Consider the following 271489-nt stretch of genomic DNA (forward strand, 5'->3'; position numbering starts at 1 on the left):
ACCTTTCTGTCTCTCTCTCTCACTGTCCACTCTGCCTGTTAAAGAAGAAAAAGAGTAACTGTCTCCACGTTTGGCAGCTTTTGGGTCTTGTCAGCATCTGACAAGGGTTCATACCTGGAACCCTGTCACCCCCCACACACCCATACACACACAAACACACCCCTAGCTCTCAGGAACAAGTAACCTCCTCCCTTTGGCCACTCACAGCTACAAGGACATCTGTGAAACAGTTTATTATACAAAACAAGGTGCATCAAAAATTCCGTGTCCAAAGAGCTCTGGATTTTGAGGGCTAAGGACAGAACCGTCTCTCTTAGGACCCCTGCTAAGCGTTCAGAGCAGGCACGCAGGCCCTCTGGCTCCAGAGGTCCCCAGCGCTGGCCAGCAGAGTGAGAACCAGATACAGAATCCCTAAGGGGGGGGGGGCTAGGGCAGTGGAACAGGTACCGCCGGGTCCGTGTGTAGCCACAGGTCACCTACAGTTGGGGGAGTGGGGGTGGGCTTGAACCTCCAAAACTAGGGAGGCTGGATCTACCCACCTGGGATAGAAACACCCAAGTCCCTCCACAGCCAGCAAAGCCCAGAGTATGGAACCCACCGAAATCCGGGGGTTGGGGGAGAAGCTTCCCCTTAAACGGCCAACTTACAACGCATACAAAGCGGGGGCTCTCTGCTTTCAGGGGCGACTGCGTGAGCGTGTGACCTGCCGACTGCCACATCCTGCAGAGGAGCAAGGGGCACAGTGTCAGCACCAAGGGTCCCGCTAGGTCCCCCTGCCTGGGCCCGCCCACTTCCTCCCTTGGGACAGACGTGACAGGGGCCATCCTTGGGAATGTCGGGGGAGTCTGGTCTCTACCTGAGAGTGGCCACAGGGGCAGGGAGTGAGGTCTGGAGCCCTGGGCGGGGGGTGGGGGGTGGGGGGTGAGCCCTCTCTGGCAGATCCCTGAGGGAGGCAGTGTTTGCAGTAGCGCTGAACGCCGGCTTCACACAGCCTGCAGCTCCCCCTGCAGGCGGCTCAGCTCCTCCAACTCCTGCTTGTGGCGGTCCGTCTTGTGAGCCACCAAGGAGCGGTAGAAATGCAGGGCAAAGGCCACGAACACCAGCCCCACCGGTACCATGATGGCTGTGGAGGCCATGGCTGCTTGCCAGCCTGGCCCGTGGCTCCCACCACCATCAGCGCACGCTTGCCGGGGCGGGGCTGCGGACGCAGAGGATGCGGGGAGGTTGGAAGGTGGACTCGGAGAGGTGGCCGCTGGCGGCAGATTCCCAGGCACCTGGGTCGCGGGTACCACAGGGGCGGGTGTGTTCAAGGGGGCCCCGATGGGCACAAACTTGACCCAGCCCACCAGGACCACTTCGGCGAGGAAGAGAAAAGTACCCAAGGCCGTGGAGAAGCCCCAGGCCAGCTCCACATAGCGGTGGAGTCGCTGGTGTGGCGACTGGTGCACGGAGTTGAGGTTGTGGATGTTGCTCACAGCTTCGATGTGCGGCAGCAAACACGTGGAGACCATGAGTGCGAACAGGTGCACGGCCACTAGTACGGTGGTGCAGGCACTGAAGGCCACCAGCAGGCCTGGCGGGTATTCATGGTTGCTCTCCAACTGTACTTCTACCATGGCCACCTGTGGGCGTAAGAGCGGATAAGTGCCTGCACCCTCCTGGACAGAGGCAGCATTGGGGGGGGTGGGGGGGTGGAGAGGACATCACTGCTAAATCCCTAGAACAAATCCTGGCAGGAAAAAGGCAATCGGGTCTTTTGTCATTGTTGTGGCGTGAATAGATCTGGAAGACATAGTGAGGCTCATTCTCCCCTGTCCTGGGCCCTTGGTGTTCCCTACGCTGCGCTCACAAGAGCTGGATGGCTGGTCTACCTGGTTATAGCACAGAGGTGAAAGGACACGGTGTCTGGCCTCCCTGGGAGGTTCATTTTCAGCTCCATAAGCTGCATAAGCTGAAGCCGAGTTCTGTCTGCGCTTTCGCCTCCTCTCTGGTAACAGCACCTGCCTGCCTGTATCAGCGTTGTGATGAGAATTAAAGAACATACAAGTGTTAAGGAAAGCGCCAGGCCCCCGAGTGAACGCTCACTGGGTGTCGGCTGTTAACTGTTAACAGTTCATGGTCAAATCTGAGGCCTGGTATGCAAACTGGCGCGCGGGGACCCAGAGCCAGCTCTCGAGACGTGTTTTGCTTGGCCCACACAGTGTGTGTTTTTCCAAAAAATGAATAAATTCCAACTTTGAAAACTCTAAGAGATTTCATCTAAATATCCCTATTTTCAGATCTTCCTGAAAACTGGGCAGATCGGGTCACACGAGGCGCACATTCCTGCCCGGCAGCTGTCAGAGCTGAATCATAGCTGCTCCCTCTGCAGGGGTCACAGGGTCTCTCCATGTTTCCAGTCCCCACCCGGCCAACTTGGCGTCCATAGGAGCCGGCTGGCTTTTGCACACATTTCAGTTGATAGGGCAAGTATAAATCTGCCATTTCACTTTCTGAGGGACCTCAGGCAGGTGTTGTAACATCTTCCATCTCAGTTTTCTCATCTGTAAAATGGCCATAGTACTGGCACCTGCTTCATAAGAGAGGCAAGGATGATGCATGTAAAAATCCCTGAGCACAGAGCCTGGTACTTAGCGCCAGACGCCCTGATGTGTTATTCTAAAAGTTATTTCATTCCCGGGCCACCTGGGCTCAGAACCTGGGTCTTCCCCCATCGCAGATTCTCACGCGATCTTTTAGATTGCTCTGGGGCTCGGCGGGAACAAGGAAGGTGCAGAGCTAGATGGATGGCGGGAGGAAGACAAGGATGAGTATTTTGGGAAACTGGGCCACGGCAGGTGTTTTCCACCGGCAGCAATCTGGGCCAGGCTTAGTCCTGGTTTCTCCCTGAGCCAGGCCCAGCCTTGCTCTCCCCCTGCCAGGATTGGGGCCAGTCCTGTCCCCAGAACCTACACACTGCCTCTGGATCCTGCAGGGAAGGCCTGGGCCCTTAAGCTGTCACCCTGGCAACCGCAAGACCCACAGCAGGCTGGATTGTCCCCCTGGGAACGGCTAGACCACAGCGCCGAGCCGCCCCTGCAAGTCCCATGGGTGGCTATTGCCTTCCCTCTTCAGTCCATGCCAAAGAAGGGCCGCCAACTCCCTGCCCCCAGATGACATCCCCACCCCCTGAACGGTGGGCTGCTCTCTGGCATTTAGAACCCCACAGGGAGAATCATTGGCCGGGGCAGGCCCCTAGGGTTGGAGCCTTTCCCTGTCTTCAAACAGAGGCCGTAGGTAACGCAGAGAGGCAGAGGCTAGCCATCACGTGGTGCTGTGACCCCACTCCCTCCCAGGCGCCCACTGCCAAAGAAAACCCTGCTCCTCCTCCTAGTGATGATGGCCACGGGGAGACCCCAGATTAAAGAGTGACCCTGGGTTCCAGCTCCTCCTGTGTGGGTGTCCTTGGCAGGGCCACGGCCCCACGCTGGGTCCGTTTCCACACCTGTCCAATCAGCCAGTGAGGCTGAGCCACCTCTGGTGCGTGTCTTGTTCTGACACGCCCGCTGGGCAGGCTCCAGCGGGCGCACCCTTCCTAAATCTCACAACTCCCCGTGGTCAGGGGAGGGGGTGGGGACAGCCCTGGGTCGCACAGCTGGCCAGCCACATGCACGGAGCCCTAGTGTGTGCGCCCAGCGCTTCACCCCGGGGCCTCCCTCACTCCCACTTCCTGTTCGCCACTCCCAGGACCGTTAGCCGCTCTCGTCCCACACCTGCAGTTTATCAGCTCGAGAATCACGTATCCTCTTCCAGATCGGCTTCCTCTCCTCTCCTGGGCGCCACCAGCACCCTTGCCGCCTAGCGGGCAACAGCCACCTCGCACGGCATGGGGATGGCGATGGGCCCAGCCAGCCCATCGGCTTTTGGACGCCACTTTGCTCCATCACCATCTGCTACCTTTCCCGTTTCCGTTCCTGGCTTACCACACACAGGGTCTCCCCTCGGTCCCTTGGGTCCCCTTAAAAGCCCATCTCTCCCTGTCGCTCACGCTCGAGCCCCCTCCCTGGTCGCCCTCGTGCCGCCCCTCACCATGGCGAAGCCGGACAGCAGGGCAGACGTGCGGCTGGAGGCTTTGAGCTTGGCCCGGCTGAGGTAGAGGCGGCGCCAGCTGAGCGCCCGCAGCGAGTGCTGACTGGCCCCCATGAGGTCCAGGTAGCCGCGGTGCACGAACTCTCGGTACGTGGCGGTGCCCGCGGGGCTCTCGACCTGCGGGTTCAGCGGGGCCTGTTCGCCCGCGTCCCCCTCGCCGCCCTTCATCCTGGGGGCGGCACCAGGCAGGCGGCGGTCACGGCGGGGCCGGGGTGCCTTCGGGGCCCCAGAGGGAGCGGCCGAAGCCGGCGGGACGCCCCATCCCCCGGCCCGGCGAGAGTGGGAACGCGGGCAGCCGGCGCCCAGGAACTGCAGGCGTCTCCGGGTAGCCCCAGGGGCCGAAGCGGGACAGCCGAGGCCGAAACAGGAACTGGGGCGGAGGCGGAGCCGGCGCGGCCACATGATGGGGTGGAGCCGGGGTACCGAGCCCCCGAAGTCGACTCGCAGGAAGCGCCCGAGGGACCCCGCGACCCCTGTCCACTAAGAACGTTATCCAGACGCTCAGATCCCAGACCACTCAAGGCACAGCCGGAAGCCCCGAGGGTCCACATCCCCAAACCGCCCCTCAGGGAACCCTGGAGAGGTGAGCCCCCGCCTCCTCCCAGAGCCCCGACGGCTGGGACCCCCCACCCCACACCCCTGGCCCGGTCTCCACGCCCACGACGCCACAGACACACACACACACGAACTCCCCGGCCCCGGCTGGAAGATTTCGAGTTTTATAGCAAACCGTATTGTACAGACCTGGGGCCCAGGGGCCCAGCCCGGCTGGGTCCCCCACTTACCCCTCGCCGGGCTGCCTCCTCCCCCTCCCCCAAGCGGCCCCATCCTCAAGCCTCTCGCGATCCCCAGGACCCCCTCCCCTCCGGCCTTCGGTCCGCCCACTCCCTCCCCCCACCCGCGCACCTCCCTGTTACCTGAGGTATGTGGATAGATCCCCCCTCCCCTACATGGTACGACCCGGCTCCCCCGGAGGCCCGGGTTGAGGGGCGGGACCAGACCCCGACTCCTCCCTCTGGCCCCGAAGCCCCACCCCCGTGCTGGAGGAAGGGCGGGGGAGGAGGGCCAAGAGTCTGTGACTAAGTTCCCATGGCAACTAAGAGGGGCCATTTCCAGCCTTAGCAATGGCATCGGGAGGTGTCCATTGGCTGCTATTTCCATGGCAACCAGGAGTGGCAGTTCCCTGGGCAAATGGGATACAAGTTTCCATGACGATGAAAGAGTGGGAGAGCCAAGCTGGAGGAGTCCCATCTTCCCCATCATTGGGCGGGCACCCCCACTACCCCAACTCACTCGGGTCAGGAGAGGTGGAGCTGCCCAACACAGTAAAGGGAGAGCTGGGTGCTGCAGTCCGAACTGGGTGCCCACCAGTCCAGTCTCAGTCCAAGCTGGTCCCGTCCCATCACACTCCGGCTCCCCCAGTTCAAGTAACACTTCAGTACAGATGAATGTTCAAGTATTGTGCGGAGAGGCAGGCAGGGGGCTGGGGCACCCCCACCACTCCCCTGGGCCACGGGCTGCACAGCGGGGTGGGCCCGCGGCCCCCACTCCTCGCACTAGCTGCCGTTTTCAGTGACGTTCAAGGAGTCAGGGCGGGGGGGGGGGTTAGGAACTGAAATCTGGGCGGGGGGAAGGAGAGGGCGACCCCCCGATACACACACACACACAAACGCAGGGGTTCTGCGGCCCCCACTCCTGCTCTGCGCCTCACCTCCCACTCAGCCCTGGCTCTCCCTGGCTCCCGAGCCCCCCACCTCTGACGCCGGGATTACCAATTGCTCCTCTGCTTCCCTCTTTGGAACCCCCCCACCCCGCCCCCCACTCCAAGTACCGGGTCTCTGTTCCCTGAACCCTTGGTGGCCTGCTTGCTGCCCCTCCCCCCGCCCCTCCGCCACCTCCCCCAGCCCCCTGGCTCCCAGTATCTGGTGTGTGATGCCCGTTCCCCCTTCTCCCCCCCTCAGACTTGCACCTTCACCCCCCTCCCACCATCCCTTTGGCTCAGCACCCCCCAGTACCTCTGACCCACTCCCCCCAGGGGATGGACAATGAAGCAGGTGGAAGGGGAGGAGATGGGGAGGAGCGACCCCCAGAGAGATCAGTGCAGGGGGAGGGGGGGCTGGCTCGAGTCCCTGGGCAGGAATCCCACCGTGAGGTGGGAGACCTGGCCTCCGGCAGGGGTGAAATGAAGGCCGACGGCAGGCTCCTGATGAGTCCTGGGGGAGGGTGGGGGGCGCCCCACTAGCTGTCCTTGAGAAGCAGCTTCTCCTCTGGGCAGCGGAAGGGGCCGGGGGGCCCGGCAGCTGCCAGCCGGGCACAAGCTTCAGGCGAGAGCTGGCGGCAGGAGCGCAGGTCCAGGCGGCGGAGGCGCGGGCAGCGGCGGAACAGCGGGAGGCAGTGGTCCGTGAGGCGGTGGCAGCCTGGGGTAGGGGCAGTGGTGGCCGAAACCCGGTAGGTGAGAGAGGGGTGGCAACCGGCCGCAGGGACCAACAGGCCAGCAGGAGGGAAGGGACCCCAGGCTTACCAGCAAGATTGAGGTGCACCAGGGTCTCGCGGAGTGGGGAGGTGGGGGCCGTGAGGAGGTGGACACTGGGGTCCCCGACGTGGGCGCAGTGGCTCAGGTCCAGGGCGCTCAGCTGGGGTGCGTGGCGCAGCAGGAGCCGCAGCGAGGCATCCGTCAGCTCCAGGCCCGCCAGCCGCAGTTCTGCCACCCCCTGCAGCCGCCCACGGCTCTCTGTTTGCCCTGGGTGGGCAGAGGGGCGGTCAGCACTCTTGGTCACCCTGCACCTGCACCTGGACCCTCCTGGTCTCCCCCTACACTCCTCACCCTCCCCTGCTGCCCCCGGAAGGGAGCCTTGACTGGCTTGTTCTCCCCACACCCAGTGTGAGCTGACTTCAGTCGTCCACTGCTCACATCACCTCCTCAGGTCGGCCTTCCATGATTACTCTTCCAAGCTGTGACATTCAACACCTGCCCATGGAAACTTTGCATGATTTTGCTCTTCTCACCATCAGACACACTACGGGGAACGCCAATTCCACAGGGGCAGGAGCTGCCGCCTGCGTTGTGCACTGCTCTATCCCCAGCAACGGAGGCACGGAGGGTGCTCGATGTACACCCGTCCACTCGCCCACCACGCGACAGCCCGACGGCTACGCAGGCGCCTCTGCCCCTGCCCTCTCCTCTGAGGCTGGTGAAGCCCCTGCTGGAGCCCCCTTTTCCTCCGGTCTCCACACTGGGCCGACACCACTCCTCCCAAGTCCTGCTCCAGCCCTGAATTCACCCAGAATCCTCCTCTTCCTGGCAGCCAGGACGCGGGGCACTCACTCTCTCCTCTGGCGCACAGCCTAGCTCCTCTCCCTTTCTCCCAAACAGGAGCCATACTCCCCAGATAGCCCTGCCTGCCTGCCTGCCTGCCTGGGAGACTGCCCGCATCCCACACCAGGGTGCTGGTTTGTGTTGGTGGCTGCTCAGTTTCCGATCCAGCTCCTTGCTGATGCGCCTGGGGAAGCAGCTGATGATGGCCCAGGCACTTGGGCCCCTGCCACCCGCACGGGAGACCCCCTGATGGAGTTCCTGGCTCCTGGCTTTGGCCTGGCCCAGCCCTAGCTGTTGTAGCCATTTGGAGAGTGAACCAGTGGATGGAAGGTCTCTCCGTCTGTCACAGGGGTGGGGGTGGGGCTGCTGTGATCTCCCAGCCCTACAGTGCCTGGCCAAGGTCCCTGAGCTGAGCCCCCACCCATCCATCTCCAGCGTTGAAGAGCTCAGGCCCCTCCTCTCTGCACACCAAGCACACACATGCTCGCGCTACTGGCCCTCAAACTAGCGCAGCTCAGAGGCCTCTGGAAGGCTGGTCGCAATGCATTGTGGGGGGTGAGCACGTGACCTAACGGGTAAGCTGCCTGTTAGACTTCTGCTTGTTGGGGCCGGCTTTGATGCAGCAGTGTCACTGCTTAGGATTGCATTCCATACCACAGGGCATGGGCTTTGAGTCCCGATTCCAGCCTCCTGCTAACGCATACTCTGTGAGGTAGCAGGCGATGGCTCAAGTAGCTGGGTCCCCTGCCACGCACATGCGAGACCCATATGGAGTTCCAGGCTGCTGGCTTCAGCCTAGCCCTGCCCTGGCTATTGTAGACATTTGGGTTAAAAAAATCCGTCTCTCTCCTTTCAAATAAAGAGAAAAACGTAAAAAAGACACCCACATCCTGTATCCGAGTGCCTGCCCATTCCAGCTCCTGACTCTGGCCTCCTGCTAGTATCGTAGGAGGCAGCAGAGACTCAGTCACTGGGTCCTTGCCACCCACGGAGGAGGCCTTGTTGAGTTCCCAGTGCCTGGCTCCAGGCTCGGCCTAGCCCAGCCACTGCAGGCATCTGGAGAGTGAACCAGTAGCTGGGAGAGTGCGTGCTCTATGCCTCGGAAATGCAGGCCCCCTGCACATGCAGGCCCCACCTCTGGAGTTTCAGCAGGTGGAGGCTGGGGCCCCGGGGTTTACTCTGCTTGGAGACCACGCTGTCAGAACCACCTTGGGGAGCTGTCACAGCTGGCATCCCTGTGCTGCCTGGGTGCCACTCCCTTGTGTCCCCTGTCCCCTGCCAGGCCACCTGGTGGGCACTGGTCTTTGCAAGACCTCCTGAGGGGGAGGCGCCCCCAACCTTGGGCCACAGTAGAAGCCAGAATGGGAGAGAGAAGTCACCTGTGGCTTGGGCAGGAGAGGCGCCAGCAGGCATGTCACGGAGGTGGTGGCACTTAGGCTGGGCCTCCAGGGCTTCTGATGTGTAGTAAAGGCAGGCGAACACACCAGGCAGAGAGCAAAAGCAGGGAGGGAGAAGAACCCTAAGTTTTGCTCCAGGGATGCTGCACGAAGCCAGGACGCCCAGAGAGGAAGGGGGCTGTGGAATGCTGACAGGCGGGCAGGGGCACAAGGGCCTGCGATGCTGGTCCGCGCAAGCTGCGATCCAGATGAGGAAGATGGGGCCGGCACTGTGGCGCAGCAGGTTAAAGCCCGGGCCTGCAGCACCGGCATCCCATTTGGGTGCAGGTTCTGGTCCCAGCTGCTCCACTTCTGATCCAGCTCCCTGCTAGCACTCCTGGGAAAGCAGCGGAGGATGGCCCAAGTGCTTGGGCCCCTGCCATCCAAGCAGGAGACCTGGAGGAAGCTCCTGGTTTCAGATTGGCTCAGCTCCAGCCACTGCGGCCATTTGGGGAGTGAACCAGTGGATGGAAGACCTCTCTCTGCCTCTACCTCTGCGCGGAGCAGACTTAACGAGCTGGTGCGGGCACATGCAGGTGGCCCAGTGAGGGACGTCCCTGTCCCGTTAGCCAGCCTGGGTTCAGTGCCCAGCTCTAGTGCCTGACTCCAGCTTCCTGCTAATGTACTCAATGCGGGGCAGCAGTGGTGGCTCCAGTGCTTGGCTCCCTGTGGCCCCTAAAGGAGACCTCGACTGAGTTCCTGGCTCTTGGCTTTGGCCCTCAGATCTTAAATCACTTCTCACTGTCCAGTGACACACAGACTGAGGGACTCCTCCCTCCATGGAGGATGGGGGAGGGGCTTCTAGGAGGAACTGGTGTTTATGCTGAGGCCACAAAGACGATTAGGTGTGAATGAGATGAACAGGGCACAAAAGGTGGAGAGGAGTGGGCAAAGCCCTGGGGCTGGAGACAGAAGTAGCTGAAACACAGAGGCGGCCGGGCTATGCAGGCAGCACTGACTGTGGCAAAATAATGGTGTTTACCCGAGCCACACAGGGAGCTGGGAGCGTTTAGGACCCCAGGGTGGCAGGGACAGGTAAACCTTTAAGGATGGTTCCTCTGGCTCCAGTGTGAGAGGCTGGTGGGGGCCAGAACGAGGGGCCTCCCGGCCTCAGTATCCCCGCCTCCATACGACCCCCGAGTGACCAGGGCTCTGCTCCCAGCATCCCCCTCTCCAGCCACGCCTAACTCTCCCCATCCCGCTCAAGACGCTGCCCAGGGTGCACGCAGGTGAGCACGTGAGCGAGCAGCAGCCATCAAGGGCCTTCCCGTTCAGATCTGGATGCTGTGCCTTTCTTCAAATATTTTAACATTCAATAGGAGCTATCCAAGGGACCTCAGAGGCCTCCCACCGCCCCCGCCTCCCAGCAGGCACACCTGCCTGACCCATTTTCCAGATGAGCACACAGAGGCCGCACCTGGTTTGGTGTCTGGAGGAGGCAGCAGCAGCTCGCGGAGCTGGGAGTCTTTAACATCCTCGATCCAGCGGAGGTCCAGGAGCCGCAGGGCCGGCAGTGGGGCTGAGCCCAGGGCGGAGACGGAGAGCCAGGAGCAGCCGGAGAGCACCAGCTCCTGCAGGCCTGGGGGAGCGGTGAGGGGCGTGTCAGGAAGCTGGGGCTGGGATCCCACCACGCCTGGCCCTTTCCCCACCCTGCCAGCCCACCCGTCCTACCTTGCAGTCGGTTCAGAAGCCACATGAGCTGCTTCTTGGAGACACCTGTCCAGCTGAGGTCCAGGGCACGGGGCTGGCGGCGAACCACCCCACTGAGCATGGGCGGGGTCAGCGACTTCCGCCGGCTCAGGTCCATTCGAGGCCACAGACGCTTGTCGTAGCACCTGACAGCCACAAGGGGGAGACAGAGACCTCGGTCCGCAGCTCTCAAGGGAGCCCTGGAGCCCCACAATTCCCAGGCTCCAACGGTTCACCCCAGCTCTCTCCTGGCCCACAAGGAAGACAGTAGGGCTGCAAGAAGCTCCTGGCCTGAGGCAAACAGCAGGGGGTCTGGGCCTTAACTCCACTAACTGGATGTGAGACCCTGGGCAAGTCCATTCCTCTCCCCCAGCCTCGGAAGCCTCCTTTATAAAATGAAGATAATGACTGCAGACTCTGCTTGCCCCACAGGGCTGCTGGAAGATCAAATGAGGTAATTACAGATTGCGAGCCCTGCAGCTTATAAAGCAGTTGCCAAACACACACACACAGCGCATGCACACACACACAGTGTACACACACACACAGCCACATTATTTGTGGCAGCAGCCCCCACCCCCACCTCTGGGTTCCCACATCCCTCTGGCTGCCGTGGTGGCTCCTGCGCACCCATCCATCCTGCTCTCAGCGCGGAGCCACACGTGCTGCGTCCGCCCCTCAGTGGCCCCCGGCTGGACTGGGAGTCCTGTTTTCTCCCTTCGTTCCACAAAGCTGTGCTCCTGATTCAAATCTAAGTGCCAGGAGGGCAGCGGCTGGCACCTCTGCCTCCCCAGGGTGGCTGCCGCAGCGGCCAAGGTGAACTCCTCAAAGTCCGCACTGAGCGCTGCCCAGCACGCCTCAGCCACGGTTTCTCATCCGGTCCACGAGGCCCCCGGTCTTGAAGCCACTAAGACAAAAAACGAGGCTTCTGGGCCCCTGCCGGGAACAACCCAGCCTGGCCCAGAGGCGCCTCGCAAGCTTACTTCCCCAGGGAAACAGCCTTCCCCACCTCCCCCTACCCAAGGGAATCTACTCGTGTGTGGCCGGGAAGCCGAAGTTCCTCTGAGCTCAGTGGAGAACTGTCTTCTAGCTCAGGAGTTCTGGAAGGCAAATCAGGAAATCCCCAACCGGACTGGACTGGCTGGGCCTGAAGCAACAGAGGTGGGCGGGGCCTCCACCACCCCTCAACCATGCCCAGGGGCTCCTTCCAGCAGCCCTGGCTGGGCCGGCTTCTCCAACACCAGTTATCTGCGACCCACTGCCCTGCAGAACGTGAATTTCCCGTAAATCACCACCCCCTTTCTGCACTTAAAATCAGTTTTCTGTCGCTTTCAGTATGTTAGCCTTCAAAATAAATGTAACAGGCAGAGAACAGGGGTATTAGCTTCAAACCAGGTGCTGCTGCGGCTGTCGGCCATCTCCCGAGCCCGCCCAGGGAGATGAGCAGCGCGGGAGAAGCTACTACAGGCACAACAGCCCCGCGAGCCGGTCCCTCTCCACACAGAAGGGTGAAGCGGGGGACGTAGAGGCAGGCGGAGGCGCTAACCTGCAGACCGGCCTCCTAATGATCGGCTCTTGTCCCTCTCCTATCACTGTCCCCACCCTGTGCTTTTTTGGCATTCTAGTCTCTCTCTCTGTCCTGATTTCTTCCATTCTACGGGTTGATACTAGCAAATCTTTCCAACTCTGAAGAGTGAAAAGGAAAACAAAACCCAACACACGCTCAATGCAGCTTCTGCCCTTCTCTTTGTACCCCGTCCGAAGCCTGGTCTGACACGACCCTCAGTCCCAGCTCAACTGCCACCAATTCCCTGAAGCCCCCCTCCCCAACCCCGCCACTGCCACGCCAAACTGTCCACAGCTGGGAGGGAAGCCCCTTCCTTGGGAGCCCCCACAGGCACCAGATACCTCAGGAGCGGGCCAAGCCAGCTGCCCACCGGCACCCAGCCACACTCCCTGGTGCCAACACATTTCAGCACACGGGTGCCTCTGCCAGAAACGCCAACAGACCCGACATCCTTCAAGGCTTGGCTGTGGCGCCTCCTCTTCCAGGAAGTCTCCCCAGACCCTTTCTGGGCTGGAGCTCATCGGTCCTGTTGCCTTTTGCAAAACCAGGATGGAGAGGTTTAGCCTCAGAGCGGCGGCCAGTAGTCAGGGAGGGCCCCACTGCAATCAGGGGTCCGGCTTCCACCGGACGCACAGCAGGTGGGGACAACAGGGCTGCAGCAACACAACGGGGAGGCTGAGGCCTCAGGGACTTGAGAGTCAACTCCAGGAAGGACCAAGGAGCCTCCTGGGAAGACAATGCCCCGACTGAATCTTTGAGGAAAGCAGAAGTGATTCTAGAAGGGAGATGGGACAGGAGGGGCGTGTCAAGACAGGAAGAACCTGTGCTGGGCCCAGGGCAGCCAGCCAGGCAGCCAGAGGAAGGGGCGTGGCGGGGGCGAGAACAGAGAACTCTGGGAAAATCAAGCAGTTGGGGCGAAGGGCGACCCATTGTTGCATCGCCATGATGCTGTGAGGCTTACAGCAATGGCTGCTGCCATTCCAGGGCTTCCTATGTGCAGGCACTGCTCTATGTGCTAAGCACTCGACCTCACAATGGCTCTAAGAGGCAAATACTATCTTGTCACCTTTTGATGGTTTAGGAAAACAAGGCCCAGAGAGGTTAGGAAACTCGTTTAAGGACCCCCTCCAGCTACCGAACAGGGGCTTCCGCCACACTGGTCTGGATGGAAGTGTGAATTCTACGAGTGCAGGAGGCGGAGGTGAGGCTAGAGGCAGCCGGGGTACACGAGCCAGGCCAAGAAGGGCTGCAAGGCCAGGCCCCCAGCCACTGTGGCCATGGAGTCCAGAGGTGAGGAGCATGAACTGAGTGTGACCTGAATCTCAGCTCTGCCACCTCCATGCTTTGGGGGACTTTAGGCAAGTCATCTACCCTCTCTGGGCCTCCAACTCCCAAACCATAAAACGGGGAGAAGGCTGGCATTTACGTCAAAGGTTTGCAGTGGCGATGAAAGGACACATGCTGAGTGCAGGTGCCAAGGGCCTGGCTTGTGTCCGAATGTCCACTAGGACTGTGGGAGTTCACAGTGAGGGGGACGGGGCACCAGGGACACAGGTTCTTTCTCAACTGTGGCATGCTGCTGAGACAAGAGCCAGGCCTGACCCCGTCACCTTCTCCTGACCTCGAGGCACCCCTGCCCAACGCGCCACCCTTCTACGTCCACTTACAAGACCCAAATCCCAGCCCTCAGCCGGGACTGGGAACTGGGCTAGCCTTCACTGCTCCCTGCAAATTGTGACTGCTAAGAGCTCCAAGCTGTCTCCAGGCCTTGACCCTGTCCCCTTGTCCCCTCCCGGGCTCCTCGCTGCCCTAACCCTGTTCTTGCAACTCAGCACCCCCTAAGCAGCCCTGCCCCTTGCTCCTGGTGGATCACTACACCTCCGAAAGCTGCCAGACACAAAAGCCTGCCTTCTCTCTTACACACCTTGCCCCAGCCCCAACCCCTACCACCTCTCTCCATACTCCATCCCGGTGTCCTTTCACTCACTTGTCACCAGTGACACAGCAGTGACAAGCGGGTCATCTCCCTGGCCTTGGAGTCATCACCTCCATGTAGCCCGGCTTTGGTTCCTCCACCGGTACAGAGCACAGCCGTGGATACCAAGGCCTCCTGGGAGCAAACGCCAACTGCCACCTCTGGGTCCTTGACCTCGGGTGACCTCCTGTCATCACCCACCACTGCCCATCAGTCATTCCCTCCTCCATCTGTCTTTCCTCTTCAGAAGGATTTTGTTTTGTTCTTTAAGATGAATCTCTTTATTTGAAAAGCAGAAAGAGACAGGAACAGAGAGAGAGAGAGAGAGATCTTCTATCCGCTGATTCACTCCCCTGAAGTCCACAGTAGCTCGGGCCATGTGGAAGCCAGGGGCCACGACGGTGGCAGAGACCCAAGTACTTGGGCCAGCATCAGCTGGCTCCCTGCATGAGCAGGGAGCTGGAACCAGAAGCAGAAGTGAGAGTTGGTCCCAGGCACTCTTATATCCCAAGCGGCATCTTAACCTGCTGCGGCAAACCCCCTGCCATGGCTGCTCCTTCTCTAACTCGTGAATGCTGCCACTCTGTCTTCTGCCCTCTTTCCCTAAGCTGCTGCCCTCCCAAACTCCTAGCTTCCTATTGGCCCCGAGACGGCAGATGCGGTGCCAGCCTGCTAGCTCCACCCAACTGGCCCACAGGCCGTTCACATCATGCGTGTCCAGTAGAGGGGCGCTTCTCTTTCCCCGGGAACCCGCTCCTCCTCTGATGCCCAAACTTGGGGAATGGAGCTGTTGCCCATCCACGCTGGTGGGTCAGAAACTCGGGGGAGAGCTCCCCTGCTGACCCAAGGCCACTCAGTCACAAGTCCAAGCCCCTCTTGCCTGTTAAACAAGTCCTCAGGCACCGGGGTGCAGCAGGTGGATGCCCACACCCCACATCAGAGTGATGGTTGAGTCTCAGCTGCCGCACTTCCTGTCCAGCTTTCTGTTAACGGGAGGCAGCAGGTGATAGGCCAGTAATTGGGTTCCTGCCATCTATATGGGTGACCTGGATGGAGTTCTGGGCTCCTGGCTTGGGCTTGGCCCAGCCCTAGCTGTTGCAGGCATTTGGGGAATAAACCAATGGACAGAAGACTGTGTGTGTGTGACTCTGCTTTTTGAGCAGATGAAAAGAACCTTTGTTTCTGACTCTCAGCGCCCACACCAAGTGAAGCTGCTGCATGTGATGCTGAGACCCATCTTGAGCGCCAGGTTGAGTGCTAGGAACTCTGCTTCTGCTCCAGCTTCCTAACGGGCCTGCGAAGGCAGCAGAGGATGGAGGGCTTGGGTCCCTGCCACCCACATGGGAGACAGAGATAGAGTTCCAGGCTTTGGCCTGGCCCAGCCCTGGCTCTTTTAAGATTTATTTTTTCAGATGAAAGGCAGAGTTACAGAAAGAGGGAGAGGGAGAGGAAGAGGGAAAAAGAGAGAGAGAGAGAGAGAGAGAGAACGAGAGCTTTTCCATCGACTGATTCACTCCCCAAATGGCTGCAACGGCCAGGGCTGTGTTGGGCCAAAGTGAGGACCCAGCACCTTCTTCTAGGTCTCCCATGTGGCTGCAGGGGCCCTAAAGCCATTCTCTGCTGCTTTCCTGGGCCCATTAGCAGGGAGCTAGATGGGAAGTGGAGCAGCTGGAACTGGGACTGGTGCCCATATGGGATGCCAGTGCCACAGGTGGCAGCTTTACCCACTATGCCACAGAGCTGGCCCCAGTAAATAAATCTTAAAAAAAAAAATAAATAAATAAAAACTTATTCTCTAAACAATACAGTATAACAACTATTTACAGAACATTCACACCGCGTTAAATACAGTGAGTGCTATGTAGAGGATTTAAGAAGCTACGCAGGGGCCGGCGCTGTGGTGTAGCGGTTAAAGCCACCGCCTGCAGTGCCAGCATCCCATATAGGCACCAGTTCGAGTCCCAGCTGCTCCACTTCCGATCCAGCTCTCTGCTGTGGCCTGGGAAAGCAGTAGAAGATGGCCCAAGTCCTTGGGCTCCTGCACCCGCGTGGGAGACCCAGAAGAAGCTCCTGGCTCCTGGCTTTGGATCGGCACAGCTCAGGCCACTGCAGCCAATCGGGGAGTGAAGCAGCAGATAGAAGACCTCTTTCTCTCTCTCTGCCTCTCCTTCTCTCTCTGTATAACTCTGACTTTCAAACAAATAAATAAATCTTTAAAAAAAAGAGAGAGAAGATATGCAGAAGTGGCATCAATCACTACGTTGTTTTGCCTTAGAGAGCTGGGACAACACATTCTGCTATCTGCAGAGTGACCTGGAACCAATCCCGAGATCCTCACGGTGTGACTGTGGTTAACAGGGACCCCAGACTACAGGTGAGAAGACCACAGCCCTGAGATTCCTGGTCCACACATGGCCACACAGCCGGGCGCTGCCCACTGCACAGCCCAGCCACTCTCTGCTTCATCCTCTTCCCGCCCCAAGCCTCGCAACAACAGAAATCACGTCTTTCTCAGTTCTGGATCTCAGGGGCCAAGCACAGGACTGGCCTTGAAGGGGGCCACAGCAAACATTCCCCAGCTAATCCCACTTTGTAACCATCTGCATCTATGTTGCGAGTTCAGGCCTCAAGGGCACAGACCTGCGTTCTCAGGACTGGCCCGCCCGCAGCCCCAGCTCCCAGAATCTGGATCACAATTACAGCATTGAGCAGCTTCTGCTTCCCAGGCTCTGGGCCAGCCCTTTGTGCGCATTAGCTGACTGGGAAGTCACAGCTCCGAGCACCCTGGCTTCCCGGCTGAAGAAGCTGAGACGAGGAGGAAGTCCCTGGCCCTGTGCTAGAACCGCTCATCACAGGAAGAAGACTGGTGCCAGGTAGCTTGCCCTCACAGCCTACGGTCTGGTCTGGCCTTTGCAGACCCCAGCAGGCATGGGCTAGCACCCTAGGAAGAGCACTGGAGTTTTCAGCCATGCTCTTGGACTGTGGCTACAGGCGTCCCTCACGTCCCCAACTGGGGTGCTATTACGAGGAACAAATCAGCTAACGCTCCTGAGTGTGGTCCACAGGACGCCCGTGGGAAAGGCCCTGAATTCTATCGCTGCATGTAACATTTCTCCAGCTCCTCCACGGCCCTTTGTCTTCTGCTGGGGACACACAGATAAAACAGACACACAAGCTGCCCCCACCCCAGCAACCGACCGGAACGTGAAAACGGACCAACCGACAGCTGGTGCAGGGGTCTGATGGGAGGGAGGGGGAGGAATTTTGCTGGGGGGTGGGGTCAGAAAGGAAGACAAGAGGGCAGAGGGTGTGAGCGGTGGATCTGGAGAGGAAAGCAGCACTGGGTGTAGGGGCAGGATGGCGAGCATGGTGGCCTCTGGGTGGGCATGAGCTGTATGAGCAGAGAGCTTTTTCATATGGAAATGGGACCAAGAGTCAGACTGCCCTTAGAAAAGGGAGGGGCTGGGGCTGGTGCTGTGGCACAGTGGGTTAAATCCTGGCCTGCAGCGCAGCATCCCATATGGACGCCAGTTCAAGACCCGGCTGCTCCTCTTCCAATCCAGCTCCCTGCTAATGCGCCTGGGAAGGCAATGGAGGATGGCCCAAGTCCTTGGGCCCCTGCACCCACTTGGGAGACCCAGAGGAGGCTCCTGGCTCTTGGCTTTGGATCAGCTCAGTTCTGTTCTGGCTGTTGTGGCCATCTGGGGAGTGGACCAGCAGATGGAGGACCTCTCTCTCTCTGCCTCTATCTCTGTAACTCTCTTTCAAATAAATAGGGACTGGCACTGTGCCGTGGTGGGTTAAGCCGCCACCTGCAGCACGGGCATCCCATCTGAGCACTGGCTTGAGTCCTGCCGCTCCACTTGTAATTCAGCATCCCTGCTAGATGGCAGGAGAAAAAAGCAGAAGCTGGCCCAAACGGTTGGGACCCTGCCACCCACGTGCGAGACCCAGACAGAGTTCCAGGCTCCTGGCATGGGCCAGGCCCAGCCCCAGCCCCAGAGGTTTGAGGAGGGAACCAGCGGATGGAAGATCTCTCTTTCTGTGTCTCTCCCTCTCTCTCTACAACTCTGCCTTTCAAATAAAGAAAATCAAATCTTTAAATTAAAAAAAGGAGAGATCAGGCAGGCGAGATAATAGACTCCAGCAGTTGGCACACTAGCTGGCACATGTGAGCACGCCATGTAAACACCAGCTGTAATTGAGGGAAGGTTCTGGAGCCAGAAGGGTGTGGGTTCAAATTCCTGGTTCTCCTGCTTCCTCTCCCCGTGACCTTGCGCTTCAGCTTCAAATGCAAAAGGGGCTAATAACGATCACACAAGGTTGCTGTGAGGGTTCACGGAGCTCATCGTGGGGCCGGCGCTGTGGTGCAGTGGGTTAAAGCCCTGGCCTGCAGCACTGGCATCCTATATGGGCGCCAGTTCAAGTCCCGGCTGCTCCTCTTCCAAGCCAGCTCCCTGCTAATGCGCCTGGGAAAGCAGTAGAAGATGGCCCAAGTCCTTGGGCCCCTGCACCTGCGTGGGAGACCCCGAAGAATCTCCTGGCTCCTGGTTTCAGCCTGACCTAGCCCAGGTCGTTGCAGCCACTTGGGGAGTGAACCAGCAGATGGAAGACCGTTCTCTGTCTCTACCTCACTCTGTAACTCTTTCAAAAAATAAAATAAATCTTAAAATAAAAAAAGCTCATAGTAAACACAGAAGTATCTCACTGTCATGTCTGCATGCTATGGAGATATCCTAAATCCCAAACCAGCAGGGCCCAGTGATGCCCAGAGACCTGCCGCGAGGCACACAGCAAGTGAGAAGCAGGCTGGCCAGGAGCCACGGCCTGTCGGGCACTCACCAGCGGCTCCAAGTCCGGCAGACTCGCATGCAGATGCACAGCTCTCGGGGCCCGAGGTGCTGGAAGACGCGCAGCCAGGCGGCCCGGGGCAGGGGATGGTCGGATCCAGCAGCCAAAGGCAGTGTGTCGGGCTCGGGGCTTCGAGGTGGGGGCCGTACCACATGTCGCTCCAGCTGTGGGGGCCGGGGTGGTGGGGCGGGGCCCAGGGGCCAGCTGAGCAGGGGCCCCCCAGTGCCGGGGCGCACAGCCCGCCGCCCCCCGCGGTTCTCCTTCTCGCCGGAGCTGCCCCGGGCAGGCCGGCGCCCATTCCGAGCCTCGCCGGGGGCCTCCTCCTCACTCAGCGACGTGCCCGAGGAGTCGGAGTCCGAGTCGGAGTCCGAGGAGGAAGAGGAGGTGTCGGGCACGCGCTCCAGCAGCTGACACATCCGCTTGAAGCGCTCCAGCTTCTCCCTCTGGGGCGACGGGGACGGCACCGCCGGGCCCTCCGCAGAGGCCAGGGCCGGCTTTGGTTTCTGCAGAGACAGGGTGAGGCTGTTCCAGGGCCCGGGACATGCTGTCCCACCCACTACCCCCCGAGGGGACTCCCAGCCCAAGGGACAGTGCTGAGTTCCAGCCCTAGCTCTGTTCCTGAACACCGCAAGACCCCAGCCAAACCGCTGCCCGTCTCAGGGTTTGTTCGAAGGTGCTACCAGGTCAATCAGAAGCCCTGTGGGTTTCCACGGCTTCGGGATTTCAAACAGCAGGAGGGTACGGAGAGCAGTTAGAGAGGCCTGGTTTGCCTGTCAGCTCCCTGTCTGACCGTGGGGAGTCCCAATGTCGCCACAGTGGCTGGACACACAGCTGTGAGTGGCCATCAGGACCGGCGTGGGGCGCCCTGTGCCTGCCGACTTGCCCTGTCTCCTCACTGTGCTCTGTAGCGCCCCTCTTTCTGGCTAGGAATTGAAGCTCACAAGAGACCACGCGGCACGCCCACGCAGAAGCAGCACTGGAACAGGAGCAGGCGGGTTTAGTGCCCGTGCAAAGCACTCACACTCGGTTCTGACTGTGCTGCGCGCCCTGGGGCAACTCTCCCCTCCCTAGAATCGAGGCACATTTCATTGCCTACAAATCTCACTGACTCTTGCGGCCTCATTAGGTTCATACAGTTCCCCAGGGAGAGAGTGGGGGCGGGATGGGGGCAGAACGCAAGGTGCGTCCATTTTACAGATGAGAAAACTGAGGTTCAGAACAGCTGCCAAGCTGCCAAGCCCATACAAAGAATCTGCAGTTGGCAGGCAGGCATTCAAACTCAAGGTGTTTTTTTTTTTTTTTCTCCCCTTCTTAAAGGCCTGGAAAGAGGAGGCAAATGGGCCAGGTGATGCCCTAAGGGCTCTTGGGAAGCCAGGGCCTCCTGTGGCCTGGGCCCGACCCACTCTCCCACCCAACTCTTCCAAACACCCATCTCTTGGCCAAGTGGGGCTAGGGCAGGACAGGGTGAGCAGGAAAAGACAGATCTGTCTCCAAGGTGGAGGGTGGAGCAAGGCAGGTGGGAGGGGGAGGGAGGAGGTCCCCGGCACACCTCCCAGTTCTCGGGAGGGAGCCCAGGGTGGCAGGACGAGAAAGCCTGGCTCGGATTCAGAACCCTGGGGGGCAGAAGGCCAGGGCCGCCTGGGTCCGATCCTCGGAGGAGGCAGGCGTCTCCACCCACCTTCTTCAGGTGCCTCTCTCGGCCTCCTTTCACCTACCGGGGGAGGGGGAGAAACGGGGGAAGGGAGAGACCCCATTAGGTCCTCAGGGCCCACAAAGCTGAAGTCCACGCCTTCCTCTTCAGACTACAAGTCCCAGAAGCCCCCATCCCAGGGAGAACTCTGAGCATGCTCACCTTCCGCCCAGGGCCTGGGCGCACTGAGCATGCTCTCATCTCCTTTCTTCCCCCTCAGGCCTTTTCCAGTCCCTCCTTCCTCCTCCTGGGTAGCAGTCGGTGTGAGCATGCTCGCTGCTGCCTCTCCAAACCACCCTGGGCTCCCGCCGCCTCCAGGCCAGCGCCAGCTTCCCCTCACCTGGACCTCTCCTCCCCGCCGTCCAACAACTGAACTACATCTCCCAAGAACCCCCTGGGAGGATCCCACTACCTCCCAGGCCCACCCTGCCTCAAAACGGCCAGGACTACAATACCCAGAACCCCCGCTGCACCTAGCGAGCGTGCTCCGTGGCTCACCTTTTTCCTTGGGGTGGGGGGCTCATTCCCTGCCTCCCTCTCCTTCCGTTTGGGGGGCCCAGGCACATCCTCAGGTGGGGGCCCAGCAGGCAGAGGGCCCTTGCGCCTGGGCGGTGGCGGTGGAAGCGGTGGCTCCTCTGTCAGCTTCCAGCCACTGCCCAGGCTGGCGCCCTCCTCGCCGTTGTCAGCCCTGCGGCGGCCCGGCCCCTCACCTGAATCCTGGGGGCAGATGGAAGCAGGGGATGAGGCCCCGCCCGGCTCAGCTTGCTGACCCAGTGCCGGCCCAGCCCCCAGCCCCCAGCCCCCGCCCTACCTTGCTGGTGCGGCCTTCCTGGGTGCAGCGAGGGCACTCCCAGCAGTTGGGGATCTCCGCATTGATGACCCCCTCAGCCTTCCCCATCTGCAGGTGAGAGGCAGGCGGCACGTGGAGGGCGCCCCCCCCAGCAGCGGCCCCACCCCGGGCCCCAGGGTCCCCAGGGCCATCACCTTCAGGCAGCCAGGGTGGACGATCTCATTGCAGATTGTACACTCCATGAGGCTCCAGCCAAATTTCTCTTCCTCTCCCTCCACTGTGTCCTCCTTCCCAGCCTCCCCACACAAGAGGCACACAGCTGTGTGTGGGAGCACGGGCTGTCGGGGGAGAGGGGGCGTCAGGGGCCCTGAAAGCAGGGGGGGTGGGCGGGCAAGTCCCTTCTCTCTGGGGGCCCTGGCCAGCGGCTGGATGACCCTCAAAATAACCCCTGGGCCAAGCTGGGTCAGATCCTGAATTGGCTCCATCCCAAACAGCTGATTTAACCTCCCGAAGTCTGTTTCCACATCTGTGAAATGGGGTGAAGAATCCCTTTCCAGGACCGGGGTTAAGAATGAGAGCAGAGAGCCTGGGGGCACTAGCTGTATAGTTGCTATCGGTGTTGTGCTTGCAACAGCGGGTGCAAATAGAGAAGTTACACGCAGGGCTGCCGTCACAGCCGAGGGTGCATGGCAGCTGAAGGGGCCCCCAAGGTCGCTCAGTGGGCTGCCCGGGCTTCCGGTGGACCCTACAGTGTGCAAGGTTTTCGGCAGGCGCCCTGGGGATACTTGGGAGAATGGCTCGTCCTGGGAGCCCTCAGACGGTGTTACTCTGGGAAGCACAGGGTGGAAATCCCGACTCCTACCAGCGACGCTGAAGGCTGCGGGCCAGCATAGAGAGATCCAAGAAAAGAGCAGGCAGAGGAGGAAGGGACGGGCAAGTGAGACAGGAGTTAGGGGAGAAAGGAAGAGAGGCCGCGGGATGAAGAGACCAGCCAGGAAGGAGTAGCTGGAGGCAGAGAGGGAGGCGGCCGTGTGCAGAGGGGGTTGCAGGAAGCAGCTGGCCGCTCTCTGGCGTCCAGGGAGGCTCAAAGGAGGAGGAAGACCGGGAGGAAGCCCCTGTTTCCCTGGTACCTACTGTGTGGTGGGCCTCGCGCTAAGCAGGTCCACGTCCATGCTATTGTTTGATCTTTACAACTCAGCAAGGAAAATATTTTACAGAAAAGGTACCTATAGTTCAAAGGGATTGACTCAAGGTCACGCAAAGGGTGAGCCTGACCTCAAATCTGAGACCGCCCTGATGGACAGGGAAGAGGCAGATCTGTCCCCAGGGGCCAGCGGGGGCGCGGGCTGGGTTTTCTATGGGCCCTGTGCCTCTCTGACAGCTACAGAAGCATGAAGGCAGAGACTGGATGGGACTGCTGTGTGCACACTCCTAGCATTGCCCCCAGCTCGGAGCTGAGGACCAAGAAAAAAAAAAGGCCATTCAAACATTCAAACCAACCAGTGAACGAAGGAAGGAAATGAATGAGTCGGGAAGCAGCCACCAGCCACCCCCAGAAAGGTGTCTTGGCCAGCGGGGGACCAGGCTGGGAGGCTGGGAGCTGCACAGGGACCCAGAGCGGAGGGGCAGGACTCACGGCAGTGCACTGCCGGAGCAGGCACGACTGCTTCATGCGCCCGGGCCCCCCGAACTTCTTCATGTCTCGGCAGAAGTGGCAGTCCCCGCACTCGGTTCGCACACAGGCCCGGCAGCGGCGGCAGCGGGTTCGGCGTCGGCGCGCTCCGGCCCCCGGCCCCCGGCTGCTCGACGACATTGGGGGCGTCAGCAACGCCGAGGGCTGTGGGGAGATGGCAGCAAGGTCACGTAGGGCCACCGGGGGCTCTGGCCTGGCAGCTGACCCCGCCCCGGGCGGGCAGCCACAGCTTGCCCTCCTGCACGAGTCTGGGAGGGGGCTGCTCCCTGCAACTCGGGGCGCGGCAGCTCTTCTGGCTGCCTGACCTCAGGCCTCCCCTAAGGCTCCCTCAGGGCCCCTGCCCCAGCCACGGAGCCCTCTCCTCCTGCTATCTCCATGCCAAAGCTCCTGGGAGAGGCCGCGGGCTCCTTGTCTGCAAGGGTCCCCCAGGGAGGACCCAACCTTCTCCTGTCACCAGAGGCTTGCTCCCTCAGGTTCTCCCCAACCCCAAATGCCCCAGATTTACCTCCGAGACACCCACAGATTTCCTCTGCACTTTGCTCGCTCCCTCTCTCATAGGCAAAGGCCATCGGATCCCTGTTCCCTCTAAACCTAGCCGTGGGATTCTCAGCCCTAACGGGCCACGCTGCTCCCCAGGCTCTGACACCCCCTTGGCCCTGGAATCTGTCCCCCGCCCAGCTCCCCCTGGGCAATCCCCCAGATTCCCTGGGAGTCTAGAATCCAGCCTGACATCTCCACGGAACTCGGGGCGGGGGGGGGGGGGGGGGGGTTCAGCCCTCTATTCCCAAGCTGCTTTCCCACCCTAATTGTCTGGACCCTCTTGGGCTCCCCTGCCCATGGAAAGCAGATCCTCCAAGACCCCATCCCGACTCAACAGGCCTGGAGGCGCCCTTCCCAGAGTCTTACCCCGGCTTCCCCCTTTCCAGGGAATTCCAGCCCCATCCACGGGGTGGGGGGAAGGGGCCTAGAGGGCGGCGATTGCAGGCGGGGGTGGGGGCGGGGGTCTGCAAGGGGAAGCAGGCCAGTTCCCCAGGGTTGAGAGGGAATAGGAAGAAAGGCTGGAGATGAGGAGTTTGGAGCAGAGAGAGGGGGAGGCTGGGGGCGGGGAAGGTGGAGAGAGGCCGGGCTGAGGATGAATGGGAGTGGGAGCTGCCCAGGTCTGGGGGCGAGCAGGAGCCGCGTGAACCCACCTCACACGTGTCCCGGGAGCCATCTCTCCCTTCTTGGCAGCTCCCGGCGGGTCGGCGGCCATCGGCGGCGGGGGGGCCGGGCGGCGCGGGGCGTGGAACGCTCAGAACGCCGGGGTCCACGGCCCCCCGAGGGCGCTCGGCCCCTCCCTCCGGCGGAGGCCGGGACGGCGGCGAATGGAGCTGGGGGGCGCCGGGGGCGAGGCCCTCCCACGGGCTGCGGCGCGGCCCTTCCAGGGGGAGGTCCTGCTCTGGGGGGCTCAGTCCCTCAGCCCCCCCAGGCCAACGGGGGCTCCTCGGGCGCAGGGTGCTCAGCTTCTGGCCCGGGCCCCACTCAGTCCCGGGTCCGAGTCCCAGCTCCCCTCCCCCCACCCCGCCCCGCCTCTCCTCAGCGCCCCCGGCCCTTTAACTGGCCCCTTCCCGGCCCCCACTGCCCAGGGGTCCAGGGCCAGGCCTGGGCCCCCCCACCGTTTCCGGGGTTCAAGCCCCGCCCACCGCCGGTTCCCGGGGAGGGGGGGGTCGCTGTAACCTGCCCCCCTCCCCTGGGCCCGCCCCTGGACTGCGGCCCCCTGTCCTACGCCTACGGAGCGAGCGGAGGGGGGCAAAGGAAGCTGCTCCGGCCCCGCCCCCCCAGCCCGCGCGCGCCCCCGCCCTCTCCCCCTCCCCCCCCAGCGCGCGACCCTCGGGAGATAGGGATTTAAATAAAATTTGAATAAATCCCCCTCCTCAAGCGAGAGGGTGGAAGGAAAGGATGGAGGGGGGGGCAGGGAAGGGGGAAGGGGGCAGTTGGGGTGTCTCAGCCCCCTTGGTCCCCCAGCCCCGCGCTGCTTCGGCCCGGGGCCCTGGCCGCTTCTCTCATCCCTCCTCAGCTCCTTCCTCCTTCCTCCTCTCTTCCCCCTCCCCTCCCTCCTCCTTCCCTCCTCCTCCTCCTCTTACTCCCTCCTTCTCACAGAGGAACCCCGCCCCCTGCCCCCTCCTTCCTCCCCCACCTCCACTTTCGAGGACGAGCGCGTGCAGGGCACGACGGGAGTTGTAGTCCCGCGGACGTTGGTGCTACCGCAGAGACAACGAGACGCTGGGGCCAGCAGGGACTACAAGCAAAATGGCGGAGGACGTGCCAAGCCGGGAGCCGAGGATGCCGGGAGTTATAGTCCGGTTGGCCTGAGGCTCCCCGTTGCAGAACATAGAGAAGGAGCGGGAACGATGACTACAAACAAGATGGCCTTCTCCCCCGACCCGACCTCCTTCCCAGGCACTCACACGCCCTCCTGTCCACAACCCTCCGCGTGTGTGGTACCTGACGGGAGTCGCAGTCCATCTGCTGCCTTCCCGCTGCCATTTCTATTCGTCAGGAACAATGGAAAGGTGAAAAGGAATGAGGACTACAAGCAAGATGGCGGAAGAGGGGCGTACACCTGACTAGCACTCGATTTCATGAGGTGCGATGGGAATAGTAGTTTCCTAGTCTTCTGGTGTTCTTTAAGAATGGCGGAGCCAGGAGAAGAAGGAGACTACCATAAAGATGGCAGGCTACCTAGCCTCTCCGTCGCCTCATTCCACCACCTTGGGCACCTCGCCCGCCTGCAATAGCGAAATCCCCCACCCGGTGGCGCAAAGCCTGGCGGGAGTTGCAGTCTTCCCAGCTCCTCTCTATTATCTTCAGTCCAGACAATGGAACGGGACGGGGCGGGGACTGCCGGCAGAGATGGCGGCCAGAGTAAGTGAGGGTGGGGAGATGGCGCATGGGAGTTGTAGTCCAGGCGCTAGGGCTAGTCCCTGCAGAAGTGGAGGGCGGGACTACAGCAAAGATGGCGTCCCGGACACTCGACCTCTGCGCCAGTGCCTGCTGGGGGACGTAGTCCTTTCCTGAGCTCTACGGAGAAAGGACGTTGGCTGTGGGAATGTGCAGGCCGACGGAACCGGAAGGGCCCCTTCCCCGGCACTCCGGCCACCCCGCTCAGCAGAGCCTGCCGGGAAAAGTAGTCCTGGGCTTTCACTCGCTGGGGGAAGGGGGGAGAGTTTATGTCACCAGTGGGGAATCACTGCGAATGAGAGAGAAAGACGCCCGGGCGATCCAGGAATCTAGAATGTCCGCCTCCTCGGGTGGCAAGGACTTCATATGTCAAGAGAAGGCTCTTAAAGGAAAGCATCGGTAGTCAGCATTGCCGCGACAAAGGAGGCGTGGTTCTCGCCGAAAGTCACGCCGCTGTCCCTTCGAAAGCGTAGGCGCCTCACGCCCGAGGCCGCTCACCCCCAAGCCTCCAGAACTCGGTCGCTATCTTACAAGTCGTGAGGGCTCCAGGCTGAGGTCGTACAAAAATCCCAGCCCCGCTCCGCTGCCACCACCACCACCCCGGAAGTCACCAAACCTCGGTTTTCTCATCTGAGAAATGGGATAGTGATACCCACCTGGAAGCAGAGTTAGAGGAGTGTTAAACAAGACAGTGTTCACGAAAGTGCCCAGCTCTGGCCCCGGGCCCGTGACGACAGTGCCTTTATGGAGGTCCCGTCCAGTACCGCCTTCCTGGGAATCCAGGAGTCCACCACGCCGGACGGAATTCGCTTCAGTGACCAGAACACCGGGCTGGGCGGGCCACCCCATCCTGAGCCGCCCACCCCTCCGCCCTTCCACAGCTGGGCCCTCCGGCATGCACTACCGAGCACTGCTCCCAGGGGGCGCCCTTTCTCCATTCGGCCGAGGGTCTACAAACCCACCAAATGCCTGCACCTGAAGTTGTAGGCGCTTCCCGGGCACCCTGGGAGGCCTTCACCTGCGCACCTCAGCAGCCCACTTCCGGGCCTCTCACTCGCCGCCGCCTCCTCCTCCACCTGCCACACTGCTCCGGACCCCAAGCCGAGTCCCTCTGCCTTAGGGGCCCGGCGGGAGACTTGGTGGGTGTGGTTTTTCTGTTGGGGGTGGGGGAATGTGGTGTCACTCCCGACATTGCAGGCCCTGGCCTCAGGCTGAACCCTTATGCCGGCACTTTTATCAATCAGGAAAACCTCGGGCTCCCAAGACCAGTGCCTCTGCCTCTCGGCCCTCGAGGCTTTCATTTTGGCGCCGAGGAGGATGACTTCAGAGCATTGCACCTCCCCTCCTCCCATCCCTGGGTGGTTCCGCCCAGTTAGCTGCTCACCTTTCGGGTCTGAATTTAAACGCCACTGTCCACCATCCACTGAAGCTTCTCTGTGGTTCCCGGATGAGATTCGTGGCCTCTTCCACTAGCTGCTAAGCTTCATGAGGCGTGCATCGCCCTTGAAGCTAAGATGCTGGCGGAACAGGCTCCCATTTTATGGATGGGAAAATTGCGGTCCTGGGCGTAGGCACTGAACGTGGCCGTCAGGACGCCCTCATCGAACACTGAGAGCCTGGGTTCAAAACCCCGGGCTCCAACTCCTGACTCCAGCTTCCTGCAAATGCAGACCCTGGGGCCAGCGGTGATGACCCAGGTGATTGGGTTGAGTTCCTGGCTCCTGGCTTGGGGAAATGCCAGCTGTCTGTCTCTCTGCTCTCAAATAAATAAGGGAAAAAAAAAAAAAATATATATATATATATAGAAAAACTCTTCATTTTATAAGTGAAATTCTCATCATGAGCAGATACTATTTGTAGAAGCATACTTCAACAGGTTCATGGAAAATGAAATTAAAAGTTTTGGGCTGGCGCCGCGGCTCACTAGGCTAATCCTCCGCCTGTGGCGCCGGCACCCCAGGTTCTAGTCCCGGTCGGGGCGCGGGATTCTGTCCCGGTTGCTCCTCTTCCAGTCCAGCTCTCTGCTGTGCCCCGGGGAATGCAGTGGAGGATGACCCAAGTCCTTGGGCCCTGCACCCGCACGGGAGACCAGGAGAAGCACCTGGCTCCTGGCTTCGGATTGGCGCAGCGCGCTGGCCATAGCGGCCACTTGGGAGGTGAACCAATGGAAGGAAGACCTTTCTCTCTGTCTCTCTCTCTCACTGTCTAACTCTGCCTGTCGAAAAAAAAAAAAGAAAAGAAAAGAAAAGAAAAGGTTTGGGGGCTGGTGCTGTGGCATAGTGGGTAAAGTCGCTGCCTGCAGCACCGGCATCCCATAGGAGCACTAGTTCGAATCCTGACAGCTCCACTTCTCATGCAGCTCCCTGGGAGCTGTACCTGGGAAAGCAGTGGAGGATGGCCCGAGTCCTTGGGCCCCTGCACCCACATAAGAGACCCAGATGAGACTCCTGGCTCATGGTTTCAGCCTGGCCCAGCCCAGGCTGTTGCAGCCATTTGGGGGGGTGAACAAGTGGCTAGAACATCTCTCCTCTCTCTGTCTATCCCTTTCTCTCTGTAATCCTTTTTCAAGTAATAAGTCCTAGAAAGTTTATTTTTTGGGCTGGTGCTGTGGCATAGTGAGTAAAGCCACTGCCTGCAGTGCTGGTATCCTATATGGGTGCTGGTTTGAGTCCTGGCTGCTCCACTTCCAGTCCAGCTCTCTGCTATGGCCTGGGAAAGCAGTAGAAGATGGCCCAAGTCCTTGGGTCCCTGCACCCACATGGGAGACCTAGAAGAAGTCCTAGTTCCTGGCTTTGGCCTGGCACAGCCAAGGAATGAGCCAGCAGATGGAAGATCTCTCTCTCTCTCTCTCTCTCTCTCTCTCTCTCTGTAACTTTCAAATAAATAAATCATTTTTAAATCCATACATCGTGTTTTCATAATTCACTTTTTCCATGAACTTTGTGAAATGCCCTCGTACGCATGGTTTTTCAAATTTTGTTTGTACCCAGAGAAACCTTTGTTTTCATTCCAACCTGCACAAACTATGCAAAGTATCCTCTTAGGCCAGAAGCTAGGCCTCTCCCACTGAACAGTCAAGCTGCAAATGGCAAAGGCGAAGTTCTTGAAGGAAACAAGACCTGCCCCACCCGAGAATGCTGAATGATAAGAAGGCAAAACAACTCTCTGCTGATAAGGAGAGAATCACACCAGTCACAACTTTCCCCTCCGCTAAACCCTAATCCAGGGCAAGACCCCGGAAGAAGTCTCTGGTTCTACAAAGGCTGAGAGAGGCCAGGAAGCCACAGAAGAAAGCTTTGAAGCCAGCGGAAGTTGCTGGTTTGTGAGGTTAAGGAAAGAAGCCGTGCTATAACCTGAAGCCACAAGTGCTCGATGCAGCGGCTCCAGTAAGTTCTCCAGGAGACCAGGCTGAGAGCATCCACAAACGGGGCTGCTTCCCCAAAACAGGTTTTCTTTTTTTTTTTTTTTTTTTCTATTCGACAGGTAGAGCTACAGACAGTGAGAGAGAGAGACAGAGAGAGAAGGGTCTTCCATCCGCTTGTTCACTCCCCAAATGGCCGCTCCAGCTGGTGCTGTGCCAATCCGAAGTCAGGAGCCAGGTGCTTCCTCCTGGTTTCCCATGCGGGTGCAGGGCCCAAGCACTGGGCCATCCTCCACTGCACTCTCAGGCCACAGCAGAGAGCTGGCCTGGAAGAGGAGCAGCTGGGACTAGAACCCGGCGCCCATATGGGATGCCGGCGCTGCAGGCAGAGGATTAAGCAAGTGAGCCACGGCAGCAGCCCCAAAACAGGTTTTCAATGGAAACACAGCCACCTTCTATTGTTAGGGGCCGGCGCTGTGGCATCACGGGTAAAGCCGCCACCCGCAGTGCTGGCATCCCACGTGGGCGCCAGTCCGTGTCCCGGCTGCTCCACTTCCGATCCAGCTCCCTGCTAATGCATGCTGGAAAGCAGCAGAGGATAGTCGAAGTGCTTGGATGCCTGCACCCAGGTGGGAGACCTGGAAGAAGCTCCTGGCTCCTGGCTTTGGATCAGCGCAGCTCCGGCTGTTGTGGTCAATTGGGGGACAGTGTGAACCAGGGGATGGAAGATTCTCTCTCTTTCTCTCTGCCCCTCCTCCTCTCTCTGTGTAACTCTGACTTTCAAATTAAAAAAAAAAAAAAATGATCACACCTCATCACACACCAAAAATCTTTCATGAAAAGGAGACTCAACTGATGTGGCAAACAGCAGGTTTTCTTTTTATCTTTTAATATTTATCTACTTATTTGAAAGGCAGAGTGACAGAGAGCGAGAGAGACAGAGAGGTCTTCCATCCACTGGTTCACTCCCCAAATGGCTGAAACAGCCGGAATTGAGCTGATCCGAAGCCAGAAACCAGGAGCTCCTTCTGGGTCTCCCATGGGGTGCAGGGGCCCAAGCACTTGGGCCATCTTCTACTGCCTTCCTATGTGCCTTAGCAGGGAGCTGGATCAGAAGTGGAGCAGCCGGGACTCAAACTGGCGCCCCTGTAGGACTCAGGCACCGCAGGCAGCAGCTTAACCTGCTATACCACAGCACTGGTCCCAATATTTATTTATTTTTGTTTTATTTGAAAGGCAATGAGACAGATAGAGACCTTTCATTAGCTAGTTCATTCCCCAAATGCCCACAACAGCTAGGACTAGGCCAGACCAAAGTCAGGAACCCAGAACTTTCTGGGTTTCCCACATGGGTAGCCAGAGCTCAGGTTATCTGAGTCATCATACGCTGGCCACAGGGTGCGCACCAGCCAAATGCTGGATGGGAAGTAGAGAGGCTGGGACCTGAACCAGGCATTCTGGTGTGGGATGTTTCCCAAGTGGCAACCTAACTACTGCACCTGCACCCCCAAGAACTACTTTTAAGTGAAGGTAAACACTTTGGGAGTTTTCTAGACCGGGTGCTGTTGCATAGTTACTAGTGGACGGTATAGTGCAAACACAACTTTACTCGCACTGTGAACCCAAAAATTCTGGTGACTTGCTTTACTGTCATATTTGCTTCATTGCAGTGGTCTGGAGCGAAACCCACAAAACTTGCAAGGAATGCCTGCTGGGGTTTTTTCTGGGTAGTGAAAAAGCGTGGTTTGATGTGTTCTTTGTTCCTTTATTAGTTGCTTGAATTTTCATAATTAACCAGTACTTTAAAGAAAATGATAAAGTTATCCATCTTTAAAGTGTATATATTGGGGCCGGCACCGTGGCTCACTAGGTTAATCCTCTGCCGCGGCACCGGCATCCCATATGGGTGCTGGGTTCTAGTCCCGGCTGCCCCTCTTCCAGTCCAGCTCTCTGCTGTGGCCCCGGGAGGGCAGTGGAGGATGGCCCAAGTGCTTGGGCCCCTGCACTCACACGGGAGACCAGGAAGAAGCACCTGGCTCCTGGCTTCAGATCGGCACAGCGCCAGCCGTAGCGGCCATTTGTGGGTGAACAAATGGAAGGAAGACCTCTCTCTCTCTCTCTCTCTCTCTCTCTCTCTCATTGTCTATAACTCTGTCAAATAAATAAATAGAAAAAAATTTTAAATAAAGTGTATATATATTTTTAAAGATTTATTTATTTATCTGAAAGGGTTACACAGAGAGAGGAGAGGCAGCGAGAGAGAGAGAGAGAGAGAGAGAGGTCTTCCATCTGCTGGTTCACTCCCTAATTGGCCACAATGGTTGGATCTGGGCCTAGCCGAAGCTAAGAGCCAGTAGCTTCTTCAGGGTCTCCCACATGGGTACAGGGGCCCAAAAAATTGGGCCATCTTTTATTACTTTCTCAGGCCATAGCAGAGAGCTGGATTGGAAGTGGAGTAGCTGGGACTCGAACTGGCACTTATATGGGATGCCAGTGCCGCAGGCGGCGGCTTTACCGGCTATGCCACAGTGTCGGCCCCTAAAGTGTATATTTTTTAAGAATGCAGTTGTAGGGGCCAGCATGGTGGCACAGCAGTTAACTGCCAAACTGCCATTCCCATATGAGAGCCAGTTCAAGTCCTGGCTGCTCCACTTCAAATCCTGCTCCTTGCCAATGAACCCAGGAAAGCAATGGAAGATGGCCCAAGTGCCTGGGCCCCTGCCACCCGTGTCGGAGACCAGAATGGAGTTATTGGCTCCTGGCTTCAACCTGGCTCATTCCACAGCTGTTGCAGCCATTCGAAGAGTGAACAAGCAGGTAGAAAATCTCTGTGTCTGTCCCTCTCTGGTAACCCTGGCTTCTAAGTAAATACAAATATGATCTTTTTTTTTTTTTTTAAGAAAATAAACAATGCAGTTGTAGACTTGAACAGACTTGTCTTCAAAGAAGATATGCAAACAGTCATTAAGCAATATGAAAAGAGATTCAACATCATTAATCATTAGGGAAGCACAAATCAAAACCACTTAATACCCCTTAGCATAACTATTTGAAAAACAAAAAGAACAGAATAAGAAGTGTTGGTGAGGAGATGGAGAAATTGGGACCCTTGTGCACTGCTGATGGGAACGTGAAATAGGGCAGCCATGGTGGGAGACAGGATGGCAGGCACTCAAAACACCAAGCAGAGGGGCAGATGTGGTGCAGTGGGTTAAGCCACCACCACTTGGGATGCCCACACGCCACACTGTGGTGCCAGTTTGAGTCCCTGCTGCTCTGCTTCCAATCCAGCTCCCTGCTAACGCACCTGAGAAACCAGCGGAAGACCGCCCAAGAACTTGGGCTCCTACCATCCACAAGGGAGATCCAGATGAAGTCCCAGGCTCTTGGCTTTAGCCTGGTCCAGCCCTGGACTGTTGTGGCCATTTGTGGAGAGAATCAGCAGATAGAAATCTCTGTTTTTCTCCTTCTCCCACCCCCACCCCCCTTTTAAAGGTTTATTTACTTATTTAAAAGTCAGAGTTACATAGGGAGAGAAGGAGAGAGAGAGAGAGAGAGAGAGAGAGAGAGAGAGAGAGGTCTTCCATCTGCTGGTTCACTCTCCAATTGGCTGCAACAGCCGGAACTGCACCAATCCAAAGCAGGGAGCTGGATCTGAAGTGGAGCAGCCAGGACTCAAACCAGTGCCTATATGGGATGCCGGCACTGCAGGCTGAGGCTTTACCTGCTATGCCACAGCGCCGGCCTCCCTCCCCCTCCCCCTCCCCCTCCCCCTCCCCCTCTTGGCCTTTCAGTTAAGTAAATAAATCAAACAGAGAATATCACATGATCCAGGCGGGGACTTAAACAGATAATGGTCCATCCATGTTTACAGCAGTATCCACACTAGACAAAAGGCAGAAGCAACCCAAGTGTCCATTGGTCAATGCATTGATATGCAAAATGTGGTATATGCATACGATGGAATATTATTTGAGTTTAAAAAGGAAAATTCTGATAAATGATATAATTTTATAAAAATATACATTTTTGTAAAGATTTATTTATTTATTAAAAGGCAGAGTTAGAGAGAGAGGTCTTCCATCTGTTCGGTCAATCCCCCAAATGGCTACAATGGCCGGGGGCTGGGCCAGACCGAAGCCAGGAGCCAGGAGCTTCTTCTGGGTCTCCCACACAGGTGCAGGGGCCCAAGCTCTTTTGGCCCATCTCCCACTGCTTTCCCAGGTGCATTAACAGGGAGCTGGATCGGAAGTGGAGCAGCGGTGGGGGGACTTGAACTGGTGCACCACAGCGCGCCAGCCCCAAGGAGAAATCTACTACGTGATGAAACAAGTCAGGCCCCAACGGACAAACTCTGTTTACATGGGGTCACTTCGTGGACAACTGGAGTAGTGGAAGCCAGGGGCTGGGGGAAGGGAGGATGCGGAGGGAGGGAGTTATCGTTTATCGGGTGTAGTTTCAGTTTGGGAAGATGAGGAAGAGCTGGAGACCTCAAGTTCCTCATCTTCTGCGTGACGCTGCTGTGTCTGCGTCCGCGTGCCTTCCACAGGGTGATCCGCCCCCTAGAGGCCGGCAGCTTTCACTGCACCGATCTGGTGGGACACCAGCTACCTTCAGCAGAGGATGGATGCCATATAATCTTCCAGCTCTCTCAATTCCTTCTAAAAAAAAAAAAAAAAAAAAAAAAAAGAGGGCGGGAGGGGTTGGGCAGGCACTTTGCACAGTGGCTGAAGTCATTGCTCGGGACAGCTGCATCCCATGTCCCATGTCAGAGTGCCCGGTTCAGGCGCCAGCTACTCCGTTCTTTTTTTTTTTTTTTTTTTTTTTTTTTTTTGACAGGCAGAGAGAGAGACAGAGAAAGGTCTTCCTTTGCCATTGGTTCACCCTCCAATGGCCGCCGCGGCCGGCACACCGCGCTGATCCGAAGGCAGCAGCCAGGTACTTCCTCCTGGTCTCCCATGGGGTGCAGGGCCCAAGAACTTGGGCCATCCTCCACTGCACTCCCGGGCCACAGCAGAGAGCTGGCCTGGAAGAGGGGCAACCGGGAAAGAATCCGGTGACCCGACCGGGACTAGAACCTGGTGTGCCGGCGCCGCAAGGTGGAGGATTAGCCTAGTGAGCCGCGGCACCGGCACCAGCTACTCCATTCTGACTTAGCTTGCTGCTAGTGCTCATCTTGGGAGGTAGCAGAAAGATGGTCCAAGTGCTTGGGTCCCTGCCACCCATGTGGGAGATCCGGATGGAGTTCCTGGCTCCTGGCTCCTGCCTGGCCCAGCCTGTCTGTTGTGCTCATTTGGGGGGAGTGAACCAGTGGATAGAAGATCTCTTCTTCTTTCAAATAAATATTTTAAAACATTAACAACACTTTAGGGGTAGATGTCTGGCCTAGCAGTTAAGATGTACACATCCCGTATCAGAGTGCCTGGGTCTCAGTCCCAGCTCCCTGCACGCTAGGAGGCAGCAGTGATGCTTCACGGACTTGGGTCCCTGCCACCCACATGGGAGATCTGGATCGAGTTCCCACCTCCTGGGCTGTGAACCAATGGATGAGAGCCCTCTTGCGCTCCCTCTCTCTCTCTCTCTCTCTCTCTCTTCCTCAAATACTAATAAAAGGAGGAGGAGAGATGAAGAGGAGGAGGATTAGGGGCAGAAGGAAGAATACAATGTATTTTTTTAGATTTATTTACTTGAAAGGCAGAGTTACAGAGAGGCAGAAGGAGAGAGAGAGATCTTCCATCTGCTGGTTCACTCCCCAAATGGCCACAATGGCTGGAGCTGGGCTGATCTGAAGCCAGGAGCCAGGAGCTTCTTCCGGGTCTCCCATGTGGGTGCAGAGGCCCAAGCACTTGGTCCATCTTCGACTGCTTTCCCAGGTGCATTAGCAGGGAGCGGGATTGGAAGTGGAGCAGCCGGGACTCGAACCAGTGCCCATATAGGATGCTGGTGCTGTAGGAGTTGGCTTTACCTGCTACGCCACAGCACTGGCCCAAAACCAATATATTCTTATCCTCCCTCTCTTGCTTCCTAAATTTCTATAGATCTATGAGTCTGTTGGTCATTCAGTCCTGCCGCAGTGACCCGCTGGTCCTGTCCTGTCTTCCTCACAGCCTCATGTTTGGTGTAGTTGGAGAGGGAGTTTTTGTACTTCGCTGAGTCTGCTCAGTCCGTTGGCCTCTGTTCAGATGTCAGTTCTTTGGGAAGTTCAGGTCCCACAGTGGCCGTGCAGGATGTCACTGCTGTGAGGAGACACAGTGCAGACCTAATCGCACTGTCTCCCAGTTTCCAAACCAGCACCCAATCTCCTGGCACAGGGCTTGTTCCTCTGGACCTCATCACCAGGTCGAGGGTAGCCCAGAAAACAGAGGCAAAGCTGGCTACATCCTCACATTGACCAAGGGTCGGGTTGGGGCTGGACTGGGCCGTGTACCTAACCTCTCAGTTGTCATGGTGTCTGACCACGTGTGCCTAGCGTGGGCACAGACTGTGATGCGGGTGTTGGGCCAGCAAAGGAGCTTCAGCTGAAGTGGCAGGGCACAGCTCAGCTCCAGGAGCCGGTCCTGAGTTCAAGTTCTCCATCGCCAATTCTCTGTGTGACCTTGGCAATCATCAGACTTCTCGGAAGGTCATCTGTAAAAGTGGGCATAACAACCATCAGAGAGAGAGAGAGAGAGAGAGAGAGAGAGATCTTCCATCTGCTGGTTCACTCCCCAAATGGCCGCACCAGCCAGGGCTGGGCCAGGCTGAACCAGGAGCCTGGAACTCCGTCTGGGTCTCCCACATGGGTTGTAGGGGCCCAAGCACTTGGGCCATCTTCCACTGCCTTCCCAGACCATAGCAGGGAGCTGGATTGGAAGTGAAACAGCCGGGATTCGAACCGGTGCCCATATAGGATGCCAGCACTGCAGGTGGTGGGTTGACCCACTGCGCCATGGTGCCTTCCGATACTGACTTCCGATAGGACCAAAACAGCAAGGGTGGGGCAGGTAGAACAGGGTGGCAGAGCTGATGACCCCTGCCAAGGGCACCTTAGAAAAACGGGTTTGGGTCTACTGTCTCCAGCTGGGAGGGTTCCTGGGGGTCTCCACTGAGAGAAAAAGCAAAGCCCCCCCCCCCCCGCAGGAAAAGCAGGTGGTTGGTGGGGTCGGGCTGGGGTTAGCCTGTGCTCCGGGTGAGGCCCAGCCCACGTACACTTCCACCTGTGAATAGCACCAGATCGAGTGTCTGCCTCTCTCTTTCCCCTCCCTCCCTGCCCTGCCCCCCTCACCTGGCCCACGCCTCAGCGCACCCACTAAATGGGCTTCCTCTAATCCCCTGACATCCCTGCCTGTTCTGCCCAGGCCCAGCATGTCCACCAAGGCAGCCCCCCTACTCTAGGAAATCCTGCTTAGGACCCCGCTACTTCTGAACCCCCTTTCCCTCCTCCACCTCCGCCCTCCTTCAGCTCACAATCTAAGTCTGGGACACCCCCCAATCCAGCCCCAAGCTGACAGAGGGGGAAGAAGTTTAGTCTCTGGCCTGGCTTTGCTGTGTGACTCTGGGTAAGTGGCTGCCTCTTTCTGGGCCTCAGGCTCCCGATCCGGTCCCTCTAATCACATCGGTCTGCCTCCTTCTCAGCACCCTGTCACTTTTGGGGATCTTGGTGCTCGTGGGGTCACACACGTGCTTAATGACAGGACCCAGCCGGCCTTGTGAGTCACCCAGGTGCCACACACAGCAGGTGTTGCATTGTATCATGGGGTGAATGTGCGGTTCCTCTCTCTCCCCCTCAGCTGCCCACCAGGCACAGGAGCGTGGAGCAGATCCAGCCTTGGATGGGGTAGCCTAAGGGCCGTACTCCGTGCCTTTGCCGCAAGGCTCCTGTGCAGGGGCGTGTGAACCCCGTGTGTCCCCACACTGTCTGGACAGAGGAATGCAATCTCGAAGTACATCAGAAGCCCCTGCACCCTGATCCCAGTGATTCATGTCTGCAGGCCCGTGTGTACCCTCTGTGTCTACAGCACTCAGGGCCTGGGACCCCGGCGGTGTGACATGTCCAGGCCGCTAGAGTGTGGGCTCCCTAGGGCAGAGAGAACTGTGTCTGTCCTGTTCCATGCCCTGTCCCCAGGACAGGGCCAGGTGCCCAGAAGGGTCCCTGCACATCCGGGTGCACGGCCGTGCAAAAGTGCATGCCCAGGCCTGGCGGGTGCCCACGTGCCCACATGCGTGTGGACATGTGCGTACTCTGTGTCCGAGGGTGCCCCTGGCTGTGGGTGCTGTTGCTCATGCACCACTCCTGTCAGGTTCCCACCTCCTCGGGAGCCAGGGCCCAATGCCCGGGTCCCCGTGGGCGGAGCAGGGGACCGCCTCCTCAGGGGAAACTGGATCCCAGGACGTGCAGAGCTGCAGGGAGCCGGCAGCCCCTTTGTCCCCCATAATCCCCTCCCTGCCTTAGCCCTTCCCTCCCAGCCCCCCAAGGTTTAAGGTCCAGCTTGGGGGTTATGGGGGGGTCTCAGATGACCCCTCAGTGTCCCCTTCCCTGCCTAGTCTCTGCCTCTGGGACATGTGTGCCCAAAGTCCCAGGCCCCGCAATCTAGAATCAGTGCAGCCTTCTGGGCCACTCCCAAACCTCCTCCCCTGCTGGGTGCCTGCTGCCAGGTCTGCCTCTCTGTCTTTGCAGTGACCATGTCCCCTGCCCCCCTTCCCCAGCGTGGGACTCCCCCCCTTCCTGGGCGGCCCCAGGGCTCAGCCCCAGGTATAAAGCTAACAGAGGGATAGGAGGACAGGTGCCCTCGAAACATACAGAGACGGCAGGAGAAGGCACCGAGGAGAGAGCATGAGCGGGCGGCTGGGTGAGTGAGAGGGTTGGGGTGCCGGGGCCTGGAGGCCAGGAGGGGAGGGGGCTATGCCAGGCCGCTCTGGCTCCTCTAACTCACCTGCCTGGGGCCTTTGCGTCTGCTGGGAACCTCCAAGTCCTTCCCGCAGAAGACTGCGTCCATCCCAAATTCAACAAGAATTTATTGAGCACTTACTTCATGTGAGTATCCCTGGGGATTGGTTCCAGGCTCCCCCGTGGAGACCAAAGTCTCCGTTCCAGTGCCCCAGTGGTGTGGTGTTTGTTTATGACCTACCCTGTCCTCTCACAGACTTTATTGGTCTTTGTTTAATTTTTATTTATTTATTGCCATTTGTATTTGAAAGAGAGATACCGAGAGATCTTCCATCTGCTGGCTCACCCTCCCAAATGCCCACAGTAACCGAGCTTGGGACAGGCCAAAGCCAGGAAGCAGGAAATCCATCCGGGATCTCCCGCATGGATGGCAGGGACCCAGGTGCACCTCGGCTGCCTCCCAGGGTACGCACCAGCAGGAAGCTGGACTCAGCGGCAGGGCCAGGACTTGGTCCCGGGCTACACCCTGACTCGGGTGTAGGCATCCCAAGCGGCATCTTAACTGCTGTGCCAACCACCGCCTCCTGCAGAACACTTCAAATCATCTCTAGAGGACCTGCGATATCTGATACAAGGCGAGGGCTGTGGCAGCAGTTGCTACACTGTATCACTTATAGTTGCACTGTGTTGTATAAGGACAAGGAAAAATCTGCGCCCATGTGGCATTTCTGAAAGCTGCGCATCCCCCATTAGTCATTTGATTCTTCAGATGTAAAACACACGGGGGTATAGAAGGCCAAGCAGCACTGTGCTAGACATCTGGGGATGCAACAGGGGACAAACTGACGCGAATGCACCGCCTCAGGGAAGTTTCGCCCTGCAGACGCACCGGATAGGTGATCAATAAGTAAACTGGCGAGCCAGTATGATGGAGGCTGAGGACACCGATCCGCATTGAATGAATCAAATGGCCTTCTTGTCCTTGCCTCTGGAACCTCTGGGAACTCAGGGATGTAGAAAGGGGGAGGTAGGAGACCATCCTGGGTTTGCGTCTCCCTGCCATGGCGTCCTAGTTGGTGTGGCCTCAGGTAATTCCTCCTCTCTGTTCATGGCAGCATAAAATCAGGATAGATTAGTTTAAATTTAAAAACATCTTAAGAGTTTTAAATGTATTTGAAAAAGCAAAGTGAGGGGCCGGCGCTGTGGCGTAGCAGGTAAAGCTGCCGCCTGCAGCGCTGGCATCCCATATGGGCACCAGTTCGAGTCCCGGCTGCTCCACTTCTGATACAGCTCTCTGCTATGGCCTGGGAAAGCAGTAGTAGAAGATGGCCCACGTGCTTGGGCCCCTGCACCCACATGGAAGACTGGGAAGAAGCTCCTGGCTCCTGGGTTTGGATCAGCACAGCTCTGGCTGTTGTGGCCAACTGGGGAGTGAACCAGTAGATGGAAGACCTCTCTCTCTCTCTCTGCCTCTCCTCTCTCTGTGTAACTCTGACTTTCAAATAAATAAATCTTAAAAAAAAAAAAAAATCAAAGTGAGAGAGAGAAAAAAAAAGAGAGAGACAGAGAAAGAGAGAGATCTTCTGTCTGCTGGTTCACTCCCCCAAGTGGCCACAATGGCCAAGTGCACCAGCTCAAACCAGGAGCCTGGAACTCTATTCAGACCTTGCTCACTGGGTGGCAGGGACCCACGCCTTCAGGGCACCCTCTGCTGCTTTCCTGCGTGCAGCCAAGACAGAAACCTGTGCATGTGTGAGATGCCAGCATTGCAGGCAGCAGCTTAACCCGCTGTGCTACCACTCTGCCCCCCCCTTTTTTTTTTATTGGAGATACAGAGAAGTAGATAGAGACAGAGGGACATCTTCCATCACCTGGCTCACTTCCCAAATGCCTGCAATGACTAGGGCTGGGCCAGACCAAAGTCAAGAACCCAGGAACTCCAAGCAAGTCTCTCATGTAGGTGGTAGGGGCCCAAGCACTTGAGCCACCCATCACCTGCTACCTTCCAATTGTGCATTAGTGGGGAGCTGGAGGTGGGTATCACACCCAGGTACCCTGATGTGGGATGTGGATGTCTTAAATGCTAGGCTAAACTCGCCCCCAAACCAGACCTTTGAAGGGACAGTTTGGTAGCATGTGCTGAAATGTATAATGAGCGTGGGCCAGCGTTGTGGTGCAGCAGGTTAAACGGCTGCTGGGGACCCTCGCACCTGGTGTCAGACTGCCGCTGGGAGTCCTTGGCTGTTCTGCTTCCAATCTGGGCAGGGAACCCGTGGTTGGAAGATCTCTCTGCGTCTGTCTCTGTCTCTGTGCCTTTCCCATGAAATGAAACAAAATGAAGTTCCCTGGGGAGGGGGAAGCGAGGGTGGAAGCAGACAGACGTGGGGGGTGAGCGGTGATGGGGGCTCAGGCTGAGGTGGCAGCTGTGGAAGGCGGGGGACGGGTGGCTCCACGCTGGATACACCCTTTTCAACCTTTTATCGAAAGTAAGGACTTTACAGAAAAGCACACAAGCCCTAGGTCTACAGAGCTCAGGGAACCTTCACAAAATGAACACATCCTTGTGCTGGGCACTCATGGGCCTTCAAGAAACACTTGGTGGGGGGAAAAAAAAAACCAGCTTGCACTGGGCTCACTTCAGCAGCTCATATCGTAAACATGGGGCAGTGCAGAGATGAGCAGGGTCCCAGCAGAAGGATGATATCAATTCGTGAAGTTTCTTTATTTTAAAGAATAAAAGGGAGGTGCCGGGGTGGTGTGGCAGAGTGGGTAAAGCTGCCACCTGCGACACTGGCCATCCCATATCAATGCTGGTTCGAGTCCCCGCTGCTCCACTTCTGGCCCAGCTCCCTGCTTGTGTATCTGGGAAAGCAGAGGAAGATGGCCCAAGTGTTTAGGGCCCCTGTACTCATGTGATAGAATTGGATGAAGCCCCTGGCTTTGGCTTCGCTCAGTCATCTGGGGAGTGAACAAGCAGATGGAAGATCTTTCTCTCACTCTGCCTGTGGCTCTGGTTTTCAAATAAAAATCTTTCTTTTAAAAAAGAGATTTATTTATTTATTTATTTATTTGAGAGGCAGAGTTACAGACAGAGAGAGGGAGACACAGAGAGAGAGGTCTTCCATCTGCTGGTTCACTCCCCAAATGGCCACAATGGCTGCAGCTGTGCCTATGCGAAGCCAGGAGCCAGGAGCTTCTTCCATGTCTCCCACGTGGGTGCAGGGGCCCAAGTACTTGGGCCATCTTCTACTGCTTTCCCAGGCCATAGGGGAGAGCTATATTGGAAGTGGAACAGCTAGGACTCGAACCAGTGCCCATATGGGATGCCAGCACCACAGGCAGAGGCTTAACCTATGCCACAACACTGGCCCTATAAATACATCTTTCTAAAAAATATAAATACATAGGGGCTGATGCTGTGGTGCAGCAGATTAAGCCACCATCAGTAGCGCTGGCACCTCATATGGGCACTGGTTTGAGTCATGGCTGCTCCACTTCCAATCCAGCTCTCTGCTCATGCCCAAATGTGTGGGCCCCTGCCAATCATGTGGGAGACCTGGATGGAATTCAAGGCTCCTGGGTTCAGCCTGGCCCAGCCCCAATCATTGCAGCCATTTGGGGGAGTGAACGAGCAGATGGAAGATTCTCTCTCTCTCTCTCTCTCTCTCTCTCTCTCTCTTTCTCCCCCCCAACTCTGCATTTCAAATAAACAAATCTTTAAAAAAAACACAAGCAAAAAGAATAGAGGCACCAGGATTTTCTGTGGAAGGGATGTGTAAGGCAAGAAAAAGGAGGCTTCCCAGGGCACACCATGGTTTTGCAACCTCAACATGGATGTGCTATTTTTTTTTTTAAATATTTATTTTATTTATTTAAAAGGTAGAGTTAGTTACAGAGGGAGAGAGAGCTTCCATCCACTGGTTCACTGCCCAGATCCGGCCACAGGGAGCTGGATCAGAAGTGGAGCAGCTGGGACTGGAACCAGCCCACATATGGATGCCGAGTCTGCAGGGGACAGCTTAACCCGCTACGCCACAGCGTCGACCCCTGGGCGTTTCTCTTATCTGGGATGGGGAAGATGGGGAGAGACGTGGGCTGGGGAGGGGGGAGCAACACCCTGAGCTGAGTGCTGGAAATTTTGCCTTTGAGATGTTCACTAACCTCCACATGAAAATGTCAAGGAGGAAGTTGGACAAGTTCAAGGGAAGTTCAAGAGGAGCTGTGAGCAGAAGTAATCCACCAGCGGGTGATTCTGCCCTGCCTTGGACACCTAAGATGGCTGCAGGCCACTGGGGCTTGTGGTTGAATGAATGAATGAAGGAAGGAAGGAATGATGGGGGACTGGGGACTGATGTTGCATTTCCCCACCAGCCCCGCTGTGCCTGCTGGCCCTGCTGCTGCCCCCGCTCCGGCCCGCGGCCCCCCTGTCCCCAGCTGAGCCCATCAGCCAAGCCTACAGCCTGGCGCTGTACATGCAGAAGAATACATCGACGCTACTCCAGACCTACGTGAGTGACGCTGGGCGTGAGGAGGGGACGAGGTAGGGCAGAGCCAGCCCAGAAGGCCCCACACACGGGCTTGGGAGGCTCAAGTGCTGTCCCCGAGGGCCAGGTGACCTTGGGCAAGGCATTCCTCTCTCAGCATTGAGCTCTCTCATCTGCTAAATGGGCCGGTGCTGCTGCACTCTCAGGGCTGTGACTTCTCAGGCTGGGCCCTTAGGAAGCTTTTCCCACCCTCCTCCCACCCGCCGTGCGCTGAACCCTGGACATCACGACATGGAGTCCTCAAACCATTGGAAGGAGTAGAATTAATTACAACCCAAGCTACACAATCTGTGTTCTGGTTCCTCGGATAACCTAGGGCACCTGTACCTCAATTTATCCTCCTATAAAATGGGCATGTGAGACCACATGACCTACCAATTAGGAGATCTGTCCGTGTGCATTGAGATTCTGGTGGATCGTGGTTTGCGGAGGTTAGAACTTTGATGGTGAAGGCTCTCCACTAAATTTCATAATTAATAATTACTTTTTATTTTATTTTATTTTATTGACAGGCAGAGTGGACAGTGAGAGAGAGAGACAGAGAGAAAGGTCTTCCTTTTGCCGTTGGTTCACCCTCCAATGGCCGCCGCGGCCGGCACGCATCGCGCTGATCCGAAGTCAGGAGCCAGGTGCTTTTCCTGGTCTCCCATGGGGTGCAGGGCCCAAGGACTTGGGCCATCCTCCACTGCACTCCCTGGCCACAGCAGAGAGCTGGCCTGGAAGAGGGGCAACCGGGACAGAATCCGGCGCCCCAACCGGGACTAGAACCCAGTGTGCCAGCGCTGCTAGGCGGAGGATTAGCCTATTGAGCCACGGCGCCGGCCAATAATTACTTATTTATGATGAGAACAAAATTAATAAACGTGACAACTAAATTATATAAATAAAAAAGAAAGCTATTGGGTCATAGCTATGTTGTCAATAACACAGCTTGAATGAACATGTTATAGTGAACAATATAATCCCAGAGTTCACTGATATTAATAGGTTATTAGTTAACAGTGGCTTTTCACATGCTTATTGTATGTCAAGGTGCCATGTTCAATGCTTTGTAGATGTTATTTGGTATGGTTTTTTTTTTAATTTTGTATATTTATTTGAGAGGTAGAGTTATAGACAGTGAGAGGGAAAGAGAGAAAGGTCTTCCTTCCACTGCTTCACTCCCCTAATGGCCACAACAGCTGAAGCTGTGCCGATCCAAAGCCAGGAGCCAGGTGCTTCTTCCAGGTCTCCCACATAGGTGCAGGGGCCCAAGGACCTGGGCCATCTTCCACTGCTTTCCCAGGCCCTAACAGAGAGCTGGATTGGAAGAGGAGCAGCCAGGACTAGAACTGGGGCCCGTATGGCACTGTAGGCAGGGGATTAACCTACTGCACCACGGCACTGGCCCTATTTTGTATCTTTTTCACAGGAGTACGATGACAAGGGGATTATTAACATTCGTGGTTCAATGTCACAGAGCAAGTGCACAGGAAAACAGTAAATCAGGCCCTCCCTGGGCCCTTGCCCTGTGAGCTTCTCCTGGGAAGAGGGCAGTCCCAGACGTGGAGTGGGAGCCCCAGGCACCCCAGCCGTGCCCTGACCCCCGTCTGTCTCTGCTCCTCACGCAGCTCCAGCACCAGGGCAGCCCCTTCAGCGATCCCGGCTTCTCAGCCCCGGAGCTCCAGCTCAGCAGCCTGCCCCCTGCTGCGGTCTCCTTCAAGGTCTGGCACGCCCTGGATGACGGGGAGCGGCTGAGCCGGGCCCAGGAGGCCTTCCTGGCCCTGACCCAACACCTGCAGCTCGTGGGCGACGACCAGAGCGACCTGAATCCTGACAGTCCCATCCTGCTGGCCCAGCTCAGCGCTGCAAGACTCAGGGCCCAAGGCCTTCTGGGCAACATGGCTGCCATCATGGCCGCCCTGGGGCTGCCTATACCCAAGGAAGAGGACACTCTTGGACTTGTCCCCTTTGGGGCCTCCGCCTTCGAGAGGAAATGTCGAGGCTACGTGGTAACCCGGGAATATGGTCACTGGACAGACCGGGTTGTGAGGGACTTGGCTCTGCTCAAGGCCAAATACCCAGCCTAGAGGGGTAGGACTTCCGGTCGGAGGTTTCAGCACTTCCGCTTTCCCTCCCGGCCTTGCCGCAGGGCTAGAGGAGATGCGCCCGGTGTGGCACGCAGGGCTGTGCACCATGTCTTTGGGAGTATCTTCCGGAAGCCGGGCCTGGATGCCTTGTGCCCCGTGTCCTGCTCCTCCACCTCTCCCAGATCTGAGTGTCTCCAAGGAGGCCATTTTGCGGCTCACCAGTCACTGGCTATCCTGGTGGTGAGGACCTGCCCCTGGCAAGAGGTCTGCTTTCTGCTCTGGGGTGAGGGTGGGGGATGGCCAGCCTGCTTCCTGGGCTCCCTTCCCCCCTCCCCAGAGTTCCCTTCCTTTAATTTGGGGGCTGTGCGGGGCTGACTTCCGGTCTCCATCTACCTCACTCCTGGGTGCAGCGAGGGCTTCTCCCAACCCATCTGCCTTCTTCGTGCTACCTCACTGCGGCCACCTTTCCACTTCTGTCCGAAGGGGCTTCACTTCCTGATCCATAACTACGTCACACCTGTTTTCTGCTCGGGCCACACGCACTTCCTGTCTGTCCAGGACAGACAGATGGCATTCCCACCTTGGGACTCCCGAATCTGAATCTGCTTCTTCAGTGCCTTGTGGCTTTGTCTGGGGTCCCAGGCTGCACCCTGGGGATCCTCCACGCGGTCTCCCCATTTTTTTGTCTCCCCATTTTTAACAGCTGCATGTACAGGTCATGTTCCTTTTCTTTTCTCTTTTTAAACATTTTATTTACAAAAAAAACACATTAATTTATTCTCAGAAATAAAACTCTTTTTAAGTTGTCAATTTTTTGTGGTTTAGAGGTGGGGGCGTATAGGGAAGGGCGGGGAGCAGGGAAGGACCTCCGCGGGCAGGGGGCGGGGCCCACGGGGGCGCAGCAGGTGGACCGGCCTTGGGGGGCGGTGGCTCAAAAGGGCCCAAAGGGCCCGCAGCCGCCTTCCCCGCCCCCCGCGGGCCCAGCAGGCGGTCTCTGGCCGGGAGCGGGCCGAGCGAGGGCGAGAGGGAGGCCGAGGGCTCCCAGGGGCCAGAGGAGAGGAGAGAAGCGGAAAGCGAGAGCCGGGGACCCCCGGGATCGGATAAAGGGGGCGGTGTGAAGAGGCGGAGGCAGCCCCAAGGGTGGGGGCAAAGAGAGGCAAAGCCAGCATGTGACAGATGCGGGGGGCGCCCCGCGGGAGAGAAGGGTCTGCAGAGATAGAGAGCGGAGATAGAGATAGAGACAGAGAGCGAGCGAGAGCGAGAGCGCCGGGCGTACAGAGTCGGCGGGGACAGGGCTGCGGCTCGGGACAGGCAGAGCAGAGGCAGCCAGCGAGCGCGCAGGTGCAGGCTCAGGCCGGGCCGCCGGGCAGCAGCGGGCCCAGGTCGCCCTCGGTGCGGCTCACCCACTCGCGGCAGAGGCCGCACACGCGGAGCCCCAGCACCTTGGCCTGGAAGGTGCCCGCGGCGGCGGCGGCGGCGGCGGTGGCGGGCGGCTCCGGCCGGGGCCCCGGGTCGGCGGCACCCAGCGCCGCCAGCACGGTCTCCACGGCGGCGCCCAGGGCCCGGACCTGGCGCGCCGCGTCCTCCAGGCGCCGCAGCAGGCGCGGCGCGCGCGGGTTCAGCTCGGCCTGGCGGCGGCGCACGGCGTCCAGCAGCGGGGGCAGCGCCGCGAGCGCCGCCGCGTCCAGCTGCAGCCGCTCGGCCACCGGCAGCGCCTCGTGGCTCGGGGCCGGGGCGCTCAGGCCGGCCACGGGCAGCCGCGGTGGCGAGAAGCCCGGCAGCCCGAAGGGGTCGCCCTGATGCTGCACCTGCGGAGACAGGGCCGCGGGTCAGAGGGGGCCTCGCCGAGGGGGTTCCGAGGCCCCAGTTCCACCCCAGTCCTGCGGCCTCAGTTTCCCCATTTCACAAACAAAGCCCTAGCAACAGAGCTGCTGTGTTTGAGATAAAACGAAACAAAACCAGCAGGGCCTTGGGCGCCGCATCTTTGAAATGGAGCTAATAACAGAATCCATACAGTACCCTCAGCAAGTAAAGTGCTGAAGACAGGGCCTGGCCCCCGCGGGGAAGGCTCAACAAATGTTAGCCTTTTTTTTTTTTTTTTTTAAATTAATGTAACCTTACTGGCCTGGGTTCAAGTCCTGCTTGCATCACTTACCACCTGTGTAGTTTCAAGTGAAACCATTGAGCCTCAGTCTTCCCATCTGTAAAACGGGGTGGGGGTGGGGGACGAGCCCTCTCCTGTCCTCCTCCTAGGGGTTTCTTGGGAATCATATAATATAATGCAGGGACCCCAGTCAATGTCACTCCTCCAACTTCTGTGCCTGCACTGAGCAGGACCCCAATGAACAGCTGTCAGATGAACAACCAAGTGCAAGGTATAGGTCACGGGTACCTGGCAAAATCCTACAAAGGCCTTGCTTCTCCTTGGCAAACATCCTGCCTGTGCTTCAGCTACTGTGTTTGCTCCCTTGAACACGCTATCTGGAATGCTCCCCATCAGGGGGGTGACTTTATGTTTAGGAGACCCGAGATGGGAGAGCTGCAGTCACCTGTCTTTGGCATGGCAGAGCTAGAACCGGAGCCCTAACTGGTAGGACTGCAGGGCTAGCTCCAGGACCCCACTCTGCTCTCCGAGTTGTCACATTCTTACCCTTAAAGTTCTCATTACCTCCGGGGGTCAGGGGCAGCAGGTTGTGAGGCCTACACCTTGTCTGACTGCAACCTACACTCTCCCTGCGGGACCCCAGTGGTTTGGAGAATCACCCTCCATCCTCTGGCAAAGTCTCCTCCCGTGGGGACCAGCGCTGTGGTGCAGCAGGTCCAGCGGCCACCTGCAGTGTCAGCATCCCCAGTGACCACCGGGTCAAGTCCTGACCGCTCCACTTTTTCTTTAAGATTATTTCTTTATTTGAAAGTCAGAGTCACAGAGAAAGAAGGAGAGAGAGAGAGAGCGAGAACGAGCGAGCGAGATCTAGTGCTCCACTTTTTAAGATGTATTTATTTATTCAAAAGAGTAATGGAGAGGCAGAGAAACGGGGAGGGGGGGGGTCTGGTTCACTCTCCAGATGGCTACAACGGCTGGAGCTGCACCAATCAGAAACCAGGAGCCAAGGGCTTCTTCCGAGTCTCCCACATGGGTGCAGGGGCCCAAGGACTTGGGCCATCTTCTACTGCTTTCCCAGGCCACAGCAGAGAGCTGGACAGAAGTGGAACAGCTGGGATTTGAACCGTCGCCCATATGGGATGCCGGCACTGCAGGCGGGGGCTTTACCTGCTCTGCCACAGCTCTGGCCCCCTGAGTGCTCCACTTCTGATCCAGCTCCCTGCTAATGCGCTTGGGAAAGCAGCAGAAGATGGACTGAGTGCTCGGGCCCCTGCACCCATGTAGGAGACCAAGATGGAGTTCTAAGCTCCTGGCTTTGTCCTGGTCCAGCCCCGGTGGTCTGCAGCTATTTGGGGAATGAAGCAAGAGATCTCCCTCGCTGTCTGTTACTATGCCTTTAAAATAAATAAACAGCTCTTAAAAAAAAAAGTCTGCTCTTGGGATAGAATTTTACCCCAGGCTGCAGCCTTTTCCGGGCCTCCCTAGTATCCCAGGCGGAGAAATTCCTCATTCGTCCTTTTTTTTTTTTTGACAGGCAGAGTGGACAGTGAGAGAGAGAGACAGAGAGAAAGGTCTTCCTTTGCCGTTGGTTCACCCTCCCAAAGGCGAGAGCCAGGTGCTTCTCCTGGTCTCCCATGGGGTGCAGGGCCCAAGCACTTGGGCCATCCTCCACTGCACTCCCTGGCCACAGCAGAGAGCTGGCCTGGAAGAGGGGCAACCGGGACAGAATCCGGTGCTCGGACCGGGACTAGAACCCGGAGTGCCGGCGCCGCTAGGCGGAGGATTAGCCTAGGGAGCCGCGACATCGACCCCTCATTCGTCTTATTCCGCCGAGGAGATGGAGACCCACGGGGGCGAGGCGACCGGATCACACAGACCCTGGCTCTAGCATTGCCGCACCCCCAAGTCCACGGTTCTCGGCACCATCTCGGGCTACCCTTGACTTCCAGGCTGAGGAAGTGGCCTCTGGGGCCCAGACAGGGTGCTCCTCCAATTCCCGGTGCAGCCAGGGGCCAAGTGACTGCCCGCCTTTGAAGCCCGGATTTCCTCCGCCGGGGAATGAGGCGGAGGGGGAGAGGCCGGCGGGCGGAGGGACCCCCTGTGGGCGGCGCTGCCCCCTCCCCAGGCGGCCCACCCCCCTTTCCCACTCACATATTCCTGGAGCAGCTGCTCCGCGTATTTGGTGAGGAGGCGGGCTAGGCTGTGTGTCTGCCGGATCTTGGCCTCCAAGTGGGGAAGACCCGGGACTGAGGAGGCAGCCTGGGGATCTTCTGGTGGGAAAGGGCGAGGCATGAGGGCAGCCCGACCCTCCCTGCTCCGTGACCGCCGCGCCCAGGCTGCCTCTTCCTTCCCGAAACCCAGAGTCGCTGCTCTGGATTCTGCAGGGTCCGTCCCATTCCAGCTGAGCGGAAAGGAGGCACCCGACCTTTGTCAAGCGGCTGTTCTGTGTCCTCTGTCCCCAGATCCCTGCTGAAACCTCATTAAAGCCTTCCTTCCACTTAAGGCCATGTGTTCATGCTTCTAAGGTAGCTGGCTCTTTTAATGGCTTTTTTTTTTTTTTTTTTTTAATCTGTGTGTATCTACCTTAGTCTGGGAACCCTTTGAGGATGGAGTGGACATAGCTCTGTAACTCGCTTAGTGGAACTCAGATCGAAATTGCCTTTAAGGCCCACTTGCGGGGAGACTTTAGTCCCGTTTCTTCCCTGATGCCCCTTCTTATGCAAGGCACTGGGGCTGGATATTTTCAATGAATCAGAATCTGGCCTGTCCTAGCGTAAGCTTGCGGGCGAGTGGCGCCCCAGGAGGACTACATTTCCCGATATGCACAGCGCGCGCCCGGTGCATGCTGGGGAGCGTAGTCCCTGAGCGGCCGCCCTCGCCCCGCCCCCGCCCCCGCCCGCCCCCGCCTGAGTTTCCCACCGCCGCTCCGGATCCTCGGGAGCTTCAACTTTTGGGTCCCGCTGTCGCTCACCAGTTCCCGTGGCTCAGAGGCTTTCTTCCCTACCTCTGCCTCTTCTTGCAGCTGCCGCCCCCCGCCCCAACTTTGATTTTTCTCCTGACACTCGGGGAGGACTCAGGTGTTCTGCCCCAGCCCCGCCTCCAGTCCTCCCTCAGGATGTACCTGAACTGGTGATCTAACTCCCGGTGCCCAAGTCCCTAAATCCTCCGCCCCAGGCCTCCTCTAAACTCCTGCGCCTGCCCTTTCTCAAAACTCACCCGCTTGTTACCTGACACCGGAGCCCTGCTCTCCCCCGCCCCAGCCGCCTCCCTCCGGACCCGGATCCTGCGGTGGTGGAGCCCCAGACCCCAACTTCCAACCCTGCTGGCTCCTGCGCCCTTCAGGGACCCAGCGTCAGGTCCCTCACAGCCCCTTACCCAGACTTCCCTCCCTCCGGCTCATGCTGGCCCCTGGTTGATCCCGGTTCCCTCCACGCCCCCCTTCCGAGGGGGGGGGGAAGTGGGGAAAGGGGTAGGGGCGTGGCCCGGGCGCAGCCAATCAGCGCCCAGACCCCAAACATGACCCCCCTCCACTTCCAAGCAAGATTCTTCGGCCCTGAGCTCAGATCCCCCGCCTGCGCAGCCTGGTCGGGTGGAAGGGGCAGGCAGGCGGTCTTCAGGATGGGCTCCGGAGCTCGGGACTGGGGGTTTCGGGGCCTGGGAGGCCACCCTGTGTCCTGCTGCGGGGGGAGGCGGGGAGAGGCGGGGGGAGGCAGGGGGAGGCAGGGCTTGGCGCCCGGGCTGCTTTGGGGCTGGCAGGACAAGAATGCACAGGCCCTCCCTCTGGGCTGGGGGCTGGGTGCCGTGGGGGCCTCTGGCTTGGGGCGCACTTGTCCAGACAGACACCTTTCTGCTCCGCTAAAGATGCCTTCCTGGCTGCCCGGCACACCTCCCAGGAGGGAGGCAGACGTTCCACCTCGCCTTAACCTTGGGGACCCAGGACAGACCCCGCCCCCTCCTACATCTCCTCTCCCTGGAAATCTGGACACACCCGAAAGTCAACCCCATTAACCTGAACCAGGTGCTGCCTCTGTCCGGGTGTGGGACAGACAGGCGCCACACTCACTTTTGGATTCTAGCCTCCTGCGGGGCTCACAGTCTGACTACAGTTGGGAGCAGCCGGACTGAGAAGGAGGTGCGTGTGTCACTGAGGATATTGGCTTGAGCAGAGCTCTCCGGCAGAAAGGAGGAAGAGAAGTAACCAGCAGAGGGCCCAGCAGGTGCAACTGAAACCGGACTGTGACCCGTGTCACAATGACACCCTTAGTAACAGCGATTTTTTTTAAGAGTTATTTATTTATTTGAAAGTCAGAGTTACACACAGAGAGAAGGAGAGGCAGAGACAGAGAGACAGAGACAGAGAGACAGAGAGAGAGGTCTTCTATCCGTTGGTTCACTCCCCAGTTGGCCTCAACAGCCAGAGTTGAAGAAGCCAGGAGCTTCTTCCAGATCTCCCATGTGGGCGCAGGGGCCCAAGCATGTGGGCCATCTTCTACTGCTTTCCCAGGCCACAGCAGAGAGCTGGATCGGAAGTGGAGCAGCCGGGTCTCGAACTGGTGCCCATATGGAATGCTGGCACTGCAGGCAGTGGCTTTACCCACTACACCACAGTGCCAGCTCCAATAACAGCAATTTTTTTAAAAAAATTATTTATTTGAAAGGCAGAGTTACAGAGAGGGAGAGGGAGAAGGAGAGGGAGAGGGAGAGAGAGAGAGAGAGAGAGAGATCTTCCATCTGCTGGTTCACTCCCCGAATGGCTGCAATGGCCAGGGCTGGGACAGGCCAAAGCCAGGAGCTTGGAGCTTCTTCCAGGTCTTCCACATGGATGCAGGGGCCCAAGGACTTGCACCGCCTTCTGTTGCTTCCCCACGTATATCAGCAGGGAGCTGGATCGGGAAGTGGAGGAGCTGGGACTCTGCACAGGCACCCATATGTGATGCCGGCACTGCAGGCGGAGGCTTAACCCCGCTGCACCACAGTGCCGACCCCAACAGTAAATTTTTATTGAGGTCTTTTACTACGTGCTGACCACTGTTCTAAGTGCATATTAAGTTACTGCCAAGTTTTAGTTGAGGAAGTAGATATAAGTGGCTTGTCCGAGTTCACGTAACGGGGTGTGGCTGACCCGGGATGTTTACCATGGCGGGCCAGCTCCTGAAATGCTGTCAAGGCTGTCTTCCCAATCCTGTAACCCCTCTGGACAGGGTCAGAGACAGGACAGCCACACACAGCTGCACCGATTTAGACACGATCAGATCTGCTGATAAAGGAGCCTTCGAATCAACCAATCATTTTCTGCAAGGAAACTTCTGAGTCAACTGCAAAACACAGATGGAGAAACGCACACATCCCCAGCGCCCAGCTTGATGAATTTTCAGAGGAACTTTGCCCAGGGAGCCCGGGCCACATTAGGAAACAGACATGATGGGTTCCCAGAAGCCCCTCTGGGACCCCTCCCAGTCCCGAAAGAGACACCCTCCCGGCTTCCTAATCCTGACATTTTCCTATCTGCTTTCGAACTTCATAGAAATAGAACCAGGTGGTGTATCTGGCTTAAACTCAAGATCTGCTGAGGGAGACTTGTCCCGTCGCTGGGTGTAGTGGGACAGCGGGCATTCTTGCCCGCTGGGTCTCTGTCTTGGGTATCAATAGCTGCAACCCACTTCCCAGTCTCCTCTTGGTAAGCCGTTTACGGTTCGGGGCTGTTAAGAACGCGGCTGTGAACATCCCAGCTCACGGCTCTTGGTGCTCCTGTCTAAGCATTTCTGCTGGGTGCTGACGTGCTGGATTCCTGGGCTGGTCTTTGTTCAGCTTCATGGGAAAGTCTCTACCAATTCCCACTCCCCCAGAAACAGAAGGGAGGCCGCGCGGCTCCGCTGGCCCGCCCACACTCGGTATGGCCTGTCGTTCTCGCTATAGCCATCCTGGGGGGTGGAGACTCACTCATGTGTGCAGCTGTGGCGCGTAATTGGCACTGGGCTGCTAGATCGTTGAATGAATGAATGGGTGAACGAATTAAGTTGGGCAGCGTAGAATCAGCCAGCCCGGCGAGGGAGGAGGGGGTGTCCGGGGACACACACACGGTGTCTCAGGTTCGCACACCTGCACCCAGACCCTCTCGTGCACCCGAGCGCCCACGTGGTCTGGACGCGCCGCCTCGGCGGAGCCGCGCGCGTCCAAGTCGCCGAGCCAGCGGGCCCCCAACTCTCGCTCGCTCTCGGCGGCGGACAGGGGGCGCTGCGCGTCCGGGCGCCCCCGAAGGGGCGGGCCCGGGGCGGGGCGGGGCTGGCCCGGCTTCCAGGCCTGGGCTCCGGCACCCGCGCCGCCCGGCCGCTCCGGGGACGGGCCGGGGCGGGGCGCGGCGGCAGGAAGCGGGGCGGGGACTCGCGGAGGCGTTGGGGAGCGAGGGAGGGCGCGGCCAACTCCCGGAGGGGACGGCGGGCGGCGAGAGCGGCGCCCCGGCCTGGCGCCGAGCCTGAGCCCGCCGGACGGGAGGCAGCCCCGCCGCGGGCTCGGCCCCGGCCCCAGCGCCGCCAGCATGGCCGGCCGGACCGTACGGGCTGAGACCCGGAGCCGGGCCAAGGATGACATCAAGAAGGTGATGGCGACCATCGAGAAAGTCCGGCGATGGTGAGCGCTGCCCCGCGGCCGGGGCCGGGACCCTGGCGGGGACCACCGCCCCCTCGCGCGCCTCCCCTCCCCTCGCCAGCTGCGCCCCCCAGGTGTTAGGTGCGCCCCCGGCCACCAGCTGTGCGCGGGATCCCCAGGGCTCCGTCTCCCTTCCCCGGGCTACCCCCGGAGGTCTACAAAGCGTGGTCCCCAGCCGTGCCTTCGCCGGGCGGGAGCCCTCGTCCGTGCCCCGCCCCCTGAAGCTCTGACACTCCTGCAAGTATGGCCCGGGCTCCGAGCTGCGTCCCCAGGGATGGCCCCCTCCCTCCGGAGGGGTTCTGCCCTAGCCATGGCCCCGAGGCGTGCCCGGGGCGCCCCCTCCCCATCTTTGCCCTGGGCTCGCTCTCTCCAACAGTGCCTCATTCGCAAAACCGCCCCAACCCTCGTGCACCTCCCCCACCTTGCAGATGTGGTACCTGGGGCAGAGGCGGAGGCGGCGGGTCAGGCGGGTGCGCGCGGGGGGGGGGGGCGCCTCTCCCCTCAGGCCTCTCTGACCCAGCACCCCACCCTCCCACAGGGAGAAGCGTTGGGTGACTGTGGGCGACACTTCCCTTCGCATCTTCAAGTGGGTGCCGGTGGTGGACCCCCAGGAGGAGGTGAGCAAGCCCACCCCCCACCCCCCAAGACCCTGCATCTGTGCAGTCTCAGCCCAGCTCCTCCCCACCCTGGCCTCCACCTCCAGTGCCTACCGCAGCCCAGATGTTCAGGATTACTCGGCTGCCCCTCCCCCTCCCCCTTTCCTGCTCCAGACCCCCCCCCTGCAAGGCTAACCCAGCACGCACAGCCTCTGTCACCTCTGGCTGGGCCTTGGGTTTCTCTGTGCCTCAGTTTCCCCGTTTGTCCCCGTGGGGCTCTGCCAGGGCTGCCGGGAAACGCTGGCTCTGATCCTCATCCCTGTCACCCCCAGGAGCGGCGGCGGGCAGGTGGCGGGGCAGAGCGATCCCGTGGCCGAGAGCGGCGAGGCAGGGGTGCCAGTCCCCGAGGGGGCGGCCCGCTCATCCTGCTAGATCTCAATGGTATGTGTGGGGGCCCAGGCATTGCCGGGGGCGGGGAGGGGTGGCTGTGGGACCTGGAGGAGGGGCCTGGGGGCCTCAGGCCGACCCTCTGGGCTCTTGTTTCTGCAGATGAGAACAGCAACCAGAGCTTCCACTCGGAAGGCTCCCTGCACAAGGGTACCGAGCCCAGCCCCGGGGGCACCCCACAGCCCAGCCGCCCTGTGTCACCCGCCGGAGCCCCGGAAGGGGTCCCTGAGGAGGCTCAGCCCCCACGGCTGGGCCAAGAGAGAGGTAGGATCAGGTGCCACCCAGAGCCCCCTTCTCTGCGCCCAGCAGCTCACCCCGCTACCTGCCCCTCTCCCATGAGCCCCGTGGAAACAGTGCCCGCCCCTGCCGTCTCCTCTGGCATTTCCCTATCAATTTCAGTTGCTGCTCACATACTGTCTTCCTGCCCCGTCTCGTGTCGGCTTCCTGGAGGTCGGGCCCTCCCCGATCTTGTTCACGGCATCCTCCAAGTCTAGTGGGACGCATAATAGGTGCTCAATCAATGTTTGTCGAGTGACTAAAAGACGAAGCTACTCACGGGCGCTATTGATTGAGCTCTTACTGCGTGCCAGGTGCCTTCCAAACACTCTGTTCTGTTTTATCTCATTGACTCGCCGCCTCGGAGGGGTTAGCCTGCCCTGCTTCCTGTTTGTAGCTGAGGAGGCAGATCAGCAAGGTTAAGTCGGTCGCCCGAGCTCACACAGCGTCTTCAGGTTGAGGCTCCTCAGCTCCTCTTTCTTCCAGTTCACCCCCGCCCAGCGTGGCCTCCCCAGGCCACAGCCTGGCTCCAGCCGCCCCGCAGCTGTAGCACAGCTCTGCCTGAAGCGGGGGGCCGGGTGGGGCTCATTTTCCTGCTGTGGCTCCTTCTGCCCCCTGAGCTGGACGCTGAGGGCCCCCTGTGCGCCGTGCCCTGCCCGCCACCAAAGCCACGGCTTGGGCCTAGGGGCTGAGCCTGGACACCTGTGCTAATAGAGAAGCAGTAACTGGCATTTCTGGCGCACGTGCTGGGTGCCAAACACTTTGAGCTGTACTACCTCGCCTCCTCCTCCCGAGAGTCATGCACCAACTGCGACCCCTGGCCCCATGTTATGGATGGCTAAGGAGAGGCCCCAAGAGACGGAAGGAGCCGGCCCAAGGCCAGGATCTGAAGGCGGCCGCTGAACTCCAGGACCTGTGCTCACTACCCTGCGTTCCCTTTGTCTGAAGTGTGTTTTTCTTGGTAAAGCTACACCGCTTTGCAGATCCTGCATAAGTGTTCCTGCTTCAGTCTGGGGCTGGGACTTCAGCCAGGTCCTGGGCCCCTTTCTCTCTGTCCAGCTGCCTGTGTGTGTGTGTGCGCGCGCGCACGTGCGTGCATTTCTCCCAGTCTGACCTCTGGGCACAGAGTGGCTGCTCAGGGAATGACTGTTCACTTGACATTCCAGATCCCGGGGGCATAACTGCAGGCAGCACGGACGAACCCCCCATGCTGACCAAGGAGGAGCCGGTTCCAGAGCTGCTGGAGGCTGAGGTGAGAGAGGCCGCAAGGCTGCACTCCCGGGTCTCGAGGGAACGTGGCACCGGCGCGGGTGCGGTCCGGGCGGGAGGTGTGGACCCAGCACCCAGCCAGGGCCTTAGCGGCCGGGTTCTTGGGGACAGAAAAGAAAAGGGTGTTTCAGAGACAGCTTCCTGAGGGCTGGATCAGGGCCGACCTCAGACCATGAAAAGCCTGAACCAAACAAACGAACAAACCAATAAGCAAACCGCGGTGACCCCCAGGCATTAAGGACAGCAAACCCTGACCGGTCGAGTTAGCCTCACATAGTCCCCGGTTCAGTCTTGAGAGCGCAAGAGCCCGATCCTGGCGCAGTCGGTCGCTGCCCTGAGCAGACTTCTAGGTCTGGGGAGGGGCGTGGTGTGGCGTGGTGTGGCGTGGCGAGAGGTGGTTGCAGAGACAGCCCAGGCTCAGAGGCTGGACGCCTGGGTCCGGGTGGGGCTCATGCCTGTCCACCCTTCCTCTCCAGGCCCCCGAAGCTTACCCCGTCTTTGAGCCAGTGCCACCTGTCCCTGAGGCAGCCCAGGGGGACACAGAGGACTCGGAGGGCGCCCCCCCACTCAAGCGCATCTGCCCAAATGCCCCCGACCCCTGAGAAGCCACAGCCAGCCAGCCTGCTTGTCCTGCCTGCCTGCCGCCCCAGGGGCCCCTTCGGCAATTTTTTTTTTTTTTTTTTTTTTTTTTTTTTTTTTACAAATAAAGACCCTTTTGTAATTTTGTGTCCTGTCATTTCCCGCCAGGGCTGGGGAGGGGCTCCGCAGGCACTTTTGTCTCTCGCTCCATTTCTCAGATGGGGTCATCGAGGCTCGAGGCTCCAGAGGGCCTTGCTGTAGTCACACCGGGAGCCAGGCCCCTGCCTCCGCACCACGCCCCCCATCGGCCCCATCCCCCAACTCTGACCTCCCCTCCCCTGGCCTCCCTCTCCGGGGAATCCCAGAACCTCTCTGCTTCCTGCTCAGAGCCCCAGGGCCCAGTAGTTCTCAAAGCTCTGGGCAGCGAGGCCCATGGTTCCATTTCCCATGCAGGAACATAGAGGCCCCAACGTGGTCCAAGGACCCGGCCCATTCCTGCCCCCCCCCCCCGCCCCGGAAGTGGAGCGCAGCGCTCCCTGCCTTGGCGTAGCCTTTTGCCCTGGCCCACATTTCCCGCTGAGTCCTCCTGGTCCCCAGCTCAGTCACCACCTCCTCCAAGAAGCCTTCCTTGAGTCAGTCCAGTCATTTCCCCCTTTTCCGAGTTTTCGCCCAGGGCTGGACTTCCTTCCCTGGGCTTTAGCATGGCTCAGGCGGTCTGGGATCCCAGGTGTGCGTGTCTGTCTGTCTATAAGCCCGTGGGCTCCTGAGGACAGAATGAGCTCCCCAGCCTTGCCTGGCACAACACTGGGAACAGAGCAGTCCCTGCACTGCTTTGTGAATGAATGAATGAACAAATGGGCTGGGCTTATCCCAGAAGGCTTCTCTGAGGAGGTGGCATGTGAGCTGGGCTCTCAGACAGCCCCTCAATGTGGCAGATCTCCAGTGAGACCCTGGTTCAGGTCCTGGCTCTGTTCCTCATGACCTGTGTGGCTCTAGACAGGCTCTTTACTCCTTAAGCCTCAGTTTATTCATCTGAGCAATGGGACAATAATTTGGCTCCAGCTTCTCCAGTGGTTTGTGGAAAACTTCCAGTAACATGAAGTCCCCTCACTCTGTGCCTACATTGGCCCCATTTTTTTAAAAAAATTACATTTAACAAAGGGAACAAACAAGTTGAGAGAGGACCAAAGTGGAACCTGAAGGAGCCCTTTAAGAAGGACTTGTGGCGGAGCCCAGGCTGGCCAGGGCAGGCAGGTGGGCAGTGACTTCCTGTTGGCACTGTGGCAAAGCAGCCCACATTCAGTGGCTTAAAGCCACCTGCGTGTCTCCTCCGACAGTTCTGGACGTCCGAGGTCCATGGCTGGTCTCCCTGGGCTGGGTTTGAGGTGGCAGTGGGGCGGGTGGCTGGAGGGGAGGCCCGGCTGGGGCGGCCGCCTGCATCCGTTGGCTCGTGGCACCTCCCATCTTCAAAGCTGGCAGCACAGCGCCTTCCGGTGTCTCTCTCTGCTTCCCACTCCCTCTGAAGGCTCTGTTGATTCAATCAGGCCTGGTTAGGCTAATCCAGGATGCTCTTAGATCCTTCCCTTAGGCACATCTGCAAAGTCCCAGTAACACCGTCCCAGCTTCGGGCGAGGAGGATGTGGGGCAGAAAAACTACCGTCTTTCTGGGCCTGTCAGCAGCCGTCTTGTTCCCCCCCAACCCCCCACGAGCACGGTGTGGTTGCCTCGGGTGGGTGGTGCTCCTGGGTTTGCATCTCAGCGTCTGCTGGGTGACCTTGAGGAGGTGACTTCGCATCTCTGTGCCTCAGCTTCCTCATCTGTGAACATGGAGAGGCTGTGCCGCATTGGTGGGAGCTGTGTCCCGTGACCCCATTTCACAGATGAGGCTGCCGGAGTCGTGGCAGTGGGGCTGGGGAGGAGACCCCTGGCACTGGTGCGGTGTCCACGCCCACTTCTGTCCTCCTCCTGGCCCCATCTCTGACCTGGTTCAAAGACACGCCCCCTGACTCACACCCCACCCACCCTGGCCTCTCTGCTCAGTGCCTCTTGCCCCTACCCAGGTCCACCTCCCCTTTCAGGGAACAGTTCCCACACTTCTGCCCGCAGGTCCTGGGTCCCCTGCAGGCTCAAAGACCCCAATGGCCGCACCATGTCTCCACCAGGGTGCCTCAGCCTAATCCACTCCCCCTCCCTATTCCCCCTGCACACACAGTCCCAGGAGCCAGCGTCCACCTCCAGGAGGCCTGCACTGCTTCCCCTGGGCACCAGCAAAACTCTTCCCGGCTTCCTGCAGGTCTCCCTGCTTTCGCTCGCCCCACTTCGCCCCACGCCCCACCCGGCAGCAGGGCCCCAAGTGCACGCTGCTGCCCCTGGCCACAGCTCCCCACACCTGCATGGTGCAGCCTGGTCCTGCTGCGCGCCACCCTCCCACCTGCTTCCAGGGCACCCACCCTGCCTCGGCTAGACCCCACTGCCCCGGTAGATGCCTTGTTTCCACCCACAGCCCTCCGGCACCGGCCTCTGTCTGCTTGCTCCGCCCTAGCACTTTCCCAAGCGCCTGCTGTTGCCTCGTCGTGTTGGCGTGTGTTTCCGTCTTAGCGCGGGATTCAGCTTTCCTTTACTCCTAGTGACGTGCATTGATTGTGTGTTTACTGTTTGCTGGGGGACTGTTTGAGGACCCAGGCCTACAGCATGAACGATCTATATATAAATCCCTGCCCTTGTGTCCCCTTCAGTAAATCAGGTCACAGGTAGGAGGTTATCAATCCTTTGGACAAATGGGCTGGGTGCCGTGGTACCGCAGGTTAAACCCCTGCTCGCGATGCTGGCATCCCATACCTGAGTGCCTGGTTCGAGTCCCGGCTGCTCCGTTTCCCATCTGGCTCCCTGCGAATGCTCCTGAGGAGGCGGGAGATGACAATGGCCTCCCACCACTCATGTGGGAGACTCGGATGGAGTTCCTGGCTATGGGCTTCAGCGTGGCCCTGCCCTGGCTATTGTGGGCATTTGGGCAGTGAACCAGGGGATAGAAAATTTCTCTCTTTCTGTCCCTTTGTCTTTAAATATATCTTTTTTTTTTTTTTTTAAAGAACTACAGCTCAGTAATTGAGATGGGGAAAGAGTGGTTTGCCATTTTAACGAGGGAGACACTGGAGGAGAAGCTTGATGGAGGCAAGAGAAAGAGTTCCAGGGACATCAGAGGACCCCTGGCAGAGGGAGCAGCCAGAGGGAAGGCCCTGGGATGCAGGGAGCCCGGCAAAGGGGCCAGCCTGGCCGGGACGGTCCTGGGAGGGAGGCGGCGGCTCAGGTCAGCAGGGGCCTCCTCGGGCAGGGCAAACACGTGACCTGTCATTCAAACTGGGGGACTTTTGGGAACCAAGGAGGGGGAAGCCAGGATAACAGGTGAGAGCTGGGGACCAGAGGGCATCGTGGTCGCACTTCGGCTTTGCCCCTGCGTTTCAGCGAGAGCTCCCGCAGGGGTCTGCGCCAAGGTGGAACGCGGTCCCACATCGGCACGTTGTCCCTCAACATCTTATTATAAACTTACAGAAACAGTGTTCAAATGACTTGAAAGAATGTAGCAGTTGAAAGCATGGTATAGCTGGGGCCTGGTGGTTGGGCAGCCTCCTGGGACACTCACGTCCCAAATCTGAATGCTACTTTGAGCCCCGGCTACTCAGCTCCCTGCTGATGTACCTGGGAGGCAGCAGATGAAGGCTCAAGTCCTTGGGCTCCTGCCACCCATGTGGGAGACCCGGATGGAGGCCTGGCTCCTGGCCCAGCCTCAGCTGGTGGGGGGGCATTTGGGGAGTGAACAAAGGGCAGGCAGATTTTTCTCTTGCTTTGTCACTCTGCCTTTCCAACAAACCAATCCATCCATCCTGAAACACCACGTTGTGTGGGTCACACACAGGTACCCAGTGCCTAGCTCTATACCACTTTGCTGTATTGCCTTGTCACGTGTCCATGTCTACCCTATGTCCTTGGTCTCCTTCCAAACCAACTGTAGACAGTGGTGCACGTCCCTCTCAACACTAAGCACGTGTGTCATTAAGTCCCGTGCAGTTTTTGTGGGTGACGTTGTTTTTCCCGCTGGATGTGAAATATCCGAGGACGAAAGGCCCCGTGCCCAGTGCCTCACTCAGTGAGTTTAACCAATGCAGACGACGGCAAAGGCGGACTTGTCAAACACACAACGTCGCAGTCGCTCCAGAAAGCTCCTGATAGCTCCTTGTCACTTCTCCAGTGGCCTGGTCTGTTCAGTTTTTTATTTGAAAGGTGGAGAGGGATCATCTGTCTGCTGTTTCACTCCCCAAATGCCTGCAGCGACTGGGGCTGAGCCAGGTCGAAGCCAGGAGCCAGGAACTGAATCCTGGTCTCCCACCTGGGTTGGGGGGCCCCATGTGCTTGAGTTCCTGCTGCCTCCCCCGGAGCGCATTAGCAGGGAGCCGGAAGCAGAAGTGGACCCAGGACTGCAACCCAGGCACTGTGATTCCAGTGTGGGATACGGACATCCCTAGTGGAGTCATCGCCTCTGCAGCAGATACCTACCTGACTTTTTTTTTCCTTTTAACCACAGAGCAGGTTTAACCCGTTCTAGAAACGGAATCAGACGTACACTATGTACCCCTTTGCATCTGCTTTCTTTTACTCAGTGTAATGTACATCTTTTAAGAAGATTTATTTATTTGAAAGATAGAGTCACAGAGAGGCAGCAGTAGGAGAAAGAGGGAGAGAGAAAGAGGGTCTTCCATCCTCTGGGTTCACTCCCCAGATGGCTGCAAGGACCAGAGCTGCGCTGATCTGAAGCCAGGAGTCAGGAGCTTCTTCCAGGTCTCCTGTGCGGGTGCAGGGGCCCAAGCACTTGGGCCATCTTCCATTGCTTTCCCAAGCGCATTTGCAAGGAGCTGGACCAGAAGTGGAGCAGCCGGGACTCTAATTGGTGCCCGTGTGGGATGCCGGCACTGCAGGCGGCGGCTTCACCTGCCACAGCACCAGCTGCTGTGACATACATTTTTAAAGGCAGAGTGAGAGAGGGCAAGCTTCCACTTGCTGGTTCACTCCCTAAATGTCTGCAACAGCCAGGGCTGCGCCAGGCTGAAGCTAGGAGCTTGTAACTCCTTCTGGGTCTCCCCTGTGGTTGGCAGGAGCCCAAGTACTTGGGCCATTATCTGCGGATTTTGCAGGTGCAGTTAACAAGGAGCTGAATCAGAAGTGGAGCAGCTGGGACTCCAGCCGGCACTCTGATATGGAATGCTGGCATCACAAGCCGTGGCTTAACCCGCTGCATGCTGTGGAATATTCTTGAGAGTGGCCCATGTTTTTCCATGGATCAGAGGCATGGGCCTTTTTATTGCTAAGTTGTATTCCATAGACTTCATTTTGAGCAAGATCACTCTGCTAAGTGGAGAACAAAGGAAAATGGAGCAGCCAAGACCCAAACCGTCACTCCTATGGGCGGTGGCTTTTTTTTTTTTTTTTAAGATTTATTTATTTATTTGAAAGTCAGAGTTACAGAAAGGCAGACACAGAGAGAGAGAGAGAGAGAGAGAGAGAGAGAGAGAGAAAGAGAGAGGTCTTCCATCTACCGTTTTACTCCCCAGGTGGCCACAATGGCCGGAGCTGCATGGATCTGAAGCCAGGAGCCTCTTCCAGGTCTCCCACATGGGTATAGGGGCCCAAAGACTTGGCCATCTTCTACTGCTTTCCCAGACCACAGCAGAGAGCTGGATCGGAAGTGAAGCAGCCGGGACTCAAACCCGTGCCCCTGTGGGATGCTGGCACTGCAGGCGGCGGCTTTCCCCGCTACACCACAGCGCTGGGGGCCCCCAGGCACTCTTGAAAGCAGAAGTTCTGAGACATGGAGTTCGCTTCCCAGGGTGGTCATCACGAGGGAGGGCAGCTCCCTGGCTGCCCTGGTCACCCCATCCCTACCACTCCCTAGTGTCTTCCTCATCTCGTTGAGGCCTTGCAGAGCCTTAAGACTGAGGGCGGAGCTCCAGCAGGCCTGGCCTGTTGCTCATCTTCTTGCCTCTGCTTCCTGTTCTCATGCCTCACTTCCTGCCCGCTGGGTGTCCGCCCGCCCGCCGGTTCTTACCTGCCTTTGCCCATGAGGCCCTGCTCAGTGTGGCCCCTGGGCCCCTCCCCCATGCTCCTAATTTCTAACACACCGCAGCTGGCCAGGCTCCCTCCCCGCTCACACTTGCTGCTCCCTCTGCCTGGGGGAACTCTTCCCTTCCTCGTGGCCAAGGCCATGGCTGACTGATCTTTCAGTCTCGGGCTCATCTCACCTCCTGCAGGAAGGCTCCCTGACCTCCGAACCCGGTCAGCTCCTTGCTTAGTCTCTGGGCTTCCTCTTTATCGGATCTTCCACTTCCCCGTCTCTGGCTCTCCTTTGTCTTCCTCCGGGCAGGCAGGGAAACAGCAGGTGCTTACTACTTAGTGATCAATGGAAGAACTAAAGCAAGCCCGGCTTCCTTTCTCCTGTATAAAGTGCAATGCTCTGTTTTCCCAGCCACTGGAAAGGCGCCGGGGTTTCCGCTTGGTTCCACCTCCCGGCGGGCCCGGGGAGGCCCAAAGTCACCGGGACTCATTTGGGACAGGCGCCGCGAGCGCCTGGCAGAACCCCCAGCTGTGTGTCTGCAGGCCTGGGAAGGCGGGGATGTTTCTGGTTGGTGACGCCGGGCAGGCAGGAGGGCTGCGCACCATCACTTGCTCTCCCACTGTCACATTTGTCTGGGGCTTTTCTTGCCTGTCCTCTCCTTTGTTCCAAGTCAGGGGGCTCGTGGTGTCCCGGCGGGTTGGGACTCAGGGTAAGAATGCACCCTTCTAGGTTCAGACTGATTTGTTCTCCCCGTGACCCGGGCAAAAGCCCTTGCCCTGTCAGGACCTTGGTTGCCTCATCTGAAAAATGGAGCCAATACTCTGTTCCTCGTCTTTGTACCAGGTCCGCAACCGCATGATGTAAACCAAGGTTTGCCAGGTGAACGTTCCCCGCGTGTGCTTTGTCGCACCCCCGGGCAGTTTCGTGCACTCTAGATAATTTCAGAAATGCAGTGCCAAAGAAAAGTCATCGTAACGACCCTGCGTGAGGTCTCGATGTCTTCGGACAAGATCTTGGGAGGCAGCCAGCGAGGGGGCGGTGGCACTGAGAGAACCCAGCCACGAGCGGGGCGCCAGGTTCCGGGACAGCGCCGGTAATGCCTTCGGTCGCCATCTGTGCAACGCGAGCCTGCGGCCCTACCTCCGCCTCGGCCTTTTGTGAAGCTCGGAGGAAACAAAGGAGGGCAGCGTGCCTCGGCACGGCCGGCCCGCGGGGAGCAGGCGCGGCCCGGGGAAGGGTTAAGGCCACCGACGCGGCGCGCGCGTGCTAGAGGGGCCGACGGCGGACTTCCGGCGGGGCGGGGCGGGGCGGGGCCTGTGCTCCCGCCGCCGGCGGGGGTCGGAGCGGGCGCCCTGCGCTCGGCCTGCGCCTCCTGGGCTCCCTGCCTCGAGGTCCGGTCGTGGGCAGCGTCGTAACCCCGAGTGGGCCTTGGGTTCCCCGGCCGTGCTTTAGGGCCGGGAGGACTCGCTTGCACCTCGGACCACACCGTATCCCCCTGCTGTCCAGTGGAGGAATCTGCGACTCAGGAGGAGGAATTTAAGTCCAGGGTAGCGGGGCGGCCGTGGCGGGCTTGCTGTGCAGGCTCATTCCTCTCATTTCTCACAGGGTGTTTGTGGCTTCAACCCGTTTTACAGATCAGAGAACTGAGGCTCGGGTGCAGGTCAGCGGCCCAGGGGGCTTGTGTGGCCACTCAGTCCTGCCTGGTAGCGAGTGCTTGCTGCTGACCGCTCCCCGCCGGCTCACGCACCTGGTACGGAACCGCACCTGGTACGGAACCGACAGCGGTCCTGGCGCAGGTGAACCGCCACCTCCTACCTCAGGGGAAGTAATCACTGAACCCCTGTGCATTTCACTGGAGACGTATGTTTAAAAACAGCAGCTTTATTGAGCTTAATCCACACACCCTCCCACTCACCGGTTTGACGTGTACAATTGAGCAATTAGCGCAGTGTTAGAACATTTTAATCAGCCCTGAAAGAAACCGCAGTGGTGAGCAGTGGTTCCCAGGCCTTCCTCCAGCGCGCTCCGTCCCCCAGACTAGCACCAGCGGGCTTCCTGTCTCTCTATTTGTTTATTTGGGCATTTAAAAAAAATACACTGATTTTAAAAAGGTTAATTTATTTGAAAGGCAGCGTTACAGAGGAGGTGGAGAGAGACAGAGCGATCTTCTATGCAGGGCTGGGCCAGGTGTTTGCTTTTCTTATTTTTTTTTTTAAGATTTATTTATTTGTAAGAGAAATTTTCCATCTGCCAGTTCACTCCCCAAATGGTGGCAATGGCCAGAAGTGGGCCGATCTGAAGCCAGGAGCTCCTTCCTGTTCTCTCATGTGAGTGCAGGGGCCCAAGCACTTGAGCCATCTTCCACTACTTTCTCAGGCCATAGCAGAGAGCTGGATTGGAAATGGAGAAGCCAGGATTTGAACTGGTGCCCATGTGGAATGTTGGCACCATAGGTGGGGGCCCTACTATACCATAGCACTGACCCCAACAGTAAATTTTTTTAAAAGATTTATTTATTTGAAAGGCAGAGTTACAGAGAGGCAGAGGCAGAGAGGCGGGGGAGAGGTCTTCCATCTGCTGGTTCATTCCCCAGATGGCTACAATGACAGGAGCTGCCCTGATCCCAAGCCAGGAGCCAGGAGCTTCGTCCAGTCTCCCACACAGATGCAGCGGCCCAAGGACTTGGGCCATCTTCCACTGCTTTCCTAGGCCATAGCAGAGAGCTGGATCGGAAGTAGAGCAGCCAGGTCTCGAACCAGGGCCCATATGGGATGCAGGTGCTTCAGGCCAGGCCTCTAACCTGCTGCACACAGTGCTGGCCCCTGAAGATCAGTTTCTACTGAATGTGTATTGTTTTCTTCCATTGTGAAGCTGGTAAATCATGTCGAACCATTGTAAGTTGCAGGACCATTTGTAATTATAAAACTGTTTATGTACTTTAATATGTGAAGAAGCAAATTGTATGTCAAAGGAGGAGCAGGGGAAAGAGAAGGATAGAAGCAAAGGTTTTGTATATTATTGCTGTTAACATGAAGGCATCTTGGCCTTTAGGCCAACACCCACTCCTGTGTTGTTCTGAGATGTTGATTGTAATCCCCAGGAGAATCATTCATAGTTGAGAGAGAGGTGGGCAGTGGCTTACACCGCTGCTGTAATCCCAGCATCCCACACTGGAGCGCCATTTTGAGTCCAGGCTGTTCTACTTCCAGTCCAGCTCCCTGCCGAGCAGCTGGAAAAGCAGTAGAAGATGGCTCAAGTATTTGCCACCTGCCACCCACAAGGGATACCCTGGCTCCTGCTTCCTATCCAGCTTCCTCGTAATGCACTTGGGAGGCAGGAGAGAATGGCCCAAGTACTTGGGTTCCTGCCACCCACAAAGGAGAGCCAGATGGAGTTCCTGACTCCCAGCTTGACCTGGCCCAACCCTAACTGTTGCAAGCATTTGAGGAGGGAATCAGTGGTTAAAAGATCCTCACTCTATCTCTGTCATACTGCCTTTCAAATAAATAAAAATAAAACAAAATAATTCAAAAGAATAGACTAAAAGAAGGAAGGGGCTGGTGCTGTGGTGTAGCGGGTAAAGCTGCTGCCTGCAGCGCCAGCATTCCATATGGGCACCAGTTCGAGTCCCGGCTGCTCCACTTCTGATCCAGCTCTCTGCTATGGCCTGAGAAAGCAGTAGAAGATGGCCCAGGTCCTTGGGTCACATAGGAGACCTGGATGAAGCTCCAGGCTCCTGGCTTCAAATCAGCTCAGCTCTGGCCATGTGGTCTTTGGGGAGCGAACCAGCAGTTGGAAACGTCTCTCTCTTTCTCTGCTCTGCCTCTCTGTAACATTGCCTTTCAAATAAATAAATAAATAAATCTTTAAAAGAAAATAAAACAGAAGAAAGAGAATTAAAATGGAATACTAGGGAGCTGGCGCTGTGGTGTAGTAGGCTAAGCCTCGCCTGTGGCACCAGCATTCCATTTGGGCGCTGGTTTGTGTCCCTCTGCTCCTCTTCTGATCCAGCTCTCTGCTATGGCCTGGGAGAGCAGTAGAAGATGACCCAAGTGCATGGGCCCCTGCACCCGCGTGGGAGACCTGGAGGAAGCTCCTGGCTTCAGATCAGCCCAGCTCTGGCCATTGCAGCCATTTGGGGAGTGAACCAGGGGGTAGAAGACCTTTCTCTGTCTCTCCCTCTCTCTATGTAAATTTACCTTTCAAATAAATAAAATCTTTTTAAAAAATAGAATACTAGAAAAATTTTTAACATGAAGGCAGCAATAGAGGAATAGAAGAACAAAAGGACATATAAATAACAAATAGCAAAATGACATGTAAATCTATTGTTAGTAATTAGATTACATGTAAATGAACTAAATATTCCAGTCAAAGGCAAAAATTGGATTGGCATAATAAATTTTTAATAATTTATTATTTTTATTTGAAAAGCAAAGAGAGACTGAGAAAGATCTTCCATCCATTGGTTCATTCCCCAAGTGCCTCTAACAGCTGAAGTCAGGAGCCCAGAACACAATTCAGGTCTCCTACATGGGTGGTAGAGACCCAAGTACTTGAGCCATCATTTGCTGCTCCCAAGGCGCGCTTTAGGAAGAAGTAGAATTGGAAGGCACTTCAATAGGCTATGCAGGCATCTCAAGTCGTGTCCTAACCACTGGGCCAAACACCTGCCCCAGAATGGATTTTTTTCCCTGATGATCTAAATATATGTTATCTTTATATTCAAATTCACAAATAAGTCTTAAGTAAAAGGATGGAACAAGATATGCCATATAAAAGTAACCATAAGAGATATGGAAAGGCAATATTAATATCAGACAATGTAAGAAAAAAATTGTCACTACAGAGAAGGGAAATTTTATAATGATAAAATGATAATTATTTTACAAATTTATTTATCAGAGAGAGATCCCCCATCTTCTGGATCTGTTCCCAAATGCCCTCAATAGTCAGGGCTGACCCAAGCTGAAGGCAGGAGCCCAGAACTCAATCTGGGTCTCCCACATGGGTGGCAGCGACTCAAGTACCTGCTGCCTCCCAAGGGGCACATTAGCTGGAATCAGGAGCAGAGCTGGGATTTGATCCCAGTCAGTTGGTCATGAGATGCAGGCATCCCAAGTGAAGTTTTAACTGCTATGCCAAGTGCCAGGCCCAGACATACTAATTAAATATACACACACACACACCTACCAACAGCATCCAAAACACGTGAAGCAGAAACGGAAAGAATTGACTAGCAGAGGCTGGTGCTGCGGCTCAATAGGCTAATCCTCCGCCTAGCAGCGCCGGCACACCGGGTTCTAGTCCCGGTCGGGGCGCCGGATTCTGTCCCGGTTGCCCCTCTTCCAGGCCAGCTCTCTGCTGTGGCCCGGGAAGGCAGTGGAGGATGGCTCAAGTGCTTGGGCCCTGCACCCCATGGGAGACCAGGAGAAGCACCTGGCTCCTGCCATTGGATCAGTGCGGTGCACCGGCCGCAGCATGCCGGCCGTGGCGGCCATTGGAGGGTGAACCAACGGCAAATGGAAGACCTTTCTCTCTGTCTCTCTCTCTCACTGTCCACTCTGCCTGTCAAAAAAAAAAAAAAAAAAAATTGACTAGCAGATAGGTGATTCAGAAGTAACAGCTGGAGGCTTCATCATTCCACTTTCAGCAGTGGACAGAACAGTTAAATCAACAAGGGCCAGCGCCGCGGGTTCTAGTCCTGTCAGGGTGCCGGATTCTGTCCCGGTTGCTCCCCTTCCAGTCCAGCTCTCTGTTGTGGCCAGCGAGTGCAGTGGAGGATGACCCAAGTCCTTGGGCCCTGCACACCATGGGAGACCAGGAGAAGCACCTGGCTCCTGGCTTCGGATTGGCACAGCACCAGCCGTTGTGGCCATTTGGGGAGTGAATCAACGGAAGGAGGACCTTTCTCTCTGTCTCTCTCACTGTCTGTAACTCTACCTATCAAATAAATAAATAAATATGTTAAAAAACAAAAACAAACAAAAAAGAACAAGTTACTTAACATTAAAAAAAAAGACTCTGACTTTAATTGAGAGTGCATAGATGTAAATTTGTCATTTTCCCTCAGTAATCACTCAGGTGTACTGAAAAGAATCCACTCTGCACCTTAGTCTTCACTCCTTGGTCATTACTGTTCGCGCCACAGTCAAGGTTAGCATCCTCTGGGCTCCCAAAGTGTGAGCCTCATCTGGCACTGCATCACAGTTAACCACAGGTAATACCTGGATGAACTATGATGCGACTCCACATTATGGATTTCTAGCACCCCATTTCCTATTGGCAAGGGTATCAACATTGTGCTCAAGCACAAAAGTGGGACTAATCGATCCCCAAATCCCCCCTTTGCAGGTCTAGTTCCTGGGACCCCTCTACTACTGATTATTCTACCAGTTATGGCCCAGTCAGAAAATAGGAGCCATAATGGGAACACTTTAATAAAGAATTATCAATAGAGGATTGGAATAATAGGGAACTGGTGAACGAGAGCTAAAACAAAACAAAACAAAACAAAAAAACAAACCATTCTGAAGAACATAGAAGTAGTCTCTGATCTTAAGATAGAACAGCCAAGGAAGAGTTATCTCCCACCAAGGCTGAGATCCAGGCTTCATTTAAAAGGGCACGGCAGAGAAGTCACAGATGGATCCCACCAGTGGGAACTCCTAGAAATCTTTCCTCTGGGTGTCAGGGAAGCTGCTGATCCCGGAGCACTGCTGGAACCAAGGACTGTAGGAACTGGACTCTGCGGGAGTGTTTCAGATGCAGACAGCTTTGCCAGTCCTCCAGGAAATCAAACACTGCCATCCCCCCTGCCCCCTGCCTGGAGAATGCCCACCTATCTTTGAGTGAGATGGACCATGCATGGGAGAAAGTCACATCATTACTGGAGTCAATGCAAGAGCCCAGAGCTGGAAAAAGCTAGAGCAGTATACGAGTCAAGTGCTGTGGAAAACCATGCTTTCTATGTACTGGAGAAGGCCAGACTGCTACAGAAATCAAGTCTAAGAGCAGGCCTCCTGTGCTGGAATTCAGTGCTGGGAAAGCCACATGAATGTCAAGACCAGTGGTGGGTGTGGGAAGAGTGTCAGAAGTCCACTCATTAAAAAGGCATTATATGGTCTGGGGTTTGTGGTGTCCCCTCTGGGAGACGGGGAATGGCAAGGTTCCCAGGGACTCTTCATTCTGGACATGCTTCTAGGGCACAGAATTACTGGGATGTTCCCACACACACGCCCCTGCGAAACTACTGCAACAAGAGCAAGAAAAATGAAATCTCTGGACCAGAATGAAGAGTATCACTTTGCTCTTGCAACGGCCCACTAGCGCCCTCTACTGACAAAGCCTTATTATCATGCTCTGTGCTTGGAGAAATGGGTAAAATAGCCCAGCCCACTGTGTCAGAGCAGGTACTGGAGGGTGAATTCGGGAGTGACAGGCAGAAACTTGAATACTGACACGGTGGCGGAATCTCCTCACAGGATCTCCACCCATAGGCTGAGGGACAATATGATAGTGAAGGAATTTCCCCTCCCTACAAAGACGTAAATCACCAGAAATACCTCATCCCTCCGAGAAGCTCAGTGGTTAATGCCACTATCAAAGAACTGAAAGAACCAGGGGTAGTGGCACCTATCACACACCCATTTAACCCATCAGTCTAGCCTGTGCTGAGTCAGTTGGACTTTGGAGAATGACTGTGAACTCTCAGGTGGCGCCTCCAATTGCAGCTGTTGTCCCAGATACAGTATCTTTCTTGCAGCAGATCAATGTGGTCCTGGTATGTGGTATGCAGCTACCAAGATGGCTTTTCCTCCAGACCAAATGCAACGTCCAAAAGCAGTTGTTTGCTTTTAGCTGGGAAAGGCATCCTACTCATACACTGTATCTGCAGGTTGCCTGAAGGCCATGTCAGTTCTGCTCCGTCATAACGTGGTTCACAAAGATCTTGAGCATCTTGACATTCCTCAAAACGCCACACTGCTCTGCTGTAATGACAGTACTGGATCTGGTGAACAGGAAGTAATAAGTACTTCAGTTTCCTGGTAAGACAGATGCAAACCAGAAAAAATTGGTAGATAAACCCCACAAAAGAGAACCGGGCCCATCATCAGTGTGATCCCCGAGGACTCAGTGACTCCTGGGGTATGTGAAGCTTTCTCTTCCAAGGTGAAAGACAAGCTGAACCTTACATAACCTACTTTCTCTGAGGGAGGCATAATGCTTGCTGGCTGATTTGGATTTAGAGTCACCTGTAGGCTGCCAGTTTTGAGTAAGGACCAGAACAAGAGATGGCTCTGTAGCAAGCTCAGGCTGCAGTCCATGCTGCTCTTCCCATTGGCACTTAGGACGTGGCAATCCAGCGATACCCAAAGTGTCCATGGCAAACAGGATGCTATCTGGAGCCTTTGGTAAGCACCAACAGGACAAAGTACAGAGTCACAGAGTTTTGTTTTTAAAAATATCCTAGGCCCTTGTTTCAGACAGTGATTCTGTTTTTGGGAGAACAGCTGTGGTTTGCTATAGGACCTTGCTAGGGACTGAACACCTAACCAGAAGACATCAAGGAAACCATGCAACCTGAGCTTCTCCTTATGAATGAAGTATTGTCTGACCAACCCAACCATGCGGTTGAATGTGCACAGCAGCAGTCTATTATCAAATGGAAATAGTATACAGAGCAGGAGCCCAGGCTTGGAAACGTCGAGAAGGTGTGACTCATTCACAGAGCGGGTGGCTCAGTCTCCTGTGACATCACTCCTATTGCACTCTCTCTCTGGCTCATTAGTGCCTGTGACCTCCTGGGGTGTCATTTTTGTCTAGCTGATTGTGGTAGAAAGCACTCAAGCCTGCTTGGAGATGAGCCTTTGTGATTGGCTGCTATGACCCAACAGTGGATGGCTGCAGCACCACAACCCACTTGGGTGAACCGGAAGGACAGTGGGAGAAAAAATCCTCACAGTAGACAATTTTGGGCAGTACATTTGGTTATTCACTGTATACTGTATTTGGCCTGAGATATGGCCAGAGGTACAGATCTACACTAATTCACCGGCAGTTGCTAATGGTTCAGCTAGCTTGTTAGGGAACTGGAAAGAAAAGGATTGGAAGATTGATGACAAGAAGTTTGAGCTCTTAGACCTTAATAAAAACAGCCCTCCTCAATGGCTTCAGTTGCAGCCATGTCATGCAGAAACCATCTTGGTCGTCTTTTTTTCTTTTCACATAATGGCAATTTATTAACAGAAAACATAATCCGAGGAGTCCCGTTCACAGGCAGCGACCACGGTGAGCCCCCTTCCTGCGGGTGCTCTCAGAGGGGATGGGGTGACATCCTCAATTTGCCTGATTTTCATACCCAAGCGAACAAGGTCTCTGAGAGCTGACTTGGGCCCCAGGCCTAGGGGTCCTGGTCCGATTTCCTCCTGTGGCCCAGAGTTGGACATGTAGGGCAGTGACGCCCAGCTCCTTGCACCTCTGGGCCACATCCTGGGCGGCCAACATGGCAGCATCTGAGAGGATTTCTCTCAGTCAGCCTTCACTTCGTCCCACCAGTCACTCAGCAGATGGTTTCCTCGCCAGAAGGATCAGCGACGTGGACAAAGGTGTCACTGAAGGGTGCAAAGATGTGGCAGTCACCAAAGACATTCTCACCTTCAGCCACCCGAGGTCCAACGCTGATGACCTGTTCTTTCTTTTCCTTCCCCTTGCGAGGTGCCATTTCTGCACATCTTGGTTCGACTTCACCACTGGAAAGACAGGAAGAGGGCGGGGCCTGTCTTGAGTCTTCTCTGATTTCTGAGTTTCTCACATGGGCTATTGACTTTATTTACCCTTAGCAGTCAGAACGGGATATTAGGTTTTCTCAGAGGCAAGAGGTAAAACGACTTCCTCTTGGGTGGGCTGGCATATTGGTTTTCTGGGAGATGCTACAATGAAGTACTACAGTGTGGGTGGCTTGGACAGAAATTTATTTTGTCACAGTTCTAGAGGCCAGCATTCCAGATCTAAGGATGGCAGGGTTGCTTTCTTCTGTGGCCTCGCTCCATGTCTTTCCTTGTGTCTTGACAGGGTCTTCCACTTAGCTGTGTCCAAATTTCTTCTTCTTATAAGGACATCCATCAAATTGGACTAGGGCCCACCCTGGTGACCTCATTTAATTCTCTCTTGAAAGACCTATATCCAAATAAAGGCACATCCTGAGGTGCTGGGAGTTAGGACCTCAACACTGAATCTGAAGGTGGAGGTGTACAGTTCAGTCCACACCACCCAATACTGAGCAGATTTGAAGAACATCATCCTTCTCCTAGGGCACCTTAGATGAAGCCTTACCTACAGGACTTTTCAAATGTAAGCAGCAGTCTCAAGTCGGTTGCCTCTGCAGCTCCCTTTCAGGTCCTCAAAGATGAGCGGATGAGGGAGACCTCTCTAGGGCTGCGTGTGAGACAGGATTTTTAGGAGGGCAGGTGGGGAAGCCATCAATTACATCCCTCTTCTCCCTGAGTTCTGGACCATGTTACTGAATCCAGAGATAGAGATCTACCCCTGAAGCCTGTTGGCAGATCTTTGCTTAAAGACTTGGAATCAAGGGCCGGCGCTGTGGCGCAGCAGGTTAAAGCCCCAGCCTGCAGCCCCTGCATCCCTTATGGGCATCAGTTTGAGTCCTGGCTGCTCCTCTTCTGGTCTAGCTCCTTGCTATGGCCTGGGAAAGCAGTAGAAGATGACCTAACTCCTTGGGCCCCTGCACCTGCATGGGAGACTTGGAAGAAGCTCCTGGCTCCTGGCTCCTGGCTTTGGATGAGCGCGGCTCTGGCTGTTGTGGCCATTTGGAGAGTGAATCAGTGGAATGGAAGACCTCTCTCTCTCTCTCTCTCTCTCTCTCTCTGGTTCTACCTTTCTCTGTAACTCTTTCATAAAAAATAATTGTTTTTTAAAAAAAGACTTGGAACTGGAAGGAGTAAAGCAGAATCTAAGTTTTTAGTCAATGTATGGGAGTTGCAGAATGGAGTTACTTAGGAAAGAGAAAAAGTGGATGTGCCTTCCTCTATTTTTCCCTTTGAGAGCTGTTGACCAAGAACTTAGATTCTGCTTTACTCCTTCCAGTTCCATGTGCTGCTTTCTTGCTGGCCGCTCCCTGCAGGCCACCCACATTCCTCGTCACATGGCTCAGTCCACCTTCACACTGTAAAGGCTTGAAGGCGCCTGCTTTGATTTCCTGACTTCCTTCTTCTGCTACCAGCTGAGAAAGCTCTGCTTTTAAATGGCTATTTGGTGATAAGCTCTGTATTTTCATACCAACTGACTTGGAACTTTAATTCCATCTGCAATATCCGTTCACAGCAGTTCCTGCGTTACTGTTTGATTGAATGACCAGGACTCTTCGGGGAATCAGAATTGTCCACCACACCAAAGAATCCGTATCTTTGCTCCAGATCTCAAGAGAAGGCAGTCCCTGTGCACCACAGGTTTCTTAGATCCTAGCTTAGCACACACAGAATAAAGTATGGGGGCTGGTGCTGTGGCGCAGCGGGTTGGGGCCTGGCCCATGGTGTTGGCATCCCATGTGGGCATCGGTTTGGGTCCAGGCTGCTCCGCTTCCAATCCAGTTCTCTGTATGGCCTGGGAGGGCGGTGGAGGATGGCCCAGGTCCTTGGGTCCCTGCACTCATGTGGGGGCCCAGAAGAGGCTCTTGGCTCCTGGCTTTGGATCGGCTCAGCTCTTGCCATTGTGGTTGTCTGGGGGTGAACTAGCAGATGGAGGACCTCTCTCTCTCTCTCTTTGAAATAAATAAAATAAATCTTAAAAAAAATAAAGTATGGCGCCAATCTTGTAGTGTACCAGGTTAAGCAGCCATATGGGCACCGATTCAAGTCCTGGCTGCTCCATTTCCGATCTAGTATCCTGCTAATGCATCTGGGAAAGCAGCAGAGATGGGCCTTGGGCCCCTGCACCCTCTTGGGAGACTTGAATGAAGCTTCTGGCTCCTGGTTTCAGCCTGGTCTAGTCCCGGCCATTGTAACCATTTGGAGAGTGAACCAGCAGTTGGAAGATCTCTGTCTCTATCTCTTCTCTCCCTCTTTAACTGCCTTTCAAATATATAAAATAAATATTAAAAAAATTAAGTATGGCACACACACTCTCCTCTGTAGAAAGCAGTTAGTTCTTCTGGTTCAAAAATTCTTGGCAATTTTGTGTAAATTGTACAAAAGGTGCTCTTTCCCTGCATTTACTGTTATCTTTTGGGAATGTGCTGGAATAACTATGCGAATGCATGTTTACTCAGAAGCTAACAGCACCTTTAGCTGTCCAGTGCACAATTTGCCCAACTCTGACCAGTGGCCCTGACCCCAGCGGACCCTGGGCTCTCAGATATACCCTCTGCATTCCAGCCACTTGACCATGCTGGCTATTGTCTATGGAGACATTTTTTCCCAAGAAATCTTTCCTTCTGACTTCTTCGCTGATTTATTTTTATCTGTTGATATTTGGGGGAAATGTGTACTGAAATGGCCAATTGGCCTGAATAAAATGATAAATTTATACCCAGAAAAAAACCATCCCCCCCCCACTGGTTGGACCCACTCTATGTGGGTGTGTGTGTGTGTGTGTGCACGTATGTATACACACACAAATACCCAAGACCCTCCAAGGATCAAACCATGAGTAGCAGCAATATTAAGGTAATAACAGTAGCTACTAATGTTACTCATTGCCTCAATCTATGTACATGTATAGATATAAATCAGATATATCTATATCTGTATCCTATATACACACTCTCATATACACATAATCTCAACTTAATCTTCACTGGAACTCTTTTTGGGTAGGGATTCTCTCTCCTCTATGATAAGAAAACCGAGATCCAGGCTATATTACTTGCCTAAGCCCATGGATAGGTAATAAGCTGAGTTAGAATTCGAACTTCTGCCACCTAACCCAGAAGCCACACACCTAATCCCTTTTTGGAAATTCATTGAGTGCCTGTGCCCTGAATGGGGGAGACCTTTGCTCTATGCCTCTCAAGTAGAAACCAGGACTGTTTTTGGTGGAGCCAGTGGCTCAACCTGGTACAGGAAAGGGGCAAGCCTAGAACATCCCAGTTCTAGTCATGGGCATGGCTTGAAGGGAAGTGTGGTAGGGAGCTGTCTGTGGCTAAAAATAGACAGCCAGTGGGACAGCAGGGGAAAAAAAATGGAAGGAAGAAAAATGTAGAGCCCTGTCTTGTCCACCATTCTGTCTCTAAAGACTGGCACCTTTTTGGTGTTCAGTTGTGTGCTGAAGGGCTGGGTGCTACCTGGTCAGCCAGGCAGACAACAAGCCCGTGAGTGCTCTTCTCTCCCCTCTGCCTCTCTGATATCCTGCTAACAAGCCCTGCTCTACTAAATGAACTCGAGTAAACTGGATATGTTGCTGGCCCTGTGCCAAATGCTTTATTCCCTTCTTCTTCTTCTTCTTTTTAAGATCTTTATTTATTTGACAGAGAGAGTTACAGAGAGAGGCAGAGATAGAAAAAGGTCTTCCTTCCTCTGGTTCACTCCCCAAATAGCCACAACAGCTGGAGCTGTGCCAATCCCAAGCCAGAACCAGGAGCTTCTTCCAGGTCTCCCATGTGGGTGCAGGGGCCCAAGGACTTGGGCCATCTTCTACTGCTTTCCCAGGCCATAGCAGAGAGCTGGATCAGAAGAGTAGCAGCTGGGACTTGAACCGGCACCCATATGGAATGCCAGCGCTGCAGGTGGAGGCTTAACACACTATGCCACAGCACTGGCCCCATCCATCTTCTTACTTAAACTATGAATAAGGGGAGGGTGTTTGGCACAGCAGTTAAGTTACTGCTTGAGGTACCTGCACCTGCACCCCATATTGTAGTGCCTGGTTTGAGTCCTGGTTCTGCTTCCTATCCAGCTTCCTACTAATGTGCACCTGGGAGGCAGCAGACAGGCTAAGCACTTAGGCCCCGCCACCCACATGGGAGATCCAGATCATGTTCCATCCCACTCGCTTCACCCTAGCCCAGCCCTGGTTGTTGCAGCACCCGGGGAATGATCTGGCAGATGGAAGATCTCTCTCTGCCTCTCAAATAAAATGAAAACACATTTAAAAATTTATAAAGTCTGTACAAGAACCCACATATAGATTATTTCATAAATAAGAGGCTCCTGGACTGGAAATTAATATCCACTGTCATATGTACTGTTTAATTGCTCAATTTGTTAAACTATTTTAGAAATAAAAAGTTAAAAGTGATTTTTATTAGAGGAATTAAGCTTTAATTAAAATTGGACCAATTAAAGTATATTAAATAATTTAAACTGCAAATACAAATCCCTTATGGTTGTTTTTTAACTACTTCATTTGTTTTAAACACACAAAGATTTAGAATTTATTAAAACTTTGCCATCCAAACTGGCTATGAAAGTTCTAAAAACTATGAATTTTAATTTTTTATTACTCTTTTACCAACACCTTCTTGCAGCTGCAATTTTTCACCTTTCTAGGGTTTCAGTAACTCCAATGACTGTTTTTATATCTTCCTAGAGTTTCTGTAATTAAAAAAAAATCATTTGAAAGGCAAAGTTGGGGGGGGGGGACAGACAGATCTTCCATCTGGTGGTTCACACCCCAAAGGGCCAAAGGCTTCTTCTGGGTCTCCCGTATAGGTGGTAGAAGCCCAAGCACTTGGGCCATCTTTTACTGCTTCCCAGGTGCATTAGCAGGGAGCTGGATCAGAAGTTGAGCAGCTGGGACACGAACCCGTGGCTTTACTCATTACACAACACCAGCCCTGAGTTTCTGTAATCTTACTAGACCCAAAAGAAAAAAAGAATCATCTCAGAAATAGCTGAGGTTGAGGGTTCTAGGCAGAGAATTGGCATCAGGGAGTGCAGTTCTAAGGATTCCAACCTGAGCACCAATCAGTAACACTAGCACTTTTTTTTTTTTAAGATTTATTTATTTATTTGAAAGTCAGAGTTATATATAGAGAGAAGGAGAGGCGGGGGGGGGGGGGTCTTCCATCTGCTGGTTCACTCCCCAGATGGCCACAACGGCTGGAGCTGGGCTAATCTGAAGCCAGGATCCAGGAGCTTCTTCCAGGGCTCCCACTACGGTGCAAGGGCCCAAGGACTAGGGCCATCTTCCACTGCTTTCCCAGGCCATAGCAGGGAGCTAGATTGGAAGTGGAGCACCCAGAACTCGAACTGGTGCCCATATGGGATGCCAGTGGCAGCTTTATCCACTATGCCTCAGCACCAGCCCCCCTAGCATCTCTTTGTGATAAAGTTTATCTTGTTACCATGTGGTGCTTTTTTTTTTTTTTTTTTGACAGGTAGAGTGGACAGTGAGAGAGAGAGACAGAGAGAGAAAGGTCTTCCTTTGCTGTTGGTTCACCCTCCAATGGCTGCCGCTGCAGCCGGCACACCGCGCTGATCCGATGGCAGGAGCCAGGAGCCAGGTGCTTTTCCTGGTCTCCCATGGGGTGCAGGGCCCAAGCACCTGGGCCATCCTCCACTGCACTCCCTGGCCATAGCAGAGAGCTGGCCTGGAAGAGGGGCAACCGGGACAGAATCCGGCGCCCCGACCGGGACTAGAACCCGGTGTGCCGGCGCCGCAAGGTGGAGGATTAGCCTATTGAGCCACGGCGCCGGCCTTTTTTTTTTTTTTTTTTTTTTTAAGATTTATTTATTTACTTGAAAGGCAGAGTTACAGAGAGGTAGAGATAGAGATAGAGAAAGGTCTTCCATCCACTGGTTCACTCCCCAAATGTTGCCAAATGGTTGCAATGGCTGGAGTTGAGTGGATCTGAAGCCAGGAGTCAGGAGCTTCTTCCAGGTCGCCCACATGGGTGCAGGGCCCACAGATCTGGCCCATCTTCCGCCGCTTTCCCAGGCACATTAGCAGGGTGCTGGATCAGAAGTAGAGCAGCCAGGACTCAAACTGGCACCCATATGGGATGCAGGCAGTGCCACAGCACTGGCCAAGGTGCTTTTAACTTTGTTTTTCTCTTGTATGCTTAAAAAAAAAAACTCACCTTTTTATTATGAAGAATTCTAGACACATACATAAGTAAAATCATGGTATCTGGAATTCTCATTAACCTATCATTCAGCTTCCTCAATGATCAACTCATGGCCTCTGATTCTCCACGTATTATTTTTAAAGCAAATCCCAGACACCACAGATGAAATGTTATGACTCCACAAAAGACAAAGACTTTTGGGCAGGCCCTTGGCCTAATGGTTCAGCTGCTGGTTAGCATGCCCATGTCCCACATCAGAGCATCTGGCTCAGGCTCTGGATTCCAGTTTCCTGCTAATGCTGGAGGCAGCAGTTGTAAGTTAATAATGGAACAGCTTTTATTCATGCCAACAAACCAAGTCAGTGTAACATATATGAATGGACAATGGCTCAGGTATTGACAGAACTTGAAGGTATTATCTCTGGGAAAGGTACCAGGGCTCAAAAATTAACATCCATATAAAAATCAGTTAAGGAGGCTGGCACTGTGGTGTAGCAGGTTAAGCTGCAGCTTTTTTTTTTTTTTTAAAGGTTTATTTATTTGAAAGAGAGAGACAGGGAGAGAGACAGCCAGAGAGAGAGAGAGAGAGAGAAATTGATCTTCCATCTGTTGGTTCACTCCCAGATGGCCAACACCCAGGGCTAGGCCAGGCCAAAGCTAGGAGCCAAGAGCTTCTTCCAGGTTTCCCCTGAGTGGCAGGGATCCAAGTATCTGAGCCATCTTTCACTGTTTTCCCAGGCACATTAGCAGGAATCTCGATTGGAAGTGGAGCAGGCTGGACACAAACCAGCACCCATATGAGATGCTGGTGTTGTATGCGACAGCTTAGCCCTCTGTGCCACAACACCACCCCCAAGCTGTAGCTTCTAATACTGTTAGTGCCTGTTCCGAGTCCTGACTACTCCAATTCCGATCAAGCTTCTTACTAATGTGCGTGGGGAGGCAGCAGAAGATGGCCCAAGTATCCAGACCCCTGACACCCATGTGGGAGATCAGGATGGAGTTCCTGGCTCCTGGCTTCAGCTTAGCCCATACCTAGCTGTTGTGGACATCTGGGAAGTTAAACCAATGGATGGAAGATTTTTTTTATCTCTCCCTCTCTGTAACTCTGCCTTTCAAATAAATAAATCTTTTTTTTTTTTTTTTTTTTTTTTTTTTTTTTTTTTTGACAGGCAGAGTGGACAGTGAGAGAGAGAGACAGAGAGAGAAAGGTCTTCCTTTGCCGTTGGTTCACCCTCCAATGGCCGCCGCTGCAGCCGGCGCACCGCGCTGATCCTGGCAGGAGCCAGGAGCCAGGTGCTTTTTCCTGGTCTCCCATGGGGTGCAGGGCCCAAGCACCTGGGCCATCCTCCACTGCACTCCCTGGCCATAGCAGAGAGCTGGCCTGGAAGAGGGGCAACCGGGACAGAATCCGGCGCCCCAACCGGGACTAGAACCCGGTGTGCCGGCGCCGCAAGGTGGAGGATTAGCCTATTGAGCCACGGCGCCGGCTTCAAATAAATAAATCTTTTAAGAAAAATCAAACAAATGGATCTTACTGAATTCTGATTCAAGTAAACAAATTTATGACATTTATGTGACAACTCAAAATCTGAATACACTAGATATTCATTACTAAGGAATATCCAGTGTATATTGTATTATCTTATTTTCATTTAAGAGCCAGACAGATAAAGCTCACATGCACTGGTTCATTCCCCAAATGCTGGCTACACCCAGGTGAAGGCAGAATAGGTGTCTGAATGTGACTGGCAGGCACCCAAGTACTTGAGCCGTCACTTGCTGTCACAAGGGTAAACATTAGCAGGGTGCTAGAATCTAGACTGGAGCTGGGACTCCAACTCACATACTCAAATATAGAATGTGGTTGTCTTAACTGCTACACCAGACACCAGTTTTGCCTTTTTTTTGTATTTGTGGAAAAATACACATAAAATTTACCATTTTAACTATTTTAATTGTACAGTTCAGCAGCATTATGTACTTCCATGCACCATCTATCTCCAGAATTTTCACTCATCTTGTGAAACTTAAACTATACACATTCAACAAAAACTCTTCATATTCCCCTCCCCGGCCAGTCTTGGCAACCTCTGGCCACCATTCCAATTTCTGTCTCCATGAATCAAAGTGCTCTATGTACCTCACATAAGCGGAATAATATAGTATTTGTTCTTTTGTGATGGGCTTATTTCACATAACAGATCCCCGAGGTTGATCCATGTTGAAGCATGGGTCAGAATTTCCTTCCGTTTCACAGCTGAATGTTGCCTTCAATGTAAATACTACACTCATCTGCCAATGGATGCTTGGGTTTCTTCCATTCCTGGACAACTGTGAATAATGCTATTATGAAGATGGGTGTTGGGCCAGCGCCGCGGCTCCTTAGGCTAATCCTCCGCCTTGCGGCGCCAGCACACCGGGTTCTAGTCCCAGTCAGGGTGCCGGATTCTGTCCCGGTTGCCCCTCTTCCAGGCCAGCTCTCTGCTGTGGCCCGGGAGTGCAGTGGAGGATGGCCCAAGTACTTGAGCCCTGCACCCCATGGGAGACCAGGAGAAGCACCTGGCTCCTGGCTTCAGATCGGCGCGGTGCGCCGGCCGGCTGTGGCGGCCATTGGAGGGTGAACCAACGGCAAAAGGAAGACCTTTCTCTCTGTCTCTCTCTCTCTCTCTCACTGTCCACTCTGCCTGTCAAAACAAAACAAAAAAAAACAAAACAAAACAAAAAAAAGAAGATGGGTGTTTAAATAAACCTTTAAAATCTTACTTTCCATTCTTTTGTGTATATACATAGCAGGTGGAATTGCTACATCTTTTTGATGAACCTGCCATACTGTTTTCCACTGCAGTTACACCACTTTACATTGCCACCAATAAAGGGCTTAAGTTTCTTCACATCTTCACCAACACTCATTATTTTCTGGTTTCTTGGTAGTAGCCATCCAGCTTGGCATGAGGCGGTATCATCATGCTCTTGATTTGAATTTTCCTAATAACTGGTGATTTTGAGCATCTTCTTATGTATCTTCTTTGGTTAAATGTCTATTCAACTGCTTTGCCATTTTTAAAAATGGGGTCGTTGTTGTTGAGTTGTAGTTTTAAATATATATTCTGAAAATTAACCTCTTATAGAAATCTGGGGAGCCCTTGTGATGGGACCTGAAAATTAGTATGTTTTTTAAACTTCCCAAGTTTCGAGTACTGTTTTCTTAGGAGACAAAGTAGTAAGTATGTTTAAGTTAATTATCATTAGGATCCATGGGTAATTCATCATCTCAGAACAAAGTACAGAGTCTCCTTCTACCTGATTATGTATTCATCCAGTCCGGTAGAGTCCTTTTTTGTCGCAGGGTACCAGACTCGATTTTCTGACTCTATTCTTTCCTCCTTGCACAGACAGAAATGAAGAAAAAAATATCAACACATCAATACTCTATTTTTAACAATTATTAAAATTATATATGCCTTATTGTCATCCCTTTTCTTTCTGCCTTTCTGTAGAAAGTAACTTTCGACTTCTTAGTGGCTTATGGACTCACAGCATTCTCATTGCCTGAGCATGACTGTTATATATGGTAAGGGGCTCAGCCTGTGCCCGCTCAGACAGTGGTAGTCCATTTTTCATCTTTGTAGCACTACCCCTGAAAATATCCTTCCTTTCTGGTATCAAGAGGATGAGGCAGACCCATCTCTGAATCTTCTTGTCTCAAGAAATTAAATCAGTAGTAGGCGTGTAGCCTAACAGTTAAGATGCTGGTTAACATGTGCACATCACAGGGGCCTGTGTCACAGCAGGTTAAGCTGCTGTCTACAGTGCTGGCATCCCATATGAGTGCATTTATTTGAGTCCCAGATGCTCCGCTTCCAATCCAGCTCCCTACTAATGCACCTGGGAAGACAGTGGAAGATGGCCCAAGTCCTTGGGCCCCTGCCACCGGCATGGGAGACTCAGATGGAGTTCCTGGCTTCAGCCTGGCCCAGCCCCAGCCGCTGCAGCCATCTGGGGAGTGAACCAGCAGATGGAAGATTTGTTTCTCCCTGTCTCTCAGTAATGTTGTATTTCAAATAAATAAATCTTTAAAAGAAAAGAAAAAGATGCTCATGTCCTCTATCAGGGTGCCTGGGTTCCACTCCTGGCTCCTAGTTCAGCTTCCTGCTAATTCAGACCCTGGAAGGAAGTGGTGATGGCTCAAGGAATTGGTTTCCTACCACCCATGTGGGAGATCTGGATTGTATCTTGGCTCCAGGCCAGGGTCATTGCAGGCATTTGGGGGAGTGAACCAGCAATTCTGAAATGTCTGCCCCTCTCAGCCTCTCAAATAAATAAAAAAAAAAAAAAAAAAAAAAAAAAAAAAAAGAAATCAGCTACCCTCCAAGGACTCCTAACTTTTTTAATGGTAAGTATATTTAGGTACCAATATCTGGGTACTGGGGATATGCATGAGTGCTAGTAGAGGAGTGAAAGTACTGGACCTCACTTGGTGAGAGCTGGAAACTTTTTAAAGATAAAAGTTGACACTGATCTTTCCAATGGAACATACTACTGCTGCACCCTGCTGGTCTGCAGACTCAGCGACCACGCTGACGATCCTTCCCAGTATCTTCCTTTTATAAACGAATAAACAGATTACAAGAGAATTATGTAGATTACCCAAAAATTACACTGCAATGAAATGTGGTGGGAACTGGGATTGAAGACTAGCTCTGTTATCATTCACGGAGCCCCTACAGGTAACCCCACGCGGTGCTGTCTCAGCCTTGTCAGAAATACAAAAACTCAGTCACTTGCCAAAGCCCTGCCACCGCGCTGCCCCACTGAGGACTCCCAAGGCAAGGTCTTCCAAGCCTTGGGCGGCATGAGGAGAGGAAACACTACCCCGGTTTTCTTTCTCCCTGCAGGATTCGGGAGTGAGAATGACAAGGAGAGCCCTCCATGAGAAGGGCCTGAAGCCTGAGCCCCTCAGGAGGCTCCTGCCCCGGCGGGGCCTGCGGACAAACGCTCGGCCCACTTCGGTGCCCGATACCCGAGCTCCCGGGGGAGGAAGCAAGGCCCCCAGGGCGCCAAGGACGATCCCCCAGGGGAAAGGGAGGTGAGCGGGCTCCCCAGGCAAGCAGAGGCCCCAAGATCCGGCCACCTGCCATGCCCCAGGGCGGAACGGGCCTTCGGCTCCACACCCACCGCGGGAACGCCCCGGGCGAGCGGCTCTGCGGCTGCCTAGAACCCACTACGGTCACAGCACCCACCCCGCTCGCCACTGGCTCTCGCAGACAGCAGGCCCGCCGGCGCCCGCAAAGTGTGGGAAGGCCTCGGAGACGAACTCGGACCACACCCTGACTGCCTCGCTGCGAGGTTTCCCGCGCCTCCAGCGCAGGGGAGCAGGGACACCAGGCTGCCTTGCCCACCGCAAGCGCTGAGGATGCGCGCCGTGCCGCAGCGTCCTCCACCCGCGCGAGAGGGCCGAGTCCTGTCAGCGCAACACCACAGGGTCCGCACTGGCGGAAGGTTTCCACAGCGCAAGGGTGCAGAAAATGCTGACCTCGAGCTGCCTGCATCACCTCACGACACCGACAAGGCCTTTGCGGACGCCCAGGCATGCGTCGAGGCCTGCGCATGCGTCGAGGTCCGCGCGTGCGTCTAGGCCCGCGCATGCGCGAGGCCCCGTGCGGCGTGTCTCCGTAGCCCCTTCGCAGGTGGGCCTCGCTAATAGGCGTGTGGACCGGGTGACCTCCAGGGCCAGAGCGCGTGCATCAGGAACTTAACACCAGGTGCCAACCTCACCAGGCAACCTGACAACCCCCGCAGGCAAGAGGCCTTTGAGCCCAGATCCCCATTTCGCACCCGGGACCCATGTGGAGGGGAGAGACTTGTGGCGCAGCCCTGAGCCAGCCCAGCCTACCTGGAAATCTCCACCGGGGCGAATGAGCCATTCGGTGGTTCCAAAGGGCTTTCACCCACCTCCCGCTTCCCGACTTCACTAGTGGGCGAGTCATGCTCAGAGATAGAAACGTGTCCTGTTTGTTGAGGGCTTACTGTGTGTCAGGCGTTGTGATTTACGGGAATTACTTAACCCTCACCGTATCTCTGTGACATAGATAGTCTGGTTATCAGCATTTTACAGATGGAGAAACTTAAGTTCCGGAGAGATTAAGGGACCTGCCCCAAATCGCACAGCGGGTATGTTGCAGAACCAGCATTAAGACCCAGGTCAGCTTTTTGCCCTACTGTGCCACTTCTCGTGGGACACCGTGAGGTTCAGGCTGTGGGTTTGACAGGACATCCATTTTTCGCCATTATATGCACCACTTTTTGGATTAAAGTGAGTAGATACTCCCTGGGATGAGAGTTAGCATGTGCACCAATGATTGAGATGAACTCTCATAATTACAGCCAGTGCTTTAGGCTCTGCCTGTGGGTCCCTGGGATAATCTCCAGGCTGATGATGGTTAAGGAAGTTTTGCTCCAGGACCGGTTCCTGTGTGGAACCTTCCTTGAGGCCAAGGAAGATGGTCTCTGGCCATTTGTCATCCCGCTGGGTTGCTTGGGAAGTTCATCCAGTTCCTCCGGACTAAGGTTTCCAAATTCCCAGTGGATAGTAATCTTCAGGATTTGGGAATGAAAAATTGGGATTCTTGAAATCATCTTTTTCTGTATTTTTCATAACTTTCTGAATGTTTTTTGAAACGAGAAATACACATATCACTTGTCAGCCTTTTGGCTAAAGACCAAATGGCAGAAATACAGTTACAAAGATCTGTAGGCCACAGCAGATTTTAAAAGCTGAGACATTCCAGCAAACATTATTAGTTAATTTTTTTTTAAGTTTAAATCTTCAGTCAGAGTAGTAGCACTACACCAAGTTGAGTTGAAATTGCCAACTTGAGGACTTGTTTCCAAAACATGTTCTTTCTTGGGACATCATTCAGAGAATTTATATAAAATACACCATGACTGTAAACACATTAATACTTACTTTCTGTTAACAGGCATCCATGGCCATGAATTCACTTTAATCTATTCAACAACTACTAAAAAGCCTAACCAGATTGGGACATCTCTCCCACACCTGTACCAAGGTCCGGGAATGCCTGTCTTAACTGTAGCCTCTGGGTTAGCATTTCCTTCTGCTTTTCACTTGACATCAGTGGATTCCTTCAAACCAGGAATGCTTCTGTGTTGAGTATGAAGCATTAGTTCTCGCAGGAGAAGGATGCTTTCTCTCATTTTGTGTTTCTGGACTCATTGGAATTCAGCAACACATACATTTCCCACTAAACGCCGAGAGTATTTCCTGCATAGAAGCAGTACCATGGATTGAGCAAGACTGACAAAGCAGCTCGACTGCAGGTGTATTACCCAGAGCATGGTCATGGTCAAGGGGAGACATGGCCGCTTCCCAGTTTCAGGGGCCTCAGAGCCAGAGGATCCAAGGATCTACCAGAGCCTGGTTGTGAGACCTTGGGCAAGTCCCTTTCCCTCTCTCAGCGTCAGTGTAGTGGGTGGAAGAATGTGTGTAAATGCTCACTCTGGGAGGCAAAGGGTGAAGGGAGAATGTGGCTTTGGCGTCAGTCGAAGGTCTGATTCCTGGCTGCGTGACTTACTACCTCTTTGATTTGGGGCAAGTTCTCACCACTCCATTTTTTCTCTCTGTAAAATGAGGTCACTGATTCAACCTATTTCACAGGGTTTTAGTGAGTTGAAATGAGAACACCCAGGAAACATTCCCAGCATAGAGCAGGGTGCATTGTAAATGTTTGATCAGTGTGAACCTGTAGAGTTAGGAACCGCGGTGTCTACCTCCCCAGGGCACTTGGAGAAGGAAAGGGAGGTGGGGGGAAGTACTTTCTAAGCTGTGAATTGGTGTACACACTCTTCTCTTTCCTTTACAGCAGTTAGGTGCATAACTTCATGGTATCTCCAAGGAAGGGGCCCGAGAATAACTTACCTGTATCCATAGAAGGTAGTCATGTGGAGGAAGCAGGGTTACCATAGTTAGCTGGAAAATAGGTGTAGCATGCACTTAGGTGAGAGTCAGTGGCAGGCAAGTGAACAAACTCTAGTGTGAGATGATTTGGGGCCCGCCCAGGGGCGGGGAGACAGCTCATTGTCATATGGAGGCTTTGGAGGAAGGGTGGTGTTACATGGAACCTGCCCACTGTTGCAGGTGTCAGATCTGAACTTGGGAAACCTCCCCACTAGGGGGAGCCAGCGCGCATCTGCCCCTGCTGGGCATGCACCTGTGATGTCGTCGCTCATCCCGTGGAGTGTAGGCCAAACCTGGCTCAGAGGTCTTTCCAGAGGCATTCTCCTGTGATCCTGACGGCAGCCCCATAAACACTAGCACTACCCTAGTTTTGCAGGTAAGGGCTGGGAGTCTGGGAGGAAAGATAAGTCCATTGCCGAGGTCACACAGTTGACCTGTCATGGCATTGGGATTCAGACAAGCTTCCAAGCCCTTAACCCACACCAAGCTGCCTCAGCCCACCAGGTGCCCGATTGCTGGTCTTAAACCAGGAAGAAGAAAACCCCAACAGGTGAGGTTTTAGCACCTAAGTGTCCTCCTCTCTTGCCTTCGGGAACAATCCTCGCTCTCCCAAGACCACTCCTGCTGCTCTGCACACTGCTTCCAGGGCTGTTTTCTCTGCTTAGCCCTTAAGTCAGGGCCCCGTGGGTCCCATCCGGGACTCTGTTTTCTTTCTTTTGCACAAGTGAGAGATCTGTCTTTAGCCAGCAGCCTCAGCAACTGCTCATCTCTCCTTCAAACCCAAGCTGCCCCTCTCAGCACCAGCCTGGTCAACCAGTTGCCTACAGACCTGGCCTCTGAGGTTTCAGGTTCCTCAACTGATCATGCACTCCCTTAACGCACCTAACCTCCTGGGTCCCCCCTTCCTGTGTCCCATGGCCTCTTGAGTTTTGGATGCTGGCGTCGTGGTGGGGAGTCCAGGAAACCTTGAAAGACAAAGTCTCATGAGTCAAAAGTTTTTGGGGCTACAGATGGGCTTCAGGGAATCTTCTCTGAGGTGCCAGCAGTTTGGGAGTGACCCTGGAGAATGGACTGTTTTCATCATTTAATCATTCAGCTATCTACCGAGTGCCCGGCCTAAGAGTATGGTCACGGGTAGAGCAGTCCCCCAGTCAAACAGGATCCCTGGCTTCAAGGGAACCTTCTAGACCCCCAGGTAAGAGTGACATTAAGCCAACTTCCCAAAAGGCAAACTCTTTTTAAACTGTGATAACTGGCATGAAGGAAAAGTTCCAAAAGGAATATAATAGCTCTAAATTAGACCTGGGGAGATTGGGGGCGGGGGAGACAAAGACAACCATTTTGAGAAAGTGAGAATTACTGTATCCTTGAGACCTTAGATGGGAGAAGAGCTTGGGATGTTGGGAAACTTCAGGTGAACCCATGGGGCTGGAACCAAGTGTGTCGGGAGATGGGACTGGAAGGGCTGGACAGGGATGGTGGCAGGGACCTTGTGGGCCATGGTCAGAGACCATTTCAAAGTGACCAGAAAGTCACAGGTAGTACAAAGGACATCCTTTCCCCCGGGCTCACCTGTTGTTAACCTTGTAACCCCATTTGCTTTTCAACCTGCTCTCTGTATTTAACACGTATACATGTGATTTTTATTCAGAACTTGAGGATACATTGCGTACGTCATATTCCCGTACCCCTAGATACAGTGTGTTATCTCCCACCGTAGTGCGGTTATCCACTCCACTGAATTTGACATTGATGCAATATGGTAGCTAGTGCACCACTTAACCTTGTCAATTGTCTCAATAATGTGCTTTCTATAACATTTTCTTTGGTACAAGATCTGGTCTTGGGATTCCATGTTGGATTACATTGTCATTTCTTCTGCATATCCTTTGACCTGGAGTAGTTTGCCTTTCTTTCTGCTTTATGCCACGGGCATTATTGAAGAGTGTGGTCTTGCCACTTATTTTAATAGACTGGTCTCATTGTGGAGGTTTCCACAGTTTGTTCACTGTTGTGTGTGAGCTGTGCATTCCTGACTGGAAGATGGCATACGTGATGGTGTGTTCTCGGTGTACAAACTAGAGGCCCAGCAGTGTCTTACCTGTCCCTCTGTGGTGGTTTTAATTCTGATCACTGTGGTCTGATGCCTCCTTCAGAGTTACGATTTCCTCTGTGTCTAATAAACAATCTTTAAGGAGAGACTTTGAGACTCTGAAGACGACCCTGCTCCAATCAGCAGTTGAATAGATGGCGTTTCACATCTACTGATGACCCCTGCCTCAATAAACCTTTATCTGTGATGGTTACAAAGTGATAAGTGTTCAATTCCAGCACTCCCTCCATGTGTATTATTAACACTTGACATTCTTCACACCATTTATTTATAATTTACTGTTAAGAGGAACTCTTGAATTTCTATTATTTTCTACAATTTTATAATTAGTTATTAACATACATTATTTTGGGGGCCCAAATTGCCCCAGATCTGGCTAGTGGGAGCCCCTTGAAACTAGAAGCCTTGTCATCTCCAGTGGAGTGAGTGGCAGGATTCAACTTGCATATAGGACCAGTCTGACTGCCATGCCTTGTGGACATGCAAACAGGGAGGCGGGAAGCCCCCTCAGGAGGCTCTTGTGTAACCAGATGGGTGATGTGGCTTAGACACATGTATGCCCAGATAACATACAGGACAGAGGGGACGGAGAGATGTAAGAAACACTGGAGCGAGACTCAGCAGGACTTAGTGCATTGAATAGGTGAGTGGTTGGGAGAGAAGAACCAGGGATGGCAGGGTGGCTGGGTGAAGCTGTATGACACACACACACACACTTACATATATAAAATCCTGCAGCTGGTGAGAGAAGTCCAGGCTAGAAGTAAATTTAGGCGCTTCCACATGGAGATGATTTTGGACCCATGGTCTTGATCTAAGACACTACTGGGGTACATGACTCCTGAAGGTGCTTACTCTGGGCACAGGTAGAGGCGTGTGGCAGGGGAAGGCAATGCAGCCCGGGTGTCAGGCCAAATCCTGAGCGCTGCGGGGGAGCCTTGTGGAGTTCTGAGTGGGGCAGTGAGTCTTCAGCAGTTGTGTTTTATAAAGGTGGTTCTGACAGCCAAGGAGACTGACCTGGAGGGCCACAGGCAGCTTTGGAGGGAACGGCTAATGCTGTTTCTTTCTAAAGTGAATCTGCCTGTCTTTGCCCCTGGGAATTGCTCAGCTGGGTTCCCATGCCTGGAATGCCTTCTCCTTGTTCATCTGGGTGCACAAAAGCTGATCAGAACACCTGTCTCCAGTGCACTTACCAGCCCCAATTAATGTGATCGCAAACCCTCATCTCCCTGCCTCATTTTGGCTAGGGCCACACGCCTTGGTTCTGGGCCCTTTCCCCAGCCCAGGGCAGTGTAGCTGCAAGCATGGGCCGGTCCCTGAGGTTGGCCGGAGTGGCTGGGGACCATGAGCCTCTGCTCCTGTGCTTCAGGTTCAATGTGGTCTCTGTCACCCAGACAACCACCCATTCAAACCTGTATCTTATCCCCTCCGCAGATGGGTTCAAGTGTGGATGAACAGCCTAGTGTATCTTCTCAGTGGTGGCGTTGTGAAAGAAACCCACCTACGAGGCGCCGACAGCCTGCTGGCAGACACAACCAAAGGCAGAAATTTTAAGAGAGCAGGAGGGACAGAACCTGTAGGAGAAAGGAATTGCAAGACTGTTCCTAGTTGGAGCAATCAGGGTAGGTCCCTGGAGAAGGTGGCACTTGAGCTAGGCTTGAGGACAGAGAAAACTGTTTTCCATTTCATAAAAAAAAAAAAAAAAAATTGATTAGTCACCGAAAAATAAGAAAAAAATCAAAGCCTTACGTCCTCATGTTTTATTGACACCACCAGCACAGCCGTTATTGGTTGCATAATATTTCACCAGGCAGATACTCTATAGTTAGTCCTCCTGTTGTTGAAGTCTTTCATTCCAAGCCTCACGACATCAGCTTGGGGCCTGTGGCTGGGCAGTGGGGACAGAAGCAACACTGGGGACCGGATGCTACTCAGGAATCAGTGCTTGAGCCCATCCATTCTTCCATTCAGCAAATGTTTATTTCTTTTAAGCATTTATTTGTTTATTTGAAAGGCAGATTGAAGAGGGAGAGGGAGAGGGAGAGAGATGGAGGGAGAGGCAGAGAGAATCTTCCATCAGCTGGCTCACTTCCCAAATGATCACAACAGCTGGGCCTGGGCCAGGCCTAAGCGTGAGTCTCCTACGCAGATGCAGGGCCCAAGCACTTGGGCTGTCCTCTGTTGCTTTCCCAGGTGCATTAGCAGGGAGCTGGATCAGATGTGGAGCAGCTGGGACTCAAACCGGCGCCCATATGGGATGCAGGGCACCGCAGTCAGCTACTTTACCCCTTACATCACAGCGCTGGCCCCCTCAGCAAATGTTTATTAAGGACCCAACGCCTGTCACTCCCTGAGGATACCGTGAGTATTGACACATGGTCTCTGTCCTGTCAAGCAAGGGAAGTATGACTGGAAAGAATTAGTCGTGGAGGGGCAGGCACTGTGGCACAGCAGGTTAAGCTCCCTCTTGGGATGCCTGCATCCCGAGGGCCTTGTTCGAGTCCCAACTACTCCACTTCTGATCGAGCTTCCTATTAAGGAATCCTGGGAGGCAGTAGATGATGGCTCAAGTACTTAGGTTCCCACCATCCATCTGGGAGACCCGGCTGGAGTTCCTGGCTCTTGGCTTCTGGCTGTAGCCTGGCCCAGCCTTGGCTCTTGCAGTTGTTTAGGGAGTGAGCCAATGGATCTTTCTATCTCTCTCTCTTCCTCTCTCTCTGTGTGTGCACGTGTGTGTGTGAGTGTATCTTTCTCTCTTTCTCTGCCTTTCAAATAAATACTTTTTTTTTTTATTTACAAAAAGAATTAACATGTAGTGGGCCACAGTGGGAGCACAGTTTGTACAGAAGGAAGTGGTGGTATCTGGAGAATAAAGCTGAAGGAAGCTGAAGCCCTGGGAGTCAAGGAGAAAACCAGGCGGAGCAGGAGCACTGAGAGCGAGCGAGGACGGAGCACCCGGGCGGGGACCATGTTCCTGAGGGCACGGCTGCCTGCACAGGCAGAAGCACATCCTACCTACTCTCAGGCTTTGGGGAGCTTGTTTTCCTGTTCCCGTCCTCCCTGTCTCCCATTTTCAGGGGACTGCTGTTACAATATTTCCCAAAACCCCAACTTGCGTGCTTCATTCATTCATTTATTTTTCTCTCTTTTTGACACTAGAAGTATTTTGTGCTATTAATTTACCTCTTCATATAGCTTTGGCTGTACCCTACTTTTAAAAATTCTTTCCTAGTCTGGTTTTTATTCTTGACTTCTTGTCCTAAGGGTAATATGAGATGGTAATATGATATGTTTTTAAATTTCTAAGCGGTGTGTTTTATGTTATTGTTAGTTGCATTTTGATCAGAGTGGCTTCTAGAATTTCTACTTTTCAAAATTTACCAAAATTTTCTCCATAGCTTAATATTTATTGAATTTTGTCACTGTTCATGAAACTTGAAAAATAGGCATACCATTTGTTTTCAGGGTAAAAAAATTTATATGTTCATATTCATATCCTCTATGTCTTTATTTATTTTTTGATTACTTGTTCAGAAAATGTGTTAGAATATTTACAATAAAACTGTTTCTCATGTTTTCCTTTGTATTCCTAAGCATTTAATTTCACAGATCTCTGTTGCTTATTTAACACACAGAAAATTAAAGCCTTTCATTGTTAATTATACCTTTTAAAGAGTAAGATCTCAGGGTCTGGAGTCACATAGCCTGGATTTAAATCCCAGTTCCACTATTTGTCAGATTAGATTCCTTATCTATCAAATGGAAATAGGGGGCCATAGTGGGTAAAGCCACCATCTTCAAAGCCAGGATCACATATGGGTGCTGGTTCAAGTACTGGCTGCTCCACTTCTGATCCAGCTCTATGCTGTGGCCTGGGAAAGCAGTGGAAGATGGCCCAAGTGCTCGGGCCCTGCACCCGCATGGGAGACCAGGAGAAGCACCTGGCTCCTGGTTTCGGATCAGTGCAGTGCGCTGGCCGCAGCGGCCATTGGAGGGTGAACCAACGGCAAAGGAAGCCCTTTCTCTCTGTCTCTCTCTCTCACTGTCCACTCTGCCTGTCCAAAAAATAAATAAATAAATAAATGGATAAATCTTTACAAAAATCAAAATAGACAAACTCAAAAAGAAAAACAACAAGGAAAAGAAGTTGATGGCTTTCCAGCCTGCAGAATCCTGGTGATATTCTTAATTTTGGACGGTAGGATCAGGTGGTTCAACTCAACACAGACACTGGCACCGTGGTCCACTCTGACTCTGCTAGGCGGGCAGGGTGGAAGAAGCGGGGATGGCCTAGGCTTCCCCAGAAGTTCCCTTCGGCTCTGTGCCCTGCCCAGGCGCTCGGATCCCTTGCCCTAGCTCTGTGAGCCCAGACTCTGGGTCTTGCCGCCAGCGGCTCACTCCCATCCCCTTCCAAGGCTCACTGCTGCACCCATCACCCAGGGGAACTTTGATGCTCTGCCACACCTTTCCCAAGCAGGCTCCTACCCAGCAATTGCTGTGTAAGCACAAAAGTCCAGCTACTTTGTTCTGAGGTGAGATGAACGCCAAGGTGGTGTTTACACGAACGCCAGAGCTCCGCCCAGGACCAGGCTGGGGCTCACGGCCTCATCCGAAGACTTCTTTAAGAAAGCACCTGCCCTGGCTGGCGCCGCGGCTCACTAGGCTAATCCTCCGCCTTGCGGCACCGGCACACCGGGTTCTAGTCCCGGTCGGGGTGCCGGATTCTGTCCCGGTGCCCCTCTTCCAGGCCAGCTCTCTGCTGTGGCCCGGGAGTGCAGTGGAGGATGGCCCAGGTGCTTGGGCCCTGCACCCCATGGGAGACCAGGAAAAGCACCTGGCTCCTGCCATCAGATCAGCGCGGTGCGCCGGCCACAGCGCACTGGCTGCGGCGGCCATTGGAGGGTGAACCAACGGCAAAGGAAGACCTTTCTCTCTGTCTCTCTCTCTCACTGTCCACTCCTGCCTGTCAAAAAAAAAAAAAAAAAAAAAAAACACACACACACACAAACACCACACCTGCCCTTTCATCTGCAGCCCAGGGTCAGCCTCCGGAGCAGCAGCAGCAGCAGCTGGGGAGAGGGGGAATCCAAGCTGAGACAGCCTGCTTCTCGCTCCCCGACACGGGACAAGTTCTGATGTGAGAAGGGTACGGTAGTCGGTCTGTTTTGGTTGCAAGGGACATGAACCCCAAAAGTCCAGATTTAGATAAGAAAAGCAGGGCTGAGGAGAAGGATCCTGGAGACTGGAAGTGAAGAGGTGCTGGACAGGAAGGAACGAGGCGCTACCATAGGGTTCCTTAAAAAGATGGGGCTGGGGCCAGCATTGTGGCTTAACAGGCAAAACTGTCGCCTACAGAGCTGACATCCCACTGGGTGCCAGTTCAAGTCCTGGCTGCTCCACTTCCAATCCAGATCTCTGCTGTGGCCTGAGAAAGCAGTAGAAGATGGCCCAAGACCTTGGGCCCCTGCACCTGCATGGGAGACCAAGAAGAGGACCTGGCTCCTGGCTTCAGATCAGTGCAGCTCTGGCCATTGCAGCCATTTGGGGAGTGAACCCGTGGACGGGAGATCTCTCTGTATTTGCCTCTCTGTAACTCTACCTTTCAAATAAATAAATACATCTTTAAAAAATAATAATTAATGGGGCTGGCACTGTGGTGCAGTAGGTTGATCCTCTGCCTGTGGCACCGGTTCTGGTCCCAGCTGCTCTCCTTCCAATCCAGCTCTTTGCTACGGCCTGGGAAAGCAATAGAAGATGGCCCAAGTCCTTGGGCCCCTGCACCTGCATGGGAGACCTAGAAAAAGCTCCAGGCTCCTGGCTTCAGACTGGCCCAGCTCTAGCCATTGCGGCCATTTGGAGAGTGAACCAGTGGATGAAAGATTCTTTTTGTCTTTCTCTTTCTTTGTAACTCTGCCTTTCAAATAAATAAATAAAATCTTTTTTAAAAAATGGGAAAGGCATTTAACATAGTGATTTGGCCATTGTGGGCACTTGGGGAGAGAATCAGCAGATGGAAAATCTCTCTGTGTGCCTTTCAAATAAATACATTCTAAAATTTAATTTAAAACAAAAACAAAGAATCTCAGTGGGCTATAGGAGAACTTCAAGTGGCTTTATATGTGTGTGGGTAAAGTCCCCGACAGAAGTTGAGGACAGAAAAATATTTAATTAATTTATTTGAAAGTCAGAGTTACAGTGAGAGGAAGAGAGAGAGAGAGAGAGAGAGAGAGAGAGAATCTTCCAGCTGTTGTTTCACTCCCCAAATGGTTGCAATGGCCAGGGCTGGGCCAGGCTGAAGCCAGGAGTCAGGAGCTTCTACCGGGTCTCCCACGTGGGTGCAGGGGCCCAAGGACTTGGGCCATCTTCTACTGCTTTCCCAGGCCACAGCAGAGAGCTGGATCAGAAGTGGAGCAGCCGGGACTTGAACTGGCGCCCATATGGGATGCTGATGCTATAGGTGGAGGGTTTACCTGCTATGCCACAATGCCGGCCCCAGAAAAATGTTTTGAAAATGTAATGGTCAAGGAGGAAGCACCTGGCTCCTGGCTTTGGATCAGCGCAGCGCATTGGCCATAGCAGCCATTTAGGGGGTGAACCAACAGAAGGAAGACCTCTCTCTCTGTCTTCTCTCTCACTGTCTAACTCTGCCTGTCAAAAAAAAAAAAAAAAAAAAAAAAAAAAAAAAAAAAAAAAAGAAAAGAAAAGAAAAAAGAAAGAAAGAAAGAAAAGAAAATGTAATGAAATGTAATGGTAAAACATTTTCCAAACTTAACAAATCTATAATCTCTTTGATTCAAGAAACTCCAGAACCACAAGTACAGAGACTATGAATAAAACTAAAACAACATATCATAATTAAATTGTTCAAGATAAATTAGAGATTTATTTATTTATTTGAAAGTCAGAATTACATTAAGGAGAGGGAGAGAGGGAGAGGGAGAGGGGGAGAGGGGGAGAGGGAGAGAGAGAGGGAGAGAGGGGGAGGGAGAGAAGGAGAGAGGGGGAGGGGGGAGGGAGAGAGGGAGAGAGGGGGAGAAAGTCTTCCATCCACTGGTTCACTCCCCAAATGGCTGCAATGGCTGGAGCTGGGCCAGTCCAAAGCCAGGAGCTTCTTCCGGGTTTCCCACACTGGTGCAGGGGCCCAAGGACTTGGATCATCTTCCACCGCTTTCCCAGGCCAGAGCAGAGAGCTGGATCAGAAATGGAGCAGCCAGGACTTGAATCGGTGCCCATATGGGATTCTGACACCGCAGGCGGCAGCTTTACTCCCTGTGCCACAGCCTTGGCCCCCAGTGATAGAATCTTAAAATAGCTGGGGAGATGGTACTTATGTTACATACCAAAAATACAGATAAGGATGATGTCAGATTTTTCAGCCAGAATAATTCAAGTGAGAAGACAGTCAAAAGGTATTCCTAAAATAATGAAAGGACAGGGCCAGCGCTGTGGTGTAATGGGTAAAGCCGCTACCTGCAGTGCCAGCATCCCATATGGGTGCCGGTTCAAGTACCGGCTGCTCCACTTCCCATCCAGCTCTCTGCTATGGCCTGGGAAAGCAGTAGAAGATGGCCCAAGTCCTGGCTTTGGATTGGCGCAATTCCACCCATTGTGGCCAACTGGGGAGTAAACCAATGGATGGAAGACCTCTCTCTCTCTCTCCTCTCGTTCTCTCTGTGTAACTCTTTCAAATAAATTAATTTTTATTTTAAAAAAGTAATGAAAGGGGCCAGCACTGTGGCGTAGTAGGCTAATATCTGCCTGTGGCGCCACATGAGTGCCGGTTCAAATCTCAGCTGCTCCTCTTCCGATCTGGTTCTCTGCTATGGCCTGGGAAAGCAGTGGAAGATGGCCCACGTCCTTGGGCCCCTGCACCCACATGGGAGAACTGGAAGATGCTCCTGGCTCCTGGCTTTGGATTGGCTCATCTCTGGCCATCGCGGCCGTTTGGGGAATGAACCATGGATGGAAGACCTCTCTATTTTTCCCTCTCTCTGTCTGTAACTCTACATCTCAAATAAGTAAGTCTTTAAAAAAATTAATGAAAGAAAGGGTCAGCATCCCACCTGGGTACAAGTTCAACTCCTGGCTGCTCCACTTCTGATCCAGCTCCTGGCTAATGGCCTGGGAAAGCAGCAGAAGATGGCCCAAGTGGCTGGGTACCTGCCACCCACAACGAAGCTCCTGGCTCCTGGCTTCAGCCTGGCCCAGCTCCAGCTGTTGCAGCCATCGATGGAAGATCTGTCACTCTGCCTTTCAAATAAATAATCTTTTTTAAAAAATGAAGGTGTTAGGACAGTAGTCATAGCAACCATATCTGTGAGTCCTTGCCATCCACTTAAGAGACCCCTACGGAGTTCCAGGTTCCTTGGCCAGGCCCAGCCCCAGCTGTTGGAGGGATTTGGGAAGAAAGCCAGCAAATGGATAATCTCTCTCATCGTTCTTTGTTGCTCTGCTTTTCAAATAAATAAATTTTAAAAACTTAAAAATAGGGGCTGTGACACAGGTTAAGCCTCTACCTGTGGTGCTGGCATCCCATGGGCACCGGTTCGAGTCCCGGCTGCTCCACTTCTGATCCAGCTCTCTGCTTATGGCTTGGGAAAGCAGTGGAGGATGGCCCAAGTGGTTGGGCCCCTGCACCCATATGGGAGACTAGGAGGAAACTCCTGGCTGCTGGCTTCGGATTGCCCCAGCTCCAGCCATTGCAGCCATTTGGGGAGTGACCCAGTAGATGGAAGACCTCTTTCTCTGTCTGTCTGTCTGTCTCTAACTCTGCCTTTCAAATAAATAAAATAAATCTTTAAATATATATATGCTGTTTGGGATGCTCAAATCCAAAGTCAGAGTGTCTGGACTTGAGTCCTGGCTCTTCTCTCAATTCCAGCTTCTGCTCTTGCGCACTCTGGGGGGCAGCAGGTGGCGGCTCAAGTCCTTTTGTCCCTGCCACCCACAGAGGAGCCCTGGATGGAGTTCTGAGCTCCTGGCTTTACCCTGGCCCTTCTCTGACTGTTGTGAGCATTTAGGGAGTAAAACCATAGATGTAAGGTCCCTCTCTTGCGCACTCTTGCCCTATCTGGCTCTCTGCCTTTCAAGTAAAATGAAAAAAAAGAAAAAAACTTCTTTTAAAAGATTTTATATTTATTTCAAAGACAGAGTTACAGAGAGAGGTAGAGACAGAGAGAGTGGTTCTTCCATCTACTGGTTCATTTCCCAGATGGCCACAACGGCCGGAGCTGCGCCAATCAGAAGCCAGGAGCCAGGAGCTTCTTCTGGGTCTCCCACGTGGGTACAGGGGCCCAAGGACTTGGGCCATCTCCCACTGCTTCCCCAGGCCACAGCAGAGACCTGGATTGGAAGAGAGCAGTGGGACTAGTACTGGCAACCATATGGGATGCCGGCGCTTCAGGCCAGGGCTTTAACCCGCTGTGCCACAGCACTGGCCCCAAAAAAACTTTTTTTTTTTTAGGACACTAAAGGATTCTTTTTTTAAAAAATTGGAAGAATAGATAAAAAAATGTGATCCAACTATATTCTGTATACAAGAAACTAATTTTAGAGTCACATATGCAAATAGGTTGAAAGTGGAAGAATGTAAAAAGATTTTCTGAAGATGGCCCAAATGCTTGGGCCCCTGCACCCACATAGGAGCTCCTGGCTTCTGGCTTTGGCCTGGCCCGGCCCTGGCCATTGCAGCCATTTGAGGAGTGAACCAGCGGATCAAAGACTCTCTCTCTCTCTCTCTCTATGACTTTCAAGTAAAGAAATAAAAATCTTTAATAAAAAAAGATTTTCTAGGAAAAGTAACCAAAAGAGAATTCAGGTGGCTATACTAATAAAAATAGACCTTAAAATGGAAATTGTTACAGGAGACAAAGAAGGACTTTACAGATTGATAAATGGAATTATTCAAAAAGATAGGGCAATTGTAAACAATTTTCACCAAATGGCAGAGCCCCAAAATATATGAGAAACTTGGGCAGAACTGAAGGGAGAAATACACTGTTCTACACTCATAGTTGGAGTCTTCAACACTTCCACTTTCTGTAAGAGAAAACATCTAAAGAGTAGATAATTGAGGGGGCCAGCGCTGTGACGTAGTGGGTAAAATGGCCGCCTGCAGTGGAGGCATCCCATACAGGTGCTGGTTCGAGTCCCAGCTGCTCCTCCTCCAATCCAGCTCTCTGCTGTGGCCTGGGAAAGCAGTAGAAAATGGCCCAAGTACTTGGGCCCCTGCACCCACAGGGGAGACCTGGCTTCGGCTCAGCCCAGCTTTGGCTGTTGTGGCCATCTGGGGAGTGAACCAGCAGACAGACAATCTCTTTCTTTCTTCCTCTGTCTCTTTGTAACTGTGTCTTTCAAATAAATAAATCTTTAAAAAAAAGATAAATAAGGACTTGAGTAGCACCATAAACAACTGAACCTAATAGACATACGCAACACACTCCACATAGCAGCAGAATACACGTTTTTCTCAAATGTGTATGAACAGTCTCTAAGACACAGCATATGGTAGGCCACAAAAAAAGCCTCAGTAAATAGAAAAGTATTGGAATCACACGGAGTGTCTTCTCTGACAGCAACAGAATGAGCCAGAAATCAGTAGGAAAAAGACAACTGGAAAATTCACAAATATGTGGAAATTAAACAACCTATTCCTAAAATTCCCCCGACTTAGGGGACAAAACAAGAATGCCCACTATTCAATATTGTATGACAAGTCCTAGATAAAGCAGAAAAAAAAAAAAAAGTAAATCTCTCTCTATTCACAGATGACCCAATTAGAGAAGACTTAAATACCAGGATGAATTTGTCAAAGTCTCAGGATACAAGATCAACGCTAAAAGCAGCTGTGCTTCTGTATGTCAACAACTTTTCTTGACCATCTGTAAAGAAAATTGACAGAACATCTCCATTTATGATAGCAACAAAAATAATACTCAGGGCGGGGCAGCCCTGTGGCACAGTGCCAGCATCCCATATCGGGGCTCTGGTTCGAGTCCTGGCTGCTCTGTTTCACATCCAGCTTCCTGTTGACGCACCTAGGAAGGCAGTGCATGATGGCCCAGGTGCTTATGGCCAGTACCTGTGTGGGAGACTGGGATGAAGTTCCTGCTTCCTCTGGCTTCAACCTGGCCCACTGCAGGAGTACACCAGAAGACGGAAGATCTCTGTGTGTGTGTCTCTCTCCCTAGCTATCACTCTGCCTTTCAAATGAATAAACAAATCTTTAAAGAAAGCAATACCTACGAATAAGTCTAACTAGTAGTTAAGACTTGTACACTAAAATATGGCAAAATGTTGCTGAAAGCAAATGAAGACCTAAATAAACAAAACAACATCACATGTTCAGGGACTGTAACACTTCTCATCATTAGGATGGCAATTCTACCCAAAGCAATTTCTAAATTCACTGTAACCCCTATCAAATTCCAATGACTTTTACCACAGAAGTGGAAAGGTTAATCTTCAACTTCATTTGGAATTGCAAGTACTCCAAATAGTCACAATTTTGAAATGGAGAAAAAGAAAGTTCAATTTTCCAACTTTAACTTTCAACTTGGAAATTTCAAAATTTTTTAGAGCTACAGTGATCAGAACAGTATGGTACTGGCAATGGAATACACATATAGGCCAATGAGATAGGGCTGAGAGTCCAGAAATGAAATCGTAGATCTATGGTGAATCAATTTGTGGCCATTCAATGTAGGAAGAAATGGTGTTAGGGCAACTTGCTAATTCTGTGCAAAAATGAAGCTGGATCCCAACCCATGCCCTACACCATATACAAAAATTAACTCAAAATGGATCAGCAACCCAAATAAAATAACTACAATATAAAATCCTTGGAATAAAACAGAGGGGTGGGGCCAGCATTCTGACACAGAGGGTTAAACCCCACCTGCAATGCTGCCATCCCAAATCGTATGGCTGCTCTGCTTCTGATCCAGTTCCCTGCTATCATACCTGGGAAAGTAGCAGAAACTGACCTAAGAAGTACTGGGCCCCTGTCACTCAAGTAGGAGACCCGGATGGAGTTCTTGGCTCCTGGCTTCAGCTTGGCCCAGCCCCTGATGTTGCAGCCATGTGGGGAGTGACCTGGCAAATGGAAGATCTCTTTGTCTCTTCTCTCTCTGTGTAACTCTGCCTTTCAAATAAATAAATCTTTTTTTTTTTTTTTTTTGACAGGCAGAGTGGACAGTGAGAGAGAGAGACAGAGAGAAAGGTCTTCCTTTGCCGTTGGTTCACCCTCCAATGGCCGCCGCGGAGGCGCGCTGCGGCCGGCGCACCGCGCTGATCCGGTAGCAGGAGCCAGGAGCCAGGTACTTCTCCTGGTCTCCCATGGGGTGCAGGGCCCAAGCACCTGGGCCATCCTCCACTGCACTCCCTGGCCACAGCAGAGGGCTGGCCTGGAAGAGGGGCAACTGGGACAGAATCCGGCGCCCTGACCGGGACTAGAACCCGGTGTGCCGGTGCCGCTAGGCGGAGGATTAGCCTAGTGAGCCGCGGCGCTGGCCTCAAATAAATAAATCTTTTTTTAATATGCAGACTTCTTTTAAAGATTTATTTTATTTATTTGAAAGGCAGAGTTACACAGAAAGAGGAGAAGCAGAGCGAGTGAGTGAGCCAGAGAGAGAGAGAGGTCTTCCATCCGTTGGTTCACTCCCCAGATGACCACAATGGCCGGAGCTGTGCTGAACTGAAGCCAAGAGCCAGGAGCCTCTTCTGGGACTCCCACGTGGGTGCAGGGGCCCAAGGACTTGGGCCATCCTCTACTGCTATCGCAGGCCATAGCAGAGAGCTGGATCGGAAGAGGAGCAGCTGAGACTAGAACCGGCACCCATATGGGATGCTGGCACTTCAGGTCAGGGCTTTAACCCACTGTACCACAGTGCCAGCCCCCAAATAAATAAATCTTTAAAAAGTTGTATTGTGATTACTGTGAGCAGACTTTAGAACTGGTAGGAGCAATAAAACAATAGCAACAGGGGCCGGTGCCGTGGCTCACTTGGTTAATCCTCCGCCTGCAGTGCCGGCATCCCATATGGGCACATGGTTCTAGTCCTGGTTGCTCCTCTTCCAGTCCAGCTCTCTGCTGTGGCCCGAGGGCAGTGGAGGATGGCCCAAGTGCTTGGACCCCTGCACCCGCGTTGGAGACCAGGAGGAAGCACCTGTCTCCTGGCTTCGGATCGGCGCAGCGCACCAGCCGTAGCGGCCATTTGGGGGGTGAATCATTGGAAGGAAGTCCTTTCTCTCTGTCTTTTTCTCTCTCATTGTCTAACTCTGCCTGTCAAAAAAAAGAAGAAGAAAAGAAACGTAATAAAGCGTACATATTAAAAAGGGCCGGGCACTGTAGCTAGTGGATAAAGCTGCTGCCTGCAGTGCCAGCATCCCATATGGGTGCAAGTTCAAGTTTCAGCTGCTCTACTTCTGACCCAGCTCCCTACTAATGTGCCTGGGAAAGCAGTAGAAGATGGTGCAAGTCCTTGGGCCCCTGCACCCATGTAGGATCAGCCTACGTGACTTCGAATCAGCCCAGCTCCAGCCGTTGTGGCCATTTGGGGAGTGAACCAGCAGATGGAAGATCTCTCTCCCTCTCTCTCTGCCTCTGCATCTCTGTAACTCTGTCTTTCAAGTAAATAAATAAATCTTAAAAAAAAAAAAAAAAAGTAGGCCGGCGCCGTGGCTCAATAGGCTAATCCTCCACCTTGCGGCGCCGGCACACCGGGTTCTAGTCCCGGTCGGGGCGCCGGATTCTGTCCCGGTTGCCCCTCTTCCAGGCCAGCTCTCTGCTATGGCCAGGGAGTGCAGTGGAGGATGGCCCAGGTGCTTGGGCCCTGCACCCCATGGGAGACCAGGAAAAAGCACCTGGATCCTGGCTCCTGCCATCGGATCAGCGCGGTGCGCCGGCTGCAGCGGCGGCCATTGGAGAGTGAACCAACGGCAAAAGGAAGACCTTTCTCTCTGTCTCTCTCTCACTGTCCACTCTGTCTGTCAAAAAAAAAAAAAAGAAAAAAAAAGAAAAAAAAAAGCAAACAGTGGTAAATCTTCATGACTTTGGAACTGGCAATTGAGCTCTAGATACAACAAAGCATGAAAAAAATGGATAAACTGAACTCAGTGTAGGTGTTTCCTTTCTAAACTCTGCTGTAGTTGATTTTTATTTTGCTTTGAAATGTATTCATTCCAAAATATTTTCTAGTTTTTGTTGAAATTTCTGCTTTGACCCACTGGTTGTATAAGAGTATGTTGCTTAGGGGCTGGCATTGTGGCATCCCATATGGGTGATGGTTTGTGTCCCGGCTGATCCAGCTCCCTCCTAGCGCACCTGGGAAAGCAGCTGAGAATGGCCCAAGTGTGTAGGCCCCTCCACCCAACTGGGAGACCTGGAAGAAACTTCTGGTTCTGGCCTGGCCCAACTCCAGCTGTTGCAGCCATCTGTGGAGTAAGCCAGTGGATGGATGAACTCTCTTTTCCTCTCTCTAACTCCGCCTTTCAAATAAATAAATTTTTTTAAAGAATGTATTGCTGGCCGGTGCCGTGGCTCAATAGCTAATCCTCCGCCTACGGCGCCAGCACACTGGGTTCTAGTCCTGGTTGGAGCGCCAGATTCTGTCCCAGTTGCCCCTCTTCCAGGCCAGCTCTCTGCTGTGGCCCAGGAGTGCAGTGGAGGATGGCCCAGGTCCTTGGGCCCTGCACCCTCATGGGAGACCAGGAAGAAGCACCTGGCTCCTGGCTTCGGATCAGCACGGTGTGCCGGCTGCAGCGGCCATTGGAGTGTGAACAAAGGAAAAGGAAGACCTCTCTCTCTGTCTCTCTCTCTCTCACTGTCCACTCTGCCTGTGTTAAAAAAAAAAAAAATGTGTTGCTGCTTAAGTACCAAATGTTTGAATATTCAATTTTCTAAAAATTCCTTGATTTTATTTTGCAGTCAAAACAAAAGTTTCACATATTTATTACAGAACTAACATTCTTCTACAGACTCTAGAAACAAAAGGGAAAACCTTTTTCCCAGTAAAACGTGTCCAGCTGTCCAGAAAGTGGTGGTACTTTCTTCAGCTTGATGTGGTAAGATGACAGTGACCTTGGTGCCGTCACAGGTGCAGTTCCTCAGAGACCCAGCTTGGTTCTCCGCCAATGTCTTCTCTTGGAGTTGTACCGGATTTTGTTGCCCGTCTTCATCCAAATCCACTGGGGAATGGGCCGGTTCTGCTTTTGTTTCTTGGCCAGGAATCGCTTGATCCGGAAAGTCTTGTGAGAAGACATGGCGAGCGCTGGAGTCCACTCCGCACACCACGACAGCGGGGAGGAAAGACTGTTAATGAGAAGAGACTGTCAACGCTTGTAAATCCCATTCCAGAACCGAGTTACATGGATTTAGTCTTCTTGAGTTTTTGAGTCTCACAAATGGTCTCTCTTGGAGAATATTCCATAAGCACTTGATAAAAATGTGCATTGTACTGTTTTGCAGAGTGCTCCATGGACTGTTGTTAGGTCTGGAGTTCTAGCGTTAAGTTTTCTACTTCCTTGTTACTCTTTCTGGTGCTATTACTGACATTGGGGATTTGAAGTCTCCAGCTGCAATTGCCTATTTGTCCCTTGAGTTCTGTCAGAAAAACTGCCTACCAAAAAATTCTGTATCTGAAAATATCCTTCAAGATCAAAGAAATTAACAGTTACCCAGCGGGCCAGCCTTGTGGCCCAGAGGGTTAAGCCACAGCCTGGGACTCCAGCATCCCCTACCAGAGCGCCGGTTCACTGCTGCTCCACTTCTGATCCAGCTCTCTGCTGTGGCCTGGGAAAGCAGCAGAAGATGGCCCAGGTGCATGGGCCCCTGCCAGCCATGGGGTGGTTGGACCTGGTTGAAGCTCCTGGCTCTGACCTGGCTCAGCCCTGGCTGTTGTGGCCATTGTGAGTGAACCACAGATGGAAGATCTCTGTCTCTCCTTCTTTCTCTACCTTTACCTCTATTTCCAAATGAATACATTTTTTAAACAAATTAATGCCAATAATGTAAATTTTATAGATGAATTTAAAAGCCAGTAATATTGTGCTTTTGGTATACAACTTCTGATTTTCCTATATGATTTAAAAGTCAAATGCATTAAAAATGGCAAATCTCTATTAATGGGAATATGATATGAAGTTCTATTCTGTTGACAATAACAATACGAAGGTGCTAGGGGCCTGGCGCCGTGGCTCACTTGGTTAATCCTCCGCCTGCAGCGCCGGCATCCCATATGGGCGCCGGGTTTTAGTCCCGGTTGCTCCTCTTCCAGTCCAGCTCTCTGCTGTGGCCCAGGAGGGCAGTGGAGGATGGCCGGGGTGCTTGGGCTCCTGCACCCACATAGGAGACCAGGGAGAAGCACCTGGCTCCTGGCTTCGGATCAGTGCAGCGCCGGCCGTGGCGGCCATTTGGGGAGTGAACCAATGGAAGGAAGACCTTTCTCTCTGTCTCTAACTCTACCTGTCAAATAAAAAATAAATAAATAAAAAAAAATACGAAGGTGCTGGAAAGAGTGGTAAGAGAGTAGTATTTGTATAGTAGTGAAACTAAGATGGCATTTTAAAATAAATTCTTTCTAAAATTTTTATATATTTATTTGTATTTATTTGAAAGGCAGAGTGACAGAGAAAGGGGGAGAGAGAGAGAGAGAGAGAGGGAGGGAGGGAGAGTTAGTTCTTCCATTCACTGTTTCACTCTCCAAATGGCCACAATGGTGGGGCTGGGCCAGGCTGCAGCCAGGAGCCAGAAACTTCTTTGGGGTCTCCCATGTGGGTGACGGGGGCCCAAGCACTTGGGCCATCTTCAGCTGCTTTCATAGGCTGTTAGCAGGGAGCTGGATCAGAAGTGGAGCAGCCGGGACTTGAACTGGGGCCCATACGGGATGCCGGTGCTGCATCAGGTCTCCCGCCTGGTAGCAGGAACCCAAGTGCCTGGGCCATCTGCTGTCTCCCAGGCACATCAGCAGGAAGCTGAATCAGAAACTGAGGCAGGATTTGATTGCAGGCATTCTGATAGAGGATGTGGGCATCCCAAATGGTCGTTTGACCCACTATGCCACAACGCCTTGTCTTACATGTTTTTGTTCCTCAATTATCTCATTACTAATTCTCTCTCTCTTTTATTTAGTTGATTTTTGTGTGTGTATGAGTGTGTGGTGTACCCTTTTGGGTCCCTTTGTGTGCATTTTTTGGTTATTTTCTAATGGCCAACTTGAGGTTACAATTCCCATCTTAAAATTAGAAGAATCTGGGGCCAGCACCATGGCGTAGTGGGTAAAGCCGCTTCCTACAGTGCCGGCATCCCACACAGGTTCTGGTTTGTATCCCGGCTGCTCCACTTCCGATCCAGCTCTCCACTATGGCCTGGGAAAGCAGTAGAAGATGGCCCAAGTCCTTGGTCCCCTGCACTTGTGTGGGAGACCCAGAAGAAGCTCCTGGCTCCTGGCTTTAGATCGGCTCAGCTCCGGCCGTTGCGGCCAACTGGGGAGTGAACCAGTGTGTGGAAGACCTCTCTCTCTCTCTGCCTCGCCTTCTCTCTCTGTGTAACTCTGACTTTCAAATAAATAAATAAATCTTTAAAAAAAAAAAAAGAAGAAGAATCTGGGGGTGGGTACTGTGGCACAGCAGTTAAGCTGCTGCTTGGGATGCCCACATCCTTTGAGAATGACCATGTACAGGTCCCTCCTCACCTTTCAATCCAGCTTCCTGCTAACGTGCACCCTGGGAGGCAGCAGGTGATGCTTCAAGTATTTAGGTTCCTCCCACCCACACGGGAGACCGGGATAGATAGAGCTCCTGGCTTCCCGCCTTACGCCTGGGCCAGTGCTAGCTGCTGTGAGCTTTTGGAGAGTGAATCAGTAGAGAGAAGGTAACAGCTGGATCTCCATCTGATTCTCCCACATGAGTGACAAGGCCCCCAGCACTTGGGCCATCTTCTTCTTTATTTTAGGGATTAAAATTTGTTTTTATTTACAGGAACATTTTAACATTAAAATTGCTTATATTTTTGGGCTTCTGTGTGATATTTCAATACATACATATGTTGTGTAATATCCAGTCAGGGTAAATATATCTACTCAAACACTTACCATTTCTTTGTGGTGACAGTTACTAAATTCCTATCTTGTAGTTTTTCCTGAATAAAGGGATGCTTGATTTGATGCTAAGAAACCTACTTATTAATATTTATTGTTTTAAAATGAGTATTTCCTTTTCTATAATATTTCTTTTAATAGTGGGTTTTAATCTGATTGGAACATATCCGAGGGTATTTTTCCCCAGAAACCTTTTATTTAAGATACATAAATTTCATGCATTTCATAAATACAAATTTAGAAACAATGATTCTTCCCACCCTATCTGCCCTCCCACCCTTCTTCCTACTCCCTCTCCTATTCCTATTCTTATTTTTTACTAAGATCTTTTTTTTTTTTAAGATTTATTTATTTGTTTGAAAGGCAGAGTCACAGAGGCAGAGGCAAAGACAGAAAGAGGTCTTCCATCTGCTGGTTCACTCCCCAAATGGCCGCAAAGGCTGGAATGGTTGCAATGGCCGAAGCCAGGAGCCAGGAGGTTCTTCCTTGTCTCCCACGCAGGTGCAGGGGCCCAAGCAATTGGTCCATCTTCTACTGCTTTCCCAGGCCAGAGAAATGGATCGGAAGTGGAGCAACCGGGACTTGAACCTGCGCCCACATGGGATTCTGGCACTGCAGGTGGTTTTACCGCTATGCCACAGAGCCAGCCCCACTAAGATCTATTTTCAATTAACTTTATACACATAAGATTAACTCTATACTAACAGCTCAACAAATAGTGTAAAAAAAACTTCCTCAACAGTTGGGACAAGGGTTGTTCAATCTCACTTCTGCAGATTACCTATTAGGGGCTCTGTTAGTTATCACAGGTCAGGGAGAACATACAGTGTTTGTCCTTTGGGGACTGGCTTATGTCACTAAGTATGTTTTCCAATTGCATCCACTTTGTTGAAAATGACAGGAATTATTTGAGAGGTAGAGCTACAGACAGTGAGAGGGAAAGACAGAGAGAAAGGTCTTCCATCTGCTGGTTCACTCCCCAAATGGCCGCAATGGCCAGAGCTGAGCCAATCCAAAGCCAGGAGCCAGGAGCTTCCTCTGGGTCTCCTACACGGGTGCAGGGGCCCAAGCACTTGAGCCATCCTCTACTGCCTTCCCAGGCCATAGCAGAGAGCTGGATCAGAAGAGCAACATCCAGGACTAGAATTGGCACCCATATGGGATGCTGACACTGCAGGCAGAAAATTAACCCACTGCATCATAGCGCCAGCTCCAGGAATTCTGTTTTTAACCCCTGTGTAGTATTCCATGGTGTACATAACCAATAATTTCTTTATCCAGTCTTCAGTTGACAGACACTTGGGCCATCTTCTGCTGCCTTCCCAGGCATATTAGCAGGGAGCTAGATTGGGAGTGGAGCAGCCAGGATTTGAACCAGGACTCTATGCGATGTCAGCATCACAGGCTGTGGCTTAACCTGCTACACTACAACGCTGGCCTCAAACATGAACTTTACATTTAAACAGGTAACAAGAGACAAAGGCATCACATTTTGATAAAAGGTTCAATACAACAAGAATAATTATATAACAAATTATACAGGTACCTAGAAAACAGGTTGTGAAATATATGAAATATTAACAGAATTGGGGCTGGCATTGTGGTACAATGAGTGAAGCAGTGGCATGCGATGCTGGCATCCTATATCAAGAATGCCAGTTTGAGTCGTGGTTGCTCTGCTTCTGATCCAGCTCCCTGCTAATGTGCCTGAGAAAACAGCAGAAGATGGCCCAAGTACATGGGTCCCTGCCACCCTCATGGGAGACCATGGATGGAGTTCTGGGATCCTGGCTTCTACCTGGCCCAGCCCCGTCATTGTGGCCATTTGGGGAGTGAACCAGCAGATGGAAGATCTCTCTCTCTCTCTGAGTCTCACCTTGTCTCTCTGCCTTTTAAATAAATACATAAATACATAAATAAGTATATTTTAAGTACTAACAGAATTAAAGGGATGAATACAGTTCTATAATAATAGTTGGAGACTTCAATAATAAATACAAGGCAGAACTAGCACTCTCTATGAAGCCAGTATGACCAATGCCAAAGGCTCCAAGAAAACAAAATTACAGATCAATATCTCTTATGACTACACACACAAAAGTTCCCAACAAAAACACTATCAAAACACTATCAAACCAAATTCAGCAGCATATTAAAAGGATTGTACATCATACCCAAGTGTGATTTATTCCCAGAATGCAAGGATAGCTCAAAGTGAGAAATCAAATAACTAATTAAACAATGGACTGGGTTAATATTTATAATTTATACATATATAATATATAATTTATGTATAATACATAATTCATGTATAATTTTAATTTATGTATAATACATATTCTATCAATTATATAACTATAATAGAATTAACACTAATGGAGTGGCTGGCGCTGTGACATAGCATGTAAAGCCACCACCTGCAGTGCCTGCATCCCATATGGATGCCAGTTCAAGTCCCAGCTGCTTCACTTGCGATCCAGCTCTTGGCTATGGCCTGGGAAAGCAGTAGAAGACAGATGGCTCAAGTCCTTGGGCCCCTGCATCTGAGTGGGAGACCTGGAAGAAGCTCCTGACTCCTGGTTCCTGGTTTCAGATCGGCCCAGCTCTAGCCACTGTGGCCATTTGGGGAGTGAACTAGTGGATGGAAGACCTCTCTCTCTGTCTCTCTCTCTCTCTCTCCCTCCCTCTCTATAACTCTGCCTTTCAAATAAATCTAAAAAAAAAAACACTAATGGAATGAAAAAAAACCAACATGATCATCTCAATCAATGCTGAAAGAACATTTAACGACAACATTCAACACTCTTTTATGACAAAAACATTCAGCACACAAATATAAGGGGCCTTCCACAACATGCTAAAGTACATAATGAAAACCCATGGCCGACATGGTACTCAAAGGTGAAAGGCCGATGCTTTCCTCTAAGATCAGAAACAAGGCAAGGAACCTACTTTTGTCACTTCTCTGTCTTGGTGTACTTAGCCTTTTTTTTTTTATTGACTCTAATTTTAATTTTATTCATTGACTCTAATTTTAAAGGAGTTTTGCAGAGACAAGTAAGTGATGGCAAACCACATTATTTAACCAGAAATCTTTTGCTAATACTAGTGACATCATTTCTACACAACTGTATGACTGTAGCTAAAGTACAAAATCATGATTAAAAGAATAAAGTCTGGGGCCGGCACTATGGCACAGCGGGTTAACGCCCTGGCCTAAAGCTCTGGCATCCCATATGGGCGCCGGGTCGAGACCCGGCTGCTCCACTTCCGATTCAGCTCTCTGCTGTGGCCTGAGAAATCAGTAGAAGATGGCCCAAGTTCTTGGGCCCCTGTACCCACGTGGGAGACCCAGAAGAAGCTCCTGGCTCCTGGCTTCGGATCGGCACAGCTCCGATCGTTGGCGGCCAATTGGGGAGTGAACCAGCGGATGGAAGACCCCCCCTCCCCCATGTAACTCTGACTTTCGAATAAATAAATAAATCCTAAAAAAAAAAAAAAAAAAAAGTCTACGGGATGGGAGTTTGGCTCAGCAGTTAGGACATCACCCGTATCACCCACATCCATTTTGGAGGGCCTGGGCATAAGTCCCAGCACCATTTCCAACTCCAGCTTCCTGCTGATGGCTGCTCTGAGACTCAGCCCAAGTAGTTGAGTCCCTGTCATCTCCACAGGGGACCCGGATGGAGATCCAGTATCTTGCTTCAGCCAGCCCCATTCCTGGGTATTTCAAGGCATTTGGGGAGTGAACCAGGGCGTGGAAGATCTCTGTGTGTGTGTGTGTCTGTGTCTGTGTCTGTGTGTGTCTGTCTGTCTGCTTCTGTCTCTTTCAAATAAATACAAAAATGTAACTGTCAAACAAGAGAATAAAAGTCTAGTGTCTGCACAGGATCGCTTCCTCTGGCTCCTCACTTGACGGCTGATTTCCAACTCAGGGAAAGCAGCTGTTACACAAAGCAAGCTCTTTGCTGGACAGCAGAGCCCCTTCCCCGCCCCCTCTTCACCCTCAGGTTTCACTGTAAACAGCCACTCTCCCCACTCCTACCTAAATCAACACTTGGGAGATGGGGCCAGTGCTGAGGTATAGTGGGTTAAGCCGCTGCCTGCAGTGCCGGCATCCCATATGGGTACCAGTTCGAGTCCCAGCTGCTCTACTTTTGATCCAGCTCTCTGCTATGGCCTGGGAAAGCAGCAGAAGATGGCCCACGTGCCTGGGCCCCTGCACCTGAGTGGGAGACCCGGAAGAAGCTCCTGGCTCCTGGCTTCGGATCGGCACAGCTCCAGCTGTTGCAGCCAATTGGGGAGTGAACCAGCGGATGGAAGACCTCTCTCTCTCTCTCTCTCTGCCTCTCCTCTCTCTGTGTAACTCTGACTTTCAAATAAATAATCTTAAAAAAAAAAAAAAAAGACTTGAGAGAGTAAAGACTCCCCTAGGGCTTCTGACACAGCTCCCCCACACTTGACTAAGTTACCTGTTCAGGTGCCCTGGTCACAGCCAGGTTCTCTGAGGGAAACACTCCACTTGTAAATATAGCAAATATTGATTTTCCTGAGCCCGCAAGACCTGCTCCATCCTCACCCTTTTCTCCTTCAACTGATGTCAAACCCCCCACCACAACCACCTACCACCACCACCACCAAGTTCAGCAGCTCAGGCCAAAAACCTTAGAGCAATTCCTAATTCCCTTTAAAAAAAAAAAAAAAAAAAACTCATTTCCGATTCTCAATCTTTTGTAAAACCTATCCAGGATCTGACCATCGCCACCACCAAGACCCTGGGCAAAGCAGGTGCGCACTGGGACAGGCTCCTTCCTTCCTTCCTTCCTTCCTTCCTTCCTTCCTTCCTTCCTTCCTTCCTTCCTTCCTTCCTTCTTTTCTTTCTCTTTTCTTTCTCTCTTTCTTTCCTCTTTCTCTTTCTCTCCTCTTTCTCTCCCTCTCTTTCTCTCCTCTTTCTCTTTCTCTCCTCTTTCTCTCTCTCTCTCTCCTCTTTCTTTCCCTCTTTCTCTTTCTCTCCTCTTTCTCTCTTTCTCTCCCTCTCTTTCTCTCCTCTTTCTCTCTTTCTTTTTTTTTTCCGAGAACCTTCCTGAGACTCTCGTGGCCCCCCTGCACTGGTTCCCAACACGGCAGCCAGGGTGATTATTCCAAAACCAAAGTCAGTGATTTCACGCCTCTGCTCAAAATCCCGCCATGCCCCCCCACCCCAAGGATCTGCACTCTCTGCTCCCCACTTTCTAACCCTCTCCTCGCTCCCCTGCCCCAGCCGTCCCGCCGCCCTCAGTTCTCCCAGCGAGATCTCTCTTTCTCTCTGGCGTCCACTCCATGAGGTCCACTGCGCTCCCTTCTCGGGCTCTGCCCCGTCCGAGAAGGCAGGCACCTCTGTTCTGAGCGGCGCCTGCCTCGCGCTCAGGCGCTCAATGGCCGTTAACCGTAAACCTTAAACCCCCGGACTCCTCGCCACCGCTAAAAACACCGCGACGAACAGCACCCGGAGGTGAGCCCCGAGCGAGCGAGCTCAGACGCCCACACCCGCTACTCGGGACTGAAAAATCGAATTTTCCTTCCACCTCAGCTTTTAGAAAGTGCGCGTCCCAAGCTCACCCCATCCAACCTGGGCAAAGCCCCATGCAGCCGACCAATCAAAATCTCGCTCTTTTTTTTTTTTTTTTTTTTTTTTACCCCTTCAGAGACCTTTGCTTTCCGACGCCGGTGCCAAGAAGCGCGGGTAGCGGCCAATCGAGCCGCCGGGCGGTTAGCTGGGGCGGTTGCCTAGGTCACCCACAGCTTCCGCCGCCAAGAGGGAAAAAGGGGGCGGGGCGGGGCGGCGGACGTCCCGCCCCTAGCGCGCTGCGGGGCCTGGGATTGGCTCGCCGCCGTGTGGTCACGCCCCCTTCCCTGAGCCCGGGCTGCCGGCGCGGCCCCGAGGACGACCTGGAGGTGGCGGTTGGCGCCTGCCGGGCGCCGCCCCCGCGTGAGGCGCGGAGCCCCGTGGCCCGCACACCTGGGTTCCGCCCGGGATAAGTCGCCGGGGGCTCGGCTCCCGGAGGGGTGCCTCTCCCCCCGGGGACCCTTCCAGCCGCATTTTTCCTGGTGGTTCATTCAGGCTGCCGTGCGAGCCCGAAGATCGGGTTCTAGATCCAGAAAATTCTGGGAAACCTCAGCGTGGGCCGGCTTCGCATCTAAGACGCTTGTTTAAAAAGGGGTTATCTCCGAGGAGTTTGCGCCTTCTGACGGGCCCTGGTCTTCGTGGGAGTCCCTGGGCTTGGGGATCCTCCATGTGTCCATGAATGCACGTTGGAAAGCCGAGCCCTGGCCCTGGCTATGGCGCTCACCTGCTGCGTGGCCTTGGGCAAATCACATCCTGTTTCTGACCTTCTTTCCTCACCTTTTTGTGAAGAGATTTGACTGAGTGGCCCCAAAAAGGCCTTTCTGGGGCCGGTACCATAAGCCGCTGCCTGCAGTGGCTGGCATCCCGTATGGGCACCAGTTCAAGTCCCGGCTGCTCCACTTCCAATCCAGCTCTCTCCTATGGCCTGGGAAAGCAGAAGATGAACCCAAGTGCTTGGGCCCCTGCACCTGTGTGGGAGACCTGGAAGACTCCAGCCATTGAGGCCATTTGGGGAGTGAACCAGCAGATGGAAGATCTCTCTGTAACTATCAAATAAATCTTTTTTAAAATTAAAAAAAAAAAAACCTTCTAGTTCTTTGCTACTAAAGAGCTTTGATAACATATGCAAATATTCCTTGCAAACGTTTGAGATTGTTCTGCGAATTATAAGCAATTCACATTGCTGTCTTAGCCACCTGCATTTCCAGAATTCCTAGAGAAGGAAGGCAAGGTCTACACTGGCGCCTAAAAGTGAAATACAGGCTGCACCACCTGGAACCGAGGCGCCGAGGCTGGGGCCGCATCCACTGTGTTAACTCCTCCCCTCACAGGGGAGGCGGCTTGGGGGCCGCTAAGTGGCAGCTCAAGGACAACCTCAGGTTTTCTGACCGCATGATCAACGCCTTCCCCAGCGTTAGCCACTAGAAAGCATAAATAGGCAAAAGCAGGAAGAATTACCCGCGGAAGCGAGCAGTTGTCATGGCACCACGTCTGCTTCCGCTCACTGGAACCTGCACCCTGCCTGCACTGGGGTGAACGACGGAGCACCCATAGAGCAATAGGAACTGAAACAGCAGCAGCGGGCATTCGGCGTCGTGGTTAAGACATTCTTAGGCCGGCGCCGCGGCTCACTTGGCTAATCCTCCGCCTGCGGCGCCGGTACCCCAGGTTCTAGTCCCGGTTGGGGCGCCGGATTCTGTCCCAGTTGCTCTGCTTCCAGTCCAGCTCTCTACTGTGGCCTGGGAGTGCAGTGGAGGATGGCCCAAGTGCTTGGGTCCCTGCACCCATATGGGAGACCAGGAGGAAGCACCTGGCTCCTGGCTTTGGATCCGCGCAGCGCTGGCCGTAGTGGCCATTAGAGGAGTGAACCAATGGAAGGAAGACCTTTCTCTCTGTCTCTCTCACTGTCTATAACTCTACCTGTCAAAAAAAAAAAAAAAAAAAAAAAAGACATTCTTCTTAGTGCCTAGGTCTGAGTCCCAGCTGGGCTCCAGATGTGCCCTTCCACACTCTGGGAGGTAGCAGGTCGTTGCTCAACTAGTTAGGTCCCTGTCACACACACAGGAACCCCAGGTTAAGTTCCAGGCACCCCACTTGGGTTTGGCTTAGCCCCAGCTGTTGCAGGCATTCTGAGGAGTAAGAAAGCAGATGGGATCTCTCTCTCTCCCTCCCTCCCTTGCCTTTCAAACATAATTTTTTTTTTTTTTTTGACAGGCAGAGTGGACAGTGAGAGAGAGAGAGACAGTGAGAAAGGTCTTCCTTTTGCCATTGGTTCACCCTCCAATGGCCGCCGCGGCCAGCGCGCTGTGGCCGGCGCACCGCGCTGATCTGAAGGCAGGAGCCAGGTACTTATCCTGGTCTCCCATGGGGTGCAGGGCCCAAGCACTTGGGCCATCTTCCACTGCACTCCCTGCCCACAGCAGAGAGCTGTCCTGGAAGAGGGGCAACCAGGACAGAATCCGGTGCCCCGACCGGGACTAGAACCTGGTGTGCCGGCGCCGCAAGGTGGAGGATTAGCCTATTGAGCCACGGCACCGGCCAAACATAAATATTTAAATAAAGATAATGAAGCAAGTTATTTCCCTCTTCTGGTTTTACTTATTGTTCACTGCTGCTTTCCAGAAGAGCTGCTTAACTTCGTTTAAAAAATATTTATTTATTTATTTGAAAGAGTTACACACAGAGAGAGAAGGAGAGGTAGAGAGAGAGAAAGGTCTTCCATATGCTGGTTCACTCACCAAATGGCTGCAACAGCCAGAGCTGCGCCAATCTGAAGCCAGGAGCCAGGAGCTTCTTCCAGGTCTCCCACGTGGGTGCAGGGGCCCAAGGACTTGGACCATCCTCTACTGCTTTCCCAGGCCATAGCAGAGAGCTGAATCAGAAGTGGAGCAGCCAGGACTCCAACCGGTGCCCATATGGGATGCCGGCACTGCAGGTGGTGGCTTTACCCGCTACACCGCAGCGCCGGCCCCCAGCTGCTTAACTTCTAATGTTCCAAGCCCACTTTTGCAGCCTTCAGTGGTCATCTAACCACCTTCCAAAAACAGAAGGGGAAAGAAAAGAAAAGAAAAAAAGCCGTTAAGCCCAAAACAACACGTGTCATTTATCCGCAACATCCAGACTAGATCTACAAAGGCAGAAATTACATCAGTGGTTACCTAGGGCTGGGAGTGGTGAAATTGAGAGAAAAGGAGAAATGGCAGCTAATAGAAGTTTATTTGTGGGTGATGAGAATGTTCTAAGATTCATTCTGGTGGTGGGTTGTACAACCCTGTGAATGTACTAAAAATCATTGAACTGTACACATTATAAGTGGATGAAGTGTAGGATACGCAAATCATGCCATAACTTGCTTTTAAGTTTCCATTTGGCCCAGAACCCACAACCTGAACCTGAGTAAGTGGACAGCTGAGTTCTGGGGCCTGCCCACATCCCTCGTTAACCCCAAATGTCTTAGTCTTTTTAGGGATGTATTTATTTGTTTATTTTTGAAAGGGTTACACAGAGACAGAAACAGAGAGAGGTCTTCCGTCTGCTGGCTCATCCCCCAGATGGCCACAATGGTCAGTGCTGGGCTGATGAAGCCAGGAGCTTCATCCGAATCTCCCACGTGGGTGGCTGGGACCCACACACTTGGGCCATCTTCCGCTGATGTTCCCAGGCCATTAACGGGGCACTGGAGCGGAAGTGGAACAGCAGGAACACAAACCAGCATCCATACAGGATGCCAGTGTCACGGGCCGCAGCTTCTACCCGCTACTCCACAATGCTGGCCCCAGCCAGGGATTTTTTTTAAAGATTTATTTTATTTTACTTTATTTATTTATTTATTTATTTATTTATTTATTTTTTGACAGGCAGAGTGGACAGTGAGAGAGAGAGACAAAGAGAAAGGTCTTCCTTTGCCGTTGGTTCACCCTCCAATGGCCACCGCGGCCGGCACGCTGCGGCCGGCGCACCGCGCTGATCTGATGGCAGGAGCCAGGTGCTTCTCCTGGTCTCCCATGGGGTGCAGGGCCCAAGCACTTGGGCCATCCTCCACTGCACTCCCGGGCCACAGCAGAGAGCTGGCCTGGAAGAGGGGCAACCGGGACAGAATCCGGCACCCCTGACCGGGACTAGAACCCGGTGTGCCGGCGCCGCAGGCAGAGGATTAGCCTAGTGAGCCACGGTGCCGGCCTATTTTATTTTTAAATATTTATTTATTTATTTGAAAGTCAGAGTCACACAGAGAGAGGAGAGGAGAGGCAGAGCGAGAGAGATCTTTCATCCCATGGTTCACTCACCAATTGGCTGCAATGGCTGGAGCTGGGCTGATCTGAAGCCAGGAGCCAGGAGTTTCTTCCGGGTCTCCCATGTGGGTGCAGGGGCCCAAGGACTTGGGCCATTTTCCACTGCTTTCTTAGGCCATAGCAGAGAGCAGGATCAGAAGTGGAGCAACTGGGAGCCGGCGCCGCGGCGGCCATTGGAGGGTGAACCAACGGCAAAGTAAGACCTTTCTCTTTGTCTCTCTCTCTCACTGTCCACTCTGCCTGTCAAAAAATAAAATAAAATAAAATAAAATAAAATAAATAAATAAATAAATAAAAAGAAGTGGAGCAACTGGGACTTGAATTGGTGTCTATATGGGATGCCAGGACTGCAGGTGGTGGCTTTACCTACTAAGCCACGGTGCTGGTGCCCCGCCTCCACACCCCCAGATGTTTTAAAGGGGCATAAGCCAGGGACCCTAGACTCAGCCCAGATGGATTTGACCTCCTAACTTCGCCCATTTCTCTGTGGCCTTGGGCAACTTACTCAGACACCAAACCTCAGTCTTCTCAGCTGCAGCACAGGGACACTCACAGTACTGACCCCAGCGCAGCGGAGAGCCCGGGCAAACAGTACTCGGCAGGTGCGCGGCTCAGACAGCGCCCTGCACATGTAACTGTTGTTGTTATTCTAGAGTTTGGAATTCAGAATTGGAATCAGGCCAAGGCGTTTGCACACAAGGGCGCGTGGCTACAGCGGTGTCCTAGACGAAGCTTGGGCTGCCTCCTGGGCAGAGTTTCTAAGCCAGGCTGTGAAGCGCTTCCCCCAGCACTCAACAAAGCTGGCACTGCCGGTGCCCTGGGGGCTGTGTCTCTATCCCTCGAGGCCACTGAGGCTTCAGGGAGCTGCTGCTTTCTGGTGAGCAGGCAGACTGAAAACTCGTGTTGCTCGTGTTGTGGGGGCGGGGGGCACTTCTTTCCAGCACCTGTTCCCCCTGAGGTTACTGAAGCACCGTGTAACTTGCTAGGGCAGGGCACAGATGCCCCACGCAGGCCTCCGGGCTGGACCAGGAGATAGTGTGCGTGGGGACGGGTTGGTCCTAAGCCCGGGGCCCAGGGCCTGGCCTGCAGAGCGCTGATGGCAGGGAGGAGGGGAAGGATCAGTGGGTTGCATGGGGGTTTTCCAGGAAGGCTTTGCCGGGTGGAGCAGGCCCTGAATCTTGCTGAGTGGAGCTTCCTCACGGGGGTTGGGGGTGGGGGGTACATGGTGAGAAGGTGTGGCCCTCGGTTTCACCTAGAAAACTGTGGGGGGGGTGTACCGGTGGGGTCTGGATGGAAGACTCAAGTTTGTGTGAGGTCCTTGGGAGAACAATAAGTGCTGTAGGAGGCCCAGCGCAGACTCTAGTTTCCTTTTTTTCTTTCTTTCTTTCTTTTTTTTTTTTGTTAGATTTATTTTATGTATTTGAAAGATAGAGTTACAGAGAGAGGTAGAGACAGAGAGAGGTCTTCCATCTGCCAGTTCACTCCCCAGATGGCCACAATGGCTGGAGCTGCGCCAATCCGAAGCCAGGAGCCAGGATCTACTTCCTGGTCTTCCATGTGGGTGCAGGGGCCCAAGGACCTGGGCCATCTTCTACTGCTATCCCAGGTCACAGCAGAGAGCTGGATCGGAAGTAGAGCAGCTGGGACTCAAACCGGTGCCCAAATGGGATGCCGGCGCCTCAGGCCAAGGCGTTAACCTGCTGCGCCACAGCGCCACAGCGCCGGTCCCCTCTGGTTTTATTTCTACACACCGCTGTCGTGATCTCCCTTGATAGAGAGCCAGCTCCCCAAACCTTACTCCTCCACAGCGTAAACAATGTCAGTGCAGAAGAAACGCTGGTTCTCAGACTCTCAGACAGGGAGGCAGCTGGGAGTGGTGGGGATTATGGTGAACTAGGGGACATACACTAAACGGGACAGCCAGGTCTCAGCTCACACAAGGGGCTGCTGTAAGAACACAGGCCTGAGGCTGGTGCTGTGGCGTGGTGGGTGAAGCGTGAGCTGGCATCCTGTGTGGGCATGGCTTTGAGTGCCGGCTGCTCCACTTCCGATCCAGCCCCCTGCTGGTGCACCTGAGAAATCAGCAGAGGAGCCAGGAGCTTCTTCCTGGTCTCCCATGTGGGTGCAGGGGCCCAGAGGCCATCTTCTACTGCTTTCCCAGGCCACAGCAGAGAGCTGGATCGGAAGTGGAGCAGCCGGGACTAGAACAGCGCCCATATGAGATGCTGGCGCTGCAGGCAGAGGCTTAGCCCACTATGTCACAGCGCCGGCCCGAGAATGAGGTGGCTCGTTGTCCCTGGTTTCCTCCTGACCCAGCCCTGGCTGTGGTGGCCATTTGAGGCATGAACCAACAGATGGAAGATCTGTCTCTCCCGCTCTCTGTCACTCTGCCTTTCAAATAAATCAATCTTTCAAACAACAGCACATTTGCTCGTTACACCTGCCAGTCTGTGACGTCTTCTTAGGGAACGAGAGAGGTCAGGTCTGAAGGATAGGCCGGGGGGGGGGGGGGCGTTGTGGCTCAGTCTGCAGCACCAGCATCCCGTGTGGACACTGGTTCGAGTCCCGGCTGTTCCACTTGCAATCCAGCTTCCTGGTATGATTATGTCTTGGAAAGCAGCGGAGGATGGCTCAAGTGAGTGGGCCCCTGCCGCCTGTGGGAGACCAAGATGGAATTCAGCCCCTGGCTTCCTCCTGCCCCAGCTCTGGCTGTTTGGGGAGTGAACCAGTGGATGGACAACCTCTCTCTGTCTCTCTCTCTTCCTCCCCCTCTCTCTGTAACTCTGCCTTTCAAATAAATAAATCATTCTAAAAAAGGAAGGAAGGACGGAAGGAAGAGTTCCCAACCTGACCCCGCAGGACCCATCTCCGTGGCGACCTTGGGCGGAGACCACGCTTTCACAGGAGACTTCATCACCAGGCAGTTGGGACTGAGAGGCTGAGAGGCTGGAGGGAGAACTGAGCCGTTCCCTCCCTGGGGTCTCTGGAAGGTTCGAGGCCCCAGGAAGGGGATGCACAGGCCGAGACACCTCCCTCTCTCTGCAGCTCAGCGGGCCGGCGCCGCCTCTTGGGAACCCCCGGGTCACTTTGTCCCCAGGTGCTGCCACTCGCTCTGAGCCGGCGAGTCGCTGGAGCCAGTCCTCTATGGGTCCCTCTGTGGGATGGCTCTAGGTGCCTGCGGCCCTGGCGACTCAGTGGGAATAACCCCTTCTGCTCCAGCCCGCAGCCCGATCTCGGAGGACTGCCTCCCCTTCCTGCCTGCGCAGGGCCGCGTTGTCCTTAGGGTTCACTCGGGGCCGTTCAGTTGAGTCCAGGGCCTCCTGCGATGGGACAGGCCCAACTGACTGGTCCCGGATCCCCATGGGCCAAGGTGCTTGACATCCCAGATCAGTGACCTAACCTCTCTGAGCCTCTTTCTTTTTTCTTTTCTTTCTTTTTTTTTAAGGCAGAGTGACAAAGAGAGAGACCTTCCATCCACTGGTTCAGGCAGTGCCAGGAGCTGGGAACTGCACCCCGGTCTCCTGGGTGGGTGGCAGGGGCTTGAGTACCCCGACCTTCTTCTTCTGCCTGGCAGGTACATTATTATTATTTTAAAAGATTTTTTGTTCATTTGAAAGGCAGAGTTACAGAGAAGTAGAGAGAGAGGGAGGGAGGGAGAGAGAGAGAGAGAGAGAGAGAGAGAGAGAGGTCTTCCATCCACTGGTTCACTCCCCATATGGACGCAATGGCTGCAGCCAGGAGCTTCTTCCAGGTCTCCCACGTGGGTGTAGGGGCCCAAGCACTTGGACCATCTTCTACTGCTTTCCCAGGCCACAGCAGAGAGCTGGATCGGAGGAGGAGCAGCCAGGACTCGAACCTGTGCTCCTTTACAAGGGCTTGGCTGGGCCACAATGGAGGCCTCCGGGCCTGTGCTTTCTCTCTGTAAGATAAGGGTGTGGACCTTGCAAAGGTTTGCTGTGCAGACTCCGCAGAAGCGTGTAGAAGCGGGCTGACCCCTAGAGGGTGGATACACAGTAGAGATTATTTTTATGTTTACTACCACAGAAGGAGCGCTGGTGGAAGGCCAGTTCTGTGACGTGAGAGTGAGGATATGACACGTGTGCCAGCAGAGCTGCTGTTTCCTGAGGTTCCTCGCTTCCTCCCCGGGCTCTGTGAGTTCAGGCCAGGTCTGGGGTTAACAACCACGTGGCAGAGCCTGCTCGGAACCCACGGCCCCCTGATGCCAGGGCGCATCCTTCTCCTGTGTACAGGAATCTCTGGTTGGGGAAATTCTCCCTGAGAATCCCAAGCTAAAGCATCGGCCCGTGCAGGCACAGACGGGGGTGTCTGGTGAGGTTGGAACGCAGGAGCCTCTGGAAAATCAGCTAATTCCCTTCCAGGATAAAAAGCCCTGGTGTGTGGTGCTGCCCCAGAATGGGTGCTAAACCTTGCTCAAAGAAACGGCTCTTGGGGCCGGCGCTGTGGTGCAGTGGGTTAAGCTGTTGCCTGCAGTGCCGGCATCCCATATGGGCACCAGTTGGAGTCCCGGCTGCTCCTCTTCTGATCCAGCTCTCTGCTGTGGCCTGGGAAAGCAATGGAAGTTGGCCCAAGTCCTTGGGCCTCTGTTTCCGCGTGGGAGACCCAGAAGAAGCTCCTGGCGCTGGCACACCAGGTTCTAGTCCTGGTCGGGGCGCCGGATTCTGTCCCGGTTGCCCCTCTTCCAGGCCAGCTCTCTGCTGTGGCCCGGGAGTGCAGTGGAGGATGGCCCAAGTGCTTGGGCCCTGCACCCCATGGGAGAGCAGGAAAAGCACCTGGCTCCTGCCATCGGATCAGCGCGGTGCGCCGGCCGCGGCAGCCATTGGAGGGTGAACCAATGGCAAAGGAAGACCTTTCTCTCTGTCTCTCTCTCTCACTGTCCACTCTGCCTGTCTAAATAAATAAATAAATAAATAAATAAATAAATAAATAGCAGAGCGCTCTCTTGTGTTGGTTAACTCTTCAAACACCCACAAAGCCAAGACTGGGCCAGACCAAAGGTGTCCCACGTGGGTGGCAGGGACCCAACCACTTGAGCCATCACCTGCTGCCTCCCAGGGTGCACACGAGCAGGAAACTGGAATCAGGACCCAAAAGCAAGCTCTCTGATAAGGGTGCAGGCGTCTTTTTTTTTTTTTTTTTTTTTAAACAGAGATCTTCCATCTGCTAGTTCACTTCCCAAATGCGTACAATAGCTGGTGGTACTGTGCCAGGCTGAAGCCAGGAGCCTGGAACTCAATCTGAGCCTCCCAGGTGGGTGGCAGGGACCCAAGTCCTTGTGCCAACACCGGCTGCTTCCCCGGGATGCACAATAGCAGGAAGCAGGAATCCGAAGCAGAGCCGGGACTGGAACCCAAGCATTCCAGTACAGGGTTTGAGCATCCCGCGTGATGTCTAACTCCTGTGCTAAAACGTAGAAGTCTACTCTGTGAGGTTTTGAGAGCGCCTGTCTCTCCATGCAGCATATAATCAAATTCTATCGGATCACCTCCTAGGTTAGAAATGGTGTTCTAGGGGGCCGGTGCTGTGGCGTAGTGGGTAAAGCCGCCACCTGCAGTGCAGGCATCCCATATGGGCACTGGCTCAAGTCCTGGCTGCTCCTCTTCCAATCCAACTCTCTGCTGTGGCCTGGGAAAGCAATAGAAGATGGCCCAGGTGCTTGGGCCCCTGCACCCACGTGGGAGACCCAGAAGAAGCTCCTGGCTCCTGGCTTCCAATTGGCGCAGCTCTGGCTGTTGCGGCTAACTGGGGAGTGAACCAGTGGGTGGAAGACCTCTCTCTCTCTCTCTCTCTCCCTCTTCCTCTCTCCCTCTCTCCCTCTGTTTCTCTGCCTCTCCTCTCTCTGTGTAACTCTTTCAAATAAATAAATAAATCTTCAAAAAATAATAAAAAAGGAATTGTGTTCCATGGTTGTCTTTCATTTACATTATGAAGTTTATTTTTTTAATCCTTTTTTTTAAGATTTATTTATTTATTTATTTATTTATTTATTTTGACAGGCAGAGTGGACAGTGAGAGAGAGAGACAGAGAGAAAGGTCTTCCTTTGCCGTTGGTTCACCCTCCAATGGCCGCCGCGGCCGGCGCACCGCGCTGATCTGATGGCAGGACCCAGGAGCCAGGTGCTTTTCCTGGTCTCCCATGGGGTGCAGGGCCCAAGCACTTGGGCCATCCTCCACCGCACTCCCTGGCCACAGCAGAGAGCTGGCCTGGAAGAGGGGCAACCGGGACAGAATCTGGCGCCCCGACCGGGACTAGAACCCGGTGTGCTGGCGCCGCTAGGCGGAGGATTAGCCTAGTGAGCCGCGGCGCCGGCCTGAAGTTTATTTTTAAGAAGCAGAAATTGATACCTTACGTGGGAGGCGCGACATTTGAAGGAATCTTCCTGCTGCTTTGAATTAACTTACGTCCCCTGCTCTGACTCGGACACGTGAAATGAGAGGAATTGGCAGTGAGCGCTCCCAAAGCATCTGACCCCAAGAGATGCAAAACCCTGGAGATTGGATCTGTGAAGCCTCGCTTTTCTAACTCAGGGAAAATTAGCCGTGCTACAAACCCAAGCCAGGAAGCGTCAAGCTTGATGTTTAACCCAATCGGAAAGCTGAAGCAGACGGCCCAGCAGATGCTGTGCAGCCAAGATGGTTACAGAGCAGGGACGGAGCGGGGCCTGGAGCCGGCACCACTGCATCAAAGCTCCCGGCAGGTGGCCGAGGGCAAGCGCCTACTCTGTCCTTGAACTTCACTTTTCTCTGCACAAAATGAGGACAGCAAGAGCCGTCCACCAGAGTGATGGCAAAAAAACGAAGATAACTCACGTCCAAGGCTTGGCTGAGGAGATGTTTGTTAACACAGAAAACAGACAGTCAAATCCAAGCCCTGAGGGGTTACAGGCCCTGCACTTGAGGGGAAAAAAAGGAAGGAGGAATATCACAGGGGCTGGGGCTCCAGGAGCTGAAAGCTAGCCCCGCTTGGCTGCTCCCATAAAAGATAGGCTCACTCCAAACCTAGTGGGCGGATCTCTCGGGTAGAAGAGTGAACAACAGGAACAAGCATTTAGTGCAGTGGTTAAAACACTGCGTGGGCCTCCTGCATCCCACACAGGAGTGCCAGGTTCGAGTCCCAGGCACTCTGCTTCCAATCCAGCTTCCTGCTAATGCGCACCCTGGGAGGCAGCAGGTGACAGGTGACGGCTCAAGTACTTGGGTCCCTGCCACCCACAAGGGAGGCCTGGACTGAGTTCCAGTTTCCTGGTTTCAGTCTGGCCCTGGCTGTTATTGGGGAGTGAACAAGTAGTTTAAATATTCTCTTTCCCCTCCCCCTTTCAAATAAATTTTTTAAAAAAATTATTTATTTATTTGAAAATTAAAGTTACACAAGAAGAGAGTGACAAACACACACACACACACACACACACAGAGCAGATCTTCCATTTGCTGGTTCATTCCCCAATGGCAGCAATGGCCCAGGTTGGGGCAGGCCAAAGCCAGGAGCCAGGAGCTTCTTCCAGGCCCTAACATGGGTGGCAGGGGCCCAAGTACTTGGATCATCTTCCATTGCTTTTCCCAGGACATTAGCAGAGAGCTGCATCAGAGGTGGAACAGCCGGGTCTTGAACTGACATCCATGTGGGAAGCCAGTGTCTTAGGCGGAGGCTTTACCCACTCAGCCACAATGCTGGCTCCAGAGAACAAATACTTTTTAAAAAAATTATGGGGCTAGCATTGTGGCATAGTGGGTATAAGCCGCCACCTGCAATGCTGGCATCTCCTCTGGGCGCTAGTTCGAGTTCCGGCTGCTCCACTTCCCATCCAGCTCCCTGCTAATGCACCTGGGAAAGCAGGTCAAGAACTTGAGGGTGAAGTTGAGGACGTGGCCCTCTGCATGACAAAATATCACCTTCCTGAGGCCCGCAGGAGACCTCCCCAGGTGCACATGAGTCGTGGAACCAACAGTTGCTTGAGTTTCCAGAAAGCTCTGCAAGTCAGTACCTCTCACTCCACCCCCACACTATTAAAAAAAAAACATGAGAGTCAGAGACAGGCAGACAGAGCCCCCATTCGCTGGCTCACTCCCCACATGCCCACAGCAGCCAGGGCCGGGCCAGGCTGAAGCCAGGAGCCAGGACTCTACCCAGGTCTCCCACGAGGATGGCAGGGACTGACCCTTGAGCTACTATCTCCCCGAGTCTGCATTAGCAGGAAGCTGGAGCCAGGAAGTAAACCCAGGCACTCCAACATCTGCAGGCATCTTTTTTCCTTTTTTAAAAAATTTATTTTATGTATTTGAAAGGCAGAGTGAGAGAGAGAGAGAGAGAGAGAGAGAGAGATCTTCCAACTGCTGGGTCACTCCCCAAAATGGCTGCAAACGCCGGGGCTGGGCCAGGCTGAAGCCAGGAGCCAGGAGCGTCATCCGGGTCTCCCACACGGGTTCAGGGGCCCAAGTACTTAAGCCATCGTCTGCTGCTTTCCCAGGCACATTAGTAGGGAGCTGGATTGGTGGCTTAACTGGTTGTGTCACAATGCCAGTCCCTGTAACTCATATTTAGCAATTATTTTTTTTCTCTCTTTTTTTATTTTTTTATTTTTTGACAGGCAGAGTGGACAGTGAGAGAGAGAGACAGAGAGAAAGGTCTTCCTTTTGCCATTGGTTCACCCTCCAATGGCCGCAGCGGCCAGCGCGCTGCGGCCGGCGCACCGCGCTGATCCGATGGCAGGAGCCAGGAGCCAGGTGCTTTTCCTGGTCTCCCATGGGGTGCAGGGCCCAAGCACCTGGGCCATCCTCCACTGCACTCCCGGGCCATAGCAGAGAGCTGGCCTGGAAGACGGGCAACCGGGACAGAATCCGGCGCCCCGACCGGGACTAGAACCCGGTGTGCCGGCGCCGCTAGGCATAGGATTAGCCTAGTGAGCCGCGGCGCCGGCCCATATTTAGCAATTATTTAAAAATAAAATAAAAAATTTGTTTATTTGAAAGGCAGAGTTACAGAGTGGGAGAGAGAGAGAGAAAGAGAGAGAGAGAGAGAGGTCTTCCATCCGCTGGTTCACTCCCCAGATGGCCACAATGGCTGGTGCTGCTCCTTTCTGAAGCCAGGAGCCAGGAGCTTCTTCTGGGTCTCCCTCACGGGTGCAGGGGCCCAAGGACTTGGGCCATCCTCTACTGCTTTCCCAGGCCATAGCAGAGAGCTGGATGGGAAGTGGAGCAGCCGGGACTCGAACCTGTGCCCATGTGGGATGCCGGCGTCCCTAGGCCACAATGCCAGTCCCTATTTTTAGGGTTGTAAATGATCCTATGGACTGCACTCCCACTGCTACTCTTGTGCCAACGGCCGGCAGCCAGCAGCTGTGCGCCGTGCTGGGTGCCAGGCACCTGCTGTACAGCGCGTTGCTCCGTGAATGCCTCGCCTCCTCCCTGAAACCAAGCAAAGGCACAAACACACACCAGCGCAGAATTCCCTCTTCTTTTTGATGGTACGCTCTTAAAGGTGGCTTCTTAGTTTCTCGCAGCCTTAGCTATTAGAGAAGGACTGTATGTCTCTGGCTTCATAGTTCTTAAAAACCTGTGTTTGAAAGTAAACCAACCTACGGAGCAAAGCGTTAATCTCTTAGGAGATAGAAAGCATTAGTCTAGGGCAGGCGCTGTGGCGTAGCAGGTAAAGCTGCCGCCTGCAGTGCCGGCATCCCATACGGACACTGGTTCAAGTCCCGACTGCTCCACTTCTGATCCAGCTCCATACTAATGTGCCTGAGAAAGTAGCAGAAGACGGCTTAAGAACTTGGGCCTCTGAACCCACGTGGGAGATCCAGATGGAGTTCCAATGGCCAGAACTGTGCCGAGCTAAAGCCAGAAGCTAGGATCATCCAATCGGTCTCCTACATGGGTGCAGGGGATCAAGCACTTGGGCCATCTTCTGCTACTTTCCCAGGAGCATTAGCAGGGAGCAGAAGCGGAAGTGGAACATCTGGGACACAAACCAGTGCCCATAGGAGATGCCTGCGTTGCAGGTGGTGACTTAATCAGTTATGCCATAGTGTTGGCCCCCAAATGTTTAAGCTTTGATGAATTTGTTTACTTGGTGCTGGCGTAGTGATGTAACAGGTAAGGCCGCCCTCTGTGGCGCTGGCATCCCATTTGGGTATAAGTTCGAGTCCTGGCTGTTCCACTTCCAATCCAGCTCCCTGATAATACACCTAGGAAAGCAATGACAGATGGCCCAAGTCCTTGGTCCCTACACCCCTGTGGAAGACCAGAAGAAGCTCCTGGCTTTGGATCAGTTCAGGTCTGGCCAGTATGGCCATTTGGGGAGTGAACCAGCAGATGGAAGACCCCTCTCTCTCTCTCTCTCTCTTTCTCTCTCTCTCTCTCTTCCTCCTCCTCCTCCTTCTCTCTCTGTGTAACTCTGACTTTCAAGTAAATAAATAAATCTTTTAAAAAAGAAATTGTTCATTTAATTTCTTTATCTTGTTTCTGGTGCATTTGTATCATATTTAAGACTGCCAAATCCAAGGTCCAAAGATTTGCCCTTGTGTTTTCTTCTAGAGGTTTTATAGTTTTGGGTCTTAAATTTAGGTCTTTGTGGCCGGCGCCGAGGCTCACTAGGCTAATCCTCTGCCTTGCGGCACCAGCACACCAGGTTCTAGTCCCGGTCGGGGCGCCGGATTCTGTCCCGGCTGCCCCTCTTCCAGGCCAGCTCTCTGCTGTGGCCTGGGAGTGCAGTGGAGGATGGCCCAAGTGCTTGGGCCCTGCACCCCATGGCCCTGACTCCTGCCATCGGATCAGCGTGGTGCGCCGGCTGCAGCACGCCGGCCGAGGCGGCCATTGGAGGGTGAACCAACGGCAAAGGAAGACCTTTCTCTCTGTCTCTCTGTCTCTCTCTCTCACTGTCCACTCTGCCTGTCAAAAAAAAAATTTAGGTCTTTTTTCCGTTTAGAGTTAATTCTGCATTACATTTCTTTTTACAATTATGTAAAATTATATCTTAATCTATCAATCTATCAATCAATTAATATCAATCTATCAATCTATCAATCCATCAATTAATATGTAAATACATATATATAAATTTCTTGTTATAACAAGCAGCTTTCTATGTATCGTAATGATATTGAGTTTTCCTCTCAGGTATGTTTCTGCCCATTAAGAAAAATGAGTCGAATCGGAGACAAAGATCTCACAGATAACAGCACGGGAAGTACTGCATCGCAGGGCAGGCAAGGTGAGGAGAACTTGGGGATCCTGGACTCAGCCCGGGGTTTCTAGGAGACCTCGTGGGCGGGGCAGCTCTGTGGAAGAGGTGGGCTTCAGCTGGATTTGAGGGTGAGACGCTCCAGACTCTGCATCAGGAAGTTCAAGACCCCCAGGCCCCTACGATCCCACAGCCGCTCTGTGACCCGGAACATATTCTCTGATCTTTCTGAAGTCCTTTTTCCCCGCGAGTCTGAAGAGGATGAGAACATTTGTCTCCTGGAGGCATCCAGAGAAACAAATGGCTTCATGTGTACGAGAGCACTCGGTAAGCTGTAAAACATTTAACCAGTGTGAATCAAGGACCTAAAGACAGACAAGACTTGGCTAACCAGGGAGGTGAGAGGGGAGGTGTGGGGATGGCGGTGGAGGGCGACATGGCTCAGGTAATGGCCCAGAAGCAGGATGTGCAACAGGTGTGTGTGTGAGATGGGTGTGTGTGATGGGTGTGTGTGCATGCATGTGTGTGTGATGGGTGTGTGCATGGTGTGTGTGATGGGTGTGTGATGGGTGTGTGTGCATGCGTGTGATGTGTGTGTGATATGTGTGCATGTGTGTGCATATGTGTATGATGCGTGTGTGTGATGGCTGTGTGTGTGTGCATGTGTGTGATGGGGATGTGTGTGTGTGATGGGTGTGTGTGCTCCTGTGTGTGTGTGCGCGTGTGTGTGTTTCTGGAGCCTGCGAGGGTGGGGCTGCCCTGGGAGAGCCCTGTGCAGGAATGCAGACAGTCAGGAGTTCTGACTCCAGTGTTTTGTAAGTGCAATGTTGGGTTCCTTGGGGGATAGCGATGGTGGGGGTGGGGGGAATCAGGCTTTAGGCATTTGGAAAGCTTACTGGGTTTTCAAGCAGTGGATCCGTGTGTGAGAATATCATTTTTTCTTACATGTCTTCCGTCTCCTGTCCCATCCTTAGCTTTCGGCACAGCACTGCTCCTGGGGACGATCAGGACCTCTCTAGATGGTTAGTCCATGGGTCGCATGTGGGTAGGGAAACAGACGCGCTTATGGCAATGGAGCTGCTGACTGAGGGATGGGAAAACCTGTTAGACAAATAGAAGGGGAGGGGTGGGCCACTGACAGCCTAGGGTTTGGGCATTGACCCCACTGAGAATGTTTTTAGAACATAGAGGAGGACTTGGGTCTGAACCACAGCAGCCAGCAGCCAGCATCAGCAGGAGGTGTGGGGGGCACTCCTTAGGGAGCCACTGTGGGTTCCTGGGCAGACGAGTGAGTGACAGGTCCCAGAAGGAAGGGAGCCCCCCGGGTTCTCAGACCCAGCTCTCTTCCCACATCCCAGGACCATATTCCTGAAAATCAGCCCCCAGCACACCCTGCGGGCGTGCACACCTCCAAGGGAGGAGGCGGGATCCTTGCCCCAGGCAGCTGTGACAATATCCCCTGCCTGTTACAAAGCAGGTGTTGGCCGGCGCCGTGGCTCACTAGGCTAATCCTCCATCTGCGGCGCCGGCACACCGGGTTCTAGTCCCGGTCGGGGTGCCGGACTGTGGCCAGGGAGTGCAGTGGAGGATGGCCCAAGTGCTTGGGCCCTGCACCCCATGGGAGACCAGGAGAAGCACCTGGCTCCTGCCATCGGATCGGCGCAGTGTGTCCACCTCAGTGCACTGGCCGCGGCGGCCATTGGAGGGTGAACCAACGGCAAGGGAAGACCTTTCTCTCTGTCTCTCTCTCTCACTGTCCACTCTGCCTGTCAAAGAAAAGAAAAAAGAAAGAAAGAAAAAAAAAAAGCAGGTGTTTAGCTCAGGGCCTGACCACGGCAGCAGGTGATTAAGCTCCTGACCCCCTGGCTGCGGTCAAATCCAGCCTCCCTCAGCTGCTGTGGCCATCTGGGGAGTGACCCAACAGATAGAGGATCTTTGTCATCTGTCTCTCTGACTCTTTCCGTCTTTCAAATTTTTAAAATTAAATTAAATTAAAATTTAGAGGGGCCGGTTAAGGCTGTGCCTGTTCGAGACCTGGCTGCTCCACTTCCCATCCAGCTCCCTGATAATGCGCCTGGGAAAGCAGAGGGAGATGGCCCAAGTACCTGGGCCCTGCACCCGCGTGGGAGACCTAGAAGAAGCTCCTGGCCCCTAGCTTTAGCTTGACTCTTTCTCTCTCTCTTCCTCCTCTCTGTAACTCTGCCTTTCAAACAAATTCAAAAACACATCTTTAAAACATTAAATACAAAATAGAAGCCCTCCTGGGGAAGGGACCTCAAGAAGGGGACAGCATCAGCCCCCTCCACGCCCACCTTCCTGCCCTTTGGCCCCTGCATCCATGTAGCAGAGCTGTGCAGTGTGGGATGTGGCCTCCAAGTCCTCCCCACATGATCACTCCCTGTGCTGCCGGCTCCGAGGTCCCTTTGCCCTCTGCCTCTGCCGAGGGCTACAAACCCTGACTGGGATGCCCAAGGTTATCTCCACATGGGAAAGGAATAGCATTCTTGCCAAGTGTCAGACATGGATTATCTCTTATTTTACAAAATTTTAGGCCGACGCCGTGGCTCAATAGGCTAATCCTCCACCTTGTGGTGCCGGCACACCGGGTTCTAGTCCCGGTCGGGGCACCGGACTCTGTCCCGGTTGCCCCTCTTCCAGGCCAGCTCTCTGCTGTGGCCAGGGAGTGCAGTGGAGGATGGCCCAAGTGCTTGGGCTCTGCACCCCATGGGAGACCAGGATAAGCGCCTGGCTCCTGGCTTTGGATCAGCGCGGTGCACCGGCTGCAGAGCATTAGCCGCGGCGGTCATTGGAGGGTGAACCAACGGCAAAGGAAGACCTTTCTCTCTGTCTCTCTCTCTGTCCACTCTGCCTGTCAAAAAAAATTTTTTTTTAATTTATTTGAAAGGCAGAGAGAGAGAGAGAGAGAGTTTTCTACCTGCTGCTTCACCTCCTAAATGAATGCAGCAGCCAGGGCTGGGCCAGGCCAAAGCTGGGAGCCCAGACCTCAACCTGGGTCTCCCACGAGGATGGCAGGGACCCAAGTACCTGAGCAATGGCTGCTGCCTCCCAGGGTGCGCGTTAGCAGGGACTTGGAGTCAGGAGTGGAGCTCAGGCGCTCTGGTGCAGATGCAATTCTTGCAAGCAACAGCTTAACCCCTGAGCTAAATGCTCACCCCCAGATTCTCTTCTAACCCTAGAGTGCTTTTCTTTTCTTTAAAGACTTGTTTTTCATTTATTTGAAAAGCAGAGTTACAGAGAGAGGTAGAGACACACAGACAGAGAGGTCTTCCATCTGCTGGTTCACTCCCCGAATGGCTGCAATGGCTGGAGCTGGGCCGATCTGAAGCCAGGAGCCAGGAGCTTCTTCCGGGTCTCCCATACAGGTACAGGGGCCCAAGGACTTGGGCCATCTTCTACTGATTTCCCAGGTGCATTAGCAAGAGCTGGAACGTAAGTGGAGCAGCTGGGACTCGAAGCAGTGCCCATATGGGATGCCGGCACTGGAGGATGCGGCTTTAACCTGCCGTGCCACAGCGCTGGCCCCCACTCAGCCTCTTCTTCAAAGAAGAGGAAGTTGCATCTCTAAGAGGCAGTATCAGTTGCCCAAGACCACAGCAGCCAGTGAGGAAGGTGCAAGGTGTGGACCAGGGTCTCCATCGCAGCAGCCTGGGGGCCTTGTGGTCCCCGTGCGAGGCTGGTGAGCCACACCCAGGAGCAACAGGGCAGCCTGTTGCCCACGAGAGGCCTGGGAGGGTGGGGATTACCCTCATCCTTCCAAGTGTTCCCCTGCCAGGAGGGTCGCACAGTCAGGACGCCCCCTGCAGTGCATAGTCAGGGGCCCCTCTGCCTCCGGGTGATCAGGGCGCCCAAACTGATCCTGGCTCAGCTCAAACCAGGCTCCTGGAGCTGGATGGGGCAGGAGGTGGGGGACAGATGGGCTGAGAGGCTGCCCTTTGACCCCAGCTGCACCTGAACCACTGTGAGCAGCAGAGTGGTGGTTGGAAGCCATGGTGGCTCTGAGGCCAGCTGAAGAGTACAGGTGACTTCCCCTGTCCACGCTTGGGGTGATGGCGATCCCAGTGTCACCAGCTGTCCTGAAGGTTCAAGGAGCCGTCGTGTGCAGGCGGCTCGATGATAAATGCACCGCTCTGGGAAGATGTCCCCCTCCCATTTCTTTTTTTTTTTTTCCTTATAATATTTATTTATTTGAAAGTCAGAGTTCCACAGAGAGAAAGAGAGGCAGAGAGAGAGAGAGAGAGAGAGAGAGAGAGAGAGAGAGAGAGAGAGAGAGGTCTTGGCCACAATGGCTGCAGCTGTGCTGATAAAAAGCCAGGAGCCAGGTGCTTCTTCCTGGTCTCCCATGTGAGTGCAGGGGCCCAAGACTTGGGCCATCCTCCACTGCTTTCCCAGGCCACAGCAGAGAGCTGGGTGGGAAGTGGAGCAGTCAGGGATGCTGGCACTGCAGGCAGCGGCTTTACCCGCTACACTACAGTGCCAGCACCCCCCATTTCTTACCCTGAACCTGGGGGACACAGAGCGAGGGGCACAGGGTCAGCGCCCGCAGTTGGACATCAGTAGTGAAGGGGGCAACAGGGACTGTGACACACTGGGAAGCCAGGGCTCCTGGAGGGGGAGGGCTCCTGCCACGCGCTGAGACCTGAAAGTTTGGGTTTTCCAAAGCAGCAGGAAATCCAGACTTGGAACGCATGCATGTGGAAGAGCCGCAGTTTTGTCAAAAAGCCGGAGGCTGAATTAAAATCCTCCCGTGAGCCTCCGGGGAGCAGCATTCCACAGAGTCAGTGCCCCAGGGCCAGGTCAGTGCTCGGCAGCACACAGCGCCAGCGGCAGTCAGGCCTTGGAGACCCAGCGAAGAGATGGCGTTCGCCTGGGCGTGCTGACGTCAGCGTGCGTGTGTGTGCAGGGCTGTATATGCGTGTGTAACAGTGTGTGTGTAGGGTATGTGGGTGTGTGTGAGGGTGTGTGTATGTGTGGAGGGGGTGTGTGGTGTGTGTGTGTGTGTACACAGGCAGGTGCAGCTACACAGGCTACAGCCAAATAAATATCAGCATAGGCTGGGAGAAACAGCAAGGAAAAGGGTCCGTGTGTGTGTGTGTGTGTGTGTGTGTGTGTGTGTGTAAAGGCCCTGAGCCAGGGAGGAGACAGAAATGTGCCTGGGGGGACAGTGGGTAGAGGGAGAGGGCAGGGGAAGCCAGCAGGGGCAGGACCGGGCCAGGCCCCGTCTCCCTGTGGCCACACTCCGAACTCCAGGTGTGGGCCCAGAGAGGCTGCATCTAGGTTTTTTTTTTTTTTTTTAAAAAAGATTTATTTATTTGAAAGGCAGAGTTACACAGACAGAGGCAGAGAGCGAGAATCTTCCATCCCCCGGCTCACTCCCCCAAATGGTGGGGGCAGCTGGAGCTGTGCTGATCCCAAGCCAGGAGCCAGGAGCTTCTTCCAGGTCTCCCCATGCGGGTGCAGGGGCCCAAGGAGTTGGGCCATTTTCCACTGCTTTCCCAGGCCACAGCAGAGAGCTGGATTGGAAGTGGAGCAGCCAGGACTTGAACTGGCGTCCACATGGGATGCAGGCATGGCAGGCATCGGCTTTACCAGCTATGCCACAGCGTAGGCCCTGCATCTAGCAATTTCTGTAATGTTCCTCTGGCCAAGTAGACCTTGTATCCAGGACACACGCAGTAACCTCCACACTTCTTGAGGGTGGGCAGCCTGGTCCTTGGTCAACTTCTGAGGTCACAGCGTGTTGAGGACAGGTGTTTCTAGAATAACAGGGCCTCAGGCCCTTCCCCTGCCTCCACACACCGTGGTTCCTCACCTGGAAAATGGGGGTCCTACCTGTACCCCATCCTGCCTCACCCCATGTGGTGAGAAGGAAATGAGATAGAATCTGAAAAAACTGGAAGCCCAAATGTCCTGCCCCCTGGGGGGGGGGCAGGGGGAGGGGCTACCAGTGTTCCAGGATTTTTTTAAGGTTTCTTCTGTGAACTGGGTGCCTCACGCCGCCCCCCCCCAAGGGGCTAACGCTCCCTGGCTGACGGGGGGTACCCCACGCTGGCTTCTCTGCTGCCTCTGGCCCTCACTTTTCTCCCCTGATGCAGGAAGAAAAGTAGGGGGTACAGCTCTCTCCGTCTCCCCTCAGGCCAAACTCGGGTTGCCATGAATTATTTCCCTGAGGTCATTTTTAGTCCCTGCCCCCACCCCACCCCCACCCCGTCCCATTCCCACAATGATGAGTCCACACAAAGAGCCCGCCGGCAGCCGATCCCCTGCGAGGTGGACAGCGGCCAGCGCTCCAGAGACCCTCGCTGACATCCGGGTCCCCCCCCCCCCCCGCCCCAAAGGACCGTGGCTCCGGCTCCCCCTTGAGACAGGGAGAGGGGCGTCGCCTCAGCCACTTTCCCGGCTCCCGCCGTCCCCTTTTTTCCCAGGCTGCGGGAGGCAAGGGGTTAAATCCCATAGAGCTGATGCTCTGACTCCAGGCTAGAGGGGCCCGGGAAGCTGGGGTCACTTCCTGCTCCGTCCCAGTCACCCTGAACTGGTCCCCGGGTCCTCAGCCTGGAATCACCCCTGCAGAAGGACCCCAGAGTCCTCGACTCCTAGCCCGCCCCCTCCCCCCGAGGCAGGGCACTGAAGGGGTTAAGTCCCCTGGGGCTGGATTCTGCCTTCCGGCTTTTCCCAGACCCCCAGAGCCGTGAGTTGGGGACGCCAGGGTTCCTGGGGGGGTGGCCTGGAGGACCCGGGACAGCGGCCGGGGAACAATGGGGCCCGGGAGGCGGGCGCCGGCCGCCCGGGCCCGAGCCCCCCGCCCGCGCCCGCGCCGCCCCGGGGCAGGGGTGGGGGCCGGGCTGGGGGCGGCCGAGGGCTGGAGGATTCTGGGAAGGGCGCGAGGGTCTGGCGGTGGGGGAGGGGAGGGCGTGTGCGCCCGCGGAGGAGGGGATCCGGGCCGGGGTGGGGGTGGGGGCCGGGCGCTGCGAGCCGCGGTTGTGGCCGGAGCCCGGCGCCGGCGGGCGGCGGACGAGCCGGGAGTCCCGGGCGCCCGGGGCCGGCGGAGAGGGAGGATGCGGGGCTCGGGATCAGGAGCCGGAGCGAGGGTCGCGGCTCAGGTGGAGCAGGAGGGCAGGGGCTGGCGGGGCGCGGGCGCGGCGGGGCCGGGGCCTGGGGAGGCTGCATTCCCGCTGCCTCCAGGTCAGGGTCACCCCGGGCCGCTCCCCACACCTCTTCCGAGCCGTCTCCTCCTCCCTCCGTCCGCAGTGGGGCTCCCGAGGTCCGAGGCCGGTGTTCCGGGCGCCGGGGCCTGCTCCAGGCACTTCTTTGCCTCTCTCCGTCTTCCCACTTTTCCTGCTCCGTGTCGGCCTTGGCGTTAACCCTTTCCCTCCTACTCGGGACCACCGGGTTGGGATTTCTCCAGACGATTCAGGTCCAGGAGCGCTCACCCACCCTCAGCAAACGCCGTGGGGGCAACCTTGCACCTTTCTGGCCTCCTAGGAGCAGCCAGGCAGCCCCCACCAGCACAGCTAGAGGTCCCAGCTTCCACTTCTCCAAAGACACTTAGGGTTGGCGGCTGGAGTCTCAGCGCCTAAGTAGCTGAGGGGATGAAGACATTAATTCCCTCCTCAAATCCAGCTTGTGTGTGTGCCGCGGCCCCTTGGCAGGGTTGGGCTGCTGCTTGCTTCACATTGGTTGTCTCAGCTGCCTCCCTGTCCGTCTGCACCTTGCCTGCCCTGCACCCAGCATCCACCCCCACGCTGCCCCCCAAAGCCCTGCCCCCACGCAGGGATTCTCTTAAGGGTCTAAATGTGGGGAGCCCTCATCCTGGAGTCACCTCGTGGCTTTCGAAGTGACAGCTGGCTGTGTGCGGCCCTCCTTGCTCCGTCGCTGGCCTCTCCTTAAAGACACTGGGTGAGATTGGTTCTCCCAGAGTCAGGGGCTCATGCGCGTGGCCACCACAATTTATTGAGCACCTATTATGTGCCAGGGGCTGCTCCTGAGTTTGCGATACAGCATCAGCAAACCAGAGCTTTTGAAAGGACAAGGAGGAGGAGGAGTGCCGAGACAGGGCGGTGGAGAGTGAGGGTCTGGCCCGGGAGGCGCTGGGTCCAGCCCCACCTCCCTCAGCCTGGGTGACCGCTCCATCCCAGGGTTTTCTCCCACCCATTTGCAGGGCCAGCAGCCTCTGAGCCTTCCTCGTCACTCGTCTCCTGCCAGCCAGGCTGGCCGTATGAGGCTCACATGACTCCCAAGGTCACCTCGCGCTGTCAGACACAGAGCCCTGCCTTTGTGCTCCTAGCTCGGCCACTTCCCAGCCGGCGACTGTGGGGCAGTCTCCCGGGGCATTGGTTTACTAATCTGTGAAATGGACAGCCTGCTTGCTGGGTCTCTGCAGTGGGCACCCGGCTCATCCTACCCTCCTGGCTTGTGCGGAAGCCGGGCCCCACCTCTGGCCCGAGCCTTCTTTGCTGGGATAACGGGAAAGTGCCCCAAGGCCTCCAGCCCTCTCTGGAAAATTGGGGTGGTTTGTTTTCTTTTTTTTTTAACCCTTTAAATGCCAGCGTCCATTCTTTTGGGGCTCAGAAGGGGAAGGTTTATTGGTCTCAATTAGCAGCCCCATTAAGGAGGAAAATTGGAGTCTTAATGAGCTTCCTCTGATTAGCAAAATAACAGGTTTCTCAGCCTCTGGGCATGGGAGGTGTGGGCTCAGCCGGCCTCCCCTGCTGTGTCAGAGGCTCCCACAGCCCCCAGTCTGGGTTCAAAGGGTTATGGCTGATGAGTTTTTAATTACGCTCTTAAATTCACCTCCTTGTGTAGTTGTGATCTTAAGATCTGGAGCAGGAATCAGGCCTTAAGGGTTAGGGGCTGGAGTGAGAACTGGTTCCAGACCAATGAGGAATGGGGGGTGGGGTGGGGGAACAAGACGGGTTTAGGGGAGCAAAGTGCAGAATGAACTCCCCTGGTGCCCCCCTTTTCTCTCCCCCCCCCCGCCCCGCTAGGGTCCCCGGAACCCTGCTCGGTCCTGAGCTCTGGGATGGAGCCGGAGACAGTGCTGTGGGGCCCGGATGTGCAGGCTGCAGGACACAGCCCGAACCATGCCGACAGAGGTGAGGGGTCCAGCCAGGGCCCCTGGTCCTGATGCAACAGCGCCCCCGCTCGGGGAGGGGGAGGGAAGAGAGCCCAGACACCCCCGCCCTCTCTCGCCCGCGCGCACCCCAGTTCTGAAGGGAGACGGGGGCTGGAGACTCCCTTTTTGTCCGTAGGTGCCGAGAGTGGGAACGAAGAGGAGGACTCCAGCCCTCAGCGGGAAAGTTCCGGAGAGGAGGTCATCTTGGGCGAGCCAGCTCAGAGTCCAGAGTTCAAGGACACAGCAGGGATGCCCCCGGAGAGCCCCTGCCCGGACCCTTCGGCCCCCCAGGCCCCGCCAAGCCCCCCGGACCCCGCAGCCCCCGAGGTGGTCCCCACCCCACCCGACTGGACCAAGGCCTGTGAGGCGAGCTGGCAGTGGGGGACCCTCACCACGTGGAACAGCCCCCCGGTGGTGGCGGCCAGTGAGCCCAGCCTGCGCGAGCTGGTGCAGGGCCGCCCAGCGGGCGCCGAGAAGCCCTACATCTGCAACGAGTGTGGCAAGAGCTTCAGCCAATGGTCCAAACTGCTGCGGCACCAGCGCATCCACACGGGCGAGCGGCCCAACACGTGCTCCGAGTGCGGCAAGAGCTTCACGCAGAGCTCGCACCTGGTGCAGCACCAGCGCACGCACACGGGCGAGAAGCCCTACAAGTGCCCGGACTGCGGCAAGTGCTTCAGCTGGAGCTCCAACCTGGTGCAGCACCAGCGCACGCACACGGGCGAGAAGCCCTACAAGTGCACCGAGTGCGAGAAGGCTTTCACGCAGAGCACCAACCTCATCAAGCACCAGCGCTCGCACACCGGCGAGAAGCCCTACAAATGCGGCGAGTGCCGGCGCGCCTTCTACCGCAGCTCGGACCTCATCCAGCACCAGGCCACGCACACGGGCGAGAAGCCCTACAAGTGCGCCGAGTGCGGCAAGCGCTTCGGCCAGAACCACAACCTCCTGAAGCACCAGAAAATCCATGCCGGCGAGAAGCCCTACCGCTGCACCGAGTGCGGCAAGAGCTTCATCCAGAGCTCGGAGCTCACGCAGCACCAGCGCACGCACACCGGCGAGAAGCCCTACGAGTGCCTGGAGTGCGGCAAGAGCTTCGGCCACAGCTCCACGCTCATCAAGCACCAGCGCACGCACCTGCGCGAGGACCCCTTCAAGTGCCCGGTGTGCGGCAAGACTTTCACGCTGAGCGCCACGCTGCTGCGGCACCAGCGCACGCACACGGGCGAGCGGCCCTACAAGTGCCCGGAGTGCGGCAAGAGCTTCAGCGTGAGCTCCAACCTCATCAACCACCAGCGCATCCACCGCGGCGAGCGCCCCTACATCTGCGCCGACTGCGGCAAGAGCTTCATCATGAGCTCCACGCTCATCCGCCACCAGCGCATCCACACGGGCGAGAAGCCCTACAAGTGCTCCGACTGCGGCAAGAGCTTCATCCGCAGCTCGCACCTCATCCAGCACCGGCGCACGCACACGGGCGAGAAGCCCTACAAGTGCCCCGAGTGCGGCAAGAGCTTCAGCCAGAGCTCCAACCTCATCACCCACGTCCGCACCCACATGGACGAGAACCTCTTCGTGTGCTCCGACTGCGGCAAGGCCTTCCTGGAGGCCCACGAGCTGGAGCAGCACCGCGCGATCCACGAGAGGGGGAAGACGCCGGCGCGCAGGGCGCAGGGCGACTCCCTGCTGGGGCTCGGCGACCCCGCGCTGCTGACGCCGCCGCCCGGGGCCAAGCCACACAAGTGTCTGGTCTGCGGCAAGGGCTTCAACGACGAGGGCATCTTCATGCAGCACCAGAGGATCCACATCGGGGAGAACCCCTACAAGAACGCCGACGGCGGCCTCATGGCGCACGCGGCCCCCAAAGGCCCGCAGTTCCGCCCACCGAGGCTCGCCGGGCCCCCAGGGCAGCCCTTTAAGGCGCCCGAGGGGCAGGAGGGCTTCGGCCAGAGGCTGGGAATGCTCTCCTCCAAGTCCTACATCTGCTCGCACTGCGGCGAGAGCTTCCAGGATCGCGCCGTGCTGCTCCAGCACCAGCTCACACACGGCAACGAGAAGCCCTTCCTCTTCCCCGATTACAGGATTGGCCTAGGGGAAGGGCCGGGGGCGGGGCCGGGGCCCGGGCCCAGCCCCTTCCTCGGTGGGAAGCCCTTCAAATGCCCGGAGTGCAAAAAAAGCTTCGCCCTCAGTTCCGAGCTGCTTCTGCACCAGAAAGTGCACGCAGGCGCCAAGCCCCCCAAGAGTCCCGAGCTGGGCAAGAGCTCCTCCGTCCTCCTGGAGCATCTCAGGAGCCCCCTGGGGGCCAGACCCTACAGCTGCTCCGAGTGCGGCGCCGCCTTCCTCGATCGCCTGGCACTCATTCGGCACCAGGAAACCCACACCCAAGAAAAATCCCCCAGATCTGAGGACCCCGAGCTGGAGCCGGAGCCGGAGCCGGAGCTGGAGCCGGAGCCGGAGCAGGACCCGGAGCCGGAGCCGGAACCCGAGCCGGAGCCGGAGCCGGCGCCCGAGGCCCTGTGCACAGACCAGGAAGGTGAGGGAGAGGCCCCCGCCCCGACAGGGGGCAGCTGCCACAGGGAAGGCGACAGCCCCGCCGCGCTCTCGGAAGCCAAGCCCTATGTATGCCCCGAGTGCGGCGATGGCTTCACCGAAGTCGCAGCCCTCCTCCTGCACAGGAGCTGTCACCCAGGGAGCTCTCCGTGACATGGCTCTGGGGACCCGGGGCCTCTCTCTCTCTCCCCCCTCCTCCCCGGAGAGGGACACTGGACCCCCCAGAGAGGCTTGTGGGGAAAGGACACCCCTATCACACTGTAGAGAAGTGGAGGAGAAAGCCGGGTGCGGGAATCCTACGTCCCCCGTGAGAACCCCTATGAGGTCGTGGGTGGGAACCACCAATAAGGCAGTAGTGAAAAACTGTTGGGGTTAGGAACCCTATAAATATGTAGGAAAAAAAAAAAACAAAAAGCCCTTTAAGTCTGTAGCAGAAAAACCCTATAAACCATAGTGGATAAAAGCCCTTATTAATTGTAGGAAGAGGTCCCAATATGTCTCTAGGCAGTCCTATAAAACTGTATCCTTATCAAAATCCTGTAGGGTCAGGGAATACAGCAATGGCATTGACTGGGAGATGTGACCCCCAAGAAGCTGTAGAAAAATCGCTCCCCGCCCCTCGCTCTGCAAACTTCTGTCCTCACCCCCTGGTGGGGGGGAGCAGAGGGAGGGGCCTGTCTCCCAGGGAGAAGAGAGGGCCTGGGAGCAGGGCGGGAGAAACCGGGAGGACTCAAGGCAGACGGAGACCAGTGCAGCCCCTGGCCCTGGGAGCCAGCCTTGTAGGGAATCCCTTATCAAAAAAGAACCCCCCAAAAATGGGGGAGAAAAAGCATCAAGCCTTTCTGAAGGCTGAAGTTTGGGGTGCTTAAGAACTTTCGAGTTTAAGAATACTAAGAACCCACCATAAAAATGGGGGTGGGAGGGCCCGGGAGTCCTGCTAGGTAGCTCTGGGGGGAGCTGTGGGATGGAAGCCAGCCAGGGAGGCAGCTCCAGGCTCTCCCTCGCCCCCGCAGCCGCTGGGAGCTTGTTAAGCTGCAAGTACAAGCAGATCCCAGCTCAGGCGGCAGGGTCCCCCCACCCCACCCCCGGCCAGGCAGGACTACCCTTGCCCCAGCCCCCACCCGGCCAGGGGTGGAGGCGGCTCCTGCCACATTCTCAGGTCTCGCTAACTGCCAGCAGTCCTGCTGCCGCGGCAGCCCCATTGCCTCGAATTCTGTCCTCAGTGGAGAGGGGAAACCGCTGCTAGCCAACCTCCAAAGAACCCAGCCCTCGGCCGCCGCCGCCAGCCCCGTGCGTGGTGCGTTCCCTCGCCTTCTCCAAGCCTGCCCGAGCCGCGGCGGCGGCGGCGGCGGCGGTGTTCGCTGTGACGAGCAGGGACGGAACAGAGCTCGGATTCGCCAGCAACCTGATTCTCAACCTCAGCCGCTCATCCGAGCCGGTGGCCAGGCCGCCCTCGGGATGAGCCAGCCCGCACGCGTGCAGGGTGCGGGACGCCCCGCAGGGCCCATCTGCCCGCGGCCCCCTCCCCACCGGAGCCCTCTGGGGGCGGTGATGACCCAGCCCGATCTCGGCCTTGGCCTTCGGACCGGCCAGCTGCCCCCGACTCCGCTCTCCTCCCTACCCAGAAGCCTTCGGAGGGAGGAGTGGGCACAGCTGTCCTCGCGGGCCACACGCACTGAACTGTGGGAGTCCCAGCCGCCCTGCTCACGTGACGGGGTGGGGCGGGGGTGTCCCTGGAAACTGGCTGAAGAGAGAAAGCTTGAGAGAAGCACGTGACAAGAGCCCCGACCCCTAACCCCGGAGACCCCTCACGGGTGAGGACGCCACTCCCGGCCGGGTGGCAAAGGAATTCTCACGGACCCCACACTGGCTTCAGGGATGCACCGCTGCGGAGGCGGGGGACTGAAACGCCACGTTGAGGTTCCCCCAGAGAGGGGTGACCTGGATTTCTGCAGAGCGAGAGGTTCAGAAGGTGAACATTGTCGCCCCGACCCCCACGGAGGGATCACCTCACTGAAACGGATCGAAATCTAGAACACCGGGGGAGAGGACAGCCCAGGCCTGCTGGGGGTGGGGGGGAGGCGGAGGGCGGGGGCAGGCCTTGTTACCACCTGCGGGAAGCCCCGCCCATGGGAGCCAGGGAGGAGGGCGCCGCCCAGGGGGAGGGACCTGCTTGCGATGGCCCCGGGAGACTGCGGGGATGCTCCCCCTCTAAGCTGGGAGCAGGAAGAAACTGAAGTCGTGCGACGAATCCCTCGGGAAGCTAAAGCAGATTTCCCCAGACACAGGTCTGAGGGTCTCTCTCCAGAAGAGAGCCCTGGGGGCTCAGAGGCCATCCAGGGGGGCGGTGGTCCGTGTAGCGCATTGAGGACTAGGGTGTAGCGTATGTAGTATGGTGCTCGCATGCGGTGGGGATGGGTGAGGGCTGAGGGGTCCCGGCTGGGGTGCAGAATGGACGGTGTGGACATGACTTGGTGGGGGTCTGGCTCTCCTCAGGCGCCTCTGGGTGTAGCCGCATATCTCGTACCCACCTCCCCCAAACTTGAGCCAGGTGCTTCCCTCCCTGGAGCCAGCTACATCTTGGGAGACATTAAGCAGGGAGGTGGTGGCATCCAGAGTCCCTCTGACACTGGCCGGCCAGCACTGAGCCTGGAAGGCACAGCGTGGGCCCCAGCCCCTTCCCGAGTGCCCCATGGAGGAGCGCTGCAGAGAGGAGACTGGAAACTGGTCCAAGCTGGGGGTGAAACTCGAAACTGCTGTGACTGGAGGTCAGATGGGAACTGTAAAGAATTGGGCCTGAGTCCCGAATGGGGGAGGGTGCGGGGGGACTTGAAACCACACAGCCAAGACGTGGGGGTGCTCCCAGGAGGGGGCCCCACTCCCGTGACTGGTCCCCGTGGAGGTTAGAGAAGCCCCACCCGTGAGTGTTGTGTGTTAATAACTGTTGTGTCACCAGTGGTCATGTTGATTAGTTGAAGAGAATAAAGGGAGTAAGATAGTCCTGGCGTTTTGTTTTCTCTTAGTCTAGAGCGAGCCCAGAGAGCTTGTCCTGTCCCGAAACCAGACCCCATGCTTAGCCCAGTCACAGCCCCTATCCAGTGCTGGCCTGTGGGAGATCTTAATCTCTTAAGATTTACAGATCCACGCCCTTGGGGAAAGGGGATGACATCTGACAAGCACAGGGACACCCACACCCCTCCCCAGGGGCCACAGGCCAAAGCTGACCCCTGGCTTGTCGCCTCACTCAGGATGGCGGCCCAACTGCCCTCACCCTGTGGCCAGAATGAGGCTCAGAAAAGGGTAGCTGTTTGCCCACAGTAGGTCAGCGAGGGGAACCAGACCGGCGGGAGCTCCGGCAGGCCCTGCACCCCCAAGCCTGGCCTCCTGCTGCCCAGGCCTGCCCAGGCCTGACGCAGGGCTCCTCCCAGCGCCTCCTCTCCTGAGCCCGAGTGAAGGCCTGCGGTCCCTGCTTGCTCTGCCTGTCCTAGCCCCTCCCCCACACCTCTGACCCAGAGCCTCCTGCAGGTTCCCTGTTCCTCCAAGTCTGGAGCTCAGGAAAGAACCGGGCTGAAGGAGCTGGCTCTCAGCAGCTTAGCCGTGGGCTTGGATGGACCTTCCCAGGGAGACTGGTTAACACAGAAAGCTGAGGGGTCAGTGGGAGAGGACCCAGGGGCGGGGGTTGAGAAGTGGTCCGTGTCAAACGCTCCATGAGCCAATCACAGCCCAGTGCTGCTGGAAACAGGCAGTTTCCACGAGGGAAGCCAGCACCTGCTCAGCCCCCAAAGGACAGCCAAGGTCAGGACTGTTTCGGGGAAGTGGCCCAGGCTTCTACTGCCGCTGGGACCACTGGTGAAGGTCAAGCCTCCCAGCTGGGGGGCCCAACCAGCCCTTCAGACAGACACTGCCAGCACCTGAGAGCTTCGTAGTAAACCGAAGTTTATTGGGAGCTTACCCTGTTCCTCCACGCATCAGCGCTCGCTCCGCCCACTATTTTTATCCCGTTCCCTTGGGCTTGGGAAAGTGGCTTGATGCCTACTTTACTACTGGGTAGGAAGACCCAGTGTGTTTGGGGATTTCTCAGGAGGTGAGGTGTAGTTACTCGCACTCAGGGAACCCATGCAGAGGTGAGTCCTGGGGAACGCCCGCTCCACAGTGGCTGCGTCTCTATGATGCAATATCCTGCGTTCTTCCCTCCCCTTGCCGCAGGGCCTTGGCCACGGGACACTTCCTTGGCGGCCCGATGTCATCCCCCGCCACGGCCCGTGCCTCGGCGAGCGTGCCCACCACCGGCAGCCCTGTGCCCGAGGTCACCGTAGCCCGCGTCTCCGTCTCCAGTCCCACTTGGTCCAGCCGCTGCGGCCCCGCCGAAAGCCTGGACGTCAGATGGGGTCCGAAAGCGGACAAGGCCGCGAGTCCCCGCGAAGGCGAGACCACTGACAAGCCTACGGGCCCCCGAGAAGGTACAACTGCTGATAAGCCCGCGGCTGCCACCGTGGCCATGGCCCTGGCTCCTGCTCCGGCACCAGCGCCAAGCCAGGTCGGCGCCAGTCCTAGTACCGACTGGGTGAAGGCTCCGTCCGAGGAACCGGCAGCACGCTGAACACAGGCACCGCCCGGCACGTGGCTCAGGGTCCCCGAGACGCCGGCCAGTAGCCGGGGCAGGTTGCAATGAAGGAAGTCCCCCCGCTGAGATGTACCGGTCCTTGCGTCCGAGGTGGGAGAGGGCGATGCCGCGGGAAAACGGCCAGCCTGGGTTCAGGGCCCTTTGGCCGGCACGACCGGGGCGCCAGTTCTTTCCGCCAACTCCTCACGTGCGAACGAGGGACTACATTTCCCAGGATGCAGCTCGGAGCTCCCCAGCCTTCCCAACGACCAATGACCGCTAGGGGCGTGGCCCCCTTTGGCTTGCGGGGCCCACAGCCCCTCCTCCCTCTGAGGCCCTGCGAGCGCCTCTTGATGCGTTGTCTCTACGGCCCCCAGCCCACCCCCACACCCCAACTCGCTCTAAGCATAACTCAGCCGTTGGGCGGGGTAGACCACAGAAGTGTGCGACACTTGAAGCGGCCAAGACAGGGGATGTTTAGGGCAGAAGGCCTGGCTACTCCGACTCAAGGCTGAGGGCTGGAGGTTTATTCGGAACAAGGAGCCTGTACAAGACACGTGTAGAGCAGAGGCTCTGGGTCCCAGCAGGCCCTCGCACCTGTCCAGCAGCTCCACCTCCCAAGCCCCTCACTGGACTGTGCGGACGGCACAGGCCGCACGGGGGAGCGGGGAGGGTACAGGCTCAGTCTCAGAGTGTTGAATGAGGCTCTACCTGGAATGACTGAAGTTGGCCCAGCAGCTGGGGCTGGTCTGTCTCCCCTCCTGGGAAGTTCCCCTTCCACTGCAGTACGGCTGCCAGGGTGAAAGCAGGGTTAGGGCCGGGGACCCCGTGCAGGCTTAGATGCAAGAGTTGGGGGCAAGTGGGCTTGAGAAATAGTAGACATTGGGGGAGGGGCCTAATTAGAATAGAAACTGCTGACCATCATGGCTTAGCTCCCAAAACGAAGTGGGTAACCATAGCAACCATAGAGCACCCAGAGGAAGCAGGTGGTCCGTCCCCCTCCTCGCCCCCCTCTTTAGCCTAAGAACCAAAGTGTCCCGTGAACTCCACAGCAGACAGGAGCCTCCAGAAGGCCTGGGGCTGGTGGGTAAAGCCAGCCTGGCTGGGCCCCTGGTGGACGCCCTGCCCTGCCCTGCCTGCCTCGGTGGCAGACAGGTGGGGAGTGAACCTCCTCTGGAGGGCAGGATGGTCAGAGGCCGGGCAGTTTCCCTTTAGGGACAGGTGCTTCCAGGAAGCTAGGTGGAGGACTGGGGGCCCCTGAGGCTTCTCTTGGCAGCCCCTTCCAGCAGAGGGGTGCTCCCTAGGCTGTAGTCCTGACCTTCAGGTAAAGATGGAACTGAACCTGGCTGACCCCGCTCCCACTAGCATTCATCCAGGCTCCCAAACCAACTAGGTGGCCAGGGGTTGGGCCCATGGGGTCCAGAATAGAGGGTGGGGCCGCTGGCTCTGAGATGGGGAGGGGCTGGGGGCACAGTCCCCCGCGTCCGTGGGTGTTGCCAAGTCCCGGGTCCCAGGTTCAGCTGATGTAGACACGGTGGAAGTCGTGGGCACCAAAGGCTGCGTTGCACTTGGGGCACTTCCTCTGGCGGGCCTCGTAGCGGCCGCGCACGCACTCGAAGCAGAAGACGTGGAAGCACTTGGTGAGGACCGCGTCCTTCTTGCGGGTGTTACAGCAGGGGCAGGTCAACCGCGCCTGGGCCAGGCAAAGGCATCAGCTGGGGAACAACTCTGACAGCGCCCAGGCCCTCAGCGGACAGTGGGGGTGGGCCAGGCGAAGCCCCCCACGTGGCAGCTACATCCAATCCTCACCAGAATCCTCCCCCTCCCCCTCCCCCATGAGGAAACAAGCTCAGAACCACTGTCTCAAAACCAGAATAAAGCAGCTGGACTGACTCCAACCTGGGCAGTGACGGCTGTCCGGCGTGCCATCTCAAGGACAAGGGCGCAGCCTGGACTCCCCCGCTCTGGGGCACCCTCCCTGGCCCCATCCTGGCCTGCTTCTTTGCTGGACCTGCTCCCCCTCGCAGGTGAACGCGGCAGGGCCACTGGAAGTCTGCGATCTCCGCCCTCTCGGGCACGGCCCGGTGCGGCCCACAACCCCTGCCGCGTCTCCGGCCCGAGATCTGCCCCTGCCACCAGCAGGGTCTTTCCTGCCGCAGCTGCAGACAGCAGTCGCTTCAACTCCGCATCACCCAAGTCCACCCTGTGCCCTGCTTGGAATCCCAGCCCCGGCCACTGCCTCCGCACCCTCCCCAGCGGCACGTTTCCACCTCTCGGGGGGCCCCTGGCTGCCCGCTGCCACCTCCGCCTCTTCCAGGCCGCCTCAAAGGGCAGTCGGATCCCCGACGGGGCACCCCCCACTCCAGGGGCCTGCCCCTCTCCCTTTCACCCCTGCTCCAGCACCGCCCTCCCGCGGCTCAGTTCCTTCACCTTCACCCCCATCGGCTCCCTCAGTATCTCTCATCCCTCCCAGCCCACAGGCCTCCCTCCCTCCACCCATCACGTAAGATTTGAGGTTCCTAAGAAGAGGGGGCCCTCCTTGTGGCTCCCAGCTGACAGCCCGCACCCCTACGCTGCTCAGCATCCCTCGGCACTGCCCATCAGAGCCTGCTCCTCCCCAGTCCAGTCAGGAAGCAGGAGTTTTCCTCAGTGTTCTCCTGCTCAGCCCACGCACTCCATACGTCCCTGTGTCCAAATGATCTGCCTCTAAAAGCCTCCTGAACGCAGCGCGAAAGCATTTCAAAAAGGTGGTGGAGGACAGGCAGTCAGTGGGGGAGAGGCCTGCAGCCCGCACTGGGCTCTGCGCTCTGCTCCTGGATCCCAGCAGCCTGCAATGCACACCCTGGCGGGCAGCAGTGACGGCTCAAGTCCTTGGGTGCGCGCCCCCCAAGGGGGAGGCCAGGCCTGTGTTTCGGCTTCTGTTCCAGCCAAGCCCTGGCTGCGGTGGCCTCTGGGAGGCAATCAGTGACAAGGAGCTCCCCTGCTCTGTCTGCTTTTCATTGAAATAACAATTGTAATTCTTTTTTTAGTTTGTGGCAAAATGGATTAAAAGACAAGTTTATTTTAGAGAGAATTATTGAAATCCATGCAGTTTCTTCCTATGTACTTTCTTTTAAATGGAAAATGGATTTCAAAAATTTTTCCACCAAAATTTCTTTTAACTCCACTTTCCATTACCTTTTTCTTTTAAATTTATTTATTTAAAAGTCAGTTACAACCACTGGTCCACTTCCCAAGATGGCTGCAACAGCCAGGGCTGAGCCAGGCCAAAGCCAGGAGCTTCATCTGGGTCTCCCAATGGGTGCAGGGCCCCAAGCACTTGGGCCATCTTCTGCAGCTTTTCCCAGGCCACAGCAGAGAGCTGGATCGCAAGTGGAGCAGCCGGAATGAACTGGTGCCCACATGGGATGCAGCACTGCCGAGGGCGGGCGGCTTTACCTGCTAAGGCCACAGCACGGGCCCCTCTCCTCATCTCAGTACTTAAGCTGACTCTCAGGTTTCGCTCCAATGACTGCAGACGCCCAACACTTACCCTGCCTCAGCCTTCACCTGCCCCAGCCCCAGCCCACTCCACTCCAACTCCTGCTTAAAATCCGACGTCTCCACACTCAGCTGCTTGAGCGGGCTCGCCACACCTGCAGGTTCTGCAGCTCTGCGGCCCCCACACGCTCGCCTCCAGCTGCGAGCCGCAAGCCCAGCCCTGCTGTCCAGCACCTCCTCCCAACCTGCCCTCCCCCACCCCACGCCCTGCACCTGCCTTTCCCTCTGCCTGAGCCCTCTCATGCCCACTCCTCAGCGCCAACCCTGATCCACTCTGCAGGCCGCCTTGGGTGACACCCCTACCCGGGAGCCCGAGTTCCCCAGAGGCCATCGATGGCATCAGTCCTCCCCGAGAGCACAGAGGTACCGAGGGGTTACCCGTCAGTTTCAGCCCTGCCGGCCTGCACCTGGCCAGGCCCGTGAGCCATGGCCAACGCTCAGCCGGCTCTCCGGTCACCTTCCCAGGTGCTGCTGCCCCGCCTCAATCCCAAGGGCCCCTCTCATCAGCCTCTCATCTGCAACTGCTGGGTTGGCGGGCACGACTCAGCCCCGCGGCCCCACCTTGTACTCCTTGATCTCCTCCTGCAGGATCTCGTCGGCGTCCGCGTAAACCTCCACCTTCCGCTGCTTCTCCAGCTTGCGCCGCAGCCGGGAGATGTCCTCCTGGGGCAGGAGAGGGGCCGGGCTCAGTGCAGGAGTCCTCGGGCCCGCAGGTGCCCACACCCACACCCACGCCCACGCCCTCCCGGACACACGCACCTGAGCCCTCTTGAGGTTGAAGCTCTCCTTCTCGCGGGCAGCCCGGCTCTCCGCCAGGCAGGGCTGGATCTCCCGCAGCCGAGTCTGCACGTGCTCCAGCTGTACCTTCAGGTCCTCGGCCAGCTGGGCCGCTTCCACAGCCTGAGGTGGGCGGGACAAGGAGGGGCACGTGGAGCCGCCGTCCACCCGAGCCTGCGTCGGACGTCCCAGCGCCGTCTATGCCGGAGCCGGTCCTGCCTTCCCGATCCTCTGGCCCTCGCCTCCTACGCTCTGATCCGCAGCTCCTGCCAGCATGGCGATCTCGCTCTTCTCTCTGCTCCCCTCAACACACACACACGGCACTCCCGCAGGTCTCTGCTCCAGTGGCACGTCCCGACAAACCCAGATTTCCCTTGCCCCACACCCGAGTTTCCTTCTTAAGACCAACTGTGACCTGCCGCACCGTTATTTATCTGTGGGATTATTGCCCTCAAGACGCGGTTCCAGGCCTGCCTGGAAGGCAGAGACCCTCTTGTGCCCACCGCTTTCACAGGGACCAGCCCAAGGCCTGCACATCACAGGGACGTAAGAAATACTGCAATACTGCTTACGTGAATGGATTCACTGGAGAAGAATACAACAGACAGGAAGAGGAAGATTTAAACCAGTATTACTCTAAAGACGTGAGCACGGACTAGATCTTTCGTATGTTGCAGCCAACCCACGAGTGCTCAGGACGTGGGCTCTGGAGCCATGGGGACCTGGGCCTCCTGGCTTCACTTTCTTTTTTTTTGAGCAAGTCTGCTGACCCCTCTACACCTGTCTGTCCGATTCGGAAACGTGGACAGCACCACGCACATCTTGGTAGGATTCTTAGGCTGAGACTAGCACGTGACCAGCGGGTCAGGCGGGGCAGGCTCGGCATCCAGGCGAGGCGAGGCAGCACAGGGCTCCCCGGGCCATTCCCGGCGGCTTCTCCGTACACACCCAGGGGAGGCTGGGAGCCGGCGGCCGGGGCCCAGCCTCACCTTCCGCTTGTTGAGCTCCAGGGCCTGGCTGCGCAGCGTCAGCTCCTTCTCCACGCCGCCGAGGCTGCCCTGCAGGGCCCGCTCCTTCTCCTCCAGCTTCTGCACGGTCAGCAGCTGCGCGTCCACCTGCGGACGGGGCAGGCCTCAGGGCGCGGAGCTCCAGCCTCCCCCGCTCCCCGGCTCGGGCGAGGGGCGGCCGTACCTGGGACTTGAGGCCCAGCACCTGCTCGCCCAGCTCGTCCTTCTCCTCCCGCAGCAGCTTGTGGATCTGGTTGGCCTTGATGCGCTCGGACATGAGCTTGAAGTTGGCATCGTCTTTCTCCCGCAGCTGCTGCAGCAGCCGCCCGTTCTGCTCCTGCATGTCCTCGAAGGCCTGACCCGTCACATCCATCTCGGACAGCAGTGCCTCCTCCTCCTGCAGTGTGGGCCGGGGACGAGACGGGACACGGCAGATGGACACGGGGGGAACCACAGGAAACCGTGGCCAAGGACTACAGTGTGAAGGAGGCCAGCGAGGGGCCACCTGTGCAGGGGCTGAGGGAGCCCCAGCACTCATTAGCCGGGGGAGCGCCACGGTCGCACCTGCTTGGTGGCGCCCAACTTGCGCTGCAGGTGCTCGATCTGCTCCTCTGCCTGCCGGATGCGGCGCAGGGCGTCCTCGTCCGCCATCTTCTTGCTCTCCCTCCGATCCCGCTCCTCCAGTTCCCGGATGCGGCTCCTGAGCTCATCGACCTGCGGCCATGATGATGAGGGAGCTCTGGGTGCCGCTTCCCGCTGCCGCAGCGCCCAGGGACAGGCCGGCCTCTCCGCGCACCCCCAGGCCCCACCTGCCCTCACCTCAGCCTTGGCCTTGCGTTCGGCGGCCATGAGCTGCACCTTGTCCCGCTGCTCCTTGGGCGCGGACTTGTACATGTCCAGCAGCAGCTTCATCTCCTTCTGGCTCTCCTGGGCCTTCCTGGGGGAGACACGGGAGGGCCCAGTGGGCGGGGCTGGCGGCCACGCGGCAGGGGCGGCGGCAGGAGGCAGGGGGAGGGAAGGCCTCACTTGAGCTCTGCCCGGAGACCCTTGAGTAGCTCCGACTCCTTCCTCTTGGCCTCCTCCACCTTGGCCTTCTCCCGGTCGGCTCTGGAGAGAGCTGAAGCTACAGGTGCGGGCCCCAGGCCGGGCCCTTCCCGTTCCCGAAGCTCCCGCTTGGGCCTGGTCTCGGGTTCTCGGCCCCGGGAGGAAGGGCCCTGTGCCCCGGGAGTTAGGGCCTGGGCATCGTCTTCAGGGGAAATCAGCTCCTCTTTCTTCAAGGAGGTAGCAGTGGTGGCACCGGGCGCCGAAGCCATCTCCTTCCTGCTGTTGGGGGTAGCGACAGGGCCTGGCCCACCCTCTTCTTTCCCTGGGGCCGGGGCACTGAGGCCAGAGTCCTCTGGGTGGCCCAGGCTGGAAATGGAGTGGGCAGAGCCACTGGCCTGAGCCCGGAGCTGCAAGGATAGAGGGGAACAGGGATGAGGCGAGACCGGGCTGGTCAAGGTCTAGCCAAGGCTTCCCGCAGGCAGCCCCGCTCACCTTGCCAATCTCAGCCTGCACTTCGCGAAGCTTCCGCTTGTATCGCTGGGCGTCGCCCTTGAGCTGGTGGTTGTGGTTCTGCAGACTGCTAATCAGGTGGCGCATCTCCCGGTTGATAGGGCCTGGAGGAGGGTCAGGGTCAAGAGTGTCAGGCTGGTCCCGGGTCGGGATCCCAACCCCTCAGTGGGGGAGGAGGTGGAGCCAGAGCCACCAGGGCCACTGTGCAAGGGGTGGGGTGGGTTACACAGCACATGACCTCACCAAAGGAAACCCACCCAGGAGTAACCTGGCACTGCCGACCTGTTACATTTGCTAATGGAGGTTTCTAAATAGCTCCAAACTTCCTTTGATGCAATTGCTAACCACACAATTCACAGAAGGCAGCGGCTGCCCTTTCAGCACGAGGGGCCCTGTGTCAGTTACACTGCCCAGGCCTCTTCCAGGCAACGCACCTCCTCCTGGCATCTCCTGAGAGAACCTTCCTCCCTCCTCGTTGGCGTGTTCTCCCTGGCTAACACCCACCCTCTGGCTGTCTTCCCCTATGACAACAGCGTGCCACAACAGACGTGGGGAACTATTCTGCTCACTAGCACAACCCAAGGCCTAGACAGGGCCTGGCTCGTGGGTGGCATTCAGCGACCGTTATAAAATGAGCATCTGACAGAAGACGCCAGAAGCCAGGGCGGCACAGACAGGACTGACAGCACCTGTCGCGGCTACACGTGCTGTGGCAGCCACTTCTGCTGGCTGTGGCCAGGCGGTGCCGGCCCCGCTCTGCAGAGGAGGCTGGGGCTCTGTGATGGACATCTGGGTAACAGCAGCCCTACCCCAGGAGGCCCCGCTCCGCCCCGTGTGCACCACCGACCTGCCTGCTCGTTGGCCGCCAGGTTCTGCTCAAACTCGATGCGCAGCATCTCGTACTCCTTGCGCACCTGGGCCAGCGTGTCCTCCAGCTGGATGACCTCCGTGCGCAGCTTTTTCTGCAGCCCCAGCTCGTCGCTCTGTGCGGGGTGAAGGCATTAGGACCCATACGACCCCTGGGCAGGCACAGGGAACCCCCGAGTCCTAGTAGCGCAGCCCCCAGGCCTGTTCCAGGGCCCCACCTCCATGTGCTCAATGTGCCTCAGGTGGGAGTTCTTGGTGGCCAGCAGCAGCCCCCGGGCCTCGTCCAGCTGCGTCTTCACTTGCAGAGACTCGTTGTACAGCAGCGAGAACTGGGCCTGCAGCAGCCGGTACTCCCCTGTCTCCCGCACCACCTCCTCTGGGAGGCTCCGCAGGGCCACCTGGGTGCACGGAGGCCCAAAGCAGGGCTCAGTACAGGGACTCTGCAGGCCCAGGCCCCCCTCAGCCCCCGCCCTACCCCAGTTCACCTTGAGGCGCTCATTGGTCCGCACAGCCCCCTGAAGTTCCGCCTGCAGCTTCTCCAGCTCCGCCATGCGGCTGTTGGCCAACTCCTGGTTCTCCTCCAACTCTGCGTTTAGCATCTCAAACTAAGGGGCGAGAGGGGCATGGCGGGCAGGGCTGAGTCAGGCAGCAGGCTCCACTCACATCACACCCACGCCCCACCCGAGCGGCAGGGACAGATTCTGAGGCCCCACACCGGGGACCTGCCTAGGGGTGCCCAAGGCAGGTGCCCAAGGCAAGGCAGAACACTTAACATCTCAGGGGAGCACGGAACACTGTCCGCTAAGGCGCTTAACCGACAGGAAGACAGGGAGGCATTCCCGAAATGCAGGAGCGCTAGCGTGGACTCCCCCTGCTGTCTTTCCTGGGCTTTTTCCTCGTGGGGCTTATTTCTTTACCCAAACAGAACCTTCACTCTTATTCTCTGCAATGTGCCTGGGTCCCCAGTACGCAGTGTTCGGGAACCATCCCCTGACGACTGACAGAGTGGCAGGAGTGGCGGGGCAAGGCCTCGGGGGGAGCGAGGCTTCTCCTCCCTGCTGCAGGGACTTCCGGGAGGCCGGCAGGGCCAGCGCGGCTCACCTTTTGCATGCTGAGCGTGATCTGGCCCCCCTGGAAACCCGACGAGCTCCCAGACACGTAGTAGCCGGAGTTGAGCTGCGACGGGCACAGAGATGACCGGCGTGAATGCAGGACCCAGGGCCCCCGGTGCCCAGCCGCGGCGCTGACGGCCCAGCAGCCCGGCTACCTGCTCCAAGGCCTCCGCCAGGTGCTTATTGAGCTTCTGCTCTCGCTTGCGCAGCTTCTCGATGTCCCACTGCAGGTCCTCCACCGTCGTCTCCATCTCCAGCACCTTGGTCTCTGCCGACGTCACTTTATCCTGGAGCTCGGAGTACTGGGGGGTGTGGGAGGAGGCAGATGGGTGGCCCCGCCCCCCACCCTTACCGGAACCCAGCCACGCTTGTCATCCCAACCAAGAGCCCAGCTCCAACACCCACCTCCAGCGAGATGCGGTGGTGCTTCTCCTGCAGCTGCGTGGCCAAGTCCTGCAGCCTCCGGTTCTCCCGGCCTAGCTCCCGGGTGCGAGCCCGAGCCACTTCACTGGGGGGCTCACTGTCCCCTGGGAAAGCAGGGCCCCGGTAAAAGCCAAGCCCAGCGCAAGGGGGCAAAGCACTAACGCATCTGGAGCCTCCCATGTGCCCAGCATGATCCACCAGCTGTCTTGCCAACTTCCTACGACAGAGTCTTTATGCCCGCTCGCCAGAGGAAGAAACCAGCTCAGAAAGGGCAGTCATCTGCCCAGAGCGCCCAGGCTAGGGCGACAAAACTAAGGCTGGGAGGAGCCTGTCAACCTGCCAAGCGCGGACATTTGCAGCTGCGCTGTGTGGATCAGCCAACGGCCACTGAGGTTTGGACAAGGACTCAGAGAGGTCTCCAGCTGAAAGGGGGCTGCCAACCACCACCCTCTCCTCCAGCCCAGCTCTTGAGGTTTTAACTGCAAGAATCAAACTGAAACCCCCACCGGCAACCTAACCCTTTTTCCTGAAAACACAGCTGATCTGTTCCTTGTGGACTTCTGGCGGCCCGTGGGCTGGGGGCGTGGGGTCGCATGGAGATACAGGTGGGGAGGGACAGCTGTGGGGTGGGCCACGGCAAACCAACCTCGGCCGTACACCCGCTGACACAGTTCCTCCACTCGGCGCTGCAGACGGTCTGAGGCCTCCACCACCCGCGACACGGCTGCCTTGGAGAACTCCATCCGGCCCTGCAGCTGCAGCTCCACCTCCTCACTGCTGCTGGCACCCAAGGCCACCACAAAAGCCAAGGCCGGCTCGCTGAGAGGGGGCCGCAGCTGCACCGGCAAGGGCTCTGGGAGGGAGGGACAGACCCTTAGGAGGGGGAGGGTCACGGTCACGGTCACGGACATCCCCGCTAACTGCTGCCAAGTTCCAGACTGAGTTCTTCAACACTCCCCTGGCCCCTGGACGCAACCTACAGTGCACGGCTGTGCCACCTTGCAAACGAGACAACACAAGTTCAAAGAGGCCAAACCACATCCACAAGAGCTGTCACATCTGTCCCTTAGGGGGACCTTTGCAATCTAGACACACACACGCACACACACATGCATGCACTGTCCCTTTCAGGGGCCTCCATACTTTTTCCTTACTGTAACTTATGACCGCTTCTTCCCTGTTTGATTTCTCCGCGTCTGGAACAATGCTAAGCACACAGCCAACACATAAGACTTTCAAATTCACGGGCAGCAAAACATAAAAATAAACTCGCTGCGAACCAAGCGAATCAGATGCCAAAGCCGTTTGCTGCCCACGGGGCAGTGGGAGGTGAAGACACTCAGCAGCCCCGTACCAGAGCCCCCTCCTCTTTAGATCTCTTCCCAGAACGGCAGTACCCCGGATTCCAGGGCTCTGGCCCTACCCCTCAGCTCCGACGTCCCTGGCTCTGGGAGAGGGGTCCCATCGCGCGGCGGCCCCTCCTGCGTCCCAAGCGCCTCCGCTCCTGCAGACAGCTCGCCCTGGCTCTCGTGACAACGCAGAAGGGCTTCCACAGTCTCGTCCAGCTGAAGGGAGAAAGCACCCACAAGTTAGGGCTCCCTCGCTGCGGCCGGCCACTGGGCTCCTTTCCCGGCCGGCAACGGGACAGCGGCGGCTGGAGCATGGCCGCGTCTCAGAGGGCGGAAAAGGCTATGGACCTGGGCCCAGTAGCGGTTGACGATGAGGAGGGTGGCATCGTCCGTGGCCTGGCGCTTCTCCAGCTTCTCAATCCGCTCGCGGAGCTCGTCCTCGCAGGCCTGCCTCTGTTCCAAACGCTCCGCCAGTTTCTTGTTCTTGAACTGAAGAACTTTCAAGTCCATCTCCTCCTACCAACACACAACACGGGGGCTTGACCACCCGGAAACGGATCGCACACAGGAGAGGAACCGGGAGGGGGGCGGGGACGGCCATACTGCTTAACGGGATTCAGAGCGACTCAAGGCGCCCACAGGGGGAAATGCCTACTCCTGCCGCCGTCCCGTTCCGACTCAGAGGCCAGCGCCCTCTGGCAACCCATTTCCTATCTGCGAGGGGCAGACGGGGCACCGTGTCCTCGGTTTCCACGTGGACTTGGCTTCGCGCGGGGAGCTGGGAGCACGAGCTCGGGCGGTTTGGGCGAAGCACAAGAGGCAGCAGTGTGGCAGCTCTGAGGGCGGTGGCAGGAGCCCACGAACCGTGGAGGAGATGCCCCCGAGCCGAATGGGCTCGATGAGAGTGGTGGTGGTCTTCTCCTCGCGGCTCAGCTTCTTCTCCGGGGGCCCCGAGCCCCCGTCGCCGGCGGCGCGTTTGTTGCCGGGCCCGGACATGGCCGCGGCGGGGACGGGGAGCGGCGCAGGGTCCCCCGAGGGGCGTCAGGCGGGCGGAGGCGGCACTTCCCCTGCAGAAGGCAGAGCAGAGGCGTGGGAGCGGCCGGCGCGCCACAGCCCGGAGCGGCCCCCGCGCAGATACCCTGCTCGGATCCCGCCCCCGCCGGCCCCGACACCCTTACCGACGGCAGGCTCAGCCTAGCGCCGCCATCTTGGATCCCACCGGACGTCACCGGCCTCCCCGCCGCAGCGCGCAGGCGCCAGAGCCGCGCCGGATGTGGCGAACCTCCTCTATTTCCTGTTTCTATGGGTCGTGCCTCTCGCGTGGTTGGGTTCCTTTCGGAACGCCCTCTCTTTCTCCCCGCGATTAGCCAGTAGACAGTTTCCATGGTAACTGACACCGCACTCACTTTCCAGCCCTCAGGACAATCCTGCTGGTCCCAACTTTGGCGAGACGGCACCCGTGTGGGCGCTTGCAACTTATTACACATGCGCACGCCCCCTCGCTGGTTGGCGTGTGCGTGCATTTTATACGTTATGTCTTCTTCCACAGGGCCCCTTAGCAACGGTCACCGTGGAGGCGGAAGGAGCCGCCCTCTCCGGCGGATTGGCTGCATCCAGCGTCTCTCCGGTGTAGATTGGCTGAAGCGTCGCTAGGGGGCCGGGCCTTGGCGAGAGCTGCTGGAGACCCAGATCGCCGGCGGCGCGAGGGAGCAACGGCATCGGTCAGCCAGACGTCCAGCCGACCCCAGCCGGAGCTTGAACAGAAGGATCTCAGCCCCGGGGGTGGATCCGGTGCAGATGGAAATGGGTGTGCGGACCGAGTCGGTCGCGGCGGCCGACGAAGATCCCGCAGCCAACTTGTTCCCGGTGAGGGCGAGACGCAGTGGTCCGCTCGTGAATGCTCACAGAAGGGCCCTCCGACGGGGCGCCACCTGTTCTAGACTTTCCCGGGCTGCCTTGGTGAAAAGCGGTGGGGGACTTGTGCCCCCGATTGTGAATGTGTTCATGGATAACGTTATCCACGAAGTCCAGCCCCGACCGCGTTGCCTGGACGCGGACCTGGAAATGAGGCGGCCAGTTAGAGCGCGTTCGGGCCCGCTGGGCGCTGGCCACCGACCAGGGTTTAGGGACCGCAGACAGCACAGCTCTCCCCTCCCAAGCTGCTTTCTCTCCGCAGCCGCCGCTGCCCCAGCCCCGGATCTGCATGTGGTGAGTGCGAACTGCTTGGGGGGTGGGGATTCCGGTGCCTCCTCCCAGCAGCCCCACCCAGCAACTGCGCCGTTCCCATTGCACGGAGGAGAAGGCTGAGGCCAGAGATGCCACGACTCGGTGACGGGCACACAGCCTTGTAACCTCCCAGCTGCAAAGAGGCACCAAGGACCGAGGCTATGGATAGAATATCGCAGCTGCCACGGGGACAGTGGGGCCTGCACTGACCTAGGTCATCTGTGGCTGAACACAGGTTTCCTAACCCCAGGCCACAGAGGGAAGTGACTTGCTCAAGGTGCACGTTAGTGACAGAGCCAAACCTCAACCTCAGGCCTCCTGCCAGACAACCTGACGCTCTGACAGGAGGCATCAGTACTCCGTCCCCTCTTCCCCGTGACAGGAAGTACCTGGACATCCACTCCATGCAGCAGCTGGAGAAGACAGCGAGCACGGAAGAGACGAGGCAGTACGGGCCGGGCTGGGCCGGGCTGGGGCGGGGCGGCGGCTGGGAGGACGTGAGGAAACGCTGGCTCCCGCCGTCCTCACTCCCCACCCAGGCTGCTGGCTGAGCTGCTGGGGCTAAGCCAGCCTTCGCAGAGCCTGCGGGATGCCATCGTCCTCGATCTCTTCCACCACGCACTCATCTTCTGCCGCCAGCAGGGCTTCTCGCTAGAGCAGACGTCCACGGTGTGTGCCCTGCTCCAGGATCTGCACAAGGCCTGCACTGGTGAGAGGCAGCGGCTGGGCTGCCACAAGTGACCACAGCGGGGCACTGCCACCTAGCATCTTTGTTCTGCCATTACTACTGTTAGCCCTTACAGCTACTCCTTCATCAGGGACCGAAGGATTCAGCCGAAAATCCTGATTGCACTGGGACTGTCCCAAGAAATAACATATGCAGATGTACTCGGAGTGCCGCCTCCCCGCCCCTCCTTTTATTCCCACCCTCTCTCCAGACTATTGAGCAATCGCTGCAGTTGATCTATTTCTGGCTTCACTGTCCATCGCTTCCACTAGAATGGAAGCTGCTGGAGGCAGGCCCTCGTCTGTGTTGTACGGCGCCCCAACAGTGCACGGCGACCAGGGCGCTTGCTGGCCGAGCCCCGCCCCCTCGGAGGCTGCTTGCTCACTCAGCAGCGGCTGAGGGAAATGACGCTGCCTCTCACTGCTGCTCTCGGTCTCCCCACCAGCAACCCCCCTGGGCAACGTGGAGGAATGCTACCGCTACTTCAGCAGTCTCCTCTTCTGCCATGGCATCAGGGTCAGTGCCTTGGGACGGAACCTGCAGCTCCCCGCCCACCGCCACGGGGTCGAGCCCTGGAGGCCACCGTGGGCTCTGGGAGGGGGCAGTGCTCTAACCTGCAGCCTCCCCACAGCGGCCCCCCTTCAGCATCGACCTCTTTAAGGAGGAGCAGCTGCTGGCCGTGGCGGACTACGTGGTCAACACGTACTTCCGCCACTTCAAGCTCTACAAATATGCCTTTACACCCCAGGTACCGGCCATGGGCTGTGCGAAGCCACCCTGCTCTCCCCAGCCCGGCCTCACAGCCTCCTCTTCCCGTCTCTGCCCAGGTGCGGCTGGATCTATCTTTGACCTACATAGGGCTACAGCCACCCAAGCTCTGGGCAGAGCGTAAGTTGGGTACCCGAGAGGGCCAGGGCGGGGCCAGGGCAGGGCCGAGCGAGGCTCTTCTTGCTTTTGTCTGGCAGAGAAAGAGAGTGAGGAGGCAGAGGAGCAGGCAGCCATCCCGCAGGAGGAGGAGCTGGAGACAGAGGCCCAGCCAGAGCAAGAGCCCAGTGAGGACCTGGGGGGGGTTGGGGTGTCGTGTGGCTGCGCGCCGGCGTGAGACATCAGGATTTCAGGCTGTGCTGCCAGTCGGGTCTTTGCCCCAGATGGCTCTTTACGCAGCAGCGCTGGCACGTTTGGCAGTTCTGTACGCCAGGATGCCGCGTCTTGGGTCTTTTCTGTCCAATTCATTTAATCCACTTCTTCAAGCTGTGGACCTAATGACAGCTGCCACTTGTGTCCACACGTTCCACGCGGGAAGGTGAAATAACACAGCTCCTGAGCGGCGATCAGAATTTCAGTGCCGCGAGTCCAGCTTGGCCACTCGGCCCCAGTGTCTCTCAGAGGGGCTGGCTGGCATTTCCTGCCTGCCAGCTGCAGCGCCATCTTCGTGGGCCCCTGGGGGTGGGGGTGGCGTTTGCCCCCACTGGGGAGGCTCCCCCACACCCACACAGCATGGCTCCTGACCTGCCCCCCTCTTGCCAACCCTGCAGGCCAGGCCTCCGTCCTCCGCACCTACATTAAGACCCAGCTGAGCAGGGAGCTGGGGCAGCTCCAACAGCTGGTGGAAGAGCGGCTCAAGGCCAGCGAGGACAGGCTCAACAGCAAGCTGACCATGCTGGAACGGCCCTTCCAGCCGCCTCCCGGCAAAGGCAAAAATAAAACTAAGTGAGCTCCCAGCTTTTTTGATTCCCGCAATAAAGGCCAGAGCAGCCCCGTGCCTTGCCCATCCCTCCTGAGCGCCTTCTGGGCTTCTCTGCCAAAGCCGGACACCACACACAGGGTGCCTGCTCTCCCTGGCGTGGAGACGGTTTTATTTCATGCACAGCATGGGTGGCCCTGACAAGGCCAGGCATGGTGTTTGCGATAGCTCCCTCCCGCGCCAGCTCTGCTCTCCAAGCCCTGGCCAGCAAGGCAGGTGCACAGGACTGGAGTCTCAGAGTGGCATGGTCAGTGGCGGGCCTGAGGCCAAGAGCCCAGCGGGCTGGAATGATTCTTCCTGGGGAGTCCTGCTTCCTCGGATCGCCTGGGGCTGAGGGCCTAGCCCAGCGCCAGCGCGGTCTCATCCTCGGTGACACCGGCTGAGTCCCCCTCCTCCTCGGGGCCCAGGACAGGAAACGGCCCCGGCGGCCGGTGCTGGAAGAGGGCCGCCCGGTTCTGCTGCTCCCCCTTCTTCACCCAGTGCCCGTAGAGCCGGAAGGCACAGTTGTCAATGAGGCGCCGCACCGGCCGCAGGGCGTAGGGGTCCCTCAACAGGGCACTCTTGGTCAGTGGTCGTACGCGGTGAGCGCTCAAGGCCACTCGTCCCGCAGCCAGCACGGTCCACACAGCCACCTGCCAAGAGTGGGGGCAGTGTGAGCTCCAGTGGGGACACCAGCACAGGGGAGGGGTCGCGGGACAGGGCCACAGACGAGCGCTTACCCGGAACCGCTGGCGGGGCGTGAGGCTCCACGCCTGGCTGCCTTGGCAACGCTCAAAGAAGGGGTGCTGCAGGGCCTGCTCGGCTGTCAGGCGCTCGTCAGGATCCACCTGCAGCAGCCTTGAGATCTGGGGGGAACCCCAGAGCATGAGGGGCGGCCCAGGCCTCCCCCAGCATCCGCTCAGGGCCCCAGCTCACCAGGTCTTTGACGGTGTTGGACCGGTCATCCCACTCAGGCGAGCTGAACTGGTACTGGCCCTCCATGATCATGCGCAGCATCAGGATCTGCCGCCGGTGCCAGAATGGCGGGGAGCCAGCCAGGAGTGTGAACAGGATCACCCCACAGGCCCAGCTGTGAGCAAGATGGCAGAGTCAGGCAGGCTGAGCTGACCGGCCACACACACCCACGGCGCCAGGGAGGGGCGGGGGACCCGCGACTCACAGGTCGACCTCCTTGCCGTAGCCTGGGTGGGTTTCATCCATGGAGCATTTGAGGATCTCGGGAGCCAGGTACCCTGGGGTCCCACACAGCTCTGGGGAGAGAAGGTTGAGAACGAGAGGCTGTCATCAGCTCCTGCCTGGGCCCTGATCACCAGGCCTCTTGGAGCCGCCTCCCCACTGCCAGCACCCTTGGTGTCCCCTTTCTGCTCCTTCCTGCCTTCTGCCGAGGCCCGATACCAGACAATCACTCAGATGCCCGCCGGGGCTCCTGGTGGCCTTCCGTGGAAAACCTGGTTTGGGGACGGACTTCAAGGTTCGGCCCAGCCGTCCCGCCGAGCCGCCCTGCCTACTCCTCACACAACCCGTCACCTCATTTTTACATGCAAACAACATTTAAGTCTTCCCAGCATTCCTTCTGCCCAGACCTGTTCCTCCTGCTCTAATCTCTTCTCCAGCTAGTGGAACCCCCTCCCCTCAACCCCAGAGCAATGTGGAGAATGAGGGGGTTTCTTAAGGCACGTACCAGGTCTGCCCCTTGTTACAAAGCCCTCCCCATGCCCCATGACGGTGTCAGGATGACACCCAGAGTGTACCCACAACAAAGCCCTCTAAGACTCGCTGCCAACTCTTCCATCCCGGCAACTTCCCAACTCTGTTCCACGGCACACTTCAATCAGCCGCAACCAAAAGTCACTCTCAGGAGACTCCTTCCTATACCAAGTATTTACTGAATGCCTGCCATGTCCCAGGCACCGTGTTAAGACACAGTGGCGAGGCCGGCGCCACAGCTCACTAGCTAATCCTCTGCCTGCGGCGCCGGCACACCGGGTTCTAGTCCCGGTCGGGGCGCCGGATTCTGTCCTGGTTGCCCCTCTTCCAGGCCAGCTCTCTGCTGTGGCCAGGGAGTGCAGTGGAGGATGGCCCAAGTGCTTGGGCCCTGCACCCCATGGGAGACCAGGAGAAGCACCTGGCTCCTGCCATAAGATCAGCGTGATGCACTAGCCGTAGCACGCTGGCTGCAGCGGCCATTGGAGGGTGAACCAATGGCAAAAGGAAGACCTTTCTCTCTGTCTCTCTCTCTCTCTCACTGTCCACTCTGCCTGTCAAAAAAATAAATAAATAAAAATAAAAAAGACACAGTGGCGAATCGACGCACTGCCTTCCAGAAAGCAAATGAAAAACGATAGAGGAAGACATGTGTCACACAGGGATGAGAGGCGAGAACAAAAAGCTGGAGACCTGACCAGGAGGTTTGAAGTGAAACCTGAACTACTTAGACCAAGGCAGAGAGCAGTACGTGTGGAAGTCAAGAGTACAACATCCACAAGATATGCAGTCACAGCTAGTCCAAGTCCAAGTTCAACTCCTGGCATACGGCCTGGGGCGTCATCAGTCATTTCACTTTTCTTTGTTTTCTTTTGATCATTTAGTCATCTTCTAAGCCCCTCTATAAAAGGAGATACAAATACGGTACCAGCTACTTTGGTTGTTGAGAGGATTTAGAAAAGGAGGCTACGCAATACCTGGTGTGGCCAGGAAGCGTGAACAAGTCCAGTGCAAAGCCACTGAGGGAGAGGGAAGCATACGGATAAGGCTGAACCTGAAGCTTTCCCACTGTTTCTGCCGCAGCAGGCGTGTGCACACGGGGTGAGCCCGCACACCGCACCGCAGCCCAGGTGGAAAGTGCCACGAACGTCCGTACCCGTGGCCGCAGCAGGTGTGTGCACACGGGGTGAGCCCGCGTACCGCACTGCACTGCAGCCCAGGTGGAAGTGCCATGAACGTCCGTACACGTGGCCGCGGCAGGTGTGTGCACACGGGGTGAGCCCGCACACTGCACCGCAGCCCAGGTGGAAGTGCCATGAACGTCCGTACACGTGGCCGCGGCAGGTGTATGCACACGGGGTGAGCCCGCGCACCGCACCACAGCCCAGGTGGAAGTGCTGTAATGTACACATCAGGCGGGACAAGCCCCCCAGCGGCACCCTGCATCCTCCCTGCCCCGTTCCTTCTTCCGCCTGGGACAAGGCTCAGCGCAGGAGGCCCCTGCTCCGTGTGTCCCTCGGGTGCACACAGTGCCCCTTCCTCCCGGCGTCCCCAGCGGGGCTGTGAGCACACATCCTGCCCAGGTCAGGAAGTCTGCTCTGAGTTGCACACGAGGCTTTGCACCCAGAGGGAACTCGGCAAGTGCTAACCGCCTGCTCCCCTTTCCTCGGTACCCGGGGTGTCGCACTCCGATGCAGCCACCCAGCCCCCGGCCCGGGGCTCCCTCCCGAGTCTCGTAGACACCAGGTCCCCTCACCTCGAAGCTTCTCGCCGGGTTCCAAGTGGCAGGAGAACCCGAAGTCCGAAAGTCGGATCTGCATGTTGTCATCCAGAAGGATGTTCTCGGGCTTCAGGTCTCGGTGCACAATGTTGTTGGCGTGGAGAAAGCTCACTGCTTCCAGCAGAGACCTCATGATGGACCTGGGGGAGGCGCGGTCTCCTCTTCTGCTCCTCGCCGCCCCGCCCAGCCCTGCCCCCCCAGGGGCTGCGGGCTCTGTTACCTGGCTTCCTTCTCTGAGAGCGCCACCTTCTCCGTGAGGTAGTCAAACAGCTCCCCCTTCCGCATCCTAAGGGACAGGAGAGCACAGAGGTAGATGCGCCCCACGGAGGGGGCTGAGGAAGGAAGCTAGCGCTCACTTAACCCATCACGCCAGAGGCCACAGGGTCCTCTCCAGACAAGCCGAGGGGTCAGAGTGAATCGGGTGCCAGGGGCAACTGGGCCCACTGCACAGCGGCTGAAATATCTGAAATAAATAACTGACTTCTCATGGCAATAATTTGCAGAAGGTCCTTGGTTATCTGAGAATGACCATACCTGCAAAAGGCCTCTATTTTAGAACATGGAACGGGGTGGCCGGCACCATGGCTCACTTGGTTAATCCTCCGCCTGTGACGCTGGCATCCCATATAGGTGCCAGGTTCTAGTCCAGGTTGCTCCTCTTCCAGTCCAGCTCTCTGCTCTGGCCTGGGAAGGCAGTGGAGGATGGCCCAAGTGCTTGGGCCCTGCACCCCATGGGAGACCAGGAGGAAGCACCTGGCTCCTGGCTTCGGATCGGCGTAGCTCCAGCTGTAGCGGCCATTTGGAGGGGTGAACCAACAGAAGACCTTTCTCTCTGTCTCTCTCACTGTCTAATTCTGTCAAATAAATAAATAAATAAAAGAGAACATGGACTGGAATGTCACTTGAACAGTGGCAAGAGGGTTGAATAGGATTTGACTTTGAACCTTCGCTTGTCTGGAAAAACTGGAAGCTATAATCGAGACTTTGCATCCGTCCTCGGGACGCTGTCAGCGGGTGCGGCGGCCGCTGCCTGCTGCCCCTCCGCCTGTAGCACAAGCTCAGGTCAGCAAATGCATGGCAGGCTTCACAAGCCCTTCGCAGGGGCCCCTCTGATGTCTTTGGGGTTCCAATCACTGTTTTCTCAAAACGCCTTTGCGATCGGTTTGCGTTGTGTTACGTAACACCCTCCTTCCAGATTCACACGGACAGACCAGAAAGAGAGGAGCCAGGCAGAGACAGACACAGTGCAGCAGACTGGGTTCAAGGTGGTGGGGGAGGAAGGGTCATCGTGGGCCACTCTCCTCCTCAAACAGCTCTGTCCCCTGTTATTTTACAGTGCGCAATGAACAGGGGACACTTCATGACGGGCGGGGGACTGGGACAGTGACCCCTGGGTTGTGAGAACTATTCCTCTTGTCTCAGTCGAGGCCCCGGGGAGAAGGTCAGGCAGGCGGCCAGGGGGACAGAGAGCCCTGGCTGGAGCGGAGGCAGGTGCCGGCAGGGCTGTCTCCAGTCCCTTGAGCGGGAAGGCTGGGGCTCTGCACGGATGTAGGGGAAGGTGGCGGCTCAAATCGGGCGGGTGGATACTCACAGGTCAAACACCAGGAACATGAAGCTAGAAGACTCGTAGGAATCGATGAGAGTGACTGGGGAGAGAGGCAGAGAGGCAGAGACAGATGGGAAGGAGCAGACTCGCGTCACGGGTGCTCGTCCACTTCCACCCTGAGGCAGCGCTGGCCAGCACTGGGCAGGAAGGAGAGCCACAGGAGGCAGTGCGACCCCACGGCTGGGGAGGGGAGGGGGCTGTGGGCGGGGCCGGCAGGAGGAGGGGTGCGCAGCTAACGGGAGCAGGGAAGGCAGCCTCACTGATGTGGGGGTGGCCGGCGACCTGACGCAGGATGTGTGTCTCTCGCCGTGTGGCTTCCCGCACCTCCTCCAGCTGCTCGGGGCTCAGCCGCTCAGCGGTCACCTCCATGATCTTCACTGCAAACTCATTGCCGGTAGCTCGATGAACGCAGCGGCGGACCACAGAGCTCACGCCCCTGCCAGAGCCAGAGACGGCCCAGTGAGGACCTCTTGCGCTGCCGCTTCCACACAGAAGGGAGCCTCAGCACCCTCCCGGCCCACCGTGCCAGCCTCGCAGACCCATCTGTGCAGCGGGACAAGGTCCCCTGCCCTCCGCTAGCTCCACGGTAGTCTTGGGAACCTGGGTCCCGAGCCAGGTTCGACACAGAGCTCACAGGGAAGGCAGGCAAAGGGCCCGGGGCTGGAATCCAGGCTCCGCCATCGCTGCAGGGGTGGGACTCGGAAGTCCTTTCCACCCTGAGCCCCAGGACCTGTCCCCCTCCCCATGTTGAGCTCACATTTCCCTGAACACTCATCTAAATTCCAGAATCTTCCAGAAGTAAATATGTGGTCATGGACTGGAAGAGCAAAGCTGACCCTCAGACCTGGTTTAGGCCCCACATTTACCAGCAGGTATCAGAGGACGTCTGCCCCTTAGCGTGCCCAGACCATCTGGAAGGGGTCGGAAGGCAGAGCGGGGCCGAGGCAGGAACGCCTATCCTATCTGGCTTTCCTAAGAGAGGTTCCTAGACAGGGATTTCCTTGCCTGGGTCCTGTCACCATTTCCGTGTGACCTGACAAAAACATCCTGCCCCAAATCACATTTCTTTTCCATTAAGATTTTAGTTATGGGGCCGGTGCTAGTGGTAGAAGGTTAAGTCTCCACCGGCAGTGCCGCATCTCATATGGGCGCAAGTTCGAGTCCCAGCTGCTCCACTTCTGATCCAGCTCTCTGCTATGGCCTGGGAAGGCAGTGGAGGATGGCCCAAGTGCTTGGGCCCCTGCACCCACGTGGGAGCCAGCTCCTGGCTCCCAGCTTTGGTCTGGCCCACCCTGGCTGTTGTGGCCATTTGGGGAGTAAACAGCAGATAGAAGATCTCAAGATCTCTCGATTTCTGACTTTCAAATAAATAAAAATAAAATCTTCAGAGAGCCTGAGCAAGGGAAGGAGCACCAGGGACAGAGCTCTTCCTCCTGCTGGTTTGCTCCCCAAGTGGCCACAGCAGCCAGGGGCTGAGTCTCCGTCAGGATCTGCCGCATGGATGGCAGGAGCCCAGGTGCTCGGGCCATCTTCTGATGCCTGCCAAGAAACATGAACAGGAAGCTGGATGGGACGTGAGGCAGACAAGACTCAAACTGGCACTCTGAGATGGGACTGCCAGTGTCGCCAGCAGGGGCTTAAGCCCCTGGCCACGACACTGGCCATCCAAACCACAATCTTAATGCTGCGCTCTGCCAGGCCTCCTTGGCCTCACTCCCATACTCCCTCGGTCCGGAATTCTGTTATCCACTGCTCTGGTGAGGTCTGGGGAGCTGGGTGGTCCCTGGGACCGGCACAGCCCACAGGTGTGCTACCTTGTGGCCAGCACTGAGGTTCTACAGGTCCCATAATTCACACAACCTAGATGGGCCAATAACCCACCAGCCACTGCCAAAAAGACTGTTTTCCTCAATCTTATCTGGCTACTTTACAGTTTTAATTTCCTATCCAACCATTAAAGGTATCTGAGTTTGAGACCCATGGTCCACTTATTAGTCACTTTTTTTTCCTCTTTAAGATTTTATTTATTTGAAAGAGTAATAAATGGGGCTGGCGCTGTGGTATAGTGGGTAAAGCCACCGCCTGCATCTCATATGGGTGCTGGTTCATGTCCTGGCTGCTCCACTTCCGATCCAGCTCTCTGCTATGGCCATAAGCAGTAGAAGATGGCCCAAGTCCTTGGGCCCCTGCACCTGCGTGGGAGACCAGGAAGAAGCTCCTGGCTCCTGGCTTCAGATCGGTGCAGCTCCAGCTGTTGCAGCAATCAGGGAGTGAACCAGAGGATGGAAGACTTTCTCTCTCTCTCTCTCTCTCTCTCTCTCTCTGCCTCTCCTTCTCTCTCTGTGTAACTCAGACTTTCAACTAAATAAATAAATCTTAAAAAACAAAAAACAACAACAACAACAAAAAAAAACAGAGTGATAGAGAAAGAGAGGGAGACACACAATCTTCTATCCATTGGTTCATTCCCCAATTGGCTGCAAAGGCTGGGGCTGGACCAGGCTGAAGCCAGGAGTCAGGACCTCCATCTGGGTCTGCCCTATGGATGGCAGGGGCCCAAGCGCTCAGACGTCTTCGCTGCCTTCCCCCGCGCATTCGCAGGGAGCTGGATCGGAGCAGCGCTGGCCTTGTAGGTGGCGGCTCAGCTACCGCGCCACTGTGCTGGGTCCCGTTAGTCCTCTTTAGTGAGCCGCTTTCAGAACCTGGTCAAAGCTGGACCCCTCTAGCACATACACACGTCTAACATTCTGGGCCATTTGAAGACCTCCTGAAGGCAGGAAGCTAAGAATCCTTGCTTTAAGGCTCAACCGGAATGCTCCTTGCACCAACTCTTGTGTAACAGGAAGGGGCCGCTCCCTCCTCTGCCACCCCACAGCGTTTTGGCCATCAGAGCACCAAGACCGTCTGTGAGGGAAACCCAAGGTTTTGGAGTCAAAGCCCAAATTCTTTCCACTGGGCCACGCTGCTGCCGTGTTCTCAATGTCAGACTTCCCAGAGTTCCACGCTCGGCCGTTTCCGGGCCACCCCTGCTCGCCTCAGAGATCCTCTGCACCTCCATGACTCCCACCTTCAAGCCCGGGTGTCTCCCCTAAGTGTCAGGCCGACCGTTCTTCCTGGGGCCATCGCTTCCCCACGGTCCGAGAGACCTCTCCTGGGGCCATCGCTTCCCCACGGTCCGAGAGACCTCTCCCCCGCGCTCTGACCACGGAACACCTCGCCTTCGCTGCAAGCCAGCTCCTCTCTGCTCCTCTCAGCAAGGTGCTGCTGTCGGGTCAGACCAGAAACCTTCCGTCCTCTCTCTCACAGTGCAGCTCCCTCTCATGCCGGTGCTCTGCCGGCAGCCCCTGCCTCGGCGTAGGGCCCCACCTCTCACAGAGCAACAGCCTCCTCTGTCCAGTGCCTCTAGAGCTTCCTCTGTAGGACACGGCCCAGATCGCGTCCCTGGCTGTTTAAACACGGCCCAACTTAACTTCTCTGCCAGGCTCTAGCTGTTCCCTCATTCCTCAGCAGGAGCCCTAGGTTAGGTGTCCTCTTTTTGAACCACGCTTTGTACTTCCAATCTGACAGTTACTTGTAGGATGCACCCAAAATTCTTGTTTTCGGGGCTGGTGCTGTGGCATAACAGGTGAAGCTGCCACCTGCAGTGCCGGCATCCCATATGGGCGCCACTTCGAGTCCCGGCTGCTCCACTTCCAATCCAGCTCTCTGCCATGGCCTGGGAAAGAAGTGGAAGATGGCCCAAGTGCTTGGGCCCCTGCACCCACATGGGAAACCTGGAAGAAGCTCCTGGTTCCTGGCTTTGGATCGGCGCAGCTCCAGCTGTTGCAGCCAATTGGGGAGTGACCCAGAGGATGGAAGACCTCTCTCTCTCTCTGTATAACTCTGACTTTCAAATAAATAAATAAATCTTAAAAAAAATTATTGTTTTTTTCCATACTACCTCCACATTACCTACAAGATAAAAATAAAATCCCAGTGCCTTCACTAAACTGTCACCCTCTTTCCAGCCACATCTCTGGCTACAGCACTGCCATTCGATCTTTGCTTGAGTGACTTAGAATCTGCCAGCAATTTCTAGAGAACTCGGCCAAGTTCTTTGAAAGCGTCAAGCCTTTATCCATGAAGAAACTGGTAATCTGGGGAAGGAATTTAATGAAAATGTGCAACTAACTTACAATGCAGGAATAATAAAAGGGAGGGGCTAGCATGAGGTGCATCTCATATGAGCACTGGTTCCAGTCCCAGCTGCTCCACTTCTTTTTTGTTGTTGTTGTTGTTGTTGTTTTAAAGATTTATTTATTTATCTGAAAGGCAGAGAGAAAGAGAGAGGGAAAGAGAGAGATCTTCCATCTACTGGTTCACTCCCCAAACGGCCACAATGGCTGGAGCTGGGCCAATCCGAAGCCAGGAGCCAGGAGCTTCTTCCCGGTCTCTCATGTTGATACAGGGTTCAAGCACTTGGGCCATCTTCCACTGCTTTCCCAGGTGCATTAGCAGGGAGCTGGACTGGAAGTGAAGCAGCAAGGACTTGAACCAGTGCCCAAGCGCTGCAGACAGTGGCTTTACCTGCTATGCCCACAGCACCGGCCCCTCTGCTCCACATCTGATCCAGCTTGCAGCTAACGTGTCTGGTGGAAAACAGTGGAAGACAGCCAGAATGCTTGGGTCCCTGCCACCTGCATGGGAGACCCGGATGGAATTCCAGGCTCCTGGCTTCAGCCTGACCCCGGCCCAGCGATTGCAGCCACATGGGGAGTGAACCAACAGATGGAAGATTTCTCTCTCTGTCTCTCCCGTCTCTTCTCTCTCTGGAACTCTTTCAAATAAATAAATCTTTAAAATAATAAAGAGGGGCCAGTGCTGTGGCATAACGGGTAAAGCTGCTGCCTGTGGTGCCACAGGCAGCTTCAGATCCAGCTGATTAGGATCTGGAGCTGCCCCAGCTTCGAGTCCCAGCTGCTCCACTTCCGATCCAGCTCTCTGCCATGGCCTGGGAAAGCAGTAGAAGATGGTCCAAGTCCTTGGGCCCCTGCACCCATGTGGGAGACCGGGAAGAAGCTCCTGGCTCCTGGCTTTGGATTGGCCCAGCTCCAGCCATTGTGGCCATTTGGGGAGTGAATCAGTGGATAGAAAACCTTTCTCTCTCTCTGCCTCTGCCTCTCTGTAAATCTGCCTTTCAAATGAATAAACAAATCTTTTTAAAAAATAGGAAAACAAGAGGGAAACAATAGAAGGGCAAGGGCTGATGCGCGAGGCAGGACATCCGCCTGTACGCCTGCACAGGGGAGAGCGGCTGAAGAACAAAGGTGGCGCCACGTTCTGTGTGGTTGAATGAGGGGAGAACTGTAGCCCCAGCCTCAGAGGCAGAACAGCTTTTGCACATCAAAAGCCCTGCCCCCGTCCAATACCCTTGTTAGGCAGGGCTCAGCCCCCAGACCTCCACTCCTGCCATCCCGGGGCAGCTTGGGGTGCTATTTGGGTCAATAACATCCAGAAGAAGCTCTTGGCTCCATGCTTCGGATCAGCCCAGGGCTGGCCGCTGTGGCCACTTGCGGAGTGAACCAGCAGATGGAAGACCTCTCTCTCTGTCTCTCCCTCTCTGCCTGTAACTCTGCCTCTCAAACAAATAAATAAAATATTTTAATACAATATTTACTTATGCGAAAGGCAGAGGTGAGGTGTGGGGAGAAAGATCCTTCATCCACTGTTTCTCTCCCCAAATAGCTGCCACACCCAGGGCTGAGCCAGGCCAAAGCTAGGAGCCCGCAACTCCATCCGGGTCTCCCACGTGGGTGGCGAGGACCCAAGTGCTTGGACCATCCTTTGCTGCTTTCCCAGGCGCACCCACAGGGAGCTGGATCTGAAGCTGAGCAGCTGGGACTCAAACCGGTGTTCCCCTGTGGGATGCCAGCATGGCGGGCCACAAGTGAACCTGCCACAGGCCACAAGGTACCTGCAACTTAACTTCTTCCACCTTTTCCCACTCCGCCTACACTGTAGCCACTACGATCCTGTAGCCATGACCTGAACTGAAGGTACTGTTGCCTCTGCGGGACATCGCCTGTCTCAGCTGGTGAGCTGCCCCCCATCACCCTACCCACAGTGGTCTGCATCAATGACCCTCATTCCATCACCCCATTTACTTTCCCCCTAGCATTACGCTGACCTTTATCTTGTTTTTGTCTTTACTGTCTTTGCCTACTGCTACATTATGAACCCCAGGACAGAAACTTTACCGGTCTTGTGTTCCCACTGCCTAACACAAGAGACCCGGCTTAGGGAACCCTGGATGAATCGGTGCATCTGCCACTGCCACCACGACAACTTCCTTCTAGTCTCTGCATGCTGAACTCCTACTCATACGTCAAGACCCCAGCCCAAAGAGCACGCCTTCCGGGAAGCTGTGGTTTCCTGCCCCCCATGGCACTTCATGCAGACCTGCCCCCATCCAGCCTGATAACCTGAACGTTGGCGTCCATGTTCCACTCCACCTCCACCAACCCCACGCTTAGCTTTGTGTCTCACACACAGGACGGGCTTCTACCACGGTTGTTGGGTGCATAAATGGATGAATTTGTGGGAAACAAACAAACAAACAGGGACCGACCCAGGAAAGGCCGAGCCACCCATGTCCTCCGACCACTGAAGACTGGACCTCCGCGACCCCCGGCTGCGGCCTCACCTGCCAATCACGTCCTTAGGGTCGTACTTCTGGTAGAACTCCTTGGCCGCGGCCCAGTCGGGCAGCTCATCCTCCGGCCCCACGTCCAGCGTCATTCTGAAAGAGGAGACCTGCGCGGAGGAGACGGAGGGCATGGAGGGCAGGGAGGCCCACAGGCTCTGAGACGACGCACATCGCGGCTCCCGCAGGCGCAGCCCTTGCGGCTGGGGCGCCAGGGTCCTGGGGGGCGGGGGCGGGGGCGGGGCAGGGGAAGGACAGGGGCTGGGGCGACCCCGTGGAAGGGCCTACGGGGCGAGAAGGGTGGCCGGGCAGGGCAGGGGACGGGGGAGGGGAAGGGAAGGGAAGGTGCTTAGGGAGAAGGGGGAGGCGGCACAGGGGCAGACGGCTGTTGCTGCGCAGGCGCACTTGGCGGGCGCTCGGAGGGGCGCGGGGTCTCGGCCAGGCTCACCCGCGGGGGCGGGCAGACGGGCCGGGGGGGGGTCGACGCGAGGCTGTCCGGTCGCCGGGTCCCTTACTTTACCCACTGGTGGCGCCGGCGACTCGCTGAACTACGCCCCCATCCTATTGGCCAATGGCCGGTGCCGCCCGAAGACAGATCTTCAGGAACCCTTCCGATTGGAAGCTGCTAGTCCAATAGGAAGCCGAGAGCCTCGGGGCTGGGGCAGGCATTGGCGCTCGAAGTTACCTACCGCGCGACGTTGGGCGGGGCTCCGGGTACCGCCAATCAGCGCACGGTATCTGCGGAAAGTAGCAGAGGGCGGAGCTTGTTGTTAAGTGGCGTCGGAGGCCTGGAGCAGGACCCGGAAGTTAGGCTCACCGGGAATCTGACGCCTGGGCAGGTGCGGAGCTGGACCTCGGTGCGCCGCCAGCCTCCTGTCAGCGTCCCTGTCAGGATCCGGCTCTTTAAAGGCGGAGTCCAGCCCTTAAACTTGGATGCGCGCAGCTTTGAGACCTGTTCGGCCGTTCGGTCCTCTGGCCATTCACCCCTTCTGATTACCACCGGGACCTCACACTCCCTGCCGTCCAGCGGCTCCCAGAGCCCTGGGAGGGGGGCTGTCGTGCTGTTCTGAGCCCACCGAGCTGAGATTCTCCCACGAGAGACTCAGTAAGTTTGACATAGGAAGCCAGCTCAGCCCTGGCATTCACTTACTCATTCAACAAACATTTGAGTGTGGAAGACCTGGTGGTGGTGGGGGGTGTCCTAGACTCGCGGCGTGAAAAACAAGCCCCTGTGGAGGTTATGTTCCAGCAAAAGGCAAACAACGACTTCATCCTCCAACAACTGTGTTAGAAATGTCATATTGGGGGGCCGGCGCTGTGGCGTAGCAGGTAAAGCCACCGCCTGCAGTGCCAGCATCCCATATGGGTGCCGGTTCGAGTCCTGGCTGCTCCACTTCCGATCCAGCTCCCTGCTGTAGCCTGGGAGAGCAGAAGATGGCCCAAGTGCTTGAACCCCTGCACCCGCATGGGAGACCCAGAATGAGCTCCTGCCTTTGGATCGGCTCAGCTCCAGCTGTTGAGGCCATTTGGGGAGTGAACCAGTGGATGGAAGACCTCTATGTCTCCACCTCTCTCTTTCAAATAAATAAATCTTTAAAGAAGAAAAAAAAATGTCACATTGGGATCACAGCTACATAAGGGGAGAAACATGAATCCAAGCAACTTTTTGGAGTCCTTTGACTTTATACCTTCAGTCTGGAGGCAAAGGAACTGCACAGAAATCCTGACCTAACTTAAGGGTGTCGTTTGGTAGTATAATGTGGTAATGATTTGAAAATGGAATAAGTTAAAGAAATTGCTGTAGTTGGGAGCCAGCTGTGCGAATGTGGAACGAGGAAAGGAAGAACACTATGGCTGACTGAAACTGGAGTGCTTAAGAACATTGTAAATAGGGGGAGTTAGGCATACTCTGCCTCTGGGCCTGATTCCTAAACAGTTCCGTATAATGGGACCAGGTGTCCTCGGGAGAAGGGACCAATTCCCAGGCTGCAGGGGGGGATGTACGGGTTTAGTGAGGAACAATTTACTCCAGAAAGGCAAGAAAGATGAGGCTGAAGAGGTTTCCGCCGGTCAAAGTCAGGGGCAAAATGAGCAAGGGCCATACGGGAGCCTTTGCATGTGCAACGAACGTCCCATTCCCCTGGGTGTAGTCACATGAAAACATCCGTCAAGCTACGTGCTTTGTGATCTGTGCATTTTACTGCATGTAAATGATACCTCAACAAAACATTTCCAGGATAATGACAGAAATGGATATAACAAATTGAATTAAACAATCTGATGGAGTGTTGTTAAGTGTCAATAGAAAAAAATCAGAACATAAAAATCATAAGCAAATAAATGGAGAAAAAGATCTTTATAGAACATCAATAAATATAGAATAAATGATAAAGTCAGAACAATGACATGTTACAAACTTCACAGTAATAAGTGATTTAGGCAGGATTAATAAGCATTAAAATCATTGGTGAAAATTTGCTGGAGGACATGGCATCGATATAGATTGCTTTTTAATTACAATGGAAAAAAAGCACTTTACCTTGCAGAAATATGAGAGACTACCTAAGCCAAGTTCTCAATGCTACCACCACCAAGAACAGAATATCGGAAGCTTCCCGATGTGATGCAAACTTGCTTCAAAAATGTCATGAGACAAAAAAATAAAGGAGGGAGAGCTCCCCAAACCTGAAGGAGACTCGAGATGTGGCAATTAAGAGAAATGAATGGGGTCAGTATTGTGACACAGGAGGTTAAGTCGCCACTTGCAATGCCAGCACCCCATATGGAGTGCCCTTTTGAATCTCAGCGCTGCACCTGAGAAGGCAGTAGATGGCGGCCCAGGTGCTTGGGCCCCGGCACCCATGTGGCAGCCCTGGAGACCGCGTTCCAGGCTGCTGTCTTTGGCCTGTCTCAGCCCTGGCTGTTGCAGCCATTCGGCACATGAGCCAGCAGTGGAAGTGTTCCCCCCCCCCCCCACCGGCTTCTGCCTTTCAAATAAACACATCTTTTTTTTTTTTTTTTAAGATTTATTTATTTATTTGAAAGGCAGAGTTACAGAGAGGCAGAGAGAGAGAGAGAGAGAGAGAGAGAGAGAGAGCTCTCCCATCCATTGGTTCACTCCCCAGATGGCCACAGCAGCTGGAGCTGGGCTGATCTGAAGCCAGGAGCCAGGAGCTTCTTCATGGTCTCCCATGTGGGTGCAGGAGCCAAGGACTTGGGCCATCTTCTACTGTTTTTCCAGGCCACAGCAGAGAGCTGGATCAGAAATGTAGCACCCACATGGGATGCTGGCACTGCAGGCGGGGGCTTTATCCACTGTGCACAGCTCCACAGCTCCGGCCCCTCAAATAAACACATCTTAAGAGAACAGGGGCGGGGTGGGGGTGGGGGGCTGGCAGTGTGGTGCAGCAGGTGAAGCTGCCAGCTGAGATGCTGCATCTCTTAGGAGCACTGCTTGAGTTCTGGTTGCTCTGCTTCCTGTCCAGCTCCCTGCTAATGTGTCTGGGAAGGCAGCAGGTAGCTCAAGTGCTTGGGGCCTGCTATCTTTGGGAGACTCAGATGGAGTTGCAGGCTCATAGCTTTAGGCTGACCCTGCCTGGCCATTGCAGCCATTTGAGGATTAATCAAAGATCAAAGGTCTCTTGTCTCTCCCTCCCTCTCTGTAACTCTACTTTTCAAATAAAAATAAGTCATTAAAAAAAAAATGAGGTCAGCGTTGTGGTGTAGTGGGTAGGAAGCTGCTGCCTGCAGTGCCCACATCCCATATGGGCACTGGTTCAAGTCCCAGCTGCTCCACTTTCAATCCTGCTTTCTGTTATGGCCTGGGAAAGCAGCAGCAGATGGCCCAAGTGCTTGGGCCTCTGAAGCCATGTGGGAGACCTGGAAGAAGCCCCTGGCTTTGGATCGGCCCAGCTCCAGCCACTGCAGCCATTTGGAGAGTGAATCAGCACATGGAAGACCTCTTTGCCTCTGCCTCTCTGTAACCCTGCCTTTCAAATAAATAAATCTTAACAACAACAACAAAAATACAATGAACGTTCCCAACTAAACTTTAAAACATGAACTCCTAGGAAGGATGTTACTAGGAAGCAGCAAATTTGAATACGGACTTTTTTTTTTTTTTTTTTTTTTTTTTGCAGGCAGAGTGGACAGTGAGAGAAAGAGACAGAGGGAAAGGTCTTCCTTTTGCCGTTGGTTCACCCTCCAATGGCCGCCACGGCCGGCGCACCGCGCTGATCCGATGGCAGGAGCCAGGTACTTATCCTGGTCTCCCATGGGGTGCAGGGCCCAAGCACTTGGGCCATCCTCCACTGCACTCCCGGGCCACAGCAGAGAGCTGGCCTGGAGGAGGGGCAACCAGGAAAGAATCCGGCGCCCCAACAGGGACTAGAACCCGGTGTGCCGGTGCCGCAAGGTGGAGGATTAGCCTAGTGAGCTGCGGCGCCGGCCCGGACTATGCTTTTTTTAAAGTGTTTGTTTTGGTGCAGAAAGTTTTTTTTTTTTTTTTTTTTTTTTTTAAGTCTTATTTATTTATTTGAAAGGCAGAGAGAGAGAAATGAGAGAGATAGATCTTCCATCCGCTGGTTCACTCCCCAAATAGCCACAATGGCCAGAGCTGGGCCGATCTGAAGCCAGGAGCCAGGAGCCAGGAGCTTCTTCTGGGTCTCCCATGCAGGTGTAGGGACCCAAGGACTTGGGCCATCTTCTACTGCTTTCCCAGGCCATAGCAGAGAGTCGGATCAGAAGTGGAGCAGCCAGGAAGTGAACCAGCAGCCAAATGGGATGCTGGCACTGCAGGCGGCGGCTTTACCTGCTACACCACAGCACTGGCCCCTAAATGTTTTATTATATTGTATTGATGTTAACTTCTCTGAATTATATAATTGTATTATAGTTATGTGAACGTACTTGTGTTTAGGAGATAGTTCATGCAATTAGTGACATGAAGGACATGTATCAAATGGTTCAGCAATAAAGCAAATGTGAAATGTTAAAAATGATTAGGTGAAGGGGATGCAGGAGTTTGCTATTCTGTTATTATTCTGAAATGTTTTCCAAATAAAGAGGAGGTGTTGTGGCACAGCACATCCCACATGCGAGTGCCTGTTCCAGTCCCGGTTCCTCCACTTCTGATTCAAGTTCCTGACAATGTGCCTGGGAGCCAGCAAACAATGGCCCCTAGTGCTTGGGTCCCTGCCACCCACATGGGAAACCGAAATGGAGTTCCTGGCTCCTGGCTTCAGCCTGGCCCAGGCTAGCTGCTGCAGGCATTTGGGGAGTGTGAATTAGCAAATGGAAGACATCTCTGCCTTTCAAATAAGTAAATAAATCTTTTTATTTATTTATTTATTTTTTATTTTTGACAGGCAGAGTGGACAGTGAGAGAGAGAGACAGAGAGAAAGGTCTTCCTTTGCCGTTGGTTCACCCTCCAATGGCCGCTGCGGCCGGCGCACTGCGGCCGGCGCACCGCGCTGATCCGATGGCAGGAGCCAGGAGCCAGGTGCTTCTCCTGGTCTCCCATGGGGTGCAGGGCCCAAGCACCTGGGCCATCCTCCACTGCACTCCCTGGCCACAGCAGAGAGCTGGCCTGGAAGAGGGGCAACCGGGACTAGAACCCGGTGTGCCGGCGCCGCTAGGCGGAGGATTAGCCTAGTGAGCCGCGGCGCCGGCCAGTAAATAAATCTTAAAAATAGTATTGAAAAAACAGCAGGACTTCACATAACCCGTCTGGGGGACAGGGATATGCTTTCAGTAAACTGAAACTGATTAAGTCAAGCATTCACTCAAGAATCAAGTTCCCCAAAAGCACCTCTCTAACATGTGTGTTACCCTTTCTTCTGATCTGAGAATCACTAGCAGGAATTCAATAGAGTATTAACTAAAGAGCAGCGGCTCTCAAAGCTGTGCACTGGCATTGACTGGGAACTCCCAAGAAGTCCCCATGCCCCATCAAATGAGCATCTCGGGGGGTGAAACCCGTGAGCATCGTGTCAGGCTCCCCAGGAGGCTCCGGCGTGAAGCCGAGGTTGAGAGCCACTGTGATGTGCATGGCTGTGACCCACACAGCTGGAATTTAACTCTGGGGCCACCAAGGGGTTCTCTCCACTTTCCCTATCTGCAGCACTTCCTCCCCCCTTCAGGGCACAACATCACTGATCGTTTTTAGCTGCTTTGCTGGCCTCTGAATTAGGGTAAAGTAATCGAAAAACTCTATTCCTGGGGCTCGTGGACTCCAAGAGGGACGAGCATGAAAGCCCACGGCAGAATAATTTATAATTTCCCCAAACTGGAAAATCCCCAAAGCCCACCAACAGAAAGAAAACAGATAAATTATATAGGTATTCATATAATGGAATACTACAAAGCAATGAAAACTATAGCTATACATCAGTGAATCTCACAATGTTAAGAAGCCAGACATCCAAAGAATACGTATGATTCTACTTATATGAAGTTAAAATGCAGGCAAAATTAAACTACATTGGTAGAAGTCAGCCCGGCAGTTACCTAAGGGAAGAGAGGAGGGGTGGTGGTTGGGAGGGGTGTAAGGCCGGTTTTGGAGTCCTGACCATGTTCCGTTTCTTGGCTGAATGGTGGTTATCCAGATGTTTGCTTTGTGTTCCTTTATTGAGAGGTACACTTGTTTTGGGTACCTTCCTGGGTCATAAAATTCAAAAAGTTTTCAATGTTTAAAGTGTGACCATGGTAGGAAAGGTCATTATAATCACACCAGTTCCCGTGTGTAGAGTGGCTGCCGCTATCACCCCGTCTCCTCACCACTCAGCTCTGCCAGCCCCTAGCTGAGCAGCCTTGGACAGATGTGTACCTGCTTCCAACTACGGAACGGAACAGCGATGCCTGCTGGAGCAACATTCTGAGGACTGAAGGGAGTTAAACAGAACACAGCCTGGAGACAGTAAGTGCTCAATAAAGAGTAGCTGCTTCTACTCTTCCTTTATGGCCTCAGGGTTTCTTGTTGTATAAGGGAGAAGCTGGGGGTCTTTCCAAGAATGGACATTTCCAGGGAAAAAAAGAAACCACAACTGTTTCCTTCTCTTGGCGCCCTTAGGTGAAGCAAGATGCTGGCTCCTGCCATCAGTCAGCTGACCCTGGCTCTCATCAAGGGTCCGGGGAAAGCAGGGAAGGACAATTAGACAGGAGTATTTCACCACTAAAAAAAGGTTTTTATTAAAAAACAAATTCTAATAAAATCAGGCCTGGTCTTCATGCCCTTTCCAGTGAATGCCTCTAGGGTGGGGTAGGGTCAGAGACGGAAGGTGGCAGGGCTCGCTGACCTTGCCTCAAGGGGCTCAGCGAGGTGCCCAACTTTTAGAAGGGTGCCCTTCATCCAGGTACCATCTTCCCAAGCAGGAAGGACCACGGCTGTCCCCGGACCTCAGCAGTGCCGCACTGGAGGATCCAGGAAGTCATTCAGCCTGAGCGATGGCGTAGGAGAGCAGCCACAGCAGCAGAGGGGCCAGAATGAGGACAGCAAGCCAGACAGTGAAGCTGGCCAGGATGAGCCTCCGGGCCCGAGCCCCCCAGGGGGCCGCCTCCTCGGGCCGGCCTGCCTTATGCCGCTCTTCTGCCTGTGGGGGCAGGTTCTTGGTTAGCTTCTCCTCCTGCTTCTGCCCCACTGTCCCACTCCACGCCCCCATTCCTGTCATAGCTTGAAACTTCACCCCGAAACCCTCTGCCTCCCCCATCGCCGGTCAGGGGGGCCACAGTCCCCTTACAGGATCAAATACAGGAAAGCACTTCCCAGTCCTTTTGTTCCTCGTTCTTTCCTACTCAGCCCAGGGCCAGTCTGAAGCTGGGATTCTCAGCAAGAAACAGTAAGCTGTGACATTTCACTCACGTGGGCAGGCAGCACCCATTCTCAGCCCAACGGCCGCATCTTCTCACTGTCATTAAGGATCCAACCTTTTAATATTTCCTTAATGAAACCCAGCGTTCTTCCGGTGTTAGGAACCCAGTCCACCCAGGGTTGAGGAGATTCTAATGTGATGCTTAAGTCAGCCTGTTGGGGGCCAGCACCTGGCCTAGCAGCTGACACACTTGGGACACCTGCATCCCGTGTTAGAGTGCCTCGGTTCAAAGTACCAGCACCTAGGGCCGGCACTGTGGTATAGTGCCAGCATCCCATATGGGCACCGGTTCTAATCCCAGCTGCTCCAATTCTGATCCAGCTCTCTGCTATGGCCTGGGAAAGCCATAGAAGATGGCCCAAGTCTTTGGGCCCCTGCACCCACGGGGGAGACCTGGAAGATCCTCCCGGCTCTTGGCTTCGGATTGGCACAGCTCTGGCCGTTGCAGCCAATTGGGGACTGAACTAGTGGATAGAAGACCTCTCTCTCTCTCTTTCTCTGCCTCTCCTTCTCTCTCTGTGTAACTCTTTCAAATAAATAAATAAATCTTTAAAAAAAAAAAAAAAAGGTACCAGCTCCACATCTGATTCCAGCTTCCTGCTAATGTACATCCTGGGTGGCACAGGTGATGATGGGTCAAGTACTTGGCTCCCTGCTACCCATGCGGAAGACCTGGAGGGAGTTCCAGGCTCCTGGCCGCAGCCTGACCCAGGACATCCTGCTGCGGATGGAAGATATTACTCTGCCTTCCAAATAAATAAAAATCAAAGAAACCTAAAGCGAAATTAGTCTGTGTACCTTTTAAAAGATGCATGTCTTCTGAAGTGGTGAAGCCCCCTCCAAGACCCCACAGCCTCTTTTAGGCTCAGACACTACTCCCATCAGTGCTCAGCTGCCTCCAGCCCTGCCCCTTCCAGCCCACCCTCCAGGTAGGCACAGTGGGTCTTTCTGAAACACAAATCCGAGCACACCACTCTCCCTACAAAACCCTGCCCATGGCTCCCCAGTATTCAAGAGGAGAGTCAAAACGCCTCTGCACTGAACTGAGGGCGCCTGGGAATCTCGGTCCCCAGCCTCCTCTCTCTGCCCCTCCCCCTGGAATGCCTTCCCACCCTCCGGCACGCATCCCGCCACCTTCCCGAGGGGGCTTTCCAGTAGGCTACTCCACTGCACACACATTCAAGGGTACTTCGAAGTTTGTGAAAAGCAGAATTAAAAGATGCTTATTTTGGTGCAAAAAGATTTTGAAATCTATGAAGTTTCCTCACAACTCCCATTTTTCATTAACTTTCTCAAGATTTGTCTTATGCATGGATTTCAGATTTTTTTTTTGTGCTAAAACAAGCATCTTTTTTTTTTTTTTAAATAAGATACACTAAATTGTTTTTATTTTTTTGAAAGGAGAGAGACAAAGAGTTGGAGATCTTCCATACACTGGTTCACTCCCCACAGACAACAATGGCTAGGCCAGACTGAAGCCAGGATCCCAGAACTCAACCCGGGTGTCGCATCTGGGTGACAGGGGACCCAAGTACTTCAGCCATTATTTATGCTTCCAGGATGGGTATTAGCAGCAGGATGGACAGGAAGTGCATTCATCAGAACCAGAACCTGAACTAGACACTCCCATACGGCACGTGGGTAACCCAAGCACGGATTTAACTGCCGGGCCACGTGCTTGCTGAAGTTTTACCCTGTATTCCCGTTTTCCATGAACTGACTGAAGTTCCTTTGTGTGTCATCTCACACAACCTCCTTCCTGGCTCTGAGCGCCCTATGCTGCCTCTGTGATGGCTCTGTTGGACTGCTGTCTGTCGGTCCTCTGACAGGCGGGAGAAGTATTTTATTCTGGCACTAGGCCTAGACCCAAACCCTCCCTGACAGGTACTTGTACCCGTTTGTCAGCAGATGGATCATAGACACAAAACCACGGCCTTGCACCCACCCGCCTTGTGCCCATAGGAATTGCATTCCTCACCTTGATGGCAGACACAAGAGCCATGACTCCCAGGCAAGAGCAGCCACAGATAATGCTAGCAGCTGCCAGGTAGCGGAGGCGGAGCCAGCAGCAGCGGATGGGAGATGGAGAATGAGCAGCTTCCATGGTGCTCACCAAGCTCTCCGCTGCCTTCTCCTCGTCCTCCATCACCTGTGGGCGATAGTCAAGGTACTTGTGATTCCAGTAACCGAGCCCTCGGCCTGGCCTGCTCAGACCCCACCCCTCTCAGAGCACGCGGGTCGCTGCAGCCTCACCCAACTCTCAGGAATGCCGCCCTCCTGGGGAAGTCCTCGGGGTGAGTCACAGCCCGGACGGAACTGTGACTAGAGTCCCTTTTGCTCAGCTTGCTGAGTCTTTGAAGGAAAGCTAGTGTGAACACAGCGTATCTGCACTGCTGTTTCGACAAGTGGAGAGAAGCAAAATGACAGGTTCACACTGTGCACCAGGAGGGACACACGCGATCTGGAGAGTTGCTATGAACCTGGGACTAAGTGATTATAAACTCAATTTCTAAGGCCCTGGGAGGTAGCCCGAGAGCACAGAGGGAACAGAGAACAGGGCCCTGGGTCCTGCTCCCCCACTTAAAGCAGAGCTTCTGAAGAAAAGCACCCACCTAAGAAGCCCTTTCTGACGGCTGAAGCACTTGAACATCACAGACCTTACTTCCTCAAGCAGAGCTGCCTCGGCTATGCTGCCTGCCCGGCCCCTCCTCTTTCCGTTCCAAGCCAAGCCACACAGCACCATCAGATTAAGACGGGAGTCCAGATGACCTCATCATTCACACAGAAACCTGCGTGGTGACGCCGTTTCTCACACCCTCTACTGCTGGCATCACCAACTTTACCCTCATCTTCAGCTGTTTCTCTATACAGCCTCGACAAAAAGGAAACACCCGTGGTTCCCTGTACACAAGTACCAGAAGACAGAAAGGGTGACAGGCAGGACAAGCTGAGCAGTGACGGGTGCCACAGGCTGCAGGGGAGAGGGTGCGGGCCAGAACTAAGGCCAGGTGAACACGAACGCAGTCAGTAAGGGGAGAGCAGGAGAGGGCCCAGAGGGTGGAGGCAGGAAAACGCAAACAGGAACAGGGCTCTTACCTGGCTACAGGCCTTGAGGGACTGAGAGTTTCGGCTGCTGCCTCGGGTTTGATTTGGCTTGGGTGGAGATGGAGCTGACTCAGGGCTCCAAGCCAAGCCCAGGGGTGGGGCTGGGTGGCCAGCCACCATCTGAAGAGCCCGAGGAACTGGGCAAGGGGTGTGGCTGACTCAAACCAGTTGGGCTAGATGGAGAGCAGGGGAGAGCCAAGGGATGGAGCAACTAGAGGTGGGCGGCCTGCTTTCTGGAAACACGCGTGAAAGGAAACACCTGGGCCAGACGGTCAACAGGCAGGAAGTCTGAGGCCTCTGGGAAAGCCCAGGGTCCAGGGGCACTGCAGGGAGGCTGAGGACAGGCTATGCCTGAGTGACTGATTTCAACACACAGGGAAAGGCATCCTACTGGTTCAGATTAGCAATCTTTCCTCTTACTGGGTCGTTGGTACCGCAAAGGCAGATGATCCGGGGTTACAGACTGAGTCCTACAGTCTTTCAGAGGGGGAGAAAACCACTGCCCAAGTGCCCACCCAACCTCCACCAGACCAGAAAATCAGAAGCCTCCTTACGCGGATGCTCGTACAGAAACTAAGTTTATTATTTTTTTTTCTTCTTAAAAAAAAAAAAAAAAAGAAAAAAGAAAAAAAAAAACTCATTGTAGAGAAGCCCCTCTCCTTTTCACTAAGGGTGGGGGCTGTGAAGGACAGCTGGGGAATCAAGTACAAGGGGGTGGGGACAGAGACTATCTTGCCACCCTTAACACTGCCCAGCCATGTGGGGTGGAAGGGGAGGGGGATTGCGATGAGCCCCATCTCCATGACAACCAGTTGCCTTCTCCCTACTAGGGTGGGAAGAAGGGAGAAGGCCCCTATGTCTCCTTGGAGGCTTCCCCCCTCAAGACTTCAAGTAGTGGTTAACAGAGTCAGGCCTGGTCATGGAGGGAGCGCGCCCACGTCAGCGAGCCAAGGTGGAGGGGCAGCCCACTCACGTCTTGGCCTTGCGGCCTCTGTGACTAACAGTAGGGCCAGCCAAGAGGGGAGGGGCACTGCTGCGCAGGATGCGCTGGTCCCCTTGGTTGGTGGTCCCAACGAGCCTGCGGGGGCCAGGCCGGCGGCGTGGGGTCCCATCCCCTTCTTCCTCCTCACCAGAGGCTTCAGCCTCAGATTCCTCCACTGAACCCTCAGGCCCTAGGGGACTTGGGGGCTGTAGGCGGCCCCGCTTTGCCAGCCCAGGGCCTCCACCAATTGGAGCCCCGGCTCGTTTGCGAGGCACCTTCTCAGTCTCCAGTGGGGGAACTAGAGACCCTGGACGCAGCCGGGTTGAACGCAGTTTTGGGGGTACTGAGACCACAGGAGGTGTCAATTCTAACCCGCCTGGCCCACTATCTGCTGAGTCCAGGTCATCCTGAATCACGGCCACCACCATGGACCCTTCACTCTTTCGTCCCCGCGTTCCCTCCGCTTCGAGCCGCAGGCGAGCCAGGCGGGTGAGAGGGCGGCTTCCATCTTCGTCAGATGAACTACCCTCACTCTCCCCCTGGCCCTGGGGCTGCCGCTGCCTCCCCCCGCCACAGCCTTCGAGCACAGAGGCGCTGTCACGGTCCAAGACAGGGAGCTGGCTGGGCCGAGGTGATGGTGGGTTCTTGGGAGGTCGGCCCCGCTTCCGCTTGGGTGGGGATGTTGAAACGGTGACAGTGGTGACAGTGTTGGTGACAGTAGCAGTGGAACAGGCTAGCAGTGGGGGGAGTGGTGGCAGGGGTGGTGGTAGCGGGAGTGGCTGTGTCCGGCTCTCTAAGCTGCCATCCCCCGGAGAGGAAATGGTCCCAGGGATGGGCAAATCTCGAGCCTTAGGGGGCCGCCCACGCCTTCTTTTCTCCACAGGTGACAGGATGAGGGGCTCAGGTCTGTGAACCGGCTGGGGTCCAAGAGGCTGGGACCCAGGAAGAAGCTGGGGCCCCAGGACAGGCTCCGCAACAATTAGGGTCTCAGCCCCAGGGATGGGATCGGCCCCATTGGCTTTTCCCTTCGAAGTGGAGGAGAGCGCCTCATCCACTCCTCTCCCGGAATCTGCTGGAGACCTGTTCTTCTTGGGGGGCCTCCCCCGCCGCCGTTTCACAGCAGGTGGGGTGATGGCAAGCAGTGCCCCTTCTCCGTTCTCCGGGCTGCCCCCACCTGCCACCCCCAGCTCAATGCGACGACGAGCTATGAAGGGCTGCTGGGGTGGGGTGGGCAGTGAGGACGAGGGAGCAGCTTCACAGGCCCCGCTGGTGGGCGGCGAGGACTCTGGCCCTGACACGCTGCGGGCGGACGGGCTTCCTGGGCTGGCACTGGTCTCAGACACACCAGGCACGAGGGTGCTAGAGGCTCCCCGCTGCTGTCGCCGTCGTCTCACCAGTTCCTTCTCCTCCACCACGGTCACCAGCCGTCCTGGCAGCTTCCGAAGCACTTTGGGGCCTGGAGGCTGCCCTGGTCTACCAGCCCCCTGGCCCCTAATTTCTACATCAGCACTGGTGCGCCGCCGCGGGGGGCGGGCAGGCGAAGGGCTCTCGGGTGAGGAGGTGGCTGAAGATGAGGTTGACGGGGCTGCAGCCTCAGCTGTGACAAGCTCCTGTGGCTTTTCCGGGGTGGAGGTTGGCGTCTGGGAGTCCACCAGCTCTTCCGAGTTCCTGTCTGTGTCTAACGGCTCCTGAAGCGGCTCATCACACGCTGCTGCGGGTGGGAGTTCAAGTCCATTGCTCTCACTCAAACACGCCGACAACTCCTCAGCATCGGGCAGCACTGTGAGGACGGGCTCCTGGGCAGGCTCTGGGACCTCCCGCTCCTGACCATTGGGGACGCTGCCAGTCTCCAGGGTTGGGCTAGGTGCACAAGCGGTGAGGGAAGGGTTCTTCTCTGAAGCAGGTGGGATCTCGACAGCAGCTGGCAACAGATCCGCTGGGGGCCCGGGCGCAAGCTGGGCAGTCTCAGAACTGGTCGAGCCACCCAGCTCCTCGGCCTCTGCAGATGCCAACGTCTGTGCACACAGTTCTGCCTCAGGCCCCAAAGCCAAGGTGAGGTTAGAAACTGGGGGAGAAAGGGGTCTGGAAGGGGGACCAAGCAGGAGAGGAGAGGAAGGAATTAAGAGAGAAGTTTGGACTGGTGGGGGGGAATGAGCTGGCGGGGGAGTACAGGCAGGAGGAGGGGTACAGGCAGGAGAAGAACAGGAGGGAGGAATCTGTGCAGGAGGAGGTGGGGGAGAAGGTAAGATATGGACAGGAAGAATGGTTACTGGATTTGGGGCTGAAATAGGTATTGGGACAGAGACTGGGACGGGGATCGGGGTAGGAATTGCAACAGGAGCTGAAGCTGGAGTGGGTCGAGGCCTGGGTGCTGGCCTGGGAACGCGCTCCCTGGCAGGGCTGGAGCAGGGGGGTGTGGGCGTGCTGCGGGTTTGATGGGTGGATGTGACAGGAGTGTGGTTTGCCCCTTGAGTCTCAGCCCGGGCTCCACGAAGACGTTCACTGACACGAGTTCCCGGCCTCTCAGGGGCCTTGGCCTTCTTACTGCGCCGGTGGCTGCCTCCACCAGTCCCACAGGAAATATCATCCCCAGCCCCTGGCCCCTCCTCCTCCTCTTGGGGTAGGCGGAACACCTCCTCCTTGGCTTGGTCCAGGTCTTTGCGGGCAGCTTCCACTTGCTCCTACCAACAACAGAGCCCAAGGGTGGTCAGAGGGAAGCCAGCAGAGCACGGAGTGAGGAGAAATTCGCAGCTTTCCACTGCTAGTTCCACCCCCGAAAAAATACTCACTTCTGCCTGCTTGAGTTCTTCTCGGCTCACCTCCTCCAGGGATGCTTCCAGGAATTTCATGGCATAGCGCTCAATGGGGGTCAGCTGCAGGACAGAGCAGCAGAGATAAACTCAGGGACTTGATGCCCTGAGCCCCATCACCCCCGACAGAAGGAGGGTCACAAGCCCAGCAGGAGCTCTGAAGGGTGAGGTGGAGAACTCCCGGTCCAACACTGACCTGTTCAACAAGGGCAGCAATCTCCTGTTCAGCCCGAGACATCTCTTCATCCTCAGCCCCGGGCCGACCGGCCTCCTCGCCCTCACCAGCAGGAAATCCGTCATTCTCATTAAATTCTGCCAGCTCGGCCACCTGCTCAGCCTTGGCCTGGGTGGCAGCACGGATATCCTCTTCATCTTCTGCTCGACATAATGCCTACAAGGGGGTGTAAGAAAACAATCAAGAAGTATATGAGACTTACGAAGAACCAGATAGCCTATGCTTTTATTCTGGCAAAACTGTGAGGCCAAGTTTACACTAAGCTAGATTTCCAACAGAATTCAACAACATTCTGAGCTTCCAGCATTAGCAAACCAGCACAGTGCTCCACACAGGATGAAATGGGTTTCACCAGCAAGCGACTCTTTGAGAGATCCCTAGCACTATTTCCTCTCCTTCAGAGTCAGCCTTAGAACTCTTAGACAAAAAAAGGTTACAGGGGCCGGTGCCACAGCTCACTAGGCTAATCCTCCACCTGCGGCGCCGGCACCCAGGGTTCTAGTCCCGGTTGGGGCACCGGATTCTGTCCTGGTTGCTCCTCTTCCAGTCCAGCTCTCTGCTGTGGCCCGGGAAGGCAGTGGAGGATGGCCCAGGTGCTTGGGGCCCTGCACCCGCATGGGAGACCAGGAGGAAGCACCTGGCTCCTGGCTTCAGATCAGCACAGCGGGCTGGCCATAGCAGCCACTTGGGGGGTGAAATAATGGAAAAAGGAAGACCTTTCTCTCTGTCTCTAACTCTGCCTGTAAAAAAAATAAAAAAATGGTTACAGAAGATCCTAGTATCAAAGATCTCTTAAGGCTTTTTTTTGTACTGAGATGCCTCAGGCTAACCTAATAATCACATCGGATCTTTTCGTGAGATGAACACACCAAAGCCACTGAGGGAAACAGTTTAGAGCACGTGGCGGGGTGAGGGTTCCTTCCAAAAGTTCATGAAAAATGGGATTGAAAGGTGTAAGACAAATTTTTTTTTTTTGACAGGCAGAGTGGACAGTGAGAGAGAGAGACAGAGAGAAAGGTCTTCCTTTTTGTCGTTGGTTCACCCTCCAATGGCTGCCGTGGCCAGCGTGCTGCGGCCGACGCACCGCGCTGATCCGATGGCAGGAGCCAGGAGCCAGGTGCTTTTCCTGGTCTCCCATGGGATGCAGGGCCCAAGCACCTGGGCCATCCTCCACTGCACTCTCTGGCCACAGCAGAGAGCTGGCCTGGAAGAGGGCAACCGGGACAGAATCCGGCGCCCCGACTGGGACTAGAACCCAGTGTGCCGGCGCCGCAGGCGGAGGATTAGCCTAGTGAGCCGCGGCGCCGGCTGTAAGACAAATTTTTTAAAAAGAATTGTTTATTTGAAAGGCAGAGAGAGAGAGAGAAAGAGAGCAAGAGACAGCACTTCCATCTGCTGGTTCATTCCTCAAATGGCCACAACACTGGAGCCAGGGGGGCCTCCCATGAGTGCAGTGGCCCTTGAACGTCGGCATCCTCCATTGCTTTCCCAGGCGCAGTAGCAGAGAACTGGATTGGAAGTGGAGCAGCCAAGATTCAAACCAGCATTTACATGGGATGCACGCATCACAGGTAGTGGCTTTACCACTATGCCAGCCCCCAGAAAAATTTTAAAATTCATTTTCCATGAACTTTCTGAAGACCCCTTGCACACAAGGACTTACTCAGCAGTAAGAGAAAGGCACTCAGCAAGGAAAAACATCTCCATGAAGCTCTACACCTGTAGCTCCTGAACACCTGTCTATGTTTGGAGTACTCTGCACAAATACAAATGCTCAGAGCCAATGCCCAAAAATGACTTAGTAGATTGAGATGGAGCCCAGGAATGAATCCTCTTATTACCTTTCCAAGTGATTCTATTATGTATCAATGTTTAGAAACCACTGTTTGACAGTATGTACCAAGCAATTCTTGAATCCATTGCCCACTTAACCGTCAGAGCTACTTCCTTCTGATTAGCACTTCAGAGAAATGGGAAGAGCTCATAGGAATAAACATGTGTAATTTGGCTGAACACACACAATTATTATTTTTTAAAAAAGATTTATTTACTTGAAAGTCAGAGTTACAGAGAGGCAGAAGGAGAGAGGGAGATCTTCATCTGCTGGTTCACTCCCCAGATGACAACAGCCAGAAGTAGGCCAGGCTGAAGCGAGGAGCTTTCTGGTTTCCCACTTGGGTGACAGGGGCCCAAGCACCTGGGCCATCTTCTGCTTTTCCTAGGCCATCAGCAGGGAGCTGGATCAGAAGTAGAGCAAAAATGGGGCCAGCGCTGTGGTGCAGCGGGTTAAAACCCTGTCCTGAAGCGCTGGCATCCCATATAGGCACCGGTTCTAGTCCCGGCTGTTCCACTTCAATCTGGAGGATTGATGAGGATCTATTAATAATAATGTCCTGGAAATGCAAGACTGAATAAAAAAAGGGGTTTCTGGGGCCAGAGCTATGTCATAGTGGGTAAAGCTGCCGCCTGCAGTGCTAGCATCCCATACAGGCACTGTTCAAGTCCTGGCTGCTCCACTTCCGATCCAGCTCTCTGCTGTGGCCTGGGAAAGCAGCAGCAGCAGATCCAGGTCCTTGGGCCCCTGAACCCATGTGGGAGACCCGGAAGAAGCTCCTGGCTCTTGGATTCAGATCAGTGCAGCTCCGGCTGTTGCGGCCAACTGGAGAGTGAATCAGCAGATGGAAAACCTCTCTCTCTGTCTCTTCCTCTCTCTGTAACTCTTTCAAATAAATAAAATAAACCTTGTTTAAAAAAAAAAAAAAAAAAAAAAGAGCAGTCAAGACTCGAACCAGTGCCCGTATGGGATGCCGGTACTGCAGGCAGATTTCCTTGCTACGCCATAACACTACCCCCAAGAAACACAATTATTAAGAAGCACTGTTGCGGGGCTCACACCGTGGCACCGTGGGTTAAGCCACTGTATGTGATGCCAGCATCTCACATGAGCACTGGTTCGAGTCCCAGCTGTTCCGCTTCTGATCCAGCTCCCTGCTAACGTGCTTGGGGAACTGTTTCTTGGCCTTTTGTCTAAGATCAAGTATAATGTGCCTAGGAAAGCAGAAGATGGCCTGAGTACTTCAGACCCTAGGAACCTGTACCCACCTGGGAGACTTGGATGGAGTTCCCATCTCCTGGTTTTGGCCTGGCCCAGCCCCAGCTGTTGCAGCCATTTGGGGGAATGAACTAGAGGATGGGAGATCTCTAAGTCTACCTTTCAAACTTAACAACAACAACAACAACAAAAAGCACTGTTCGAAATCAATCCCAGAACGAAATACTCCTTATCCTGTTTTTTCTTTCCTACTAAATTATGTGAACCAATTTATAACTATCAAAGGCTTACTATAATCTGAGATGCAGTAAAAACAGTTCTTTCCCTGGACAAGCTCAAGAGACTAGTAGACGAGACATAAGTATCCACTCTATGTTAGGGATGGCCCACTATTTTTTCACCTGCTCCAAAATATGGGTCTGCTTGCTGGCCACAGTCTCTTCTTCTTCCTCAGGGGCAGAGGGCACCGATGAGCCAGACGGCTCCTCTACGGGCATATCAAACAGTTCTCGGATGGTCTGCTGTCAGACAGAACAGAGACGGTGTCAGAGCCAATGGAGCACTAGGCCTGGGTCTACAGTTGTGAGGCTGTTGGCCCTTGGAAGAATCACAGGCACCGCTGGTTGAAGCAGCAGTCTGTGAAGGCCAAACAGCTCCTCTTCAATTAGCACAACTCCTACAGGCACAGTTTCCTGCACAGGCTGAAAGATCTGACTTAGTACCTGTTTGAAATAAGCTGTGGTGAAGTTGCCTCCCTCAATGGCCATGTCTCCCAACATTCTCTTCTGATTCGCCTTTTTCAGGATGTTCTCCTCCACTGTCCGTTCACTGATAAGCCTAAGGGGTGATGGAGGTCAAGTGTGAACAGCCAAGCATCGAGGAAACCCTTTCAAGAAGGGGAAGGCTAAGGTTGAGCGAAGAGCAGACAATACCTGTAGATGTGGACATCGCGGGTCTGGCCAATGCGATGACAGCGGTCCTGGGCCTGAGCATCCATGGTAGGATTCCAGTCGCTGTCATAAAAAACAACAGTGTCTGCTCCTGTCAGGTTCACGCCCACACCCCCACTCCGAGTTGAAAGGATGAAGCAGAATATGCGTTTGTCTGCATTGAATCGTTCCATCAAGGCCTAGAGGGAAAAGAAGAAAATATGGTATTGGAGACTTATCCCCAAACACAGGTCCAAAGCTCAGTGGTGAAGCTGAGGCCTTGGAAAAAGCAGAGAGAAGCTGAGGCGAGCTTCCGGTTGGTAAAGATGTCAGGGTTACCTGTCTCTGTTCAACTCTAGTAGACCCATCCAGACGCAAGTAGAGGTGGCCATGGTAGGTGAGAAACTGCTCCAACACATCCAGCATTCGGGTCATCTGGGTAAAGATAAGCACCCGGTGGCCCTCTGCCTTGAGTTGTCGCAGCAACACTGCCAACGTTTGCAGTTTTCCTGAAGAGATATGAAGGGGTACAGGGAGCAGGCTTTACGGTGGACTGGGGAAACACTCAGCACTGGACGGCTGTGGTTGAAAGACAATCAAAGCTTAGAGTCAAGTTTCAAACAGCCTGAGGAATCAAAAATACTGAGCTCCAAACATTTTCTTCCCTTCAGTCTGCTCTTGCCTGGGATATAACTTCTCTAACAGGGTAGGATAATATGGACCAGTGGGGGGACAAACAGAATAACCAATGGTTTATAAGCAAGAGATCTCGAAGTACTACAATAGTCACAGAACAGATTCACAGGACATCAACAAAACCATGACTTAAAGACAGGAATTTGTACCAAAAACTACAAAGCCAGACAGGATTTCCTGAGGTTATCTAGTTCAACCTCCCAGCAAACCGGAAGTAACATCTGTAACACTGCTAAGTCACTTAGTGTTTCTGTTGTTGCTGTTGCCAATGTTGCCTTTACATTTTTATCTGATAGAGACAGAGAGCACCCATCCACTGATGGGTTTACTTCCTGGGCCAAAACCAAGTACCAGGAACTCAAACCAAGTCTCCCACATTGGCAGCAGGGACCCAATTACTGAGTCACCACCCGCTGCCTCCTGAATTGCTTATTAGAAGCCGGAATGGACAGCAACGCCAGGACTCAAACTCTATCAATAGTTGTAGGCATCTAAAATGGCTTACTAAATTTTTAAAAAGATTTATTTATTATTCATTTGAGAAGTAGAGTTGGGGCTGGGGGGGAGAGGGCGGTGAGAGAAAGACACCTTCCACCCACTGGTTCACTCCACCAATGGCGACAACACAATGAACGGCCAGGCTGGGCCAGGCTAAAGCCAGCAGCCAAGAACTCCATGGGTGGGCAGGGGCCAAGTACTTGGAACATCCTCTGCTGCTTTCTTTCAAGCAGCTTCTTAACTGTTGCATTAAATGCCTGTACCCACTTTGAACACTTTCAACAAAGACTTTCAGTCCATCTAGTTTGAATGATTTTAACTATTAAACATTTTTAAAAAACTGAACTCATTTGAAAAAAACAAAAAACAAAAAAAAAAAACACCTGATTTTTGTGTATTCTAGGGTGACGATCTCCAAACACATTACTACAGAAATGTCTACGCAGGTTTTTGACAGAAACTGCTAACTACTGTCCAACCAGCATTCTTGGTGAACAGCCCTGTAGACAGCTGGCAGAGAGGACTTGCTCCCAGGAGACGCAGACCCTAACCCAACCCCAGAAAACAAATCATGACTGGTTCAAAAAAGCGACGATTTCGTTTCGCTACTCCCTTGTGCCAGTGATTGCTCTGGGGACGGGCAAGTATCCCAGTTTGGGGCAATGAGTTGCAGAGTGTTCAGCCAAAAGTCTTTTCTCCCCTCTCCCCAACCCCCAACATAAAACAGAAGAAAGGAAATACGAAAGGAATTGAGTGTTGGCTTCGACAAAACCCTTGCTTCCTTAGATTGGCATGTTCCCCGAAACTATGGCAGCCATCTTAACGCCATGAAAAAACAAGCATGAAAATAAAAAGATAAAAAAATATAGTAGAGAAGGCAGACAGGTAAGAAGATCCTGAGTTCCTGTGGAACCAACCACATTCCATCCATTCTCATAATTCCTCATTTAGCAAACAATAATGTCCTTGTGGCTTGATCCAGTCCTGGTTGGCTCTGTTTTGCGCAGCCACATGCATCGTGATCAATACAAGGGTCCTTGCTTTTCCCAAACCACACTTTACTATTTAAACCCTTGCATACTTTTCTCTGCAACACTACAAAACTCCATGCTGTCTTGTTTCTATATTGCAAATGAATATGACAGATGTTCATAAATCAATTACTTACTGAGTAAGTGAATTAGCAGCACGTACTTCCTAAATGCAAAGAATCCATCAGAAGGCCCAAAAGCATAACCTAAAAAAATGCTCTCCAGAAATCCCTCGAGACCTGATGTGCAGCACCCCTCCGCTACAGCAGCAAAAGTGGACAAGGATGCCACACTGGCCAGGGAACTCACCGCAATCATACTGGATGAGCCTCAAATCAGGGAACTGCGTGCGCATGTTACACACAATGCGGTGCAAAGGACGAGCTCGTGGCCAGAGCTCACAGGACAGCTGCTCCTGGAAGGCTGCCTGACGTGGGGCCAGCCAGGGAGGTGGGTGGCAGGCATGTAGGGAAGGGGGAGGTGCCTCCACAGGAGGCATGACAAAGATGAACCTGTGTAAAAAAGGCACGCAGTGTCAAAGATGGAATTCTGAAATGCCCCAGAGATTAACACCTTCACCAGCCCTAAGCACTACAGCCACTCTGAAGCCCCAAGACCCGCTCCCCATTAGCACTTAGCCCTGCCAACCTCTCAATGATTTCTGACAGCTGGTCTAGTCGTTGCTGGGGAAACAGTACAGCCCGGTGGGCAGCCTCGGTATAAGTCCAAAAGGTGGGGTGGCTGGGGCCAGGAGAACGAGGGCCGATGGGGCTGGCAACAGGTTGGGGCAGGGTACAGAAATCCAGGACTTCAGTCCCATACACGGGTGCCAGGGCCCCATGAGCCTCACTAAGTTGGAAAATCCGTTCCAGGCGTTCAGATCGTTGCCGCTTCCGCTTTTCCTCCAGAGAGTCCTGGAGACGAAAGAAAAAAACACACAGGAAGAGTGATCAGTCCTTGAGAACACACATCACAGCAGCATAAAACAGGGGCAGGCACTGTAGTGCAGCCGGTTAAGCTGCTGGTTGGGACAGCCTGCTCGCATACTGAAGCGTCTAGTCCTGCCTCCGATCTAGCATCCTGCTGATGTGCACCCTGAGGGGCAGCAGGTGGTAGCTCAAGTACTTGGGTCCCTGCCACCCACACTGCAGAACCAGATGGAGTTCTTGGCTCCTGATGTCAGCCAGGGCCCATTGCAGCTATCAAAGTCACTTGGGGAATGAACTAGCAGATAGAAGATATCTTTCTCTGTCTCTCTCTCTCTTAGCCTTTTCAATAAATACATCTTTAAAACAAAACATAACACCTCACAGTTCTGGACAGAAAGAAATGTAAGATCCAAAATTACACTATACTTTTTGCGGTTTTCCAAGTTATCATTAAGAATTGTTGCTTTCACATAATATTAAGTGAAATTTCTCCACTACAGAAAATTCATATTCTCATATGCTACCAAAGCAGAATTCCTGGATAATCAAAATAAGACCTACATTCCAACATGTTTGTAGAATGATGGGGATGGGGGGGGGGGGGGAATGGTGGTGCTGTGGTGTAGCAGGTAAAGCTGTGGCCTGCAGTGCTGGCATCCCATATGGGCACTGGTTGGAGTCCCGGCTCCTCTACTTCCAACCCAGCTCTCTGCTATGGCCTAGGAAAGCAGTAGAAGATGGCTCAAGTTCTTGGGCCTCTGCACCTGCGTAGGGGACCTGAAAGAAGCTCCTGGCCATTGCAGCCATTTGGGGAGATGGAAGACCTCTCTGACTCTGCCTCTCTGTAACTCTTTCAAATAAATAAGAAAATAAACTAAAAAAAAAAAAAGTGGGGGATGTGGGACTAGTCCTGAGTAACACTTAAATTCCAGAACACTTAACACTTAACTCATCTTCTTGCGGTAGGTCTCAAATGATCATCAGAATACTCTCCCCCAAATTGCTGACCAGGAAACAGGGAGGCTAAGCCCTTTCAGCAAGGGCCAGACTGGAATGGGGTGAGATGGGACAGTTAACCTGACCTCCAGTTATCAACGTCACCCTGAGAAAGAAGGGCAATGCCTATATGACTTCGACCCAATCCTCGCCCAGCTCAGGGCTGCAAGTCCCACAGTCTGTACACTCATCACACTTGTAGCTAGACATCTGTATGATTACTTGAATTTGACCAATGTCTTCTACCTACTGTGCTGTAAGCCTCATGAAACATGAACTGTATCATCCTGCACACTACAATCACTCAGTATCTAAATCCATCTATGGCACAAAATAGGCTCCAAATAAATTGATCTGTTAATAGAATGGATTAATGAGAGACTGGACTCTCCAGGATACGGGCATGAAAAAAGAAGTGTCCCAACTCTCCCTATCTGCCTGCTACCTTAAGCTTCAGATCTTGGTGGGAGTGTGTAAGGTGAGATAAAAAAGCATCCTAGCAGAGGAAAGTCAATATAGGCCAGCTCCCCATAGCAGCAAAGGAGAAAATGTCTATAAATCATAACATCCGAAAACAGAGAAAAGGAACTTGACCTAGAACACAGAAAGACCTCTTACAACTCAATAAAAAAAAAATGAAATCCCATTAAAAAAAAGTAAAATAACTTGAATAGATATTTCTTCAAAGATACACAAATGGCCAATAACCACATAAAAGCAGGATAAACATTAGCCAATAGAGAAATGCAAAATCAAAACCGCTAACAAGAAGGGCCAATGCTGTGGTGTAGTGGGTAAAGCCACCATCAGCCATGCCAGCATCCCATATGGGTGCCAGTTCACGTCCTGGGCACTGGTTCACGTCTGATCCAGCTCCCTGCTAATGGCCTGGGAAAAGCAAAGGAGGTTGGCTCAAGTGTTTGGGCCCCTGCTACCCATACAGGAGATCCACATGAAGCTCTTGGCTCCTAGCTTCAGCCTCACTCAGCCCTGGCTGTTGCAACCATGTGGGGAGTGAACCAGTGGATGGAAGATCTCTGTCTCTCCCTCTAACTCTTTCAAACAAATCAATCAATCTTTTGGAAAAACAAACAAACAAACAACAACAACAACAACAAAAAAAAAAAAAACAAAAAAAAACAAACATGTAAACCCATGAGACTCTTCACACTACAATGGCTATAATACGGCTAGAACCAAAAGGACAAATGAGGGAAAAGCATTTGACACAATGGTTAAGCTGCTGATTGAGACAACTGCATCCCCTATTGGGGTGCCTGGATTCAACAGCCACCCCCAAATCCTAATTCCAGCTTTCTGCCACTGAAGACCCTGGGAGGCAGCAGTGATGGCTCAAGTACTTGGGGTCCTGCCACATGGGAGACTTGGATTAAATCCCCAGCTCCTAACTCCATCTCCCCAGCTACTGTGTGCACTTGGGGAGTCAATCAGCAAGATAGGAAGCTCCGTCTGTCTCTTATATCAATAAATTAAAAAAAAAAAAGTGTTACGGAAAAAGTGAAGAAATAAAAACCCTCACAGACTGTTGGAGGAATGTCAAATGGTGCAACCACTTTAGAAAATAGTTTGGCAGGGGTGCAATGTGGCATAGAAGGTTAAGCCTCCGCTTATGGACATCCCTCATGGGAGTCAGTACAAATCCTAGCTGCTCCACTTTTGATCTAGCTCCCTGCTCATGTGCCTGGGAAAGTAGTAAAAGATGGTCCAAGTGCTTGGGCCCCTGCACCCACATGGGAGACCTGGAAGAAGCTTCTAGCTCCTGCCTTTAGTCCGACCCAGCTCCAGACATTGTGGCATTTTGGGAGTGAACCAGCAGGTGGAAGCATGCACACTCACTCTCTCTCCTTCTCTCTATGTAACTCTGCCTTTCAAATAAATAAACATAAAAAAAAGTCGGGTAAACACAGTTACCATGTAACCCAGCAATTCTGCTCCCTATATTACGTTTAAGCTTCTGAAAACACATCCACACCAAAATTTATATGTGAAATGTTCATAGCATCATTATTCAGAACAGCCAAAGAGTAGAAACAACACGAATGTCTCCATCAGCTGACCAGCAGATACATAAAACGTAGTCTATCCACAATGGAAAATTATTCAACAACAAAGAAATGAAGTACTGACATATACTGTAACACTACTGAACCTCAAAAACATGCTAACTGAAAGTCATCACAAAGACAACATAAAAGAGAATTTCAAAAAGTTCATGGGAGGGGCCAGCACTGTGGCACAGCAGGTAAAGCCACCGCCTGCAGTGCCCGCATCTCATATAGATGCCAATTCGAGTCCCAGCTGCTCCATTTCCAATCCAGCTCTCTGCTGTGGCCTGGGAAAGCAGTAGAAGATGGCCCAAGTCCTTGGGCCCCTGCACCTGCATGGGAGACCCAGAAGCTCCTGGCTCCTGGCTTCAAATTGGCTCAGCTCTGGCTGTTGTGGCCATTTGGGGAGTGAACCAGCGGATGGAAGACCTCTCTGCCTCTCTGTAACTCTGCCTTTCAAATAAATAAATAAATCTTAAAAAAAAAAAAAAAAAGTTCATGGGAAATGGAATTAAAAAGTTTATCTGGCTACAGAAAATTTGAAATCCATGTGGTTTTTCATGATATTCATTTTTCATGAATTTTTGCAGAACCCATAGGCAAATCTACACACAGAAAATAGGTTGTCTAGGGCTAACAGTGATCAAGGGCAAAGCGGGTGATGGCTAAGAGATGCTGGGTTTCTTTCCGGGCCCATGGAAAGGCTCTAAAATTTATTGTAGTGATGGTTGCACAACTCTCTGGATAGATTTTATGTGTATATATACATACATATACACATAGAGGAGGGCTGGACTGAAGCCAGGCAATGGGAATTCAATCCACATCTCCAACATGGGTGGAAGGAACTTAATTATTTGAGCTTCCAAGGAAGCTGGAATCCAGAGCTGCAGCTAGGAACTGAACTCACATCCTACAATGTGGGACACAGGCACCTTAGCCAATAGGCTGAATGCCTACCCCTATGAATACACTAAAAAGTCACCAATTGTACGCTATCAGTAGGGTGAGATGTATGATATAACTTGTACATTATATTGTTTAAGAAAAAAAGTGGCAAGCACCTATGACAACTTTAATATCCTATAACCAAAATGCTTGGAACTGTTGTTTTTTGGATTTTAGAGAGGCCGTGGTCTCATTTTTTTCAATAGGCAACATTTGCACAGACTTCACTCTGCTGAGCAGTGCTAATCCAGAACTCTGAAATCCAGATTATTATAAACTATGAAATTTTTTGAGCATCAGGTTGGCTCTCAAAAAGTTAGATTTTGAAGCAGGATTTTAGATTAAGGATGTTCAACCTGTACCAAACTACAGAGAAAAATCACAATTCAGCAGACCACGGCCTCTCCCTCCTATTTATCATCAGCCAGGGCCAACCTGGAAGCGTCTGGAAAAGACCAAACGCAGAGCCAGTGGCACTGACGGACAGTGGTGAAGTCGGGCTGAAGCAAAATTTAAGCAGTGGCTTTGATAACACAAGAACGACAGAGGGGCAGGAGGGGCTCACTGGGCCTTTCTTAAATTCGTGCACTAAGCTCTAAGCTGAGCGATGAGTTCAACTCATTCATATACACATGAAATCACATGTAATGTAGAGGAAAATGGCCAACAGAAAACTCACGAAAGAACAGGGAACAAAGTTATTTTTTTGCCCACTTATCACTATGGAGACAAAAACTAGTAAGAGGTGACTGTCAAGGTCAGAGAATCATGATCCCAGCAAGGTGTATTTATGGTGTCCCTCAGTCCACTGGAGTTTAATACTTGGTAATGGTGACGGTTTCAGCAACTGAGGAAACTTTCATTTCTGAAGACTGCCTCTTTTGGGGAACAGGAGCACATCTGTGTCCTCACAAATTATGTAACTTTCAGAACATCTAGTGGGCCAGTCACCTCATCTGTAAAATGAGGCAATTACATGCCAACATTCAGAAGAGTAAGCAAGACTCAAAGAGACCACTGATAACAAAAACACCTTGAGTCCATCAGCGATTCATATTTCTAAAGCACATTCAGCCCTTAATTAACCCTGGGGAAGGCAGAACACAAATTATTCCCATTTTGCACAGGACAGTATAGGCTCAGAGAAAAAAAGGAACTTGTCCAACTGTCCCTTGAGTACTTGGTCCATAGCACTAGGCTTTGTAACGTGTCAAGAAACATTCCGTTCCTATCTACCAACACTCCAGAGAAACTAAGTTCCAATGCCCTCTCCTGTGAGGAAGTACAACTTACCAGATAGAAAGGGGAACGAGGTGGTGGGGGGGGCTGGCGTCGAGGCCGGGGGCCACTGAACGAGGTAGCAGTGGAGGGAGGGCTGGGGGGACCAGAGCGCAAAGTCAGTGTTTCAGGCTCATCCTTGGGAACAGGCAGTCGGGATACCATGGTGACAGGCAAGGGGGAGGTGCCAGATGCCGAAACCACGAGGGAAGATGCCTGGGAAGCTGGGGCCTGTGTTGACGCTGGGGCCAGTGCCAGAGTCTGAGCTGCAGCTGGGCCCAGGGCGGGCACTGGAACCGGGGCAGGGCTCAGGGTCAGTGTCTGTACTGAAGCTGGGGCCAGGAGTGAAGCAGATGACGATGCCGGAGCCAAAGTCAGCGTGTGAGCTGGGGCCGGGCCCATCGGAGAAGCTGGAGCCAGAGGCGCTGCTGGAGCCAAAGACAGCGTCTGCGTTGGGCCTAGTGCCGGTCCTGGTGCCAAAGACAGTGTCTGGGCTGGAGTTGGTAGCAAGGATGATGCTGGAGTCAATGACAATGTCTGAGTTGGAAAGGGCCCCTGGGGGTTCCCCATGCCCAAAGAAAGTGTCTGAGATGGAGACGAGCCACCAAGAGTGGATGCTAAAGCCGGGGCTAGGGCCAGTGTCTGCGTAGAAGCTGGGCTCGGGAGAGGTGATGGAACTGGGGCTGGTACCATGGTTTGAGTTGATGGCGGAGCCAACATAGGAGTTGAGGTTGGCACCAGTGAAGAAGCTGAAGCTAAAGGGGTTCCTGGAGTAGATGATGGAGCCATAACTGGAACCGGAGTCTGTGATGGAGCCAGGATGGGAGCAGGACCTGGTGATGGAGCCAGGACTGGAAGAGGAGCCAGAGAAGGAGCTGGAGGAGCCAGGATTGCTGTCTGTGGAGCCGCCATAGGAGCCAGAGGATTGGCCAAAGCCTGAGATGCAGAAGGTGCTGGAGCCAGAAGGGAAGCCTGGGCTGGAGCTGGATTTGGCGCTGCTGGAAAAGGACTGGCCAGAGCTGAAGCTGGCACCAGGACCGGCGAGCACGCTGGGGCCACAGCTGAGCTCAACCCTGGAACATGTGGAGAGGTGGGAGCCAACAACAGAGGGTGACCAGGTGTCTGAGATGGGGACAGGGACGGAGCTGTGGCCAAACCTAGAGTCAAGGCTGACGCTGATGGAGAAGCTGCAGCTGGTGCCAAAGAGGGAGGTCCAGGCGCTGCTGAGACAACTGGTGCCAGTGCTGGAGTCACATTGGTCAAAAGAGCTGGACCCGATGCCGAAACAGGCAAGGGGGCTGAGATGGGGATGGTTAGCGGAGTCGAGGCAGGAAGCGTGGTGGGGACAGAGATGGGGAGTGCCGATGACACTGGGACTGGGACTGGGACTGTCGAGGGCACAGAACTAGCAAGGGGAGAGGAGTTGGGAATTGGCATGGGAGAAGAGGCTGACCCAGGGAGTGAGGATGGCACATGGAGCGGAGAAGAGATGGTCAAGGGAGCAGCTCCGGGTGCTGAAGCTGTGGAGACAGAGGACAAGTTAGCTCAGAATTCTGCTCTTGACCTTTCTACTACCCTGTCCCACCCTTCCCCTGAGACCCTAAGCAACCTGTTTCCTAGAAAGCCATCATTCTCACAACATGAAGTAAAAAAAATCCAAGGAATTTGACAACGTAACATTCTTCCCCTCCAAGGTTCCAACACATGCTTGGAATTGGGTTACAGCTTAGGTAGTAGCCCAGTTCTGGGGACTACTGCAAAATCAAGGCAGTATGTTGATAACGAAAGGATCCAATGTCACTAAGAAACCTTCAAGGCCACCCCATCTCATCTACACTCCTGACGAAAACTTCCTGGCCTCCAACACCTGGACTCACCACTGACTTCAGGCGAAGAACCATGGACCAGCTTGAGAAGAGGCCTCACCAGAGTGGTCGTGGGAATGGGAGACCGGGCAGGACCCAGAGTAGGTGAGGGAAGGCGGCCAGGGGTCAACGTGGGGCGTGGAGTCAACACAGCTGGAAGCCCAGAACTCGGAGGCCGGGGTGCTGGGGCCAACGGAGGAACAGCAGTCAGTCCATCCCGAGGGGCCTGTCTCACTACAATCTTCACCACGCCTGTATTATTCACCATGGTGGGTGGCACTGTAAGAGGAAGCTACATTGAGGGGAAGGTAGAAAAGAAACAAGAGACCCAAAGGATGGAAGAAATCCAGGGGTAGGAGAGGGTGGCAGACAGATATTAGAGATACTGGCAAGGGAAAACAACACAGAGGGAAGGCTAGACAGACAGTAGCCCAGCACACGCCTGGAGAGACAAGGCCAGCAAGGGCTAAGTAAGTAGGAAGGCCAGGAGCCTCACCCTGGTTAGCAGCAAGCGGAAGGCTGAGGCCTGTGGGGGCGGGGGTGGTGCTGGGGGTCGAAGAAGGCAGCACAGAGACAGGGGTGGGGCCAGGGGTCGGGGCCACGGCCTGGATGAGGGCCACATGGGCAGGCTGGCTGATGAGGTGGTGCTGCCCCCCTGCTGACACGAGATGCACCACATTCCCTGGGTTAAGGGAAGAGAGAAAGAGAGAGAGAAGCAGCTATCAGCCGGAGGAGGGCAGAGGCAATGGCAAGAGGAGAGGGAAAGAACAGAGAGGGATTAACTCTGAAATGACCTCTTCTCCATCAAGAAACACCCTCTAACCATTCCCCTCGGTCCCACCCACCAAAAGCTAGGGAAAGGAACACAAAGGCTGACATCTAAAAAGAGCCACAAAAACAAGGGGACAGGGGAAGAGGAGGAAAAAGGCAGGACAGGGGGTGGGTTTTACCTACTTTGCAGCGGGCGGGGCTGCCCCACAGCAAGCTGGCGCACCTGGGCACCAGTCAAAGTCAGCTTGTTGCCCTGGATTTGGAAGGTGAGAGGTTTGCTTCCACCTGCACTAGCCACTGGACGCTGCGCCAGTGAGGCTAACTGCCCGATGCTGACCACTTCACCTGCTACAAAGAGAGAAGGCTTTACTGTACACAGGGCTCAAGCTGCTCAGCGCTTCACAGACCCACACGCAGCACACAGCCCTTACCAGTTCCTCCAGGTCTTTCCCACAACTTCCCACATTCCCAGACACTCAGCCTCTTGGCTTCTCACGCACGGTAGATACTACTCTCCACTTCATGGTCTACTTAGCCAGCTTAACATTCTCTAAGGGCCTGCTACCAGACCGAGCTAGCTGCCACCTCCTGCTCCATGTGGCTCTTCTCCAAGATGACTGAACCATCTGTTGCTAGGTCTAGGTTGACCCTTATTTACTCATCCACTGTCATCTCCCCAGGCAACTTCCTTAGGGCTCTTAAATATGACTTACCAGGGTCTGGCAAAATACCTAATATCTATTAGCTGCCTAAACTTTGAACCTATCATGTTCCTAAGCTTTTCTCTTCCAGATCCCTAGCACAGGAACAAGCCTTCCTCCCATCTCCAGTCCCTCACTAGAGAGCCCTGGGAACTTACAGGGCAGACGAGCCTGCATATCAGGAGACAGGATGAGGCGCTGTGGGGCAGGAGCTGGAGCTGGCACTGCTGTGGTGGCAGCAGTCACAGTGGTGGCAGAGGTGGTAGTTGCAGCAGCAGGAGGGAAAGTGTAGCCTGGTGGCACAGTCAGGGGCTTCAACAGGCTAGAGGAGCCTGGGGGTGGGGCTGGACTCAGGCGAACTGGGGCAGGCGGGGCTGGCTTCAGGGACAGAGTTGGCGTCGGAGGCCTTGAGGTCCCGCTCAGGACCCCCAGGGGGGATGGCAACACTGCAGACACAGAGTGAACACCTGTCAGACACACCCTGATTAATCTAAGCCTGGTCCCAGAAGCCTCCACATTCTCTAGCAATCCATCAAACACCAGGTCCTTGTCCCCAGCCCAGCTCCTCAAACCATTAATTTCATTATTTCTTCCCCAGTTTGACTTTTTTGGACACCACCCATGACCCCTTTCAACTCACCCTGAGGAAGAGGACCACTGTTCGGCTGCAGTGGAGGCAAGAGAACAGGACCAGGGGTCCGGGATGCAGGAATATGTGGGGGTCCGGCAGGCGGGGCTGATACCATCAGTGGTGCTGGCAGCACTGGGGGACTTGGGCCAGGGGTGGGCTGAGCTGAGAGCTCAGGGCCTGGAGGGGGTCGGATGGGGACAGGGCCTACGGGCGTCCGTGGACTATTCACCACCACCACTGTACGGCCTTCTTGCTTGGGGACAGGCTGCAACATCCTACGAGAAAAACAAAATCAAAAGAATAAAGAGGGAAGGAAAATGAGGAGGAAACGAAACAAAGAACTTGAGTCAGACAGAGATCATAAAAACAAAGAGAGGAAAGAAAAGAGACTCGAAGAAAAATGACAGAAAGAAACCCAAGATCATCAGAAAGCACCAAGGAGAGAGACTATGGGAGAGGCAGGGGGGTGGGAACAACCCATGACAAACACAAGGGCCTCTCCCCATTACTCTCCACCAATCCCCCACAGCACGTCGCACCTATCCCTTATCAACACTCTAGCCGAGGCCTCCAGCTTTTCCCCACACTCCCATCCTCTCCATCCAGCTAGAGCCACTCTTCCTAAGAATCTATCCCTTCAGGCCTTCGTCCTGGTACCTGTTGACCTTCATCTTGACGGGCTTGGGCCGGGGTGGGGGGTCAGGAGCAGTAGCCACCTCTAGCAGGACCCGGCGGGAGAGGCGGTGCCGGGGCAGAAATGTGTCAGCCTCGTATCGAGAAACACGACCCTCCAGGCCAATGAGGTCAAACCGACCCATGTCTATTCGCTGCCACAAGAAGGAATACAAAGCAAACTGTCACAGAGGCCAATTTGAGAATGATTTCTTGGATATGACACCAAAAGCACAGGTAATAAAAGAAAAAAGGATAAACAGGGATACACTAAAATTTAAACATTTGCACACCGATGGACATTATCAACTGAGTGAGAATGCAACCCACAGAATGGGCTGAAATATTTACAAACCATAAGGGCTTACCTACTGTAACTCAACAATTCAACCAAATTACCTGATTTTTAAAAAATCAGCAAGGCCATGAATAGACAGGTCTCCAAAGAAGATACTCAAATGCCCAATAAGTATATGTAAAAGGCTCAACGTTATTAGTCAAAGAGACACAAATCAAAACCACAATGAGATACTCATTAACATGGCAATTACCAAAAACACATCCTTAGGCCAGTATGCAGAGAAACCAGAACCCTGTGCACTGCTCATGGGAATGTAAAAACATAGAGCTACTAGGGAAAACATTTTGGCAGTTCCTCAAAACATAAGCAATACAAAGCATATAACAGAGTGATTTTACTGTGGATCTATACCCAAACAGGAAGCAGTATTTATACACCCCCAAGTTCACAGTTCGTAAGTTGACAACAATCCAAGTGTCCATCAATAAATAAAAGGATAAGCAAAGTGTGACATATGCAACAGTTCCAAAAGTTTGTGAAAAACTGGGATTAAAAGTTTAGGAGCGGGTATCTGAAATGCCCATATCTCCAACTGGAGTGCCTGGGGTCCAGTTCCAGCTCTGCTTCCAATTCCAACTCCCTGATCAGCCTGCCTTCCGAACAGAGGGCAGATGACAGCTCAGGTAGTTGGTTCTCTGTCCAGGTCATGAAAGATCCAGATTATTGAGTTCCAAGCTCCCAGCCTCAGCTGCCTGGCCAGCCCACGCTGTTGTGGACATCTCAAAAAGAACCATCAAATTAAAAAAATTTGTCGTTCAAATAAAAAGAAAAACCCCCACAAACATAAGGGGTCAGCATTGTGGCACAACAGTTAAGCCATAACCTGCAGTGCCCACATCTGATTTCTGGAGCGCTGGTTTTGAGTCCTGACTGCTCCACTTCCAATGCAGCCCGGTGCTAGCTAATGCACCTGGGGAAGCAGCAGAAGACAGCCAAGTACTCAGGCCCCTGCACCCATGTGGAACACAAATGGAGTTCCTGGGCTCCTGGCTGCAGTCATCTGAGCCAACAGACTGAAAGTCCTTTTTCTCTTTAGGTCACTCTGTTTTTCAAATACATAATTTTCAAAAATCTTTAAAAAAAAAATCAGAGTGAGCACTGTGGAGCAGTGGGTTAAAGCTCCAGCCTGCAGCACCAGCATCCCATATGGGCACCAGTTAGAGTCCCAGCTGCTCCTCTTCTGATCCAGCTCTCTGCTATGGCCTGAGAAAGCAGTAGAAGATGACCCAAGTTCTTGGGCCCCTGCCCCCATATGGGAGACCTGGGAGAAGCTCCTGGCTTTGGATCAGCTCAGCTCCTACCGCTACGGTCATTTGGGGAGTGAACCAATGGAATGGAAGACCTCTCTCTCTCTGGCTCTATCTCTCTTTTGTAACTCTTTCAAATAAAAAAAAAATAAATCTTAAAAAAAAAAATCAAAACTTCATATTGAAATAAAACAGGGGCCAGCACTGTGGCCTAACAGGTAAAGCCTCCACCTGCAGTGCCTGCATCCTATATGGGTGCCGCTTCAAGTCCTGGCTGCTCCACTTCCGATCCAGCTCTCTACTATGGCCTGAGAAAGCAATGGAAGATGGCCCAAGTCCTTGGGCCCCTGCACTCGCATGGGAGACCCAAAAGAAGCTCCTGGCTCCTGGCTTTTGGCTTCCAATCAGCCCAGCTCCAGCTATTGAGGCCATTTGGGTAGTGGACCAGTGGATGGAAATACGCCCCCCTGCTTCTGCCTCAGTAATGCTGCCTTTCAAGTAAATAAATCGTTAAAAAAAAAAAAGATAAACCTATTTTGGTGAAAAAAAAAAAATGAAATCCATACATAGTTTTCTAATGATATGCACTTTTTATAAAGATAAGTACTTCATGATTCCATTAACAAAAGTACTGAAAGCAGTTCAATTCAGAGACAGAAAAGTAGACTGCTGGATCCCAGTACTGTGCTGGAAGGGGGATGTTTAACAGGCATGGAGTTTCCAAGTGGAAGATGAGAAGTGCTGGCGATGTATGGTGGTGACAGGTGCGTAATAATGTGAACATACTTAATGCTACTGGACTACACACACAAAACTCATTAAAATGTGAAATTTGTACATGTATTTCACTGTAATTAAAAAAAATTAGGGGCATAGTCAAAAAGAGGGAAAGAGTTAAGAAAAACAATTATTTACAAAGTATCTATAAATATGCCAAATGTAGGTCTTGGCATTTCCAAAATATTAACTCAATTCACAGATCAGAGTAGGCCTTACAGTCACTGTTTTGACAGACTAGAAAGACTCAGGTTAGGGGTTAAGGAATTTGCCAAAAGCCACACTGCTAGAAAATTATGAAACAAGAGAACTGGACTAAGCACTGGAAATAAGGGAAGTAGTACAGATGCAAAAGTCAAATCCCAGCCTAAACAAAGAGACACAGGGTCGGTACAGAGCCAACAGCCTTGTGAGGAACTACTTACCTGAAGAGGGTGGACATCAGTAGCCCTTAGCACCAGAGAGGCGGTGCTGAAGCAGATGCCTGGGGTGATAAAGGGGGAGGTAACAGGTCGAGGATCAAACAGATTTGGATGATTGCAAACTTTTCGCAGCTGCATCAAAATGTTGATGACACTCATGAAATGGCCTGTGGCTAGTGTCTCCTTAGTTCTGGGAAGAGAAGAAAAATGAATGAGACATGGTGACAGTCACATGCACTCCAACATGGGATTCCAGGACCTCTCATCCCTCCCTTACGTCGTCTGTGCCATGAAGTCATCATAGAGACAGCGCTGGCGTTTGGAGAGCCGGCAGCGGATAACGTGCTCATACTTTTTAGGCATCTGCTTCTCAACATCCACTTTAACTCGGCGCAGCAGAAAAGGTCGCAAAACCTAAAAGCAAATAGGCAGGAGGCTGAACGGAGAAGAGCGGCCACTAAGCCCCAGCCTTCCCCTCTAGCTGAGTCTTGGCCTGACATTCAGTAGAATGCTGGGTTAGCCCATCAGCAAACACTCATGGCGTCAGGCGGTACGCCAGACACCAACCACACAGAGATGAGTCAGATGCAAGCCCTCTCTCAGGGAACTGTCTGCTAACGGAGACAGACACAAGGATAACAACAGCACAACCTACAAAGTGACAGAAAGCAGCACTGAACCTAGATCAGCTAATACGCTGGAGAGAGAAACTACAGTTTGAAAAGTGTGTGCTGGGGCCAGTGCTGTGATGTAGTGGATTAAGCTGCCACCTGCAATGCCAGCATCTGATATGGGAGCTGGTTCAAGTCCTGGCTGTGACACTTCTGATACTAATGCCCTGGGAAAGCAGTGGAAGACGGCCAAAGTCCCTGGGCCACTGCACCCATGTGAGAGATGAAACTCCTGGCTTCTGCCTGGCTCAGCCCTGGCCATTGCAGCTAGTTGGGCAGTGAACCAGCAGATGGAAGACTGCTCGCTTTTCCCCTCTCTGTGATTCTGCCTTTCAAATAAATCAATCTTTTTTTTTTTTTTTTTTAAATATTATTTTATTTCATAGGCAGAGTTACAGAGACAGGTAGAGAGAGAGGCCTTCCATCCACTGGTTCACTCACCAAATGGCTGCAATAGCCAGAGCTGGGTCGATCTGAAGCCAGGAGCCAGGAGCTTCCTCCAGGTCTCCCACGTGGGTGCAGGGGCCCAAGGACTTGGGCCATCTTCTACTGTTTTCCCAGGCCATAGCAGAGAGTTGAATTTAAAGTGGACTATCCGGGACTTGAACCAGGCCCATATGGGATGCCAGCACTGCAGGCAGAGAGGCCTTACCTGCTATGCCACAGCAACAGCCCAATAAATGAATCTTAAAAAAAAATAAAAAAGAGTATGTGTAAGTTTCCAGGATTACAAAAATAAATCCAGGAGAGAAGCTGAGAAAAAAACCTGCAGCCTTGAAAGGATAGAAAACGGATCCTTTTTGTGGTTCATAAGTGTGATGACTGGGTTGCTCACACAGCTGTGTGAGATGTGCTGCCCTCTAAACCTTGTTTTTTGTTTTTTGGACAGGCAGAGTGGACAGTGAGGGAGAGAGACAGAAAGGTCTTCCTTTGCCATTGGTTCATCCTCCAATGGCCTCTGATGGCAGGAGCCAGGTGCTTCTCCTGGTCTCCCATGGGGTGCAGGGCCCAAGCACTTGGGCCATCCTCCACTGCACTCCCTGGCCACAGCAGAGAGCTAGCCTTAAACCTTGTTATGACACCGGCACATGACCTATCTGACGTGAAAAAGGAAAAAAAAAGAAACAAAAAAAAAAAAAAAAAAAGAAAAGAAAAGAAAAAGAAAGGATAGAAAACCAAAAACAAATCTGTAACCCGGGGCCAGCACTGTAGCCTATCAGGTAAAGCCACCACCTGCAGTGTGGGCATCCCATATGGGAGTCAGTTCAAATCTTGGCTGTTCCACTTCTGTTCCAGCTCCCTACTAATGGCACCTGAGAAAGCTATGGAGGATGGCCCAACTGCTTGGGCCCCTGCACCCACATGGCAGACTTGGAAGAAGCTCCTGGTTCCTGACTTCAGCCTGGCCCAGACTTGGCCATGCAGCCATTGGGGGAGTGAACCAGAGGATGTGAATGCAAGATCTTTCTCTCTCTGTAACTGCCTTTCAAACAAAAACAAATATTTACCAAAAAAAATCTGTAATCTCAAAATATGAAATTTAATAGGACACAACCATCAATGTCTAGAGTGACACAAAAGTGAAAGAATGGAGGTAAGTGAAGGAAGAGTAGTTAAGGAACACTTAGGACTTCTTGCTTGGTTTACCAAATGAGGGTGTCACTGACAAAGATGGGGTGGCGACAACAGGTTTTAAGGAGACATACCTGCCTTAGAACTGATTTAATTCAAGAGGAACTTTCACTTGAGGATATCAAGTCATAAATTTAAATATAGGTCAAGACATCTAGAAAATGAAAGGACTGGGGGCCAGCGTTGTGGCGCATAGGGTTAAAGCCCCAGCCTGCAGCACCAGTATCCAATATGGGTGCCAGTTGGAGTCCCAGCTGCTCTACTTTTTTTTTTTTTTTTTTTTTTTTTTTTACCAGGCAGAGTGGACAGTGAGAGAGAGAGACAGAGAGAAAGGTCTTCCTTTTGCCGTTGGTTCACCCTCAGCACATTGCGCTGATCTGAAGGCAGGAGCCAGGTGCTATCCTGGTCTCCCATGGGGTGCAGGGCCCAGGGACTTGGGCCATCCTCCACTGCACTCCTGGGCCATAGCAGAGAGCTGGCCTGGAAGAGGGGCAACCGGGACAGAATCCGGCGCCCCGACTGGGACTAGAACCCGGTGTGCCGGCACTGCAAGGTGGAGGATTAGCCTGTTGAGCCGCGGCGCCGGCCTACCAGCTGCTCTACTTTCAATCCAGCTCCCTGCTAATGTTCTTGGGGAAGCAGAGGAAGATGGCCCATAGTCCTTGCCTCTGCACCCATGTGGGAGACCCAGATGAAGCTCCTCACTCTAGCCTGGACCAGCCCTAGCTGTTGGGGCCATCTGGGGAGTGAACCAGTAGATGGAAGGTATCTCCCTCCCAAACTCTGCATTTCAAATAAATAAAATAAATCTTTAAAAACAATTAAAATATTAAAAATACAAATTGGGGAATCATTATCACATAGGAAACAGTCAAAGCCCTAAGAATGAGTATGCCTGTGAGACAAATTGAAAAGACACAAAGTAAAGATCAGAGCACTGGAAAGTGTTATTTGAAAGCTGGGCAAAGGAGGACCCAAGGATGACCATCTACCCTTCCTGTGTGGAGGGCAGGGACAGAGCACACAAACCAACAATAAATAAGAAATTGAAGAAACCCAGATAAAGAGAAATATAAGCAAGAACTCACTGCTATTTAGTTCTACTCAAAGAAAACAGGGATGAAAACATAATTAAAGAAACAAGGAGGGGCCGGCACTGTGGCTCAGCGGGTTAACACCCTGGCCTGAAGCGCCAGCATCCCATATGGGCGCCAGTTCGAGTCCCGGCTGCTCCAATTCCATTCCAGCTCTCTGCTATGGCCTGAGAAAGCAGTGGAAGATGGCCCAAGTTCTTGGGTCCCTGCACCCACATGGGAGACCCAGAAGAAGCTCCTAGCTCCTGGCTTTGGATCGGCACAGCCCCGGCTGTTGTGGCCAACTGGAGAGTGAACCATCAGATGGAAGACTCTCTCTCTCTCTCTGCCTCTCCTCTCTCTGTGTAACTCTGCTTTCAAATAAATAAATATATCTTAAAAAAAAAAAAAAAGAAAAAAAAAGAAAAGAAAAGAAAACAAGAAGAAAGACCAAAGTGAAGTCAATCCACTGGGGAACTGGTTAGTCCCTGGAACACCAAGACAACTGGATTAAGCACCAACTTCCTCCTACCCAAGTGTTTATTAGGCATTGCCCTTAGTTCTCTGTTGTTCTGAACTCCCAACAAACTGCTGCAGGCCCTACCTTGTGGAGGCGTTTGACTAGACCTTCATTGTATTCTTGGCTGCCCTCAATCATGCCAGTTAGGGGGTTAGAGAACCATTCCTTGAACTCGCGATGAGACTGGAAGACATGAGGCATCAAAAAGTGCATCAAGGACCACAGCTCCATGAGGCTGTTCTGCAAGGGAGTTCCTGTCAGGAGCAGGCGCCTCTGGCTGCAAAGAGACAGAGTGAACCAGGAGAATGGTCAGCAAGTTCCCAACCTTCTGCACATCCTTGATACATTCCTCAACCCAGGATCTCAGTCTTCAGGTCAACAATTCCATCCCCTTCTCTACCTGTTAAAGTTAAGCAGTGACTGCCAGCGCTGTGACTTGAAGTTCTTGATGTTCTGAGCCTCATCCAGAATGAGATAGCGCCAGTTCTTGCGGCGGAACGCCTGGTGGTCCTGCAGCACCAGCTTGTAAGATGTGATACACACGTGGAAGGCATTGGGCTTGGTCCAGCCCTGAGGGATCAAAAAGAGAAAGCAGCCAATAGCATGATGAAAAGAACGAGGGCAAAGACAGCAGACGCCAAGGATGTCAAGGGACAGAAAATCAGGCTGGAGAAATGAAGTAGCAGCAGAAGAATGGGGCAACAAGACAGAGAAAGGAACACTTCTGATGAACGGGCTGAAAGATAGAGGAGGCGCTGGTGAGGGGGAAACGGCCACGTGGAAGATCGAACCTGTCGTTTGAGCTTTCTCTCTTTCTGGGCTCCATAATAAGTGAGGATTTTAAAGCTGGGGCACCAACGTTTCAACTCCATCTCCCAGTTCAACATCACGCTGGTGGGAACAATTATTAAATGGGGACCCCAGTTACCTGTTTAGCAAAAGAATGAAAGACAGTAAGGAAATGTGGCTCCAGTTCCTCAGATCTAGCCCTGACCACGCCCTCCTAATGGTGCTTCCTAATACCAGCACCCACGCTACCTTCTCCATACAATTAATGAACAAAGTCAAGGAAGCTACTAAAATAGCAACAACAGGGTAGACATCAGAGCCAGTGTCATGGTGCAGCATGTTAAACTGCCGCCTGCGATACCAGCATCCCATTATCAGAGCGCTAATTTGAGTCCAGCTTCCTGCTAACAAACCTGGAAAAGCAGGGAATGGCCTGGGTCTCTGGGACCCTGCCACCCCATGGGAAACCAGTACAGAATTCCTGGCTCCTGGTTACAGCCTGGCAGAGACCTGGCTGTCACAGCCATTTCAGAAGTAAACTGGTAGATGTAAGATCTCTCTTTCCCTCTCTTTGTCACTCTTTCAAATAAATAAGTAAACCTAAAAATGCGGGGGGGGGGGGGATTGCTCTAACTATTGCAGTCATTTCAGAAGTGAAACAGCAAACAGAAGATCTCTTTCTACCCTGCCCCCTCACCTCACCTCCCATTACTTTTCTTTTACTCTTCTTTAAAAAAAAACTGTGTGTGTGTGTGTGTACATGTGCAGTGTTGTAGTACCACCAGGTTATACCACCGACTGCAACAACAGTGCCCCAAACCAGAGCACCAGTTGGAGTCTGGCTGCTCCAATACCGATCCAGCTCCCTACTCATGAGCTCCCCCTCTCTCTGGTACTCTTTCAAATAAAATATTTTTCCAAAAAAGTAGTAAATATTTCACTTTTCTACAGCTGAAGCTACCACTAAGTAAGTTCTCAGAAAGCTGGCCAAGAGGGCTCAAAGGAAGGGCCCTGCCCAGTTACCTTTCTCACAGGCCAAGTGGGCAAGCAGGGAGATGGTCTGAATGGTCTTCCCCAGCCCCATCTCATCGGCAAGAATGCCGTTAAGCTTCTTCTCATACATAGTAACCAGCCAGTCCAGCCCAATGTGCTGATACTCACGGAGCTGGCCCCGCAAGAGCAAGGGGATAGGTGTCTTCACCTGACAGGGAGGAAAAAGAGGTGTCACAGTGGAATTGAGGTACCTGTCACCGAGAAATGGCAAAGTCAAGAAATGAGGAAGGTCTTAGATATACCTGGGTAGTGGCCAAGGTATAACCCTTGGGCTGTAGACTTTCAGCTGCTGCAGCAATGTCGGTAATTTCTTTCTTAGGGCCCAGAGTGGTGGTGGGCCCTGGGGTAGGAGGCCCACTACCCCCATCTGCCTCACTCTGCTCTTCGTCCCGGGCAAGCAGGTACTCCACCCCAAAATCTTCTTCCTCCTCCTCCTCCTCTTCCTCCTCTTGGCTCTGCGACTGGGCATCCTCAGACTCATCGGACTCAGACTCCTCCGATTCTGAACTCCCGCTCGTTTCTTCCTCCTCTGACTGCTCCTCCTCCTCCTCCTCACTCTGGTCCTCTGCAGAGTCTAAAGCAGGAGACCCTTCTTAGAGCTCACACTGGCTCCTCCAAGGCCTGCCCTCCCTGTCCCTGCCTCGTGAGCGCACATTCACCTGACGGACTGCTGGACTCATCCTGAGCAGCCTCGTCAGTCTCCGTGACCCCCTCTGCTTCACACTCGGAGCTGTTGACCTCAATGTCCTCTTCCTCTTCGTCGTCACTGCTCTCTGAGCCGGGGACAGAGGCGTCAGAGGCATAGGCTCCTGCATACTGCTGCAGCAGCTCCTCCACAGAGAGCTCACCTGGAGAAGAGATGAAGGAGAAACTTCCGCTTGCCTCCAGACAGAGGAGAAGGGGAGGTCTGAATGGTGCGGTTCATTTTACATAGGTCTCTGAAGACACCGCTAGACCCAGGTCTGAGGGGATGCAAAGCAGTTCACTCTCAGCAGCAGCTACAAAGTCAAAGCCCGTAATGTGGGCTAGAACCATGGGAGCAGCCTTCTGCTCAGAACATTATCACCCTGTGAACCTCGCATCCAAGGTTCAGATCAAACAGCACCGACATCCTCTTTAAATAGCTCCTCCCTCCACTGAGTTCCCACAGCACTCTGTTCAAACTTCCATCATAAGCACTTATTTGTTTTTTGACAGGCAGAGTTAGACAGTGAGAGAGAGACAGAGAGACAGAGAGAAAGGTCTTCCTTCCGTTGGTTCACCCCCCAAGTGGCCACTATGGCCGTTACTTGTCACTCCCTACTTGTCACCTATCATTTATCAGTCTGACTTTGTCGTTACAGCTGGAGTTCCACTGGGGCAGTGTAAAAAAACAATGCCCCATTCATCTCTTATGCCGCCTGACAACCTGCACAGAGGAGATGCCAACCACAGGTTCGGTAAACGGTCTGGTGAGTATCACCTTCTCGAGCCAACTCGCTCAGCTCCATGGCGTGATCAACCTCCCCTTCCAGCTGCTCCTCAGCTGCTATGGTGTCCTCTTCATCCTCCGCTAGGAAAGAGAACGAAGCGGGATCAATGGAGATGCACACAGGAAACCATGAAAGGTCAGGTCCAGACAATTAACTCAAGGGGTAACGGGCTACAGAATAAAGAGAGCAGGGCTTACCTTCATCCTCATTGGCAGTAAACTCTTCATCATCTTCATCTGGATGCCAAGGTTGTTTATTGCGCTGTGTGACAGAAGGAGGAGCCTTCACCTGAATGGCAGACAATGAAAAGGGAGAGTCTTAGGTTGGAACAGGAGAAAGAAATAATACTGAATAACACGTCACAGAATGGTCTCTGTCCCATTGAGTGTCAACTGCCACTGGTACAGTCCAGGGCAAAGATACAATCAAGGGTTTTCTCTCAGCACCAGCTACCAAATCCTGGCTCCACTGCCTAGGAGAGGACCTGTGAAAGTGCTAACAGAGGCCCAGGATCAGTACTGCCACACAGCCACAGCAGGTTAAGCCACAGCTTGTCACACTGGCATTCCACATCAAAGCACTGGCTACTCTACTTCCAATCTAGCTCCCTGCTAATGTACCTGGGAAGGTAATGGAAGAAGGCCCAAGGACTTTGGTCCCTGCCACCCATGTAGGAGACCTGGATGGAGTTCTAGGCATCTGGATTCAGCCTCACCCAGCCCCAGCTATTGCAGCCATTTGAGGAGTGAATAGTGGATAGAAGAGCTCTCAGTGTCTCTCTTTCAAATGAATTTTAAATATGAAAATGACAATGACAAAATAAGGGGAGACAGAACTCTTCCATCTGCTGGTTCACTCCCCAAATGGCTGCAATGGTCAGGTTTGGGTCAGACTGCAGCCAGGAGCCAGGAATTCCATCCAGGTCTCCCACATGGGTGGTATGGACCCAAGGACTTGGGCCATCTTCACTGCCTTCCCAGGTACATCAGCAGTGAGGTGGATCAGAAGCAAAGCAGCTGGGATTCAAACTGGTGCCTATATGGGATGTTGGTGCTGCAGGTGGCAGCTTAACCCACTGCACCACAGGTTTATAAAGACTTTTATTAAGAAAGCTCAAAGAACAGGCATTTTAAACAGTTGTTAAGTTTCTACTTTGGATGCCCATACCCCATTATCAGAGAACTTGGGGTGGAGTCCCAGCTCTACTTCTGATCCCGTTAATGCACACCCTGGGAGGCAGCAGATAATGGCAAGTACTTGAGTTCCTGCAAGCCTCATGGGAGACACAGATGGCACTCTAGGCTACTGACTACAGCCTGACCCAGAAGCAGCTGTCTCAGGTCATGCAGAGTGTAAACGAGTAGATGAGAACTCTTTCCCCACTTCCAGCCCCTCCACCTTTAAAACATACAAATATACAATTTACAAATAAAAAAGAAGGAAAACACTATCCCCACTTAAACATATAAACAGGGGTCAGCATTACAGCAGTGGATTAAGCCCATATCCCATATCAGAGCAGCATGTTCACGTCCTGGCTGCTGGGAAAGCAGCAGAAGATGCCCTAAAGAACTTGGACCCCTGCCACCTATGTGGGAGACCTGGATGGAGTTCTGGGCTCCTACATTTTGCATGGCCCAGCCCTGGCCATAGTGACCATTCAGGAGCAGTGAACCAGTGGATGGAAGAAAATGTGTTCTCTCTTAATCTCTGTCATTCTACCTTTCAAATAAGAAAAAAAAAAAAAATCTTAAAAAAAAAAATACAGAAACAGCACTTAGGTCTTGAAAAGTTTTCAAGTTAACATCCCAGCTCCCAATCTCATAAGCCAGTAAAGAAGCTACCAAGGCCATTTCACAGAAGTGGCAAGAATATTTTCTTAAGTCCCACACAATGGGGCTGGCGCTAGGGTGCAGTGGGTAAAGCCGCCACCTGTGGTGTCACCATGCTGTATGGGTGCCAGCTCGAGCCCCAGGGGCTCCACTTCCGATCCAGCTCTCTGCTATGGCCTGGGAAAGCAGCAGAAGATGGTCCAAGTCCTTGGGCCCCTGCACCCATGTGGGAGACCTGGAAGAAGCTCCTGGCTCCTGGCCTCGGACCAGAACAGCTCCTGCTGTTGTGGCCAATTGGGGAGTGAACCAGAAGATGGAAGACCTCTCTCTCTCTGCCTCTCCTTCTGTAACTCTTCTAATAATTACATACATACATAAAGAAAATTTTTAAAAAATTTTATCACTGGTTTTGATCAATTTAATTATGATTTTTTATTTTATTTATTTTTTTTTTGACAGGCAGAGTAGACAGTGAGAGAAAGAGACAGAGAGAAAGGTCTTCCTTTTGCCGTTGGTTCACCCTCCAATGGCCTCCGCAGCCGGCGCGCTGCGGCCGGTGCACTGCGCTGATCCGAAGCCAGGAGCCAGGTGCTTCTCCTGGTCTCCTACGCGGATGCAGGGCCCAAGCACTTGGGCCATCCTCCACTGCACTCCCAGGCCACAGCAGAGGGCTGGCCTGGAAGAGGGGCAACCGGGACAGAATCCGGTGCCCCAACCAGGACTAGAACCCGGTGTGCCGGCACCGCAAGGCGGAGGATTAGCCTAGTGAGCTGCGGCGCTGGCCGACCATTATATTTTCAAAACATTTTTCTGGGGCCAGCATTGTGGCATAGCTGGTAAAGCCTCTACCTATAGTGTCAGCATCACATATGGGCGCTCATTGGAGGACAGGCTGCTCCACTTCTGATCAAGCTCCCTGCTATGTGCCCGGGAAAAGCAGCCAAAGAGGGCCCACATGCTTGGGCCCCTGCACCCACATCTCTGCCTCTGCCTCTCTGTAATTCCACCTTTCCAATTAAAAAAATAATAATAATAAAAAATAAATAAAAAACTCAATAAATAAATAAATAAATAAATAGAAGAAAGAAAAAAAGACCACACAGCCACCTCAAGGGTCCAATATACTCTTCTACTACAGCACTGGAAACTCTGCCAACTGCAGGCTACAACTTGCTCCAAGCCCACACTCTTCCTTAGCCGTCTTCAAGTGAGAGCCCTGTTGTCAATAAGGGAGGACGCCTAGAAACCACTACCAGCCTCACAGCCCAGTACTTGGACGCTGAACCTCATCCTCTGCTCCCACTTGGAACCCTCCCCGCCACCCCTGCCTATACCTCCAACTCTTGAACAGGTTCTCCTTCACCGCCTTCCTCAGGTCCATCCTGGGTGTCACTATCATGAGATGAGGGGGTTTGGGAGGGGCTGGAAGGCCCGCCCAGCAGCTGAGGTGGGAGCGAGCGCAGCAGCTCTTCCAATGGCAGTTCTCCCTCACGTCGAAGCAGCTCAATCTCACGCCTCTGGGTCTCTGCATCATTGCCTTCCTGTTGTTCTTCAACCTCAATCGTCTCCTCATCATCCTCTTCCTCCTCTTGGGGTTGGAAGTCCCCATCTATAGCAGGAGAACAAGGTCACAAAGTCCACGGGCCCTGCAAGCCACAGGGTGGGTTTTTCAGCTCTGGAAAGGGTACATGGGGACAAGTAACAGGACCAAAGAGAACACACACCTTCCTCATCCAGCCGGGAAGCCGGGTGTGGAGGACTGGAGGCAGCTGAGGAAGAGCCAAGGCAAGGAGAAGAACAAGCTTTGCTGGAGGGCAGAGGCTGGTTGAGGCTCTGAGACAGAAGGTCCGAGTATTTTTCAGTTTGCCCAACAATGAAGTCCAGGTGCAGATCCAAGGCTTTTTTGCGCTTTTCCTCAAGTCGCGACTGTTGCTTGAATTGCACCACCTGCCAGAGTTATGTCTCGTCATTACAATAATCATTTACTAGAGCCAGCAATGCTGCACAGAGGATTAAGATGTTGCCTGCAATGCCAGCACCCCACATGAGCCCGTAGGAATGGAAATCTCTGTTTCTCCTTCACTCTCTGTAGCACTTTCAAATAAAAAATTAAATCTTTAAAAAAAAACTATGCATTTTGTCACCTAAGGTTTAGGGAGGCCTTTGCCAGGCTCTCTGGGCTGGGGTATCAGGAAGGGTTAAACAATCTCAAGAGTGCGATAGCGTGCTTCTGAGGAAAGCACAGGGGAGCACAGGCAGAGAAGAGCCAGCTCAGCATCAGGCAGCTGGGAAAGCCCTACCAATGCATTCAGAGCTAAAGGGTAAAATAAACAGGTACCCCCACGTGCCAAACAGGAGAGAAGTACCTCTAGCAGAAAAAAAAGTCAAGGATGTACAAAACAAAACTAGGGACCAGCCTGTGGCATATGAAGCCACAATCCACAATGCTGGCATGCCAACATCCCATATCAGAACACTAGTTAGAGCCCTGGCTGCTCTACCTCCAACCGAGATACCAACTAATGTGTCTGAAAAGGCAGAAGATGGCCCAAGCACTTGGGACCCTGTCACCCATTGGGAGACCCAGATGGAGCTCTTGGCTTCAGCCTGGTCCAGCCCTGACCATCATGGCTATTTGGGGAATGAACCAGCGGATGGAAGATCTCTGTCTCTTCTCTTTCTCTATCACTCTTTCAATAAATAAAACAGATCTTAAAGAAAGCAAGCCGTCTGAAGTGGGGTTCCACATCTACAGAGCCAAACAGCCACAAGTTGAAAATATGTGAAACCCAGAAATATAGGATGGTTGACAGACCACTTGTAGGCAGCCAGCCAGTGCTGTGGCATAGTAGGTTAAGCCTCCACCTGAGGCGCCGGCATCCCATACGGGTACCAGCTCAAGTCCCAGCTGCTCCACTTGTGATCCAGCTCCCTGCCAATAACCTGGGAAAGCAGTGGAAGATGGTCCAAGTGCTTGGGCCCCTGCACCCATGTGGGAGACCCAGAGGAAACTCCTGGCACAGGATTGGCCCAGCTCTTGCCATTGTGGCCATTTGGGGAGTGAACTAGTGAATGGAAGACCTCCTTCTGTCTCTCCCTCTCTCTGTGACCCTGTCTCAAATAAACAAATAAATTAAAAAAAAAAAAAAAAAAGAGAGAGAGAAAGACCACTTATGATGCCCACATCCCATAACAGAGTACCTGGGATTAACTCCCAGCTCTGCTTCTGATGTCAGATTCTTTTTATTGTTTTTTTATTTATTTATTTATTTATTTATTATTATTTTTTTTAAATTTTTTTTTTTGACAGGCAGAGTGGACAGTGAGAGAGAGAGACAGAGAGAAAGGTCTTCTCCTGCCGTTGGTTCACCCTCCAATGGCCGCCGCAGCCGGCGCACCGTGCTGATCCAATGGCAGGAGCCAGGTATCTATCCTGGTCTCCTATGGGGTGCAGGGCCCAAACATTTGGGCCATCCTCCACTGCACTCCCTGGCCACAGCAGAGAGCTGGCCTGGAAGAGGGGCAAATGGGACAGAAGCCGGCGCCCCGACTGGGACTAGAACCCGGTGTGCCGGCGCCGCAGGGCAGAGGATTAGCCTAGTGAGCCGCGGCGCCGGCCCTGATGTCAGCTTCTTAATGTACACCCTGAAGTGGCAGCTCATAGCTCAATTACTTATGTCCTTGTCACCCATATGGGAGCCCTAAATTGAGTCCTGCTTCCTGGCTTCAGACTGGCTCACCCTGTCTGCTGCAGGTATTTAGGGGGTGAACCAACAGATGGGCAATCTCTCTCTCCCATCTCTCAATTACATAAAAAAAAAAATTTTAAAGGACAATCTCATTGACTTTAAAAAAGACTGGGAGAGCTCTCTCCACCTCTCAAATATATATATATATATATATATATATATATATATATTTTTTTTTTTTTTTTTTTTTTTTTTTTTTGACAGGCAGAGTGGACAGTGAGAGAGAGAGACAGAGAGAAAGGTCTTCCTTTGCCGTTGGTTCACCCTCCAATGGCCGCCGCGGCCGGCGCGCTGCGGCCAGCGCACCACGCTGATCCGATGGCAGGAGCCAGGAGCCAGGTGCTTTTCCTGGTCTCCCATGGGGTGCAGGGCCCAAGCACCTGGGCCATCCTCCACTGCACTCCCGGGCCACAGCAGAGGGCTGGCCTGGAAGAGGGGCAACCGGGACAGAATCCGGCGCCCCGACCGGGACTAGAACCCGGTGTGCCGGCGCCGCTAGGCGGAGGATTAGCCTAGTGAGCCGCAGCGCCGGCTTCAAATATATTTTTAAAGAAAATTTTTTAAAGGAAAATCTCATTGACTTAAAAACTGGAATCTGGAGGCTGACACTGTGGCATAGCAGGCTAAGCCTCTGCCTATGGCGCTGGCATCCCAAATGGATGCTGGTTCTAGTCCTGGCTGCTCCTCTTCCAATCCAGCTCTCTACTATGTCCCGGGAAAGCAGAAGACAGCCCAAGTGCCTGGACGCCTGCACGTCTGCACGTTCGTGTGAGACTAGAAGAAGCTCCTAGCTTTAGATTGGCCCAGCTCTAGCAATTGTGGCCATTTGAGAAGTGAACCAGCAGATGGAAGATCTTTCTGTCTCTACTCTTGTCTGTAACTCTAGCTCTCAAATAAATACAAATAAAAATCTTTAAAAAATAAAAAGTGAATCTGTACTTAACAGGTCCAGTTTTTCATTATTTCCTATCAATACAAAGTAACACCTCCATTATCATATATAATCTATTAGTAATTCAAAATTTGCAGATGTGCATGGGCTTTATGTAAACATTACACAACTTCATATAAAGGACTTCAGCATCCTTGGATTTTGGTGTCCATAGACGGGGAGCACAGGAACTGCCCTTGGATACCAAGAGACAACTGTCCTAACATACAGACAACACAAACTAATGGCATAAGTCAGTGAGATGACACAAATACACTTTAGGAGAAGCAGGCTAAATGCCCTGCAAACAGGTGCCTAGAGGGGTTAAGGAGTACTGTTCATCCCCAAAGGCCCACATTTGGCCACTACATTTCCTTTTTCACAGCATTCATTGCTAGAAAGATCCAAAGCACAACAGAAATATCGTAAGAGTCATTTCAAATTGTAAATTCACTCTCAAGGAGCTGTGATCCTTCCTAACCCGTGCCAACCACCAACCTAACCCAGGTCCATCTCCCTTTCCCACTCCCTACTGCCTACTTTCTCCACGTTGCTCCAGAATTGTCTGACATCTTTGGCCATGGTGGAAGCAATTCGTCGAAGCTTGGCCTGCTCCTCCCTCCGGGCCCGTTCCTCTTTCTGGCGCTGCTCCTCGTGGTGCCGGATCACCATGCGCACCACCTATTAGAACAAAGACGAGCATGGAAACACTCAAAGCCAGACCTCTCACCCACCCAAATACCAAGAAAATAATCAAGGTCAAGAAATTTGAGAAGTTGCAGCTTGCCTCGTGATACTATGGGCATCAAAAAGCACTCTGCACCATTCTACTCAGTTCCCTTCCCACTAATGCCCCATCAAGGGAACGCACATTAGAAAAGGAAATGAAAGGTGACCCAGTGGGGCCCTACCTTCCGGGCCACACCCCTCTTCCAACGGCGCTCCTGAGCGAAGTCAGCAGACAGCCACTGCATCTCTTCACACAGGTAGTCCCAGTGGCCTTTGGGGCGAGGGGGCTCTGGAACTTTGGGCAACCTCTTCAGTGACCAAAAACCCTCCTTCCGCAGCTCAGCAATCCGAGTCTCAATCTCGGCTTCCTGAGGAGGAAGAGCTAGGTCAGCCGACAGTTTCTGCACACTTACTCCACCTCACTGCCCAGCTGGCTTCCTCGGCACCAACCAGGCTGATTGTCTGACGCCTGTGTCTAGTCCACATCCCAACCCTACAAATAGGTACTATGCTCTCTTCAGATGAAAGAAATCAGCGACACAGTGATTTCTCTGAAAGAAGTAAGAGCTAGGAATCAATAACCAAGTCTAAATACTCCAGACACCAGACGTCATGCTTTTCATTATTTCATATGATCCCTACATCACATAAACAGGCAAATCTTGAGAAAACAGATCCCAAAGGGAGCTCCCCAGAGAGGCAGAGAGCACATGTTTCATCCTTCATTGCAGATACGAAGATCTGCCATCACTGGAGAATTCTACTTAGAGCATGCTCATGTTGTATTAAACTTAGAAATATGCTACACAATCCTATTTGCATATTATTACAAAAACACTGCAAAATTATACATGAAAAATTAACAGTTGAGGCCGGCACTCTGGCATAGGTTAAGCCAGGGCCTATAATGCTGGCTTCCTATATGGGAGCAGCTTCGTGCCCCAGTTGCTCTACTTCTGATCTGGCAGCAAGTGTTTGGGCCCCTGTCACCCATGTGGGACCTGGAAGAAGCTACTGGCTTTGCTCTGGCCCAGCCCTGACTGTTGTTGCCACCTGGGGAATGAACCAGCAGATGGATGATCTGTCAATCTCCCTGTTTCTCTGTAACTCTTTCAAATAAATAAACTTTTTTTAAAGGCTTATTCTTACTTACTTGAAAGGCAGAGTTACAAGAGAGAGGTCTTCCATCCACTGGTTCACTCCCCAAATGGCCACAATGGCTGTGATTGTGCCAGGGTGGAGCCAACAGTCAGGAGCTTCTTCTAAAATCTCCCATGTGGGTACAGGGGCCCAAGCACTCAGGCCATATTCCATTGCTTTCCCAGGCACATTCGTGGGGAGCTGGATAGGAAGTGGGGCAGCCACATTTCGAATCAGCTCCCATATGGGTTGCTGGCATCACAGGCAGCAGCTCAACCCATGCCACAGCACTGATCCTAAAAAAATGAATCTTAAAAAAAAATTCACTGGCCAGCGCCATGGCTCACTTGGCTAATCCTCCATCTGCAGCACCGGCACCCCAGGTTCTAGTCCCAGTTGGGGCGCCAGATTCTGTCCCAGCTGCTCCTCTTCCAGTCCAGCTCTCTGCTGTGGCCTGGGAGGGCAGCGGGTCTCCCTGCACCTGCACGGGAGACCAGGAGGAAGCATCCGGCTCCTGGCTTTGGATCAGCGCAGTGCCAGCCGTAGCGCCCATCTGGGGGGTGAACCAACGGAAGGAAGACCTTTCTCTCTCTCTCTCTAACTCTGCCTATTAAAAATAAAAAATAAATTAAAAAAAATTTTTCTTTAAAAAGCATTTGAGGAAGGCCGGCGCCGTAGCTCAATAGGCTAATCCTCCACCTTGCGGCGCCGGCACACCGGGTTCTAGTTCCGGTTGGGGCGCCGGATTCTGTCCCGGTTGCCCCTCTTCCAGGCCAGCTCTCTGCTATGGCCAGGGAGTGCAGTGGAGGATGGCCCAGGTGCTTGGGCCCTGCACCCCATGGGAGACCAGGAAAAGCACCTGGCTCCTGGCTCCTGCCAGGATCAGCGCAGTGCGCCGGCTGCAGCGGCAGCCATTGGAGGGTGAACCAACGGCAAAAGAAGACCTTTCTCTCTCTGTCTCTCTCTCACTGTCCACTCTGCCTGTAAAAAAAAAAAAAAAAAAAAAAAAAAAAAAAAGCATTTGAGGGGCTGGCGCTGTGGCAGAGTAGGTTAAGATTCCACCTTGCCGGTGCCACGGCTCACTAGGCTAATCCTTCGCCTTGCGGCGCCGGCACACCGGGTTCTAGTCCCGGTTGGGGCGCCGGCTTCTGTCCCAGTTGCCCCTCTTCCAGGCCAGCTCTCTGCTGTGGCCAGGGAGTGCGGTGGAGGATGGCCCAAGTGCTTGGGCCCTGCACCCCATGGGAGACCAGAAGTACCTGGCTCCTGCCATTGGATCAGCACAGTGTGCCGGCCGCAGCGCGCCGGCTGTGGCAGCCACTGGAGGGTGAACCAACGGCAAAAGGAAGACCTTTCTCTCTGTCTCTCTCTCTCACTGTCCACTCTGCCTGTCAAAAAAAAAAAAAGACTCCACCTTCAGCGTTGGTATCCCATAAGGGTGCTGGTTCAAGTTCCAGCTGCTCTACCTCTAATCCAACTCCCTGCTAATGGCTTGGGAAAGCAATGGAAGATGGCCCAAGTGCTTGGGCCCCTGCACCCGCTTGGGAGACCCAGAAGCAGCTCCCAGCTCTTGGGCTTCAGATTGCACCAGCTCTAGCCATTCTAGCCATTTGAGGAATGAAACAGTGGATGGAAGACCTCTTTGTCTCCCTCTCTCTCTGTGACTGTGCCTCTCAAATAAATAAATAAAAAGCATTTGAAGTGTTTTTGTAACAGAAGTGACCAAAAAACTCAAACTGGGGCCAGCGCTGTGGCACAGCGGGTTAAAGCCTCAGCCTACATCCCATATGAGTGCTGATTTGAGTCCCAGCTGCTCCACTTCCGATGCAGCTCTCTACTATGACCTGGGAAAGCAGCAGAAGATGGCTCAAGTCCTTGGGCCCCTGCACCCTCATGGGAGATCTGGAAGAAGCTCCTGGCTCCTGATCAGCTCAGCTTTGGCTGTTGTGGTCATTTGGGGAGTATCAGCTCAGCTTTGGCTGCTGTGGTCATTTGGGGAGTGAACCAGTGGATAACGACCTCTTTCTCTCTCTTTGTAACGCCTTCAAGTAAATAAAATAAATCTTTAAAATACTGTCAGAGTTGAGACATGGAACTAAATGGCGTGATAAAGAAAACATCAAAAAGGACTAGGAGGGGCCAGCACTGAGGCGCAGTGGATTACCCTGCTCCTGTGATGTCGGCATCCCACATGTGCACTGGTTTGAGTCCCTGCTGCTCCATTTCCAATTCAGCTGCCTGATAATGCAACTGGGAAAGCAGTGGAAGATGGCCCAAATATTTGGTCCCCTGTCACCCATATGAGAGAACCAAATGGAGTTCCAGAATCCTGGCTTCAGCCTGGCCCAGCTGTGGCATTAGCATCAACTTAGTGAGTAAACCAGCTGATGGAAGATCTAGATCTCCATCTCCGAACAGAACAAAGGGGCAGCGTTGGGGCCAGCACTGTGGCGCACCTGGCCTGAGGTGTCAGCATTCCATGTGGGCACCAATTCGAGACCCGGCTGCTCCACTTTCCATCCAGCTCTCTGCTGTGGCCTTGGAAAAGGTACAAGATGGCCAAAGTCCTTAGGTCCCTGCACCCGCGTTGGAGGCCTGGAGAAAGCTCCTGGCTCCGGATCGGCACAGCTCCAGCCGTTGCGGCCAATTGGGAAGTGAACCATCAGATGGAAAACCTCTTTCTTTCTCTTTGTGTAACTCTTTCAAATAAATAAATCTTAAAAAAAAAAAAGGGGGGGGGGCAGTGTTGTGATGCAGCAGGCTAAGCTGCTATGTGAGAAGCCAGCATCCCACATCCACATGAGAAATGGTTGGAGTCCCAGCTGTTCCACTCTGATCCAGCTCTCTGCTAATGCACCTGGGAAAGCAGTGAAAGACAGCCCAAATACCTGAGCCCCTGCCACACACGTGGGAGAGTTTTGGCTCCCTGCTCTGGCCTGGCTCAGTCCCAGCTGTTGTGGCCTTTGGTGAGTGAACCAGTGGATAGAAGATCTCTGTCTCCTCCTCTCTGTCACTCTCAAATAAAATAAATCTTTTTTTTTTTTTTTTTTTTTTTTTTTTACAGGCAGAGTGGACAGGGAGAGAGAGACAGAGAGAAAGGCCTTCCTTTTGCCGTTGGTTCACCCTCCAATGGCTGCTGCAGCCGGCGCGCTGCAGCTGGCACATCACACTGATCCGAAGCCAGGAGCCAGGTGCTTCTCCTGGTCTCCCATGGGGTGCAGGGCCCAAGCACTTGGGCCATCCTCCCCTGCACTCCCGGGCCACAGCAGAGAGCTGGCCTGGAAGAGGGGCAACTGGGACAGAATCCGGCACCCCGACCAGGACTAGAACCCGGTGTGCCGGCGCCGCAGGCGGAGGATTAGCCTATTGAGCCGCGGTGCTGGCCAAAATAAATCTTTAAAAAAAAAAAAAAAAAAAAAGCTTAGGGGACCAGCACTGTGGCATAGCAAGTAAAGCTGCCTGTAGCCTGGACATCCCATATGGCGCCAGTCTGAGTCCTGGCTGCTCCACTTCAGATCCAGCTCCCTGATAATGCACCTGGGAAAGCAGCAGAGCAGAGAGCTGGATGGGAAGTGGAGCAGCCGGGACTCAAACTGGTACCCATATGGGATGCTAGAGTCCCAGGCAGTGACTTTACCTGCTAGGCCACAGCACTGGCCCCAAGAATTCACATTTCTAAAAAATACTCAGGGGCCAGCACTGTTGGCGTAGAAAGTTAAGCTTCTACCTACAGTGTTGGCATCCACGTGAGTGCCAGCTCAAGTCCTAGCTACTCTACTTCCGATCCAGCACCCTGCTAGTGTGCCTGTGAAAGTAGCAGAAGATGGCCTAAGGCCTTGGACTCCAGCACCCTTGTGGGAAAATCTGTCTCTGTCTTCCCCTTTAACTTTGCCTTTCTAAAGATTTATTTATTTATGTGAAAGTCAGAGTTACACAGAGAGAGAAGGAGAGGCAGAGAGAGAGTCTCTTACATCTGCTGGTTCACTCCCCAACTGGCCCCAACAGCCAGAGCTGTGCCGATACGAAGCCAGGAGCTTCTTCCAGGTCTCTCACATGGGTGCCAGGGGCCCAAAGCCTTGGGCTATCTTCCACTGCTTTCCCAAGCCATAGGAGAGAGCTGGTTCAGAAGTGGAGCAGCTGGGACTAGAACCGGTGCACATACGGGATGCCAGCACTGCAGGCGGTGGCTTTACCCACTACACCATAGCGTTGGCCCCTAACTCTGCCTATCAAAAAATAAACCTTCCATCCTGAAGAAGCTTCTAGCGCCTGGCTAAGCCCCAGCCGTTGTGGCCATCTGGGGAGTGAATCGGCAGATGGAAGGTTATCTCTTTCTCTATATCTCTGCCTTTCAAATAAATAAATCTAAAAAAAATATCCAGGCGATGCTGATGCTACTGGCCCAAAACAATTTACCAGTGATATATGTAACACAGACTGCAGCACAGCAGCAGAAACCGTCAATTATAAGAACATCACAGTTAACAAAACACTTTTATGCCTATTCATTCCTTTTACTTAAAGCTTATAATGGCCATTTCGATTTTTAAGGAAAAGTAAAATGAGGTTTAAAATTCAAACAATCGGTTCAACATCATACAAATTAAGGCAGAGTCTTACAACACTTAATTCCAAGAAAATAAAGGAGAGGAACGTGAAATGCCCAAGGCACATATGAGTTCTGGGAAGAAGGCCCCAAGACTCCTAACGGGCCTCCTTGATACGCACGTGCTTGGCCTGCTCCGCAATCTCGGCATGGCTCTTCTCCCATTTTGGGCCCTTGTTAGACAGGTCGGCCACCTGTGGCACGCTGAGCCCCTCCAGCGGCACCGTGGCACCATCTGGGGGGCCTGGAGGTCCATCCAGAGAGGAATCTTGAGCTATGTGCTGAGGGGAGATGCCACCTGCCCTACTAGAGGCTGGGGAGCTGGATGAGGCAGGGGACACAGGATTACTGCCTGTCATGCCGTCCGACACCATCTAGGAAAGAGGCAAGAATTGAGAAAATGAATGCTTAGCAAGGTGCAAGTGCTTTCAGTACATTATTTTGTTCCATCTTCAGAAGAAAAAAACTATGGAACAAATACCAATCTCATTTTTACGAACACAGACATTAGACGTGTTTTTAAAACGGTGCTCAAGACAGCAGAGCCAACTTATAGCAGATGATGTTACAGAGTACTGTCCTGACGTCTACATGGCTCCCAGACTCAGTCTACTGCCACGACATGTGATTTCCAATTTCACTGATTCTTCCTGAGCCTCAATGAGTTCACTCACAATTGTAGATCCATATTCCTACCACATTATCACAGCAAACAGGGGACATTCACCTATGCAACAAATCCAGTCTGACACCAAGTTCAGCACACACCAAAAACACAAAAACAAAAACCCCAGCCACCTACACATCTTCACTAAAGAATGAAGAGTGAGGAGACGGCCACTATTCTCAAACACCCACACATTACAAGGTACAACACAAGTAAATGAAGCAGAGGGGCCAGTGTTGTGGCACAGCAGGTTAACCTGTGGTCTGCAATACTGGCATCCCGCGAGGGCATCGGTTTGAGTCCTGGCTGCCTCACTTCTAAACCAGCTCCCTGTTAATGCACCTAGGAAAGCATGGGAAGATGGGCCCAAGTGCTTGGGGCCCCTGCAACCATGTGGGAGACCTGGATGGAGTTCCAGGCTCCTGGCTTCAACCTGGCCCACCCCCGGCCATTGCAGCCATTTGGAGAGCGAACCAGCCAATGGAAAATCTTGTCTGTCTTTCCCTATCTCTGTATCTCTGTAACTCAGCCTTTCAAAAAAATATACCTCAAAAAAAAAAAAAAAAAAAAAAAAAAAAGTGGAAAAATAAAAAACCTACTGAAATATGGATACTCAGGACACTCTGAAAATTCACTCTCCAGCACACTTCACAGTGCCCCAAATTTCTAGCTCACCTAAGTGACCATTCTTTGTCATCAGCTTTCCCATTTACTCTTGTGAAAATCAGAAGCAACAAATCTGTAAACATCAAAAGCCTACAGGACACAAAACTACATCTGTCCAGTTTCAAAAGCCAGGTTTCTTTCCCCTGCCCTACACACTTCCATGGTACAAGAATGAATGGTACACAGCATCCACAAAGCTTAGCCTGTTCCAGTTCCAAAATATGTTAAATTATTCTCAAAAATGCGCAAGCATTCTGCCAACCTCCTTTTCCAGCATGGTCTGTTCCACGTTTTCCGGCAGCAAGGAGCTCCTGCGCTCCTGGAGATCAACATTGCACTCGTGTCAAATAGCATCTAGGTATTCAACAGCCTTGACATCCTGAAGCACAAGCTACCTAAGCTCCAGACCCAGCTACCCAACTAGCTAAGACTTGCCACATTATTTCTACCTCAGAGCCAGCAGTCCACAAAGCAAGAAACATAAGCAACCCTCCCAACTTGTCCAACCTGTGTCTGTAGAATTGGGAGCTGAGGGTGAGCAGGGGAGGGGCTGCTCTGCATGGTCCCACTCCCAGGCTCCTCGTTGGATGCCTGAAGAATGACTGGGTTGTTATCACCACTGCTGCTGGCCGAGGGGCTGGCGTCCGGCTGCAGGGCATGCTGGGAGCTGGCCTCATTCTGGGCCACTGGCCACCGGGACCCGCCTTCCAGGGCCCGGGGCCCACCAGGGCGTCCCAGCCTCCGCTCAGGTCCACCAGCCTCTGGAGCACCTAAAGCGGGTAAAAAAGATAGAAACGGGAGTCAAGGAAATTAAAGAATGTTTTCCAGAAACAAAAAAACTTCAAAAAGTAAAGACAAACAGTTGATTATAGGCTACATTTCTTGAGCATTCATTATATATCAGGTGTTTTCCTAAGTACTTCCTTGATGTGTTCTATAATCTCACACCTACCTTATTTTAAAACTTTTTCACACACTGAGAATAAAATCATGCAGGAAAGATCCCTGATCTATGTGGAACTTACATTCTAACATTACTTCCACATTTTAAGTTAAGAAATCAGGATACAAAAAGACCAACTGGCCTGCATAAAGTCACCCAGTAAGAAACAGGTAATCTGATGCTAAAACTGTGAAGAACCTACTGCTATCCCCTGGTAGAACCAGGAAGACTGGACTGTCCTCTACCCAAAGCCCCAGTTCCATCATCGCACCATTAGCACCAAACCCTCCACAAAGATATCACATGCAAAGATTACCATACTTCTGCAAAACAAAAACCCACAAGTATCGACCTGCAATTTCTCTCATCATTTCCTATGTTTCCTCCCGTTAGCGTCAGTACACAAAGTGCCACAAGAACCCGTACCTGTGTGAGCTGAGACCACAGCCCCTGTGAAAGTCTGCACTTCCACGGTGCCGCCGTACTGAGGAGTATCACGCCTGAAACAAACAGGAGAGGAGAAAAGCAGCAGTTAGGAACCAATCCACCTTTGCCAACATCTACCACGGCTTATTGTTTACTCCAGCGTTTTGACACTTCTAAATATCAGTTCAAAAGCTGGGAAAACTACAGCAGCAGGAAGAGCTCACATTTCAAAAAATAAAATTAAAAAAATCAAATCATGTTTAGTGAAAAGAGAATTCTGCAGGGACATAAATTTCTGGCAGGGAGGAGAAGGGGGATAAAGTGAAGCAAAAGAAAAGAAGTAAAAACTAAAAAGCTTCAGTGTAAAACGCTCCAACCAGAGAATGGAGGTGGAAACAGCAAAGCCAAAGAGCTGTCACATCCCAGTGCTCCAAAAGGTGCTGGCTGCCGGTGGGCCTGCCCAGGGAGGCCTGCACGCAGCCAGGAACACGAGAATGCACCCCAGGACTCAGGGCAGGGCCCTGTGAACCCCACAGCGTGAGACACACACTCCCGCCAAGCCCCAGCACAACACGTTAAGGAGCAGTCAGGGGTGAGGAGCGCCGCCCCAGCAGAGAGCCATGTGCCGGAAACCAGCGGGGTGAAGCTACACAAGTCCCGGAAGTGTTTCCCCAGTGTTGAGGGAAATTCCTCAACCACGGTGCCGCCCCTGATTCACTCCCAGCTCCACAACAGACTCCCAGGACCTGAGCTAACCAGAGCCCGACAAGCCTGAACTCTTGACCCCGGCCTCCACGAGTCTCCCAGCCCCTCCCCGGAGACTGACCCCGCGTGACCCCTGACCTCGGCCCGAGTCGCCACTGGCCCTAAGGTGGCCCCGCCTCCTCGCAGACTCCCACCCCACCCCAACGTGCGCGCCAGGCTGGGGGAGGGGCCCGCGCGTGCGCGGCTGGAGGCGGAGAGAGCCGGCTGCGCGCACGGCCCGGGGGCTCCCGCCAGAACCCAAACCCACGCACACAAGGGTCGCGGGGCGGGGAAGCCCTTCGTGCAAGCCCATCGGGACGCCCCCACCACCAGACCGCGAAAGGCTGAGTGGAGGGAGGGTTCGTGCCACCAGGACCGGGCCCCCTGACTGAACACGGGGGGCGCGCGCCCCGACTGCTCGTCCCACGCCCCCCTTCCTCTTCCCGCGCGCCCCTGAAGGGTGACTGGGCTCGGTGGGCGGGCGGGAGCGCACCTGGGTCCGTCCTCTCAGGGCTCGCTCGCTCGCTCAGGCACGCGTGCGCAGAAGGCGGGAAGGGAGCGGAGCTGCGCCGGGACCCAATGCCGGCCGGCCTGGCCCTCTCAGTCTGTCTCTATGGGCGCGCGCCGACTGCCTCGCGCACCGGCCCCGGGGCCCCGGCTGAAGGTGCGCGCGCAGCACCCCGGGAAGGTGGGAGGGGAGGCGGTGGCGGAAAGATGCGCGCGCAGTCGCCCGCCAGGGGAGGGGGAACTCTGGGGCGTCCGCCATCTTGTCTCCCTCTCCTTACCTGCGTCCTCGGGGGCGTGCGCACCACCCCCCCTCCCGCCGAGGAGGGGGGAGGGCCCCCTCTTGGCAGCCGCCTTCACGGCCTTTCAATTCCCCTGGGGACCGAGGCTATGGCCACCGCCTTGCTTCCACTGCCTCTTCTCACGGCATAGAGGTGCGGGCGGCGAGTGAGAAAAAGGGGGAGACGCTACTCCCGGCGAACCGCCGCCGCCGCTCCCGAGGCCTCACCAAAATGGCCGCCGCCGTCTCGGCCGCCACCACCACCACAACCACCCCAGCTCGCTATCGCTACCGCCGGCGCGGCCCGTCCTCTCGCGAGAGACAGTAACTGGAGGTTGGGGTGTGTGCAGGGGGGTGAGGTTCGCGTGCTAGCGTAGGGCGCTGCCCGCGGCGCAGGGCAGCCTGGGAGATGTAGTCCGCCCGGAGGCTCCGCGCTTGCCCGGCGGCGGAGCGGCTTAACTCGCGGCGGCTGAAGCGCCTCGGGCTGCATTGCGGCTGCCGGCTCGGACCACCACCCCACGTGCCCCGTTTTGTTTTTTGTGGTTTTTTTTTTTGTTTTTTTTTTTTTTAATGTTTTTAAGCAAGTTGTCCGATGAGCTGAAGTGTGGTTAGCCGTGAAGCCTGGGCCTCCTGGCGATTCAGTCCATTTTAGGTGAGCATGGTTCCCCGATAGCTTCCAAACACCTATGCCACCTTTCCACGTCCCTTCTAGGTGTAAAAACTCTGACCGCAGAATGGAACAGTGACAGCCGCCAGTACTGAGGTCACTTTGTGCGTTACCTCTTTTAGGCCTGCCTCTGTTTTACAAACGAGTGACGGCGCAGAGTTAACCACACTGACCGAGCCCAGCAGTCCAAGCCCCCAAGAGTGCAAGATGCTCTCACAGTGTCCACCCCAGCAGCCCAGGATAAGAAGCCCTGATGAGGGGCCAGCACTGTGGTGTGGATGGTAAAGCTGCCACAGGCGATGCTGACGTCCCGTGTGGGCTTCGGTTCGAGTCCCGGCTGCTCCACTTCCGGTCCAGCTCCCTGCTAACGGCCTGGGAAAGCAATAGCAGATGGCCCAAGTCCTTGGGCCCCTGCATCCACGTGCGAGACCCGGAAGAAGCTGGTTCCTGGGTCCAGATGCGCCAGCTCCTGCCCTCGTGGCCATTTGGAGAGTGAACCAACGGATGGAAGATTTTCTCTTTCTCTCTCTCTGTAACTCTGCCTTTCAAATAAATAAATAGATAAAAAAAAAATGAAATTCTCAATTCAGCTTCTTCCCCTTCATCTCCCAGTTAACTTCTTCCCAGTGAAGAAGGCATTGTTGGTCTCAGTTTACAGATGAAATTTTGATTGAATAAGAGGCCAATATTTTTAGACCTGTCTTACAGAAGAGATGGGTGGGATGTGGTCTTGCTAATTTCTTGCTCGGTGTCCTCTGAGCCTCAGTTTACTCTTCTATAAAGTGCCAAGCTAGGGGCCGGCGTTTGGTGAAGCAGTTTGAGCTGCCACTAGGAACGCCTGCGTCCCCTGTTGGAGTGCGTAGGTTCGAGTCCCCAGTCCACCCTGCAGTCCAGCTTCCTGCTAATTCTCACCCTGGGAAGCAGCAGGTGATGGTTCAGGTATTGGGGGGTCCCTGTCATCCATGCAGGAGACCCAGATGGAATTCAAGTCTGGCCCACTAAACTAGTGGATGTGAGAGTCTCCTTCCCTCTGTGTTGCTGTGGATTTATTCTAAGAGGAACAGCGCGGTGGGGGCAAGAGGCGCGGAGTCACCACACAGACCCTGGGAGTTGGGTGAAAGCAGGCCAGAGGCAAGCAGCCTGCGGACTCCATTCAGCCACCCGAGATTGAGCAATAACAGGTCTGTGATGCCCTTAGATGTCCGGGGCTGCACATGTTCTATGCCGATCGGGTGTCCGCACTAAGTTCGGCATCAATATGGTGACCTCCCTGGAGCGGGGGACCACCAGGTTGCCTAAGGAGGGGTGAACCGGCCCAGGTCGGAAACGGAGCAGGTCAAAACTCCCGTGCTGATCAGTAATGGGATCGCACCTGTGAATCCTCCATCTTTTGCCTTCTCATAAATAAAATATCTTAAAATTGCTCACGTAAAATGGCCTTGAGAGTGCTAGGGAACCACTTGGACGCAAAGTGTGTCGGGGACGTACGTGTCAGGGTCTCAAGCTCGCGGTCTTGAGGTCGTTAGCCTCCAGATGTGTTTTCCAGAGTGTTTTCATGCTCTCCGTGTTAATACTTAAAGCAAGAAGGCGAGGTCTCCAGCTTGCCATAGAGGCTGCCGTTCCTCAATCGTCTAACACTGAATGGCGTCATACGTTTGTGATGTCAGCTGACTTCCGAAGGCGGTTGAAATGTGTGACCTCTCGTTAACACACACGAGTGGCAGCGAGCACCAACACTTTCTCATCTACGCCGTGTCGGGCCCTGAGCCGCGAGCAGTGGGAAGGTGGCACACTCCCTGCCAGGAATTTAGGCATTGGACACAGCAGCTGGGGTGCCACATCGGAGTGCCCGGTTTGCGTTCCAGCTCCACTCCCAGTTCTAGGTTCCTACTGATGCACACGCTTGGAGGCAGCTTGTGTTTGGGTCCCTGCCACCCACGTGGGGACCCAGGTGGAGTCCTGGGCTCCCAGCTTCTTCAGCCTGGTTCCAACCCCGGGCTTTTGGGAAGTAAACTAGCAAGTATAGATCCTCTCTATCGCTCTCGCTCTCGCTCTCTCTCTCTCCCTTTCTCTCTCACTGTGCGTGTGTGTGTGTCCTCTCTCTGTCACTCTGCCTTTCAAATAAAATCTTTTTTAAAAAGAATTTAGGATCCGACGCTGTGGCACAGCTACCTAAAGCCCCAGCCTGCGGTGCTGGCATCCCATATGGGTGCTGGTTACAGTCCTCATTGACCACTTCTTTTTTTTTTTTTTTTTTTTTTTTGTGACAGGCAGAGTGGACAGTGAGAGAGAGAGACAGAGAGAAAATGTTTCCTTTTTGCCGTTGGTTCACCCTCCAATGGCCGCTGCAGCTGGCACGCTGTGGCTGGCGCACCACGCTGATCCGATGGCAGGAGCCAGGTGCTTCTCCTGGTCTCCCATGGGGTGCAGGGCCCAAGTACTTGGGCCATCCTCCACTGCACTCCCTGGCCACAGCAGAGAGCTGGTCTGGAAGAGGGGCAACCGGGACAGAATCTGGCGCCCTGACCGGGACTAGAACCCGGTGTGCCGGCGCCGCTAGGCGGAGGATTAGTCTAGTGAGCTGCGGCGCTGGCCTACGCTCCACTTCTGATCTAGCTCTCTGCTATAGCCTGGGAAAGCAGTGGAGGATGGCCCAAGTGCTTGGACTCCTGCACCCGCGTAGGAGACCCGGAAGAGGCTTTGGATCAGCGCAGCTCTGGCCGTTGCGACCATCTGGGGAGTGAGCCAGCGGTTGGAAGACACCTTTCCCTCTCTCTCTACCTCTCTGCAACTCTGCTTTTCAAATAAATAAGTCTTTAAAGAAAAAATTTAGTCTCCTTTTGATTGGGGTTAGCTATGAGCTTGGTAAAAGTCACAGCAGGCAGTTCGGATACCTTGGGAAAAGGGTGGTCAAGGAGCCCACACAGTGGTGGCTGAGATGACTGGTAAGGACATCAGAGAGGGCCTCCTAGAGCTGTCGTTTGAACTTAGCCTTGAAAAACTGAGACATGAAAGGTTAGAAATGACAAGAAGGGTTAGGAAACTACTCCAGATATGGAGTGCAGTGTCTACAACTCAACTTTTTTTTTTTTTAAGATTTCTTTATTTGACAGGCAAAGTTACAGATAGAGAAGTCTTCAATCTGCTGGTTCACTCTTCATATGGCCACAATGGTCAGAGCTGTGCCAATCCGAAGCCAGGAGCTTCTTCCAGGTCTCCCACCTAGGTGCAGGTGACCCAAGTGTCTGGGCCATCTTCTGCTGCTTTCCCAGGCCATAGCAGAGAGCTGGATCAGAAGTGGAGCAGCCAGGACTCGAACTGGCACCCACATGGGATGCTAGCACTGCAGGCGGCAGCATTACCCGCTACGCCACAGTGCCGGCCCTGACTCTTAACTTCTTTAGCCAGGTGTTTTTCCTTCTGCTCCACTTCCTGCACCCCACCCCAGATCTCAACAGCCAGAGCTCCAGAGCAGGGCGTCTGGAAGTGCCACAAACCACACTGGAGAGTTTGGGTTAAAGACGGGGTGTTCTGGCCAGAGAAGCTCGCCCCTGGAGGCCTTCCCACAGCTCCTGCAACTCTGGCGTGTGAGGATACGACTCTGCTCAACACCCCGGCGTGGAGTCCTGCACGCCAGCTCTGGATCAGGGTGTGCTAATAGACCCTGACTGCTGCGCTAGGGCTGGAGAGCTTGGGAGGTGGGCGTCCCAGAAAGATGTCGCAGCCTCTGCAAGGTCGAGCCTTGGTTGTACAGGGAAGAAGGCAGCTCGTTTGTTCACGAGGGAGCAACCTGAGGCACTGGTGGAGAGAGGCCGCCTGGTCCCCCACGGCCAAAAGTCCAGCAGTAGCGCAGCGGTGACGGGGAGCCACTGAAAGTTGCTAAGCAGAGGACTGGCTGTGATGAGGGCTCCGCTTCACACAGGGTGACCTAACAGGATGACATGGGCAGCTTGCGAAGACTGGAGACTGAGAGGATGGGATCCATCACCCAGGTGTAATGTGGGCTACCAACCAGGAGATGGCAGTGCAGCTGAGGGCAGGAGGTCTCCACAGGCAATCAGTGGAACTTTGCAAACCTGCGTTAGGCAAGTTCACCGGCTGCACAGCCATTTCTCTCATCTCCTGCGACGCCAGCTAGCCCAGGGCCTCCCCTCTGCCGCCCTCCCTGCCCTGTCCACGCTAGTCTCCCTTAAGGGCCACTTCTGGGTCCTGCCATCAGTTGTTGGGGTTCCTAAGGATTCTCTTAACTGCCTTCCTTCATCCAGCATGTTCTCAAGCAGAGATGATACCGTAAAGCTTAAAGGTTCCAGGACCCCTGCCTTGCATGAACTAGAAGTTCATGGTTAGAAGTGCAGGGCCGGCAGTGGAGGGGGTAGAGGGGAGTCAGAACCTTCGAGGTGAAGTGAGAAAGCCAGTTTAGTCAGAAAGTATTTGCATGTAAGCATTGCTGGTAATTTGCCTAAAGAGACCTCGGAAGACGAGGGCATTCACGTCCAAGCTGCATGTGTCTCCTGATTCCACTGTGCACTCCAGTTGTCCTCTCTCCGGCCAGGGAGTAGCCCCAGTTTAGAACTTGGGTTCCTGTCTCTCTGATTCCTGGATTCCCACTGCAGGGGCACCAGCAGCAGCCACCTCAGGTTTATACACCCAAAATGTGAACTCATGATCCGAACCACAAAACTTACCCATCCCCTCTGCTCCGAGGGAATGGCGCTTGCCACCCGCATGGTTGTTCATGCGAGAAATACAAATAGAAGCACCGGTCTCCCTTCCCCACCGGCCGCCTAGGCCCTCAATCGCTTAGTCAGTGGTAGTCCCACGTTCTGGCTACTGGGGCCTTAGCCCACCTCCCTTGCCCGTTCTGTGATGTGGACGATGGATGTTTTCTGTAGTGCGCTATGCAAATGAAGTTTCGGGGTGAGTCTAGCCCCCTCCCCTCGTGCTCTCTTGCATCCACACAGCTGTTCCTAGCACTCCGGGCAAAGGAACATTCTGAACCCCTGGCGGTCGGCACCAGCCTCCTGATTGACATCCCTGAAGCCCGCCTCTCCCACCCCACCAAAGCCCCAGTCCCTGCGGATTTCCCTTCGGGGTAGGGGAGGGAGTGGGGGGACTACCACAGGAGGGTCGCATGATGCCACGGAGCAGGCTAAGAGCACCCGAGAGCAGGTGGAGAGGCCAGGGAGCCTCCACTGTAGATGAAGCAGCCTCTCCACGCAGCACCAGGCAAAACTTCCCTAGCTGCGACCCCCGGAGTCACTCTGTGGTTTCTAGTCCTTTCAGGGCTCCTACTGAAACACCTCCCTAAGGTCCCCAAGGTCCGTGGAGGGACCCCTGCCAAATCCCGGCCACTTCCGCTCTCCCAGCGTCTCCAACAGCTCCCCCACTCCCAGCTGCTGCATTCCTGTTTCTTACTTTCCTTCTACCTCGTTGAAACCTACAAACCCTTAGTCCTTCCTGGGCTGAATCCAGAAGCCTTCCCTGGCCTGAGACTACAGGTTATATATTTTTAAATTTCTTTGATCGACGCACACTTAATACCTATGTATTTATGGGCTACGCTGTGATGACTCCATACACAAGTACACGTTGTGTAATGATCAAATTAGAGTAATTAGCATATCCATCACCTCCAACATTTCTCATTCCTTTGTGATGAGAACATTAAATAGCCTCTACTCCCTGTTTTGAAACGTGCAAACCATCACTGTTAAGTACTACTTCTGCCCCATAAAACACCAGAGCTTTTTTGTCTACCTAACTCTAACATTGTAACCATTGGCTGACCTCCCCAACCCTTTCTCCCCGTGTAACTACCTTTCTATTCAATTTCCATGAAATCAACTATTTTTTTAAGAGGCAGAGGGGCAGAAAGGCCAGGCTCCAATCTGCTGGTTCACTCCCCCAAATGCCCACTCTGGGTGGGGCTGGGCCAGGCCCCAGCCAGGAATTGGAAACTTCATCGGCCTCCCACGTGGCTGGCAGGGATCTAAGTACTTGAGTAATCCCTGTTGCCTCCCTGCCTGGGCCTTAGCAGGAAGCTGGAGTCAGGAGCAGAAGCGAGGTATCCAACCCAGGCACTCCGACACAGGCACTCTGACACACAAAGTCTTCCAGGCTTCGTCCGTGTGGTCACAAATGACAGGATTGAGACCATTTGATGGTGGCGGGACAGCGTCCCAACGCCTGTAGCCCCTAGGCTTTCGCTCAGACTCCATTAGATCTCCTGTAACAGCCTGTGCTTTTTGGCTTCCCAGCACTGTCTCGCCAGAAACTGCCTGAAGAAGTTCAAGTGTGTCTTGTTTACTTCCATGCCTGTATCTACACCCGCGGTCGACCTGGGGAATGCCAGGTGCATCGTAAGTATCCATAGCTAGGGCTTGCATGCTACCTGCATCTGTGCGTGACAGCCACAACCCCTACGTCTTACATTCACAAGTACGATCATGACAACGCTGAGCACCAACCTATGTTTTCACACGAATCAATTCAAGCCCACAATAACCCTATTCAGGTGAATATCATCCTTTGACAGATGGTAAAAGGATGGCTCAGTAACTTGTCCCAAATTATACAGCTGGAAAAAAGCAGTCAGGAGAGTGGTGGTTTTTTTAAGTTTTTTATTATTATTTTATTTTACTTTAAGGAGAGAGTTACAGACAGAGGGAGAGGTCTTCCATCTGCTGGTTCACTCCCCAAATGGCCGCAACAGCTGGAGCTGGGTCGATCTGAAGCCAGGAGCCAGGAGTTTCTTCTGGGTCTCCCACATGAGTGCAGGGGCCCAGGCACTTGGGCCATCTTCTGCTTTCCTAGGCCATTGGCAGGGAGCTGGATCAGAAGTGGAGCAGCTGGGAAGCGAACCGGCACCCATGTGGGATGCCAGCACCGCAGGCAGATGCCTAACCTACTACATGAGAGAGAGAAAGAGATTTTCCATCTGCTGGTTCACTCTCCAAATGGCTGCAACAACTGGGGCTGGGCCAGGCTGAAACCAGCAGCCAGGACAGCTCCATCCTGGTCTTCCCTGGTTGGTGGCAGAAACTCCAGTACTTAGACCATTGTCCGATGCTTCCCGCGTGCGTTATCAGGGATGCTGGATCAGAAGTGGAGCTGCCAGGACTCGAACCGGTGCCCATATGGGATGCCGGAGCCCCAAGTGCAGTAACTCACTGCGCTGCCAGGCTCACCCCCCAGAGACTCAAACCCAGAGAGATTGACTCACAGCTGTGTGTTTTTAAAAATATATTTGATTTATTTACCTATTTATTAGAGAGAGAGAGAGAGTTACAGACAGAGAAAGGGAGAGAGAGAGGTCTTCCATCTGTTCACTCCCCAAAGGGCCACAATGGCTAGAACTGGGCCGATCCGAAGCCAGGAGCCTCTTCCGGAGTCTCCCACGTGGGTGCAGTGGTACTGCTTCCCCAGACACATTATCAGGAAGCTGGATCAGAAGAGGAGCAGCCGGGACTTGAACCTGCATCCATATGGGATGCCGGCGCCACAGGTAGAAGCTTAGCCCACTACACTACAGCGCCAGACCCCACAGCACTGCTTTTAACTGCTGAGCTGCTCAGCCCCTCAAATCCAGGTTAGCTGTGTGCCAGGCATGATTCTAGGCACTGGGGAAATAATGGAGAGGTGAGGGAGGGGAGAGTGCAAACAAACTCAAAAGTTGAGGTTTTTACCAAGCTGACATTCCTGGGAGGCAAAAACAGCAAACAGACAAATAAGAGAAGGAGATTCAGGTGGGTAATTGGCATGATGAGAAAATCCAGGAAATCTGGGGGAAGGAGGGGTGAAGGCAGGGGAGCTGCTCTGTTTGATGAGGTTGGGGAATCTGGGAAGGCCTCTCTGCAGCAGTGACGTTTGAACAGAGATGCTCTGGGGCAAGGGAATCAGAGCAGAGGTGAATGATCGCAGAGACCCTGAGGCTGGGCTCAGCTTCCCTTGACAGCCGCGGAAGGCAGCAGGGGCACGGGAGCAGCTGGAGGTTAAGGCCGGAGAGGATCAGGCTTGGACCCTCCAGCGCTTTGAAGGCCAAGCGAAGGAGTCCGGACCCAATTCTGAGTGGAGCAGCAGGGCTCTGAGCGAAGACAAAACGCACAGTGTAGAGAATGGACTGTAGGGGTGGGACTGAAAGGGGGTTGCTGGGGGCGGGCGCTGTGGCACAGTGGACCAAGCAGAAGCCTGCAGCGTCAGCATCCCACGTGTTAGATCCCCGGCTGCTCCACTTCCCATCCAGCTCCCTGCTAATGCGCCTGGGAAAGCAGCGGAGGATGGCCCAAGTGCTTGGGCCCCTGCACCCATGTGGGAGACCTGGAAGATGCTCCTGGCTCCTGGCTTTGGATTGGCTTAGTTTCGACTGTTGCAGCCATTTGGGGAGCGAACCAGCGGGTGGAAGATTCTCTCTCTGCACTTTTCAAATAATAAATCTTTTTTTTTTAATTTTTTTTTTGACAGGCAGAGTGGACAGTGAGAGAGAGAGAGACAGAGAGAAAGGTCTTCCTATGCCGTTGGTTCACCCTCCAATGGCTGCCGCGGCCGGCGCGCTGAGGCCGGCGCACCATGCTGATCCGATGGCAGGAGCCAGGTGCTTCTCCTGGTCTCCCACGTGGGTGCAGGGCCCAAGTACTTGGGCCATCCTCCACTGCACTCCCTGGCCACAGCAGAGAGCTGGCCTGGAAGAGGGGCAACCGGGACAGAATTCGGAGCCCCGATCAGGACTAGAACCTGGTGTGCTGGCACCACAAGGCGGAGGATTAGCCTAGTGAGCCGCGGCGCCGGCCTTCAAATAATAAATCTTAAAAAAAAAAAAAAAAAAAAAAAAAAAGATGGGGCCGGCACTGTGACACAGCGGGTTAAAGCCCTGGCCTGAAGCGCCAACATCCCATATGGGCGCCAGTTCTAATCCCAACTGCTCCTCTTCCGAACCAGCTCTCTGCTATGGCCTGGGAAAGCAGTAGAAGATGGCCCAAGTCCTTGGGCCCCTGCACCTACATAGGAGACCCGGAAGAAGCTCCTGGCTCCTGGCTTTGGATCAGCCCAGCTCCGGCTGTTGCGGCCATCTGGGGAGTGAACCAGCAGATGAAAGACCTCTCTCTGTCTCTACCTCTCTCCGTCTTTCAAATAAATAAAATAAATCCTTGAAAAGAAATGGTGATTTCTATGTTCTGACAAGTAAGAGGCAATACAGACTGAAATCTTGCGATACAAAGGGAATGGGGTTAGGGTTGCCGATTTAGCAAATAACTCTCCTAGGGGTCCCTGGGAGCCCCAGAGGAGCCTCACAAGGCCCCTGTGGCGTGGCTGAGGTCCCAGAAGGCTGGGAGAAGGGGGAGAACTGCCAGAATGCCCCTCTGCTTAGAGAGGACGGGGGGCTTCTGAGAACACTGCCAAGCGCAGAGCCTTCACCCGGGGAGCTCGGCACAGCCAGAGCAAACACTCTCACAACACCATCCCAAGGCTGAAGGGAGGAGACTCCACCTGTCCCCCCGTTCTGGGGGGCTAAGCTGTCACATACCATTCTGGGGGAGAGGGAGCACAACTGTGGTTATGTACAATCCTTTATATATGGTTTTTAAAATTTATTTGAGAGGTAGAGTTACAGACAGAGGGAGAGACAGAGAGAGAGGTCTTCCATCCACTGGTCCCCCCTGCCAAATGGCCTCAACAGTCAGAGCTGGGCTGATCCAAAACCAGGAGCCAGGAGCTTCTTCCAGATCTCTCATGTGGGTGCAGGGGCCCAAGGACTTGGGCCAACTTCTACTGCTTTCCCAGGCCACAGCAGAGCGCAGGATTGGAAGTGGAGCAGCCAGGACTTGACCCGGCACCCATATGGGATGCCGGCCCTGCATATGGCAGCTTTATCTGCTACACCATGGTGCTGGCCCTCCATAAATAAATAAATAAATAAATAAATAAATAAATAAAATGCCAGGTATTTGTGATACAAAGATTAAAAAAAAAAGAAAAGAAAGAAAACTGGACAAGGAATAGGAAGAAGTGGTTGAGCGGTAAGGAAACATAAATGGAAATGGAGCTGTGTACCCTGATGAACAATAGAGAAAGGTCTTCCAATCACTGGTTCACTCCTCAAATGGCTGTAAACAGCCGGAGCTGGGCCGACTCACAGTCAGGAGCCAGGAGCTTCTTCCGGGTCTCCCAAGGCGAATGCAAGGACCTAAGCACTTGAGCCATCTTCCACTGCTTTCCCAGGCCACAGCGGAGAGCTGGATCAGAAATGGAGCAGCCGGGACTTGAACGGCACCCATATGGAATGCCGGCACTGCAAGCGGTGACTTAACCTGCTATGCAACAATGCTGGCCTCACCATCTCATTTTTGTTAAGAAATTGTATGCATGTGTGCACACATTCCCCTTGTGTGTATAAATGTTGGAGAGACCATCTATAGGAAACTCAGCAAACTCTGCCGGAGACTGGATGGGGGTGGTATGGATTTTATTGCTTTTTTTTATAGTAATGACACATGCATGTGATCAAAGTATTATAAAACTCAGAAAAACATGCAAAATAGACATTATTCCTAAATCCTACCATCAAGAAATAAGCCCAGTCATCATAGTGGTAGACTCCATTTCATATTTCTATCTTCATCTATGCAAAACGTTTATCCTTTTGAGCTATAAATTGGGGAAGTATAAAATATTCTACCATGGGGGCTCTACTTCCAACCCAGCTCCCTACTAACGTGCCAGGGAAAGCGGCAGAAGTTGGCACAAGTGTCTGGGCCCCTGCCACCCATGTGGGAGCTCCAGATGGAGTTCCAGGCTCCTGGCTTCCATCTGGTCCAGGGCCAGCTGTTGGGGGCTATTTGGGGAGTGAACCAGTGGATGGAAGATCTCTCTCTCTCTCTCTCTCTCTGTAACTCTGTTTCAAATTAAATAAGTAAATCTTTAGAAAAGATTAGTATAGGGTGGTGTTTGTTCCAGTGGTTAAGATTTAAGACACTGGTTGGGACACACCCCCCACATCTTACATCAGAGACTGTAGGTTCAGTTCAGCACCTGGCTCTGCTTCCCATTCCAGCTTCCTGTTTTGTTGTTGGTTTGTTTTGTTTTGTTTTTTGACTATTTATTTTTATTTGAAAGTCAGAGTTACACACACACACACACATACAGAGAGAGAGAGAGAGAGAGAGAGAGAGAGTCTTCCATCCACTGGTTTACTCCCCAGTTGGCTACAATTGGGCAGTGCTGGGCTGATCTGAAGCCAGGAGCTTCTTCGGAGTCCCCAACGTGCGTGCAGGGCCCAGCAGAGAGCTGGATCGGAAGTGGAGCAGCCAGGTCTCAAACTGGTGCCTATATGGGATGCTGGCGCTGCAGGTGGCAGCTTTACCCACTAAGCCACAGCACCAGCCCCTCAGCCAGTGTTTTCCTTTTGAGGCTTAATCTTAGCATTGTTCAGTGGACTGTTTCTTGAGCGTCTACACCAGTGTTTCCCTAATCTTTGACAGCTCCATTGCTTGGCTCAGCAAGATGGTATGGTCCAGGCTCACCATGTGCCTCCTAGCCCTAGGTACCAACTCCCGCCTTTTCTGCAAGCAGCCCCAGCTCCCCTTAGAGACCATAATCTCCATGCCAGGGTGCACTGTAGGAGGTGTCGAATTGCATTTTAAAAAGACAATTTTACAGGTAAAGTGGCAGTCCTCTTTGCTCTGGCGCCCATATGGGATGCCGGCACTGCAGGTGGCGGCTTTACCCGCTATGCCACAGCACCGGCCTCTGTGAATCACACTTGTACAATCAGATCCCAATTTAAGAAACAAATAATCCTGTACACATGTTCAAGGACTGTTGAAGTACTAGAATATGAAAAATATTAACAGCATGTACAACACGATTCCATTTTGTAAAAATAAATTAATCTGGGGCCGATGTTGTGGTACAGTGGGTTGGGGGTCACCTGTGCCACCAGCATCCCATGTGGGCACTGGTTCGAGTCCAGCTGGCAAAACTTTTTTAGAAAACAGCAAGCAAGGGGCCGACGCTGTGGTGTAACAGGTAAAGCCACCACCTGCAGTGCTGGCATCCCATATGGGCACCGGTTCGAGTCCTGGTTGCTCCACTTCTGATCCAGCTCTCTGCTATGGCCTGGGAAAACAGTAGAAGATGGCCCAAGTCCTTGGGCCCCTGCACCCACATGGAAGACCCGGAGGAAGCTCCTGGCTCCTGGCTTTGGATCGGCCCAGCTCCGGCTGTTGCGGCCAACTGGGGAGTGAACCAGCAGACGGAAGACCTCTCTCCGCCTCTCCTCTCTCTGTGTAACTCTTTCAAATAAATAATCTTTTTTAAAAACCAGCAAGCAAATAACTGATAATTTTTGAAAACTATACCCCAAACTGTTCAATATGATTATCTTGTTGGGGATGAGAAAAAAAAACTAATCTTCTTTTCTTCATATTCTATATTTTCTTTTTTTTTTTTGACAGGCAGAGTGAACAGTGAGAGAGAGACAGAGAGAAAGGTCTTCCTTTACCATTGGTTCACCCTCCAATGGCCGCCGCAGCTGGCGCACTGCGACCGGCGCACCGTGCTGATCTGATGGCAGGAGCCAGGTGCTTTTCCTGGTCTCCCATGGGGTGCAGGGCCCAAAGACTTGGGCCATCCTCCACTGCACTCCCTGGCCACAGCAGAGAGCTGGCCTGGAAGAGGGGCAACCGGGACAGAATCTGGCGCCCTGACTCGGACTAGAACCCGGTGTGCCGGCGCCGCAAGGCAGAGGATTAGCCTAGTGAGCTGCGGCGCCAGCTTCTATATTTTCTTAAAAATATTTGTGCAGGAGCTGGCATTGTGATGCAGTGGATTAAGCTACCACCTGTGAGACCAGCATCCCATATGAGCGCTGGTTCCAGTCCTGGCTGTTCTGCTGCTGATCCAGCTCCATGCTAAAGCACCTTGAAAAGCGGCAGAGGATTGCCCAGGTGCTTGGGCCCCTGCCACCCAAATGCGGGACCCAGATCAAGTAGCAGGCTATTGGCTTCAGTCTGGCCCAGCTCCAGGCATTGGAGCTATTTGGGGAGTTAATCAAGGGATGAAATCTCTCTCTGTGTGTCTCCCTCTCTCTCTGTAATTGCCTTTCAAGTAAATAAATAAAGCTTTAAAACACACACACACACAGACACACAGACACACATAACACATAAAGTTTGCAAAAACTTTGTTCATAAAAGTAGTGTATTGCAAATTGGTTGTGTTTCAAATAGAACAGGTGTATAAAATAAAATGTAAACTCTCATAATCTAAGAAATGTTTGTGCAGTGAGTATACACTGCTTCTTTGGAATTTTTGAACTTTTAAAGTCTTTTATTAAATGTCATGGAGGTTTTGGGTGCCTGTCTTTTGTAAAAACCAGGGGCACCATTAGGACTTACAAACCAAAAAGTATGTCCTTTCCCTCCCTTTGTGATCTTCTTGCCCAGTCGTTGTTGGCACAGTGGGCTGGGACAGCAGCAGCCCATATGAGTGTTAATTCTAGCCCCAGCCACTCTGTTTCCTATCCAGCTCCCTGCTAATGTGCCTGGGAGACCCAGATTGGAGTTCCTGGATCCTGGCTGTTGCAGGCATTTGGGGAGCGAACCAGGAGATGAAAGATTCTCTCTCTCTCTCTCTCTCTCTCTCTTTAAATTCCACTGCCCACAAATAACCAATGCTAATAGTCACTTGCATTTTCTCCATGAAATTCTCCATGTGTGTCTTGACAAATCATAATACATATTCTTTTTTTAAAAAAATTATTTATTTATGGCCAGCTCTGCGGCTCAATAGGCTAATCCTCTGCCTGTGGCGGCGGTATTCCAGTGTCTAATCGTGGTCAGGGCGCTGGATTCTGTCCTGGTTGCTCCTCTTCCAGGCTAGCTCTCTGCTGTGGCCTGGGAGTGCAGTGGAGGATGGCCCAAGTGCTTGGGCCCTGCACCCGCATGGGAGACCAGGAGAAGCACCTGGCTCCTGGCTTCGGATCCGTGCAGTGTGCTGGCCACAGCGGCCATTGTGGGGTGAACCAACGGAAAAAAAGGAAGACCTTTCTCTCTGTCTCTCTCTCTCACTGTCCACTCTGTCAAAAAAATTATTTATTTGAAAGTCAGAGTTACACACACACACAGAGAGAGAAGGAGGGCAGAGAGAGAGAGAGAGAAAGTCTTCCATCTGCTGGTTCACTCCCCAATTGGCTGCGCTGATCTAAAGCCAGGAGCTAGGAGTTTCTTCCAGGTCTCCCACGCGGGTGCAGGGACCCAAGCACTTGGGGCATCTTCTATTGCTTTCCTAGGCCACAGCACAGAGCAGGATCAGAAGTTAAGCAGCTGGGACTCGAACTGGTGCCCATATGGGATGTCAGCACTGCAGATGGTGGCTTTACCCACCACACCACAGCGCCGACCCCATAATACATATTCTATGCCTTGCCCTTTTCACACTTAATAAATGTATACTGTCCTTCTAGGTCAACGAATGTGAGATCCTCTCAGACTCTGGGATGACTGTCTCCTTGCCAGTTGAGGTAGGTACCATGATGCATAGCTAACTTTGCACCATGCTTTGATAAACAACTTCCTACATTTACATCTGGAAATATGCATGTAAATATATAAAGTAGGTTCTGAATGTAGAAGAGAATTGCAAGGTCAGGGAGTCCACATATAAGATTTCCTCAGGGGGTTGGAGTTGTGGCTTAGCAAGTAAAGCCGCCATCTACAACCCTGGCATCCCAAATGAATGCAGGTTCGAGTCCCAGCTGCTCCACTTCCAATTCAGCTCCCTGTTGATGACCTGGGAAAGCAGCAGAAGACGGCCCAAGTGTTTGGGCCCCTGCACCCACATAGGAGACCCAGAGGAGGCTCCTGGCTACAGGCTCCTGGCTTCAGCCTGGCCCTGCCCTAGCCATTGTGGCCATTTGGGGAGTGAACCAGCGGATGGATGATCTCTCTCTCTGCCTTTCAAATAAATCTTAAAAAAAAAAAAAGAAAGAAAAGAAAAGAAAAGAAAAGAAAAGAAAAGAAAAGAAAAAAGAAAAGCAAAGACCTGTTTCCTGTGCCTACTTTAAAATTTTTTTATTTTATTTATTTGAAATACAGTCAGAGAGAGAGAGAGAGAGAGAGAGAGAGAGAGAGATCTTCCATCCGCTGGTTCACTCCCCAAGTGGCTGCAACAGCCAGGGCTGGGCCTGGCCAAAGTCAGGAGCTTGGAGCCCCACCCAGATCTCCCACTGGGTGCAGGGGCCCAAACACTTGGGCCATCCTCCGCTGCTTTCCCAGGCACATTAGCAAAGAGCGGGGTTGGAGGTGGAGCAGCTGGGACACAAACTGATGCCCATGTGGGATACTGGCATCACAGGCAGAGGCTTCACCTGCTATACCACAACACCAGCCTCTCTTGTGCCTACTTCTGCAGACATACCGTGAATATAGAATTTTACGTGTGTGGGCAATAGACATTTCCCTCACTGACGTTTTATTTTTTATTTTTTTTATTTTTTTATTTTTTTTATTTTTTGACAGGCAGAGTGGACAGTGAGAGAGAGAGACAGAGAGAAAGGTCTTCCTTTTGCCGTTGGTTCACCCTCCAATGGCCGCTGCGGCCGGCGCACCGCACTGATCTGATGGCAGGAGCCAGGAGCCAGGTGCTTTTCCTGGTCTCCCATGGGGTGCAGGGCCCAAGCACCTGGGCCATCCTCCACTGCACTCCTGGGCCACAGCAGAGAGCTGGCCTGGAAGAGGGGCAACCAGGACAGAATCCGGCGCCCCAACCGGGACTAGAACCTGGTGTGCCGGCGCCGCTAGGTGGAGGATTAGCCTAGTGAGCCGCGGCGCCGGCCCCTCACTGACATTTTTTAACACAGGAGTAGGATATGATAGCACTCTTGTGTTTTTCTTTTTATTTGAAAGGCAGAGAAAGAAAGAGGTAGAGAGACAGAGATATACATAAGAGAACAATCCTTCATCCACTGGTAAACTCCCCAGCTGCCTAGAACTCCATCTGGATTTCCCGCGTGGGTGCAGGAACCCACGTAGTCAGGCCAGCTTTCCACTGCTTTCCCAGGCACATTAGGGCAGAGCTGGACTAGAAGTGGAGTAGCTGGGACTCGAACCTCGAACCTCGATCCAGCACTCATATGGGATGGCAGTGTCTCAGGTGGCGGCTTAACCTACTGCTCCACAATGCCAGACCCCATTTAAAATTCTTAAACTGTAAAATTTGTTAACACACCGTTACTGGGGCCAGTGCTGCGGCGTAGCGTAAAACTACTGCCTGCAGTGCCTGCATCCCATACGGGCATTGGTTCAAGTCTTAGCTGCTCCACTTTTAATCCAACTCCCTGCTAATGTGCCTGGGAAAGCAGTGGAAAATGATCCAAGTCCTTGGGCCCTTGCACCCATGTGGGAGACCTGGAGGAGCTCCTGGCTCCTGGCTTCAGCCTGGACCAACCTTGGCTGATGCCATATGGAGAGTGAACCAGAGAATGGAAGATCTCTCTCTCTCTCTCTCTCTCTCTCTCTCTCTCTCTCCTTCTCTGTAACTCAGCCTTTCAAATAAATAATAAATCAATCTGGTTTTAAAAGTTATTTTTGTTCATGGTCTTCTTTTATTTATTTACTTGTGTTATGTTTTTATGATTCATTTTATGTATTTTTTAAACAATACAATAATGTTGTTGGTGATTCACAACGGCTGAGGGACTCTACCTCAATTCCATTCAATCAGCTTCCTCCCCAACCAAGCCAGGAAGCCACGATCGTGAACTTCGTGTTTATGATTTCCTTGCGTTCAGTTTTGTACTTTTGTCCTCCATAGGATGACTAAGCAATGCATTGTTTAGGTTTTAGTGGTTTCTGAATTTTATAAACAGAGCATCGTACTGTATGTAATCTTCAGGTTCTTGCTTCTTTTTTGTAATTTCAGTAAAAGCCAAGTATCCTGTTCAAGCGGCCGAGGCGCGTTCTGATTCACTCACGTGTAGGATTTCGTTCTGTCAAGGAATCCCAATCTATTTGTCCCTTCTGCTGCTGGAGGGCATCCTGGTTCTTCCTGATTTTCTACCTTATGTTCACCGCAGCTCTGAATATTTTGTACACATCGCTTGGAGCGCTCAGGCACAACCTGCCTCTGGATATTTACCCAAGCGAAGAACCACTGGGCTTTACTGTGTGTATGAGAATCTTAAGAGAATGATAGTTCCTACCCCCTCCCCAAAAAAAGGGTCATTTGCGTGTATACTCGCACCAGCAATAAGCAGAAGACCTATTGATCTTCTCCAATATTTGGTATTATTCAACTTCTTTAAAAATTGTTTGTTTCTTTTCATCTATCTGAAAGGGAGGGAGGGAGGGAGAGAGAGATAGAGAGAGAGAGAGAGAGAGTCTTCCATCTACTGGTTCACTCCCCAAATGCCTGCAACAGCCAGGGCTGGTTTAGGTTGAAACCAGGAGCCAGGAACTCCATGGTCGTCTCTCACGTGGGTGGCAGGGGCCCCAACACTTGGACTGTCTTCTGCTCCCTCCTCAGCTACATTAGCAGGAAGGTGGGTCAGAAGCCAGGACTCAAACCAGTGCTCCTGTATAGGATGTTGGTGTCACAGGCAGGGGCTTAACCCACTGTCCCATCCAACTCCTTAATTTTTGTAAGAAGGTTTATTTCTTTCTTTATTTGAAAGGCAGAGTTACAGAGACAGGAAGAGACCGAGACAGAGACAGAGACAGGTCTTCCATCTGTGGGTTCACTCCCCCAGATGGCTGCAATGTTCAATGCTAGGTCAGGAGGAAGCCAGGAGCCAAGAGCTTCACCTGGGTCTCTAACGTGGGTGGCAGGAGCCCAAGCATTTGAGCCAAAGGCAAGTTAGCAGAGAGCTGGATTGGAAGTGGAGTAGCTGGGACTCAAACTGGCACTCATATGTGATGCTGGTGTAGCAGCGGCGACGTAATCCACTGTGTCACAATGCCTGCCCCTTAGTTCTTAATTTTTGCCATAGACAGAGTTGAAAGTATGTCATTAGGTGCCATCTTGATTTGTATTTCCTTGGCTACCAATAATGTTGAGTAGCTTTTCATCAGCACTTAACTGTGTGTCTTCTTTTTTGAAATGCAGGTTGAAGCCTTTTGCCCATTTTTCTATGAGTGTATTGTCCTTTACTGATTTCCAGAAGGCATTTAGATGATCTTGATACATATTTATATGTGCTTTCATGTATCTTCTTTATATTGTACTTTTTTTTTTTTTTGACAGGCAGAGTGGACAGTGAGAGAGGTAGAGACAGAGAGAAAGGTCTTCCTTTGCCGTTGGTTCACCCTCCAATGGCCGCCGTGGCTGGCGCGCTGCGGCCGGCGCACCGCACTGATCCGAAGCCAGGAGCCAGGTGATTCTCCTGGTCTCCCATGGGGTGCAGGGCCCAAGCACTTGGGCCATCCTCCACTGCACTCCCGGGCCACAGCAGAGAGCTGGACTAGAAGAGGGGCAACCAGGACAGAATCCGGCGCCCCGACCAGGACTAGAACCTGGTGTGCCGGTGCCGCTAGGCGGAGGATTAGCCTATTGAGCCGTGGTGCCAGCCGTATTGTACTTTTTAATTTCATTTTTTCCATTTTAATATAGATTCATTGATTGTGGTTTTCTTTTATAATTAACCTTTTGTGTTTTGTTCAAGAGATTCTTCATGGAGCTGGCGCTGTGGCACAGTGGGTTAAAGCCCAAGCCTGTGGTGCCGGCATCCCATATGGGTGCTGGTTCAAGTACTGGCTGCTCCTCTTCTGATCCAGCACTCTGCTGTGGCCTGGGAAAGCAGTAGAAAATGTTCTGAGTCCTCAGGCCCCTGCACCCACATGGGAGACCCAGATGAAGCTCCTGACTCCTGGCTTCATTCATCCTGACCTAGCACCAGCCGTTGCAGCCATTTGGGGAGTGAACCAGTAGATGGAAGACCTCTCGGTCTCTACCTCTCTCTGTAAATCTGTTTTTCAAATAAATAAAATAAATATTTTTAAATAAACAATCAAATAGAAATTAGGAGAGAGAGAAAGAGGGAGAGAGAGGGAGGGAGAGAGAGAGGGAGGGAGGGAGAGAGAGAGACTCTCTTCATTACCACAAGGTCAGATAGGAATCCCCTTATTTTTCTTTGAAAACTTTTAGTTTTGCTGTTGATCATCAAGTCCTTATATCTGGAATTGACTTTTGGGCACAGAGTGAGTGTCTGATCTACGCATGCTCATTGTTTCCAGTTCCACTGATGAGCAGTCTCTGCTTGGATCTGCTTTCCCACTGCTGTCACTTCTCACGGCTTCTATCTCCACCAGTTCATTTCGGTGAGTTCCCGCTCCCATCAAGGGTACACTGTCTCTGTTACTGGTTCTGCCAGAGCAAGTCTCTCCTCTCTTTGTTCCTCCTCAGAAACCTCTTCTGTTCTTAGCCCTTTACTCATTCCTCTGTATTTTTATATATTTTAAATCTTTATTTAAAAGGCAGAGTTAGAGGAGAGACACATAATGAGAGATCTTCCATCCGCTGGTTCACGCCCCAGAGGCCACAAAGGCCAGTGCTGGGCCAGGCTGAAGCCAGGAGCTTCATCCAGGTCTCCCATGTAGGTGCAGGGGCCCACGGACTTGGGCCATCTTCTACTGCTTTCCCAGGCCATAGCAGAGAGCTGGATAGGAAGTGGAGTGGCTGGGACTCGAACTGGTGTCCATATGGGATGACGGCGCTGCACGCGGCAGCTTTACCCACTACACCGCAGAGCCGCCCCCACCCTGTATATTTTTAAAATATTTGCTATTTAAGTCCGGAGAAAGAGAGAAAGGGCTATCTTTCAACTGTTGGTTCACTCCCCAAATGGCTGCAACAGGCAGGGCTGGGCCAGGCTGAAACTAGGAGCCGGGTTCTCAGTGCAGGTCTCCCTAAGGGTGGCAGGGACCCAGGAATTTGAGCCAACTTCTCCTGCCTTCCCATTGGCAGGAAGCTGGATCAGAAGTAGCGCAGCCGGGACTGGGAGCAGCGCTCTGCAGATAGCATGTTGCTGTGGCAAGCAACAGCTGCATCCACTACACCACAGCACCAGCCCCTTCCCTATATATTTTTTAGTTAGCCTGCTGATTTCATGAAAAATCCTGTTGTGGGGCCGGCACTGTGACATAGTAGGTTAAGCATCTGCTTTTGGAGCCGGCATCCCATATGGGCGTTGGTTCAAGTCCTGCCTGCTCTACTTCTGATCCAGCTCTCTGCTATGGCCTGGGAAAGCAGCAGAAGATGGTCCAAGTCCTTGGGTCCCCGAATCCTCATTGGAGACCTGGAAGAAGCTCCTGGCTTCTGGCTTCAGATTGGTTCAGTTCCGGCCATTGCAGCTATTTGGGGAGTGAACCAGCAGATGGAAGATCTCTCTCTCCTTCTCTCTGTCTATAACTTCTGCCTCTCAAGTAAATAAATAAATCTTTTTTAAAAAAAATCTTGTTGCTTGACACATTATTTAAAAAAAAAGATTTATTTATTTGTTTGAGTGGCAAAGTTACGGGGTGGTGGGGAGTAGAGAGAGAGAGAGAGAGAGAGAGATCCTCCATCCACTGGTTCGCTCCCTAAATGGCCACGACTGTTGGGGCTCGGCCAGATAAAGCTAGGAGCCTGGAACTCTGACCAAGTCTCCCACATGAGGGCAAAGATCTAAATACCTGGACAATTGTTCATTGCTTTCCCAGGCCATAGCAGGGAGCTGGATCCAAAGCGGAGCAGCTGAGACTTGGACGGGCGCTCATACGGGACACCGCCATCGCAGGCAGAGGCTTCATCTGGTGCACCAGCCCCTGTGTTGACTCTTACAGATCAATTTGAAGAGAATTGACTTCTTTTTTTTTTTTTTTAAGAAAAATGTATTTATTTGAAAGTCAGTTACACAGAGAGAGGAGAGGCGGGGGGATGGTGGAGAGAGAGAGAGAGAAAGAGAGAGAGAGTTGGAGAAAGGCAGGGAGGGAAAGAGAGAGAGAGAAGGTCTTTCATCTGCTGGTTCACTCCTCAGTTGGCTGCAATGGCCAGAGCTGCACCAATCCAAAGCCAGGAGCTTCTTCCAGGTCTCCCATGCAAGTGCTTGGGCCATCTTCTACTGCTTTCCCAGGCCACAGCAGAGAGCTGGATTGGAAGTGGAGCAGCCGGGACTCAAACCGGCGCCCATATGGGATGCCGGCACTGCAGGCAGTGGCTTTACCCGCTATGCCACAGCACCGGCCTTGACTTCTTTACAATATTGAGTCTTCCTCTCTATAAACATGAGACATCACCATTTGCTTAGAAATAATAGATCTTGAAGATTATCCCAGATCTGCACATCGGGAATTGCTTTGTATTTCTAAAGGCCACTCTTACATAGATAGATAGATAGATAGATAGATAGATAGATAGACAGACAGACAGACAGACAGGGTGGATATTGTGACACAGTGAGTGAAGCTGCCACTTGTTTCACCTGCATCCTGTGTCTGAGTGCCGGATCACCTGCCTCTGAGCCAGCTTCCTGCCAAGGCACACCTGTAGAGGCAGCAGTGATGGCTCAAGTTCTTGGGTCCCTGCCAGCCACCTGGGAGGCCTGGGAGGAGTTCCTTCCTGCTGGCTCAGCCCTGCTTGTTCTAGGCATTTGGGGAGTGAACCAGCCTCTCTCTCCCTCTCCCTCTCTCCCTCTCCCCTCCCTCTTTCTCTTCTCTCTCTGTGTGTGTTTCTGTGTGTCATTCCGCCTTTCCAATAAAAATGATTTTAAAAAAGCTCATAATTGCAATGTATCATCAGAAAGAGCACTCCCGCCCACCATCTGAATTTCTGAATGATCCATTCAATCAGTCCCCTAGCTGGACACTTTCCTTTATCTCTAGAAACACTGTTTCAGTGGCTACACCCTGTAGTGACCACCTTCTCGCTGGTGGGGAGGCTCCGGGTTTCTCTTACGAGGCTGCTCTGTGTCTGCAGGAAGGCCTTCTGGGGCCTCAGCCCTTATTCCACACCTCCTTCCTCCCTGCCATCTCCCTTAGAGACCGGCAGTGGCTCTGTGATCCCCAGCATTAGGGCTCAGAATCTACGGGAGTCCACCATTCCATCTCCTGGAGTAGGGATGGGAGTGAGAGGTTTGAAGCAAAAGAAAATAATTCCTTTTTTTTAAAGAAAAAGGTTGGCCGGCACCGTGGCTCACTAGGCTAATCCTCTGCTAGCGGCGCCAGCACTCTAGGTTCTAGTCCCGGTCAGGGCGCTGGATTCTGTCCCAGTTGCTCCTCTTCTAGTTCAGCTCTCTGCTGTGGCCCAGGAGTGCAGTGGAGGATGGCCCAAGTGCTTGGGCCCTGCACCCGCATGGGAGACCAGGAGAAGCACCTGGCTCCTGTCATCAGATCAGCGCGGTGCGCTGGCTGCAGCGCGCCAGCCAGAGTGGCCACTGGGGGGGTAAACCAACGGAAAAAAAAAAAAAAAAAAAAAAGGAAGACCTTTCTCTCTGTCTCTACCTCTCTCACTGTCCACTCTGCCTGTCAAAAAAATATTTATTTATTTATTGGAAAGTCAAAGTTACCCAAAGAGAAGAAAGGCAGAGAGAGAGAGAGAGAGCTTATTCCAGGTCTCCCATGCAGGTGCAGGTGCAGGTTCCCAAGCACTTGGGCCATCTGCTGCTGCTTTCCAAGGCCATAGCAGAGAGCTGCATCGGAAGTGGAGCAGCCGGGACTCGAATCAGTGCCCACTTGCAATGCCAACATCGCAGGTGACGACTTTACCTGCTGTCCCGCAGCGCGGGCCCCAGGACCCTTGCAGTGACCTAAGCACAGGAGCTTCGGTTACAGTCCTGGCTCGCACACCACTTTAGAGACGTCTCCTGATCCAGCCGGGCGGTCCCAGCATGTAAGGAGAAATGTTTATTTGCAAGTCTGTGTCCATCTCAACAAACACTCCTTAACCAATCTCTCCCTTTCCACCACTCTAAACATTTCCATTGTACCTTTCAAGGGGCCCATTGTTTTGTCAATGAAAAGTCAACAACCATTTACATCGCGGCGGGCAAGCCCTGCTTCGCCTGGGAGCCTGGATAAACCGAAGCTGGGATTAGGCAGGGCGTAAGAGAGAGACCTGGGACCTAACAGTGGGTCTGATAAGAGCAGTGCTACTTCTCAACATTTACATAACAAGCCCCTTAATGACTTCCGCCACCTGGCCTTCGACCACGCCCCCCAGCGCGGTGGGGGGCCTTCTCCATTGGCAGCCACTTTCAGTCCCACAATCCGTGTCCCCCCACCTTTATTTTTTAAAAAAGATTTTTTATTTATTTGACAGAGTTACAGAGAGAGGTGGACAGAGAGAGGTCTTCCATCCACTGTATGTCCACAATGGCAGGAGCTAAGCCGTTCCAAAGCCAGGAGCCAGGAGCTTCAGCTGGGTCTCCCACGCAGGTGCAGGGGCTGGGCCATCTTCTACTGCTTTCCCAGGCCATAGCAGAGAGCTGGATCGGAAGTGGAGCAACCAGGACTCGAACTGGCACCCATATGGGATGCTGCTGTCTCAGGCTGAGGCTTTAACCCACTATGCCACAGCGCCAGCCCCCATGTCCCTTTTTTAATAGATGTGGTTACCTCTCAGGCTGAGAGAGATTATCAGCCTAAGATCACTAAGTATATGGCTAGCAAAGCCAGAATTCAAGCGTGGATTTTGTCTAACCCTTAACTCCACCCCTTCTTGATTTTTTTTAAAGATCTATTTATTTATCTGAATGGAAGAATTAGAGAGAGAGAGGGAGAGAGGGAGACATCTTCCACCTGCTGGTTTATCCCCAAGATGGCTACAATGGCCAAGGTTGAGCCAGGAGCCAAGAGCTTCATCTGGGTCTCTCATGTGGGTGGCAGGGGCCCAAGGACTTGGGCCATCTTCTGTTGCTTTTCCCAGGCCATTAGCAGGGAGTTGGAACAGAGGTGGGGTGGCCGGGACATGAACCAGTGCCCATATGGGATGCTGGTGTCGCAGGCTATGCCACAACACCAGCTCCCGGCTTGGATCTTTTCACCATATTTAGATGGGCCACTTTCATCCATGGATCTCAGTGTACTCAGCGTAGGACATGGGTCTGCTTACACGGGTCTTGTCTGCTTCACCGCGTAACTGTGAGCATCGCATTCTTATTATCAAATACCCTACACAAGCAAGCCCGTGCTGGAGGCTGATTAATAATATCGATAAGAATTCTTCCCACTTACACAACGCCAATCATTTTTGCCAATGCCATTGAGCTGGTTTTCCATTTTACAGGTGCAAACTACGGTTCCGAGAGGTGAAGTCGCTGATGGTCCTGGATGTGATGGCTCACAAAGAGTGCGTGGAGGAAGTCAAGAGAAGTTTCTCTCTGAGACCCCGGCAGGGCGTCCCTCTGACGGTGGCAGGAGCCAGGAGGAACTGGGAGTTCCTTCCATTGCCCAGCGCCTCGGGGCCCAGCGAAATGGCCAGCACGTGAAAGCACTCAACAAAAAACCCTCAGCTGGAGCCGGCGTGGTGTGTAGCGGGTTAAGCCGCTGCCTGCAGTGCCGGCGTCCCACACAGGCGCCGGCTTGAGTCCCAGCTGCTCCACTTCCAATCCAGCTCTCTGCTATGCCCTGAGAAAGCAGAAGATAGCCCAAGTGCTTGGGCCCCTGCACCCGCATGGGAGTCCTGGAAGAAGCTACTGGCTCCTGGCTTCAGATCGGCGCAGTTCCAGCTGTTGCGGCCAATTGGGGAGTGAACCAGCCGATGGAAGACCTCTCTCTCTCTCTTTCTCTCTCTGCTTCTTCTCTCTGTGTAACTCTGACTTTCAAATAAATAAATAAATATTTTTAAAAAGGTTATACATAGAAATGTTGGGTTTTAAAAGTGAAAGCAAAAAAAATAATATATTTTTGAAAATGAAAGAACAGTACATGATTACCAAGTGGAACCCTTTCTGTCTCCCCTCCCTAGAAGTTCCTGTTAGGAAATCCTCAAGCATTTTTCTGGAAATGCTCTTTTAAAAAAATTTACTTATTTGAAAGGCAGAGTGGCTGAGAGAAAGGGAGACAGACAGACACACACACACAGAGAGACACACACAGACACACAGAGACACACACAGAGACACACACAGAGACACACACAGAGACACACACACACACACAGATCTTCTGTCACTCTCCAAATTGTCTCAATGGACAGGGCTGCACCAGGCTGCAGCCAGGTGCCTGGAACTCCATCTGTGTCACCCAGTTGGGTGGCAGGGGCCCAGGGACCTGGGCCATCTTCTGCTGCCTTGCCCGGCGCATTAGCAGAGAGCTGGATCTGAAGTGGAGTAGCTGGGCCTCTGGGCCTTGAATCACTGCCCCGATATGGGATGCCAGTGTTGGCAAGAGCTTAACCTGCTGAACCACAACACCGGCCCCTGGAATCCACACTGTGATGGCCTCACAAGGCACTCTGGACATGCTGATGGGCTTGTGGGAGATGATTCCTTTAGATGAGCAAAAAAAAAAAAAAAAAAAAAAAAGCTGGGGCCTGTTCATCACTGACAAGCAAAAAGTCCTGAGCCCAGAGACTGGAGACCTCAGTACTCCTGGCACAGCGAACAGTTTGCAATGATTTTATCCGGATTTTGACACACTGGGTTTGCTTACAGTAGCCCTGCCCCCCAGAATATTCCAGATAAAACAGGCTAAGGATGGAAAGTACCGTGCCTGGTCGGGTGTACAAGTGTTAATGTCTAGTTCACGCACTGTGCTGCTGTGTGGTCCCTTTTTTTGTACAAAAAAAGAGAAAGGCAGAGAAAGCACATGTGAGCACGTGACAGCGAGAGAGAGCTTTAATTTGCTGGTTCAGGACTCAAGTGGTCACAGTAGCTAGGTCTGGGCCAGGCTGAAACCAGGAGCCAGGAAGTCCATCCGGATCTCCCACTGGGTGGCAGGGTCGAAGCACCTGTGCCATCTTCCACTGCTTTCCCGGGACACATTACAGTAACAGGGAGCTGCGTGAAAACCGAAGCAGCCAGGACTCAGCCGCCGCTCTGATAGGGATGCTGGTGTCATGAGCACTGGTTCAACTTGCTGCACCACAATGCCAGCCCCTGTGTAATCCTTTTAAAACTGAAATTGAGGGGCCAGCGCTGTGACGTAGTGAGTAAAACCGCCGCCTGCAGTGCTCGCATTCTGTGTGGGCGCCGGTTCGAGTCCCGGCTGCTCCACTTCTGATCCAGCTCTCTGCTACGGCCTGGGAAAGCAGTAGAAGATGGCCCAAGTCCTTGGACCTCTGCACCCACGTGGGAAGACTGGGAGGAAGCTCCTGGCTCCTGGCTTTGGATCGGCACAGCTCCGGCCGTTGCCAATTAGGAGTGAACCAGCAGATGGAAGATCTCTCTCTCTCTCTCTCTCTCTCTCTCTCTCTCTCTCTCTCTGCCTCTCCTTCTCTCTCTGTATAATGCTTTCAAATAAATAAATAAATCTTAAAAAAAAAAAACCCTGAAATGGAAGGGGGTGGTGTGGTGGTTTTAGGCATTTGATCTAGCAGTCATGATGCCGCCCGGGACGCCCGCCTCCCGTGTCGGAGCACCTCGGTTGCAGGCCTAGCTCTTTCCCTGATCCCAGCTTCCTGCTAATGCACACGTTGGGAGGCAGCAGGTAGGCGCCTGTGGGAGAAATCTGGACTAAATTCCTGGCTCCAGGCTTTGGCTTGGCCCAGTCTCATCTGTCTCGAGCCAGCAGATGTCACTCTGCCTTTCGGATAGTAAGCAAACACTTTAGAGTATCGGTTATTTGTTGCAATAAATGAGCGAGGAACGGACACTGAGGCACAAAGCCAAGGTTGGAGGCACACACAGTGCAGAGGAAGAGACAGCAGGAAGGGAAAGGACGGAGGACCCGATGGGGAAAATGCAGATGATTTTACAACGGACGGCAAGATGTTCAACTTCACGTGGAATAGAAGAAGCGCAAAAGAAAACCCCCGTGAGTCATCGTTTTTCACTTCTCAGGCTGGCAAAGACCAAAGACGCTCGTTACCTTTCAGCGTCGGCAAGGGTGTGGGAAACAGGCTTCTCGCGAGCACCGCCGGTGACAGTGACAGCAGGTGAAAGGTTTGTGGACGATAGTTTGTTTGCATTGACTTAATTTCAAAGGAAGGTGTGCGGTCGGCGCTGCGGCGAAGCGGGTAAAGCTGCTGCCTGTAGTGCTGGCATCCCATATGGACGCTGGTTCTAGTCCCGGCAGCTCCACTTTTGATCCCGCTCTCTGCTGTGGCCTGGGAAATCAGCAGAAGATGGCCCAAGTCCTTGGGCCCTTGCACCCACATGGGAGACCTGGAAGAAGCTCCTGGCTCCTGGCTTCAGATTGGCACAGCTCCAGCCATTGCAGCCAATTGAGTAGTGAATCAGGGGATGGAAGACCTCTCTCTCTCTGTGTGCCTCTCCTTCTCTCTCTGTGTAACTTGACTTTCAAATAGATAAATAAATCTTTTTTTAAAAAAAGGAATATGCTCTTTGGATGGCCATTCCACGTCTAGACATCCATCCTGCAGGTTTATTTGCTCAGTGGGTTAAGCTGCCACTTGCAACGCTGGCATCTCACATCAGAGTGCTGGTTCAAGTCCCTCTGCCCTGTTTCCAGCTCGCTGCTACCGGGCCTCAGAGAGCAGAAGATGGCCCAAGTGCTTGGACCCTTGACACCCACGTGGGAGATCCAGATGGAGTTCTAGACTCTGGGCTGGCCCAGCCCCAGCAGTTGAGGCCATTTGGGGAATGAACAGCAGATGGAAGATTCTGTCTCTCTCTCTCTGTAACTCTTTAAAATACTTAAATTAAAAAACCAGGCCGGCGCTGCGGTTCACTTGGCTAATCTTCTGCCTGCGGCGCCAGCACCCAAGGTTCTATCCCAGTTGGGGTGCCAGATTCTGTCCCAGTTGCTCCTCTTCCAGTCTAGCTCTCTGCTGTGGCCCGGGTGGCCCAAGTGCTTGGGGCCCGGCACCCGCATGGGAGACCAGGAGGAAGCACCTGGCTTCCAATCGGCATGGCTCCGGCCGTTGCAGCCAATTGGGGAGAGAACCAGTGGATGGAAGCCCTCTCTCTCATTTTCTCTGTCTCTCCTCTCTCTGTGTAACTCTGACTTTTAAGTAAAATAAATAAATCTTAAAGAAAAAAAAAGACACTACTATGCCAGCGCTGTGGCATAGTAGGCTAAGCCTCTGCCTGTGGAGTCGGCATCTCATATGGGTACCAGTTAGTGCCCCAGCTGCTCCACATCCAATCCAGCTCTAGGCCTGGGAAAGCAGCAGCAGATGGCCCAAGTCCTTGGGCTCCTCCACCTGTGTGGGGGGCCCCTGCACCTGCGTGGGGGGCCCCCAGGAAGCGCCTGCCTCCTGGCTTCAGATCAGCTCAGCTCCATCTGTTGCGGCCATTTGGGGAGTGAACCAGCAGATGGAAGACCTTTCTCTCTGTCTCTCCCTATCTCTGTAACTCTACCTCTCAAATAAATAAATGAAATGTTAAAAATTAAAAAAAGACATGCAAAGATCTGGGTGAGGTGCAGGCATTGCGCTGGAATTCTGTGTTCCAGCACACAGACTGGAAACAAAGTAAACGTCTGCTGGTGAAGACTGGTTCAGTATCTTACTGTGTCATCTTACGATGGAATACTAGGCAAGGCTAAAAAGGAGGTGGATTTCTGTGTCCTCAAAGGAACAATCCTCAAGAAACAGTGACTTTTAAATAAAGCAGTGGGGTGTGTGTGTGTGTGTGTGTGGCGGTATGGCATAGCAGGTAAAGCTGCTGCCTGCAGTGCCAATATTCTGTATGGGCGCCGGTTCGAGTCCAGCTGCTCCACTTCTGATCCAGCTCTTTGCTGTGGCCTGGGAAAGCAGTAGAAGATGGCCCAAGTCCTTGGGCCCCTACACTGGCATGAGAAACCCGGAAGAAGCTCCTGGCGCCTGGCTTCGGATCCCCGCAGCTCCAGCTGTTGCAGCCATCTGGGGAGTGAACCAGCAGATGGAAGACCTCTCTCTCTCTCTCTCTCTCTGCCTCTCTATAAATCTGCCTTTCAAATAAATAATCTTAAAAAGAAAAAAAAAAGGGGGGGGGGCCGGCACCACGGTGCACTAGGTTAATCCTCTGCCTGTGGTGCTGGCATCCCATTTGGGTGCCGGTTCTAGTCCCTGTTGCTCCTCTTCCAGTCCAGCTCCCTGCTGTGGCCTGGGAAAGCAGTGGAGTGCTTGGGCCTCTGTACCCGCGTAGGAGACCAGGAAGAAGCTCCTGGCTCCTGGCTTTGGATCAGCACAGCTCCGTCTATTGTGGCCATTTGAGGAGTGAACCAACGGAAGGAAGACCTTTCTTTCTGTCTGTCTCTGTCTCTCTCTCTGTAATTCTACCTGTCAAATAAATAAATAAAAATCTTTAAAAAAATAAAAAAGGAGGCAATATACACAACACTGTTCTTTATGTCACCATTTGTTTAAAATAATTTAAAAAATCCTTTTGAGGTTGTTCTGGAGAAACAAGAACTCAGCCTGTGTCTGGGAAGGAGAAACTGAGGCAGAAAGCCCACCTTCCAGCTCTGCTTTCTGGTATGTTGAGAGTTTGGACTGTGTTTTCTGCTCATTGCACTACCTGTGGTTTTTTACTTTTTAAAAACAGACAAAGCTGGCCGAGGACACAACATTCCAAAGATACAAAAGCATCAACAGTAGGGCAGGTGTTGTGGTCTAACCTGGGAAGCAGCTGCTCTGGTGACGCCCGCATCCCATGCCTGAGTGCTGAGTTCAAGTCCCAGCTACTTCCGCTTCTGATCCAGCCTCCTGATAAAGTGCGCCCTCGGGAGGCGGCAGGTGATGGCCCAAGTAGCTGGGTCCCTGCCACTCCCGTGGGAGACTGGGATGGAGTTCCCAGCTCCTGGCTTTAGCGTGGCTCAGCCCTGGCTGTTGCAAACATCTGGGGAGTGAACCAGTGAATGGAAGATCTGTCTCTTCTTCTCTCTCTGTCACTCTGCCTTTCAAATAAATAAATAAACAAATCTTTTTTTTTTTAAAGATAAACAGTAAAAAGTAAATTTCAATGCTAAAAGATACTTAAAAAAAAAAAAAAGAGCAAGCAAATCCCACAGTGTGGTGGTCCGTCCAGGACACAGAGCCAGTTGAAAAACTGAAAACTGGAACAACTTGAGCGTAATAAATTCATACTCGGCTATAAACGATGAAATAAACACCTGTGAGTTCACAGGCATAGAAACATGTGACCGAGTACAAATAAATAAGTGGGGAGAAGACAGGAACCTCCCGTGGGAACATTCCAAACACTGCAGCTAACACTGCTCTCAGCGAGCAGGCGCGCCATCCCGGCGTGTAAGCGTGCGGACCCCGGCGGGGCGACCGGGGACTTCCTCAGGGCTGCTGAGTCACTCCGCAGTCCTCTCTGACAAGCAGCACCTTGTCCAAGTGCTCAAGGCCATCAGTCCTGGCATTTTGTCTGCAGGACACGGAACCTTGACATGGAAATAGGACAATGGCATTTCACCTCCGCCAAGTCCCTCATTCTCGACCTGGGGAAACACACACAAGTCCTAAGCAGGGCTCGGTCTACGCAACTTCTGACAAGCAGTCCTCAGAACCATCAAGGCTGTCAAAACCCAGGCAAGTCGGAGACATTACCTGAGAGGTGCTAACTAACCCTAAGGTAGTATCCCACGGGAACGGGAAGGACAGAGGTCGTTAGGTTAAAGCGGAGGATTAGCCTATTGAGCCGCGGCGCCGGCTGTTAGTCTTTTAAGTTACAATCAACTCTTGTCTACCGGATGTCCGCTGGGTACTACATTCTGTGCTAAGCACCGATTACATGCGTTACCCCATGTAAGCACCTGTGTGGCCCTTCCGGCTGACACTCATCTCTCCTGTATAGCAGGTGACCGTTCAAGTGACTGGGTCCCTGCCACCTCTGTGGGGAGGCCCGGGTTGTGTACCGGTCCCCAGCGTTGGCCCCATGCAGTCTCAGCTATTGTTGGCATTTGGGGAGTGAACCAGTGGATGAAGATCTCTGTCTCTGCCTTTCAAATGAGTATTTTAAAAAACCGAGATTGCACAGCTCCCAGAGTGAGCCTGTTCACTGTGTCTCCTAACAGCAGACTCACGAGGGTGACAGGAGTGTTGCTGTCCCCCCACCCCCCTGCTCCTAGTAAACGGTGACTTCCACTTGTCCCGTGGAGTCGCCCTAAGCTAGGATCAGACAACGCAGAGAGCAATCAACGGTGGACACTGGTTAAGAGGGGGACAGGAAATAGGACACAGGCACTAAAAAGGCACCCCTTGGAATTCTTTGCTTGTAGCCTATTTAACGTTTGCTGCTTTTCTCAGGCAAGAGAAGCTCCAGGAAGGGCGAGATTTGTTTTGATTACCTCGGGAGCCCCAGCCCCCAGTTCAGTGCCTGGCACAATGGATGACGTCAACAGCGGATCAGGGAATAAAAGCAGCTCGGGTGCTGCATCATCGAGTGGGTGACGGGTTGTGACTCGATGCTGGTGAGATGGCATCGGTGGTGGGAGGCAGGCACTGGCTCTGGGTGACCCAGTTAAGGGAGATCTGAGGCGCTTGTGGGAGAGACCTAGGAGAGGTCGAGCACATGTCTAGAAAATACTGCACAGAAAGTTCCAGGCTCAAATGCCGAGGGGGCCAGGGAGAGGGAGGTAGTTTGAGTAGTGACAGCAGCCTGCTCCAAGACCAGAGGGTAGAGGGGACAGTGGCAACCTGGAGAGGTAGTACTCCATCTCAAGGGACAGCCCCAGGGATGGCACGGCCAGTGTGGACGGATTTTCTGGTTTTTCGGGAAGCTGAGAACATGTGACACCATCACAAGGCAGATTTCCCTTTCTGGTCACCTGCTTGACTTCTGTTGGAGCAGCTGGGGCTTGGGCCTTCCTCTGCTATCTTGGGTACCTGTGGCCGAGGCGCAGAATTTGGCTGCATCTTCTCTAAGGCAATTGGTACAGCACCCAGCTACTTCTGGGGGTGAGGTGAGGGCCAGCCGTAGGAGCCCAGCTTGTTTTTTTTTTTTTTTTTAATGATTTCATCAAAGCATACTATTAAATAGAAAAGCAAGGTACAAAGCAGTACACCTCACCAGATCCTGTTTTTTTGTTTTTTTTTTTTTTCTCAAAATACTTTAAGCATATAGTTAGAATCGGAGGAATCGCCCCCAGTGCTGGTTCGCTCTGAGGTCAGATTATGGACTACTTCCCTTTGCACTATTTCTGCTTTAGGACGATCCTATGCTACTTAAAACCAACAGGTACATAAAACTTGTAGCTCTCTTCCAGACCTGAAGAACGCACACCACGTGACTGGGCGCGGTCACCTCTGGGGAAGGCCAAGGGGTCTGGGAGCTGGCAGGTCAGAGGGACCTGGTTTGCCTGTCTTTCTGTATCGCTTCCATCCTACGTAATACAGATCCCTGGGCTGCAAAGGTCAACACTCCCCCCAACCCCACTTCCCCACGCATCCAGAGGTGGCAGGAAGCCTCTCCCCTGTCGGAGAGGGGAAAAGCTTTCTCAGGGCCCAGGTGATCTTGTCTTCACCCTTCCCCTACCCCAACCCTCTCACCACCCCCCCGCCCCACCCCAGGCGACCGTCATACGCACTCAAAGAGGAGCCGGGGGCCTCATTGTAACACTCATTTTTATATAAATATCCGCAAGTCATGTTACAGAATAAGCCCCACCGGGGAAAAAAAGTCAACGATACGGTTTTGTGAAACTGACCCCTGCCTTCTAGGTCGGGCCCCAGCCCGGAGGCGCCTGCTGCTTTGGGAAGGCTGGGGCTGCTGCCGCGAGGCCGCTCAACAAGCTGCCCGTGCCGCCCGCCCCGGGCCGACCCCCTTCTTTGGTGTGTGGTGCGTGGTGACCTTTTCCGGTCCCCACCTTGGCCTGGGGCAGGGTTCTGGAGAACAGGGTTCTGTGGAGCAGGGCCCAGGAGTCCTGGGGGCACTTGGAAATCGGGTGGGGGTACTGAGCCAGTAAGAGGTGGAGTCTGAGGCTTGGAGGTTGAGCCTTCTTGGGGGTAAGGGGCACACAGTTAAACAGGAACAAGTCGGGGGAACCCAGGCTGTCAGCCAAGCAGGAAGCATCTGCCCTTCCCCCCAGCCTGGGTCCCTTCTGTTGGTCCACCTCCTGCGGGACCCCGCAGTCCCAGGGAGGAGCCCTGGGTTCCTGCCTGTCCCCACCCGGCTCTTGCCCCTGCAGTCCCCCCCGCCCTCCCACAGAGAGGCCAGAGGCTAGGAACACAGCACCAGTCTGAGGATTTAATTAACCAGGAAGGGGATCGTTGAGGGGCACCCCTGTAAAAATGTACAAAAGGTCTGGGGGGCTATGCAGAAGGGGTGATAAATATGTACATGGGACCCCCCTTCGCTAGCCCCTCCCCCCAGCCCTAGGAGGGCATGGGGACATGGGTGGTAGGTGAGGGGAGGGGGGCACTTTGGCCTCTGGCTTAGTGAGCCCTTGGGGAGGCAGCCCAGGGGCCTAGAGGCCCTGAGGGGGTGATGGTGCACCTCGGGAGATCCGGCTCTGACCTCTGGACCCCGCTGTCATGTACACACACAGACACTCGCCCCTCTCTCGAGAGGCTGGTCACTGCTGCCCTCCCAGTGACCCCACGGTCCATGGGACTCGTGCTCTCCTTGGGGGTTGGGGCTTCTGCTCCCGGGTTCCATAACCTCAGAGGTGGCTGGTGAGGTCACAACCTTTGCCCTCCAGCCCTGGCTTAAAAACCTCAGCCCTAGGACCTTGTCCAAAGGAAGGGGGGATGGAGCTTTGCCCCTGGCTCTCCCCTCCCTCACCTGTCAGCCCGTGCAGGGCCAGGGGCCCTGGGTGGGGAACCGGGCCGGGGTGCCGGCACAAGTGGAGGTGGTGCCCCCAACAGGGCTCCCGGTGGGGTCTTGCTGAGGAGGTGCGGGGTTCCTGGGGCCGCAGTGGGCGGAGGTGGAGGTGCCAAGCGGCTGTAGAGCAGGGGATGAGCAGGCTCCAGGCCATAGAGACGGGCAGCAGCCACGGCCCCAGGGCCTGTCAACTCCTCCCCTGCCTCATAGAAGCGGGGTGGCCGGGCGAGGCGCGGGGGGCCTGCCAGCCAGGTGGGCTCTAGAAAGCCGGGGCAGCGCTCTGAGGGGCTGGGGCCCAGGTAGGGGGGCGGCCGCGGCCTCTCCAGCAGCAGATGGAGGCCCTGGGGCCCCGTGGCCGCGGCGGCAGCGGCGGCGGCAGCGGCTGCGGCAGCGGCAGCAGCGGCGGCGGCTGCGGCGGCCTCCTCCTTCCGCTCCTCCTTCACCCGCACCGCCTCCTTGGCCGGCCGGGTCCCTTCCTCGCCGGCCCGGGCCTTGGGAGTGGCAGGAGAGACGCGGAGCTGGGGCCTGGAGAAGGGGAGGTCCCTGGGCGGGTGTGGGGAGAGAAGAGGGCACTCAGAGGGTGGCCGTGGGGCACAGGGGTGCGGCAGGGGCGCGGCGGCCGGCCCTACCTGTCCTTCTCCTCCTTGGTGAGAGTGGGCTCCCTCCGCTCCACAGGTCGCTCTTTGTCGGAGCCTGGCGTCCGGGCGGCCTCAGGGGGCCGGACCCAGGCAGGGAAGGCCAGAGGACTGCGGTGCAGGCGGCCCCACGGGTCTGGAGGGGAGGCGAAGGCTGGGGGTGCCCCTGGGCTTTCTTTCTGGGCAAACACGGCGCCGGAGTCTGGGCAGAGGGCAAAGGAGAGAGTGCCAGGGCCCGGCCTCCCCGGGGCCTGCCGGTCCGCAGCACCCCCTGCCCCAGCCCCCACCCCCCGACCGCCCTCCCCAGCACTCACTGAATGTGGGGCTGCCCAGGCCTCCAAAGGCCCCGTTGGAGAGGGCAGCCAAGGAGGCGAAGCTTGTGGGACGCCCAAAGGGATCTGCAGGAGTAAAGGGGACCGGTCAGGACCCTGGGCAGCAGCTCCCAGCAGGCACCAGAAACTGGCTGGTAAGAGGCAGGCCCCAGAGCCCCTGGTTCTAACCACCACGTGCTGGGCATCTCCTGGGCCCCGCGAGGCATGGAGCTTTGCTGAGCATCAACAGCAAGCCCCACGAGGCAGAAGTACCATTTCCACCCAGAGATGAAGAAACAGGCTCAGAGAGGTGAAATGACTTGCCACCGGTCGCCTAGCCAGGGGGTGGGCCTCTCTCTCAGCAGGGGTCAAGTCCTCCTGCCCTACTCCCCCACTCTGCTTATCTGACCCATCTTAGCAGAACCCAGCTCTCCTGAAGGCCTCTGCTGCTTCCCCCAGCCTGACCCTAACTTCACGCATGCATCACACAGCCAGAAGGAACAACACATCTCCGTCCCCAAAGGAACCTCCCTGTGACCACAGCCACAGACACCTTTCCCTACGTCATGGGCTTGCCTCCGCCTCGTCTACCCACACTCGGCTAACTCTGCCCAGGGGGCTGCTGAGGTCCCTCGGGGTCAGGAAGCATGTTCTCCCGGGCGGACGCAGCCTCCTACCCAACTCCTCTACCACGGGCTCACCGGCCCCTACCACGGGCTGCTTCAGAGACAGGGGCTGGAGCGTGAAAGTCACCCGCTCCTCCTCTACTCATCTCCCAAGTGAGGACATCACGGCTCAGAGGGGTACAGTAACTTGTCCAAGGTCACAAAGCAAGTGGAATTGGGTCCCCTCCCCTGCGCCGCCCATTCCAGCTGTCTCTAGGGTCTGATTTTCAGCTTCCCCAGATCAGGGACAAGGCCGGAGATGGGCCGGGGTTGCCCAACGTGCCCTTGGCTCTTACCAATGTGGGTGCTGGGGCTCAGGAAGGGTCCGTGGGCCCCGGGAGCTGCCGTGAAAGGGTTGGCTGCAGCGTGGACGGCACCTGGGGCAGAGAGGTGGGAGATCCTGATGAGGCTGAGTGGGCCTCGGGCTACACACAGGGAACCTCAGGCCCTGGTGGGGCTGGCCAGACTCACCAGTCGCAGTGAAGAGGGAGGCCGGGTGGGAGAGCTCCTGCCCAGGGGGCAGGGCCCCATAGGGCCCCGGAAGGCAGGGCAGGAGGTCGTTCCGAAAGTCAAGCTTGTGGGAGTCACCCTGTGTGGGACACAGGGAGAGGGGCCGTGAGGGAGGGGCCGGGGCAGGTCCCGTTCTTGCTCTCCTGCCCCTGGGTACCCTCCAGGGTGGCCAGCACCAAGATGGGGCTTGGATGCCTATCCTCTGGGTCTCTCCAAGCCGTCTCTGCCCATTCCCCTAACGAGCCCGAGAACCAAAGCGCTAACTGAGGAACTAGATGCCGGCTGTGACCCCGCCCAGCTCGGGCTTCCCCTGACTCTCAGCCCCGCGGTCCCCGGCCCCTCGGCCCCGGTACCTTCATCTTTTCCTGGTGTCTCAGGATCATGTACGCCACGCGCACGTGCATGGCACACCACTTCCCTGGTTTCTGGCGCCCCAGAAGGATGACCAAAGGGAAAGGGAAGGAAAGAAGGTTCACTCGTCACCCACTCCAGGCCTGGCCCTGGGCCTGGCCTCGGCACGCAACGTCCCCAGTCGTCACCCCTAGAGCTGAGGGATGGCTTGGTTCACTTTACAGCCTAGGAAACTGAGGCTCAGAGAGATCAACTGTGTTGCCCAAGGTCCCGTGGCGCTTCCGTCCGAGCCCAGGTCTGAGAGCCCGACGCCTTCCACTTTCTGCTCTTCCACAGCTCACTGCCCCGCCCCCCGTCTTGGGCTCCTCACTCCTTTCCCAGCAGGAACCCCCCTCAGCCAAACACCCTGACACCAGCCCCCAGCCTCATGCAGCCTGAGGCCCTCACCAAACTCACCCTCAAAGGTGGCCGGAAATGGTCGGGGATCTGGGGATGGCAAAGGAGAGATTGCAGGCAACTCAGACCTGTTCGTGCCTGGTGCCTCCCTCAAACCTGCCTTGTGGCAAAACCCAGTCCCATCCTCCTAGGCTGAGCATCTCCCCTCCAGCAGGTTTCTGAATCAGGCCCTCTGGGGGCACCCTGCTGGGAGTGCTGGGGGTGGGGGTGGGTTAGGGTAGGCAGGATGGGGGTGTCTCAATCCAAGAAGCTATCCCATGAACAACCTTATATAACGGGGGTCTGCCTAAGCCTTCCGTGGAAACAGGGCCTCTTCCGGGAACTGGGGGACCTCTGGTCTAGTCTTCCCTTTAGGAAGCGTGTCCTGTGCTTTTCACAAAGTTCCCAGAGTCCTGGGGTCTAAGGCTTTGCCTTCCCAGCTGCCTCACGAAGGGGCAGCTTATCTTTTAATTGTTTTATGGACAGAATTTCCTGGTATGATGTCATTTGGAAAAAAACAAAAAGAAAAAAAAGCAGCAAGCGTGCTATGACTTACGAAATTTAAAAGCCCCTACAAAGCACACTGTACTGCTCATCTCGTCCCAAGGACACCCCATGAAAACTGCTCCTTGCGCTGGGGAGGCCTGCTGCTCACCAGGTGGCCCGGGACATCCCTGACTGCATACTGCAGGGAGGATGGGCGGGCCGTGTGCTCTCCCCTCGCGTGCCTTCCGACTCCCCCAGGACCTGCCTGGCCCCCCTCACCTGTGTCCCCTTCTGGGGGAGCCCGCTTGGCACTGGCCCCAGTCGTGGTGGCAGCTCAGGGTTCGTGCTCTGGGAAAGGGGAGCGGAGGGTCAGACAGGAGAGCTGGCACCAAGCGCACACGAAAGGGACGCAGAACCAAGCGGGGCGGGGGGCCAAGGTGGGAGCAGGGCTTCGGAGGAAGGTGGGAGGCCGGGCACGGACGGGGCAGGGGAGGGCGGTGCGTGGATCTGGGTCTGGATTGGAAGCTCACCTTGGGCTGGAAGGCCCCCTGCAGGGAGCCAAAGGAGACAGCCGGCGGGAGGCCCGGCGGGAGCCCGGGCACTGCGGGAGGGAAGGCCATGTAGGGCTGTGGAGAGAAGGGGGCTGGTCCAAGCAGGGGGTGGAGGGGCAGCCCACGGCGGGTCTGCCCGTCAGGCCTGTGGCCTCCACCCTGAGCCCCCCCGGGAGCACTCCCAGGCTCAAGGCTCTTGCTCTGAAGACTGGACCCCAGGAATCAGGGCCTTAGGCATGGAAGCAGCCACACCCACACACCGCCCACACTCACACACACACTCACATTATGTCGGAAAAGGCCTTCCATCTTTCCTGGGTATTTCTCAAACTAGGGAAGAGAAGGGAAGAGTAAGCTGCCAGCGGGGAGCCAGGCCCTTCCCCTGGAGGCCACGCCCTCCCCCAGGCCTCTGGACCTCATCACCAGCCCAGCGAGGAGCTCACCATGTGGGGGCCATGGGGCGGCAGCAGGCCCGGGGGGTAAGGTGTGAAGTGCTGGTGGGTGTGCTGGTGGGTGTGCTGGTGCTGGTGGTTGTGCTGGTGGAACTGGAAGGCCAGGGGCCGAGCCGAGCCCCCTGCCCCCACCACCTCAGGGCCACCCTGGGCATTCAGGTAGCGAGAGTTCAGGTCCTGGCCGATCAGGTCCTGCTCTGTGGGAGGGGAGGGGAGAAGGCTTTAATGGCCGGGGCCAGCGGGTCAGCGGCCTTGGGCCGCGGTGACTGGCCTTCCCTCTGGCCTCGAGCCACTCCCTCCTCAAGCCCTGCTGGCTGCTGAGGCCCAGGTGCCCCACAGCCGATGGGGGCCCGAGCCCGGGGCTATGGCCCCCCACCCTCCCCGGCCAGGACCCCAAACTCACCAGAAAGGGCGTTAGCGGCTGAGGCCCCAGGGTGCCCTGGCACCTGCAGCAGGGGTGGGGGTGGGGGCAGGGCGGGGCCAGGGGAGAGCAAGGAGGGGTGGTGGGGTGGTGGGGGGGGCCGCAGCCCAGGTGGGGGGAAGCCGTGGGTGGACAAAGGCAGGGGCAGTGAGGGCGTCGGGGGCCGGTGGGTGAGCTGCGCGGACGAGGAGGAGGCAGATGAGGAGGAGGAGGACGAAGAGGATGATGAGGGGGGAGGCTGAGCCACGGGAGGGGCCGGGGCCTTGGGGGGCGGCCGTGAAGAGCTGGGGAGAGAAGTGGGGAGATGAGTGAGGGGTTGGGAGGTGCCAGCTCTGACGGGAAGGGGTCAGAAGCCTGGGTGATACCGTGACCTGTGACTTTGGTTCTCCCAACATGGGAGGTGGCAGAACCTGGCCCCCAGGGCCCCTCCTCCCCCGCCCCCCGGGAACCCATCCTCAGCCTGCGGTGCCTCCCACACCCAGCAACCCTCTCTGCGCTCGTGCTCGCTCTCTCTGGGTCGCTTCCACACAGCTGCCGCTGTCATCTCTGGCCGTATGACTCCCTCCTCTGACTCAAGCACAGCACAGAAGAGATCATTCACTTTGACGCTTCGTTATGACAGGCCACCTGGGTTCCCACCCTGGGACAGTGGAGGCAGCGCCGCGCTGGCCTGGCCTGGGAGTCAGGAGGCCTGAACTCTGGGCCCGTCTCGCATTGACGCCCTGGGCGACCTTGAGCAAGTCACTCTCCCTCTCTGAGCCTTAGTTTTCTCAATCACAGTGACGATGGCGATGGTGACAACAGAAGCAGTAACGGTAGCATCAAAGATAACGGTGGCAACCACGCTTACCCTCCGGTGAGCACCTACAGCAGGCCGAGTGCCGGCACCTCCTTCACAAGCTAACGCGAGTCCCACACGCCCCGCGCCTTCCCAAGGCTGCCCAGCCACGGCGCCATGTACAACTTTCTGCACTGCACTCTCTCTCACTGCGCCTCACCCTGAGCGGTTCCACGAGAAGTCAAGAGGCTGGTGGACTGGCTGTATTCTTCTAAAGCACAACACAACTATCTCACGGCTGCTTTTAAAAACCCACTCAGCCGAGACCTGATGTCACCCCGTAGAGCCCTGGTGGTGAGCGCGCACGCACGCTTTGGGAAACACTGCATTCACTCGTAATTAATCCTCGCGACAAGCCTGAAGAGGATCGCCCTCTTATTTCACTTCACTTCATAGCAAAAGGAAATGGAAGCTC

General features: G+C 54.3%; 13 protein-coding genes, 3 long non-coding RNA genes, 1 other non-coding gene and 2 pseudogenes across 53 annotated transcripts in view; 7 read left to right on the top strand and 12 right to left on the bottom strand.

Annotated features, from left to right (window-relative positions):
• Window positions 1–218: 218 nt before the first annotated feature.
• On the bottom strand, window positions 219–4530 carry ORAI3 (ORAI calcium release-activated calcium modulator 3). Its single transcript, XM_002721734.5, has 2 exons — window positions 4069–4530; window positions 219–1622 (listed from the first exon to the last, which is right to left on the bottom strand). The coding sequence occupies exons 1-2, from the start codon at window positions 4528–4530 to the stop codon at window positions 984–986; spliced, it is 1101 nt and encodes a 366-aa protein (XP_002721780.3). The 3' UTR covers window positions 219–983.
• Window positions 4531–4532: 2 nt separating this feature from the next.
• LOC138847115 (uncharacterized) lies at window positions 4533–8552 on the top strand. The gene is made up of 2 exons (XR_011384724.1): window positions 4533–4711; window positions 7009–8552. It is a non-coding gene; the product is annotated as an uncharacterized lncRNA (long non-coding RNA).
• On the bottom strand, window positions 5568–27861 carry FBXL19 (F-box and leucine rich repeat protein 19). 5 transcript variants are annotated; one of them, XM_070064852.1, is made up of 11 exons: window positions 26732–27861; window positions 23079–23279; window positions 21637–21780; window positions 21464–21550; window positions 21151–21369; window positions 20512–20673; window positions 18954–19465; window positions 10552–10715; window positions 10298–10459; window positions 6650–6868; window positions 5568–6545 (listed from the first exon to the last, which is right to left on the bottom strand). In XM_070064852.1, the coding sequence occupies exons 2-11, from the start codon at window positions 23253–23255 to the stop codon at window positions 6367–6369; spliced, it is 2025 nt and encodes a 674-aa protein (XP_069920953.1). In that variant the 5' UTR covers window positions 23256–23279; window positions 26732–27861; the 3' UTR covers window positions 5568–6366. The 5 variants fall into 5 exon arrangements, with proteins under 5 accessions (XP_069920953.1, XP_069920952.1, XP_017193243.2 ...); XM_070064851.1 differs by lacking the exon at window positions 26732–27861 and adding an exon at window positions 24326–24460; XM_017337754.3 differs by lacking the exon at window positions 26732–27861 and adding an exon at window positions 24042–24185.
• Window positions 27862–40700: 12839 nt separating this feature from the next.
• Window positions 40701–45040, top strand: LOC108175610 (cardiotrophin-2). The gene is made up of 3 exons (XM_070064762.1): window positions 40701–40788; window positions 42674–42810; window positions 44457–45040. Exons 1-3 carry the CDS (start codon window positions 40701–40703, stop codon window positions 44913–44915), a joined length of 684 nt encoding a protein of 227 aa, XP_069920863.1. The 3' UTR covers window positions 44916–45040.
• Window positions 45041–45640: 600 nt separating this feature from the next.
• On the bottom strand, window positions 45641–50493 carry CTF1 (cardiotrophin 1). 2 transcript variants are annotated; one of them, XM_051835012.2, is made up of 3 exons: window positions 50395–50493; window positions 49171–49289; window positions 45641–46723 (listed from the first exon to the last, which is right to left on the bottom strand). In XM_051835012.2, exons 1-3 carry the CDS (start codon window positions 50417–50419, stop codon window positions 46265–46267), a joined length of 603 nt encoding a protein of 200 aa, XP_051690972.2. In that variant the 5' UTR covers window positions 50420–50493; the 3' UTR covers window positions 45641–46264. The 2 variants fall into 2 exon arrangements, with proteins under 2 accessions (XP_051690972.2, XP_069920955.1); XM_070064854.1 differs by having other exon boundaries at window positions 49171–49286; window positions 50395–50484.
• A 2849-nt stretch (window positions 50494–53342) lies between these two features.
• Window positions 53343–92638, top strand: BCL7C (BAF chromatin remodeling complex subunit BCL7C). Of its 4 annotated transcripts, XR_007915173.2 has the most exons (7): window positions 53343–53646; window positions 54203–54281; window positions 54593–54701; window positions 54810–54971; window positions 56150–56235; window positions 83857–85274; window positions 87120–92638. XR_007915173.2 is itself a non-coding variant. In XM_051835008.2 (6 exons), the coding sequence occupies exons 1-6, from the start codon at window positions 53555–53557 to the stop codon at window positions 84049–84051; spliced, it is 723 nt and encodes a 240-aa protein (XP_051690968.1). In that variant the 5' UTR covers window positions 53343–53554; the 3' UTR covers window positions 84052–92638. The 4 variants fall into 4 exon arrangements, 3 of the variants coding, with proteins under 3 accessions (XP_051690968.1, XP_051690970.1, XP_051690969.1); XM_051835008.2 differs by having other exon boundaries at window positions 83857–92638; XM_051835010.2 differs by lacking the exons at window positions 83857–85274; window positions 87120–92638 and adding an exon at window positions 62435–63323 and having other exon boundaries at window positions 53357–53646.
• Window positions 54967–84944, bottom strand: LOC127487909 (uncharacterized). Its single transcript, XR_007915179.2, has 3 exons — window positions 84855–84944; window positions 55288–70945; window positions 54967–55197 (listed from the first exon to the last, which is right to left on the bottom strand). It is a non-coding gene; the product is annotated as an uncharacterized lncRNA (long non-coding RNA).
• LOC138847117 (small ribosomal subunit protein uS11-like) lies at window positions 70952–72748 on the bottom strand (annotated as a pseudogene).
• Window positions 92639–103946: 11308 nt separating the features above from the next.
• On the bottom strand, window positions 103947–117127 carry LOC100343258 (large ribosomal subunit protein eL39). 5 transcript variants are annotated; one of them, XM_051835014.2, is made up of 2 exons: window positions 117039–117127; window positions 103947–104362 (listed from the first exon to the last, which is right to left on the bottom strand). In XM_051835014.2, the coding sequence occupies exons 1-2, from the start codon at window positions 117107–117109 to the stop codon at window positions 104158–104160; spliced, it is 276 nt and encodes a 91-aa protein (XP_051690974.1). In that variant the 5' UTR covers window positions 117110–117127; the 3' UTR covers window positions 103947–104157. The 5 variants fall into 5 exon arrangements, with proteins under 5 accessions (XP_051690974.1, XP_017193253.1, XP_017193252.1 ...); XM_017337764.3 differs by lacking the exon at window positions 117039–117127 and adding an exon at window positions 112824–113002; XM_017337763.3 differs by lacking the exon at window positions 117039–117127 and adding an exon at window positions 112836–112993.
• Window positions 112539–144608, top strand: ZNF629 (zinc finger protein 629). 8 transcript variants are annotated; one of them, XR_011384725.1, is made up of 5 exons: window positions 117721–117921; window positions 128175–128268; window positions 137241–137348; window positions 137505–141890; window positions 144125–144608. XR_011384725.1 is itself a non-coding variant. In XM_051834974.2 (4 exons), the coding sequence occupies exons 2-4, from the start codon at window positions 128199–128201 to the stop codon at window positions 140069–140071; spliced, it is 2745 nt and encodes a 914-aa protein (XP_051690934.2). In that variant the 5' UTR covers window positions 112539–112638; window positions 128175–128198; the 3' UTR covers window positions 140072–142919. The 8 variants fall into 8 exon arrangements, 7 of the variants coding, with proteins under 7 accessions (XP_051690934.2, XP_051690933.2, XP_069920964.1 ...); XM_051834974.2 differs by lacking the exons at window positions 117721–117921; window positions 144125–144608 and adding an exon at window positions 112539–112638 and having other exon boundaries at window positions 137505–142919; XM_051834973.2 differs by lacking the exon at window positions 144125–144608 and having other exon boundaries at window positions 137505–142919.
• A 418-nt stretch (window positions 144609–145026) lies between these two features.
• On the bottom strand, window positions 145027–156463 carry RNF40 (ring finger protein 40). Its single transcript, XM_017337752.3, has 20 exons — window positions 156329–156463; window positions 156015–156217; window positions 155499–155666; window positions 155225–155366; window positions 154448–154654; window positions 153784–153905; window positions 153534–153680; window positions 153368–153442; window positions 152752–152871; window positions 152485–152664; window positions 152247–152382; window positions 151382–151503; window positions 150872–151296; window positions 150665–150782; window positions 150410–150559; window positions 150030–150242; window positions 149828–149953; window positions 148821–148961; window positions 148623–148724; window positions 145027–146214 (listed from the first exon to the last, which is right to left on the bottom strand). Exons 2-20 carry the CDS (start codon window positions 156144–156146, stop codon window positions 146038–146040), a joined length of 3003 nt encoding a protein of 1000 aa, XP_017193241.1. The 5' UTR covers window positions 156147–156217; window positions 156329–156463; the 3' UTR covers window positions 145027–146037.
• On the top strand, window positions 156429–159872 carry CFAP119 (cilia and flagella associated protein 119). 7 transcript variants are annotated; one of them, XM_070064866.1, is made up of 10 exons: window positions 156429–156536; window positions 156700–157016; window positions 157327–157358; window positions 157759–157824; window positions 157916–158085; window positions 158549–158619; window positions 158735–158851; window positions 158931–158991; window positions 159069–159155; window positions 159639–159872. In XM_070064866.1, the coding sequence occupies exons 2-10, from the start codon at window positions 156948–156950 to the stop codon at window positions 159815–159817; spliced, it is 852 nt and encodes a 283-aa protein (XP_069920967.1). In that variant the 5' UTR covers window positions 156429–156536; window positions 156700–156947; the 3' UTR covers window positions 159818–159872. The 7 variants fall into 7 exon arrangements, with proteins under 7 accessions (XP_069920967.1, XP_051690963.2, XP_008246951.3 ...); XM_008248729.4 differs by having other exon boundaries at window positions 156482–156611; XM_051835003.2 differs by lacking the exon at window positions 158931–158991 and having other exon boundaries at window positions 158735–158930.
• Window positions 159873–159929: 57 nt separating this feature from the next.
• PHKG2 (phosphorylase kinase catalytic subunit gamma 2) lies at window positions 159930–172212 on the bottom strand. 3 transcript variants are annotated; one of them, XM_008248720.4, is made up of 10 exons: window positions 172068–172212; window positions 171620–171729; window positions 165198–165373; window positions 164923–164977; window positions 163552–163617; window positions 163308–163471; window positions 161007–161097; window positions 160763–160916; window positions 160567–160692; window positions 159930–160479 (listed from the first exon to the last, which is right to left on the bottom strand). In XM_008248720.4, the coding sequence occupies exons 2-10, from the start codon at window positions 171712–171714 to the stop codon at window positions 160186–160188; spliced, it is 1221 nt and encodes a 406-aa protein (XP_008246942.1). In that variant the 5' UTR covers window positions 171715–171729; window positions 172068–172212; the 3' UTR covers window positions 159930–160185. The 3 variants fall into 3 exon arrangements, with proteins under 3 accessions (XP_008246942.1, XP_069920966.1, XP_002721805.2); XM_070064865.1 differs by having other exon boundaries at window positions 172135–172172; XM_002721759.5 differs by lacking the exon at window positions 172068–172212 and having other exon boundaries at window positions 171620–172023.
• A 6571-nt stretch (window positions 172213–178783) lies between these two features.
• Window positions 178784–182737, bottom strand: TMEM265 (transmembrane protein 265). Of its 2 annotated transcripts, none has more exons than XM_008248733.4 (3): window positions 182585–182737; window positions 181467–181637; window positions 178784–179209 (listed from the first exon to the last, which is right to left on the bottom strand). In XM_008248733.4, the coding sequence occupies exons 1-3, from the start codon at window positions 182711–182713 to the stop codon at window positions 179048–179050; spliced, it is 462 nt and encodes a 153-aa protein (XP_008246955.2). In that variant the 5' UTR covers window positions 182714–182737; the 3' UTR covers window positions 178784–179047. The 2 variants fall into 2 exon arrangements, with proteins under 2 accessions (XP_008246955.2, XP_002721782.2); XM_002721736.5 differs by lacking the exon at window positions 182585–182737 and adding an exon at window positions 182101–182558.
• A 415-nt stretch (window positions 182738–183152) lies between these two features.
• SRCAP (Snf2 related CREBBP activator protein) lies at window positions 183153–231057 on the bottom strand. 7 transcript variants are annotated; one of them, XM_070064857.1, is made up of 34 exons: window positions 230916–231057; window positions 229387–229460; window positions 228525–228787; window positions 226807–227058; window positions 221124–221309; window positions 220753–220893; window positions 217257–217479; window positions 216867–217141; window positions 213898–213988; window positions 213691–213780; window positions 212888–213076; window positions 212471–212802; window positions 212199–212376; window positions 211178–211314; window positions 210787–210956; window positions 210471–210663; window positions 206768–206904; window positions 206494–206680; window positions 203669–203838; window positions 203021–203286; window positions 202539–202826; window positions 201863–202027; window positions 201405–201590; window positions 200921–201187; window positions 199059–200563; window positions 193475–193740; window positions 193136–193338; window positions 190941–191110; window positions 190605–190801; window positions 190395–190509; window positions 190074–190193; window positions 186582–186776; window positions 186365–186448; window positions 183153–186256 (listed from the first exon to the last, which is right to left on the bottom strand). In XM_070064857.1, exons 3-34 carry the CDS (start codon window positions 228576–228578, stop codon window positions 183563–183565), a joined length of 9726 nt encoding a protein of 3241 aa, XP_069920958.1. In that variant the 5' UTR covers window positions 228579–228787; window positions 229387–229460; window positions 230916–231057; the 3' UTR covers window positions 183153–183562. The 7 variants fall into 7 exon arrangements, with proteins under 7 accessions (XP_069920958.1, XP_069920956.1, XP_069920959.1 ...); XM_070064855.1 differs by having other exon boundaries at window positions 212882–213076; XM_070064858.1 differs by lacking the exon at window positions 230916–231057 and adding an exon at window positions 230624–230809.
• Window positions 207955–208049, top strand: LOC127487918 (small nucleolar RNA U13; annotated as a pseudogene).
• On the bottom strand, window positions 214072–214199 carry LOC127487917 (small nucleolar RNA SNORA30/SNORA37 family). The gene has a single exon (XR_007915195.1). It is a non-coding gene; the product is annotated as a small nucleolar RNA SNORA30/SNORA37 family (small nucleolar RNA).
• On the top strand, window positions 230917–232154 carry LOC138847119 (uncharacterized). Its single transcript, XR_011384728.1, has 2 exons — window positions 230917–231566; window positions 231704–232154. It is a non-coding gene; the product is annotated as an uncharacterized lncRNA (long non-coding RNA).
• Window positions 232155–264203: 32049 nt separating this feature from the next.
• FBRS (fibrosin) overlaps window positions 264204–271489 on the bottom strand; it is a 12213-nt gene continuing 4927 nt past the window's right edge. For 2 of the 3 annotated variants that reach the window (XM_051834969.2, XM_051834967.2), the window contains 12 exons: window positions 270219–270520; window positions 269807–270012; window positions 269649–269693; window positions 269343–269438; window positions 269092–269160; window positions 268348–268377; window positions 267894–267965; window positions 267502–267619; window positions 267327–267407; window positions 266369–266452; window positions 266049–266256; window positions 264204–265962 (listed from right to left, as the gene is read on the bottom strand). In XM_051834969.2, coding sequence (XP_051690929.2) covers window positions 265377–265962; window positions 266049–266256; window positions 266369–266452; window positions 267327–267407; window positions 267502–267619; window positions 267894–267965; window positions 268348–268377; window positions 269092–269160; window positions 269343–269438; window positions 269649–269693; window positions 269807–270012; window positions 270219–270520 — 1897 coding nt within the window. In that variant the 3' untranslated portion in view covers window positions 264204–265376. The remainder of the gene's footprint in view (window positions 265963–266048; window positions 266257–266368; window positions 266453–267326; window positions 267408–267501; window positions 267620–267893; window positions 267966–268347; window positions 268378–269091; window positions 269161–269342; window positions 269439–269648; window positions 269694–269806; window positions 270013–270218; window positions 270521–271489) is intronic. The other variant, XM_051834968.2, reaches the window with a different exon arrangement.

The sequence above is a fragment of the Oryctolagus cuniculus genome, chromosome 19, assembly GCF_964237555.1.
Source record: "Oryctolagus cuniculus chromosome 19, mOryCun1.1, whole genome shotgun sequence".
Lineage (NCBI taxonomy): Eukaryota > Metazoa > Chordata > Mammalia > Lagomorpha > Leporidae > Oryctolagus > Oryctolagus cuniculus.

Bases quoted from the DNA above. Each gene is read 5' to 3' on its own strand.
- ORAI3 (XM_002721734.5), bottom strand. From the start codon at position 4,530: ATGTGGCCGCGCCGGCTCCGCCTCCGCCCCAGTTCCTGTTTCGGCCTC. The intron at 1,623-4,068 runs GTGAGGGGCGGC...TTACGCCCACAG, and splicing joins TGCTGTCCGGCTTCGCCATG to GTGGCCATGGTAGAAGTACA.
- FBXL19 (XM_017337754.3), bottom strand. From the start codon at position 24,077: ATGGGGCTGGAATTCCCTGGAAAGGGGGAAGCCGGG. The intron at 21,781-23,078 runs GTGAGTCCTGCC...CTCCCCCGACAG, and splicing joins TGCTCCGGCAGTGCACTGCC to CCCGTGCTCCCACACACAGC. The intron at 21,370-21,463 runs GTAGGGCGGGGG...ATCTGCCCCCAG, and splicing joins AGGAAGGCCGCACCAGCAAG to GATTCAGGTGAGGGGCCGGG.
- LOC108175610 (XM_070064762.1), top strand. From the start codon at position 40,701: ATGGGGGCTCAGGCTGAGGTGGCAGCTGTGGAAGGCGGGGGACGGGTG. The intron at 40,789-42,673 runs GTAAGGACTTTA...TTTCCCCACCAG, and splicing joins TTTTCAACCTTTTATCGAAA to CCCCGCTGTGCCTGCTGGCC. The intron at 42,811-44,456 runs GTGAGTGACGCT...CTCCTCACGCAG, and splicing joins CGACGCTACTCCAGACCTAC to CTCCAGCACCAGGGCAGCCC.
- CTF1 (XM_051835012.2), bottom strand. From the start codon at position 50,419: ATGAGCCGGAGGGAGGGAAGTCTGG. The intron at 49,290-50,394 runs GTAAGGGGCTGT...CTTTCCCACCAG, and splicing joins CCGGAGGGAGGGAAGTCTGG to AAGATCCCCAGGCTGCCTCC. The intron at 46,724-49,170 runs GTGAGTGGGAAA...CTGTCTCCGCAG, and splicing joins AGCAGCTGCTCCAGGAATAT to GTGCAGCATCAGGGCGACCC.
- BCL7C (XM_051835008.2), top strand. From the start codon at position 53,555: ATGGCCGGCCGGACCGTACGGGCTGAGACCCGGAGCCGGGCCAAGGAT. The intron at 54,282-54,592 runs GTGAGCAAGCCC...TGTCACCCCCAG, and splicing joins TGGTGGACCCCCAGGAGGAG to GAGCGGCGGCGGGCAGGTGG. The intron at 54,972-56,149 runs GTAGGATCAGGT...TTGACATTCCAG, and splicing joins ACGGCTGGGCCAAGAGAGAG to ATCCCGGGGGCATAACTGCA.
- LOC100343258 (XM_051835014.2), bottom strand. From the start codon at position 117,109: ATGGGAGACCCGGAAGAAACTCCTGGCTCCTGGCTTCAGATCAGCCCA. The intron at 104,363-117,038 runs GTGAGTGAACCA...TCTCATTAACAG, and splicing joins CCAGCCATTGCAGCCAATTG to TCTTTCCTCCCCGCTGTCGT.
- ZNF629 (XM_051834974.2), top strand. From the start codon at position 128,199: ATGAGTCGAATCGGAGACAAAGATCTCACAGATAACAGCACGGGAAGT. The intron at 128,269-137,240 runs GTGAGGAGAACT...CCGCCCCGCTAG, and splicing joins TGCATCGCAGGGCAGGCAAG to GGTCCCCGGAACCCTGCTCG. The intron at 137,349-137,504 runs GTGAGGGGTCCA...TTTTGTCCGTAG, and splicing joins CCCGAACCATGCCGACAGAG to GTGCCGAGAGTGGGAACGAA.
- RNF40 (XM_017337752.3), bottom strand. From the start codon at position 156,146: ATGTCCGGGCCCGGCAACAAACGCGCCGCCGGCGACGGGGGCTCGGGG. The intron at 152,383-152,484 runs GTGGGGCCCTGG...CACCCCGCACAG, and splicing joins GGCACATTGAGCACATGGAG to AGCGACGAGCTGGGGCTGCA. The intron at 151,504-152,246 runs GTCGGTGGTGCA...ACCCTCCTCCAG, and splicing joins GGCGGCCAACGAGCAGGCAG to GCCCTATCAACCGGGAGATG.
- CFAP119 (XM_051835003.2), top strand. From the start codon at position 156,948: ATGGAAATGGGTGTGCGGACCGAGTCGGTCGCGGCGGCCGACGAAGAT. The intron at 158,086-158,548 runs GTGAGAGGCAGC...TCTCCCCACCAG, and splicing joins TCTGCACAAGGCCTGCACTG to CAACCCCCCTGGGCAACGTG. The intron at 158,620-158,734 runs GTCAGTGCCTTG...GCCTCCCCACAG, and splicing joins TCTTCTGCCATGGCATCAGG to CGGCCCCCCTTCAGCATCGA.
- PHKG2 (XM_002721759.5), bottom strand. From the start codon at position 171,753: ATGCCCTCCGTCTCCTCCGCGCAGGTCTCCTCTTTCAGAATGACGCTG. The intron at 161,098-163,307 runs GTGAGGGGACCT...TTCTCTCCCCAG, and splicing joins ACCCGGCGAGAAGCTTCGAG to AGCTGTGTGGGACCCCAGGG. The intron at 160,917-161,006 runs GTGAGTCGCGGG...TCTTGCTCACAG, and splicing joins TACGGCAAGGAGGTCGACCT to CTGGGCCTGTGGGGTGATCC.
- TMEM265 (XM_008248733.4), bottom strand. From the start codon at position 182,713: ATGGTGGCTGGCCACCCAGCCCCACCCCTGGGCTTGGCTTGGAGCCCT. The intron at 181,638-182,584 runs GTAAGAGCCCTG...TATCGCCCACAG, and splicing joins CCCTCAAGGCCTGTAGCCAG to GTGATGGAGGACGAGGAGAA. The intron at 179,210-181,466 runs GTGAGGAATGCA...CTGCCCCCACAG, and splicing joins CTCTTGTGTCTGCCATCAAG to GCAGAAGAGCGGCATAAGGC.
- SRCAP (XM_070064855.1), bottom strand. From the start codon at position 228,578: ATGCAGAGCAGCCCCTCCCCTGCTCACCCTCAGCTCCCAATTCTACAG. The intron at 200,564-200,920 runs GTGAGTCCAGGT...CTGTCTCCACAG, and splicing joins TTCTTCGCCTGAAGTCAGTG to CTTCAGCACCCGGAGCTGCT. The intron at 190,194-190,394 runs GTACTAAGTCAG...TCTGTCTGACAG, and splicing joins CCACAGCTTATTTCAAACAG to CAGACCATCCGAGAACTGTT.